Raw genomic sequence first — 232878 nt, 5'->3', positions numbered from 1 at the left:
TTACTGGGATCCTCTTACTAGAGGGCTTGATTATGTGCTGCCAAGTCATTAGCATCCACATTGTGATGGGACCTAGAGTGGAGTAGCGGGGAAAGTAAAGAGGGGGGCTAGTTTAAAGTTGTTGTGTGAGAGGAAGCAACAGAGGCCAGCTAGACTACTGAAGCCTTTATCTGTCTGTATCCAAGAGAAGGCAGTTAACAGAATAACAGACTTGGAAGGGACCTTGGAAGTCTTCTAGTCCAACCCCCCCTGATCAAAAAGGAGACCTATACCATTTCAGACAAGTGGATGTCCAGTCTCTTCTTAAAAGCCTCCAGTGATGGAGCACCCATAACTCCTGAAGATGAGCTGTTCCACTAGTTAATTATTCTCACTGTTAGAAAATTTTTCTTTAATTCCAGGTTGCTTCTCTCCTTGATTAATTTCCATCCATTGTTTCTTGTCTTGCTTTCTGGTGCTTTGGAAAATAGGTTGACCCTCCCCACTTTGTGGAAGCCCCTCAAATATTGGAACACTGCTATTGTGTCACCCCTAGTTAGTTTGATGAGATTCTTATAAGTAGGAGAACAAAATAAAGCAGCTACTTTGACTTGGTCATGGAGTCCATCTGATTCCCTGCACCTGACACACATAGAGAGATTTTCTCTCCAACCTAATATTTCAGGTCTTCCAACAGTGCATCTTTCACCATTGCAACATGGTCCATCCATCTGGTTATTGATTGTCCTCTTCTCTGTTCTTCCACTTTTCCCAATGTTAGAACCGCTGTAGAGAGCAAGGTTTTCATATAATGTGTCCAAAGTAGGGTGAACCTGATCCTTTGTGTTTGGAATGAGAACACTGAGTTGATTGGTTCAATGATCCATTCATTTGTTTGCTTTCTATTCTCAGGAGTCATCTCCAACAAAGTTAAAAAGAATCAGCGCTCTTTCTAATCCTGTTTCTTCAAAGCTCAGTTTTCACTTGCATACCCTGACTAGTAGTATAAGGTCCCATAATATTTCATTTCATGGCAAACTTGACATCATAACTCTAATCAATTGATCTTGCTCTTCATTGGCTCATCTCATACTAACCTCAAATCAAAATATTACTATCTCTGAAGACATTCCAGTTAACTGGTTGGGTTGGTGCTCTTCAAATAAATTACCATTATCTGCATTTAGGGTGGAGATTGTTTCTCATTGCTGAATCCTTAGATCTTTTTTTTGATTGTCTTCACTTTGAGCAAAAGATTGACACTCAATTCATTGAAGGCCCATGTACTTTCAAGACATGGAAGTTGTTCAATGAAATGAAACATGATGCTTATTTGATTTAGACTTGGAGGCTGCCCAGGCAAGGAATGGATTGAAGGATGCAATAGTCTTTGACCCTTATGATTACATCACAGTATCTTTCATCTTTTGGTGGAAGACACAGGAATATGAAGTCGAGCAGGCTCCAGAACACCTCAGTTTCCAAAGACTTGTAGGAGTGGGAGGAAGAATTAGTTACCTTTACTCCTCCGCATATCCCAACTGGGTTTTTAAAGACACCTCAACCCAGCTTCACAATGCAGATATCAACAACTGCAGGAGAAATAAAAAAGTAAGAGAAGAGTCCTGATGGTATTTCCTTTCTCAGGTAAGTCTCTGAAAAATGTTCAGTTAGTTTGTGAATGTGTTTGTCTCATGGAAGCTAGGGTGGAGAGAAATTTATTTTATTGATTAAATTTGTACGCCACCCATCTCACTGTTGCAACCAGGCTAGGAGGTTTACAGAATAATAAAAGGTAAAAAAAAAATGTAATGCAAAACACTTAAAATTAGGAAGATTAAATTTGCATCTCTCCCTCCCCGTTTACCGTGTTTTAATCCTCCCTATTACCAGGGGTCTCCAGCCTTGGCAATTTTAAGATTTTGAGAGTTGGAGTCCACAAGTCTTAAAGTTGCCAAGGTTGGAGACCCCTGCTATTACAAATGGTACAACGAAAATGTTAGAAACTACTTTATGGGCTACTTTCTCTCTAACTGATGGGTTAAGGTGGATCTTGGAAATATTTGGATCCAAAACTTTCCTCTTCCAACTCTTACAAGTAAACCCAAGAGAAGGAAGCATGGTGTTGATGTTTCCACCAACATAAGGCACAGAGAACTACAGGTAGTCTTCAACTTATAACCACAATTGAGCCCAACATTTCTGTTGCTAAGCAAGACAGTTGTTAAGTGAGTTTTGCCCATTTTACGACCTTTCTTTCCACAGTTGTTAAGTGAATCGCCACAGTTAAGTTAGTAACACGGTTGTGAAGTGAATCTGGCTTCCCCATTGACTTTGCTTGTCAGATGATCACAAAAGGTGATCACATGACCCTGAGACACGGCAGCCTTTACAAAATACATATCAGTTGCTAAATGTCTGGATTTTGATCATGTGACCATGGGGATGCTGCAACGGTCGTAAGTGTGAAAAACGGTCAGACGCAGGGGTGAAATACTCCCGGTTCAGACCGGATCACCTGATCCGGTAACGATGGCGGTGGGTAGTTCAGAGAACTGGTAGCAAAAATCCCTGCCCCCATCCCACCCCAGCTGAGCTGCGTGATCATCAGAGGGTTTTTTTTTTTACTTTTAAAAGCATTTTTTCTTTGGTCGAAGAGGTTGAAGATCATCACAGGCTTTTAAAAGCATTTTTTACAACCTCTTCAGCCGAAGAGGTTGTAGAAAAAATGCTTTTAAAAGTAAAAAAAAAAAAGTTGGCTACACCCACCCAGTCACATTACCCCCCTAAGCCACGGCCATAGAACCGGTAGTAACAAATTTTACATTTCACCCTGGTCAGACGTCACTTTTTTCAGTACCATTGTAACTTCAAATGGTCACTAAATAAATGGTTATAAGTCAAGGACAACCTGTACTGAATTTCCACCTCCAATTTTAGAGGACTTGTACATTTGGAAGACAGTGTCTAATTCAGTTTTTGATATCTGGATCCTGTCCCAAGGACCAAAGGACTGCAGCTTAAATACTGTTTGTTCTTTTTTTAGTGGATGTAAAGGATTCAATAATGACTGATACAATTTAAAGAATACAACCACTTCAAAAATAAAACTTATATCGTTGAAAAGAGAAAGGTCGTGGATCTGTATAGCACAGTCTTGTAAATTCTCCTGATAAGCAAGTCCTATGGTGTTCAATAAGACTTATTCCCAGGGAAGTAATTACAGGATCATAACCTTGTTATATCATAGGCAATTATGAAATAGAGTTTCCAAAAAACTTTTTTCAAGCAGGTTGGGTTACAACATCGGCACAAAGTGATGCAATGAAGTTACTTTACATTTTATTGGGAGTTGTCCAGAACTGTGTGACTGAATATTATTGCCTGTCTCCACTTAAGTCTCCACTTAAGATCTGGTAACACCTTCCAAAAGTTTAGAGTTATAATTTTCAACACCATGTTAATAATAATTTCTTTAATTTGTCAACACATCCAAGAGCAGTAATCTCAATTGAAGAAGTTGCATTTCAGAAGATCAGGGGGGAAATGAATGCCAAGAATATAGCGTTGAGGATCTCTAAGGAGATCCTTTTACTAAGTGTGATATACTCCAGATAGCCACTTTAAAGCGCCATGCTTGGAATTTCAGCTGTGAATGATTCTATCTGCGAGCTGTATCCAGCTTAACAGTTACTTTGTTCCTGTACTATGATTCTGAAGCTCAGTTCCTGGAATAGCTCTAGTCGTTGTCAGAGACAGAGTCATTGGCCCTGAAATATATTCATAAACTCTCACTAGAGGAGAAAATAGAGCAGTGATGGCTAATCTTTTCTGGACCGAGTGCCCAAAGCTCAAGTGTGTGCCCTCAACCCTCAAAATACAATGTCTGTGTGGCAAAGGTGGGTTTCAGCAGGTTCTGACCAGTTCTGGAGAACCAGTAGCAGAAATTTTGAGTAGTTCAGAGAATCAGTAGTAAAAATTCTGACTGGCTCCGCCCCCATCTATTCTCGGCCTCCCAAGTCCCAGCTGATCGAGAGGAAATGGGGATTTTGCAGTATCCTTCCCCTGGATTGGGAAGGGAATGGAGATTTTAGAGTGTCCTTCTCATGCCATGACCACCAAGCCATGTCCATCAAGCCACACCCACAGAACTGGTAATAAAAAATTTTAAAACCCAACACTGGTGAATGGCCCCCCCGCATATGACCCCCCCCACATGTGTGGCAGCGACCCGATGACCAGCTGGCTGGCGGGAGGCACGCGTGCACACACGGCAGTGTTGAACTGGGGCCACGGCTCGCATGCCCATAGAGAGGGTGCTGTGTACCACCTGTGGCACACCTGCCATAGGTTCGCCACCACGGAAATATGGGCTGTCTTTTGACCGTGATGAAAGTTCGTAGTATGCTCAGCTGGCCACCAGTTTGTTTTGGGAAGGGTTCCATTTTATCCTGTTAAAGTCCTGCATATTTGAAGAAACATCCCTTGGTGGGGTCCTTGGTGCTGCCTGAGCTTGTTTGTTTTGTTGCAGTCATTTCATTACCCAACAAGGTAACATCATCAGTGCTAACATCGTCCTGGCACTGATGATGTTGCCTAGCTGGGTAATGAAACAGTTGCAAGAAAACAACAAAGCTCAGACAGCACCAGGGACCTCACAGTTCCACCCCGGAGCTACAAATATTTTCTTATATTAGAACATCCCTGTGAAAATGAGGGCACCTTCAAAGGGATTGCTCCAGAAAAAGACATGCCTTGTAGAGAAAAAAATCATCTGTGTGTTTGTATGTGTGATTGCACTATTGTGGTCTTCTTCTGTTACAGAGCTCTGCTACCAATCACAGGTTTGGAGAGATATAAAATTATTAAAAATAGTTATCCCCCCCCAATCCACAAAGGTTGTAGTTTAATTGAACGTTAGTGAGTTCTCTCTTTTAGAATTTGATTGTATCTGTTGTGACCCAGGCCCTAGCAGGTAGTAGGAAACTCAGTCATGTAAAACAAACTTTATTAGAACAGCTGAGAATTACTTCATTCTCAGCATAGTCCAACTAAATTAAAGCAAATTCCTCCCAACACAAATTCCTCAGTCCTATTACAAACCTTGGTCCAATTAGGCAAACTGCCAAAGGCCTTTCTTGGCAAAAGTTCAGAAAACACCGATACAAAATAAATGCAAGAAGACGAAGCTACCAACATTGTTCTCCGGCAAAGCCCAAATGCAGTTGCTGGTCTTTTAAGCCTTATGGGAGGGGCCAATCTTCTCTTGGCCCTACTCCCGAGTCATCCTCTTTGCTTGAGCTGCTCTTGCCTTCTGGCAGCTCTTCTCATGCGTGCATTAGGAACAGGCTCCTCCTGTTCCTCTGCGTCACTGCTGTCAGTCTCTGGAGGCTCTGGAGTCTGCACCTTACTCCCCAATGGCCCTGACCCTACCTCCGCTTCCAATGCAAAGCCTTCATCCGGGCCTTCCCCAGCCTCCAGGACTGGCCCCTGCTCTTCCTCAGCCTCATCGCTCTCCAACTCCGTTGCCAGCTCCACAGGCTGCTGGTGGACCACAACAATATCTTAGATTTTTCTTTCTGTAAATATTTGCTTTGTATCAGATTGAAGGGAAAAGCTGGGAGGGTTAAACAATTTGCTTTCTTCCTGCAAGAGTATGTGTATAAAGTGGCAGAGTGTAAACAACATTACAATGGCTCAAGAAGGTGGGTTCTTTTTGACTCCATCTGCTCATCCAACTAGAGTTGCGATGGTGCAGTGGTTAGAATGCAGTACTGCAGGCTACTTCTGCTGACTGCCAGTTGCAAGCAATTTGGCAGATCGAATCTCACCAGGCTCAAGGTTGACTCAGCCTTCGATCCTTCTGAGGCTGATGTGGTTCCCATCTTCAAAAAAGGGGGAAAAAACAGGCCCAGGAAACTACAGACCAATCAGCCTAACATTAATACCCGGGAAGATACTGGAAAAGATAATAAAAAAACAGATCTGCCAACACCTAGAAATGAGTAAAATAATAACTAGCAGCACGGGTTTGTTAAAAACAGATCATGCCAAACCAATCTTATTTCATTCTTCAACATAGTGGCTAAATTAGTAGATCAGCGAAATACTGTGGACATAATATAGACTTCAGCAAGGCATTCGACAAAGTAGACCACAATCTACTTCTTCATAAGCTAGAAAAATGTGGGCTAAATAGCTTCACCACCAGATGGATTCACAACTGGCTGACAAACTGTAGTCAACAAATAGTCCCTAATGGGTCTAAGTCTACATGGAGAGAAGTAAGCAGTGGGGTGCCACAAGGTTCTGTCTTAGGCCCAGTACTCTTCAATATCTTCATAAACAATTTAGATGAGGGAATAGAAGGGGAACTTGTTGTGTTCTGCGCGCTGCCCTGACAGAACTCACCAAATTTGCAGATGATGCTAAGCTGGCAGGAATAGCTAACACCCCAGAAGATAGGCTCAAGATCCAGATGGATCTTGACAGACTTGAACACTGGGCCCTATCTAACAAAATGGAATTCAATGTAGAGAAAAGTAAAGTCTTACACTTAGGTAAGAAAAAGAATCAAAAACAATCAGCTAAATATGAGCCAGCAGTTTGCAGCAGAAGCTAAAAAAGCCAATGCAATCCTAAATTGCATTAACAGAGGGATACAATCAAGATCAAGTGAGATACTAATACCACTCTATAAAGCCCTAGTAAGACCACACCTAGAGTACTGCGTCCAGTTTTGGTCACCGCACTATAAAAAAGATCTTGAGACTCTAGAAAAAGTGCAGAGGAGAGCAACCAGGATTATTAGGGGACTGGAGACTAAAACATATGAAGAACGGTTACATGAACTGGGCATAGCTAGTCTAGTAAAGAGAAGGACCAGAGGAGACATGATAGCCGTCTTCCAATATTTGAGGGGCTGCCACAGAGGGGAGGGTGTCAAGCTGTTTTCCAAAGCACCTGAAGGCCAGACAAGGAATAATGGATGGAAAATGACCAAGGAGAGATTCAATCTAGAAATGAGGAGGAACTTTCTGACAGTGAGAACAATCAACCAATGGAACAGCTTGCCTGTGGAAGTTGTGGGAGCTTCATCACTTGAGACTTTCAAGAAAAGATTGGACTGCCATCTGTCAGAAATGGCGTAGGGTCTCTTGCTTGATCTTGGACTAGATGATCTATAAGGTCCCTTCCAACTCTGTTAATCTATTATCTGTGTAAACTGAGGACCCAGATTGCTGGGGGCAATAGGCTGACTCTGTAAACCACTTAGAGAGGGCTGTAAAATCACTGTGAAATGGTGTATAAGTCTAAGTGCTATTGCTAGATGATGGTCTGAGTTATAAAGGAGCCACATTAGAGTGTGGTGCGTGAATCCTTTGACTCATATATGTCAGCTTCCTCCATTGACCAGCAAATTCATAGCTGCCACAGATTTAGATACATTTGATGTTCATTTTTTTTCTCTCTTGTTCACGGTTCCAACCTATGTAGAGTGCCTAATTTCCCTCTCTTCTTAAAAAATGAGATAGTGCTCAAAGAAAAATGCCTTTTCTGGATAAACTTCTGTAAGACTTTGGGTGCTCGTGCAATCTACGCCAGCTGAAATTCCTTCTTTAATAGCAATTATTAACATATAATGTTAACCTTTTAAAATCCTGGGTGGTATTGAAACAGAAGTAAGGGGTCCTTGATGTTCTCTGAACTTGCTTGTTTTCTTGCAGACGTTTTATTACCCAAACTAGTAACATCATCAGTGCTAGTCCTCGCTAGCACTGATGATGTTAGCTAGTTTGGGTGATAAAATGTCTGCAAGAAAACAGCCAAGCTCAGAGAGCATCAAGGACTGCTCATGTCAACCTGAAATACAAATATTCTCCTTTATAGAAGTAGCTTAGATTCCATCATTTAAAAGTTGCTCCAAATCCTGTCTTGCACACAATTTCCTGTTGTGAGTACTGAGCAACACCTCCCCGCCAGACGTGCCTAGCTATAGTCATATCAGGTCATCTAGTTTTGCACGCACACAAAGATGCTCGTTCCACCTGTGTAATACAATCCATATTTATTCAGAAGGAATTCCCATTATGTAGAACAGGTCTTATTTCCATATAAACATCTGGATGATTGCTATCTAGTCAGCTTTTATTACAGCAATTACGTAATTTAAAATTGCTTAAAACGTTTAAGTAAATGTTTACTATCATTATATTAAATTCTACATGTGTGGGGCAACAGAGTTAAAAAAATGTAATTTTATTACTAAAGTTAAGAAAACAGAATCTATCATTCTCCAACTATATAGAAGACACACATGCTATGACTGTTAGGATTATTATGCTTAATATTATTATTATATTATTATTAGAAGATATGTTAAGAGGGAAAAATGAATAGGTTTACTATGTTCAATACTACAGTTGTAAGATCAGAGAATTAATATCAATGTAATGAATGCTGTTGTAAATCTTAATGGTTATTGCAGAGATATTTGTACCCAGACGAAACACTATTCAAGGAAAGATGGAATGTTTATATGATTTTTTTTATAAACAACAACACCACACACATGCTCACATATGCATGGAGAGAGGGGGGGGACTTAAAGAAGATACCACAGTAGCCATAGGGCATCACTTGAGAATATTGCTTTCCTCCTTTTGATATTCTCAAAATTAACATTATATATAATTAATTTCTGTTCAGGTAACTTGAAGATGATGTACCTTCTGGTCATAAGAGCATAAGAAGAACTGTATGGAATCTGTCCGAAGGCCTATCTAACTCCACATTCTGTTTCAAACTTAACCAGATATCCAGCTTGTTTCCAGAAGTCTTTGTTAGAAGGTATAGTGTGCCTAGGATTTTAAATAATTCTTAAGTTCTGTTGCCAGAGAAGTCTTAACAGTCCTATTTCCCATAACTATATTTGATTTTTTTCCCTAAAGCTACCCAAGTTGTATGTTTTGTGGTTGCAAATTCCACAGGCTACTTGTCTCTTTGCAAAGAAGCCATTCCTGTTTCTCAACAGGGCTTTAGTAGTTCAAACCCAAATCTATGTATCCAGTCTAGCATTATGTCCACAGTAACTAAGTAAGCAAGAGTTTATAATCAGGACTTTTTCTCTTAAATCATAATAATCACTGTTTCTTCTCTCAACCCATAATAGAGTGGAGTGGAGTGGAGTGGAGTGGAGTGGAGTGGAGTAGAGTAGAGTAGAGTAGAGTAGAGTAGAGTAGGGTAGGGTAGGGTAGGGTAGGGTAGGGTAGGGTAGGGTAGGGTAGAGTAGAATTCTTTATTGGCCAAGTGTGATTGGACACACAAGGAATTTGTCTTGGTGCATATGCTCTCAGTGTACATAAAAGAAAAGATACGTTCATCAAGAATCATAAGGTACAACACTTAATGATAGTCATAGAGTACAAATAAGCAATCAGGAAACAACATTAATATAAATCGTAAGGATACAAGCAACAAAGTTACAGTCATATAATCATGAGTGGAAGGAGATGGGTGATGGGAATGATGAGAAGATTAATAGTAGTACAGATTTAATAAATAGTTTGACAGTGTTGAGGGAATCAATTGAATCCTTCTACTCCTGTTCTTCTGCAATCAGCATCAAGAGACATATTGCTTCTGACTTGAAGATAACATATTACCATCATGATTACCTGCTAACCTTTCATGGGTTGCCATAATTAACCGTGAAGCAATCCAAATTATGGCCATCACGCCATCATTAAGCAGAATAATGAGGAGACCGTTAATGAGTCATTAACTAACCAGTTCTATTAAAATTATGAGGCCACACATAATTTAACGGTATTGTTTATTAAGATTATCTCACCCTTTGATTTTATGCAGCAGGAAAGGTTCCTTAATTTGGCAAGCATGGATCACCATATGATCAGGACAATTATGCACATGGCTATGGCTCTCTTATCTTTCTTCATCTCAAAGTTCAGCGTGTTACCTTCACTATTATTCAGGATCATGATCTGGTAAGTCTATTTCTTGTAAAATATATGAGAAAGAGAAAATACATATTCAGATACCAGAAGAAAGGTGTTTTTTTTAAAAAATAAATAAATCAGGGGTGCTTAGTTAAATGCTAATAAAATCTAGTTTTTGGCCCCATCATTTAAGTCAACATTTGAGGAGAGATAAAACTAAGACAAGTAGTTGCATCTTGTCCTGAAACTCCTTGAACATCTGGAGAAAAGAAGCAATACTTCAAAAGTTTCAGAAAATTTTCGTCATGTAGGGTGACAGGTTGCAGGTTCCTTCCCTTTAGCCAGGCTTCCCCATTTGCTTATTGACTTAAACAACTATATAACATCTGCATGAAGCTTCTTAATCTGGAGGCTGATCGTGGCATAAGATCAGAATATGACTAAATGGTAGAATTTCTCTCATTTTCTTACATCGGGGTGGTCAAACTCGATTTCATTGAGGGTCGCATCAGGGTTGTGTTTGACCTTGGAGGGCCAGGGGATGGGCGTGGCCGGGTGTGCGTGACCATGGTGGGTGTGACACGGGACTTGTGTCAGGGGCACCTGTGGTGGCCAAGTGCTAAGGCAGGACTTCCCTGAGACCCTCCCTCTCTCATTATAATCCCTTTCCTTCCTTTTCTTCTTTTTTCTTCCCTCTTCATTCTCCTCTTCCTTCCCCTCCTTCCTTATTTTTCCTTCCTTGCTTTCTTCCCATCTTTCCTTCTTTTTCTTTGTCTTTCTTCTTTCCCTTTCTCCTTTCCTGACCCTTCTTGCATGCTCAAATGCAAAAGGGGAAACATTTCTCCTTTTGTTTTGTTTTTAGTTTGTTTTGATAGGCCTCTGCTAGTGAAAATGGAGCTCGGGGGGCCCCATGCAGCACCCCCAAGTTTCATTTTCGCTGGAAAACACCCCATGGGCCAGTCCTTTGCTTTTACCATGTAGGCCCCGCAGGCCACATCTAAGACCCCACAGGCCAGATTCTGCCCACAGGCTTTGAGTTTGACATCCCTTTTTTACACTAATAGCTTCCTCACTGGCCGCTCCTCTTATGTTGGACTGCCTTGTTGGTCTTGTCATTGCAACCGCCACACAGTTCTCATCCACAATGTTACACAATTCTAGAAGCCTACAGCACCTTTCACAGGTTCTTTCATCTATTGTGAACTAAGCTTGGAATGGAAGTCATTCCACAATATGGCTCCCTCACAAAATCCCCATCAGTCTCCCATTCTGTTCTCTCTATTTTCAGGACTAAGCGTCTGAAAATGGGTGTGAAAGTGAAATACCTCAATAATGAGGGATACCAATTCAGCTATTTCACCCGAGGGGAACCCGGATCCCGACCAACTGTGCTGATGCTTCATGGATTCTCACTCAACAAAGACATGTGGTTAAATACCATCGAAGTAGGTCTCCCTTTTACTCTAGCTTGGGTGATGCTGGTCTGATCTTGGCTTCTAGAAGTCAGAGAGGAAACTTCTCTGGAGTTCCTGGCTAGTATGGCCTTTACTAATATCCATGTACATCTAAGGTTCTGTCCAATTTTTCTGGCTTTTAATTTTCTTGGAGGTAGATGAGAACCACCTATCTGCCACTATGGATAAAGCAGAATAGGAAATTTAACCCAGTCCTTAGACTACAAGTGATTTTGACCCTCCTGATATTAGGGATCACTTATGCCTAGCCAAACTGCTGCGAAGAGGAATTGGCTGATGTCACAACTGGATATAGCAATTTTATGAAATATTTGGGCACCATTGTGCATTTTTTCCTAATAAAGTAATACTGAAAAGACAGTTGTGGAAATTTCATGTAGTGGCCTGCATTTTCTCCTGAAATTTTATGAAATTACCCTTTTGTGAAATTTGCTGGTCTTTGGGCTATTAATTAATGCCTTTTAAAAAAATCACTAGGCACTGCCATGTATCCTAACATGTCCTGGTGGAACAGCTGGCAAGGGAGTAAATGCCAAAATACAAATGCTGAGGTAGATGGGCAGTTAAGAAGTAAAAAATATATAAATAGATGATAGAGATAGATAGATAGATAGATAGATAGATAGATAGATAGATAGATAGATAGATAGATAGATAGATAGATGAGAGAGAGATGAGAGAGAGGAGAGATAGCTAGATGATAGCTACAGTAGCTAGCTAGCAAGATAAATAGATTATAGAGATAGATGGATAGATAGATGAGAGAGAGAGAGAGTCAGACAGACAAACAGATGGATGGATGGATGGATGGATAAATAGAGATGAGAGAGAGAGAGAGAGAGAGTCAGTCAGTCAGACAGATAAATGGATGGATGGATGGATAAATAGATAGAGATGAGAAAGAGAGAGAGAGAGAGAGAGATAACCATCTTCTGGAATAAATTAGTGAGGTGTGAACATTCTCAGTTTTCCAAAACACATCATTTGGTGATATCATTGGAAGAAGAGGAAAATATCGTGTGGGATGGATGGGGAAGGGAGGGCAAAAGAGAACTGGATCTGATTAAGGACCAAAACAGCATTTCTTCTTTAGTCTTGGCAGTGAACAGAGCCAGCTATTTTTATTTTTATTCCTTTGGATTCACATGCAGAACCATTTCCCCAATAGGTCTTTCCTAAGGACCTCCACTTGGTCTGCCTTGATCTGCCAGGTCACGGGGGAACCACTCGCTTGCTCGGAGAAAGTTATACAGCAGTTGCTCAAGCTAAAAGGATACACCAGGTAGGGCTTTTCTTGAGCAGTGATGTGATCATTGTTTTTTGAAGGCTGGTGAGTGAAAGCAAATGGGGAAAGTGAGGAGGGATGAGACGTTAGATATAAACCAAGAAGAGATTTTACTGTGCAATGGAAAATATATAAAGCCATCTATTCTTTGCATTAAAAATGTAGAATCTCCTTTCAGTCAAGCATGACTTCTGGTGACTTCATGGACATGTCTATTTGATTTCTTGGAGATAAAAGAAAATATTTTACCACTGCCTCCTTTTATAAGTTTTTGTTTTAATGTTTTTGCTCCTACTTCAGTTTCAGTCATATATTTCTAGTATCAAACCCTGCTTAGCTTTTCAAAATGGAGCACTATTGGTTAGACGTTGCCACCTGGCACATTGTGGAAAGCTCAAAAAATGGAATTACTGTAGTTTCTGAAAGAATGGGTAAGCATCGGTAAACACCTCATGAAAACACGGCCACAATCTCTTTGTTCCCAATGTTGGTTTCAGTTTGTCCAGTGTGCTGGCCTGAACCACAAGCCTTTCCACCTGATTGGCATGTCCATGGGAGGCATGGTTGCTGGGGTTTATGCCGCTCTCTATCCAGCCCACGTCTCCTCTTTAGCGCTCCTCTGCCCAGCTGGTAAGTATCTATATCAAGTAAGTAAAATGTGAAGGAAAAGGCAGAATGCTTGGCCCAACCTCTATCTCATGCTGGCTGGGGAATTCTGGGGATTTATTTTTTTTTACATTTATATCCCGCCCTTCTCCGAAGACTCAGGGTGGCTAACATTGTGTCAAGCTCAAACTTAATCCCTCCAAGACGGAGTGGCTGTGGATGCCGGCACCTCGGTACAGTCAGCTGCAGATGCGGCTGTCTATCGGGGGGCGAGTTGTTGGCCCCGATGGAGAAGGTACGCAACTTGGGCGTGCTCCTGGATGGTCGGTTGTCCTTTGAAGATCATTTGGCGACCGTCTCCAGGAGAGCTTTTTATCAGGTTCGCCTGATCCGCCAGTTGCGTCCCTTCCTGAACCGGGATGTCCTATGCACGGTCACTCATGCTCTCGTTACTTCTCGTCTCGACTACTGCAATGCTCTCTACATGGGGCTCCCCTTGAAGAGCACCCGGAGACTTCAGCTAGTCCAGAATGCGGCTGCGTGGGTTATTGAGGGAGCGGTTCGGAGCTCCCACGTAACACCTATCCTGCACAGACTGCACTGGCTACCTGTCGTTTTCCGGGTGCGCTTCAAGGTATTGGTTACCACCTTTAAAGCGTTCCATGGCTTAGGACCGGGCTACTTACAGGACCACCTACTGCCGGCCTCTATCTCCCAGCGTCCGGTGCGTTCCCACAGAGAGGGACTCCTCAGGGTGCCGTCAGCCAAACAATGTCGACTGGCGGCCCCCAGGGGGAGGGCCTTCTCTGTGGGGACTCCTACCCTGTGGAACGAGCTTCCCCCCGGGCTTCGACAACTACCTGACCTTAGGACCTTTCGCCGCGAACTTAAAACCTATTTATTCCATATGGCTGGACTGGCCTGATTTTAAATTTTAAATTTTAATTGTGGGTTTTAAATTGTTGTAATTTGTATGGGGTGCAATGTTATTTTAAATTTCTGGCATACTTGAATCAGTTTTTTAAGGGTTATTTTAATTATGGTGTATGTTTCTGTTTGTATTTTATTTGCCTGTTCACCGCCCTGAGTCCTTCGGGAGAAGGGCGGTATACAAATTAAAACATCATCATCATCATCATCATCATCATCATCATCATCATCATCATCATTATTATTATTATTATTATTGTTATTATTATTATTGTTATTATTATTATTATTATTATTATAGTTTCATCCTATTTGTATATTTATATACAAAGTCAACTTATTGCCCCCCCAACAATCTGGGTCCTCATTTTACCTACCTTATAAAGGATGGAAGGCTGAGTCAACCTTGGGCCTGGTGGGACTCGAGCCTGCAGTAATTGCAGGCAGCTGTGCTTAATAACAGGTTATCTTACAGCCTGAGCCACACCGCGGCCCCACCGCGGATTGAAGTACACAAGTCTTAAAGTTGCCTAGTTTGGAGACCCTTGAGTTAGATTATAATATAAGAGCTTGATGGATTGTTTGGAGATGGGTTCTCTCATCAGATGCAATACTTCCTCATGCATTTCAGGGGGGTAAGTAGAGGTAAGTTAGTAAGACCACACTTGGAATACTGCATCCAATTTTGGTCACTGCAATATAAAGATATTGAGACGCTAGAAAAAGTGCACAGAATAGCAACAAAGATGACTGGAGGGCTGGCTGTTAAAACATACAATGAATGGTTGCAGGAACTTGGCATGTCTAGTTTAGCAAAGAGAAGGACCAGAATGACATGATAACAGTCTTCTAATATTACAAGGGTTGTCACAGAGAAAAGGGGGACAACCTATTTCTCCAAAGCAAAGAGGACAAGAGAAAAAGTAATGGATGGAAAGAGAGATCCCACCTAAAACTAAGAAGAAATTTCCTGACAGTGAGAACAAATGAATCAGTGGAATGGCTTGCCTTCAGAAACTGTGGGTGCATCATCACTGGAGATTTTTAGGAAGGGATTGGATAGCTATTTGTCCAGAATGCAGGGGTGAAATGCAGGGGAGAAAGCCCACTGCAACTACATAGCAAAAAAGGCTCTAAGAGTTGTAAACCTAATTTTACGCAGCTTCTTTTCCAAAAACTCTACACTACCAACCAGAGCATACAAAACATTTGCTAGACCTATTCTTGTATACAGCTCACCTGTCTGGAACCCATACCACATCTCTGACATTAATACAATTGAATGTGTCCAGAAATATTTTACAAGAAGAGTCCTCCGCTCCTCTGAATACAACAAAATACCTTATACCTCCAGACTTGAAATCCTGGGATTAGAAAACTTAGAACTCCGCCGACTCCAACATGACCTGTGTTTAACACACAGAATCATCTATTGCAATGTCCTTCCTGTTAAAGACCACTTCAGCTTCAATCGCAATAATACAAGAGCAAACAATAGATTCAAACTTAATGTTAACCGCTTCAATCTTGATTGCAGAAAATATGACTTTTGTAACAGAGTTGTTAACCCTTGGAACACATTACCTGACTCTGTGGTCTCTTCTCAAAATCACAAAAACTTCAACCAAAAACTTTCTACTATTGACCTCACCCCATTCCTAAGAGGACTATAAGGGGCGTGCATAAGAGCACAAAAGTGCCTACCGTTCCTGTCCTATTGTTCCCTTTCATTATATCAAATTAATATAGTTGTTGCATACTTTGCTTATATATATGTTTATATGATGTGTTGTTGTTTTATGTTGATGTTTGTGTATACTGTTGTGACAAAATAAAAAAAAATGCTGATCCGGTAGCGATGGCAGTGGGTGGTTTGGAGAACTGGTAGCAAAAATCCCTGCCACACCCCTCCCGCCCATGCCCACCTAATCTGCCAGTCGTCCGCTTGTCCGCTTGGTGCTTCTTTTAAAAAATACTTTTAAAAACTTAAAAAAAGGCTCTGACAATCACAGCGATCATCAGCTGCGCCATCGTCAGAGCCTTTTTTTTTTTACTTTTAAAAGCATTTTTTACAACCTATTGGGCTGAATAGGTTGTAAAAGAAATGTTTTTAAAAGTAAAAAAAAAGATCACGCACCACAGCTGATCATCCCCCCAGCATGTTGTTCTGCTTACCCCATGCCTCCTTTTGGTGCGCATGCACAAGTCAGCAAACCAATAGCAAACCAGTCCAGATTTCAACATTGCCAGAATAATGTAGGATCTCTCCTGCTTGAGCAGGGGTGAAGATCTCCCAAGGTCCCGGCCAACTATTATTCTGTTATTCTGTTAAGTGATGAGCAACTGGTGGTAGTAGTACTCTTCATATAAGGTCTGCCTGCCATGATTGTTAAGCTTTATGCTTGGGTTACCACCATTTTTCCTATCCAATCTTTTACCCACCAGTTATTACACTTGTACCAGCTGTGAATATAATAATTGAAATCTAATTATGAGGAAAAAATGATATATGCTTTCTTTAAATAAATCTATGACTGCAATTCCTGTTGAAATGCAGTAACAATGTTACGTTTGTCTTATATTATCTTTTAAAATTTTGCACTTTCCCTTACTTACAGGTGTGAGGTATTTAACTGACAGTGAATTTTTTGCCCGATTACGAGAGCTGATTTTCTCTAAGGGCTCTGTGGAGAATGCTATTATCCCAGTTACAGAAGAGCAGATGGAAAACTTCATAAAGCTCTGCTTATACCATCCCATTTTTTTAAAGATTCAGGTGAAGATCTGACCTTTCATGGATGTTGTTACCCAGTCTCTTCTGATAACATCTTTCTTCTTCCCTCTCATATTTTAATGGGGTAGCCAGAGACAGCACACAAACCAGAAGGTAAAAGAATATGAACATTTCAAAAATACAGAAACTGAAAAAGAGAGGTGTGGATAGGTTCATTCGTTCATCTACCTGCCCGTCCTTACATTCATTCAAACATTTTTTTTAAAAAAAGAAAGGTATCCTGGAACTGCTCACTGTGAAATAAATAATCAAGACATTAGTGTCTTCAGATTTATAGTATAGAGACCCAGAAGAAAGAAAGAAATAGGTTGTCCCAGTGCTATAAAATGTTCCCCACAATGCTTGGTTTTAGATCTTCCTTTACCAAAAGAGTGTTGTCACTTGTCAATGTGGGGTATTATCAGCTAAAGGCTAATAATTGATTTTCAACAATATCCACAAAAGAAATCATATTATGACAAGTGACATGACATATTATGGAGATTCTCAACCACCCAGGTTATGGTTGTGCCAAAGATGCTTTTTCAAAGGCAACTGGATTTTGTTTTTATAATTTAGAATAACAGAGTAGGAAGGGACCTTGGAAGTCTTCTAGTCCAACCCCCTGCTTAGGCAGGAAACCCCATACACTTTCAGACAAATAGTTATCAACATCTTCTTAAAAACTTCCAGTGTTGGAGATTCACAACTTTTGCAGGCAAGTTGTTCCACTGATTAATTGTTCTGTCAGGAAATTTCTCCTTAGTTCTAAGTTGCTTCTCTCCATGATTAGTTTCCACCCATTGCTTCTTGTTCTACCCTCAGGTGCTTTGGAGAATAGCTTGATTCCCTCTTCTTTGTGGCAGCCCCTGAGATATTGGAACACTGCTATCATGTCTCCCCTAGTTCTTCTTTTCATTAAACTAGACATATCCAGTTCCTGCAACTGTTCTTCATATATTTCAGCCTCCAGTCCTCTAATTATTTTTGTTGCTCTTCTCTGCACTCTTTCTAGAGTCTCCACATCTTTTTTACATCGTGGCGACCAAAACTGAATGCAGTATTCCAAGGGTGGCCTTACCAAGGCATTATAAAGTGGCACTAACACTTCACGTGATCTTGATTCTATCCCTCTGTTTATGCAGCCTAAAACTGTGTTGGCTTTTTTAACAGCTGCTGCACACTGCTGGCTCATATTTAAATGGTTGTCCACTAGGACTCCAAGATCCCTCTCACAGTTACTACTATTGAGCAAAGTACCACATATACTGTACCTGTGCATTTTGTTTTTCTTGCCTAAATGTAGAACCTTACTTTTTTCACCATTGAATTCCATTTTTTGAAGATGTTTCGGTTCTCATCCAAGAAGCTTCTTCTTCAGAAGCATCTTGGATGAAAAATGAAATGTTTTCAAGGAAAAACCAAATCCAGTTGCCTTTGAAAAAGCACCTTTGGGATTCTATGACAAGGCTAGAAATTAAACAGGCAACCTGAGGATTACAGATTTAATTTTTTCCCAGCTGTGCTTGACTGAAACTGCCCATAGATACTTTTTAAAAATTAACCATTTTTTGCAAAGACTTCTCTTCTCTTCTCTTCTCTTCTCTTCTCTTCTCTTCTCTTCTCTTCTCTTCTCTTCTCTTCTCTTCTCTTCTCTTCTCTTCTCTTCTCCTCTCCTCTCCTCGCCATCTTTTTTACCTACAGGTTCAATCCTGCTTTACTCATTGTTGACTAAGTTCTCACAAATGGGCTTGAACCAGTCACTGTAAATTATCTTAATCAAAATATCCAGCCTAATACGGAGTGTCTCCCTGCAAGAGGTTTTCAAAATGAAAAGAACTATACTCATCAGTGCAATCAACTGCTAATCAGGGATGTGGCTGTGCATATCCAGCTTTGCTGGACATTGCTCTGGTGTAGAGCAAATGACAAAATGTACAACAAAGTGACTCAAGGACCACTCTTTAGGTACTTGCATATGATGTCATGATTCAAATATGAAAGGGCAAACTTGCCTTAGAAAAATGTGATACTTATTTCATTATGTTGGTGTCCCTAGAGTTGGGAATTAGCATATTTATGCTTGGCTGCTTACACTTTTCAAAAACTTTTAAGAAATCGCAAACTCCATTCATACATAATTCAATACAATCTAACTTATTCTATAAGCCTCCCAGATTTGCCCTATGTGGGATGCGGGCAGCATACAACTTTAATAAATAAAATAAATTAAAATTAATAACTTCTGACTTTCACTTTGATTTCTCCGCTTTTAGCTTCTAAAGGGATATCTTGAAGATCGAACATCACACAAGTCAGTTTTTGTAAAATGTAAGTACAAGACACAGTATGGATCAGACATTTCAGAAAGACAAGCCTACATTTAGCACCGATATAATCAATCCAGCATCAACTCCCCACTCAGCACATGTTGATTGCATTTGCATGTTATATTTGACAGAACGGAATAGCAGAGTTAGAAGGGACCTTTGAGGTCATCTGGTCCAACCCCCTGCTCAAGCAGGAGATCCTATACCATATCAGACAAATGGCTGCCCAAAGTCTTTCTGTAAACCTCCAGTGATGGAGCATCCACAACTTCTGAAGGCAAACCATTCCGTGGGTTAATTGTTCCCAATGTTAGGAAAATTCTTTTTTTTATATATAGGTTAGATTTGAGACTTGATTCCTGATTTTTAAAATGTTAAATAGTCTTGGGGAAATCAATTGTCTTTTCATACGGTATACTATAGCTGTACCACTCTGCACACTGAGGTGGCACAGTTCAGATGTCCTTTGTATTCATCATAAATTAGCCTTTCCCAATTTATAAGCCTTCCAACGGTGTTAGGAATATAACCACGGGTGGGCTGCTGGGGGTTTGCAGGGTTTCAGCTAAGATACTGTGCAGTTCAGAGAGCCCCCAAATCCCACTCCTGGCTGGCCCCGCCCACCCCTCCCTTCCCAGCAGTCCCTACGCAGCCCGTTTTAGATGCAGGTAAGTGCAGGGCGCACACAGAGGCTCGGGACAGCGAAAAATGAGCCTACTGGAAGTTTGGGAAGACCAGAAATGGGCCCGTTCCCAACCTCCAAAGGACTTCCGGAGACTGGGGAGGCCGTTTTTGCCCTCCAGGAGGCTCAAGAAAAACCTCCGGAGCCCGGGGAGGGCAAAAACGCTATGGTGCAGGAGGCCAACTAGGCAATGCCCACTATGGCCACACCCACCCAGCAACTGGGCATAGAACCCCTTACTAAAATTTTTGAAGCCCACCCCCAAATATAACTCTCATAATTCCCAGTCAATTCAATCTCCATTGGGTGTGGAGTCCAGAGGTTATTGTCTAGCTATACTAGAGAGGTGCAAGTTGGAAAAGCTGCTGGACTGGCATTTAATCAGCCAAATGGGAAAACAAAGGGTTCAAGTTACTGTTCCAGCCAAGGGTTCCTTAATCAAATTTACTCATCCCCTTATTTATAAGAAAACTGAAGAACAGAAACAGGCAAAGCCCATGACAGGTTTCACTGTTCATTAAAAATGGGGGATGGGGGGAGAAAACCCAAACCAATTCTGCTTCCTTTTATTGAGAAAGGTTTTCTGGACCTCACCAGCGGTGAATCGAGGTATAGCCTCCATGAGAACATGAGGAAAATCAGAGCTCCCACCCAGATCATTTGGGGAAAGGACGACAAGGTAAGAGATGCATATTTGTCTGGGGTTTTGTGCACACTGTGTGCTACATTGAGGCAAGGAAGCCCTAACAACAACGGAAATTACTGTATGACCGGAGAATTTTACATGGCCTGAATTCAAGACTCAGTGCCTGCCTTTCTTTATATTGGAAAGCGATGCCCACCAATAAAGGAAGGGATGGAAGCACACACCTTCCTAGGTAGCAGAAATGAACCATTTTCATTAGTGTGAGAGCTTTGCATGGCTTGTCGAGGGTCACACTCCAGAAGAGGGCAGGATGAGGATTTATTTGGGAGACTTCAGGGCTTTTAAGTATCAAAGAAGGCTTAAAGTCAGGGGTGGGCTTCAAAATTTTTAGCAAGGGATTCTCTGCCCTGTTGCTGGGTGGGTGTGGCCATGGTGGGTGTGGCCTAGTTGGCCTCCTGCACCAGATTGGGGGGGGGTGTTTTTGCCCTCCCCAGGCTCTGGAGGCCCTCTGGAGGCCCGTTTCATGCCTTCCTGAACTTTCAGTAGGCCCATTTTTTGCCCTCCCCGAGCCTCCGCACACGCCCTGCATTTACCTGCATCCAAAACAGGCTGCTTGGGGACTCCCGGGAGGGGAAGGGGTGGGAGGGGCCAGCCAGGAGTGGGATTTGGGGGTTCTCCGAACTGCACAGAATCTTAGCTAGAGGTTCTCCTGAACCCCCGGAAGCCCTACCCCTGCTTAAAGAACTTATTTTGTCCCTTTATACCCTTCCCAAAATTCAGACACAAAGAGGCTTTGTTTGTTTACCCATCGCAAATATACAGTGATTGAAAACAAAGAAATAATGATCTGTTATTACAGATCAAGTCCAACAAGAAGATGGTATTTGAAACCAATGCACTAGAAAGAACAATATCCAGAATCAGAAATAATAGAACAGAGGCTACATTGATTTATAATACAAAATAAAGTATTCACAGAAGCAGATTTGGAAGAACTGGAAAGGTCTACCAGGGCAAAAAAAATCAAAGTTTTCCCAGAAGTAACTCAGACTATAAAGGCAAGCCACAGGGCAGTAGAGGAATCCAGCAGAGATATAGAATTATTTTTATTTAGAAACCAGGCACCCTCTCCTCTGCCTCAGGAAGAACAAAGCCCTCTAACTTAAAGAAGTAGAAAAATTGAAACAAAGAATAAGCATCTAGAACAGCACAAAATCGTCAGAATAAGGCTGCCTGCATTGAAGCATGGTCCAAAGAAACAGCTAGCACAAGAATCAAAAGTTTTTTTTTCCCCAGAAGAAAGAAAAAAAAGAAACAAATCAAATAATGTTCAGCACAGCTGCAGTTATAACTCAGTGGTGGGCTGCTGCCGGTTCAAACCGGTTCAGGCGAACCGGTTCGGGCACAATTCTGTCCTAAATCACCGTGTTGTTTGACGCCGGATGCGTGTGTGGATGGCACGCACATGCGAATTCCCGTGTTTTGTGACTTTGAATGCATGTGCGGATGGTGCACGTGAGCAAATTCCTGTATTTTGTGATGCTGCACACATGCGCGGACAGTGCACAAGTGAGTGAAGAGAGAGTGCGCATGTGCTCAATTTCCACTGCTGGGCGAAGTTGTTGTTGTTACGGTATGTGATGCCCACCTCGGTTATAACTGAATCCTTGGGATGCAAAATCCACAAAGAAGACATCACAAATAATAAACATAATTGACATAAAACAAAAAGCCAAACAGCGAGCCACCAAAATGGATGATCAAACTGGAAAATAAGATCAGTAAGTTGAGATCAGATGCAAGCAAACTGGAACAGATGAAAGAAAAGAAGCTGAAGAACAAGGAAATCAAGAAATACCTCTCAGAAAGAAGGAAAATCAAGGAAGCACTGGAAACACCAATGCACCAAACAACAGCTATAGCCAAAAAGATCGGCACATATGAAGCTCTAATTGCAAATTATAGGCAGACCCTCCAATTTCAATGCAATCAGAAGCATTTCTACCAATCCAACAATGGGGAAATTGCAGGGAATCAGCCAGTACCTGATAAGGAAGTGGTGGAATTCAAATAATTTAACAACCGGTTCTCCCAGGGTCAGGTTGGCTGTTGTGAGAGGCGTGGACCATCCCCATCCTCCAGCTCTGCCGCACATGCAAGACGAGCCTCCCACAATGGCCAACCTGACCCTGGGTGAACCGGTTGTTAAATTCCACCCCACCTCCCACCAGCTGAGTGATGCGCTTTGCTGCAATTGAGAAATGGGCAATGGAGTGGCCTGCATGAGGGAAGGAAGAGGAGCAGGGAGAAGAAAAAGGGAAAGCGGCCTTCTCCTTCCCTTGTGCCGGCCGCTCTGTTGCCCATTTCTCCATTGCAGCGCAGTGCAGCAACCAGGATCCACTTTGATAGCGGCGGGTGCAGGGCTGAAATCCAGCAGCTTCTGACAGATTCTGGAGAACCTCTAGTGGAAATGTTGAGTACTTTGGAGAACCGGCAAATACCATCTCTGGTTGGTCCCAGAGTGAGATGGGAATGGGGATTTTGCAGGATCCTTCCCTGCCACGCCCACCAAGCCACGCCTACAGAATCGGTAGTAAAAAAATTTGGATTTCACCAATGGGCGGATGGGTAATTTAACAACCGTTTCGCTCGAACTGGTGTAACCCGACTGAATCCCACCACTGTCTACACCAGTGATGGCTAACCTTTTTGTTGTCGTGTGCCAAAAGCACATGCATGTGCACAACAGCATGTGTGCGTGCTGGCACCCATAATACAATGTGCCCCCCCTGCACATGTGCACATGACTCTCTGTGCTCCCCCCCCCACATGCACGTGCAAACCCTCCGCCCTGTTTTGGGCCTAGTAGGCCTCCCTGCTGTTACAGGTGTTATGTCTGCCTTCCATGCAGCTTTGTTCCTCTTTAGCATTCATCTCCATTGTTTTGTGATGCATTTCCTGCCTCTCTAGGATTTACCTCTATTTGCTCTTGTGAGGCACTTCCTGTTCCTGTTGTATCTATATATTTATATTCTCGATGGCTTGTATAGCGTTTTAACTGCATTTTGATTAAAACTACTTGAAACACCTGCAGCCTCCTGGGACCAAAAACGGGCCGCGGGGGGAGGAGCAGCATATGCATGTGCCCCCCTTGGCATATGTGTGCGGCCCCTGTGCATTTGCATGCATCTCCCGCATGTGCCCTGCCTTCCATCCCGAAAATCAGCTGGCCGGTGGGAGGCACACATGCGCTGTGGAGCTGAGCTGGGCGATGGCTGGCGTGCCCTCAGAGAGGGCTCTGCATGCCAGCAATGACACGTGTGCCATAGGTTCACCATCACGGGCCTACACCACTAATTGCCAAGCAGTTTAACATATTGCAAAGACATGAAATTGAAGAGTGGCTAAAATCTGACAAAACCTACCTCATAATGAAAGATTCAACAAAAGGGGCAGCACCTACAAGCCAATACCAACAACTTTTATTTAAATGGGAAGATTCAAAGCAATATAATTGTTATTTGGATCTTGCTGTTGGCTGCGCCTGCAGCTTTATAAGTATTAACAAATGAGTGAAAACACTGAGTTCACTGTAATACTTGGAGCAGCTCACATAAGTTGCTTAAAATTAGATTTAGATTTAGATTTATTAGATTTTTTATACCGCCCTTCTCCCGAAGGACTCAGGGCGGTTTACAGCCAGAATAAAACAATAATTATGTACACAATAAAACAATAATTAAAAAACATTGAATATCAGGCCGAAATTAAAACCATTTAAAACCATAAAAACCCCATAAAATTTACATCAAAATATTAAAAGCTACTAAAAATTTCTATGCCAGTCTTGCGCGAATAAATAGGTAAGTCTTCAACTCGTGGCGGAAGGTCCGAAGGTCAGGCAGTTGACGGAGTCCTGGGGGAAGTTCATTCCAGAGGGTGGGAGCCCCCACAGAGAAGGCCCTTCCCCTGGGGGCTGCCAGCCGACATTGCTTGGCGGACGGCACCCTGAGGAGTCCCTCTTTGTGAGAGCGCACGAGTCAGTGGGAGGCAATCGGTAGTAACCAACACCTTGGAGTGCACCCGAAAGACCACAGGTAGCCAGTGCAGTCTGCGCAGGAGTGATATTACATGGCACCCACGAAAGGCTCCCTCTATCACCCGCGCAGCTGCATTCTGAATCAACTGGAGCCTCCGGGTGCTCTTCAAGGGGAGCCCCATGTAGAGAGCATTGCAGTAATCCAAGCAAGAGGTAACAAGAGCATGAGTGACCGTGCATAGGGCATCCCAGTCAAGGAAGGGGCGCAACTGGCGAATCAGGCGGACCTGATAAAAAGCTCTCCTGGAGACGGACGTCAAGTGATCTTCAAAAGACAACCGCCCATCCAGGAGAACGCCCAAGTTGCGCACCCTCTCCATTGGGGCCAATGACTCGCCCCCAACAGTCAGCCGCGGCTGCAGCTGACTGTACCGGGGTGCCGGCATCCACAGCCACTCCGTCTTGGAGGGATTGAGCTTGAGCCTGTTTCTTCCCAGCCAGACCCGTATGGCTTCCAGACATCGGGACAGTACTTCGACAGCTTCGTTGGGGTGGCCTGGGGTGGAAAAGTACAGCTGAGTATCATCAGCGTACAGTTGGTACCTCACCCCAAAAACCATTGATGATCTCACCCAGCGGCTTCATATAGATGTTGAACAGGAGAGGCGAGAGAATCGACCCCTGCGGCACCCCACACGTGAGGTGCCTCGCGGTCGATCTCTGCCCTCCTGCCAACACCGTCTGTGACTGGTCAGAGAGCTAGGAGGAGAACCACCGATAAACGGTGCCTCCCACTCCCAAACTCCCCAGCCGGTGCAGCAGGATACCATGGTCGATGGTATTGAAAGCCGCTGAGAGATCTAATAGGACCAGGGCAGAGGAATAACCCCTGTCCCTGGCCCTCCAGAGATCATCAACCAATGCGACCAAAGCCATCTCCGTATTGTATCCGGGCCGAAAGCCGGACTGGAACGGGTTTTCCATGGCAGGCTTAACAAAATCCAGGAGCCAATGGTCTCCTAACAAACCCTACTGTTGTGGAGTAGGGGACAGGCATTTTGCAATAATGTCTACGACATGGGGCTCAGGTGGCTAGTCATCTCCTCCTGTAAAATCTGCATAGAATACAGGTAGTCCTCGACTTACAACAGTTCATTTAGTGACCATTCAAAGTTACATCACTGAAAAAAGTGAGTCATGACCGTTTTTCACTCTTACAACCATTGTAGTGTCCCTATGGTCACAGGCTTTACATTCAGATGTTTGACAACTGACTCACATTTATGACAGTTGCAGTGGTCCGGAAATCACATGATCCCCTGTTGTGACCTTCTGACAAGCAAAGTCAATGGGGAAACCAGATTCACTTAACAACAGTGTTACTAACTTAACACCTGCAGTGATTCACTTAACATATGTGGGAAGAAAAGTTGTAAAATGGTGCTAAAACTCAAAAAAAATTTCAGTTAACAATATAAATTTTGGGCTCCATTGCAGCTGTAAATTGAGGACTACCCAGGGGTAAAATCCAGCAGGTTCTGGAGAAGCGGTAGTGGAAATTTTGAGTGGTTTGGAGAACTGGCAAATAACACCTCTGGCTGGCTCCAGAGTGGGGTGGGAATGGAGATTTTGCAGTATCCTTCCCCTGCCATGCCCACCAAGCCACACCACGCCCAGCAAGCATGCCCACAGAACCGGTAGTAAAAAAATTGGAATTCTGCCACTGGGACTACCTGTAACCAACTGTAGAGAGTAAGAAGGATGACCTTGTTAGAAGTATGTAGAAGCTGCCTAGACAAAAGAAACAGAAACTTTTTTAAAAAAAAAATCCACTCTCACTTACATTGACAGAGCAAGCCAAGAGTATGTAAAATGAGAGTAAGCCAGGGGTGAAATGCTCCCGGGTCGGACTGGATTGCGTGATCCAGTAGCGATCATGGCTGGTGGTTCGGCAATCCGGTAGCGATGGTGGAGCAAAGCTCCACCCACCCGCCCGGATGTCATTACTTCATGGTTTTAACTAGGAAGTAATGTTTTTTTTTAAAGGATACGGTGGCTCAGGGGCTAGGACATTGAGCTTGCAGATCGAAAGGTCGGCAGCTCAGCGGTTCGAATCCCTAGTGCTGCTTTGTAACGGGGTGAGCTCCTGTTACTTGTCCCAGCTTCTGCCAACCTAGCAGTTTCGAAAGCACGTAAAAATGCAAGTAGAAAAAATAGGGGCCATCTTTGGTGGGAAGGTAACAGCATTCCGTGCGCCTTTGGTGTTGAGTCATGCCGGCCACATGACCACAGAGACGTTTTCAGACAGCGCTGGCTCTTCGGCTTTGAAACGGAGATGAGCACCGCCCCCTAGAGTCGGCAACGACTAGCATGTATGTGCGAGGGGAACCTTTACCTTAATGTTTTTTTAATCTTCTGTGCATGCCTGCACTTCCGAACCGGTAAGGAAGGTAAGTAGATTTCCCCCCTGCAGTAAACCTCACTCCCTGCTATTGAACCTCCTTCACTGATTATATTACCTAGTTTGGTAATGAAATGTCTGCAAGTAAACAAGTTCAGAGGACACCAAGGACCCCACAAATAAAGTTCAGATACAAGGAGTGGGGGGAGGAGGGGGGAAGGAGGAGGAATGGTATTTTTCACCAAAAAAGGAGCATCAGCTGTTTCTTTCACTTTGGTTAAACATAAATGATTGATAACTTGATCAGTATGATCATCTTCTTAATTTTTCTAGTTTTCTAGATAACTCTTGCTGTAAGAAAAGATGAGAAATAAGATTTTACACAGAAAGAGGTCACATAAGCCAAGAGAATCCAGATATCTTGACACCTACCTAAAAGGTTTAATAAAGGGAAGGTCAAGTTTAATGATTCTGTTCTTGAAGAAACAATAATATGCAGAATACAGTCCAACGGCTTCATTCGTTAATAGCCTTTCAAATCAGGAGATCCTTTCTATGCCCTTTAAAAAGACTTTCAAGCATAGGGGAAAATTCAATGTTTCTTTGTTGTGCAGGTCTTTGATTCTTCAGGTGCAGCAGTTCTGGAGGCTGCCATTCCTAATTCCCAAGTGCACTGGCTGGAAAAATGTGGACACTTCATAACCCTCGAGAGGCCCAGGACATCTGCAAGGCTCCTCTTGGAATTCTACAAATCGGTCTGTGACTCAGCCGGGCAGAAGAAGGTGGCCTGAGGCTCAGGAAGTGGAGCTCCACCTCCAGACCCATATTGACTTCTCTGGCTGGTACAATGGGAGCTACAACTCAACATATTTAATAGGCAACAAAAGAGGTGGGGACCTAGAGAGAACAAAGCTTTGCATCACCATTCCAGAAAGACTAATTGAGAATCGATCCATCTTTTCTAACAAAGCTTACAGTACAACAGTCTGTTTATAGTGATTAGATAGAGTGGAATGTCACTCTATGGAAACACTACAATATGCTCCAGAGTGGCAATATCACAAGGTAGCGAATTGTCCTTGTGTCCTGCTTTTGAATTTGAGAGATACACCGAGCATCACAATGTTTGGTAGAATTATATCCCACCTTTCCTTGAAGAACACAAGCCTGCATTACTGCCTTGACATCAGAGGTCTCCAACCTTGACAACTTTAAGACTTGTGGACTTCAACTGCACAGCAAAGCTGGCTGAGGAACTCTGGGAGTTGAAGTCCACCAGTCTTAAAGTTGCCAAGGTTGGAGACCCCTGCTTCACATTTTGACTGGCCCAAGATCATCATCCCATGACCTTTTATGGTTGAGGGAAGATTGGAATCTGGATGTCTTCAATTCTAGGCCAACACTATGCCATGTAGGTCCTGTTCACCTTACAACCACAACTGGGACCAGAATTTCCATTGCCGAGCAAGGCAGTTATGAGTTGTGCCCAATTTTACAACCTTTCTTGGCCATGCTGGTTGAGTGCAGTTTTTATCTGAATCATGTGCTCATTAAGTGAATCCAGCTTCCCCCATTGACTTTGCTTATTGGAAACTGGCTGGGAAGGTCACTAATTACTTGACCCCGGCATGCTGCAAAGTCGTAAATACAGGTTGGTTGCCAAAACACCTGAATTTTTTTGATTGTATGGCCGTGAGGATGCTGTGACAGTCACAAGCCATTTTCTTTAAGTGTTGTAACTTCCAACGGTCACTAAATGAATGGTTGTAAGTCGAGGACTACCTGTTCTGGCTCAGTGCAAGCAAGCAATTCTTGAGCTTTAAATAGGCTTGAATACTGAGCACCATTTCGTATGAATGCTGCAACATCACGGGGAAAGAATACACCCTCTGAATCATGCTTTTCCTTTACAAAGAACTCAGTTCCTAGCAAAGGAGGTTTTGCAATGTAGTAGGAAAAATGGCATTGCTGAAGGCAAGTAAATTACTCTCTCTCTCCCTCCAAATCTCCTTTGCCATAGACTTGACAAACAGTAAACCTGTCAGCTCAACTATAAAACATTAAGAATGCCAAGGAATGTTGATAAAGGTGCAAAAAATTACAAGGAGTTAATAGAACCCCACAACTGACCAGACTATACCAGACTTGGACGAGGGAATAAATGGGGAACTCATCAAATTTTCAGATGACACCAAGCTGGCAGGAGTAGCCAACACTCCAGAAGATAGGCTCAAGTTACAGAAAGATCTTGACAGACTTGAACATTGGGCACTATTTAACAAAATGAAATTCAACAGTGAAAAAAGTAAAGTTCTACATTTAGGCCAAAAAACCCGAAATGCACAGGTACCGTATATGTGGCACCTTGCTCAATAGTAGTAACTGTGAGAGGGATCTTGGAGTCCTAGTGGACAATCACTTAAATATGAGCCAGCAGTGTGCAGCAGCTGCCAAAAAAGCCAACACAGTTCTGGGCTGCATAAACAGAGGGATAGAATCAAGATCACGTGAAGTGTTAATACCACTTTATAATGCCTTGGTAAGGCCACACTTGGAATATTGCATTCAGTTTTGGTCGCCATGATGTAAAAAAGATGTTGAGACTCTAGAAAGAGTGCAGAGAAGAGCAACAAAGATGATTAAGGCCTGGAGGTTAAAACATATGAAGAACGGTTGCAAGAACTGGGTATGTCTAGTTTAATGAAAAGAAGGACTAGGGGAGACATGATAGCAGTGTTCCAATATCTCAGGGGTTGCCACAAAGAAGAGGGAATCAAACTATTCTCCAAAGCACCTGAGGGTAGAACAAGAAGCAATGGGTGGAAATTAATCAAGGAGAGATGCAACTTAGAACTAAGGAGAAATTTCCTGACAGTTAGAACAATTAATCAGTGGAACAACTTGCCTGCAGAAGTTGTAAATGCTCCAACACTGGAAATTTTTAAGAAAATGTTGGATAACCATTTGTCTGAAATGGTGTAGGGTTTCCTGCCTGGGCAGGGCATCGGACTAGAAGACCTCCAAGGTCCCTTCCAACTTTGTTGTTGTTGTTGTTGTTGTCATTATTATTGTTGTTGTTATTGTTATTATTATATTCTGCTATATTCAAATTCTTGGTTGATATATCCAATGACATGGTCATTCTAATTCAGGGGTGTCAAACTTAAGGCCCAGGGGCCGGATACGGCTCGCGGGGTGCTTAGATGTGGTCTGTGAGGCTGCCCTGGAAACAGTGAAGGACTGGCCCGGAGTGCCTCTGCCAGTGAAAATGGAGCTTGAGAGGGCTGTGTGTGGCCCTCCCAAGCTCAGTTTCTCCTGGGAGAGGGTTGTAGCCGAAATGGAGCTTGGGAGCCTGTTTTTGCTGGCAGAGCACTCGGGCCACTACAGACGGTCCCGACACGAGTGATGTCAAGCTGGCCACGCCCACCCTGGCCATGCTCACCCAGCCCCCCAAGATCAAACCCAACCCTGATGCGGCCCTCAATGAAATCGAGTTTGACACCCCTGTTCTAATTTGCATAATTCTCTATTATGAGATTGCAAGCCCACCCTTTTAATTCACTACCGTAATAATAAATTATGTTTCAATGAATTTTCATCCAATCTCCGAACTGTGTATTGTTTTGGTAACAATTCCATCTTCTTTCTGGCCCTTTTTGTTTATGACCTTGCTGAGAAAATGAGGACTCAAGGCCACTCTGAATAGAAACCTAACTTTTTGAGGATTGCAAGTTTCACGTTTCCTTGCAGAAATCTTTTGGACTGCCTTGATGCCCAGGACTGGTAGATGGATCTATTGGTCTTTCACGTCAAAGACTAGATAAATGAATAGATAAAATAGACAGACAGATACACACAGCTAAAACTACAAAAACATGTGCCATTTTTTAAATATATATAAATAACTGTCTTCTCACTTGAGGCACAAATAACCACAGACTATTTTTTGGGTGAGATAGAACAATGTGGGATAGATAGTACCATCCTCAGATGGACTCGCAGTTGGCTGACCAACTGCGCTCAGCATGTGGCCCTCAACTGAAGTACTTTTACAGGGAGGGTGTTGTGTCTCGTCCGCTTTCACCGCAGCCGGGGACTTCTTATCTGCTTCCGAACGTTGAGGAATGTCCTAGTATGCCTCCCGGCCCCAGCCCTGGCTCCATGCCCAGACAGGCTGAGGAGGAAGAAGTACCTCCAGCCCCCAGCTCTGGCTCCATGCCCAGACAGGCTGAGGAGGAAGAAGTACCTCCAGCCCCCAGCTCTGGCTCCATGCCCAGGCAAACGGAGCAACTAGACCTCCCTCCCCACAGCATGTGAGCCTGAGGAAGGTCAATTACCAACAGCTGCAGACTGGAGTGACCCTCGCTTCAGAAGAATTGATAGGCGGCGGCGACAGAAGGAAGGGAGGGGCAGGCCTGGATAAGTGCTGAGTCATGGAGCCACACCCCATGGCCTATATAAAGGATCTGCTTTCTGGCATTCTCTGAGTCAGGCAAAGTCTAACATATCTTGCTGAAGTCACTTTCTGGTCTCCTGCCTGCCTTGAGAACTTTGCTAGGACTTTGGCAGAGCTGCAGAGGCATGTCTGATTCGGATTTCCCTGACCCGGTCGTCAGCGGAGGAGTGGGACACGACAGAGGGAAGCATGCAGCGGGGTACCTCAAGGTTCTGTCTTGGGCCCAGTGTTCTTCAACATCTTCATAAATTATCAAGATGAGGGGATAGAAGGAGAACACATCAAATGTGTAGGTGACGCCACGCTGGGGGGGGATTGGCAACACTTTGGAAGATAGACTCAAAATTCAGAAACATCTTGACAGACTTGGACGTTGGGCCACAAGATCCAAAAAGATGCAGTTCTGTGGTGAGGAAAGTAAGGTCCTGCACTTAGGTAAAAAAAAAACTCAATTAGAAAGGTGTAGAACAGGCAGCATCTGGCTCAACAGTAATAACTGTGAGAATGATCTAGATGTCCACGTGGACCACCACTTAAACATGAGCTATCAGAGTGCTGCAATTGCAAAACAAGCAAATACTGCCTTAGGCTGCCTTAGGCTGCCTCAACAGAAGGATAGCACCTAGATTTGAGGACCTGTATAGTGCACGAATCAAGAAGAGGGCCATGAAAATATTTACAGACCCCTCGCATCCTGGACATAAACTGTTTCAACTCCTACCCTCAAAACGACGCTATAGAGCACTGCACACCAGAACAACTAGACACAAGAACAGTTTTTTCCCGAAGGCCATCACTCTGCTAAACAAATAATTCCATCAACACTGTCAGACTATTTATTGAATCTGCACTACTATTAATCTTCTCATAGTTCCCATCACCAATCTCTTTCCACTTATGACTGTATGACTATAACTTGTTGCTGGCAATTCTTATGATTTATATTGATATATTGACCATCATTTGTGTTGTAAATGTTGTACCTTGATGAAGGTATCTTTTCTTTTATGTACACTGAGAGCATATGCACCAAGACAAATTCCTTGTGTGTCCAATCACACTTGGCCAATAAAAAATTCTATTCTATTCTATTCTATTTTAGATCATGAGAAATGATAGTATGCAGCACTAGTGAGGCCACATCTGGAATGCTGTGTCCAGTTCTGGTCACCACAATACAAAAAAATTGCTGACAACCAGGGGTGGGTTGCTCCCGGTTCTGTCCGGTTCTTTAGAACCAGTAGTAAAATCGGTGGGAGGCTCCGCCCACCCACCCAGACGTCATAAATGATTATCTGCAGAAGTGCGCGTGCGGGAGAGCAAAGCAAGCAGTCCCATTGCGAACCGGTAGTAAAGGTAAGTAGAACCCACCCCTGCTGACAACCTAGAAAGAGTGCAGAGAAGAACAACAAAGATGTTGATTGATCTAAAGACTAAATCATACAATGAATGGTAAAGGGCCTCTGGTGGCTCAGCAGACTAAGTCTGTCTGTTATTAACACAGCTGCTTGCAATTACTGCAAGTTCGAGTCCCACCAGGCCCAAGGTTGACTCAGCCTTCCATCCTTTATAAGGTAGGTAAAATGAGGACCCAGATTGTTGGGAGCAATAAAAGTTGACTTTGTATATAATATACAAATGGATGAAGACTATTGCTTGACATAGTGTAGCCGCCCTGAGTCTTCGGAGAAGGGCGGGATATAAATCCAAAAAAAAAAAAAAGGGAACTAGGTATGCCTAACCCAGTGGTGGAATTCAAATTTTTTACTACCAGTTCTATCGGCATGGCTTGGCGGGCATGGCTTGGTGGGCGTGGCAGGGGAAGGATACTGCAAAATCTCCATTCCCACCCCACTCCAGGGGAAGGATATTGCAAAATCTCCATTCCCACCCCACTCCAGGGGAAGGATATTGCAAAAATCTCCATTCCAACCCCACTCCAGGGGAAGGATATTGCAAAATCTCCATTCCAACCCCACTCTGGGGCCAACTAGAGGTGGTATTTGCCGATTCTCTGAACTACTCAAAATTTCCACTACTGGTTCTCTAGAACCTGTCAGAACCTGCTGAATTTCACCCCTGGTCTAATCTAACAAAGAGAAGGAGTAGGGGTGACATGATAGCTGTTTTCCAGTACTTGAGGGGCTGTCACAGAGAAGAGAAAGTTGCAAATCACTTGAGGACAGGACAAGAAGCAATGGGTGAAACTCTTTTTTTTTTTTTTATTCAAAAAGTTTTACAAAAAAATTTTCCCCCCTTTCCCCCCAACCCCTTTCCCTTCACAAACCCCCTCCCCCTCCCCCCCTGGCTTCCCGGAACAAACACAAGGTATAGTTAAAAATAAAACAAACATATGCTAAAAATTTTTTCCCAAAACTATTATACCAATTCTCCCTCTCTAGCTCTGACTTCCTCCTTACATAACCAAATCCTTCAAAAAATTAACAATAAACAATAATAAAATATATAAATCAGTAGAACAAATTAATCCTAAAATATTTAAAACCAGCTAAAACGTAAAAATCCAATCCAATTCAGAGAATATCTCCCTTATAGCTTCTATAACCATATAACCATATAATTCTTTCGGGGACACAAATATTTTTGTCTATTAATATTTTAAAAAAACCTTGTTTCAAAAATAATACTATTGTCTCTTGCCATTTTTTTTGGTGCATTAATCTCTGTCTTTCCTTCATTGCTCCTTTTAAAAAGTCAATCACAATATTTCCTAGTAATTCCTTATGTCCAGAAATCCAAAAATTACTGCCGTATGTTCCATCAGTCCAAAAAGAGAACTCTTGGGAAACATTAAGCTTGTGAGTCTTTTCCATTTGAGGGACAATCTCCTGTAGCACAAATTCAGGCAGCTCATCCAAACTATTTAAAGAAAACTTCTTTAGATCACCTTGTTTCTTCACGATCAAATCTTCATATTTATCCACTTTTATTTGTATATCCTCCATTCCATTTTCCGAATAATTGCACTGGTTAATTTGCTCCAAACTCTCATCCAAAACGTCCCCATTTTTTATCAATTTGTATTGTTGAATAATTAAATACATTCTTTCTGTGTAGTCCTGTATAACGTCCGAACCCATTCTTCTGAAAGAACCTCCATAACAAAATTCCTGCTGAGAATCCCCTTGTAACGTACTTAAACAGCGTAATATAATCCAACAGTCCACAGTCAAACACAATAAGATAAAATCTCCATTCAGTTTCGATTCAACAGCAAAGCTCCCTTTGATGTATCGCTCTGCTTTCAGTTTCTCTAAAACGAAACTGAAGGGGGGGAGGAAGTCAGAAAATCAAAAATACTTGCAAACCAATAATTGCTCCTCACATTCGTTCCGCCTGCTTTTCGTATCCACAAAAAAAATCAATTGCTAGCAGAAGTGGACATCTTCCTCTTTTCCTGCTTTTTCAGGAGCGCAGAGAATACTGGAGGTGGGGGAGGGGTAAATAAGGGGATTCACCGTTCAGGACTTTGTATTACAAAAACAAAGCCCCTAGGGGAATCTACCCAATTCCTCCCCCTTGCTCTGTCTCTCTCTTTCAACCAGAGAGAGAAATGAAGCCGGGATCAGTTGTTAAATCCGGCTTTTACGGTATTCAATGCGGAGTGCCATAAATTGGCACCCAGCGAGAAAGATGGCGCCACCCAGAAGCCAAGGGAAAATTTTTATCAATGGGTGAAACTCTTTAAAGAGAGATTCAACCTGGAACTAAGGAGAAATTTCCTGACAGCGATAACAATTAATTAATGGAACAACTTGCCTCCTGGATTTGAAGGTGCTCCATCACTGAAGGTTTTGAAGAAAATATTGTACATCCATTTGTCCAGAATGAGATACGTTCTCCTATCTTTATTATTATTATTATTATTATTATTATTATTATTATTATTATTATTATTATTATTATTATTATTATTATTATTATTATTATTATTTATTAGATTTTTATACCGCCCTTCTCACGAAGGACTCAGGGTGGTTTACAACCAAAAATAAGAACACAAGCAATATACAATTAAAACAGAATTAAAAAACTTATTATATAATTGGCCGAAAATTGAAAAACATTTAAAATCTAAAAACCCTTAAAATTCATCCAGAAATTTAAAATTTAAAAATTTAAAATTTGAAATTTAAGCCAGCCCCGCGCGAGTAAATAAATACGTTTTCAACTCGCGGCGAAAGGTCCGAAGATCAGGCACTTGGCACAAGCCAGGGGGAAGTTCGTTCCAGAGGGTAGGAGCCCCCACAGAGAAGGATCTTCCCCTGGGGGCTGCCAGCCGGCATTGCTTGGCGGACGGCACCCTGAGAAGTCCCTCTCTGTGTGAGCGTACAGATCGGTGGGAGGCATAATGTAACAGAAGGCGGTCCCGTAAGTACCCAGGCCCCAAGCCATGGAGCGCTTTAAAGGTAGTGACCAAAACCTTAAAGTGCACCCGAAAGACCACAGGCAGCCAGTGCAATCTGCGCAGGAGTGGTGTTACATGGGAGCCGCGTGCGGCTCCCTCTATCACCTGCGCAGCTGCATTCTGGACTAACTGAAGCCTCCAAGTGCACTTCAAGGGGAACCCCATGTAGAGAGCATTGCAATAATCCAAGCGAGAGGTAACAAGAGCATGAGTGACTGTGCATAAGGCATTCCGATCAAGGAAGGGGCGCAACTGGCGAACCAGGCGAACCTGGTGGAAAGCTCTCCTGGAGACGGCCGTCAAATGATCTTCAAACAACAGCCATGCATCCAGGAGAACACCCAAGTTGCGTACCCTTTCCATTGGGGCCAATGACTCGCCCCCAACAGTCAGCCGCGGCTGCAGCTGACTGTATCGGGGTGCCGGCATCCACAGCCACTCCGTCTTGGAGGGATTGAGCTTGAGCCTGTTTCTCCCCATCCAGACCCGTACGGCTTCCAAGCACTGGGACAGCACTTCAACAGCTTCGTTGGGGTGGCCCGAGGTAGAGAAGTACAGCTGTGTGTCATCAGCGTACAGTTGGTATCTCATTCCAAAGCCACTGATGATCTCACCCAGTGGCTTCATATAGATGTTGAACAGGAGAGGTGAGAGAATCGACCCCTGCGGCACCCCACAAGTAAGGCGCCTCGCGGTCGACCTCTGCCCCCCTGTCAACACCGTCTGCGACCGGTCAGAGAGATAGGAGGAGAACCACCGGTAAACGGTGCCTCCCACTCCCAAACCCTCCAACCGGTGCAGCAAGATACCATGGTCGATGGTATCAAAAGCCGCTGAGAGTTCTAATAGGACCAGGGCAGAGGAACAACCCCTGTCTCTGGCCCTCCAGAGATCATCCACCAACGTGACCAAAGCTGTCTCCGTACTATATCCGGGTCGGAAGCCGGACTGGAACGGGTCTAGATAGACAGCTTCATTCACGCCACCACACTCTCTACAACCTTCGCAACAAAGCGAAGGTTGGAGACCGGACGATAATTACCCAAAATAGCTGAGTCCAGGGAAGGCTTCTTGAGGAGGGGTCTCACTACCGCCTCTTTCAAGGCGGTAGGGAAAACCCCTTCCAACAAGGAAGCATTAATAATCCCCTGGAGCCAGCCTCGTGTCACCTCCTGTGTGGCCAGCACCAACCAGGAAGGGTCCAGTAAACATGTGGTGGTGTGAAGCCTCCCCAACAACCTGTCCACGTCCTCGAGTGCCACAGGGTCAAACTCATCCCAAACAATCTCGACAAGACGCGACTCCGCCCTCTCACTTGGATCATCCCAATTTCGGTCCAAACCATCCCGGAGCTGAACGATTTTATCATATAGATAACCACTAAACTCCTCGGCACGTCCCTGCAAAGGGTCATCCCACGCCTCCTGGTGAAGGAGAGAGCGGATCACCCGAAACAGGGCGGCCGGGCGGTTATCTGCCGACGCAATGAGGGTGGAAACGTAAGAACGCTTCGCCTCCCTCAATGCCACTAGGTATGCCTTAGAATAAGACCTAGCTAGTGTCCGGTCAGCTTTGGAACGACTGGACCTCCAGGTACTCCCTAGGCGTCTTCTCCGGCGTTTCATCTCCCTCAGCCCCTCGGAGAACCAAGGGGCCGGCTGAGATCTGCGCTGGGTCAGAGGCCGCAAAGGCGCGACACGGTCCAAAGCCCCAGCCGCGGCCTGTTCCCAGGCCACAACTAGTTCTTCAGCCGTGCCGTAGGCCAGATCCTCAGGGAACAGCCCAAGCTCCGTCAGGAACCTCTCAGGGTCCATCAGGCGCCTGGGACGGAACCAACGCATTGGTTCCGTCTCCCTGCGGTGGTGGGTGGCGGTCCGAAAGTCCAGGCGAAGGAGGAAATGATCTGACCATGACACAGATTCTGTTACTAAATCACCTAATTCCAGATCATTTAACCACTGTCCAGAGATATAAATCAGATCCAGTGTGCCTCCCCCAGTGTGCGTGGGGCCATCAATTAGTTGAATCAGGTCCAAAGCCGTCATGGAGGCCTGGAACTCCCGGGCCACCGTCGATGACAAGCCGGTCGATGGCAAGTTGAAATCCCCCATGACTATAAGTCTGGGGGTCTCAACCGCCACCCTGGCAAGCACCTCCAACAACTCGGGTAGGGCTGTAGTCATGCAGCAAGGAGCCAAGTACATGATCAACAAGCCCAACTGATTCCTATGACCCCACCTCACAAAAAGGGATTCACAACCGGCTATCTGAGGAACAGTGGCCTCCCTCGGCTCTAGGCCTTCCCTAATAACAACCGCCACCCCACCACCCCTACCTTGGGCTCTCGGTTGATGGAATGCTCGGAAACCTGGAGGGCACAACTCGACAAGGGGAAAAACCCCTTCCGAGTCCAACCAGGTCTCCGTAATGCCCATGAGGTCCGCGGACTCCCCCTGAATAAGGTCGCAAATCAGGGGGGCTTTATTAACCACGGACCGAGCATTGCATAACATCAACCGAAGACCCAAGCTCTGAGAATCATGGCCGTCCGGGGAACGGGTAAAGTCTAAGGGGCCGGAGCACGTGATCGCTTTTAACAGCGAGCACGTGCTCCCAAAAGTCGATACGGCCCTTTGCTTCCGCCATATCTGCCTCTCCCACGTACCGTACAGATGGAACGACCCTCTAAACAAACCCCTCCCCCTCTGCCTTCGGACCAGGTGACATAATGCCGCGAGCAAGCGCAGGGACTGGACCCCTCCCCAACGGGTTTCTCCCCCCACCTGTCTTATCCCTCCCCCCCTTAAAAAACCCTTCTTTAAAAACCTATTTAAAAACCCCCAAAGATTCTTCTTGGCCGCATGCCACCTCTCTGGGTCCCAAGACCCTTCATTAAGGTAGGCCCTCGATAACACGGAGGGCCATTCCTGCGAGGCGGGGGAACCTCGCAGTCGTAATAGCTCAATAGGCGAATATCTCATGGAAAGAATAAAAATAAAACGGCAGAAAAGGGTCCGTCCCTAATCGGTGTGGATGTTACACTTGTTCTGATAGTCCATCAAGATAGTCCATCAAGACCCGACATAAGATGGTAAAAGATTTGGGCAAATTCTTGGGCAAAGGGTTGGAGCAGAAGACCTCCAAGGTCTCTTCCAGCCTTTTTTGTTGTTGTTAGTTGCGAAGTCGTGTCTGACCCATCGTGACCCTATGGACAACATTCCTCCAGGCCTTCCTGTCCTCTACCATCCTCTGGAGTCCATTTAAACTCATGCCTACTGCTTCAGTGACTCCATCAAGCCACCTCGTTCTCTGTCGTCCTCTTCTTCTTTTGCCCTCAATCTTTCCCAGATTAGGCTCTTCTCCAGTGAGTTCTTCTTTCTCATTAGGTGGCCAAAGTATTTCAGTTTCATCTTCCAGCCTTATCATCCTCTTTTAACAACCCCATAATCCCTTGCAGGGTGGAATCCATCCAACTGAATGGAGCTGAGTGTTTACTGGCTGGATGCCCTTCCTGTCACCAATGCAGAGGATATATTCTCAGTGTGCCCAGAGACAGAAATATCTACCTCTACCTAGGATTGAACTCACAGCCTCCTGATTGTGAGGTGAGAGCTCCACCTCTAGGCCACTCATCTCTTGCAGCCCTATGATTCTATCTAATTGTTATACAGTCACATTGTGTGAAAACTTAGCTCTTTGAAGAAATCCACAATGCTGGAAAGAATGCAAGGAAAGAAAGGAAAAAAAGAGGACAGCAAGAAGAGAGATGAATGAACTCAGTTGCAATGGTGATCGGTTCACCTTTAGAAACTCTGAAGGACCAGGATGGAGACTGAATGTCTTGGTGGGGTGGGACAATCTCAATACCAACTTGGTGGCACATAATCAATGACTTACGGGACATTCATTGTATACCATATAAATATTTACCAGTCTTATTACAAGATGTCAACAGGCAGAAAGTTTAAGATGCCAATTCTTGCTGCATTTTTACCTGGCTGATGGAATTGGACTGCTTCTGTTGCTTCGGTTCTGCAGCCTTTTTTATCTGCTACCTTTTCTGGTTTAAGGTAATTCCCATTTTAGGCAAATCTCCTCCCTGTTGCCAAACTCAGAGGATAGATGTCTGGCTTGACCAAAGAAGAAAGTAGCATAATATAAGAAATTAGAAAAATATTCATGGTGGCATGGTAGAGAAAAGATAGTGATCATTTATATGTTTGCTTAAATAATTTATATAGCCACTTGTCTCAAAGCATTCGGATTAAAACAACTTTAAAAGATTAAAAATCACCATTACAAATAATAATTACAGACAAATTGTGTTACATTATTTCCCCCTTATTGTTGAATTATTGTAACCTAATAATGAGTACAATCATCAAAGATGATTAGGGCATTAGAGGCTGAAACATATGAAAAACAGTTGCAATTGGGTATATCCAGTTTAATGAAAAGAAGGACTAGGGATAATATGATAGCAGTGTTCCAATATCTAAGCGGTTGCCGCAAAGATGAGGTGGGTCAATGTATTCTTCAAAGCATCTGAAGGCAGGGCAAGAAGCAATGGATGGAAATTAATGAATTAATAAATTAATGAAAGAGAAAACCAACCTAGAATGATGGTAGCAAGGTATGCAGCAGGGCAAGGAGGGAGGTCAGGCTGCTAGATAACCCCATCCCTTTTCTGCACGTGTTATGACATCACACACAAGATCAAAGGACAATGTTGCAATGTTCTTTCATCGTTCTGACAAGAATGATGACTTCCTATGGATTTGATGCCTCCAGGCAATTGAAAGCTCTGATTTAATGCCAGTAGCTTTCTGTCAACTGAAGGAAGGACCTTAAAGCGTACAGTGGCAAAATTAATGACAGTTGTTTTAAAAAATTAAGTTAATATATGCAGCATTTTAATCTTCCTTCCTCCCTCCCTCCCTCCCTCTTCCTTCCTTCCTTCCTTCCTTCCTTCCTTTCTTTCTTTCTCTGACCAATCCCATTCCCAAATGAGAGAAAATAGAAGATTTGAAACATCCTGCTCTCAGAATATCAGGACAAAAAGAAATATCCCCCTTTGGCTTGCAGGGAAGTTGGGAAAGGTTAAAGTCAGAAACTGGACTGCAGGATGAAAGAACAGGCTCTTCTAGCATACATAGATAGGGGTGAATCCTAGGAATAGGAAGATAGAAAGCTCAGAAACCCATAAAACACCCCACTTGGGTGTGACAGAAGAAAAAAGAAAGGAGCAATGAAGGAAGACTTTGAGTTGACATTGTAGTGCTATCGGATGTGAAGAGTGGGGCTCACAAACTAGTGCCAAATCCCTTTGTTGGAGGGCCCCATAAGGAGCTAAAGTCACCAGTAGGAGTGATGAAGAGTGGAGGGGAGCCCTGCAGGTCATAGCGGCTCTCCTGCTTGACCCAGGGCTAATTCCCTCTTATCCGACATCAAAGAGGAGAGGCAGCCAAAGAAACAAAGAATGTGCTGGAACAACGTGGATGAACAGTGACTGGAACTGGATGAGGTTTTTCTTTTTTTCTTTTTACCTAAAACCTATCCTAAAGAAAATAGATTCTGGAAAAGAGACTCTTTGAAAAGTTTGTTTAAGTGGCGAACAATTACAGGTGTAATTTCCAAGTGCAGCGCAAGGAGGTGGCAGGCAAGGGAGCGCCAAGATGAAGGGCTACCCACACTGGCCTGCTTGGGTAAGCACTGTCACCCAGGCCAAAGGGAAAGCGCCGCGGGCTCTGCAGTGGCATGGCCGGGCGTGGCCCTCTCCTTGGATGGGGAGCTTCCGGCCAGCCGGCTGCCGGCAGCTTCCGCGCCTCTTGCTCCACTTCTTCACTGGCTGGAAGCGGCACCACGGCCGAGCCTCCTTCCCCCGAAATGCCGGATTCCGTGGGCTGAGTTCTCAGAGTGGTGCCAGCGGTTGGGCAGGGCAATCTGCAAAGAGAGCAGCAGGTGGCAGGTGGGAAGCCAGTGGGCTGCTTTGAAGCCCCAAGCCCTGCAGAGCTGGCACGGGAAACACACAGGCCCAGGTGGAAGGCAGCCTTTTCTGCAGCATCCCCCTCCCCTCTTTAGATCGCCCTGCAGGGATGGGCTCTGCCTTTCCAGAAATAGGGTGGGCAGTTATTATGGAGGATTGGCAGTGGGAGGGAGTGCATGGCCCTCCGGAATGTTTTTGTATGTTGTTTCTTAATAATATAACTAAAAGGATTCTCTTTTTGGATAGCACAAGAGGGAGGAAGTCCCTGAGAACTAACCCTGATAGTTGAAAGGGTGCAGCCTTGATGGGAATAAACTCAAGGGAAATGGAAATGATTCTGTTTGGAAAATCTTTGGGGGTTTAACCCTTGAACCCAGAATCAGTTATATGAACATGTGAAAAATGTTGCAAAACCAATTCTACAGCTATAGAGGATACTCCCACTTTTAAGAGTAGCAAATACTGTACCACTACATAAAAACATAAATCAGTGACGCACAGAAATAGCAATCCGTCAAAAATAGCCAGATATATAGGTAGTCCTCCACTTACAACACTTCATTTAGTGACTGTTCAAAGTTACAATGGCACTGAAAAAAGTGACTTATGACTATTTTTCACACATAAAACCATTGCAGCATCCCGATGGTCATGTGATTTGCAACCAGATGCTTGACAACTGACTCACATTTATGACAGTTGAGTGTCCCAGGGTCATATGATCCCCTTTTCCGACCATCTGACAAGCAAAGACAATGGGGGAAGCCAGATTTCACTTAACAACCGTGTTACTAATTTAAAACTGCATTGATTCACTTAACAAATGTGGAAAGAATAGTCCTAAAATGGGGCAAAACTCACTTAACAAATTTCTCACTTAACATAAATTTTGGGCTCAATTGTGGTTGTAAGTTGAGGACTACCTGTATTGTTTTCCCCTTTGTTTATCTAATTTATATCGCCACCCATCTCACACGTAAGTGTTCTGTCTCCCTCAACCACAACCAAAAAGACACGTGAGCTCACTATATTTGCCAGCAATTTATTCCTACTACAGATATCAGTTCTGGCAACGAACCTGTGATTGCCTGCCAAGTCCTCCTATCTCTTCAGTGCAACTGCGGTCTGTTGCTGGAGCAACCCGAGTTCAGAAATAAACAGAAATCCAGAAGCCAATTCCTTAGTCTCGCAATAAAGCAGCCAATGTTTCCAAAAGTCAGTTTTTGTCCGTCACGAAGCCCAATGGCAGCTCCACCCACTTTTATACCCTGTGGGGTGTGGCTCCGTGACTCAGCACTCCCTTGGTCGGCCCCTCCCTTTCCTTTGCTGTGCACGTTTCCCTCGGCGTCGCTGCCTTGCATCTAGCCAAGATTGATCCTCCTCAGCTGGCTCTTGGGGTGTTGCCAGGGAGAAGGAGGGGTCAGGGGAAAGAGGCTGTGTCAGCTCCTCCTCCACCACCTGGCCTGCCTCTGGAACCTGGAGCGGAGCCAGAGAGGAAGGTCCTGCAGAGGGAAGCCCTGTTGGCTCTTCCCCCTCACTCTCTGAGTCACTCTCTGCCAGGAGGCCAGGTTCGGGGCCCACAGACACAACAATAAGTGACTCTGGGTGAAATAAAACAAACAAAACAAAACAAAAACAATAAATATCTAAAATCATTACCAATAACATAGATTAAAAAGTTAACAAACTATAAAAATAAACTCAACAGGCAAAGGGACGTGAATAGTACTGGAGCCACTTCACCAGTTCACCCATCCCCTGGTGTCCCAAGGTCTGCTGGCATAACAAGGTCTTAAGGGACCTTCAGAAGCCTAGAAGCAATCAGGTCATCTTCACATGGAGGGGAGAACATTCCATAGTGCAGGGGCCACAACAGAAAAGGCCCACCACTAGGTTTCATCAAATGTAGCTCCCTAGATGATGGGACCTGTAACATGGCCATTCTGTTTGAGCTAGAGCGGGGATGTCAAACTCAAGGCCCAGGGGCTGGATTTAGCCCATGAGGTGATTAGATCTGGCCTGTTTCATTGAGAGCCGCATCAGGGTTGTGTTTGACCTCGGGGGGGTGGGGGGCTGGCCAGGGTGGGTGTGGCCAGCCAGACAACACTCATGTCAGGCGTGCCTGTGGTGGCCTGAGTGTTCTGCCAGCAAAACTGGGCTCCCAAGCGCTGTTTTCGGCTGGGATGCCTTCCTGCAACTCTCTGCCAGAGAAAATGGAGATGGCAAGGGCTGCCTGCGGCTCTCCCAAGCTCTGTTTTCGCTGGCAGAGGCACTGTGGTCCAGTCCTTTGCTGTTTTCAGGGTGCCGTGCAGGCCAGACCTAAGCACCCCAGGGGCCAAATCTGGCTCCTGGGCCTTGAGTTTGACACGCCTGGACTAGAAGAACTCCAAGATCCCTTCCAACTCTGTTGTTCTGTAATTCTGAATAGAAACAGTAAGTTTTGATAATTGGGTGATCCAGTGCAGGGCTATCAAACTCTCGGCCCACAGGCCAGATGCGTCACGTGTTGACCACACCCATGCCCAGTTTAGTGAAGGGGGGGAAAGCCCCAATATGTCACATGATGACGCGAATCACCCCTAGTCCAGTGGGTTAATGTCATCTCTCTAACCTCATTCTGGTTTTCTGCAAATGTTTTTTTCAGATGGGTTGAAAGACAGCCTGGCTAGCAGCTGATATCTAAGGCAGCTTGAGGAACAGCTAATAAGTATGGGGAAGGTTACACTTTAAAACATACACACCCTTCTCCTGTTTTAAAGTATAGCTGCCCACTATTGCCAATGGGCAGCTCCTGTTCAGGCTCATTCAGGTCTCCACAGAAGGGAATATCTGTACATCTGGATTGAATTGATCGCTGCCCTGATGACGTTACCTAGTTAATGAAACACCTGCAAGCAAACAACCCAGAGCATCAAGGTTTCTAGGCCACAGAAGGACCTAGTTTGCAAACAATCGGATTCTGCAACTGCCTAAAACAAAATGGCCTTAGAAAACAAAGATTAAGAATCATTCCTCAATGGCTGAGATGTGAACCCACTCCCCAGAGATTATTTGACTGTCCCACCTAGTGGCAGATTAAGGCTCACTGTTGCCCTAAGCATTGACAAATCTTGGTGCCCCCCTCCTTTGTACATACTGTACAAACTTCATTGGGGTTTTTTCTTTCTCAACTTTGTGGTGCCCCCTTTGGGCCTCGTGCCCTAAGCACGTGCTTAGTCTGCTTAATGGTTAATACACCACTGGTCCCACCAATAGAATGATCAGTGAAGCATCATTTATTGACTGGCTGATTGATTGATTGAATGAATGAGTGAGTGAGTGAGTGAATGAATCTATTCTCACGATTTTGAACAGATGCACTTTTGTACATTAATGGCACATATGACTCAGAGGAAATTGGAAAGTTAATGAAACTTTGAGAAACATGTAATTCATGTAGGTGCTAATTAAGGATAAAATAGCAATCAGTGCCACAATTTCGGTTGGTAAATTAAAAATTATAAGGTTGACTAAAATTGCTATACAGTAATTGAAAAAAAAAAGATAAATGGGTTGAAAAACAGGTTTTACAGGCATAAATAATGTTAAATAACTGGATTTTTTAAATACTCCAAATTATCTAGCTCTCAGTGTGTCTAATCTTGGATTCCTATGCTATAGGAGCTTTTTATCAGGTACGCCTGATACGCCAGTTGCGCCCCTTCCTAGACCGGGATTCCCTATGCACAGTCACTCATGCCCTCGTCACTTCCTGCCTGGACTACTGCAATGCTCTCTACATGGGGCTCCCCTTGAAGAGCACCCGGAGGCTCCAGTTGGTCCAGAATGCAGCTGCACGGATAAAGAGGGAGCAACTCGAGGCTCCCATATAACACCTATCCTGCGCAAGCTGTACTGGCTTCCTGTGGTCTTCCAGGTGCAATTCAAGGTGTTGGTTACCACCTTTAAAGCGCTCCATGGCATAGGACCGGGTTATTTACGGGACCGCCTTCTGCCACCAATAGCCTCCCATCGACCTGTGTGCTCTCATAGGGAGGGCCTCCTCAGGGTGCCGTCAGTCAAACAATATCGACTGGTGACCCCCAGTGGGAGGGCCTTCTCTGTGGGAGCACCTGCCCTCTGGAACGAGCTGCCTCCAGGGATACGACAACTCCCTGACCTCCAGACCTTTTGCCGCAAGTTGAAGATGTTTTTGTTTTACCGCGCAGGGCTGGCTTAACGTAATAGTAATTTTAATAGGGGTTTTATAGTTCTATTATGGTTTTTAAGTATTATTGTTTTTAGTTTTATTTTGGCCTATTGAATTAGATTTTTAACAGGTTTTTTAATTCTGTGCTATGCGTATAACTGTGTTTTTATCTGGCTGTGAACCGCCTGAGTCCTTCGGGAGAAGGGCGGTATAGAAATTAAATTAAACTAAAACTAAACTATATTTTGAGTTATACTTGACTAATTATTTTCTACAGTTTTGTAAACAGCCTATACATATGATTGTATATTATTATTATTTTCTAATTAATTAATTAATTAATAGTTAATTAAGTAGATCTATATCTATTTGAAAGGAGCCAGTTTGTTGTAGTGATGAAGGCATCAGGCTAGAAACTGGAACACTGAGTTCTAGTCCCACCTTAAGCATAAAGACAGCTTGTTGCCCTTGGGCCAGTCATTTTCTCTGAGCCCTAAGGAGGAAGTAATAATAAATAATAATAATAATATTGGAGTTGGAAGGGACCTTCTTCTAGTCTGGTCTTCTAGTCCAACCCCCTGCCCAGGCAGGAAACCTTACACCATTTCAGACAAATGGCTATCCAACATTTTCTTAAAAATTTCCAGTGTTGGAGCATTTACAACTTCTGCAGGCAAGTTGTTCCACTGATTAATTGTTCTAACTGTCAGGAAATTTCTCCTTAGTTCTAGGTTGCTTCTTTCCTTGATTAGTTTCCACCCATTACTTCTTGTTCTACCCTCAGGTGCTTTGGAGAACAAGAGATTGCCTCTTCTCTGTGGCAATCCCTGAGATACTGGAACACTGCTATCATGTCTCCCCTAGTCCTTCTTTTCATTAAACTAGACATACCCAGTTCCTGCAACCGTTCTTCATATGTTTTAGCCTCCAGTCCCCTAATCATCTTTGTTGCTCTTCTCTGCACTCTTTCTAGAGTCTCAACATCTTTTTTACATCGTGGCGACCAAAACTGAATGCAATATTCCAAGTGTGGCCTTACCAAGGCATTATAAAGTGGTATTAACACTTCACGTGATCTTGATTCTATCCCTCTGTTTATGCAGCCCAGAATTGTGTTGGTTTTTTTGGCAGCTGCTGCACACTGCTGGCTCATATCTAAATGGTTGTCCACTAGGACTTCAAGATCCCTCTCACAGTTACTATTACTGAGCAAGGTACCACATATCCGGTACCTGTGCACTTTGTTTTTTTGGCCTAAATGTAGAACCTTACTTTTTTCACTGTTGAATTTCATTTTGTTAGATAGTGCCCAATGTTCAAGTCTGTCTTGAACAACAATGTTCAAGTAATAGCAAACTCCTTCTGAAAAGCCTTGTCCAAAAAAACTGCAAGGACTTATCTAAGTAGTCTTTGAGAATTGGACATGACTGAAGAGTACAAACATACACACACCTCTTATACTATAAAATCAAGCTAGAAAGGCAGCATTTGAAAAGTCTCCCAATAGTTTTTAAAAAAGATGAAGACTTGCAGAATCTGTAGTCTTCTAGATCTCCAACCTTGGCAACTTTAAGACTTGTGGACTTCAACTCCCAGAGTTCCTTAGCAAAGCTGGCTGAGTTGAAATCCACAAGTCTTAAAGTTGCCAAGGTTGGAGACCCCTGTTCTTGATGGTTAATCCATACACCTCTAAATTCAGCCAGCATAGCCAAGATATCCCATCTTTTTTTATTTAAATAGAAACACAACAATACAGTCCACAGATGCCAAAAACAAACATATGAGTGGGAGTGTATAAGATCTTTTATGTAAGCCATTTTTATTCTTTCCAAACAAATATTGGAAATAAATTAGGTAAAGTGGCACAAACAGGTAAGTTGCGCCCTGAGAAATGCATGAAGTTGTTGGTAGATAAAATAAAAGATGTTTGTTCCTCTTCATTCTTTGGATAGGAATGATCCAAGAACAGACCCAGAGACACAAAGAATTCCGATTTCACTTCTAATTTGGTCTTTGTTTGCAATCTTTTGATTCAGAATGGACAGAGAAAGGAAAACAAGACAAGTAAGGGCATTCTATTACTAGTCCCCAAACAAAATTAGCTGCAATTGGAAAACAGTGCCTGGTTTTATTCATTGAAACATTGCCAAGGAAAATAAAATTAAATTTCAAGAGAAAACTGGCAGCTACTGATTCCTTTGCACTAAAGATTGGTCTCCTCCAGATCCCAAAGGTGTTTTTTTTTTAAAAACAAAAAACTACAGGAACCATTTGCACTTCAGTTTGAGATGCAGGCAACACAGACTCATCCCCAACAGCCTGTGCCTCTGTTCAGTTGTGAAGGCAGAAAACATCCTGCAGAAAGCACAGCTCCACAACGCAGTCCTTTCAGCAGTTCCAAGAAGGCTCCACACCCATTTGCACTACTCAGGTGACCCTGACCCGATGGCACAGATAAACCTCCAGGTGGCCTCAAGGACTCTCTAAAAGGATGCAAATGACCAGCTGTCTGCAAGGAATATAAATCCTTCCATTCCCCACCATCCAGTCAGAGCTGAAGAAGTTTCTTGAATGGGAAGTGAAATGTCTTCAAGGAAAAAACAAGAAAGTCGAGTTGCCCTCCTGAAAACAGCGTCTTTGGGACAACCATGATCTGGATGACTGAGAATCTCCACAGACATTATCTTCCAGAACTTTTCTTTTTATTTGTTGAAAATAGAAATGTAAAGCTTCCTATGGCAGGTTTAGCAGGGCAAGAGAATGAGAGCAAATTCATGCACGCCTGTGACTGGCTCAGAGCACACATTAAATGCATGCAGATATAAACTTTGGTCTCATCTACTACTTATCCCAATGCCCTATACTCCATTGGTTGAATGATGCTCTGGAAATACCCATAGTCCCTCCCCACTAATCTACTTAACAGAACATGGTAAAAAAATAATTATTCACTAGTTTGGAAAAACAAAGTGGCAGCTACTTTAAGAAGGAAAACATTAAACATGCTGGTTAGGAAGAATATGAGCAGTATAAATCAAAAATTTAACACACACACACACACACAAATTATATTTCAAATGTTTCCAACAAGAATTGGAGTAAATGCATTAGAGTGACAGCGACAAAGAATCAATTGCATTGGTCAAAAGTCCAAGGATTAAATTTAGAATTTTGCAAGACATGAAAGAACAAGGCGGACAGGCAATACCAAATTTCAAATGATGTTATCAAACCTGTTATTTTATAGGGATTATGGACTGAGTTGTAATACCAAATAGCTGGTTTCTTCAGATGAAGGGACCGGATACCCAGAAGGTTTTTATATAATAAAAGTAATAGAAGTGTACAGTGTGTAAGAGAATACTTCATTATAAATTACATATTAAAAGTAAACACAGAAGAAGAATAAATCTGAATATAAAGCTACTTGCCTCAACATTAACATTTTATCTTGAAGAGGAGTGTACAAAAAATAATAATCAGGAGAAGATAATTCATACAGGCTGTAAATTTTAATCTTTAACAAAATAAAGATAAGCTCTTCTCATAACTTCATCCTTGCAGTATCAGAACCATCTCACTGGTTTCAATAAGTAGCATATTCCACCAAGATTTATGAAACCAAAGTGGAATATTCAAATTTCGAAAGCTTACAGCACAGAATTCAGAATACTTATTATCTACATATTGTTATTAAAATAACATACTGAGATTGAGCAAAACAGAGACTAAATGGATGCAGAATGTACACAGGAAACTTGATATGATCAACAGGAATGCCAATTACAGATGAATATTAAAGCTACAAAATATATTGAAAAAAATGATATAAAATACTTTATTGGTGATATATTTTACCCAATGTTGTTAGATAATTCATTCTCCCAAATTGCTGAAAGTACAATAATCAGATTATATACCATTTTTTTCATACTTTTGGCTAGGTGGCTCAGTGGCTAAGACACTGAGCTTGTCGATCAGAAAGGTCGGCTGTTCGAATCCCTAGTATAGGTCTCCTGCATGAGCAGGGGGTTGGACTAGATGACCTCCAAGGTCCCTTCCAATTCTATTACTGTTACAATGTTATAATGGTCAACAATTCTGGAACATGATTTAGTACCAGATTAAACAAAACTTACATTTTCTTCTTGTCAGCTCTAGAGTTTGTTTGTTTGTTTGCTTTTTTTAAATTTTCATTATTAAATGAAATATCCAACAAAGTATATAGAATTGGGTTTTTTATATGGTAACAGTTACCAGGAAAGTTTACATGGGTACTGGAAATCACACGTAATTCCATTTTTTTTAGATGAACAGCAGAATAAATTGTAAGACATTTTCTAGAATATGGGGCATTTTTGCTGAAAACCAAAAGTAAAGTCTGTTTTTCTGCAAAAACATTGTAAATTACAATCATATCATTGCAGGATGCTACAAACAGTTGTATACACAGGCTGGGTAGCAGGGATTGGAATTTAAGTGCTTTTGCTATAGTGCTATTGCTATAAATACATACCAGTTGCCAAAAGTCCAACGTTTAATCACGTGGCCCTGGCGATGCGGTGATGGTTGTAAGTATGAAAAGTGACATTGAATGGTCACTTACCATAGAATAGAATTTTATTGGCCAAGTGTGATTGGACACACAAGGAATTTGTCTTGGTGCATATGCTCTCAGTGTACATAAAAGAAAAGATACATTCATCAAGGTACAACATTTACAACACAATTGATGGTCAGTATATCAATATAAATCATAAGGATTGCCAGCAACCAAGTTACAGTCAAACAGTCATAAGTGGAAAGAGATTGGTGATGGGAACTATGAGAAGATTAATAGTAGTGCAGATTTAGTAAATAGTTTGACAGTGTTGAGGGAATTATTTGTTTAGCAGAGTGATGGCCTTCGGGGAAAAACTGTTCTTGTGTCTAGTTGTTCTGTTGTGCAGTGCTCTATAGGTTGTAAGTCGAGGGCTACTTGTATATATCGTTTTGCTTTCTTGTATTAGTTCTCTTTTTTCACTTGTACTATCTTTTATTTTATTTTTATTTATTTATTTTTATTTTTTATTTGAATTTATATCCCGCCCTTCTCCAAAGACTCAGGGCGGCTTACATTGTGTAAGGCAATAGTCTCATCCTATTATTGTTCTATTCAAAACTTTTAATAAAATTATATTTAAAAAAATCCTTCTGATTCTTTTTGTCAAGGTGCCAGAGCGATGAAAAGGAGAGCTAATCAAGCTCCAAAAGGCAGTTTCCAAAGATTCCAGATGTGGGAGGAAGAATTGGTTTGTCCTAACACCTCCACATGAGTAAGGCAGCTTTTAAAGCCTCTTCCATCCCGCTTCAAAATGCAGATCAGCCAACAATTGCACAGAAGCACAAGGAGTGGATGGACACTCATCACACTTACTCATCTCAGGTAAGACTCTAGGGAAAAAACAGGGACTTTTCCAATTAGTTTCCAATTGTCTGTTTCTGTCTATTGTTTACAATCCTATACAAATATTGCTGGAAGGAAGTACCATGAAAGCTGAACAGGGTTTCCATATGTTGCCATAACTCAGATTTGTGAATTCAAAAAGGGAAAGGCTGAATAACCTGTTAAGACAAAGTAAATGTTATTTACCTACAGTGTATGAATAACATGAACCAACCCAATGGACATCTCTTCCTCACAGGTTTACTTTATCTGCAAGTTTTTGATTTATTTATTTTTTTGGTATCTTTTTTAAGGAAAAAGAAAGAATTTGAAATGTATTTAAATATTAGTTCAAAAAAGAAAGAATTTTTATAAGAAAAATTGCAAAAGCTAATTGAGTTGGAACCGGTATGTTAAACAGATATTTGTGTGTGTGTGTGTGTGTGTGTGTGTGTGTGTGTGTGTGTGTGTGTGTGTGTGTATGTAGGTCTTTGGTTGTTCGGGTTTTCTCCCGTGTAAAATTGAAAGTGTCTTGGCGACGTTTCGACGAAGTCTCATTCGTCATCTTCAGGCTTCAGCTTCGTGCTTCTGCTTCGCCAAGACACTTATATATAATATATATATAATACCTAACCCTAACCCTTAAAATTGCTAGAAAGTAAAATGTGCACCTGGATTGGTGATAAAACAGACACAAACCAAACTATACTACTATGCACAGAGAACTAGTGTAGTTTTCCCTTAACTTCCATAGACTTGACCCTGGAGAGAAAACACTTTGTTAGTGTTTTGTTAGAAAATGTTAGTGAGCAAATAGATGTTGTCTTTGGAGCAGTAGTGAAATGTAAAATTTGTTACTACTGGTTCTGTGGGCCTGGCTTGGTGGTGGGAGTAATGTGATTGGGTGGGCGTGGCCAACTTTTTTTTTTTTTACTTTTAAGAGCATTTTTTCTACAACCTCTTCGGCCAAAGTGGTTGTAGAAAAAATGCTTTTAAAAGGTTCTGACGATTCCAGCTGAGTTGCCTGATCGTCAGAACCTTTTAAAAGTATTTTTCTACAACTTCTTCGGCCAAAGTGGTTGTAAAAAATGCTTTTAAAAGGTTGTGATGATCAGCTAATTCAGCTGGGATTGTCAGAACCTTTTAAAAGCATTTTTTCTACAACCTCTTCAGCTGAAATGGTTGTAGAAAAAATGCTTTTAAAAAGTTCTGATGATCCCAGCTTAGCTGCACAATCATCAGAGCCTTTTTTTTTACTTTTAAAAGCATTTTTTCAGCCAAATTCTTTTAAAAGTAAAAAAAACCCCTCTGATGATCGCGCAGCTCAGCTGGGCATAGGTGGGGAAGGGGGCAGGGATTTTTGCTACCTGTTCACCGAACCACCTGCTGCATTGCTACCGGATCTGGAAATCCGGTCCGAACCAGGAGCATTTCACCCCTGCTTTGGGGTCATCTGATTTTCAGAGGTTGCAAGAAATCCAGGGCAGGATGGAAGTAAGGGAGAAAAAGGCTTGCTTCTATACCTCACCTTTAAATGCTATTTTTTTAAAAAGTCCTCCCAGTTACAAATGGTAGAGTGGAATATTGGAGGCCAGTACATAGAGTCATCTGCCAACTTCCCCAGACTCAGAGATGTAGGTGGAGGTGAGGGATAGAACTGAAGATCGGAGAAAGTCTTGATTGCAAAGCTTCTCCTGATCAATTCCACAGTTGAAAAACTCCTTCTCCTTAGCACAGGGGTGTCAAACTCGATTTCATCGAGGGCCACATCAGGGTTGTGTTTGACCTTGAGGGCCAGGGTGGGCATGGCCAACTCAATGTCACTCATGTTGGGGGCACCTGTGGTGGCCAAATACTAAGTCAGGACTTCCCTCAGACCCTCTCTCACCCTCATTATAATCCCCTTCCTTCCTTCCTTCCTTCCTTCCTTCCTTCCTTCCTTCCTTCCTTCCTTCCTTCCTTCCTTCTTTTTTCTTCTTTTTCCTTCCCTCTTCATTCTCCTTTCTTCTTCCTTCCCCTCTTTCCTTATTTTTCCTTCCTTGCTCTCTTCCCATCTTTTCTTCTTTTTCTTTGTCTCTCCTCTTTCCCTTTCTCTTTTCCTGTCCCTTCTTGCGTGCTCAAATGCAAAAGGGGAAACATTGCTCCTTTTGTTTTGTTTTTAGTTTGCTTTGCTATCCCTCTGCCAGAGAAAACAGAGCTCGGGGAGGCGTGTGCGGCCCTCCCGAGCTCCATTTTCTCTGGCAGAGGCACCACGGGCCAGTACTTTGCTGTTTCCAGGGCAGCCCCTAAGCACCGGGCCTTGAGTTTGACACCCCTACCTTAGCACCTAGCAATAGCAATAGCACTTAGATTGATATATTGCTTCATAGTGCTTTACAACCCTCTCTAAGCGGTTTACAGAGTCAGCATATTGCCCCCAACAATCTGGGTCCTCATTTTACCCACCTTGGAAGGATGGAAGGCTGAGTCAACCTTGAGCTGATAAGGATTGAACCCCTGGAGGTCAGCAGAATTAGCCTGCAATACTGCATTCTAACTACTGTGCCACCACCGATCCTCCTCCTCTTCCTCCTCCATTAGAAGTACCCCACCCTGGAAGAGAGAATCTTATTTCTTATCCCTAGGACAATTCAATTGCAGCCTGTAATCTTTACTTCATAGAGAATTTCTGTTTGGAATAGGTTTTTCCAGAATTTCAGTCTTTTGTATCTGATCACTTCCATGGGCATTTGTTCAGAATCACCAATATAAACAAAGTGGTAAATAGTCATCGGGGATAAATTCCCTCATCCTGACTCATCCTGTTCATCCGGAGGATGAGCTAGATTGCTAAGGAACTCATAGGTGTGGTGTGTAGCTCCTCTGAGTCATGAATGCAATTTTATGTTTTGAAAGCTGTTTCAGGATTATAGACTGTGGCTGATATTTATATTTCCCCCACACTGAATAAATTAATCCATCATTTTTACATCTTCATATGTGTTCGTGTATGTTTGTGTGTTTTTTCCAATTTAAAAAAGCTTGAAGAAGATCACACAGTGATTGTAGACCTTACTTCAAAATATTGTCACCTGCCTCCTTTTCATATTCTGAAAAGAACATAATTCATTTCTGTCCATGTAGGGGATGATATACTTTTTTTAAAAATATTTTTTATTTACATTTATACCCCGCCCTTCTCCGAAGACTCAGGGCGGCTTACACTATGTTAAGCAATAGTCTTCATCCTATTTGTATATTATATACAAAGTCAACTTATTGCCCCCAACAATCTGGGTCCTCATTTTACCTACCTTATAAAGGATGGAAGGCTGAGTCAACCTTGGGCCTGGTGGGACTTGAACCTGCAGTAATTGCAGGCAGCTGTTGTTAATAACAGACTGTTTAGCAGTCTGCGCCACTCAAGGACCCTTTTTTGGTTGTAAGAGCATAAGAAGAACCTTGTGGGATCTATCTAAAGCAGGGGTGTCAAACTTAAGGCCCGGGATACGACCCACAGGGTGCTTAGATCTGGCCCGTGGGGCCACCCTGGAAACAGTGAAGGACTGGCCCAAGGTGCCTCTGCCAGTGAAAACGGAGCTCGGGATGGCCTCCATTTTCTTTGGCAGAGGGTTGCAGGAGGCCATCGCAGGTGAAAATGGAGCTCAGGAGCCTGTTTTAGCTGGAAGACCGCTTGGGTCACTACAGGTGGCCCCGACACAAATGACATGGAGCTGGCCATGCTCACCCTGGCCACGTCCACCCTGGCCCCCTGAGGTCAAATACAACCCTGATGTGGCCCTCAGTGAAATTGAATTTGACACCCCCGATCTAAAGACTTATCTAGTTCATCATTCTGTTTTGGAGGTGACCAGACATTGGTCTTGTTTCCAGAAAGGCTTATCAAGAGCTATACTGCCCTAGGATTTTAGGTAATCCGTAGCTTCTAGAGCCAGAAAACTTTTAAAAGTCTTATCCCCCATAAGTATAACTGATTTCTTTTGAAAACTATCCAAACTGTTTATTTTGTGGATGCAAATTTCACAGGTTATTTGTTCACTCTATAGGGAAGTCATTCCTGTTATTTAAAGGGGCCCTAGTACTTCAAATCCATAAAATTCCTTCTAATATGAATGATCATGTATACATTACTAATAATAAATAGCTTAATCCTTCATGAATGCGCAAACCTTATAATGAGGTTGTCCATGTTATTGGCCATCCCCCAAACTATGGTATAATTAACTAGACAGTATAATTAAATCCTTGCTTTTATCATCTGAGTCACTGGTTAACAGGATCTAAAATCTTGAAGCCATGTATATTTATGTCTCGTTTTTTTAGGCAACAAGAGCAATAAAGAAGCACTTTAGCTTACAGCATGGATTGCAACATGGTCAAAATGATCACACATGGTGCTTTAGACATCTTAATTAACTTCTTTATCTCAAAATACAATCAGCTACCTTCACTGATATTCAGGTTCATGATCTGGTAAGTCTATTTCTTATAAAATACATGACATACTTGGTCAGTTAGATCATAGTTCACGTATTGTGTACAGATATACAGTACCCATTTTCTGAAGTCTTCTCCAAAAATAGCTCAGATGACATGCCGGTGATATAAATGACAAGGTGGGATGAAGTGGTACGGAACTGTTTTAAAATGACAGCCCCTCCTTCACCTGTCAACTGGGCTATATTTTGGACATGGGTCTACCAGTCTTCCAGAAGCAGACTCTGCCTATTTCCCAGAAATAGTCTGGTCTAAAGCATCTCTACACCTGCCATCTGTCATATGATGAAAGAAGGCTAGGTCTCCATCCCAACTACCCATTCACACTCACCCTAGCCTACCTGCTTCTAAGATTTATTTATTTATTTATTTATTTATTTATTCGTATTTATATACCGCCCTATCTCCCTAAGGACTCAGGGCGGTGTACAGCCATATAAAAACACACAAATGTACAGAATAAAAACATTCAACTAAAAAACTTATTATAAAGGCCAAATATTTAAAATAAGATATAAATAGTAAAACCCAATTTAAAACCCAAGCTAAAATTTAGTCATTTAAAAATTTAAAACCCTAGTCCAGTCCTGCGCAAATGAAAAGATGTGTCTTAAGAAAAGCAACTGGGGATGGTTTTTCCCACCAGTTGCAAATACTGGCTGGAAGGGGAAGCAATGCCAGGAAATTTCCCAATTGGGAGGGAGGGAGGGAGGGAGGAAGGAAGGAAAAAACCAGGGGTGAAATCCTACCGGTTCGGACCGGTTCGGGTGAACCACTAGGGATTATGGGCATCAGTTCACCAAACCAGTAGTAATTACCCTTTCTTGGCGCCACCCACACCTGGCCAGTCACCTCTTCCAGATATTCTACAGAATTCAGTGTTAAATGCAGCAGAGAGGATGCTAACTTTTCTCCCTCCATTCAGAAGGGAGCTGCTACAGCCTGTCCCTTTAAGGTAGTCCCCAGGAGGGAGGGGGCCAGGAGGGAACCATAAAGAGAGCAGCAGCTCTGTTGTGAATAGAGGGAGAAAAGTTAGCATTCTCTCTGCCACAGAGTTCAATGCTAAATGTAGCAGAATGGAACTGCTGCAGCCTGTCCCTTTTAAGGTAGTCCCCAGGAGGGAGGGGGATGGGGGGGAGCAGCTGGAATGGAGCCGTTTTTTGCGAAAGGCAGGAAAATGGGGAAGGGGATTTTCCTGCCTGTCATCCATTCCTCAATCTCAGCACAGACTGAGGGAAGGATGGTAGGCAGGAATATTCCCCTTCTTCATTTTCCTGCCATTTGCGACAAGGAGTGGCTGGGAGGGGAGGGGGCAGTGAAGAGCGCCTCGATGTGAGTGATGTCGAGTTGGCCACACCCACCCGGTCACATGACCTCACCCCATCAAGCCACGCCCACAGAACCGGTAGAGGGATTTTTTTAATTTCACCCCTGAAAAAAACCCCTATGGACTGAAGACAACATCAAGTCAATATCATGATGAAATGTTGGGAGTTCCAGGGTACATTTATGCTGTTATTGGACTCATGAGAAGAAAGGTCCTTTGAACTATCAGCAGCCAAATATTTTTTGAAGGAAGTGTGAGAATTAGGAAGTCTGATCTTGAATAGCCACCGCTCCCAACACTGCCAGGCACAAAGAATGTGTCAGCCCCGTTAGGTAGTCAGGATCAAGACATCAACTGCTCTGGAAGTCTATAACTCCTTTTATTGAGAATGCTTATAATAATAGAATCATTTAAGCCTGATTGTACTGTGCCTCCCTAAGAATCAAGGAACTATTTCTGAATGTTATCTTGTTTCTCAGGCCTTAAGAAATGTTTTGCCTAGCCCTAGGTAATGGTCTTGTATCTTTCTATCAAGATCAGCTTCCTTATTCTTTATTCTTTATTCTTTCCTTACTCTTTCTTCCTTTAACCCGGGACTATGAAGCTTTTAGTAAATAATCTTAGAATTTTGCCAATTAGGAATGGTATCTACTTTCAGAGTCTTCTCCTCACTTGCACAAACATCACTTTCTCTCTCTCTCTCTCTTTTTTTACTATGTTCCTCTAATGCAATGACGGTGAATCTTTTTGGCACAGAGTGCCCAAACTGGAATCCACATGCCTGTACACACGTACACATGCCAGAGAGCCAGAAACCCGAAGACCAGCTGGCCAACATATGCATGCCTGTTTTTTGGCCTGCTTTGGCCATTTTTCAGGCAGTTTTCAGGCTGTTTTTGGCACTCTAGCATCCGTGAAAATCAGCTGGCCGCTCCAGAACCTGTGAAGAACAATGGCCCAAAAACAGCTGAAAAATGGCCCAGAAAATGGCCTGAAAATGGCCCGGGAAACAGCCCAAAAATGGCCCCACAACCGGCCTGTTTTTTGGCCTTTTTTGGGGGGGGGGCTGTTTTCATGCTGTTTTCCGGCGCTTTGGCACCCACGAAGACCAGCTGGCCAGTGCCCATGCGCTGGAAACCAGAAGAGTAGCTGTGATGGCACACCTGCCCACAGAGAGGGCTCTGCGTACCACCTCTGGCACGCATGCAATAGGTTCGCCATCAGGGCTCTAATGTCTTCATTTCAACCCCAACTCATGGATGAGATGGTCTTTGGTCATTGTTAGCTGTAAGGGAGTATTCTCCATATTTGAAAACTGTCCAAAGGCAGCTTCAGGATGTGTAAAATGTGTGAGGCTACATCAACCCATTACCTTGAAGGAAAGTGAGGGAACTGGCTGTGCCTTGGAGCAAAGGCAACAGAGACACAATAATGGTTGGCAACAGAAATCGCCAATATTCGTGCTAGTATTGCTTTTAGCTGATTGAGCAGTGCGGTGGCCTAGAGGTAAAGGTGCTCTCCTCACACTCAGGAGGTTGAGACTTCAATCCTAAGCAGTGACAGATGTTTCTCTAACAGGGCTCAAAGAGAAAATATCTGCTGCGAACTCCACATACAGTAGGTGTCAGGAAGAGCACCCAGTCAGTAAACTCTCAGTTCCATTCAATTACCTTGACTCCACCCCAATAAAAGAGATTACAGGATCATAAAAAAATATTTTAGCAGATTCAAGGATGGGTGGAGAACACTTCATCTCAGCAGGAGGGAAAGACACAAAGGTTCAATTCTCTCCTATAATCATTCCCTGATCTATCAGGCTTAGGCAGGTAACACATTGCATTGACGTTTAGGGTTACCTTGTGTGTCTTGTCACCTCCCCCTCTCCATATTCCCTTTCCATAACCTCACACCATTCTAGAAGCAACTAGACTACAGCAGCTACAACAGCTTCCATAGCCTCTTCCACAAAATCCCCATCAGCCTCCTATACTGTTCTCCATTGTTTCAGGACTAAACGTCTGAGTATGGGCGTGAAGGTGAAGTATCTCGACAGTGATGGCTACCGGTTCAGATACTTGACGCGAGGGAAGCCTGGATCCCGACCATCTGTGCTGATGCTTCATGGATTCTCACTCAACAAAGACATGTGGTTAAATACCATTGGAGTAGGTCTTCCTTTTATTCTAGCTTGGATGGTGCTAGTCTGGCCTTGGGTGCTAGAAGTCATAGACGAAACGTCCTGTGTGCCTTGCTGAAGCTTTCTTTCTTTTAAAGGAAATGTGCCCATACCATTCCCTGTGTCCCATCTGCCTGCAGCCGCCAAGCCTCCTTGCCATTGGGCAGAGCGGGATGGGTGGAAGACCAAAGATAAAGCAATGGGTGTCTCTAAAGTACAGCCTGCCCTACTTCCTTCCAGTAGGAGAACCATCTCCAGAGTCCCTGGCTAGAATGGCTGATGTCCATATCTAAAGCTCTTCCCAATTCTTCTGCTTCTGTATCTTCTTGGGTGTAGCTGAGAACCAGCCATCTGCCACTAATGATAAAGCAGGCTGGGAAACTCAGATCCTGTGCAAATTGTTGCTCTTATGAGCTTCGGGCTATCAATAGCATGTCACTGGTGGAGCAGCTAGCAAGGGAGTGAAACCTAAAGGAGGATAAGCGTCTTCCCAAATATATCAGTGAAGTCTGAGCATGCTCACTGCTTTCAGTTGATGAGAGGAGTGGAAGAAAAGGAAAAGATGGGGTAGGGTGGGTATTGGGTGTTGGGGAAGAGAACTGGATCTGGTCTGGGACCAAGAATAGCATTTATTCTCTAGTCCTGCTTTTGGCAATGAGGAGAACCAGCTATTCTTGCTTTGATTCCTTTGGATTCACATGCAGAACTATTTCCCCAATAGGTCTTTCCTAAGGACCTCCACTTGATCTGCCTTGATCTGCCAGGTCACGGGGGAACCACTCGCTTGCTCGCAGAAAGTCACACAGCAGTTGCTCAAGCTAAAAGGATACACCAGGTAGGGTATCTCTTGAATGTGATGTGATACATTGTTCTTTGAATTGGTGAGTGGCAGCAAAGGGGGAAAGTGAGGAGGGATGAGACATTGGATATAAACCAAGGTGAGACTTACTGTGTAAAATATAAAAAGTGTCTATTCTTTGTATTGAAAATGTAGAATCTCCTTTGAGTCAAGCATGACTTCATGGGTTTGTCCATTTAATTTATTGGAGACAATAGAATTTTGCCCCTGACTCCATCTTTTGGTTTTTACTTTTTCACTCTGGATTGGGCATTCCTAATGTTAGTCAGGTTGAACCCTGCTTAGTTTCCCAAGATGAACCAAGGTTGGTTAGATGTTGCCATCTAGCAAGAATATTTTTGTTGAAAGTGCACATGAAGGAAACCAGAGGTGAAATCCAGCAGGTTCTGACAGGTTCTGGAGAACTGTTAGCAGAAATTTTGAGCAGTTCGGAGAACCAGTAGCAGAAATTTTGAGTAGTTTGGCGAACTGGCAAATACCACGCTGGCCCCAGAATAGGGTGGGAATGGAGATTTTGCAATATCCTTCCCCTGGAGTGGGGTGGGAATAGAGATTTTGCAGTATACTTCCCGACCATGCCCATCAAGCCATGCCCACCAAGCCAGCCTCAGAATTGGTAGTAAAAAAATTTGGATTTCACCATTGAAGGAAACCCAATGCTTCATAATCAATCCCTTCCAAAGTCCCACAGATGTGTGAAGTAGCTGTGCATTGTATGATATTTAAACTGTATTATTTCCATTCCACTTCAATAATTCCTTCTTGGATATAAATTTAACCTCAAAACAGTTCAAGGAAAAATAGGCTGTAGCTATGATTTGCCCATGGGTACTTAATGAACTTGAGAGAGTTAAAGAAGTGAACCCAAATCTCCACAGCTAAGTCCAACATGGAAGACATTATCCCCTTACCGGGGTGAAATGTTCCTGGTTCGGACCGGATCATCCAATCCGGTAGTGATGGTGGCAGGTGGTTCGGAGAACCAGTAGCAAAAATCCATGCCCCCACCCACCCATGCCCAGCTGAGCCACGCAATCATCAGGATTTTTTTTTTTACTTTTAAAAGCCTTTTTTCTTTGGCCAAAAAAATGCTTTTAAAATTTTTTTTAAAAAGCCTCTGATGATCACACAGCTCAGTTGGGGTCATCAGAGCCTTTGAAAAGCATTTTTTCTACAACCTCTTCCCAGCTGAGTTGCCTGATCGCCAGAGCCTTTTAAAAGTTAAAAGAAAAAAGAAAAAAGGCCAACCCAGTAACATTACCCGCCCCCACCAAGCCATGCCCACAGAACCGGTAGTAACAAATTTTACATTTCACCACTGCCCCTTATTAATCCCCTTACTAATCTCAATGAATTCTAATTACTTGGGGTTTATTTAGGATGACTTCAGTCTGAGGTTTTGTGATTATTATGACAATCCTAGAAAATTATGCCCAGGCCCATTGTGATTAAAAGTTCCCCAACACTTGTTGCTTTGTGTAATATTATCATGTTTGAACACTGTGAAGTGGTATATAAGTCTAAGTGCTATTGCTATTGGTATGTTTTGGACTGGGATTGCAAATGGGACATCAGTTGTCATGTCCAAGAATCGGTCAGACTTGTGCACTCTCCTGTAGAGGGAAGGCTTTCAGGTACTTAGTATTCATCTTATCTGATGAGCACCTTAATAAAGAGCTGTAGAAGATGTTCTCAACTTTGCCATTATTTCATTTGTTTCATCATTATCCCTGTTGAGATACATTTTCCATATTTTGGAAACATCAACATTGTTCTATAGGCTTATACCGTTTAACCAAATGTATTTGCAAAATGCATTTTATTACCACAATTCCTTCTCTAATCAATCTTGTTCTTATTGCTTGATGATGTTCTTACTTGACATGTTAGATGCTGCTCTATCAGCCGAATACCTGACCTTCGGACCTTCCGCCGCGAACTGAAAACACATCTATTTATTCGCGCGGGGCTGGCTTAAATTTTATTGGTTTTAAATTTCTATTATTAATTTTAAGGGGTTTTTTAGTTTTATATATTTTAAAGTTTTTAGGCCAACTATATAATAAGTTTTTTAATCTGTATTTTAATTGTATATTGTACCGCTTGTTTTACCTTGGCTGTACACCGCCCTGAGTCCTTCGGGAGAAGGGCGGTATAAAAATCGAATAAATAATAATAATAATAATAATAATAATAAAAAACAGTGATCTGCATGAATCACTGAATCCCGAGCAATGTTTCAGCCAACTGGCAGTATGAACTCAGCCCGTGTAAACTAATTTAGTGTTCTTTATATTGTGCAATTAGTTCCAGAAAGAAGGGATTAGAGTGGGTGAGTGAAAGAACAACCACAATCTCTTTGTTCCCAATGTTGGTTTCAGTTTGTCCAGTGTGCTGGCCTGAACCACAAGCCTTTCCACCTGATTGGCATGTCCATGGGGGGCATGGTTGCTGGGGTTTATGCCGCTCTCTATCCAGCCCACGTCTCCTCTTTAGCGCTCCTCTGCCCAGCTGGTAAGTATTTACATCAAGTAAGTGAAGTGTGAATGCTTGGACCAAACTCTAAATCACACAAAGAGCCATTTGGACACTCAAAGAGCCATTTGGACCCATTTCCCACAGAAAAGAAAACACCAGGAGCCACAAAACCCTTCCCGTGCCTGACTGTTTCTTGAGTGGCACAAAACTAGCATATATAGTTGAATTAAACATTCTGTTTTCTTCTGAAACTTTTCTTTTCTTGGATTTATCCATGGTTGGCCTACCAGGGGTTGGAAAGTTCAATAAATCGTGTGCCAGCCGGTGTTGCACATTGGCAGTTGTGACACATATTTTGAGTGACAGGGGGCCTCAGCAGAGGGATGAAAGAGCCACATGTGGCTCCAGAGCCGCAGGTTGCTGACCCCTGCTCTGAATTATAAAACGAGAAGTGAATGGGCTGTTTGGAGATCCCTTCTCTGATCAGAAACTTCTTCAGGCATTTCTGCATAGCTACTTCTAAAGTTCACCTCCACATCCAACAAAACCCATTAAAAATAACTGACCTTGCAGCGTATCTATTTATACCAGAACTTGAACCTAATAATGCATAATAACTACTGAACTCAGTAGTGATATTGTCTTAAAGAGGCAATACACCTTAATCATATCAACATACACAACACAATCACACTTTTCATGTGGATCCTCAGCTAAGTTGCCTTGCGAGACGTATCACTTTTGATTCCATGACTTGTTGGCTCTTCTGCATCCAGCCAACCATTACACGGTAGAGTGTTCTTGCTCTTGTGGCCTCAGTCCTTTCTCCAATTGACCCATTAGATGAGGTCTTCTCTACCATGGCAATGAGATGTGTGGACTTCAACTCCCAGAATTCCTCCATCAGCAGGTTGGCTGAGGAATTCAGGGAGTTTTAAGTTCCCTCATCTTCAAGTTACTATGGTTGAGGAACGTTGCATTAGATTGTTCCCTTACAGCTAGAGCTTGCTAGCTGACCCACCTGCCTCAAACCTAAGCTTCAGGAAAGCATGGTATCAGGGCCAGGAGGAAAACCTTCTTCATTCTCCCTGTGCCTTTTATTCAAGGTAGAATATCTGCCACTTACTTGCCAACTGAAATATTTTGTCTCTTCCTTTCTTTTTATCTTCTTATGCTGCCTGACTCTTCAGTAATCTTTCTGTCTCAGTTTAAAAAGGTAAAGGTAAAGATTCCCCTCTAGTCGTGCTAGTCGTTCCTGACTCTAGGGGGCAGTGCTCATCTCCGTTTCAAAGCTGAAGAGCCAGCGCTGTCCGAAGACGCCTCCTTGGTCATGTGGCCGGCATGACTAAAAGCCAAAGGCGCATGGAACGCTGCTACCTTCCCGCCAAAGGTGGTCCCTATTTTTCTACTTACCTTTTTTACGTGCTTTCGAACTGCTAGGCTGGCAGAAGCTGGGATACTTGTCTTTAATTCTCCTCTTGCCATAAGTCTGTATGTTTTTTGGAGCCACAATTCCATGTGCTTTACATCTTTTTCAATCTCTTAAATTTTGTTTCTTCTTATCTCCTCTTCAAGGTTTCCTCCTTTGGAAAGTCCCCAATTCCAATATTCTCACAGGCTCCTCTTTGTCTACTAAGGAGTCCTTTATTCCAGGGGTTTCCAACCTTGGCAACTTTAAGACTTGTGGACTTCAACTCCCAGAATTCTGGAGAAGTCTTAATTTGTCTTCAAACTCTTCAGAAGTCTTAATTTGTCAAGTTTGAAGACCCCTGCTTTATTCCATTCATTGATCCAGTTACCTTATCCTCCTATTCACCTTCATAGCCACCTCCTCCTTCCTATGTCTATTCACTACAAACCCTAATTCCTAGCACCCAATTTTTTCCCTTTACATCATATGAAAATTCCTACTAATTTATACCAGCTTTGCTCGTTTTCCAATTTTACTGCAATCCTCTGAGTTACATTAAGACGGTACAAAGTATAGTCTCTACCTTGATGGTAATAATAATAATAATAATTCAGACTATCACATTTGAGGGCATTAGTTTGCCAGGAAACATCAAACCCAGACCAGATTACTGCAAAATTTTGACTGCCTCCTTGAAAAATACTCACAAAATCAGCTGTTTAAACCAGGGGTCTCCAACCTTGGCAACTTTAAGCCTGGAGGACTTCAAACCGCCCTGAGTCCTTCGGGAGATAGGGCGGTATATAAATACGATCAAATAAATAAATAAATAAATAATAATTCCCCGAATTCGCCAGCCAGCTTTGCTTTGCTGGCTGGGGGATTCTGGGAGTTAAAGTCCTCCAGGCTTAAAATTGCCAAGGTTGGAGACCCCTGATTTAAAACATGGTGGTTAATTTCTATCTAATGTAGCATTTCAACCTGGCTTAAAATAGCTTTCTTGTTTCCCTGATTTTCGGGGAACTTTCAAAGATTTTAAACAAATGTTTCTGTCTGCCTATTAGGATGTACAGCTGTTTCCATACCTTTGTTTTTTAAAAAGGGTCTAACTGTGGACTCGGCTGCCATCTTTTTTCCTCACCAAGTTTTTCTTTTACTTTTGTGCCTTCAAGTCAGTCTTGGCCCCTAGCCACAGCCAGTTCTTGCAGTTTTCTTGGTGAGATTTCAAAAGTGATTGCTCTTGTGTTCTTCTTGGGGCTGGGAGAGAGGGACTGGCTCAAGCTACCCAGTTGGCTTTGCACCTACTGTAAGTGGGGAGTAGAACTCACATTCTCCTGGTTTCTAGCCTGGGACCTTCAGCCACTACATTCCAGCTGGTTCTCCTCTAATCTTTTAATCATTCATTTTTTAGTCATTCCTCTTTCACCAGAGCCATGGTGGTTAGAATGCAGCACTAGAGCCGTGGTGGCACAGTGGTTAGAATGCAATACTGCAAACTATTTCTGCTGACTGCCAGCTGCTTGCAATTTGCCAGTTCTAATTTCAGCAACCTCAAGGTTGACTCAGCCTTCCATCCTTCTGAGGTTGGTAAAATGAGGACCCAGATTATTGGGGGGGTGATATGCTCTGACTCTGTAAACTGCTTAGAAAGAGCTGGAAAGCACTGTGAAGTGGTATATACCTCCTATTGCTATTGCTCATTCTGCTGACTGCCAGGAGTTCAATCCAGACTGGCTCAAGGTTGACTCAGTCTTCCATCCTTCTGAGGTCGGTAAAATGAGATTGATGAGGGCAATGTGCTGACTCTGCAAACTGCTTAGAGAGTGCTGTAAACCAGAGTTCCCCAATCTTTCTGGATTGTGGACTGGTGCAGGACGTGGGAGAGGGGATTGTTTCATGCGAGTAGTCGGCAAAGGCATGTGTACACACAGCTCCATTTGCGCAAGCGGCGGGCATACACACCCACAGCTCACATAAGGGGGATATGCATGCATGCTTGTGCTCACCCGCTTTGGGCGGCTCGGTTTTGAACAGTTCATGGCCCAGTACTAGGCCATGGCTCAGAGATTGGCTGTATTCATTGAATTGGCTGATTCATGGCTGTAAAGTGGTATATAAGTCTAAGTGCTATGGCTATTTACCAGCTGAGGATATTGATACATGAAATTATTTCACTTTAGCACATTTTAGTATCATTTCTATATTTTAAAGATTCTAGCTAGTTTGGTTCTAGAGTGGTAATAATTTTTAAAAATATATTCCATATTCTCACCCTGTTTTTAGGTCTGAAGATTCCAAAACAAACGGAACTCTTTCTGTGGTTAAAAAAGCTAGTTTTATCAAAGGACCCTGCCGAGACTGCTCTTGTTTCAGTTACTAAGGAGCGACTAGAAAACTTCATGAAAATTTGCCTATACCAACCGAGCTTTTTTAAGATGCAGGTGAAGATCTAAATTTTTCCTAGATTGCTGCTCTCTGTGTCCCTTGTAACACCATCTCCTATTTCTCCTCAAGTTCTTTTACAAGATGGTCAGGAAGTGCACAAGATTGAAATTTAAAATGGGAGACCAGCATCATAAATATTTCCCAAATACTAGAATAGCAAAAGAGATGCATTTTTCCTTTCCTTTCCCTATTCTTTCTTTTCCTTCTTCCCTTCCCTTCCCTTCCCTTCTGTTTCCTTCCCTTCTCTTCCCTTTCCCTTTTCTTTCCTTCCATTCCCTTTCCTTTCTCTTCCTTTCCCTTCCTTTCCCTTCCCTTCCCTGTCCTTTCCCTTTCCTCCCTTTCTCATTTACTATGCTTTTTTTCAAGAAAGGTATCCTGGGGTTATGTGATCCCCTTTTGCGACCTTCTGATAAGCCAAGTCAATGGGGAATCCAGATTCACTTAACAAATTGCAGTGATTCACTTAACAAATTGCAGTGATTCACTTAACAACTGTGGCAAGAAAGCTTCTAAAATGGGGCAAAACTCACTTAACAAATACCTTGTTAGCCACAGAAATTTTGAGCTCAATTGCTGTCATAAGTCGAGGATTACCACTAGTATCCTCCTGCAGCTATGTACCTTATCGAAGAATAAAATAGAGAAAATGTTGAAAACAATGGCACCGTAAATTTTAACACTGCCTTACTGCTGTTTTATACTTTTCTCCTTTCACCTTTAGCTCCTAAAGGGATACCTTGAGAATCGGAAACCAAGTAAGATGTTTTTTACATTGTGTAGGTACAAGACACAGCATGGACCAGGCTTGGCTACTTATCCATATTTTAGAACAGAGTACCCCAACCTTTCCGGCTTTGTAGACCAGTGGGGGGAAGGGAGAGGGGATGAGTGGACGGCAAGTACATGCAGCTTTAGTTGTGCGGATGCTGGGAACGTCCACCCGCCGCTTGCGCAAATGGAGTATGCATACATATACTTGCCCACTGCTCATGCAAGTGGGGGATGTGTGCGCATGCAGTATGCTTTCCTGCCACTTCTGCGGCCCGGTTTGAAACGGCTTATAGCCCAGTAGTGGCCCACGGCCCGGGGATTGGAGACCCATTTTAGAGGGGACAACATACATTTAATATCAAGAGAATCCATCCAGGGAGCTGCAGTCAAAACCAGCCCTTCATTCAAGACATTTTCACCGGGTTTGTTTCAGATATGAACATATCTGTTTTCTACAATGAGAAAATAATCCTGAAAAGGACTGATATATTAGCAAAATGTGGGTCTGTTTTACTATACATTTCTTTAACGAGGTAGGAAAAACAGGTTAATTAAGGCTTCTGAAATTCTTTCCACTGTTTAACATTAGCTCTATTCTGGATCATATCACAGGAAATAAGACATCTTACAATGGAAAAGGCACTAACATTCTGAGCCAACGAATGCCCTTGGCTACACATTTCAGGATCACCATCATAATGGGGCAACTTCACAAGCCCTCCAAGGATGTTAGGAATACGGTGTTTCCCCCAAAATAAGACCCTGTTCTATATTTTTTGAACCCCGAAATAAGGGCTTAGCCTTGTTATCGGGAGGGTCTTATTTTGGGGATGTAGGAGGCAGCGAGCATGGCCACCTCATGGCTGCTGTTGTGTTGCGCTGCTCTGGCAGCACAACACAGCCGCTCGTCAGCTGTTCATTGGGGCAACCAAAGGTGGGAATTTCCCTGGTGTTCTTGGCACTCGCCTGCCTCCCATCCATCCATCCATCCATCCATTCCCTTCACCTGCAAACTCCTGCCCCACTCCCCTCTCCGTTGGGTGACCCAGACAGCCCAAAGCCTGTGCCCACCTGGCTCCCTTTTCCACAGCACCCGGCTTTTTATCGAGGGGGGTGGCATGTGGGTCGGGGGAGAAGCAGGACTTGTGGAGCGAGATGGGGCTGGCTCCTTTTGCTGTCTCTTCCCCCCCCCCTTTGGCTGCAAAAGCGGTTGCTGGAGATGGCAGCCTGAGCGGCACCCATGAATCAACTGTGAATGGCGGCTCGTGGCTCAGCTGATCCGATTAAGGGGTTGAGAAGCCCTGAGGTGACCGGGGAAGGAAAGGGCTACCTTCTGTGCTGGCCATTCCCACCCTATCACTAGGGCTTATTTTCAGGGGAGGGCATTTATTTATGCCCACCCCAAAAATCAGGCTTGAACTTATTTTCGGGACATGACCTATTTTCAGGGAAACCGGTATAACCCCCATAATTCCCAGTCAACTCGCTCAACTCCTATTGGGTGAAGAGTCCAGAGGTTGTTGCCCAGCTACATTTAGAGAGATGCCAATTGGAGAAGCTGCAGGACTAGCATCAGGCAAATGAGAGCGCAGAGAGTTAAATTTACTCCTGGAGCTGAATGACCGTTCCTTATCAGATTTCCTCATCCCATCATTATGAAGTACGGTGGCTCAGTGACACTGGTCTTTCCTCCAGCAGTTTGAGTTCTAGCATTGCATGGTGGGGTGAGCTCCTGTCATTCACCTCAGCTTCTACCCACTTAAAAGTTCAAAAGCATGTTATATGCGAGTAGTTAAATAGGTACCATTTTGGTGGGGGAGACAAAGATGGATTGTGCGGATGGTTAGAATCCTGCCAGCACTGAACCCATCCCAGTTGCGATGCCCGTTTGAGGGCCTCAGATGCTGCTGCAGGAGAAACCACTTGGTCTTTCTTTCTGGTAGTTAGCTCACCCTCCTGTGGCCCACCTTGAGAAGTGCATGAGGGTGTACCGAACAGAGCTAGTAAACAAGACAGCCAAACTACTACTCCGCATAGCATTGTAGTCTTCTGGCTAATGTAACATCACCATACGCTAAATAAATAAATTTCCCATTATTCATAAGAATAAAAACACTGAAGATCAGACCCTCAGGGAAAATGCAGGACGAGTGTCCTTGCTTATTAACAACGGAAAGAAACAACTCCAATTTTGCTTCCTTTTATTGAGAAAGGTTTTCTGGACCTCACCAGCACTGAATCGAGGTATAGCCTCCATGACAACATGAGGAAAATCAGAGCTCCCACCCAGATCATTTGGGGAAAAGAGGACAAGGTAAGGGATTTATGTGTATCTGGAGTTCTGTGCACACTTATGTAATTTCCAATCCTACAATGGAAATTCTACTGCTATGGTTGTTTGTTTGCTGATGGTTTCGTTGTTCCTTGTGGAAATGCTTGACTTGAAAATAAATCTCAGTTGTTATTCTGAAGGTGACATCCTGCAGTTCAGTCAACAGCTTGAAAGTTTTGCCTACATTTCAAGAGGACGGTTGAAGACTTTGTTCAGAGGGTTGAGGAAGGCCCTTTGAAAGGGGGCACGGCAAAGGCTTATTCTGGGGTGTTAAGCAGCATCTACAGATAGGATGAAAGGCAACACTACTGTATTTTAAATCTAGAACTGGAAGAAATGTAACACAGACTTTTTTTCCATCCACTATGCTATACCCTCAACTCTTATACTTTTTAATAAAAGTTTTCATACATTTCTTAGAAGCCACCTAAAGCGACTTGGTTGAGTTGAGCAGCAATAGAAATTGAATGGATGAATAATGAATCTCATTTATCCTAAAATCAATAAGGCAAATCCAAACAAATGAAATAACAGTAGAGAGAATATCCCAATGAAGCTTAGTGGTCAAAAGGTTGAACTCTTAACAGTAAATAAAAGCAATGGTAGCGCTAGCACTGATGATCTTTGGGTAATGATCTTTGGGTCTGCAAGAAAATGAACAAGCTCAGAAAGCACCAAGAAACCTCCTTTATATCTTAATAGAACTCACATCTACTCTGGCTATACAATTCAAGCCATTAAAACCTGAATATCAGTGAATAGCGGAGATGCAATGTAAAACATCAGTTACTATTAAACGCTTGTGTACTGAACGTTGCTCCAAGAGCCTATGTAAGGTGGCATATTTTAGTTGTGATGGGAAGACATTCCTTGTTTCTTTTTGTGTAGGTTTTTGATTCTTCGGGTGCAGAAATTCTGGCAGCTGCCATTCCTAATTCCCAAGTGCATTGGCTGGAAAAATGTGGACACTTCATAACCCTCGAGAGGCCCAGGACATCTGCAAGGCTCCTCTTGGAATTCTACAAATCGGTCTGTGACTCAGCCAAGCAGAAGAAGGTGACCTGAGGCTCAGGAAGTGCCAGATGGCTGGAGACAGGCAAGGTCTGCTCCACCTCCAGACCCATATTAACTTATCTGGCTGATACAATGGGAGCTACAACTAGATACTGTGTGTGTATCATTGTTGGGTTACTCCATGTAGCTATGTTTACCTCTTCTTCACTCCAATTGCATTTCCTCTGTTGTTGAAATTGAGGCCTGAGCAAATAATATTTCTAAATATGGTCAGAACGGCTTTTCAGATTTCTGCATTGTAAAGTTGTATGGTTCCTGGTACAGTGGCTCAGAACCACAAATTCCTCAATTTTCTCCAATATTGGAGAAAGAGCTCCAAATAGGAAGATAAATCAGATGTTAGACACTCCAACTATTGCCTCTGTAATCTATTTATTTTAGGAACCCTGATACCAAAAAGATTCCAATGACGACAAGAGATAGCAAGGCTGCCTGGCAGACTTTGTGCAACCATCAAAGCCCTTAGCCCGCTCTGAAAAAAAGGAAATTTTAGATTAGCTGGGAGCAAAGGGCTTCATCTCTACCTTGTCAATCTATCCCAGCAGGGCACTGGATTTTTTCAATTGTATCTTTCTACTTTTTATAGGATTAATAATAGTTTTAAAAATTCCTCCCTTGGGGGCATGCAGAGCATGCAATATAGCCAAGGACTTTGTGGCAACATTTTGTACAAATATATGAGTTAAAGACTCACTTCTCTAATATAGCAAGAAAGAATATCAGATTAAGATTTGAAAATCAGTGATCCTCAGTGCTGTGTCCACTGTTAATTGCATCTACTTTACTTCTCTTGTAAGTGGTGAGTTGTTGTTTGGTACATTCAAGTCAGTCTTTACTCTTGTTGACTGCCTGGATTAGTCCCTAAAGTTTTCTTCACAAAATTTTCAGTAGTTTGCCATTCATTGCCTTCTTCCTAGGGCTGAAAATGACTCAATTCCCAAAGGTCACCCAGCTGGCTCCATTCCTAAAGTGAGACTACGGTAGAACATACAGTCTCCCAGTTTCTAACCTTGTGTCTTAACTACCACACCAAACTGACTCTTTTGGATTAAGTTAGATGGACAACATTCTCATTTTTATCTTTTTCTCCCAGTTCACTGAAATTTTATTTCCTGTTTCCTGTGATATCATGGCAATGCAAAAGTGAAGAGCCCAAGCTGAGCAGGTATTGGCAGAACCACTGTTGCTTGACTTGGTCCTGCTTATTATTTCACTTTACATGTCACTTGGGTGACATGGAATAATATAACAAGAAGGTGGTACTGATGCAGGCAGCAAGATCTTCAACCACTTCCTAATGTCTCCTTGAAGAATCTTGCTTGCTTGTGTGTGCGCGTGTTTTTGAAACTACAGTATTTGGGGATAGATTGTTCCAGGGAAGGAGGCTCTCTCTAGGAAGGTTCAAGAACAGAGTTCCTATAGAAGACAAGCTTCTTAGTTGATAAAAATGTCTACGAGGAAAGCACTTAAATGAGCATTGTTTTCCATCTCAGAATAAAACTGTTCTTGAGAAAGAGGTAGGGTTGGAATTATTCCTACTTCTTGCATTACACATTTTCATTTGAGTGTTTGCTGCTTGTAACTGATTAGCAAAGTTTGATTTTAACTCCTCTTCTGAAAAAACATGGCAAAGGACTGCATTTGCTGGACTAAAGAAAGCACACTCACATATGTAAAACTGTAGTCAGAAAGGATGGACATGGCATGTCAGCTTTTATTAGTTGAAAGTAAAATCAAACTTCAGATCAGAATGAGACCAGTGTCTTATGTGGAAGATACTCTCTTCCCATCTTGGGCAACACTACAGTGCAAGAACAGAGCTCTCTGCAAAACTGCTCACACTTTGAAAACAATCATGTGGCAGATGTAAAAGTGATTTAAAATATCCCCACCCCCAAAAAAGACAGAAAATATCCCTCCTACTCAACGCAACAGGACAGCTTATCAGAATCAATGTGTGTCCTTCTCACAGGCAAGACACATTTAAAGCTCTTCAGAGCCTTGAGGTAGCATCTTTATGCAAAATTAAAATCACCTTTTGGACCAGGCTGGAAAGCATCCACAGCAATCCACATGGTTTTAAGCTTTAGCTAGGCTCAGTAAAGATGTGTCATGCTTCTGCCAGTTTAGGGACTATGTTTTCTTTTTCCTGGAAGATCAAGGTCCAGCATAGCCCTACAGCCTGCTCAAGGAGAACCCACAGAAAAGGCCTCTTCAAAGGAAACATGTGCTTAGAACAAACAGAAAACATTCGCCTTACACACACAGTATTCACAACAAAAAAATAACTGGAGTGGAAAAGACCAGAAAACTTGTATTTTTGTCCAACTAGTTTTACAAAGACATTTCAAGAAAAAAAGATGACAAAATGGATGTCAGGTTTTTTTCCCCCCTCAAAGCTGCACTTTCTTGTCGATTTGTTTTAGATTTTTTTTTTCATTTTAATACATTGTGAAAATTTGTGCTGTGACATCAATAGACATATCTTAAGAATAGGACACTATAAACTCTTCCCAGAAACCTCAAAAAAGATCTGTAAGTTAAAAAAGAGTCTCAGAAGACACCACTCTGGTTAGCCACTTTGCTGCTGAGTTCTCTTATTAAAAGCTAGACATCACTAATTACCCTACGAGAATGAACACTTGATTTGCCCTTAGGAACGAATATTACACAACATTTTGAAATGATGTGCAACATGAGAAGTTAATGAAGCCAAGATAAAGGAGGGATACAAGGATGGAAATGAATTATTCATAGCTAATCTTACTGAAATCCAGCTGGATTTGCAAAATGAAAGGGAAATCCACAAAGGAAGGAACAGATGTTTACATGATTGCTCTAGCTTTCATTCCAAATACTGCACAACAAATCGTTTTAAGTTATACATTATAAATAATTTCTACTCTGACAGATCCCAATGGCTCTTTTAAAAAATAATTTCTTTAATGCAATGATCAACCATTAATTGAACTTGTATTAAAGTCAGCTGATAATAAAAGTATCTATTCCAACTAGGCCTAAGGATGGAAATCTCAAATAATACGCACAGTAATGTCAGTGACCTACTATCATAATGAAGTGATTCGTATGACCACAAACACACATAGATAAAAAGATTTTGCACCAATTGAAAGGATAAACCCAGTTTAGGATTGTGCAAATCAGCCCTTCAATTTGTCTGCTTTCAAAATAATACAGGGTTTTCATTTAAAGCAGAACATGTATAAATTAGTACTAATTTGTCCTATTCACTTTGATTTGAAAATGGCTTTGAATATATCCTCAGTTCACTTTTCCTGGATCCTTTCCTACCAATGTAGAATCCTCTTCAAAATATCCCAACCCCAGCAAGTGCTGCTGAAGATTAACTAGGTGGGAGAGATAACCCAATTGTATAACCTGTTAAATTACATCACAAAAGACACCAAAGAACTCAGGACAAGAAATGGAAAGGAATGCCTTTGTGGCCAAAATGGTGGTTCTAGAACACAGTTGTTGAGTTCAGCTGTAACTTGGCCAAGCCTTAAGAGAATTTTTTTTAAAAAATGACTTGCTACTTATACAAGAATAAAGGCTGTACCACTTACCTTTTCTCACCAATCCCTTTTATGAGATAAGTAATAGTTTGCCCAAATTGAGAAACATACATTTAAAATCTTTGGTGTAAAATCTTTACATAAATAAAGCATTTTTTCTCAGATGTTCGAATTGTAGCCAAGTTTGAATTTATATATTGGGGGGAAAAAACAAAATACGATGGCCAGTAACTTTTTCAATGGCAATGATTATAAAAAGAAAAAAATATTTTCAAGTGCTATCTCCTGATTCAACAACATATAAAAAACTTAAATCTTAAATTAATAACACAAAATAGAAATTGTAAAAAGGGGATAACAAGCTCCAGGCTAAAAGGCAACCTATGAATGCGATTTGTAGCATTGCCAATGGGAATTCAGAATGGCTGAATTATGCATCAAATTTTGATGGCACAATGACTAAATTTTGACTTGTTCTATAAACTGAAAATCCACAATGAATGAAAATTTATTCCTAAAACACATATAAGATGAGAAACACTGATAATGGAATTGGCAACTGATGCAATTTCATACAGGATCAATAGTTTCTTCCCTAATAATTTCAGAGGCTACATTTAGATTATTTTTATGGTAATTTCTTACATTATGGTTAATACTTGGGTAAAATTTAAGAGTTACTTCTTTTCAGTAATTATATATAAACTGACAGCTATATGCCGATTCAAGCAAGATCTTAGAGAAATGCAGCTAAATGAATCTGCATTTAAAAAAGTGCCTCCACAATGTTAATTGTCCAGAGATGAGGTTATTTTCTATTATAAGCTTTTTAAAAAATCATTTTTGAAGTAAAATGCTGTTAATTTTCAAAAAGGACTTAGCAAATAGGTATTGTAGTTGGAAAGTGTATACCCAATAGTTATATAATATTGTAAAATATTACAGTATAATGGACCCCATTAGTACATAAATATTTCTTAAGTTACAAAAAAAAACCCGACCCTTTTTTCTTTTTTTTAAAAAAAAGCATTAAAACAGATTTTGCCAATGGCAATGCCACGCAAAATCTAGAAGTACCAAGAATCTCCATAAGCAGAAATTTAAAAGAAATTCCTGCTGTTTCCCAGCAGACCAAAAATCAGTCCAATTTAGAAAACAGCAGCAAATCTGCTAGACAATCTTTGCGGCCCCTGAACCTCACGACCTACGATTCAAATTCACTGGAGCCTTGAAACTCTGCTTAAGACATCTCACAATTCAGCATTTTACTTCACCGTCCATTATTTATCAACCAGGTTCCTTTGGAACCCTTCAGCTTTAAGCAACCACACTCCCATTCCCAGAAAAAAACAAGAAAGACTCAGAACCGGTTAACCTGCTGTTCCTACAAATGTCCCATCCTTTTTGACATTCAAATCCAAATGTATCATTATTAAAATCTGATTTTGATCGTGTGAGGAAAAAAAAAGCTGTCAACAAGAAGGTAACGTTAAGAAAGGGGCTGTTTCCAAGTGTAGGAACAGCCACCAACCATCCAGATCTCTGATTTCAAAGTTTGTTCTTCCTTTCTTTCTTTTTTAAAACAAGAACAACAAATAGGCTGCTCCATTTCTTTAGTATCAGGCACTTGAATTGTTGGGAGAAACATGCCATTCTGAACCAAGCAATGTGAAAAGAGGATTAAGAGACTCAGCAGTAGGCTAGGTCTAATAACAAAATTTCAGCAGCAAAGCGGAGGCCTGGAGTGAGCCCTGAACCCTCCAGCTATGCTGAGACCTGCGTAGGTTTCTAAAAAAAATGCCCAAGAAGACACCAACAGCCACTGTCCCGTAGTGTCCTTTTTTTCATTTGTGTGGTGCTGCGCTGTTACTAATAGGAGACTTTTCTACGTCTTGAACTGAGAAGGCATTGAGGCAATTCTGCACCTAATTGCCTGGATTGACCAGGTCCATGCTTGAACCAAACAAAGCCACCAGCTGCTCTTCATAATGTGTTATATTCCTCTTCATAATGTCCATGCAGGGCCCAAGTAAGCGCTCAAATGCTTGCACATCCATAACTGCACAGAAATACAGAGAAATGTGAACAGAAATGTTTACATTAGTTCCAAGGAAGCTGCCAATCCAAGCTCTTTTTTAAAAAAGCAATGAAATTAATTACCCAGAAAAGCAGGGGAAAAAAATCCTTGGGAGAATGAATAAATTATTTTATTTAAAGATCCCCAACTCCAATTGACTCTGAGCAACTGACAATTGAAAAGCAAGAAAAATAAAAACTTGAGAAACCTATTGTAGATATTTACTTCCTAGCTGCTCAGGAAGTGACACGAGGCTGGCTCCAGGGGATTATAAATGCTTCTTTGGTGGAAGGGGTTTTCCCCGCCGCCTTGAAAGAGGCGGTGGTGAGACCTCTCCTCAAGAAGCCTTCCCTGGACCCAGCTATTTTGGGAAATTATCGTCCAGTCTCCAACCTTCGCTTTGTGGCGAAGGTTGTAGAGAGTGTGGTTGCATGGCAGCTCCCCCGGCACCTGGAGGAAGCTGTCTATCTAGACCTGTTCCAGTCCGGCTTCCGACCCGGTTATAGCACGGAGACGGCTTTGGTCGCGTTGGTGGATGACCTCTGGAGGGCCAGGGACAGGGGTTGCTCCTCTGCCTTGATCCTATTAGATCTCTCAGCGGCTTTTGATACCATCGACCATGGTATCCTGCTGCGCCGGTTGGAGGGATTGGGAGTGGCGGGCACCGTTTATCGGTGGTTCTCCTCCTATCTCTCTGATCGGTCGCAGACGGTGTTGACAGGGGGGCAGAGGTTGTCCTCGAGGCGCCTCACTTGTGGGGTGCCTCAGGGGTCGATTCTCTCACCTACCCTGTTCAACATCTATATGAAGCCGCTGGGTGAGGTCATCAGTGGTTTCGAGGTGAGTTATCATCTGTACGCTGATGATACTCAGCTATACTTTTCCACCCCGGACCACCCCAACGAAGCGGTCGAAGTGCTGTCCCGGTGCCTGGAAGCTGTACGGGTCTGGATGGGGAGAAACAGACTCAAGCTCAATCCCTCCAAGACGGAGTGGCTGTGGATGCCGGCATCCGGTACAGTCAGCTGCATCCGCAGCTGACTGTTGGGGGCGAGTTACTGGCCCCAAAGGAGGTGATTCGCAACTTGGGCGTCCTCCTGGATGGACGGCTGTCCTTTGATGAACATCTGACGACCGTCTCCAGGAGGGCTTTTTACCAAGTTCGCTTGGTCTGCCAGTTGCGTCCCTTCCTTGACCGGGATGCCTTATGCACGGTCACTCACGCTCTGGTTACGTCTAGGTTGGATTATTGTAATGCTCTCTACATGGGGCTGCCCTTGAGGTGCACCCGGAGGCTACAGTTAGTCCAGAATGCGGCTGCGCGAGTAGTAATGGGAGCTGCTCGTAGCTCCCACGTGACACCACTGCTCCGTAGTCTGCACTGGCTTCCTGTGGTTTTTCGGGTGCGCTTCAAGATTTTGGTTACCATCTTTAAAGCGCTCCATGGCTTAGGACCCGGGTACTTACGAGACCGCCTGCTGTTACCCTTTGCCTCCCACCGACCAGACGCTCACAGAGAGGGTCTCCTCAGGGTGCTGTCCGCCAAACAGTGTCGGCTGGCGGCCCCCAGGAGTAGGGCCTTCTCTGTGGGGGCAGTGACACTCTGGAACGAACTTCCCCCTGGCCTGCGTCAAGTGCCTGATCTTCGGACCTTCATCGTGAGCTTAAAACATATTTATTCATTCAAGCGGGACTGGCATAATAGCATTGAATTTTAATTGGGTTTCTTAACATTTCTTAAAATTTTAAAATTTAAAATTTAAATTTTTAATTATCAGCCTTTATAATTTGCTTTGTTTTAAATGTTGTTTTAATTGTATATATTCTGTTTTATTTTGGCTGTACACCGCCCTGAGTCCTTCGGGAGAAGGGCGGTATAAAAATTTAATAAAATAAAATAAAAATAAATAAATTAAAACAGAGCAAGAAACAGAGCAAAATTGAAGAAAACAACCTATGGGGGCTCAGCACCCCAAGGCCAAGGACAGTGATGGCAAACCTTTTCAGCACTGAGTGCCCAAACTGGAATGTGCGTGCACGTGTGTGTGCCGGATTGCCAGAAATCAGAAGACCAGCTGGTGTGTGCATGCCTGTTTTTTGGGCATTTTTCGTGTCATTTTCTGGGTATTTTCTGGCACTCCAGCAACCACAAAGACCAGCTGGTTGGCATGCATGTGCGTGCTGGAAACCAGCAGAGCAGCTGGCGATGGTGCACGTGCCCACAGAGAGGGCTCTGCGTGCCATCTCTGGTACGCATGCCATAGGTTTACCATCACAAGCCTAGGACAACAGCCAGAAGCTTCTGCGCATGCGCATACTCCTGTTGTGAAATAAGGTGAGTAGAACCCACCCCTGTACCATATACGGTATATATTCAAGGGATTCCTGGAACCATGACCGATTTGTATCACAAGTGAAGAAGCCATTTGAAACATGGATGGATCCAAACAGAACAGTATGGAAGGCAGAACCAACTGAATCCAACTCTAATAGTAATTATCACAAGAAAAACAGAGTTCTTACCTAAACATTTGACTACCCCAACAGCATAGGCAGAGGCTGCTCTTGGTTTGTTAGTAACAAGTGCAAGCTCTCCAAAATACTGTCCTTTTTGACATCGAGCAATCTCTACCTCTTGGTTTGCATCTTTTACCGTGACAGTCTACAACAGAAATTCAAGACATAGAATTGATTATTTGCTAACAAACAGTTCTGCATAATCCTGAGATTAGCTGAGATTCTCCTGCCCTCAGTTTCATATCTGTCAGATGTTACATTAAAGCTTGTATCAATTAAATTCTTTGGAGTTATGATCCCTTTATTGTGAGACACTCTCCGCAAATAAAGCTATCCAAATAAAGCTAGATCATATTAATTTATGATCTAGTCCTGAGTTCTTGACAGGTAACCTGTTTATAGGGTATTTCTTTTGCTAAACCAAGAAATGAGTCCTAATAGTGCACACACATCTTAAGTACTTCTTAAGCCAAACATTTACCAGTAAAAAATCATTTGCAAAGGCAATTTCATTAATGAAAAATGTAATTGACCTTTCTAACTTAGTGTCCATTAGGTATATTAGGAACGCTATTCAAAAATTCACAATAAATGTAGTCGCTCACTATAACTAGCTAGGAAAGACTAGGAATTATAGTACCAAAATAGCTCACGGAAACCAGATTATATAAAGTATAAATGGATTTACAATAACTTAAAGAACAACATATGCAGGATGAAGCTCATTACTAAATTAAAACACACTCTTTTCAGGCTGTTAAGAGCGCATTTAAAACATCACAAAGGGGCTTTACAGAATAAGCTTGATTTTCCCACTTAACAGGATTAACTTCCCATCTCATTGCAACTCTGTTTCCAAATCCTATTTTAAGCTTCCATAATTGGTGACTGATCTATGATTTCTTCATTGGGCATCTGCCATCTTTCTTCCAAGATAATTGGAATGTGACAAAGGACTATTTTCAGGAAAGAAAATCCTTAACTTTGTCAATTCAATGAGACAGATTTAAAAATATTAAATGATTCTAAATTTTAACCATCATATCAGAAATAACTGAACTCACCTTGCTTTTAATCATGATCTTTACTTCACCAGATTCTACAATGAAAAAACTCTCCGCCTTATCACCCTGTGACAACAAGATTACAGATGTCTTTGGATTTTCTGAAGTGTTGATCAAAATCAGTTTCAAACAAAGTAATGTAATTTCTGAGATTGAGCTAGGAAAAGCACACAGCAGCACAGAGAAAAGAATCTATGCCACCTAATCTAAGATTGGAAATATAAATGAAAATAGGGACAATACTGAAATATTTCAATGGAGAAAGGAGATTCTAATATAAAGGTCACTGCTGCTTTAGAAAATTATGGCATACTTTCCAAATATTGTTTGAGCAATCCTTTTGATTCTGAAAAATGTATTCTAGAATCCAAATAATAATACAGAAAGTAAGTTAGTAATTCTGTACAAAAGTACAAATTATAAAATAATTAAGACAATATTTTTTACATTTTACAAAACATTCTTTGCAATCCATTTTTAAGAATTCTGTTCTAATTCTGTATATCACTGAATTCTTAACTATCTCCCAAATCCAATATATTTACCAAAGTGGGAGAATTGCACTTATATACCTGAGCAATGATGCGTTCTCCATCTTGATATGTCTTTTCTCCTATTACATCAACAATCTTCATTCGCTCAGATGGCTGCAACAAAAAAAAAATGAATTTAATATGTCCTGTCCCTTTCTTTGGCATAATCTATTTCCACAATGCAATGGAGGTTACATGTTTCATACTAACTTTTATAATCATGCATAATTTTACCCTGAACTTCGACATTCTGTGGATGTCATATACCTGCTTTTTTCCTTCCATATCTATCCCCATGTCCCCCTCACTTTTTGCATACATCTCAACCCAAGAAAATGGACACATCATCACTCTGGTCCTTTTCAGAGGTAGGTGTGTGTGTATGTGTGTGTGTGTGTGTATCTACTGAAGAGGAGCAGCAGAGGGCGGTTCCATCACCATTAGTTCTAGAAGCTAATGAATTTCTTTGCTTTCATTACTAAATTAATTAGCAGAAGGATGATTACAGCCTAGCTTGTAGTCTATTATAACTTTCCTGACTATCTGACAACTAACTTGGTATTGCTACTATATGTTCCATATAAGCCACCACAAAGTTCCCAATGTAAAGAAACCAGTTTAGATTATAGAAGCCAACTGCCACATAGCAAGACTTAGTCATATATTTCTTGGCAGACTCAGAGAAAAATATACATAGAGAACCAGCCAAATCTGTCTGAAGAGCTTACTGAAAAACCTATCAAGATTATAAAGTACCATAATTGCTGTCATAGATGCTTTCCTTAACCCCAACCTCCTCTTAAACATTTACAATGCTGAGGAAAATCTAATTAGACATGCTTTCCAGTTCATTTTCACAAAATACTTTACCTCCAGTGATTTAAGAAGAGGCACGGATTCAATAAATAATTCATACGTTTTCCTTTTCTTTGCATTATTTTTCAATATAATTCTTCTGAATGTTACACGATCCTTCAAGAAACAGAATGAAAAAAATATTTTCTTTGGTTATTTTTGAGCTAATCAAGTTAGAACATCAACACAAACAGAAAACACACCTATATGAACAGTAACAATGGCCTTTTTTGTATGAATAAGTAGTATATTATCCACTGGTATTAATACTACTAATTTTTTTAAAAATGTCTACATTAATACACCCTGATCTAATTCTATATTTCAATGAATCTCCAAGTGAACAATAGCTTAGATAACCTCTACATGGAACAAAGTTAAAAATAATATCTTTCTGTAAATTTAAATGCATGCTTACTATTTACATGAAGTTGAAAGATTTAAAATTAGAAAAAGGTGCAGAAGCTTCAATACCTTTTGGTCAACATCTTCTAATATTTCCTTTGGCAAAAATAACAAGTTCAAAATATAGAATCTAAGAATCCTTTTCTTCTTGCCTTCTCTTTGAGATATGTATATGTAGAGCGGAAGAGTATTACATATACTCCTTAGTCTGTGGCTCAATAGACTAATGCAGTCTGTTATTAACAGCAGCTGCTTGCAATTACTGCAGGTTCAAGTCCCACCAGGCCCAAGGTTGACTCAGCCTTCCATCCTTTATAAGGTAGGTAAAATGAGGACCCAGATTGTTGGGGGCAATAAGTTGACTTTGTATATAATATACAAATGGATGAAGACTATTGCTTGACATAGTGTAAGCCGCCCTGAGTCTTCGGAGAAGGGTGGGATATAAATGCTAAAAAAAAACAAACCCACATATGTTTGCCACCTTGACATTTATAAGAAATAATAAAGGTGGAATAAAAAACATTTTTAAACAGCACTAACTCATCAGGAAAATAATATGATTTAATGATCTGTCTATGTTTCAGTACAGGCTGTTTCTCAGGACACTTATTTTTTAATTGGTTTTTCTCCCTAAGACTGAGGAATAGAATTTGATCTTTTAACTAAAAAAATAAACCAAAGTACCTCACAGAATAAAGTAAAGGATGACAAGCATGCAATGATGTAATTATGCAAATGCCACGATTATGTATTTGCACTAGGATATTTGATGGAAATAACTTAAGTCAAGGCATTTGCATAATCACATCAACGTGTGTCATTTGCCTCGCTTGACCTCTTGGAAACCCCAATGACCATTTGCCCTAAACTATCAAGGAAATCTTGCTCATTTAAGTGCACATAATTAAACTTGACAATAACTACTACAGTCAGTATTGATTAACCTGGAGAAGGGGAGCTTGTAGCCCACCAGAGACTGCTGTATTTCAAACCAGCAAATCCAGGTGATGAATCTAGCCATTTCTGGGGATTATGCATTCCCCATTCTGCAATTACTTCAGGACACTTCAGGAAATCAGTTCTAAAAAATGCAGAGCCAAATAATTTAATGCTGTTTACATCAAAATCTTCTGACAACTTGAGGAGGAGGAATAATCTGAACTGACACAGTGCTGATTCTGCATGGTAACTCCAATGTTATTATTATTATTTTTTTTGCAAGAATGTTTCCATTAGATGGCAGCAAACGATCGAGTTGATTTGAGATTCTTCAGATCCTTCACAAGCATCAAGATCAGTTTTATATGCGTACAACTGACAGTGTAACTTGTAACAACATTTCAAATGTCATGGCAATATTATTTTTGTTCTAAAGTACATATCATGTGTGCATTGCAATCAGAAAACTGGTATAATCATTTTCCTATGGCACCAAAATAAGATTCCATTTATACAAGCTTATACCTATGTAAGAAAACCTGCCCATAATGTGCTTCAGACTTGAATAAAGTCCTCACTACTCTGGAATATTTTTATTTTATTGACTGCTTATCTTTAAATAAAATATCCTCTGAGAAGTGATTCTCCACTGAAATGGTAACGATTTCAAACATAATTCTGAAAACCTTCCTCTCACTTTCAACATTCCCTTTCCATGCTTGTCATTTTGATCAAGGAAAAATACCTATATTTCCTTGTTTGACCAAAACTGTAAATAAGAAACCCTTTGCAATGTTTCTAAGAAGCTATACTTCACATGCAGTTAGAAGTACTTATCAAATAGGGAGCCACAGATAAATTCCTACTTTGTGTGGATACAAAAAGCCTTTTAAAAAATCACACTTTAGAATTTGGAACCAAGATTAGAAAGATCCAACTTTCTGTAGAAAATCTCAGTCAAACACTAACTCTTCCTACAACATAAATTATAGGGCTGTTGTTATAAGGATGAAATTGGAGGAGGGAAGTGTTTATCAGCACTGTGCATGCTTCAAAATGATTTGGAAAAAGCATTTGGGCACCATGTGAGCAGAGCACAGCACCTTTCTCTCAATCATTAAAGTTGCCATATTTTTTTTCCTGATTTCTGCACAAAGTAGAAGATACTGTTTTAATGAGCAGCATCAACTTTTTAGAATTTAGATGCTATCCTTGCAAGAGGCCTGAAGCACATCTTTCTAATCATTTCCAAAGCTTTTAGAGCCATACTCTTGGCAACAGCTTTAAACTCCTGAGAACAAGGAAATAGTCTGCAGTAACTTTGCTGGGATTAGAGAAAATTGAGTTTCTCGCTTTGCCAATTTAGGCTCACTTCAGTGTGTATAGTGTAATGAAATGTATAATGATCTCTCTATATGACAGAGGTGGTAGAAAATGCTTGACATTTAAATGGCAAGCCTTTTCCACTACCTCTGTCATATAGAGAGGTCATTACACATTTCATTACACTATACACACTGAAGTGGTTATGGGCCTAAATTGGCAAAGTTTCAAAAAAACAGTTAAGACAAAGTAAGTAAACTAAGGTAATTGTGAAGCAAACAAAACATTGATAAAAGAATCTCTGGAATGTTGAAAATGAAATTGATAATTACATGGAAATGGAAGCATAGTTACAGAAAAAGATTAAACTCATGAACTATCAGATGATTTCTCTACTGCATTTGGCCACTAGTTCAACATGGAACAAACTAAAAGTGCTTCATGTATTTTTAATGTTATTTTGTTACATTTATATTCTGTCTTTTCAACAGGAATGTATATGTTAATTTCTACTCTCACTCATTCTCACAACCAACCCTGATCTATGTAGGTTACCCTGAAAGACAAGTGATTGGCCAAAGATAATCTACCGTGATAAGCACCGTAACTAGTAATGGTCTGACCCTATTCCAAAATTCTGATCATTACCTTTCGCTAGTATCTTCCATTTACAATACAAAATAAAAAAAAAAAATATTTTATTCTACTCCAACCAGTTAAGAGAGATTATTACCATTCCCATGATGTAATGATTCAGATGGTTAGCAAAATGTAGGTGGACTCAGGTTCTACTTTCTCAGAACTAATTTTACATGTGGCTTAGTAGAATTTGGCCACATTCAGAGAAACAACTTCATACCGATCTGATAATAATAGTTGCATGTAAAAAAGATCAGTGTTTCCCAGTTATTTTATTAGATTAGTTTTTATGAATTGATTCTGTGAGTCCTCATAGAAAATGCAATATAGCAGGATGTGAGCTATAGCTTTAATGGCCCCTTATCCAACATCTCAGCTCATACATTGTTGTTTTTGCATTGGCCCTCCAAAACTGCTGAGGGAAGTGCTTGCTAGATGAGCCATGCAAATTGCATTGTCTTTTGTGTGCTTGTAACATCCATACATATCCATTCCCTTCTGAGGTGAGCAATGTTATGCAAATTGCAGAAATAGAGTAAGAAACACTGAACTAAAAAGTTAAAAGTGTGAGTTAAGAAAAGTAAAACTAAATACAACTAAACCCATTTACCATTCCCTACATCTCTCCATCCTTGCTATTTTTGCAAACTATCCTTGCTTGCAATCATTCCTCCTTTCCTCTTTATATTTCTCACATTTTACTTTTGGAGGGTTTCTTCAGCTTCATCCAATCGACTTGGTTGACTTCTCCCTCTTGATCTATTGGCTCTTCTCATATATTTATTTTTCAATTTAATACTAATTCATTCTCTCCATATAACCAAAATGCCTCAAGGTGACTCTTCCATACTGGTCACTCACTTTTGAATTCAATACATATTAATTCATTCTTGATCTGATCATTTTTCTTTTGACAACATACACTTAAGTATCTCAATTCTACTGGATTCTATCTTAGCTCTCACTTTCATATAACAAAGCAGCGTAGGCTTAAATATCACCATTTTTGTGGAAATCAGGGTTTATCTGCATGTCTGCAACTTTTTTTCCCTATTTTACTATCTATGTCTCATCTTTCTTCCTTCTGCTTTTACAAGAGAAATCCACATGCTTCAATATACTGACATAAATGATAATAGAAATTGTGTTTGTGTAATTCAAGATATATTGGAAGATTTCCCACAAATAACACTTACCAGTCCCCAAAGGGCCCCTTCTGTGGTGGCAACAATAGTTGCAGCTCTAGGAGTGTTATACATCAAGGCGAGTTCCCCAAAACTGCCATGATTATCGTAGCGACCAACACAGCGAGTTTGGTTTTCTCGTGCTACAAAAATATCATATGATCCCCTAGAAAGATGGGAAAATAAAAACCCTGGGTATTAGTTCAAATGCAAAGCACTGCTAATAAAAGCTCTGTTAAATAAAACATTTCCATCTGGTTGAAACAGAATATGCCCTTTCAGAATGTATCCCTATTTGCTACCAAACACTGCCATCTTTTCACTGTATTGATCACTATCGGCAAGCATAGCTGAGAAAAAGAAGAGTTCTTGGCTTGCAGAAATGACCACCAAGTAAGCTTCTAATCTATATAACTAAGCTGGGGTTAATTCCCTTCCACTGTTTGCAATAAGGGCGGATGCATCGAACTGCTGGGGGAAAAATCTGAGAACAGTGAAATAATATTTTTCACTTCTTTCTCTTCCTGTTGCTCTAAATGCCTCACAGGCTACAATCTCAGAATCCTTTGTAAAAGCCAATGGACCTGTCCTGCCCATATTTTAATTATTTTAACTTAAGCATTATGTTTTTACAGAAAGATCTGCAGAAAGATATTTTACTATATAAGTAATTCTGCCAAACTTAATTTTTTCCTCAAATGATTAAACTGTCCAATTACCTATCTTCATTCAGAAACTTACCACTGATTATCTGGAGAGAAAAGGGGGACCAGTCTACAGCATTATTCTGGTTTTCTCAAGACAGAGGTACTATTCAAGAAACACTTCTTAGGAATTATTTTTCCTCTGTTTTCATAAGATTCCTTGGCTTGTACATCTTTAGAAATATATCAGATCACATTTTCTAATCTGACAGCTTTATATGTGTTATATTTTCCAAGGTAGCATGAAGACAATAGTATTCTAAAATGTACTTCCTAGAAAGAATTAATACCGATCACAAGTATTTTCCTTGTGCTTTAAAAAGTGGAATGAGGAAACAATTTTTGGAGGCTTTTAAGAAATAACTTTTGTTTATATATAGCATCTTTGTAAGATGCCTAGATTATTTCCAGAGCTGGTCTAGCATAAACAAATAGCTTCTGGATAACCCTGCCTAGTAACAGTTTTTCATACAAATTTTATTTGTACTTTATTATGACCAAAATAAGATTTGGGACTAAAGAAATGAATACATTTTAATGCTTATGCTGGCGGAAAATCACACAGCTAAATAAAACAGTACATATTATATCAGACTTATTAGCAAACTAACTTCCATATGTAAATATGGATCTGATAATTCAGTTTTCTTTCATAACGAAGTTCTATGGGTAAATCATATACACAATCTCAACAATATCAGAAATGAAAAACTACTGAATGAACCTACGACTAGGAAAAAACCTGATTCTTGTTGAATATACCTTAAATGTATGCTTAAACAGCAAGAAGTAAATTCCTATGGAATAACTGTTGTAAACAGGCATACCAGACTTGGTGAAAGAATAAGTTCCCAATGGTTCAGAATAACATAAACAGGATTCTTTTAAATTCAGCCCAGATCCTAAAATTTGTTCTTTTTTATCTGTGTAAGATCATCAAAGGTGCTTTTAGATTTTGAATCTTCCACTTTATTTATTTTTTTATTTTTGAACCATATCACATATTTCAAAGAAGGGATATAAAGTATTGTAGCAATAAATAGAAGGAGCCATGGATCCTAATAACCTGTCCAAACTGAGACAACTCAGTTAAACTGAATTCTTCAGAATTTCACTGAATATACAATAGAGTAGTCATTTCTACCATAGTTCTCAGATTCACATTGATGACTATTTCAGTTTCACAGAAAACTTCAAACACATATATTTTACCATATACTTCAAAAACTTAAGATGGCTTTCATTATGAAAAGCAATCAGCATAGTAATATTTGGGAATGAACTAGCAGAGTTATCTTTAACCCTTAAAACCAGTAAGCAAAAACAAAAACCTTTCTACTTGAAATATTACTTTATAGAGATGAAACAGCTATCTCTCAAATGGACTAAAGGTTTTTTTTAATCATTAACATCTATAAATAACTTCTATATATCTATATGGGTTTTTCATATATAATTTTCAGTTGATTTCTGCAATATAAGATTATAGTTAAAATTGTGTTCCTTTAATTAACCTTCTTACAATCATAGCATGCTCTCCAAAGTCTGTCCTTTTTATCTGAAACTTAAAAAGTTCAGCTTCCTCATTTCTAGTTAATACAATTTAATTTAACATTTATGTCAGAAACATTTGACTCCTTACTCTTCAATGACATAAAAGTTGTCTCCATCATCTCCTTGGTCAATTACATGTTCCTGAGGTCGCACTTTTCTTTCAAACATGGCATCCAAAACTTGTGACAATTGTTCCTGAAAGAATAAAAGCATTTCAATTAACATTTCTTATGAGGACTAAGTCGTTCATTTATAATGCCCCAAATACTCTTGTCTATGCCATGAGCTTTTTTAACTACACAGGAGAAGAGTATTTTTAAATGGGGTGCGGTCTCACCTGTTCATAAATGCAAAAAACATACAAATCAAACTAAAAATAGATTTTACTTTCCTATGTTAGAGAAAACCCCCTTCTACTTCTAGGGTCTTCTAATTCCAAAGAACAAATAGAAGTCTGCCATATTAAAAAAGAAAAAAAAAAGCCGGGGAATCTCAAAGCTGACCATGAGAACAGTGGCTACAATGCTATCTCTGCAGCCACTGTTCTCATGGTCAACTTTGAGATTCTTTGCTTTGCTGTTTTGAAATATTTTGAAAATGTTTCAGGATAAAGTGCTAGGCAACTGATAAGCAGAAGTATAATCTCCAAAATATCAGTAAGTTTTGACTATATCACATTTAGTTATCTATCTAATGGTTTTGACAATTCATAGGGGACATACCTATGAAGCTGATTTCTAGTTGATCAAAATGAGTAGGAAGCACCATTCTATACACCAAAGAAAAGTGCCAGCCTGAGAAAGTGCAGTTACACCATGAAAAGGCAGGAAGCATCATCTCTTGAAGGAGGGAAAGGGAAAAGTTCACACCAAATTATTCAAATTCCACAAGAGAAAAGATGGGGATTCTTTTCCTCAAATCTTCCCCAAATCTATTTTAACAGTCCAGAGAGATTGAGACATTACAAGATAATCTCTGCATAGAAACATAGAAAACTGACAGCAGTAAAAGATCTAGTGGTCCATTGATTCTGCCTTTTGAGGACAAAACTTCCTAATCTTCCACAAAACTTCCTAATCAGTTCAAATATCACAACAGTAAAACTTAAGAAGAGCTGAAGAAGCTCACTGCATGCTTCTTGGATGCTTCAAAGAAAAATCAGAAAGTTGTTGCCTCTTGGAAAAACACCTTTGGGACAGTTATATCTCCAACCACCAGTTATATCTCCAGCTTCCCCGCTGCCACTTTCTCATGTGTGGGAAAGTGGGAAAGGGGGGGGGGGTTTCCGGCCTAGTATGGCTTCCAAAGCTGACATTATATCTTGGTGCATCAAAGTCTGCATCAAAGCCAAACTTGCTGCTTCTCAGAAATGCATGTGGCAGCAAGCTTGGAAGAAACCAACAGGATGTATGATTGTTTTTACTTTTACCAGAATTTCAAGAACTCGGTCTACAAAAATCTTTAAATTTGCACATCAGCAGCATTAAGTTCTCTGAAAATAAATTTTATTACAGTTAGCAACCAATGCAAAGAAAAAAAGACATAATTACAACAAAATATCCATGTACATGAGAAACAGGTTTAAGATAGCAAAAAAATGCAGACATACCATCCATAAACCTGAGGAGCTAATCTAGTTAAGGCACCCTGTAAAATCTGATCTATAAAATCTACTTTATTTGCTACTTTACAATCCTTGGTTAGTACATACAAAAATCAGTTAAAAGAAAATTGGAGGCAGGAAATAACTTTATGGCATACATTACAGAAATGGGATGAAACATAAAATTTTGCCTGTTGATATGTTTTATCTGTAAGACACTTATACTTTTCTATGGCTTCAAAGTAAAATCTCACACTTGTGCCAAAACATTAGGGGCTATGTCCTTTAGCCTTAGAGGAAGGTAACATTCTGTGGATCTCCTTTGTAACCTTTTAATAAGTGGAGTTATCCTTCAGTGAGTGGCTTGCTTATATGACAGGCAGCTTAGAAGAATATGAATGCATTTAATTTTCCGTAAGGTTTAATTTTAAGTCAAATAAGAAAAGAATGATAATAGTCTAAAGGGTAGCAAATTAATATTTTATGGCAGCTGATATTATCAATCTAAATGTAGACTTTAAAATAGGCTGATTCGTATTTTTTTAAAAACTACTTTCTTTGGCAGATACTCCCTTTGAAGATTTTGAAAATACTTTAATAGAATCAAAGGCCAAGAGAAAGCTTCTTATCCTATTCCTTAAAATAAGAGAAAATTTTCAACCCCTATATTAAGGATTATAGGAATGTCAATGTCCTACTCTTATCTTGCAACAAAATGTTTCCCTTAGTAAGAGGGAAGGGTTGTTTTTCAATTAACTGAAGCTGTTGGGTGATTTTTTAAAAAAAACACCAAAATAAATTACTGTTTAAATCTCTGAGGTTTGGGGTGTTTAAATCTCCACTGAATATATTTAAGGTAAAACACTTCTTCAAGAAAGCCAATTTTCACCTAAAAATTACTGCTTGAATTACTGAAAAGGTTATTGCTTAGATACATCCATAAGATAAATGAACAGATATTTATTCTACCTGTGTTAAAATAAAAAATATACCCATATAACTTCCTTAGAGAACACCTGAAGGAGTCATCACATTGTAAGCTCAAAATTCAGAAGGAAAATATCTCAATGGTAGTAAGCACTGAATATTTGTCAACAAAAAGCAGATATTATTTTATTTTATTTTTTAAATGTTATTCCAAAAAGGTATTATGCATCATTTGCATATTAAATGTAATACCTATCACTGTTTACAAGCTAAATTTTGTAGTTAATTATTTTATCCACTGATTGTTGCTGCCCAGAGTTGTTGAATACGAGATAATTATTTATCTAATACATTATTTCTTCCTACAAGTGGTATTTAAATAAATGTTTACATGTTAAATTGGTTCCATTTTTATTTATGATCTACCCAAGATTACGTTTTTCATTCATACTGATCTTTACAAACATTGTCCTGAATGTTACCAGATTTTAGCATTATTACCTTTTGAATTATTAAAACCTAAAATGCTGAAGAACATGTTAAAAACAGAAGGGATTAAGTGAGAGCTGTCTAAGAACTTGAAAGCATCTTCTAAGAGAAACAGCTGACAAATTTGGCAAGCTGACATTCAGAGGGAAAACAGCTCTCACTTATTCAAATCCTATCAATGGAGTTTTATCATAGTAAGTTTAGCAGTGTTCATGCAGTCTTTCTGAATCTTTACTAAAAGGATCAAATTGTAACTAGGCAACCTGTAGCAAAGTCATTGTTAAGAAACCTCAAGACCTAAGGGGGTAATAGTTTTAGACAATTTGTATTCATGTTTGCTAATTACTGTCAAGTAAAAGAACATGGCAACAGAAGAGAATAAAAATGTTCAGATCATTTTTTAGGAAAGCCAAATACATAATCTTCATTAGCAATATCCCCGGTAGATACCACTTCAGTTTTTTTAGAAAAGAACATTTTTGGTAAAATGATGGGTAATATTTTCATGACTGGATGCTCATTTAAATATTTCTGAATTTCTATTCTATTTATTTTCCTTATATTAACCATGCCTTTAAAAGTGATTGGATTGAAGGGAAGTTAGTATAAGGTAATAAAGTATTTATTCTAAAGCCCATTAATTATTTAATTTGTGAAAGGAAAAGATGGCAACAGCTGCAAGCAATGCTCAATATTACAATATGGCTATGCAGCTAAAAATGTCCTACTCTCTATGATACTGAAAGTCTTAAATCAAGATATACAGAGTAGATACAGTGTAGGGTCAGACTCAACAGTAATTGCTAAGCCCATGAAATAGCTGCATGTCCTGGATTTAGAATCACCCTAGGTAGCGAGATAATAATAATAAATGCCCTGCATCACGATTCTTAAAATGAAATCATCTGAGCATCCTAATTATATAATTATAGTCACTAAGAATAAACTAATTAATAATTCTGGCTTGCTGAAGAGGAACAAGCCAGATTCCTGGATCTAGGCAACTATGAACAAGAAAGATTAGTCAAATCAGTAACCCGTTTCTAAATAAGGTAAAATTCTTTACAAATCTGGTATTTAATATACATCTTAACTGATATATTAAATATTAAATCCTCTTCCTTTTTTGAACTGATTGTTACAAATTAAATATTCTAAAATAGTAATATTTTGAAATAATGAAGTAACTCAATTTCATCCACATATTGCTATAGCCACACATGTAATAAATCAAGATGCTCCTGAACTTATATATTTTAGGGTTTTAATCTTCAAGTTGAAAGGTCAAATTAAATAGTAAATATAGGTCAAGCTAATTACCTGATCTAGGTTTTTGAAGATGAGAATATCTTTACAGGCTTCCTGCAGTCTGCATCTCTGCTCATCTGTTTTTGGATGAACTACCTAAAAAAAGAAAACCACAAAGGGCTTTAAACAACTAGACATCAACACATTTTAGGCTAAACATATTTGGGGTTATAATTCTGAAGATATTTATGGAGAACATTTTGAAAATGTTTTAACTGTAGCAGGGAACAGTTTTCACATTCCTTCAGTAAAAAAGGCCTGAGAAGTAAGAAAGGAGAGATCTGGCTCCAAATATTTTACTAATTAATAATACCTAGGAGGAGAGTCTACAGGAACAGTTTTGAGAATCCTTTTGTATTCATTCAAAAGTCATAATAAAGAACAAGGGCTGCCACTTCATTCATCACTTTAGTTTGTAACTTCATGCAAGGAACAGGATAAAATAAATTGCTCTTTGCATCAGCAAACAATATAGTGTGTTCAATCTTGCTTACCCTTGGCTCTGTATCTTCATCCTCTTCATCTGGGTTGAAGGCTTCCGCACAGACTTGAAAAAGAAATATTTGTTATTCTTTTAGAGGGCTGTCATGCATAGAGAGGCAAGAATTCTGTATGGATATATTAATCAGTGTCATCTTTAAGTTCTCAAATAACATAAAATATAGTGAAAAAGATTTAGTACTTTAATGGTTCAGACACTTGGTTAACTATTACTCAGGATTTATTCCAAGGTAATCAAAATAAAGGCAATACAGTGGTTCTCTGGGTTGCACCATTCTATATCAAGATACAACAAAAAAGGCATAGGGAACAGGATTACTTGTGAGATTTATATTGCCTATTTGTGTGAAAAGGAAAAATAGCAAAAACCAATCTCACGTATAAAAGTCAGGCACTAAGAAAATAATTTTCTTTTTTAACAAATAGGGATGTCAATATTTGTACCAAGCAGATAAGCATCACATCAACAATTTTTTCTGTGCATTTTTTGGTCACGATTTGGGAAGAAAAATAGTTCAGTATACAGTAATACTCAACTTACAACCACAACTGAGCCCAAAATTTCTGTTGCTAAGTGAGACATTTGTTATATAAGTTTTGCTCCAGTTTACAGCCTTCTTGCCATAGTTGTTAAGTGAATCATTGCAATTGTTAAGTTAGTAAAATGGTTGTTAAGCGAATCTGGTTTTCCCAATAACTTTGTCCGAAAGCTGCAAAAGGTTGTGCTACTGCAACCATCATAAATATGAAGCAGTTGTCAAACATTCAAATTTTGATCATGTGACCATAGGGATGCTGCAGTAGTCATACTTAGCTCTATGCCAAGATTATGCTGAAAGATTATCTGAACAAAATACAAGTTAATAATTATTTGCTTCAATGTGATCTGCTCTTGAAACTTTCCCAAGAAAAGCAGAGAAATATTTTACATACATCAATAAATAACATCTTGGACTTTGGACAAGAGTATAAAATTTACATTTACTGTACAGTTTACAATAATAAAGTGCAAAAAAAGGGGAAATACGTGGATCAGAAAATGTTAAACCATTCAATTTGCTTCCTCAATAGGAGCCTGAAAAGTTGATTAGCAAGCTCATCTGGAATTTTGAAAGCATATCATGAACAGCTTCATAAAATGTTTGCTTTGGTGAGTGTCATCAATCACTGTTGGTGTTAAAGAGGTTTTCCTAGCCCTTAATAATGGTATGTATGACATTGACTTGACTCAACTCCTGATGAATTCATGGATACAAGCTATATAGCTTTCTTGATGATAATTCAGAAAGGTTTGCTAATGTATGCTTTCCAGGATGTATTTTTGTCAGGTTCCCAGTTTTATCTCTTAACCTAGGATCTCCTATTCAAGTCTCCTGACTAGCTTTTTCAAGATCAGTTAAGAAAGTTATTAAGATCAGCAGAATACAGTTTTAATTGTATTATTATTCTAGAAAAGATACAAAACCTAGAGCATGAAAATACTTTTTTCTTTTCTATCGGGATCAAAACTGGGTTTGAGTTTGAATTTTCAGGAAAAAAGTAGAACTCTCCAGTTGCTAGTGGTTTGCCCCAGTTCGAGCGAACCATTAGCAGCAGTGGCAGGAGGCTCCGCCCACCCACTGGGACATCATTAATTATGCTCTGCACATACAATAACTTGCTGAAGCTGACCAGGCTGTTTGCTGTTTGCTGCAAGGACACTAGACAGATGAATACCGGATGGATGTTGGGAGGCAGAGGCATTTTTTTTTCTTGTTTTCCTCCTCTAAAGCTAATGTGCGTCTTATAGTCCGGAGCATCTTATAGTGTGAAAAATACAGCAATTATCAGTTCAGCGATTAATGCAGATCAATGTGAACTATTGTTCTAAATTTAAACTACAAACAACAGAAACATAATGAAATGGATTTTCTTCCTGTTCATTTTTACCATTTCATTATGCAACAACAGTTAGAAAAAAAAGAGACATTTACAGTAATTTGAAGAGATTCTAAAATAAAATACAGTAAAGGCATCCATAAAATTTTTCCATGTATAAATAAATTTACACATGTTGCTTTGAGTAAGCCTAGAAAAATAATTAGAAATGACATGCCTTCACTAAAAAGTGGCACTAGGATTTAGATTTTTTCCTAACAATTGCAGCATACTAAATCAAATCAAAGTGCACACAGGTGTGAATTTTCTTACATCTTTATTCTTATAACATGATGTACAATGACCAAAACTGAGCTAGTGGGCAGGTATTGTTGAAATAATCACAAGACAATCTGATACTAGCTGAAACTGAAGCTTTCCAGGTTTTTGATATTTTATTAATGAAAGAGCATTGCTCAAGTAATTTTCCTGTGTAAAACACCACATATTAAGCCATGTTTATGAGCTGCTCCCTATATTCCAGATTTAGCCTAGGCAAACATAATCTCCTTCCAAAATATCTGAGCTGGCATGACGTGGGGAGTTACTGTTATAAAAAGATTGTATTTTTTTTCTTTTATGAAAACTAGAATTCTCAACACATCAATTAAAGCACAGTAGGCACTTTTTAGGCTGTTCCCTCTAATCCCTCTCAGTATGACTTTTCCATTCCAACTTAACTTCATGTTTTCTCTGAGTAGGAGACCATACTTTTAAACACTGTAGCGGTAACAGAATATTTTTATTTTTAAAAATGCCAATGAGGTCTAAGTACACCCAAACATATTCTTGAAAAACTTATGATGCGAAAAGCTAGCAACTTCTCAGTAAAAATAATAATAAAATGAGGTGGGGAACTATGGCAGGTATGTTTTAACAGCAGACTTTAACATGATTTTAGGAATCATGTTAATAACATAACAGAATGGATCATAAAACATTTTCAGAAGATTGAGAACAACATTCACAGCAATAATCAAAAGATTATATATTAATAACAGACTGGAGGAATAAGAACATTAAAATAGTTGCCAACATTTTTGAAATAAAACTTTTAAAAATAGTTTTTAAATTTTAATAGGAGATATCTATGTATCTATCTTCTAAATAAATGCCTAATTAAAGTTGATGGGACTTACTCCATAATAAAAATATATATCCTGTTTAAACTTTAGCACTTTATTACTTTTGTTCTATTATTACAGAATTTGAATTATCATTTTTTTCAATTCAAATTTTCAAGAGTTAAAAAATAATTATGAAAAAGTAAACAAAGTTCTTGAACACATCAAGACTAATAAACTTAAAAGAATATTCAGCAAAGTAATTCCTAGACTGGGGAAATAAATTTAAAATGTATTGTTATTCTGATATCCACTTGTTTCCACTTGATATCCATTTGATGTCCACAAATTTAGAGAAAAAATAGTGAATATTCTCTATCGTGACTTTATAATTAACTTGCTATCATTTTATAATTTCATTTTACTGGGTTAGTTGTCCAATAAATTTAAATAAAATGAATAATATGCATTCCTAAAGCTGATCAACATTGGCAAAAAGAAAAGAAGAACCGGGAAAGAAAACAGTAGATAAAACAGATGGCAAAACTGCAGCAGGAATTATACGGGAATTTAACTGCTGAGGATCTCCATGCATCATCACCTCTTTTTCTTCTTTTTACCCTCAGAGGAATACTTTTAAGAATTATTCCATAATTCAATTTCATCTTCATACTTATTTTAAAATTCTATTGATCAGCAAAACAGTGTGGAAGCTTGTTAAATTACAGCTAGCTTTGTTCTTGTTTCTTTATTATTTACACAACACTCAAAACTGATTTATGAAGTACATGAAATATAACAAAAGTGTGCTAGTTCAATGCAATTGTTGACATATCATCATAATGTTATGTCATGGCTTTATTGTCTTTCATGTGTTTATTACATTATTACAGCTGCATAATGTACACTATGAAGTTTTTCACATATAATGCTGACTCAGCATTTTAATATATAATCCGCCTTAGAACTGAAAATGAAGATACTGAAGTGGTAGTGTTTGCCTTTTAGGATTGGTGCCTTCCTGTTCATAAAGGAGCAAACACCCAAGAAATATACCATAAACTAGCACTTAATAAGATAGCAGTGAAGGCTTTGAAAAGGATATTCACATGCCAGGATGTCTATATGTACAAAATAATTGTGCAGATAGTTTCCCTGTATGAAAAAAGAAACAGGATAGAATGAATATTGATGTTTTTGAGGCTGGAGAAGGCTCTTGAGAGAGCATGAAGAGCCAAGAAAACAAACAAATGGAAAATCATAGGGGGAAAAATTGATCTAGAGTTTATATTTAAGGCACAAATGGCCAGATTCAAATTATCTTATTTTGAATACATTATGTGAACATCCAATTCCTTTGACAAGTCTATAATGCTGGGAAAGGAAAAAGGGAAGAGGATGGCCAGCAGTAAACTCAATTACAATGTCAAAGGGCATACTATCAGAAAACCTGGATGGCCAGGTGGGGACAGGTCCTGAAGATCTACCCATATATCACTAAGAGCCAAGACCAATTTGAGGGCATATAATATTTTTTTAATCCCACAAGATCTTTAATACTTTAATGAAATCAAGCTTTCATATAGTTTTATTACAAATACTTCCAAGGTCTATGAACATTTTATTTCAATGAATTCTGTAGAGTATCATTAAATTCAAGCCAGAACTAATTAACTGTTAATAGTGTTTTACTTTTAACTTCTCTGTTATATTTTTTAGGTTTTCCTATGCAGTTTTTGAAATGTTTTCCTGGCTGTATAATTATTATTTTCCAAACACAATCAGAAAGAAATATATAAGGAACAAAAATATACTGTGAATGTATTAAATTAAGACTTTAAATCATTTGGATTAGTAACCTAAGTCAGACTCCTAATGAAACAAATACATTTCAGCCTTTTCAGCTAGTTTTTCCTTCAATATCTTTATTTATTTATTTATTTATTTTTGTCACAACATTATATAAAAAGGATTATATAGTATATGAACATATGTATGAGTAAATATTAGGAGGTATAAGCATCAATATATATATATATAGGAAGAAGAAAAGAAAAACAATAGGACAGGAACGGTAGGCACGTTTGTGCTCTTATGCACGCCCCTTATGGTCCTCTTAGGAATGGGGTGAGGTCAATAGTAGAAAGTTTTTGGTTAAAGCTTTTAGGATTATGGGAAGAGACCACAGAGTCAGGTAAAGTATTCCAAGCACTGATGATTCTGTTACAGAAGTCATATTTTCTGCAATCTAGATTCTATCCTCCTAGAGAATACTAAATCTGAGAAGCAAAACCAGTGAGGCAAGACTTACTGCTAATAATCGGGAGGAAAAACCCTGAATATTCATGCAGATTGTTAAATTACCGGATTCATCAATATGTTTCTAGCAACATATTCTAAAATGTTTAAATATGTCATGTAAAAAGCCTAAAAAAGGATGCAGTTAGAGAAGTTACAGAAATACTATTTACCTGACTGTAGAAATAAAGGGAATAATGTCTCTCCGTATTGCCTTACACTTTACACATTTTGGAGCAGAAAACTGTGTAAAGTGTATCAAATTTGGAACACTTTAAATTTGCAACAGTCCGTTTTGAGTTTGAAACAGATGTCTGGGATGCAAGAAGCTGTCCTGCATGTGAAATAGGATGTTTTCATAATTTTGAAAGTATTTTGAATACAACCCATATTTTTTAAGTTGGAAAGGCTGCCTAAAAGCATAGAGTGAATGTTTGTTAACTGTTGCTTCCATCTATTACGCCCATTTCTGTTTCAAGCACTACATGGAATATGGCTAGAGAAAGTAGGGTTTTTTTGTCAGTCTACCAAAGCATAATTTACTTAGCAATTTTTAAAAGACAGAAAAAAAAAGACCACCACTCATAGCATAAATGTATTATGTATTCAGAGTTTTGAAAACTCCATTAATATTTGCATCTCTACACTTAAAGACTTGTAAAGTGAATGCTCTACTATTGAAATGCATTTTACACATTACTTTTTTAAACAATAAACAAGTATCAACATCATTTAGTTAAAAAAGCAAAAAGAAAAAACATGTAAAGTCAAGGATTTTCACTACTGGAAATAGATTAAGCGCGCAAATAAACCTAGTATTATGCTTTTTGCCATCTAGAAAAACACTTAGTATGGTATTTAAATAAACAGATCCACTAGTGTTTAAAGTGCCTGGATTAGAAAGTGGAAGCACATGATCGATCTTTCTTTAAGCATGAAAACAAGCTGATGGCTTTGAGACAATCATTTTCTTTCTGCCTAACCCACCAAAGTTATTGTGAAGAAAATAAGAGGCAGGAGCATTATGTACCTGTATGTCAACTATACAAAATAAAGACAGGATATACCGATAAATCCACACTCACTTTAAAGAAGATGACTAAGAGCTGTAGCAAGCAGAAGAGTGATAAAATGTCATTGACCTGGAAAAGATTGGAATTTTTAGTCCTTTCTTCCTTGAGGTGACATGTTTTTTTTCTTTTAAGGTTTCTGTGTTTATTCAAGAGATAACATATTAAGTTTCTTTAGTTTCTCAGTGAAAAATCATTAACGATTGTCACCAAGTTTCAGAAATACAATTTTGAAAAGAGTCTGCAGCCCACTACATAGAGCTGGAATTGTCCATCCTTGCTTAAAGATTAAGTGCAGTTTGCAGCTACTTTTGAAATAAATTGAAAATACGTTAATAATAATAATAATAATAATAATAATAATAATAATAATAATAATAATAATAATAATAATAATAATATCAGAGTTGGAAGGGACCTTGGAGGTCTTCTAGTCCAACCCCCTGCCCAGGCAGGAAACCCTACACCATTTCAGACAAATGGTTATCCAACATTTTCTTAAAAATTTCCAGTGTTGGAGCATTCACAACTTCTGCAGGCAAGTTGTTCCACTGATTAATTGTTCTAACTGTCAGGAAATTTCTCCTTAGTTCTAGGTTGCTTCTCTCCTTGATTAGTTTCCACCCATTGCTTCTTGTTCTACCCTCAGGTGCTTTGGAGAACAGCCCGACTCCCTCTTCTTTGTGGCAACCCCTGAGATATTGGAACACTGCTATCATGTCTCCCCTAGTCCTTTTCATTAAACTAGGCATACCGAGTTCCTGCAACCGTTCTTCATATGTTTTAGCCTCCAGTCCCCTAATCATCTTTGTTGCTCTTCTCTGCACTCTTTCTAGAGTCTCAACATCCTTTTTACATCGTGACGACCAAAATTGAATGTGATCTGGATTCTATCCCTCTGTTTATACACAAAAGAACTGTGTTGGCTTTTTTGGCAGCTGCTGCACACTGCTGGCTCATATCTAAATGGTTGTCCACTAGGACTCCAAGAACCCTCTCACAGTTATTACTATTGAGCAAGGTACCACATATCCGGTACCTGTGCATTTTGTTTTTTTGGCCTAAATATAGAACCTTACTTTTTTCACTGTTGAATTTCATTTTGTTAGATAGTGCCCAATGTTCAAGTCTGTCAAGATCTTTCTGTATCTTGAGCCTATCTTCTGGAGTGTTGGCTATTCCTGCCAGCTTGGTGTCATCTGCAAATTTGATGAGTTCCCCATCTATCCCCTCGTCCAAGTCATTGATGAAGATATTGAAGAGTACTGGGCCTAAAACAGAGCCTTGGGGTACTCCACTGCATACTTCTCTCCATGTGGATGTAGTTCCATTGAGGACTACACATTGAGTGCAGTTGGTCAGCCAGTTACGAATCCATCTGGTGGTGGTACTGTCTAACCCACATTTTTCTACTTTATCTAGTAGTAGGTTATGGTCTGCTTTACTGAAGTCCAAGTAAATTATATCGACAGCATTCCTCTGGTCCACTAATTTTGTCACTTTGTCAAAGAATGCAATAAGATTAGTCTGGCATGATCTGTTTTTGACAAACCCATGTTGGCTTTTGGTTATTATTTTGTTTGCTTCTAGGTGTTCGGTGATTCGTTGCTTGATTATCTTTTCCAGAATCTTCCCTGGTATTGAGGTTAGGCTGATAGGTCTGTAGTTTTCTGGATCTGTTTTTTTTTTCCTTTTTTGAAGATGGGAACTACATCAGCTCTTTTCCAGTCCTCTGGCAGCTCCCCTGTGCTCCAGGATCTTTGAAAGATATAGTTCAGTGGTTCTGAGATCACGTCTGCCAGTTCCTTCAGAACCCTGGGGTGTAATCCATCCGGTCCTGGTGATTTGAACTCATCTAGGGTAGACAGATGTTGACTTACCATTTTTTCCCCTATTTTAACTTGTGTTCCTAATCTGTTTGCTTAGTAAGTTCTTATAGAGAACGTTGAACTTATCTGAATGTTCCTTCTATGTGCGCTGCGTGAGAGTCCAAGCAATGGGTGTTAACTTCATCTGATTGACCAGAGACTGAGTTGAAATTTGTTTAATCACACCTCCTCTTCCTGTAAGGCTCCAGTTTGTTAACGAGGGTCAGGATCTGGAGAAGACGAAATCTGGAAGGAAACATAGTTAGCTAGGATCCTGGACCCCCTAAATTAGGGAAGGGTTGGACTCTCATGCAGCGCACATAGAAGGAACGTTCAGGTAAGTTCAACATTCTTTCTCCTGTGCGCTGCTTAGAGTCCAAGCAATGGGATATACCCAAGCTAAATATCCCTAGGTGGGAAATAGAAAAGTCCAGTGTCCCCTCAACAGGAAGAACCTGCTGGAGTTCTGAGGCCAAAGGCTGCCTCGGCTGAGGCAAACTTGTCCAATTTATAGTTCTGGATGAAAGGTGAAGGAGAGGCCCAGGTGGCTGTTCTGCAGATTTCTAGAATAGAGGCCTGGGTGGCCCAGGCCGCTTTAGTGGCCACAGTTTGCGTAGAATGGGCTGTAATTCAGCCAGGCTGCTGTCGGTTCTGATGATCGTAGGCCATGGAAATACAGGCCTTGAGCCATCGGCCAATGGTGGATGGAGTCACCTTTGCGCCAGGGATCTGGGCTGAAAAGAAATGAATAACAATTCTGTCTTCCTGATCAGTGTCTTTCTGTCGATATATTTACGCAGAGCCCTGCGAACAAAAAACAGGTAAGATAACTTCCTTGGCTCTATAGAACCAGGTGTTGATTTTTGGGAAAAACATTGGATCTAGATGAAGAATGACTTGATTGGGATGAAAGATGCATAAATCCTTCTGCACTGAAAGGGCCGCTAGCTCAGAAATTCTGTGAGTGGATGTTATCGCTACTAGAAAGGCGACTTTGAAGGTCAGGAGCTTGAGACTGGCGGATCCCAAAGACTCAAACAGCAAAGAGGTGAGTACTTGGAGAACCAGGCTCAGATCCCAAGATGTAGGTACTATATTTTTCTTGGAACACCAGCAGCAAAAAGAAGTCCACGTGGCATCATATATGTGGGTTGTTGACTGTCTTCGTGAAGCCAAGATGGTAGAAATCACTTTTCTAGAGAATTGGTCCTTCCTCAGGATCTCCCTTTCAAGTGCCAGATGGCCAATTGGAACCACTGGGGTTCTGGATGAAAGATGGACCCCTGGCGAAGGGAGATCCGGTCTGGAGAAATCCTCCAGGGATGAGTGATTGATAGGCTCATGTGGTACACAAATCAGGTTCGTCTGGGCCAATAAGGAGCTATGAGAAAAACCTCCGCTCTCTCCTCCAGGATCTTCCGGATGACCCTCGGTACCAAGGGAGTTGGAGGAAATGCATACAGAAGTCCCTAGGGCCACTGACAGAGTAGGGCATTGGTTCCTTCGGCTCCTGGTGTCTGGAATCTGGTGTAAAACTGTGGAAGCTGCACATTTGTTGGACTGGCAAACAGGTCGATCTGAGGCTGATGGAATCTGGATGTTATTTGCAGAAACAGGTCAGGATGCAGCTGCCATTCTGATTGATTGATGGTTGTCCTGCTCAGCCAGTCTGCTTGTGTGTTGGAAACTCCGGAAATGTGTTCCACCTGTAGGGAGAGTAAATATTTCTCTGCCCACAGACCAATCTCTGCTGCTTTGTGCATCAGAATCCTGGAGCGAGTGCCCCCTTGTCGGTCCATGTGTGCCTTTGTTGTGACATTGTCCATCAGCAGTAACATGTGGTGACCTGATAATTGAGCCTGGAAGTATCAGAGTGCCAGATGAGTGGCCCTCAGTTCCAGCCAATTGACGTTGTTTAGTAGGTCCTTTGGTGACCATCGACCCTGAGTCACTTGGGCTTGAAGATGGGTGCCCCAGCCGAAGAGACTGGCATCTGTGATGAGGACTAGTTGATGGGGTTCCCTGAAGGAGCAGCCTTTTTCCAGGGTTGCTGATGTCCACCACTGTAGACATCGGAGTACCCTTGCGGGAACTTTGATCCAAGTGTTGTTGCTGGTGCCCACTCTTTGGCTTGGCAAGAGAAGCAATTGGAGCGGCCGTGAGTGTAATCTCGCCAAAGGTACAATTGCAAGGCAGGATATCATCTTGCCTAATAATTGGGAAAGCAAAGCCAGGGGAACCCTTCTGAGGGATTTCACCTGTTTCACCGTGGCCCAAATGCTGGAAAGCCATTTCTGGGAAAGGAAGACCTGACAGGTCAGAGTGTTGATCCTTGCGCCCAGATGAACCAGGCTGGTGGATGGTGTAATGTGACTCTTCTCCACATTCACGGCAAATCTGGGAGATCTCGCCTCGCCTGTTGCAGGAAGGATGACTGAATTAATATATCATCCAGGTAACATTGGATTCTGATGGGTGTCACCCGTAAATGAGCTGCCACCATATCTAGAAGTTTGGTGAATGTGGGGGCAGCAGAGGAAAGTCCGAAGGCAAGGCTCTGTGTTGGAAGTGGTTCCCCGTGTAGCATAATCTGAGGAACCTCCTGTGAGAAGGCCTGATAGGAACATGGAGATATGCTTCCGGAAGATCTACCAATGTTAAGAAATCTCCTTGTCTGATTCAGCCTAGGATGATATTCAGGGATTGCATCTTGAAGCGCCTATACTTTATGTGCCCATTCAGTCGCTTTAGATCTAGTATGGCTCTGCTGCCCCCCTGATTTTTTCTGTACCAAGAAGAGAATCGAATAGAAGCCGGAACCTTGATGTGGGAGTGGAACAGGTTCTATGGCCTGGATGGCCAACAGAGGCCGAATTTCGGCTTCCATCAGAGCTCTCTTGCAGAAATCTTGGGATACTGAACATACTATGAAGCTCGTTGGGGGTTCGGAGCTGAATTCTAGGGTGAGTTTGAAGTTAGTGTTTGAAGGGCCCAGGCGTCAGTGGTTGTGCACTGCCACCTGCTGGCAAACTTGGCGAGACGACCTCTGATGGGACCCTGAGTGGAACAGTCACTTGTTTCGGCGATAGGGTCGGAAACCAGATTCCCGAAATGGTGGTCTAGCTTGAGGTTGTCTGGTGCAATCCCAAAATGGCTGTCTGTCCTGTGCCCTGTCTGTAGACTCCGGGAAGGGTCTCTGATAGACCGGGGATTGGAACCCAGCTTCCTGAGACTGAAAGGGCTGCCTGAGGTAAGGAAAGGCAGGTCTTCTATCTAACTTTCTAGAGATGTAGGGGAGAACCTTCCTCTTGTCTCTGCCCTCTACTAAAATTGGATCTTACACCTCCCCAAAAAGAGAGTCACCCTTGAAGGGGGCCTCAGCCAACCGCCATTTAGTTTTCATGTCCGCTTGCCAATGTCGCAGCCATAAAAGGCACATGGAAGTGATATTGGAAGCCAAGGCCCGAGAAGCAAACTTTGCCAAATTAAGGGTTGCAAAACTTGTCTGCAACAATTAATTTATTTATGTCCTGATGTAATCAGATATCATCCGGGGATGCCCGCGCCTGCATTTGTCTAAGTCAGATTAAAGACATCCTGGAGAAGAAGGATGCTGCCGTGGCGGATCTAATGGCCCAAGCGACTATGTGGTGAGTCTAATGGGCAGACAGCTCTGCCCTTCTGTCCTCGGTCTGGAGGCCTTCAGCCACATCGGAGGGAAGAATGTTAGAAGAGGCCAGGTTTGCCATTGGGACATCAATGGATGGAAGCTTGAGGAGTTCTTCAAGCTCCTGTTCCACCGTATACATTTTTCTGTCCAGGCCGCTAGGATTAGAAATGGACCCGGGCTGGGAGCACTGTCTCTGAATGATGTCTACAAAGAGCTTGGGTAATGGAATGGCCTCCTGCTCTGTGACCGCTTCAGTAAACAAGAATTTTGTGGGATCATGAGGGTCCAAGGATCCCTCTGAGTGCCCCATAACAGCCCCCATGTTAGCCGTAGTGTCAGGCCTGGAAACCATACTAGGCCTTAGGGTTCCAGACGCTGCCACATTTTTCCCCTGAGGGGAAGAAGGGGGGTTGAGGGGTATGGTAACATTCTTCAAGCGGTCAAGGTCGGATGGTGTTCACATCTGCAGGAGGAGTGGCGGGAAGATATTCGAATGAACTGGGAGAACGTGGGACCATGTGACCAGCAAAGGGGTTAGGGGGATGGGACTCTTGGGGTTTGTATAACTGGGGAAAGAATCCGGAAGTTCAGTTTTGGAATTTCACTCATCGTGTGCCAGTTTCCTTATGCTAGGAAAGAACTCTGAAAGACAATGGCTTCTGAGTTTTTTTTATACAGAAGAGGTTTTTCTGGAACCGTGACACGTAGTTTTTGCCATGTGTAATAAGGTCTTAAATAAGTTGTTGCGGAATAGCCTTGAGGTAGCAGGTTTGTCCATGGTGACACCTTCATCCCCGGAGAGGTTACATTCTGCAATATCTTCTTCGTCCATAAATGACAAGTCGCTGTGATGCAAAGGGGAGGGAGAATGAGTTTTCTGTAAACAATCGCTCTCCAAATGGCTCAGAGGTTGTTCTGGCTCTGTTGATGGTAATGGAGCCAGAATGCCTCTTTGTATGAAAGCTGAATCAATGCCCTTTGAAACAGTTTGTATAATTATGTCACATAATTCCTGAGAAAAGCCATAGTGAAGGTGGAAGATGTGAGAGTGGACCAGGAATGGTGGGAGGGCCTCGAATCCTGAGTGGATACCTGGAGAGGCACATGTCTGATCATCGCCTGACTTTCCTGCCTTTCAATAGAAATATTGGGGGACCAGCCAAACTGATCCTGTAAGTTGGACTGGGTCAAATCCTCTGACTGCATGACTGTACTGGACCCTCTGTCACCCTCTGGTATAGCAGGTTCCTTGCAGGCCTCTGCTCTTTTCTTGGCTTTATCAAATTGTTTGTCTAAGGCTCGATGACTTCTCCTGGCATCCTTTTCTGCTGCAGAGGAAGAGGATGCCAAGGCAGATGATTTGGACCTGGTGGAAGGGCCTTCAGTACTTGATCTGCCTCTCTTGGAGCCTGGGGCCTCTGATGAGGAGGCGCAGGAAGGAGACGGGCTATGATCCGCCATTTTGAAAATGAGACCTGGTCCTTTTAAAATTGAATAGGCTCTGCCAAAGGCCTCCTAGTGCTCCTCAGATGCCAAGAAAAGACACAATCACCCAGTAATTGATGGCTCAGTATAAGACCAACGCCAAGCCGATGGCACGGCTTGTTAGTGTGAAAAGATTGCGGGGGGGGGGGGGTCAAAATGCAGTGAAGCTGACAACACAGCTTCTAGCATCAGAACACCACTGTTAAGTCAGGGGAGAATTCGCATCTGGCACCACGGATCGTACTTTCAATCCCCGATAGCGGGAAGCTGACACCACGGCTCCTACTGCGCACTGCTGGCTGCAACTCACAGTTCGTTGTTTTCTCCTAGCGTGGCGAGTCTGCAGCTCCACGTGGCACATAGGCCAGCTGAAGTGTAAATTCAATGCCGCTGCACTAGCGGCTCAGCTGAGCAGCGCTAGGCTGTGCTCGGAGCTACAAGCCTCTGCTGCCGCAACAAGAGCCTCTCTCTATAATTGGCTTTTGAATGTAAACTATTCTCCTGAATTGCAATGATTAGATAGTTCAAGCAAGGAAGCAAGGAAGTATAAGTCTCTCTAGGCTGACTGAGTTAACAAACTGGAGCCTTACAGGAAGAAGAGGTGTGATTAAACAAATTTCAACTCAGTTCTGGCCAATCAGATGAAGTTAACACCCATTGCTTGGACTCTCTAAGCAGCACACAGGAGAATATGAGAGATTAAGCTATTAATTTTTTTAAATTTAGTCTTCTCCTGAGTTTTAGATCACTTGGCAGCCTTGACTTCAAATTTGGCTTGCCTGATTTTTAAAGCTCCGATATCTATGACCAGATGCCCGGCTTTTGCGTTTCAGGCTAGGACTAAAGCAGGTGAGCTTGCTCACATACAATTGATCATCTTGTTTTAGCAACTAAGCTCCAGAAGGCATAATGGGAAAAGGTATGCTTCGAGCACAAGCCAGAGTGAAATGGGACAACTCACCACAGCCATCTCACTGAGGCCAAAATGCTGCAGCCAACTTGCCGCAGGACAATTCCATGCGGTGTTATGTAAATTACCAACAAGAAAACTGGTCAGATTTGTTACCATTTGCAGAGGTCACATATAATAATGCTGTACACAGCAGCATGGGGTTAACCCCTTTTCAAATAACCACCAGCATGGACTTCGTTCCAATGCCTGAACTCCCCGTGCAACCCCCCACTTCCATTTCCCTAACGGACTGGATGAATTCGTTGAAAAAAGGTTGGGAAAATACAAAAACAGCCTTAGCTGTGACAGCTCGGAATTATAAAGCCCAAGCTGACAAACACCGTTCCCTTCAACCCCCTTTTCGCATTGGAGATAAAGTCTTTTTATCTACTAAGTATCTGAGGTTGAGAATACCCAGCAGAAAATTCGGTCCAAAATTTTTGGGTCCTTTCCCCATTGTAAAAATTATTAATCCCGTTACCGTCCAACTCAAGCTCCCTCGAATGTTGGGGAAAATACACCCGGTATTCCATACCAGCTTATTAAAACCTGCTAGACAGTCTGGTCTGAGACCTCAACCTGCCGCTCCCCCACCACCCTTGATAATCCAAGGTGAAACCCACTATGAAATCAAGAAAATCCTTGACTCTAGACTATACAGAGGTCAATTACAATATTTAGTCCACTGGAAGGGATGTCTATTATCTGAATCTACTTGGGTCAAAAGTTGGAAAGTAAATGCGGACAATTTGATTAAACAATTTCACGACACTTTCTCTGACAAACCTAAAAAACTTCTTGGAGGGGGGAGGGGGGTAGAAGGGAAGTGTGGACCACTGACACTCTTCTTTATTAATTCTTTGTTTTCTTTCCTAGGATATAGCTTCTTTTCCAAGGGGGGATGCCTGTCAGGCCTGGAAACCATACTAGACTTTAGGGTTCCAGACGCTGCCACATTTTTCCCCTGAGGGAAAGAAGGGGGGTTGAGGGGTATGGTAACATTCTTCAAGCGGTCAAGGTCGGATGGTGTTCACATCTGCAGCAGGAGTGGCGGGAAGATATTCAAATGAACTGGGAGAACGTGGGACCATGTGACCAGCAAAGGGGTTAGGGGGATGGGACTCTTGGGGTTTGTATAACTGGGAAAAGAATCCGGAAGTTCAGTTTTGGAATTTCACTCATCGTGTGCCAGTTTCCTTATGCTAGGAAAGAACTCTGAAAGACAATGGCTTCTGAGTTTTTTTTATGCAGAAGAGGTTTTTCTGGAACCGTGACACGTAGTTTTTGCCATGTGTAATAAGGTCTTAAATAAGTTGTTGCGGAATAGCCTTGAGGTAGCAGGTTTGTCCATGGTGACACCTTCATCCCTGGAGAGGTTACATTCTGCAATATCTTCTTCGTCCATAAATGACAAGTCGCTGTGATGCAAAGGGCAGGGAGAATGAGTTTTCTGTAAACAATCGCTCTCCAAATGGCTCAGAGGTTGTTCTGGCTCTGTTGATGGTAATGGAGCCAGAATGCCTCTTTGTATGAAAGCTGAATCAATGCCCTTTGAAACAGTTTGTATAATTATGTCACATAATTCCTGAGAAAAGCCATAGTGAAGGTGGAAGATGTGAGAGTGGACCAGGAATGGTGGGAGGGCCTCGAATCCTGAGTGGATACCTGGAGAGGCACATGTCTGATCATCGCCTGACTTTCCTGCCTTTCAATAGAAATATTGGGGGACCAGCCAAACTGATCCTGTAAGTTGGACTGGGTCAAATCCTCTGACTGCATGACTGTACTGGACCCTCTGTCACCCTCTGGTATAGCAGGTTCCTTGCAGGCCTCTGCTCTTTTCTTGGCTTTATCAAATTGTTTGTCTAAGGCTCGATGACTTCTCCTGGCATCCTTTTCTGCTGCAGAGGAAGAGGATGCCAAGGCAGATGATTTGGACCTGGTGGAAGGGCCTTCAGTACTTGATCTGCCTCTCTTGGAGCCTGGGGCCTCTGATGAGGAGGCGCAGGAAGGAGACGGGCTATGATCCGCCATTTTGAAAATGAGACCTGGTCCTTTTAAAATTGAATAGGCTCTGCCAAAGGCCTCCTAGTGCTCCTCAGATGCCAAGAAAAGACACAATCACCCAGTAATTGATGGCTCAGTATAAGACCAACGCCAAGCCGATGGCACGGCTTGTTAGCGTGAAAAGATTGCGGGGGGGGGGGGATCAAAATGCAGTGAAGCTGACAACACAGCTTCTAGCATCAGAACACCACTGTTAAGTCAGGGGAGAATTCGCATCTGGCACCACGGATCGTACTTTCAATCCCCGATAGCGGGAAGCTGACACCACGGCTCCTACTGCGCACTGCTGGCTGCAACTCACAGTTCGTTGTTTTCTCCTAGCGTGGCGAGTCTGCAGCTCCACGTGGCACATAGGCCAGCTGAAGTGTAAATTCAATGCCGCTGCACTAGCGGCTCAGCTGAACAGCGCTAGGCTGTGCTCGGAGCTACAAGCCTCTGCTGCCGCAACAAGAGCCTCTCTCTATAATTGGCTTTTGAATGTAAACTATTCTCCTGAATTGCAATGATTAGATAGTTCAAGCAAGGAAGCAAGGAAGTATAAGTCTCTCTAGGCTGACTGAGTTAACAAACTGGAGCCTTACAGGAAGAAGAGGTGTGATTAAACAAATTTCAACTCAGTTCTGGCCAATCAGATGAAGTTAACACCCATTGCTTGGACTCTCTAAGCAGCACACAGGAGAATATGAGAGATTAAGCTATTAATTTTTTTAAATTTAGTCTTCTCCTGAGTTTTAGATCACTTGGCAGCCTTGACTTCAAATTTGGCTTGCCTGATTTTTAAAGCTCCGATATCTATGACCAGATGCCCGGCTTTTGAGTTTCAGGCTAGGACTAAAGCAGGTGAGCTTGCTCACATACAATTGATCATCTTGTTTTAGCAACTAAGCTCCAGAAGGCATAATGGGAAAAGGTATGCTTCGAGCACAAGCCAGAGTGAAATGGGACAACTCACCACAGCCCTCTCACTGAGGCCAAAATGCTGCAGCCAACTTGCCGCAGGACAATTCCATGCAGGATTAATCAACGTGATATAGATGCTCTTCATGTTTGTGTATTGAGAAAAATAACTTTAAAAAACATGTTTTTTTATCAAGTAACATGCTGTCTTCTTCCCTTGTTCCTTTAAAATATTTTTATACCAAATCCCCAAACTGCTTACTGTATTTTTCGGAGTATAAAATGCACCTTTTTCCCCCAAAAAAGAGGGTGAAAATCTGGGTGCATCTTATATTCCGAATGTAGCCCCACCCAGCTTCTCAAACTGAGGTTTCAGAGACTGAAAAAAAGCATCAGAAATGATGCTTCAGAAAAGAAGCCCCCAAACAGAGCTTCAGTGGCCTTTTTTTCTGAAGCTGTTTCAGAGGCTTTCAGAGGCATAAAAAAAGGAACCTGTTGCTAAAATTCACCTCTGGAACAGCTGATTGAGGATATTCCGGGAGGCCGATCCACCTGCCAATCACCTTTTTTCTTATTTTCCTCCCCAAAAACTAAGGTGTGTCTTGTCTTATACCCAGGTGCGTCTTATACTCCAAAAATACAGTATTTATTTATTCCTTATATAGTTGAGCTGCTTACATTTAACATATTCTGTAGTTTAAAATGTTAAAACATAGCTGAAAGCAAGAACTAGTCTTTTGAACATCCCTGTTTCCAGTACAATTAAAGAAAGTGCAGCAGAAAGTAACCATGTTTTTTTATATTATTCCAAATCTTTCTACAGAAGGATTGTTTCCCAAACATTTTACATATATTTGTCTCTTCCATGAGAAAATATGATATACAATTCTGCTTTATTTATTTAAAGAATGGTTAAAAATATCAGATCCATGTAACTAAAGCAAATTTAGTATAGCACTGTGTGCCAAATGTCATCATGTCTCAAAAATAATCAGAATTATGTTTGTGTCATCACTTTAACAAGAGTGAAGAAAAAAAATGTGTTAATGTTAAAAGAGCTTTATGACACAACACATTAATATTCTAATTTTATCAGCCACTGCACTGGATTCAATAGACAAATATATACCGTAGCTTTACAAAGATTTTTGATAATCTGAGAAACAGAATCAGATATTGTTGTATAAACAGAAAGGCGTTATCAGCCTAAACTGATCTGGCCAGCACGCAAACTGAATTAAGTCTATTTAGAAAAACCTGATGAATTATTCAGAAATGATTGATTAAAGAGCAACTGCCAAAGAGGTTTCTGTCAGACGACTGACTCGAAAACTGGGACCTGAGGGAGAGACATGGAGGTGTGACCACAAAATTATGACTCAGTTTCCAGGCAGATTGCACTATATCAACCCATTCCTGAACCATTCCGCAGCCTACTAGGAGAAAACTAGTATTTTAGTTTAAGATTACGTAAGGTGCAGAAAGAAGATAGGCAGCACAGAAATTTATATTCAACCAACCAACCATCTTGTTCCACTGACTGTTCTACACATTCACACAGGAAATTCCTTTGAATGTGTCCTCCAAACCTCTTTTTCCAGTGGGACTGCATCATGGCCTGGAACTGGCTGACCATCTCAACCCACTGAACCTCCAGGTGCCAGTACCTGGCCTTGCACTCCAACAGGTCTTCCCTCTGCTTGGAAAGCCTATGTTCCTAGTCCTCCCTGAAGTGCTTCTGCTGAGCCTCCTTCTTGGTCAGATCCAATCTGAACTTAGCTGTTTTGCCAATTCTTTCTCGTGGTGGCTGCTTAGCTTCAACAACTGCTTCCTGTTGGGGCCCTAAGGAGACAGGGCAGGAAAGCGAGGAATGGCTGGGAGGGGAGGGGCGAGTAGAGGCTGGCAAGGCACCCTTGACTTGAGTGACATAGATTTGGCCACCCCCAACCAGTCACATGACTACCTAGCCACACCTACCCACCTGGTCATTAGGCAGATCATATTAGTGTCCACGGGATTTAAAATTATGAATTTAGTGGTCCCTGGGGTCCAAACGGTTGGTGACCCCTGTTCTAGATGACAATTCTTCAGATTTTTGAAGACTGCTATTATATTGTCTCTCAGTCATCTCTTTTGGGTACAACATTCATACATCTTTTAAGTGATCTTTATAGATCTGGTTTTCAGACTCTTCATCATTTTGGTAGCCTTTTTTTGAATGTCAATACTCTTGATGAACACTAGTACCTAAATATTCCAAATACAGTCTGACCAGAGTAACCTAGCTCCATTACTTCCTATGGTTCAAGCTCTATGTACTTACTTATTAATATATTCAAAGATTACACCTGCCTTTTTAATAGCTGCATCATACTGATGGCTAATGTTCAACTAATGCTTGCAAGGATATTCAGTTCTTTCTGCATTTACCACTACCAGGCTATGTTTCATTCTATAACTGTGCCTTATATTTTTTCATACCAAGATGCAAAACTTTTGCTAGGTTCAGACACTTTAAATCCACAGCATTGTCTTGAGCTACTAAGGTTATAATGCTATTAAGGAAAGTTAATCGGGCACAAATTGTTTACAACAAATCTATGCTGACCTCTGCTAATTATAGCATGCAGATCAGGGCACTCAAAAGATGCCAATAAGCTACTCAAGGCAATCAGCCTGAGAGAAGAAGTAACCACAAAAGGGAAGTATTGCTGGAGCATAGAAAAGGAGAAGTACCAAAGGGGACAGAGTGGAAAAACAACCAGTGGTGTTGTATGGGCATATCTGAAAGGAAGTGAGGCTAAAAAGGGAAGGGCCTTTAAAACCCAGCCTGTGGGGGTAGAGTAATGCATATAAAAGGGAGCCTTTGCACAACTTCCTTTAAAGCCCCACATGGCATGAGTCCAGGTTACCTCAGGGCCAATGGGGACTGGCCCACCCCATTTATGCTCAAAGAAGGAGCATGCTGTGGACTCCCTTGATCAAGAAATTCCAGCTGGTAGGATCCAGGCTTGGCTTACCCCACAAAAGCAAGAAGACATCTTATTTTCTCCATAAGACAGAGCATACATAGCCTTCTTATGATTCACAATTTTCATTGTTCTGTGCGTGTCCATGAAAGAGCCATGAGTTGGGGGTTACAAATAACTTTTAAGCAAACAGGTAAATTCACAAATATAGAATCTATGAATAGCAGCACCTTTTCTGGGTATGCTATATACTAGGGCTCAAAATACTTGTCTGCATCTTTAGTAAAATATTAGGAATGTGAAAAACATAACACCAAGATATGGTTTGGTGGTATACTTTATCTTGGATGTAACCCAAACATTTTAATAATTGCCAAGGACACTTAAGAAAGATATAATCCATGTAGATACTAAACAAGGAAGCATGTGTGTTAAGTTAAATATTAGCTTTACTGATATGAAGTTGTCAGGCTTCTGAAAAATTATATTACAATCACTCATCCTTTTAATTACATATATTTGTTGTTCATACTTTTTGCTTAGTTAATAAAGGTTTATATAAAATAATACCAATTAAATCATCCTAAGTATCAGGTCGTGGCAAAGGACTTCTAGAGAAAGAGATACACATGAGCTAAATTGCTTGAGAAAATGTCCAATTAAGAGATGTTACAGATGATTGTGTACTTTTGGAAAGCTAAATTCTAACTAGTCATACTATGTCCCAAAGGTGCTTTTTTTTCCCCAAAAGGCAACTCGGCTTTCTTCAGAACTGGACAGTTCTCAATGAAGAAGCTTCTTGGATCAGATACGAAATGTTTTCAAGGAAAAAAAAAAACCAAGAAAATCCAATTGCCTTTTGGAAAAACACATTTGGGATAACCATGACCTGGATGATTGAGAATCTCCATAGACATTCAGTCATACTATGCACAGACACAATGTTGGGGGCAATAAGTTGACTTTGTATATAATATACAAATGGATGAAGACTATTACTTGACATAGTAATATAAATTATTATAAAGGATATAAATGCAAATAATAATAATAATAATAATAATAATAATAATAATAATAATAATAATAATAATAATAATAATAATAATAATAAATAGTGTAAGCCGCTCTGAGTCTTCGGAGAAGGGCGGGATATAAATGCAAATAATAATAAAAAAAAGATAGGGCATCAAAACATGAGGAAAAATGAAGCATGTACCTTAAAATCTCCATTGTAGGCTCCTTGGTTCTCTCTGAGTTTCATTATTTTCTTGCAATGTTTCATTACCAAACTAAGTAGGTATTGAAATGTCTTCAAGAAAACTGCAAGCCCAGAGGGCACCAAGGGCCTCACTGTGACCTCATCTCAAGTTATTGTGTTCTCTTTGCTGACAATGTCAAACTATTTAATACCACTAACAATACTTCTACCCTTCAAGACGACCTCGACTTAGTTTCCGATTGGTCTAAAACTTGGCAACTCCAAATCTCTACCAGCAAATGCTCAGTCTTACATATTGGAAAAAAGAATCCTATCAACAAGTACAAACTCGATGGTCATTACCTTACTGACGACCCCCACCCTGTCAAAGATCTTGGAGTTCTAATATCAAATGACCTTAATGCCAAAGCCCACTGCAACTACATAGCAAAAAAGACTCTAAAAGTTGTAAACCTAATTTTACGCAGCTTCTTTTCCAAAAACTCTACACTACTAACTAGAGCATACAAAACATTTGCCAGACCTATTCTTGAATACAGCTCATCCGTCTGGAACCCATACCACATCTCTGACATAAATACAATAGAACGTGTCCAGAAATATTTTACTAGAAGAGTTCTTCACTCCTCCGAAAACAACAAAATACCTTATACCACCAGGCTTGAAATCCTGGGATTAGAAAACTTACAACTCCGTCGACTTCGACATGACCTGTGTTTAACACACAAAATCATCTATTGAAATATCCTTCCTGTAAAAGACTACTTCAGTTTCAATCGCAATATTACAGGAGCAAAAAATAGATTCAAGCTTAATGTCAACCGCTTCAAACTTGATTGCAGAAAATATGACTTCTGTAACAGAGTTGTTAATGCTTGGAACTCATTACCTGACTCCATAGTCTCTACTCAAAATCCCAAAATCTTTAACCAAAAACTGTCTACTATTGACCTCACCCCATTCCTAAGAGGACTATAAGGGGCATGCATAAGAGCACAAAAGTGCCTACCGTTCCTGTCCTATTGTTCCCTTCATTATATCAAATTAATATAGCTGATGCATATTCTTTACTTATACATATATATATTTTCTTCATGATATGTTTTTTTTACTTATGACAATGTTTGTGTATACTGTTGTGACAAAATGAAATAAAAAAAAAACAGTTCAACCCTGATCTACAAATGCTCTCTTCTACTGATTGTCTCTGAAATAATTGTCTTCTGCAATAGCTCTACACTTGTATTATACAATTTCATGGTTTGCAAGACTATATATTTCATTCTACTGGCATGAAAAATACAGCATTAGAACACACAAAATAATCTGTTATCTATTATTAGAATCCGAAAATCTGTTACTGACATCACTATTTGCAAATGTGTAACAGTTTAAGTATTGCACATTTCTAAAATCTTAAATATAGCCCTTTACCACAAATGAGTGAATGCCTTGGTACTGATCAATTTAAGATGTTAGTACTCTTGTTTAATTCCACTTTCAAAACACAGGATTTTGCTTGTTTTTGCAAGGGCTGAACATTTTTAGCTACACTAAAAATACTATAAATTTAGTGTTTAAAAATACTATACGTTATGCCTTTGTTAACAGGATGCAGCTGGCTTGTCTAAAACTTAGCCGGTTTTTCAAGAGCAGTTTGAATGAATCAAGCTGCATGATAATTTATCAATGTATACAATAGAAAGTGTTCCACATGAAAGATTTTTGTATTACGGTAGTAACTTTAACAGCAATTATTCTACAGACATATGAAAACATACTTCATGGAAATGTTTGATTTTTTCAACGTATTTTTACACAGATATTTGATCCATGTCAATAATATTAATAAAGTGAATATAACATGCACCATTTTGTAACCCACTTTGTAATTTAAAATTACTTTGATTTGCTTTTTGTTGCTGAAGTATATAAATCAAAAGACCACTCTGAGGCCTAGGACTGAGAAGGGGACTTTAAAAGATCACCAAACAAATGGACATCAATCATTCCACTTGTTCCAAATATCATTTACAAAGGGAGATGATTTCAAACAACTGTCAACCTGCCCAGGCCAGGCCATCCCAGCAAACTCAGCCGGAAAGCAAAATGCAAGATGCTGAAAAAAGTCTCTAACAGCCCCAGAATGTCACCACATAGCCTTATATTATCTCCACCTTTAAAGGTTGACAATAAAGTTTAGGACAGAAATTTCTTTCAATTTCCTTCCTCAAGATAGGGCATTGCATGCCAAAACAACCAGACACAAAGACAGTTTTTTCCCCCATGCCACCACTCTGCTAAACAATTAATTCCTATAACACTGTCTTATGCCCTAGGATGTCAAACCACGTAATAGGGCTGTATGATATTACTATTATTTTTTTCATCTTTCCTGTTATCTATTCCTTTAGCATCTTATGACTATTACTTTTTATCTTATGATATATGTTGATTGCTTATTTTGTATCCTATGATTATCACTGAATGTTGTATCTTATGATCTATAATTACTGTATTTTATTATAGCAATAGCACTTAGACTTGTATACCGTTTCACAGTGCTTTCCAGCCCTCTTTAAGTGGTTTTACAGAGTCAGCATATTGCCCCCAACAATCTGGGTCCTCATTTTACCCACCTCGGAAGGATGGAAGGCTGAGTCAACCTTGACCATTATCATGGTCTACTGACAATATTGAAAACATTTTGTGAAAATATTAAATTTAATATCAAATTTTCCTGTTCTCATATATTAATAGCCAAATTCCCCATTTTTAATTCAATCTTTTAGGAAATATCAATTCCAGAGTTTATCCATGTGCAACTTGGTGATGGCCATTATAATTATAATAGGATAGTAATTCCTTATGTATAAATTGTTTTCTTCAGATGACTATCCCTCAGGAGCATGCATATGTAATAAAAATATTTTAAGCATTTATCCTAAAATTAGTATGTTAAATGACTTCATAAGGACTATGTGAATGCTAGAAGCTGCAATTACCCCTGGAGGGACAAAAACACTCCCCTTACACTCTCCTATTGTAATGGCAATGATGAGGCACCAACTACAAAGTGTCATAGATTAGCGGATGAGCATACAAAGTTCCATCTGCAAAAGCAACAGGTGTGTAAAACCATTCCTTCCACCCCACTGCCAGTCTAGGGAGCCGGAAAGGTTGGGGGCTGCTGTCCTAGGTTCAAAAACAGCTTTGGTAACACTAGCGGATGACCATTCTTGGGATCTAGATTGGGGGGAGGGTGTTAATGCAAAAATCAAAACACTCTGAGATGCTTACAGTGGAGCTCTTATGAAGCCTTGTATGTTTCCACACACGCAGGGTCTGGGTTTTTTTCGGATCAACCAAGTGTTAATACACTGGTTATGACAGGAATTGACCAAGTGGCTTATTGCTCAACCCTGACATTATAAGCTGAGAGAAAGCAAGCGACTGGCCCAAAGTTATCCAGTGGCTTTTATGCTTAAAGTGAGATTAGGTTGTCAATCTCTTGGTTTCTAGCCTGGTGGTGTCTTAACAAGGTGGATAAAAATCAATGATTTTTTTTAAAAAAAGTTTTTTTAATTTAAATCGGATTTTGTTATTTTTATTGAATTTATTTTAATGAAATGCTTTTGGAGTAAAAATCTATCTAAAGATAGTTTTCTATTTAAGATACATTAATAATTTAGATTATTCAGTAAGAAACAGCTTAGTTATGTAGCATAAGGCTGTATATTCTGCAATATTAGGACTGTTGATGACTCAACAATGGGTCAGAGGAGGAGCTGCTGCGGGACAAAGATATTTGCTCTTTAAAAATTATGATTTAAATCAAGTTGATTTAAATCAAGCCTTTTTACTAACTGATTTAAATCATGATTTAAATCACCCTGTATCTTAACCACAAAACCAAACTGGCTTTTACTATACAGCTAATCCCTGGCTCATTTAAAAGAAATCTGGAGATAACAATGTTGGATAAATCTTTTCCACCTGGATTTTGCAGTTCTATCAAGTATTCAAAATGAAATGTAGATATATGCCATGTCTGAGTTTCTAAAGTTTCCTTAACAGACTCAATTGTGAATTTTATGAAACATTCAGCAAGTTCTTGACCTACGACCATAATGAAGCCTGTCCATTATGGTCACAAATGGTGATGGCTATTAAACAATATGGCCTCACATAACAACCCCAACCCACTGCTCTCCCTAATAGTTATTAAATGAATGTGCAGGTCATTAAGCAGAGCATAGGGTGCCATGGGTGTGGGGAAGTTTCTGGGAGGGCTAGTGCAGGCCCGGCCCTCTTGCCCCAGGCCTCCCAAGGGTTCTCCTACCTGCTGAGAAGCCCTGCTCCATTTTCTGCTCCTGGGGATCCTCACAGCCCTTGGGCCTGCTTTCCTACCCAGACCAGGTCCCCGCAGACCCCTCCCCCACATCGTCCCACCACAGGTAATTTCGAATGGCCGCTAAGTGACCAGTCATTAAGCGAGTACTACCTGTACAACCCAAAACTGAAAATCTGAACATCATAGAGTTCATTTAAGCAGCATATTTGAACAGGTCTTGAGGGAGGAGCCCTATATATACCACTTTGAGCTCCTGAAAAAAAGGCAGGATATAAAACTCAAAGAATAAAAATAAATAATCCATGGAGCTAATTCTGTGAAGTACATAAAATAACATTAACGGCTTTTTGTTTCTCCACAACAAGAAGTCTTTCCTTAGGTTACCATGACATTTAGAACCTGGCAAGCTAATATAATAATAGTTATTGCTAGTCAAAATATAAACTCAGTTCAGTCCTATATATTTGAAAGCCAACTGACTCATCACATACCTTTCTGAAATGGAAGGTCATCTTATCATTGCTACAGAACTGGATACAATGTGTAAATATATTCACAGGCATAACCTTGGCCTTCATAATGAAAAATGATTTTGATTATAGCACTACTGTACAAAATGGAAGTTATTCTGATTTAAAACAAACTCTTTGATTCTTTAAAAAAAAACTATTCTTATGTATTCAGTTTTGGACATATAACCAAGAGTGCAAAGGTAAGGTCTATTGCTTTAAAACAGCAGTTGTCACAATATGGGATGGAAAATTTAATGAGTCTAGCTTCAAAGCACTACCTCTGAAACAGAACCTGTGGTGTATCTTTGTAACAACTGACAGACTCCATTAATAAGATCTTAAGAAGCCACTTGCAGGGTGATGATTGTTAAGGGACTGTTTAAACCTTAATTTCTTTTATGAAATTAATGGAGGATACCACCCAGAATTGAAACAAGATCCCAAAAGAAAAAGAGTCTTAACTAGTGCATAAAATGGTAATCAAATAAAGACAGTAATGTAGAGTCAGGTTCTTAGCATAGTGATACTGTTATTGCAATACTGCTGTTCCATATCTCGATTTTTAACAGATTAATAGAGTTTTAAGTGAGTCTGTCACCGTTTAATAACGAATTCCAGCATGAAAAATGGAGAAAATAACTCTGTTCACATTTCCCATGTTGTCTAAACTTCAATGAAGCCATATCATTCATGCTCCTTTTTGTAAATTCAATCTTTCCTCATAAAATGATTTCCCCATTCATCTGATTTATTCTTTTCAGGATTTTTAAAGCATTATTTTCAGTGAAAGAAGCCCCCAAAATAAACAGTAATTCATAATGTTAATTGCACCAGATTTGAATGAATCCATGTTGAATTGAATAAAACACAAAGATTACTTTTCTATGCTCTAGTTACCTTTTCCATTTTCTGTCAGAAACTGTTTTTTATTAATTCACTATTCAAAACTAGTTTCTCTCACCTCCAAGAAGTTAAAACATGTACTGCCACAATTAAATCTATTTTCAGATGCATGCTGCCTGAAGAATACTCTGTTCCCCTTGACTATTTTTAAACCCGAATATATGAATTACTGAAATAAGTCATTCTAGACAGAAAATGGGGGCAGATAGGAATAAATGAGGAGATAAAATGTGGTCAGTCCCTAAAGTGAACAAAATAAGTTAAAACTAATTGAGATATTAAACATTCATGATAAAAAAAAACCTTATTTTAAGTTCCATTCTTTATCTGAAATGCTAACTATGAACAGAAAGTATTGTATCAATAACAAGTATATCCTTAGGAATACTGTCCATATTCCCTTTTCAATACTGTGATTAGTATAATACTGAGGTTGACAATACCTGTGAATGTTGCTGTATCTATATTATTCCTTTAGTGGACCTTCAAGAAACTCAGTTTACAGCTTACAAAGCATCAAAGGTGTTTTTTGTTTTTGTTTTTTGAATTTATATCCCGCCCTTCTCCGAAGACTCAGGGCGGCTTATACTGTGTTAAGCAATAGTCTTCATCCATTTGTATATTATATACAAAGTCAACTTTATTGCCCCCAACAATCTGGGTCCTCATTTTACCTACCTTATAAAGGATGGAAGGCTTTTTTTTTTTTTTTGCATTTATATCCCGCCCTTCTCCGAAGACTCAGGGCGGCTTACACTATGTCAAGCAATAGTCTTCATCCATTTGTATACTATATACAAAGTCAACTTATTGCCCCCCAACAATCTGGGTCCTCATTTTACCTACCTTATAAAGGATGGAAGGCTGAGTTGACCTTGGGCCTGGTGGGACTCGAACTTGCAGTAATTGCAAGCAGCTGTGTTAATAACAGACAGACTTAGTCTGCTGAGCCACCAGAGGCCCTTGTGTTCATATATCATTTTAAATTTTACTAGTAATTACATTCCTGCAGCAATCTCTAGTAAGGAGAGGAGCTGATTGATCTCACAAACTGCTAAGACAGAAAAGTAAACTTCACCTGGAAAGTGATAGAAGTAAAACTGCAGTGGGAGATGAAGGGGCAAGGACACAGCAAAGAGACAACTGAGTGGAGGAGAAACAAGCAGTAAAGATGGAGGATACAGTAGCACAGCTTTTAGCAAGAATAAAAAAGTTAAACTTTTGATAAAAGGTAAATGCAAGCTTATGATTCTCACAACCCCCACCAGCAAAAGTGTTTGAAATCATTGTAGTTACAATTAGAAGAGACTTTGGGGTTGAGAAAAAGCTGCATACACAGAAGGTGTCTCAACTGGTTTAAATAATTTGACAAGTATTCTAGGGACTTCACCATCCATGCCAAGATCTCTTTGTATATAGTAATTTGAATTCATTATGACCATAGCAACCATGTTGTACATGGCATTTTAGCCCTTCACGTTCGTGGAACGTGTTGGGTCTGTTCTTTCCCACTGGACAACGGGCATTACCTGGGGCTTTGGAGTTATTTGGACTCGACATATGACAGGGCTGCTGAACTATTACATGAACTCCAAACAAAGCTGTTGTGCTCAAAATGATTTTCCAAAAGACCTTACCAACTGTGATATAGCCATCAGTGCTGGTGTTGTGTTGTTTCTTCCTCTCTCAAGGTTGCATTTTTATCTGCTTGCAAGATGCGAATAGGCAGCCAGAAGCTTCCTAATTACCTAGAATATTTGCAAGCAAACACATTTGCTTCTAATGAAAGACTGGGCAAGAAAAAAAAGTCTTTTTACTTTCTCCTGGTTTGTTGGAGATCCTACCCATGTATTAAGCAGAGTGACTAATAACATCAAAGAAAAGAAAGAAGACAACAGAGAGCTAAAGAGGATTACCTGAGAAGGAGTGATTTGTGAGTGTGGCTTGGCTAGTAAAGGAAGTGAATGGCACTGAGGGAAAGAACATTAGGAAGACAGCCTGAGAGCTACAATGGAGCTGAGAAGCAAGATTTGGGTGCTGTTTTGCTAAAGAAGCTAGGAGGAAGTTAGGGAACTGATAATTTTTTCCCTATTCTCCATTATCTTTACTTATGACAGCAGGAAAGAGAAATTAAACCCAAACTGTTTTCAGAGCTGCTTGCTGTACCTGTTATTAATCTGAACTTATTTTAGTCTCAATTTTTCACTGTGCTCCTTGACTTCTAGTACTGGAGTTTATTACACAAGAGCTTGCAAACCCTTTGCAATGTTTGGCTATCAGAGTAGTGTCGTCAGCATAGTGCGGATTATTGCTTCTTCCTCAAATTTTAAAGCTATGGTCATCTTTTTCCAAAAGCCAGTTTCCCTTAATGTATAAAATATATATAACTAGGCTGTCTCACTTCTTGGCCAAACTTAAGCCAATCTGTTTTGTCATGTTCTGACCATACTGTGATTTTCTGACCTGTATGTAAGTTTTCACATGAGGACAAGGGTATGTTCTGGGAATCCCATTTTTAAGCATATTCTACAGCTGTGGTGACTGACACAATCAAAGGTCTTTCTATCATTAATGAAGCACATACTGGCTTCTTTTTGGCATCCATTGGTTTCCTCAATTATCCCGTGTGCATCAACAATAACATTTCCTGTTCTGTGGCCTTATCTAAAGTTCTGGCATCACTTTTTCCATGCAGGGCTCTAATCATGTTGGATCATTCTAGGCTTTATTTTCCTAATGTGTGAATTTAAGATATTATAAGATCCTTTGCACGCTCTTGTTAAGTTTCCTATATCTGGTACTATTATATAGAATGACCTTTTCTAATCTGTTGCCAACTATGGATTTACTAGCATAGCTTGGTTAGAACCTTTAATGATTCTTCTTCTGTGCTTACCATATTTCTGTGGGTATTCCCTCTATTTCTGTACTTTTCCAACTTCCCTGAGTGCTGATCTAACGTCATCTTCTAATACTACAGGTCCTTGAAAGTAGGAAGTATCTTCTAAATATCTTGGCTGTTGACAACTCTATTGTATTCATTGGCATCCTTCAGCAGATGGCTCAAAGTTGAAGTCATCTTCCTAGTTCAGAGATCTTTTAGAAGACCTTCCTTATTTTTCTACATCTGTTTTCATCTTCAATGACTTTACAGATGTTATTATAATACTGCCTCTTGTCTCTTTTAACAACTCTCTGAAATTCTTCATTTAACTCCCTCCTGAGGTTTTTAAAATCTTTCTTGGGTTTGATTTCTCTCCTTGACAATTTCCATTGTTTTTTGTTCTGACATCCATATTGTATTCGTCTATTTTTTTCATCTTCAGCAGACTCTTCAAATTCATCCTTAAATTGTTATTTAAGTTTATTCTACAGTTTATCTGATTCTCTTATCAATGAGGTCCAGGACATCATTCAAAGTGATTCCCAATGTTTTTCTTGAAAATGGAGAGAATATGCTCAAAAACATATTGTGAATAGTGATTAGCTTTTTTTAAAAATTACCTTGGAACTTCCATGTGAACAGTTCATCTGTTTCACAGGATGCACCTGACTATGTGTTTGAATGTTGTAGTTAAGGTCCCCCAATTCTTTTAGAAATAATGTAGTCAGTTTTATTTCTCTGTACTCTATCTAGTAATGTCCAGGTATACCACTGTTCTGATTGTTTGAATACAGTGTTTGCAATGAAGGAATTGTTTGATTGGCAGAAATCAACAGGTTGGTCTCCTGCTTCATTTCGGTTTCTGAAGTAATATAACGCAACTACATTTTCCTCAATATTTCCAATTTGAACATTCCAGTCTCTAATCAGAAGCAACATGTTTTGCTTCATGTTCTGTCAATTACAAATTGAACTTGATCATAAAACTCATCAATCTCTTCTGTATCAAGTGACTGAAGCGGAAACTTGGATGACTGCCATATTAAAATGTTATCTACAAGGTCTAACTGGTAGTATTTGGCAATTGATTGCATTGTAGCCAAACACTGTTCTTGCTATACCCTTCCTAAAAGCAATCTTATTCTTTCTTTTTCATGTCCTGAGTTCAAATATTTGCTTAAGTTCTTCACTACAAGTCAATGACCCAGACTAAATAAAACTTACTACATAATATCTACAATGTAGATGTTAAAATAGAACAAACACAATAAAATAAAGTAAGATATACATAAGAAAAATAAATATACAATCATACTTGCACTATTTTGGTATCAGCAATATACGAGTTTTACAGGCAGCAAAAACAAACTTTCAAACTGCAAGTTACCTTTGGTCCTTATCTGCTAGTAAAAACTCATCATAAAATTTGTCTGTCTCTCCCAAAAATGGGAGTTAGGAGCTCTTTGGATATGTTGCAATGGAAATTGCTATATAACATCTGTTTGTGTTCTTTTTCCAATCACAGTATTTGTACTGAGTAGCAAATAGTGTGATCTACCAACTAAAAGTATTCAAATCCAGTCTATCTCAAGTCGCTTATGCCAAAGATGTCAATGTATAGTCATTTCAATTCATCTTTCATTGGGCTGACCTTTTCCTGTGTTCACACTTCTTATGTTCATTGTTCCTACTATAAATTTTGTCTCTGTAACTTTGGATTTTCTTTTCCTGAATAGCAACATCGGCAATTAGGTATTTTGAAGGCTTTAATCTAGCCATAATCATCAATACCATTAGATCTCTAAAACAATCCTCACTTTTTCCTTAGTAGCATGTTGATAAACTTATCATTTGGCACCATGTTATTAATTTATTTAAAGTTTTCTATCAATGTGGGGTTTGCTTGAAAATACAGGAGTGGCTTTTCAGGGTGTTTTCCCACACAGTATGAATTGATATCCTAAAATGATTGTCTATAGCATCTTCCTATATTGCTGTTTCCCAATATAGGTGCATGTTTATCTGGGCAGCTAGGATGACCTTCAGGCCTTCAGTAACCCTGCTGGGAATATACTCTTGGCATACAGTATACTCCTAGTGTTCTGCACTCATCCCTCCCATTAATATTCCATCCCACCCCAGTGTATGGAGTATATTTCGTTATAAAATTTCTTTGTAAAAATAAGTCTTTTAAAATAAAGCAAGATTAAAACATTATTCTTTTTTGTATTTATCCCAAACATCTATTACATTACTTTGTGAGACATAATCTCTTATAAATTGCTTGTTTGTAATGAGCTCAAAGGCCAGGTTATTAAAAAGTATATATAATCCATTCTGCAATACATTTTTGAATCTTGTAAAATCTTGAATTTAATCCTTGATCTTTTATTGAACCATACGTAGTTCATTACTTGTTTAAGCTTTGAGTTGCTCATTTAACTCCTGGAAGTTTATTTTCTTGAAACAGTTTCATGGTCAAACAGAGACAAGGAGTAAACTTTGTTCTGTGCCTTTCAGTATAGTACATTGTTGTGATACAAAATCATTTACTATTATAGCAATAGCATTTAGACTTATATACTGCTTCACAATGCTTCACAGCCCCTCTCTAAATGGTTTATCATGGTTTCTTGCTTATGAATATTCTGTATTCATATGAAAAAAATTAAAAGCCACAGTTCATCTTTTAGTTGCAATAATAAGCATAAAAAATCATGCTAAATTGTAAAAAAATAGAATCTCCACCAAAAAAGATCGTGGCCATTTAACCTCTAAAATATAGCTAATGTTCATGTATCTTTTCAGAACAAATTCAGCCTCAACAGGGTGTAATATTTCAGTTTAAAAAATTGTTTCTTTTCTTCTGAGTACTGCCAGTACATTTTGCATTTAGTAAAGAAATAGGTCTCTATGGCTTTGGGCAAATCTTTTCCTTCTTTATAGACAAGAATAAAGGCTTCTTTCTATGATGAAGAAAGTTTTTCATGTTCCTAATTCTTATTCATTACATGAATTAAAGATTTAACCAGAATGTCTTATAAAGTGAATATTTTTGCTTTTGCATCAATTTTTGACCATTTTTGTCAAACGGAGCAGGAGGTTAGATTAGAAGACCCTTCCAACTCTGTTATTCTGTTAATTTCAAACTGGCAAGGATTTTCCGCAGTGTTTGCCATTGGCTACTTCCTAGGTCTGAAACAGAATTTTTATATTGGCTGTTTTATTTACTATTATGCACACAGCCAGAGTTGGTTTAGCTGAGATGGGCGGTTATATAAATTTAATAAATATATTAATTACTTCACAATTAAAAAATGATATCCTGGAAAATTACATGTCATGACATGAAATGTCAACTTCTGTGACATTTGTAAATGCCTTACTTATTCATTTATATTTTTCTTTCTTATTGTTCCATTTCTTTGCTTATTTATATTTCCTTTAAAAATGACTAATGAACATATTTTTAATGGAGCATTCTACCAGAAAAAGAGAGCCTTGATAGAAGGAGAAAGTTTCTTAACGCAGGTTTGAACCTGGCTATTCAGCAATTATCTGACTACTTTTCCCACTCATTCTTTGAAAACAAAGATTTACCCAAGCTAACAAAGTTTTCTTAAGTAAATAACATCTGAAGCTGTTTTCAAGAAAATGTCATTTTGCAGTTGTTCTCTATTTCTTTTTTAATAGGCATTTCCTGTGTTATATAAGTCCTGATTTACATAAGACTGATTTTAAAGGCAGGTTGCTAAAATATAGTTATTAACTTAGTGCACTTGAGTGTATACACTCCTCCCCAATATCCCCACACACAAAAAGGTTCCTATAAAAACATTAGGATTAAATGGTAACTTGTTTATATAAATTACATATACCTGAGATAACAAAGGCAACAAATGTATTTGAAATAAATAGATGAGGTAGAAATATTTTCTTAAAAACAAAGCAATGCTACAATCAGGAAAAATACTTTAGCTGCTTTGTATTATGACTTTTTAAATCATCACTGAAAAATACATTCACATTTTAAAAAGCTCAAATGAAAAAAACATCTTTTTAATCTGAATTTCTTTAGGAAATAATCATAAAAACTAAAATCTATCAACTATGAGGCAAACAATATTCAAATTATTGAAAATCATTTTCTTGATAGCTGAAGTTTTGTTACATAGCAAGAAGAAAGTAGAGAGACAGAGAACACATTCTTGAAAGTTTCAAAGTATAGCAGAAAGAAGAAGAAATAATACCGCATTGTTCTTACTGCCATGACACTAGCCTTATCCTAAAAAAAATATCTGACGGTGTTATGAACAAGATATGTAAAGTTTGTTTGTCAAACATATCAAGTTACAAACTCACACTGGTGCAAAATTCATTATAAAGCAAAAACAATTCTTTTGATGATCACATATAAAAACAGTAATAAATCTGTCTTCTCTGCACAACAAATCATCCACCGGCAAGCATTTTAAAGGATGAAAGACTGCCTGAAGCATGAAAGGCTTGTGATGATCCTGATCTATTTGATGAAGCTGCTATTTTTTTCAAGTATCCAAACCCTATTTGGAAATCCTTGCAAAAGACATAACTAGTCACATGTATGTGTGCATATATACTCCAAGAACAGGGCTGTGTACACATGCTTAATGCTTTATATCTAGAAAGTCAATTTCTCCTCTTGCAGAAAGCCAGCTGAGCTTTCCTCAATTTAAATGCTAATTAGGTTTGCTTTACCCACACAGCAGAGTTAAGTTGCACAAAATAATCATCTTGCAATTGGGGAATGACCCTATTAAATGCAACCATATATAAAGTACAATCGCTGTTTCTGTTTTTTAAACAGTATATTAGACAAATACATTTCTAGCTTACCCATATTACATAGGGTACTATCTTTACACGGATATATTTTGAATATGCAAATATTAAAAACTTATCTTTCCTTACCTGCCATGAAAGACATTTAACCTGCCTCCGCAGAACTCTACTACCCTTGCTACAATATAAGACAATGCTTTCCAGTGTTACCAAGACAGAAATAGAATTAATTAAACTCTGGTGAACAATTTAATTTCTACTCATACAGCATTAAACTGTCCCAAAGATATGAAGTTTTTCTATTACAGGATAAAAGAGAGGATGCATTTCAAGTACTGTATTTAGTTTAAATCACATGCTACAGAATTTTATCCGTAGCCTGGAACATATTGTTCCAAGTGCTTGTATGTTTCTCAGTTGGCTTATTTGTTTTTGTCATTTCTCCAAACCATACTTTGAGAAAGCATCAGCCAACAAAACAGTGAGCACACACATTCAATCCCTGCTGCTACTGACTAGGAGTTAAAGAATGAGGAAGTATGTGGGTGACAGAATCTGTTCACATTCGGAGATTAAGCATCATATTGGACTGCTGCTTTGTGGCAGCTGGAGATCATAAATTGAGACACTGGAGCTCCAAGAGAGAGATTCATTCATGAAAAAGCTTCCTGCTCTCTCATTCTTTTCCCCACAAACAGTAATCCTATTTACTTTTAACTTGTCACATTAACAATCTAGAGACAGTAGTTCATGCAGTGAAATGTGATGATGTCACCCTGGGGAATTAATCTCATTTATTTAAGTTGACTTTGTAAATATACAATTAGAATGAGACTATTGCCTTATACACTGTAAGCCGCCCTGAGTCTTCAGAGAAGGGCGGGATATAAATGTAAATAAAAAAAAAATTATGCTTCTTCATTCATCAACATATATCTGTAGCACACATTTTTAAAGAAGAGACCTAAAAAATAAACACAAGAAAAGTAACTCATTACATGTACAACACATTACTGATGGGGGTGCTATTCTGTTTAGCCTTGAGGTTGCCAGGTGCAACAATGTGTGTTAATAGACTATTTCTATTCTCATATTTCTGAACTTTTGCAGATGCATTACCAAATGCAAAAAGTGTATACTCTGCACAAACATTAGAAAGCCTAAAAATAATTGTCAGAAAAATATTCTTTTGTTCTTAATTATGACCTGTGTTGAAATGAATCTTCACTTTCTTGCACTTTCTTCAATAAGTTCAGTTCAGTTCAGAACTGTGAAAAACATGCTGCTTCTTTTCTAATTTGCTAAGCAATTCTTTGAAACATACTTTTAAAAATGTAAAAGCAATTTCCTTAACCAATTTTCTGTAGGTTAATTACGGTAGTAAATAGCAGCAGAGACTGTGAAACAGGGCAATCTAGCACTTTAGGAGTGTATTCCTCATTCTCTGTGAATGGATTAAAATAAGGTGATGATTTGCATGCACAAAACAGAATCAGCGTGGACTTGCCTAAGCAAAGTGGAGCCCAGAATGCAATTTAGCAGAGATCCAGATCTTCAGGACTTTGTCAAAACCTGCTCTTCTTCTAAACAGGTTTTGCTTGGATAGCTGGCTTGTCCAGACAGAGTAGAAGGAGAAGGGTAACTGGACTTTTATCCTAGGCCCGTGAGGGCGAACCTATGGCATGCAGAGCACTCTCTGTGAACATGTGCACCGTCACCAGCTACTCTTCTGGTTTCTGGTGCACATGCTGGTCTTTGCGCATGGCGAAAACTCGAAGACCAGCTGGCTGGTGTGCATGCGCACACTGGAAACTGAAGAGCAGCTGGCCGTCACGCACATGGCCACCAGCCAGCTGCTCTTCTAGTTTCCGGCGCTTCGGCATTACCGTTTAGGCACTCGATGCCAAAAAGGTTAACCATCACTGTCCTAGGCTGTAAATAATACAGAAGTGAGGACCAGAATGCTGCCAACTACACCCTCACTTTGAAGCTCCCAAATCAATAATTAAGAAAATCAATAATTAAGAAAAGTATACCAGGTTCAAAATCTCCACCACCGGCCAACCTTGCCTTGAGTCTACCTAAAAAGAACTACTTGAGCTTAGCCTCTCTTTCTTGCCCCTCCAGTGGAGATAGATCATGTTAGGGGTGATGGATTAGGCCATGCTCTTCACATAGCACCACAGAAAGCACCCAGCTCTTGCATACTTGGAGCTCCTCCAATTATGTTATTTTGCATTACCCGTTAAATGCCCACAGTCAGCTTCTGATAGAGAATTCAAATATTAATTCATAATAACCCAGAACTTACCACAAACTCAAGGCTTTCTGCATAGCAAATAGGCATAAAAGTTAACTTTCACAGAAGTGTCCAGAAAGACAAATATCATGTTCAAGAAGCTCCAAGAAAAAGTCTTTCCAGTCTAAAGTTCCAGATAACTTAATAACTGTATACAGGCAGGCCTCAGCTTACAACAGTTCATTTAGTGACAATTCAAAGTTACAATGGCACTGAAAAAAGTGACTTATGACAATTTTTCAGACTTACGGCCGCTGCAGCATCTCTATGATCATGTGATTTACATTCGGATGCTTGACAACTGGTTCATATTTTTGACGGTTGCAGTATCTCAAGGTCATATGATCTCCTTTTGTGGCCTTTTCAAAGTCAATGGGAAAGCCAGATTCACTTAACAAAGATGTTATTAATTTAACAACTGCAGTGATTCACTTAACAAATACTCCAAGACAAGTCATAAAATGGGACAAAACCCACTTAACAAATTTTTCACTTAGCAACATAAATTTTGGGCTCAATTGTGGTCGTAAGTCAAGGCTACCTGCATAGACAGAGTCACAGACAGGAAAAGAGTCAATAGCACAAGTCACCTCTTTTATATAATTGGCTGAATCCTGCTTCTTCCTGTAGATGACTTGACTTCTTTTGCTCATCTTAACTTGCAACATATTGCTGTGCTTGGGACTTGCCTAGCTCAGGCTCCTCAGGTACATTCCCTTTAGCAATTTCTGTCATCTATTCTTTCTTTGTCCAAGCCCACTGCTAATCCTGATTTGCTTTCACTCCCTCCCACACCGTAGTTATTACTTATAGTTTATGTGCCTCTGGCTAATGGATCCATTCTAGCAACATCTGGAATTCTACTAAAGCTACCCTTTCAATAATTACATGCTAGCCCAACAAGCTAAACCAGTGCCATATAGTCCAGGACTACTTTTATTGTAACTGCTATAGTAAAGGTATCTTATAAATATGAATGGGCTTCCCCCTCCCTCATTACTTCTTGTGAACTGAGGGGGGGGAAGACTTGTCTGCCACAGACTCAAATGTTTGTCTGACCACTGCCTTGTGGTGGCTCTTCCTTATAAAAGCAATTTATTGCCTTTCAAAGCAATTCCCTATTCCCTCTATTCCATGCCTTCTCCTTCAGTTTCAGTACACTTGGGTACTTAACTAAGATAATTTTAAGGGCCCCAGTTATAGTGATGCACATTAAATGTCACTTTCAGGTAGGTTTTTAAAAAAATAAATATCCTTTTCTTCAAAATATTGCTTTCCTAGGGATTAGAATACAAGGAAATCACAATGCAGAATGACCAGATTTGAGAAATTTGCATTATTTAAAGTCTGATAAAAAGTAATAATTTCATAATATTAATTTCAATAGGTAATATTGAATAAAGTCATAAATAGACTTGGATCCAAGTCATAGGGCTAAAGACTAGACTGGAATGTAAAAAAAAAAAAATAACCCATTCCAGAAGAAGGCAACGGTAAATTACTTCCATACTGTTTACAGATTCATGCAATCACCAGGCATCAAATTCAATTCAAAGGAGAGTTTAACATATTTCAAGTTTATTTTTATTTAAAATTTAGTGACTAAAATTCAGTATATAAATAGTTAAAGCATGAACAATAGATTGCTTTAATTCTGTCATATTAAGTCCATATTAAAACTGGACTATAATTTCAATATAAATTTATATTGTAAAGTAACAATTTAGGGTTATTTCAATTAGTTCTTAATGAAACAACGTACTAAGAAGATATAAAATTTAATGGGATGATTCAATAGATTCACTTATACAAAGCTTTGAATAAAAACTTTGCATAATATTACTAGAGTTTCAGAAAGGTACAAGCTTATGAATTGCAAATATTTTTCAGTTCAAACATTCATATGTTTTGTGAAGTTTATTGTATTACTACAAATCTATAATACTGTTCAATATAACAGTATTATGATTTTATTGCTGTGGTGTTTGTAGTTCTCTGATGTAATTTAGTCCTACATTGTTCTGAGGAATATAAGATAATCATTGTTTTAATTGGAGCAGTATATAACCCTTGGTAAATACATTAGAAATAAATAAAATCAGAAATTTGGAACAAAATAAGGCAGTCTGTCATGCTTACTTTAAAATATTCTATCCTCTCACGTTTGTTCAAGGAAAGGACTGAATATTTTAATCAATGTTATGACTTTTTCACTTTTTATCCCATAATCTTAATTTTACCTTTATATTAGTAAAAGCAAACAGCATCCATATTAAAACAATCTAGGGCTGCAATTTTTCTTTTTCTTTTTTTCTTCTAATTTTCCTGAAGTCAATACTTGGGTTTTTTCAACATTTCCAGCTATACAAAGTGAATTTTTTTGCAAATCCTTTCTTTACTATTTGGCAACACTGGAAAAATAAACACACACTAAGGTAATCACTGAAAAAACTGTTTAAATTATATGATAAAAGAATACTGACCTGATACTCTTCTGTTAAACTTGTTAATAACAGGAGCTACAACAGAAACAAAAAAGTTTGGTAAGTTAGGAAATAACTGGTTGATAAAATTATTAAAGAGGATCATAATTATCTAACAACAGATTTATCAACTTGTTATCCTATAATAGGTTGGCTTTTTTATTATTATTGATTTTAATTAAACTTCCAAAACTTTATTTTAACTGCATATTTAACGTTAAGATTTTCCTGAATTTAACTTGAAGCCCTGACAAAAAGATATCTCTAAGAACTTTAAGCTTAAAACAAATTCTGTGCTGCTGGAAAAGAATAGAATAGAAAACTGCCTTTATAAACTGGGCACAGAAGAAAGGCTTTCCTTCTTATAACAGTTTTTTTTTCTTCAATTCTCTCATAAACACAGAGGTGAAATATAACATGTATTATATGTACTCCATGAACAAGTATGAAATTACTGGTTGACTAAATTGCTGCTTAAATGTCAGGTTGGCCGATATATCTAAAATACAATAAAATGCAAAGCTCAGTAATTTGTTAGACGAAGGTCTTTCTTTGTAGGTAAAAACTGCCCAAAGCAATTTGCTGTGCTTTTACAGTATTTCATAGGATTTAATTTTCATGAAACAGATGCTCAGACTTAACTATTAAAAGTTAAAACACAGTAAAAAGTTAAGTATAAGTAGTCCTCAACTTATAAATGGTTGCTTAGATTATCTATCTGTGGGGTACTTGTGACGCAGATTCGAACTTCTGACAGTTCTCCCCGCCCACCCTGCAGTTATGCCAAAAACTGTCCTTTACTTCTTTAGTAATCTTTATTTTCAGTAAAACTGCAATAGTGAACAACTGGTTTGCTCAACAATTCCAATAATTTGCTTAATGACTGATGCAAATAGTTACAACCGTGATGAGCAGACTCCATTACAGGTGTAACTTGAGGACTACCTGTAGTTCTAGATTAAACTTCTTACTGGAAGAATCTTTTCACTTTTATGCTATCTGCCATAATCAATCTTGCTGCAAAATTGCTTTCCAGGAATCACCCTTTGAGTGTAGTCATTTCTCTTTTGAAAATATTTGCCAGGATCTAATTCCGGTCAAGGTATAGCAATCAGACAGGGAGTACATTTAGCTAACTATAAGTAACTGGGGCATGAAGTTGAATGTTCAACTTTATATGCAGATTAATCTATTTCATCATTGGTATTTTATATTACCAATAAAATGAGGAATTAAATTAGCTTCATTTAAGTGAGAATGCAGGGCGAGAGAGATTTTTTAAAGGTCTGCAATGACTTACTAATTTGTTTTTGAGTTGCCCATGCTATCCGATACTAGCTACTATCAAATATTCTGACATGAATTTTAAAGCTGTACAAGATCATCAATCAGTATGAAACAATTTCTATTCATTTAAAGCCTAATATGTTATGCATATTCATGTAATATCAAACCTAATCATTTTCCTTTGTCTCAGGTAAAAAGAAATCAGGGGTGTGCAACCCTGGCAACTTTAACATTGCTAGCTGGGGAATTCTGGAAGTTGAAGTCCCCAAGTCTTAAAGTTACCCAGTTTGGAGACCTTGATCTAAACAGACAAATGACTGCCTTGTATAAGCAGCTATATGTTAACAAAATAATAATAAATGATCCAAAGCTGGTATCACAACAGCAACCAGGCTAACAAATAGCAACTATATGTCAACAGAAATAGCACCTACTGTGTGTCAACAGAAAATTCATTCAGCTAAAAATGAAATTAAGAGGAATAAAACACAAGCAACAAAAACAGATCCTGTGAATCAGGGGGGGAAATGGGTCATGAAAGCAATGTTATTCCTTCAACTGCATCTTTTTGCTTAACAGAATCTCCATGTAAGGTGGCTTCCTTCAAAGAAACACATGGGCAATTTCCACCCATAACCTGCCACTAACAAGCAAAATTTCATTCATAGGGAAACATGAAAATCTAGGGGGGAATGCACAGTTCCTCATTATAATCCCTTCTCCTGGCATCCTTTATTTTATTTTTCTCTGAAGAACTGGAACAAATTAAAAAATCAGCTAGATAACAGTCTCTTTCAAAATAACTTGAGGCAAAACATTCATGTAGTGAAATCTTTCACTCCCCCCAAATTAACTCTAGCAGATAATTTTTTTTCTGCCTAGAATCATTACATTTCCAGTGCTGAAGACAAACAGTAATAGCAAGAGGAAAATACTTCCCCGCTTTCACCTCCTTTGTCATTTTTTATATAAGAGAGGAAAGGTTTTAGATCCTTGTGGGCTTTATTGCTCACTTTGATAGAGGTGGGCAAATCTGTTCTTGTCATTACGGTATGGTCTTGAAGACCCACAAGTGCAGTGACATGGTCAGCTATGTATTCTTATCCTGCAGATTAGGAATAAGAAACTGGTTCTTCTGCATGCTCAGACAAAACAACCCTAAAGATTTCCATTCCTCTACCCAACTGTTGCAGTCTGCCTTTGAGATCTACAAAAGAATATGCAACTTAAGGAACTAAAAGGAACAACTTAGCCCAGGATATTGTTTCTCATACTGTAATAGTGCCTCTGCTGTGCTTCGAAACAGAAGAGCAAGACATACCCTTTCCTGCCATTATTCCATGGTTAACTCTAGTATTTTAAAAACCTTTAGTTTTTATCACCCACAAATTTGGCTATCCCATTACCTAACCATAGTACTCAAGCAGTTTATGGTCAAGTTTACAAAAAACCGAAACAGCACAAATACTTATGAAATTCTTTACAAACTTCCCTCCACAAAGAAAAAAAAATCTCTTTTATTTCCCACTTTTTTGCTTTTTCTTTTTAATCAAAACTTAAAAGGACAGAGGACTTCTGATAATAAGGTTTATTCAAGAGTATTTAATGAGGACATTTGTGTAAATTCAAACATGCAACACTGACAGGGTCACCTTCATTCAAGTGCTAACTGACTTTTTAAAAAAACTCCAGAAGCTTAGTGAGGCAGGACTTAACTTTGTGGAATCCATGCTGATTTTCTTTCAGCATGATTGAATATGAATGATGATTTTGCTGTAACAGATAACAGCCAAGCTATAATTTCTCAAATCCTCCTTAGGTTCCTTTTTTTAAAAAAATGGTATTACATTGTTTCCCTGACAGGTTTCTGGCATTTCAAGAGATTCAAGTGTCATGCCTATCACTAGTCCATTTTTTAGAATTTTCTAACCCTTTCGTATTCAAATGTGACTATATTTTAGTCTGTTCTCAATTTCCACTTGCATATATAACAAAGAGCATTTGTGATTGCTGTTCCCTATCAGTAACACAACAACAACTTGCATTGGATCGTGAACCTCACTTAATCCTAACTTTGGAGTTGTTTCCTGTCTAATTGGTTCCAATGCCATCTCTTCTATGGCTACAGTATTTAGAAATGGTTTTTGTCATCACATGAGCATGAATACTCAGTATACGTAAGAATATCTGAAATCCCTTTTCCAACTTCTCCATATACTTTCCTTATTTCTTTCACCTATCAACATTATTGTTGGTTCTTGGATCAGTTGAACAAAAGCATATCTTGGCAGATAATTTGTATGTGTAATGACCCTGGATGACTCAACAAAAATCAAAGAAATCTGTAGTCAGATATTGCTGGTATTAGATAGATATTAAGCTTTATTTATTAGCCAGATATTACAGGTAGTCCTTGACTTACAACTATTTGTTCAGTGGCCATGCAAAGTTACAATGGCCCTGAATGGCATTTATGACTGGTCCTCAGAGTTCCAACTGCCCTAGCACCCTCATGATTGCATGTCTATGAGCTGGGCAGTTTGCAATCAATTCATACTTACAACCAGTTGCAGCACTCCATAATCAGATGATCGCCATTTGCAATCTTTTCTGCCAGCTTCCCCAGAGACTCGGAATCTGAATTTTGATCACATGACCGTAAGAATGCTGCAACGGTCATATGAAAAACAGTCACAAGTCACTTTTTTTCAGTGCAGTTGTAACTTGAACTGGTCGTTAAATGATTGATTATAAGTGGAGGACTAGTATTGCAATTTGCTCTTAGGGGGCTGCCTTCAAAGATGATTTGGAAGTTTCTGCTGGTCCAGAATGCAATGGCCTGAGAAATAATGGGTATAACTTGTGTGTATAAGCTGCACACACATTTTATACATTTGCAGAATGCATAAAATCCATAATGTATAATGCATGTTCAAATGGATTTTATCTACTGAATCTGCTAAACCAAAGTCTACTAATCTAAGGGTTAAGTTAGTTGTCTTTTGACAGGAAAAATGGAAAGCAAGTACATGAATTTAAATACCTGATAGAATGTTTATCAAAGATGGAAAAGGAGATGTGTCAGCACTGGAAGCCATACTAGGCCGAAGGCTTCCGTGCTGCCACTTTCTCCTTATCTCCTATTGGGAAAGGTGGTTGGAGAAGAATGAAGAAATTTTAAGATGTGCAAAAGTTGACAGAAATATGATGAAGAGTATGAGATCTGTTTTGAGGAGTAAACATTTGTTGAAAGAAAATTCAGCCTATTTTATGAGGCCTCTATAACAGTGGTTCTCAACCTTTATAGTGCTGCGACCCCTTTAATACAATTCCCCACGATGTGGTGACCCCAACCGCAGAAGGGGGAAAAAAGCGGCAAACTGTTTTTTTTAATTTATCGCGCCTGAAGCCGTATTGGCTAGCGATCTGAACTGCTTGCGATTGCCTTGAGGACGGAGGCATTAAAGCGGAGACTCCTCCCCTATTAAGTTTATCGCGCCTGAAGCCAGATTAGGCTAGCGATTGGGAGTGATTGCAGCTGGCTTGAGAGGGAGACATCAGAGCAAAGATTTCTCTCTTTTTTAATTCATCGCGCCTGAAGCCGAATTCGGCTAGTGATTTGAAGAGCCTGCAGCTGGCTTGTGGAGTCAACCATTGGAGCGCGATTCTTCGACTCGCAAGTATACTTCTCATATTTCCGATGGTCTTAGGTGAACCCTGGTAAATCGTCATTCGACCCCCAACGGGGTCGCAACCCACAGGTTGAGAACCGCTGCTCTATAAAGTATAGTCAAAAATCTTTGATGCATGAAGAAAACACATTTTCACTAGAAAGTTGGGAACAACCTTAGACAATAAATCATTATGTGACCCTGAAACTGTCAAACTTGCCTGAAAATAAAAATTTCCTGGTTTAAAGAAGCAAAAACAGCTGTATAGAAAAGCAGACTTCTATCCACTTTATTAAGTTGGATTTGTCAATTAAATCAGATATGTCAGGAGAAACACAAAACTGTTGAATGTAAAAGTGTGAAGTACTTAAGTGTGCATTTTGTAGTAAAACAGAGTGGGATAAGAATGAATAATTAATGAATGTGGAATATCATGAAGGACTACACTGAAGCAATTGATCATTTCCAGGATATGAACATGAATTAGAAGCAAACGATAAAACCAATATATGAAAAATGAATGTTTCTAGACTAGGTCTAAGACATTACTGCCACAAGTAAAGTCTAGTTAAGAAAACATGTTAGCAAATGAAACTTTAATAGAATGGAGGAAAACAAAGACAACACAAAGACATGGGGAGGAATATTACCATAATTCTACTTAGTCTGGAAAAAGCCAAAACTTGTGGAAGCTAAATCAATGGCAAAGAAAAAAAACAGAGACTTTGTTGGAGTAATCTCACCAGTGTTCCTGAATTTTATCACCAAATATTAACTGCTGCAAACCCTCTATTGCCAGATATTTATAGTTTAGTTTAGTTTAGTTTAGTTTACTTTATTTTATTTTAGTTTAGTTTATTAAATTTCTATACCGCCCTTCTCCCGAAGAACTCAGGGCGGTTTACAGCCAACATAAAACAATATACATAAATAGATTAAAAACACTATAAAAGTCTAATTCAAATTTACAAAATGGATTATAGAAAAAGTATATCTATATTTATTCAAGGTAAATATAGATGGGCTTTTTCCACATCCCATTTTAGTGCTCTTCCTTCTGAAGTATCAGCGGTCAGATTTCATGAGACTTCTTATCCTTAGAAACTTTGCCCTTAACTAATTGTTTAGTTAAGTGCAGTCCAATCATGACCTCTTGGATTTCCAAAACCTCCTCATGCAAAAAAAAGTTAAGTTCTTAAAACAGCTTCCACATGTAATTCAAATAGAAGCCACAAGTCCAGGAGAACCCCATCATCCCAAGGTGTAAGCCAGTTCTGTTGAAAGGGGTGTGACCCTGCCCAGAAACAAATACTGTACTTCTCTTGAGTGTGTTTATAGTCACAGCCACTCAATCCTGCTAAGATTGATTTTCTGTAAGATTGTCTCTCCTCTCCAGACCATAACAACCTCCAGGCACAATGGTCATGACTACATCCAGCAATTGTACATAGACAGGAAAAAGTAGGGATGCATTTCTATTACTACGTCCCTCTATCTGCTTTCTTCAGTATTGTATTCAATGTTTCCATTAGAAGAGGAAAACAAATCCTATTTCATCGTGAGTATAAACTTCACTGCATTCTAGAATTTTAATGTTTCTTTGAATTTCTTAATTTATCAAAAAGCAAGGAAACAATTACAGTACTCTGGAACTTAATTGGAAATATTTTAAACTCAATAAGAGGATACTCTGGATATCCTTGTAATTTAGCACATTATCTAAGGAACTAGATAATGATATATGATAAACTAGAGACACCAAATTTGACAACATTAACTGAAATCTTTGGTTTATGTGACTGGCAACCCACTATCATTGTAAACAAAACTTTTTTTTAAGTAGGGGAAGATTGGTTGCCTGCCTGCCACTTTATTATGCACACAACACTTGCAACCTTTACTATACGGCCACACGTACTGCTACATTTCAGTACTGCAGTGTATAACTTCACTTGAATTTTAGACAAAGAATGAGCAATGATGATTTTCTACTTCCTTGGGAAATCTTGGAAGTTTGCAGGTATTAAATATATCTAGATGTAGCATAATTTTACCCAAATGTCAATTGGTTATCTTATCTAATATATTTTAAGAAGCAGATATCAAATATATTACAGTACAGTACAGTCAGCTAATTCCATCACTGACCATTGGGGGCGAACTATTGGCCCCCACGGAAAGGGCTCGTAATCTGGGCGTCCTCCTGGATGCACGGCTGTCTTTAGAAGATCATATGATAGCCGTCACCAGGGGAGCCTTTCATCAGGTTCGCCTGATACGCCAGTTACGCCCCTTTCTGGATCGGGCTTCCTTATGCACGGTCGCTCATGCCCTTGTTACATCCCGCCTGGACTACTGTAATGCTCTCTACATGGGGCTCCCCTTGAAGTGTGCCCGGAGACTCCAACTGGTCCAGAATGCGGCTGCTGGTGATAGAGGGAGCACCTTTAGCTCCCATGTAACACCCTCCTGCGTAATCTGCACTGGCTCCCAGTGGTCTTCGGGTTCACTTTAAGGTACTTGTCATCACCTTTAAACGCTCCATGGCCTAGGGCCGGGATATTTCTGGGACCGCCTACTGCCACCATTAGCCTCTCACCGACCAGTGCGCTCTCACAGAGAGGGCCTCCTCCGGATACCGTCAGCTAAACAATGTCGGCTGGCGACCTCTAGGGGGAGGGCCTTCTCTGTGGGGGCCCCTACCCTCTGGAACGAGCTCCCTCTGGGGCTTCGTCAACTCCCCGATCTCAAGTCCTTCCGCCGCGAGCTGAAGACGCTGCTGTTTCGAAGAGCAGGACTTGCCTGAATGTAGTTTTAAATTGGGATTTTTAAAAAAGGGGTTTAAATGAGGTTTTAAATTTGTATTTAAAAGTTAGAGCATCAATTGTATTTAACTATCTATTCTTTAGCTGTTTTTTATCTATTATATGTTTTCTGTTGTTTTTTGTCTGTGAACCGCCCTGAGTCCTTCGGGAGATGGGCGGTATACAAATATAATAAATAATAATAATAATAATATTGTTGTTGTTGGTTGCAAAGTCATGTCTGACCCATTGCGACCCCATGGACAACATTCCTCCAGGCCTTCCTATCTTCTACCATCCTCTGGAGTTCATTTAAGCTCACGCCGACTGCTTTAGTGACTCCATCCAGCCACCTCGTTCTCTGTCGTCCCATTCTTCTTTTCCCCTCTATCTTTCCCAGCGTTAGGCTCTTCTCCAGTGAGTCTTTCCTTCTCATTAGGTGGCCAAAGTATTTCTGTTTCATCTTCAAGATCTGGCCTTCTAAAGAGCAGTCAGGGTTGATTTCTTCTAGGACTGACTTGTTTGTTCGCCTTGAAGTCCAAGGGACTCGCAGGAGTCTTCTCCAGCACCAGAGTTCAAAGGCCTCAATTCTTTGGCGCTCAGCCTTTCTTATGGTCCAACTTTCACAGACATACATTGCAACTGGGAAAACCACAGCCTTGACTATACACACTTTTGTTGGCAGGGTGATGTCTCTGCTTTTTAGTATGCTGTCTAGATTTTCCATAGCTTTCCTCCCCAGGAGCGTCTTTTAATTTCTTGGCTGTAGTCCCCATCTGCGGTGATCTTGGAGCCCAGGAAAATAAAATCTGTCACTACCTCCATTTCTTCCCCATTTTTCTGCCAGGAATTGAGAGGGCCGGATGCCATGTTCTCAGTTTTCTTAATGTTAAGTTTCAAGCCAACTTTTGCACTCTCCTCCTTCACCCGATCAAGAGGCTTTTTAAATCCTCTTCACTTTCTGCCATTAGAGTGATATCATCTGCATATCTGAGGTTGTTGATATTTCTCCCGGCAGTCTTAATTCCAACTTTTGATTCATCCAGCCCCGCCTTTCTCATGATGTGCTCTGCATATAAGTTAAATAGGCAGGGCGATAGTATACAGCCTTGCCGGACTCCTTTCCCAATTTTGTACCAATCAGTGGTTCCGTGTCCAGTTCTCATTGCTGCTTCTTGACCCGCATACAGGTTTCTCAAGAGGCAAACGAGCTGGTCTGGTACGCCCATCTCTTTAAGAACTTGCCACAATTTGTTGTGATCCACACAATCAAAGGCTTTAGTATAGTCAATGAAGCAGAAGTAGATGTTTTTCTGGAACTCCCTAGTTTTCTCCATGATCCAGCGTATGTTGGCAATTTGGTCTCTAGTTCCTCTGCCTCTTCGAAATCCTGCCTGTACTTCTGGTAGTTCTCAATCCACATACTGCTGGAGCCTAGCTTGTAAGATTTTAAGCATAAGCTTACTAGCATGTGAAATGAGTGCAATGGTGCGATAGTTTGAACATTCTTTGCCATTGCCTTTCTTTGGAATTGGAATGTAAACTGACCTCTTCCAATCCTGTAGCCGCTGCTGAGTTTTCCAAATTTGCTGACAAATTGAGTGTAGCACTTTTACTGCATCGTCTTTTAAGATTTTGAATAGTTCAGCTGGAATACTGTCTCCTAGCTTTGTTGTTGCTCAGATTCCCTAAGGCCCTAGACTTCATATTCTAGGATATCTGGCTCAAGGTCAGTGACCACCCCATCATGATTATCAGGGATGTTAAGCATGTTCTTGTATAGTTCTTCTGTGTAATTTTGCCACCTCTTCTGCCTCTGTTAGATCCCTGCCACTTCGGTCCTTTATCATGCCCATCTTTATATGCCCATCAAATATATTACCTTACTATTAATATAAGAATTTATCCATCATCCAAATTTCCAAAAGCAGTTTAAAATTTTGACACATTTAGCATAGGAATAAATGGATAAACTAGGGAACAAAAAATACTCAAAGCATCAACTTTGTAATAAAATGAGTACCCAAACAAACATTTACTATGTCAAAATAAACTAATCAGCTATAAAATATAGAGCTGAGAGTTCAATTACAATATTCAATAGTTACAAACTACATGACATGAACATTTACTTTTAACACACAATAACAAGGATATAATCATAACATAATTATGGTAGAGAGCTCCAGCAAAGTCAATAGTGTTTCATCCTACTTCTGGGATTTGGGGAGAAGAAATATAATTGCCATTTTAGAAATGATTTATGACTACAATGAAAAAAATTAAAATGCATCTGCTTAGAATGCTATCTCTTGAAGGATAAAGATGGGCATATATTGTAACTAAAGGAACACAGGTGAAAACGAAAAGCGCAGAGAATACCACCATATCTATATTATTGCTTTTGATTAAAATATATTTTTAAAAACTAGGTTTATTGCTGTTATACCATAGACCCATAGAGTGACAATGTTGTATTTCATAATTCAATTATACATACTCTACACCCCTCAAAACAGTAGAACGTGGCAAACATATTTTTTTCAACTATGAAATCTCATGGAGGCAAACCTGTTTTGTCCTCAGTATAATAGTTGCTTTAAAAACTCTGAAGGAGAGCATCTGCCAAGAGATTTCAGAAAGATTTCCAAGAACCCTTTAAAAAAAGCAGTGCTCCCTGGCTTTTGGATTATCTCCTATCATGCTTGACAAAATATATCAAATTCCAAAGAAAATAAAAGCAGACTAAACACTGCTCAGAATTTATCTTCTGCCAAAGATAACCGAGATTATATTATTTTGTCAGGAATAGGACTATTTTATCCTTTAAACACAAGGACTAGTACTACCAAAATAAATTATGCTTTCCAATTAATTCTCCTTTGAAATTACATCTTTTTCCCTAATGCACATTTGTACCCCTCTAAATGTTGCTTATCTTCAATTTCCAGCATAAAAATGGTTAAAGATTACTGTACTTCATCAATATCTGCATCCCACTTGACTCAGCTTCTTATCATAAAAGAGTTATAATCCAGTCTGGCCAGTTACCACTCTTTTCCCATATTTTAATCCTTTTTTCAATAATCGGTGTAATCACTAAGACTTATGCTCAATTCAATAGATAACTTACCTTTATAACAATATAGCAAAAATAGTAAGGTATATTTTATTGAATAACATGGGTTTTCTGGCTATTTTAATGAGTTTTTACAAAAAGCTATGTCAAGTTAAAACAGAACACTGAATTATGTTAAAATGCCTTAAAACTAAAGGAAATTCTGCATAATCACCATTAAGTGTTTCCGCAGCTTATTCCAACAATTTTTTGTCAAAATTGTTCTATTTCAATGAATCTTCCTTCCCAAGTATGTTCTGAATCACTGCCTTAACATGGTTAACAGACAGAATTTTTTAATTACCGTACACCAACTGCTGCTGTTTACACTATCCGATTTACCATTTTACTCCAACCACTCTATGTTGTTATTTTAATAGTTACTAGGAAACTCTGTATTTTTGCTTTCTTTTCCAAATTGGTCTTTCCTTAGCAAATTAAAACTTGAGGCATGCTCTATAAATGCATGTGCTTTTCTAATAATGTTTAATTTAATGGATATAACTCTTTAAAGGCTCACAGGAAAGTTTTATTTTTATTTATTTTATTTAAATAAATATTTATTTTTACAAAGTATCTAGGAAAACATTCTGATTTATATCTTCCATCTTCTCAATGGCATTTCAAGTACTTAACTAAGAACCTTGTTCTTGTAAAAGTTATGATTGTTAATAACTGATCTAACTTTTTTTGTACATCTTAATTATTTCAGTTAATCACTCTCATTCATAGTGATAAAGGTAACTATTTCTGAATTCAGAATATTAATTCATTAATTATAAGTCTGGTTTGGAGGTAAAAGCACAATCCAGACCCATTAAATAGATCTACATTTGAAAAAGAATATCATGGTTTTTCCAAATTTAACAGCAAGGTTTAATATTCATTTTGTTTAATATTTGCCATGCCTAGTAAGACTTGACACTATTTAATCTGCATTTTTAAAATTTTGTGTAAATCATGGTATATATTACATGTTGCATTAATTTCAGGTCTTCAGAAATGAAATTTGTCTACAAAAAAGCCCTACCAATATTTTACCACTTAGAATGTGAAGAATTTCCCCATAATGCACAGCATTCCATTTCTGTTCACTTCTGCTCTCCCTGGCAACAGCCTCATACACACTGTACAAAAACAGATTTTTAACTGGGTCTTTCCTGCTTCCATCTGAGGAAAAGTATCTCATTAGCATCATTAGTTACAAAGATACACTTCAGAATACCCATTTCTTTGAAAACTTCCTTTTCCCTGATTGTTATCATATGTTAAACTTAGAAACATGTTAACTCATTTATATACAGTACACAGCACACAACTTACCAACCAGAAAAAAGAGATCAGAAAGCTGTAAGCATCAACGGAACTAACCTCTCAATTAACAGTTAAAAGTTAGACACTGTTCTATCTAAGGTTTTCAAACAGCACCTTCACTTTTGACACTTACAAAAATAGAATGTTGTGTCTGACAACATTGATATCACTTAATTCTAAGATTCCCTAAATGTTCCCCAATGGGTGGTGAACTAAATAATGGAATCCTGATATATTATAGTATATTCTCCTCAAATTTCTGGTTCCTGTGCTCAGAATATTTTTAACCGCTTGCTTTTTTTTTTTTTACATTTATACCCCGCCCTTCTCCGAAGACTCAGGGCGGCTTACAATGTATAAGGCAATAGTCTCATTCTATTTGTATATTTTTTACAAAGTCAACTTATTGCCCCCCCAACAATCTGGGTCCTCATTTTACCTACCTTATAAAGGGTGGAAGGCTGAGTCAACCTTGGGCCGGGCTCGAACCTGCAGTAATTGCAGGCTTTGTGTTCTAATAACAGGCTTCTCTATTGCCTGAGCTATCCCGGCCCCTTTGTGCATTAGCTACTTATACCATGTTCCAATTATGAGATAATTAATCCACACTTTGGTAAGCTCCTCTGGACAATTTTGAACATGAACTAATCCAATTTTGAACCAAGAATATGCAAATAGCTATTTAGAAATGAGTTTTAAAAATATTTTTCATTGCTTATCATTAACGTAAAATATGTTGTAAATAAAATAATGAGACAATACAGGAAACATTCTCTAAATATTCTTTTAAATGGAGGACTGAAAAAAATGGATAAGATGTAAAAAGCTGCTGTGTTCAAGAAAAAACATGGCAGAATATGGACAGATTCTTGAAGACTCTTAAAGAAATTCCTTTACTAAGAAGGGAGGGGGGACATCATTCAAGATAAGAGCTTTTCCAATATTTCCCTCCCTTCCTCCTAGTATATACTATTTTAAAACAAACTACTATCATAAATTGTTGTGTTCCAACCTTACAGGCTCTCTCTATTCTCTTCTCAATGCGGCTGATCACACACATCCCTAGCCCCCCAAAAAACTTGGGACACTGAAAAGGCTGCCCCTATTCTTAAAATCACAAGGAATAGTATATTTAATCCCCGTTTAGGCCTCTCCTCCCTTTCTTTGTAATCAAGAAACAAGGAATACCTTAGAAGCTGGGGGATTTTTTCCCCCAGCTTTTTAAAAAATAATGGAGAAGGAAAGACTTTCATTCAGACATATTGAAGCGAGAGACCGGAGTGTAAGTAAAATTTGAAACGATCCAGCTATCGTTTTCTTTTTCCCTTCCACATCAAAACGAACGAGGGGAGGCAAAGAAGCAAAAAACAGACTAAAAAGGGATCTCTTTTATTTTCCTACACAAGGTCACACCTACTTTTCCGCATTCAAAGGACAACCTTCCCGCCCCCCAATACCCGCAAACAATGTCCTGGGCATTGCTATATTAACCTGGTAAATTTATACACTCCCCCCACCCGTTGCTTTGAGGGAGGCAAGGCAGGATTTCGCACAGCGGAGAGGTCTCTCTTTTCTCTCTTTCTCTGCTCCGCTCTCCACCGTTCGCACGACATGTTGGAAGTAGCCGCCCGGGGGCTCCCCCATCTCACACCTAGAGCCCCCGGAGCTGGTGGAGGGCGAGAGAAACCCGAGAGGAGGAGGAAAAAAAAGTCCTCCGCACGTGAGGACCTTCGGGTTCCCCCCCCACCAAACCAGGAAAAAGGGGAGAAAAGGTTGCGCAGCGCGTGGCGAGAGAGACTCTCCACCCACCCACCCAGCGGGGCCCCCTCCCGGCTGCAACTCACGCTCGAAGTCGGAGTCGGAGTCCTCCTCGGCCGCCGCTTCCCTCCTCGACTCTTCGCCGTTTGACTCGGTCTGCATAGGCTCCCCGTCGAAGATTACTCCTTTGCCCCTGGCGGCCGCCTCCTCGCGCAGCTGCTGGTCGCGGGAATCCCTCAGGCGGCCGAAGTATTCGGCGGCGAAGTCGAGGAGATCCGGCGGCCGACGCCGCAACACCTCCACGGTGTAGCCCTGCAGCAGCTCCGACAGACCGTGCGGGATCTCGATACTCATTTTGGCGCCGCGGGGCGAGCCCGACGAATTCCAGTCAGGGACTGAACAGCGAAGTCGCCCAAACTGCCAACCGTCGTCGTCGTCGCCGCCGCCGCCCCCCCACCTGAGCTTCCGAAATGGGGCCAGGCGCCGGGGCCTCCCACCGCGGCTCACTCCCCTTCTCGAGCCCTCTCCCCTCAGCGCCGAGGGAGCCGCGCTCGCGCCGCCGCCTGACACGCGAGAAAGAAAGGGACTGAGGGTGGGGGCAGGGGGGCGGGGCGGGAGGGAGGGAGGGAGGGACTGGGACGGAAGCTCACAACGCTCTACGCGCTCCAAGCAGGAAACGGCCAACAGCGCGAGCGAAAGCGGGAGGAGGGGGAGGGAGAAAAAAGGGGGCGGGGGCAGCGCCCGAGGAGGCGTGAATTAGAAAGGGGGGGAAAAAAATGGGTGGAATCATTTGCGTCACAATACCGAAGAAGGGGCGCGCGAATGGAACGGGTTTAAAGGAGTAACTGTAATATGGAAAGGGTGGGCGGTGTCGATGTCGCGCGTGCGCAGAGGAAGGCCGGGTTTCAGGTGGGCGACCCGCGTTTGGTACTGTAATTCGTTCGCGGGTTCTTGGACGGCTGTGGGAAGGGAAGGGTTGGTTGCGCTGCGGTGATAAAAAAACAAAAGGGGGGTGGGGTTTGATGTTGTGCTTCGGGTTGACATCGATTCGTTGTCTTCCCGATGATCGTGGGAAAATACGCGACGACGCTTCTTTAGTAACTTTCTCCAAATCCGTAAATTACACACACCTTCAAAAGAATTGTTCAGAAATTGCCACTCGGCTCCACAGTGAACCACCAACTATCCAGCTGCTTTTACCTAACTAAAGGCAGCCGTTTGAAAAATGTGAATTAAGCTTGTCGATGTGCAAATGTAAACATTTTTCCAAAGCGGATCTTTTTTTTTTTTTAGTTTTCCTGATTTTAAAAACTGGAGGATAAACTTCTGGATATTTTTTTTTTAAATCATGTTTTGGTTGTGGCGGCATTACATTATTAACCATTTTTTGATGTATGGGAGAGAGAAGCATTATATTTAGTAAAAGAAGGAAAGATTTTATCTTGCTATTTCATCTGTGTTAGCTCAGGTAGTGGAATAATTGGCAAGTATTATGTCAGCTCTTCCTTATCACTTCTGTAAACAAAAGTTATTGTCCCCAAATAGCCCTCCTATTTTACTAATCCAAGAGGTTCCTAAAATGTGCTTCCTGGTGGACAAAAAAATTTAAACTAAATCCCTACCACCCTGCTTCTTACAAAAGGTAGAGATGCTGCTCTGAATATGGACTAGATGCCTTCAGCTTTTTTCTTAAATGGAAGGAAAGCAAGCACCAAATTGTGGAAGTGGCACCAAATATCCAGAGAAGTGGGAGACCAATTGAGTGTCGACAAGTCGAGGCTTCACAACTACCGTATGTGGCAGGATGCTTTAATCTAGATTCTTGTACTGAGTATGGAATTGGCCTCAATGACTTAAATGCTGTAGCCACTAGGATTTGGATTGTAGGGTCATGAGTCTTATGGGCCAACAAGCATTTATATTTAATCACTTGCATACCTCATTCCTTTGTGATATATTAAACAATGAGCTGTTCATAACCTTAGATTTAGCAAGAGCCTAAAACCTCAATTTCAAGATGTTTGCCTTGGTGATGTAACAATATTGGGTTGAGTGATATCACAAAAACCCTCATGAGATCACATGCTTCCCAAGTGATAGTTTTTCTTCCTGTAACAGGAAATTTTAATCGTTCTATTAAACCACTAACTTTTTCATCCATCTTTCCTTCTGCTACACTTTTGCATATTTTATCTAAAACTGTGTCTTCAATCTCAATATTATACCTGAATATTACTTATGCAACATTATCTTATATATTTGCACTATTGCATAGCAATGTTAAAGTGCTCAAAAAACTATCCTATCAGTCCTTAACTGCTTCTGATTTGCATATATGTTACATATAAAATATTTAATTTTATCAGTATTGAGATTTTATTCCTTTTGTTTCATGTCTTTCAGATTGACAGTTTCCATGCAAAAATATATTTTCTTGAATTATCAGATTAAGAAATCTTGCTGGCCTAAAACACTTCCTACTGTTCCTATAAAACAGTAAATATATTTCTCTGGTATGCTGTTCAGCAAGCCAGCTCAGCCTCACATGCTGCATTAGAGAAAGACTCCAAGTCATAGATGGAGCACTAAAGCAAAATATGTCCATCAATCTGTATATCCATTTGGCTGTCAGGACATTCAATTTACACTTAGTTTGTCAAATGTTTGCTGAAACAAAGGCATATTGTGTCCCCAGCATTCCTAATATGTGCGATCTGACCAAAAAATAAGTTTGGTCTAGCAGGATTTGTACAGGGCTGGATAATTATAGCATTTGTTTCATGTTGTTTATAGACTGATCTATGATGTGCTCTGGAATCTTCTCAGGATCAGTGTTAGGCTTTCTGGTTCCCTAGATTTTTCCTTTTTGGAAAGTCAGAAGTAACATTTGTTGGTCATTTGGCACTTCACTGGAGGATTTCTGAAGGATAATATATAAGTGCTTTGCCAGAAACTGTCCTTCAGCTGGTTTCTAAGTATACAATTTATCAGATCCGGGAAATTTAAACACAAAGCAAGGAGTTTATTAACTGACCAGAAGTTTATTAACTTCAAGCTTAAATTCTATCCCTTCATCCTGCTTTTCTAGTGAAAGGGTTTGGATTTTTTTTAGACTGAATAAGAGTTGAATAGCTGTGGCTTTGCTTTATTACCTATCAGCATTTAACCTTCTCTACTGAGCAGTTGGTATGCTCGTTCTTTATGTTTTGAACATAACTAAAAAAATATATGTTGTTTTTTGTATCTCTTACTACTTTCAGCTCATTCTAAGCTTTCATTTTCCTAACACCAGCTCTATAGTTCTAGGTTATCCATAAATTACTCCTTTGAAATAGTCCAGGCAGGAAATACAAACCATGGGTATCAACCCTATCTTTATTGTCAGATTTAAGTGATAAAATATGCAAGTCTGAAAGCACTTTTACTTTCCAGAAAATTAGGAAGCGTCCCTTCTGAGATACTTCCCACACTCCTTTTGCTTCTGTGGGCTGAGATGCCTTTGTGAAGTCCTTGGTGCTACCTGAGCTTGGTGGTTTTCTTGCAAACATTGTATTACTCAACTAGATAGTATCATTGCTAGAAGGCACCTTTTGCATGATGGTTGCCTAGTTTGCAGCTCTTCCTTCTGACTTTCAAGTCATTCCCACATATAATACTCTTCCATTTGTGTCCTGTCCCTAATGGATGAAATTTCTAAAAAATACAGTTAAAGTGAGAGATTTAAATTATGAAACAGAGATGCAGCATGTACAGGAACAAAAGAAAAAAGAAATGAAAGTTACATTTGTTGAAGATTATTATAAGAAATGCTCACTATATTTTCCTCATGCACAAAAAGTATATCAGTTGTTTACTCAAGCAGTCAATGTCTTTGAAAATGAACTTTGCAAGTATGTTATGAATGCAGTGCATTTTCCCTACAAGTGAACCTTGTTCACTGATTAGAGAAACAGCTATATGTCTGCAAAATCTATGCTTTGACTTTGGGTCCCTTTTAAAGTACAAGATACAGCTGGCTACACACACGCACAAAATAAAGTTTAGTACTTTTAAATAAGAACACAGAACTTGGCAGACAAAAGCACTTGACACTTGTCTGTTCTTAAAACCCAGAAGCATCAGTAACATGCAGGCTTTTGATTTGATTGACGCCATTGTATGTTGTCAGTATAAATACGTCTGTGTTGCTCTTGGTATGACAAGAGGAAGAAGAAAGCAATGGTTATTTGAATTGTCAAGTTCTACTCAAAACTATGACCTTGGCTGAGCTTGTCAGTTACAGCATATTTATTATTCCCTTATCAAGAGGTCCCATCAATATTCTCAAATCCTTCTCATTTTCTGGAAACAAATATTTCTTAACTGTTTAACACAGAGCGTTAACTGAACATCAGATCATGCCCCCAGCACATAAATCTGGTTAAGTCTGAACTGAATTTACTTCAAAGGGAGAAAACCCTGTAGATCTTCCTCAAAAAAGAAAGATCAGATGGGGGATAATCACATTGTGTAACATGTTTTAAGCAAAATGAAGATGACTCTTCCATTTTAAATTATTTGAGGAAAAATTGACAATAATGTTTAGGCAAATACTTTGCCTCAAAAGTGGTGTCACTGCCTCTGTCATTATGTTCTCTTGCACTAGGACATTAGTAGCTCTGTAATGTGCACTTTCTAATATTTTTTTAAAAAATGGCTTTGCTTTTATGATCTCATGGAACATTTATAAATATGGGGGGGATGGGGTCAGAGGTGCAGGGGTCAATGTAATATTCAAAGGGAGTACATTTCCTTTCTGAGGGAAAGTAAACCCTCAGGTTATTAGTTAGTCCACAGTTGTTGTCAAAGAGAGCAAACCTAAAGACAACCTCGCTCTCAGAGAAAGTAAGCAGGATCTGAGAATTTTTAATTCAGAATAAAACATCCTAAGAGTTTAGGTTACAGGTGTCAAACTTGCCGCGTCACATTGCCATCACATGACGTATCATGATGTCTTTTCCTTCCATGGAGCTGAGGTGGGCTTGGCCTGTGCGTGATGCACAGCCTGCAGGCCGCCAGTTTGACACTCCAGGTTTAAGGTAAACATTTTTTTGTCAATTACATCAGAGTAACACAAAATTTTGTTCATTGGGTGGAATTTCATGACTTAACTAGAATCTACTGTTTAGAAACCAACATTTTTTGCAACTTACAGCTTTTCACTATTTGCATCTACCCATGTTTCCCCGAAAATAAGACCTTGTCTTATTTTCTTCTGGACCTCAGAGTAAGCATTAGGGCTTATTTTTGGTGGGGTCTTATTTTTTTCCATGTACAGGAATCCCACTTCTGCTTGTGGTGGTGGGGCAAGATGCCACGCGGATCACCAGTGCCGCCACTGCAAGGCAGGGGGAATGGAACTGCTCCACGCACCCCTCACCGGCTTACCTCAAGGCCCCTGCAACCAGGCCACCCATACCCTGACCACTGCCTTGCCTCGTGGTGATAGCTCCACTAGCTCCATCCAGCAGGACCCAGTATGACTGTCAGCCACTTCTGCTTCCCCACAGCCACAATGGAGCAGGAGGCCAAGTGATGTGCCAGTGCTGGGGCCATGATGCAAGGTGGAGCTGCCCCACGTGCCCGCACCGACTTACTTCAGGGCCCCCGCAGCCAGGCCATCCATACCCTGTCACCTGTCTTGCCACGGCACCAGCATACCGCTTGGCGTCTTGCTCCGTTGTGGCTACAAGCAAGCGGAAGAAGTGGGCCAGTGGCCACATGGGCTCCTGCTGCATATGGATGCCGGTGCTGTCACCACAAGGCGGGTCTTGGGGTATGGATGGCCTGGCTTCAGGGGCCCTTAGGTAAGCTGGTGGTGGGTGCATGAGGCAGCTCCACCACCCTGCCTTGCCTCATGGCCATAGCACCATGAGCAACCAGGTGGAATGGGTGGGTGGCCAGCTATGCAAGATCTTAAGTAGGGATTATTTTGGGGGTGGGGCTTATATTAGGCAGACGTTTAAAAAAAAACCATGCTGAGCTTATTTCTGGGATAGGTCTTATTTTCAGAGAAACGGGTAATAGGTTGTTTTTTTTTGCCATTTCCCATGATTTAATTTTCACCTTCTCCCTAGATCATGACTGAGCCAGCCTTAAATAATCCTCAGCTGTATCACTGTTAAAATAGTGTTTTTCCCCTTCATCTGACAAGATCCAGTTGCAAAGTATACAAAACCTTTCATTCTGGCATCCATATTGGAGGGCAAAGCTGCATGTTGAGTACCTGTTTCCCCGAAAATAAGACCTTCCCAGATAATAAGCCCAATTGGGCTTTTGACCACATGAGCTAAAATAAGCCCTCCCTGAAAATATTTAAGCGCAATGCGCAGCTGGTCCCCACAATTTCCTCGGGTTAAGGAGACAGAGGTGGAAATCAGGTAAGATGACAAGAGGAGCCCTGTCTTGCTCCACACACCCCAAAATAATAAGACCTCCCCCCAAAATAAGGCCAAGTGCTTATTTCGGGGTTCAAAAAAATATAAGACAGGGTCTTGTTTTTGGGAAAACACGGTAGTGGGTGGATTTTATTCAAGATTTCAGATTGATATGAGCACACCCTTTTCTTCAGTTTGATCTACTGTCAATTGCTGTGCTCTGTCTAAATAATGCAGCACTGTGATAATTTATGAGAACAGTGCAATAGTGCTAAACCTATCAGCCAACTGTCCTATATATGTATAGTATCGCCTTTATTGTCATTGTACATCATATATACAACAAAATTGGTTACAATATTTTAAAACTGTGATCCTTATTAGTTCTGCACAAGGCTGAAATAGAAACAGGAACAATAAGACTGACCTCCACCCCGTTGCCACCAGAACTGAGCACAGAAGAATCTGGAGGCTGGCAGTTATATATGTCTACCAAACAAAGAAAGGGAACAAATTCCTAAATGAATGTGCTGCTTGCAACTCAGCTCACTGTGATTCCAACTTGCTGTTTGTTTGTTTTTAACTTTATTCAGTTCAAGCTATGGATAGCTTCGGGAGTCCTTCGGGAGAAGGGCGGTATAAAAATCAAATTAAATAAATAAATAAATAAATAAAATAAATAGGAGAGGCATAGCAGAAAGTTTAGATATGATTTATTAATTTATTGAGCACATTTATATGGCTACCCATTTATCTAGTGAAAGTCTGGGAAGTGAACAAAATAAAAAGAACAGAATGGAAAAGTCCTAAAGCTCCAGATCTTGACTTTTAACACATGGCCAGCAAAATTTAGAAATGTGGCATACAAATAAATAAATACCTTTCTCTTTATGATTGTTTGTTATTCCCCATCTGTCATATCAATCAAGAAGCAGTAAGAATGCTTTTTCATGGGGATCCTTAGACATTTTCTTATAAATGCTGTTCTCACTGCTGCAATACACCCCAATTCATTTTAATCGGGGGGATAATTTTTCTTCCCGAGCACAGCTAGGGCAAAAAGAAGTGTGCTGGGAAATGCAGATGAATAATAGTTTTAACAAGCCCGTTTTCACCATGGGACTTCCTACAGCTCTCAAAATGGCAATTTTATACTGTGAGACAAAAGGTGCCACCTCTAATGTTCTCACAGTAGTAGTTTAATATCGGGCAAAGAAGTTGATTACTGAGAGATTCAGAACAGCTATATTCCATTATTGTGAAAAGTACTAAAACCATATAAGCAGCAGCAGAGTAAACAATGTTACCTTTGGCACTTCCTCATAAGTCAGGCATGTGACATCAGCTAAATGGCACACATCTATGCATCCAGACAGTGCAAATGTCTGGCACGCAGAAACCCTTGTAGGGCCAGTGATAGGTGTCCTAGCTTCCACCTGATTCCAAACCTTCCAATGTACTTACCTCTGTACAGACGTAGTCTTCTACCTAGATTGCTGCTCTGTGTAGGTAAATACCCTTTTCTTTGATGTCACCAGCTATTTGCTGCATTTTAATCCAATGTACATAATACCTGAATATTGCTCCAGCAATATGAAGTAAATCCAGCAAGCTTACTTTGTAAACCGTGTTCATTTAAAGCTAACTCAGATTTGTGGAAACCTTAGAACCCTCTGAGCTTGGTTATTTGCTTGCAGATATTTCATTTCCCAACTAGATTTCATATTTCATATAGTTATTACATACTTATGATTATATATATGTTTATATATCGTATAGTTATTTCACACTTATGCTTATATATAACGTTGTGACAAATAAATAAATATAAATAAATAAATAGATAACGTCAGTGCTCATGAGTGTGGGGTTTGCTCCCTTTTTATATACCGTAGCTTGCCTTGCCAGTATTTGGGAGGGGTTGTTTTTCTCCTTAGTAGTTCTTTGATTCAGGTGGTGTTTTCTGCTTATTTGCTTGGTGTTAATTCCTGCTTAACTTGTTTGGGCTGCTGGAGAGGATGTGTCTTTTTGTTTTCTTCTTAGCTTTTTTATTGTCTCTTTTGAACACTGTGTAAATGCGATTTAACTCTGTGTGTCTGTTGATGCCTGATTGGTCTGAATGCCAATTGTGCCAACTATCTGAATGCTAATAGTGATTTATTCTATAAAACATGGCTGTACAGAAGTAATCATAATAATTTGTCAACTACAGGCTTTAATCAAAGGCAGTGACATTTGATTATGTTTTGCTTTTTAAAGGAAAGTGCATAGTTTGGGGCAATTGTTTTGTAAGTACAGCTGCTTATGTTCAAGACCTGTGTGCCATCACCCTATTCAACGCAATGATAAAACATGAACCAGATAGCTATGTCTGTTTAGCCTGATAAATGCACAAAGCAAAACATCAAGGCAAAAATAATTAGTGAAAGGGTATTTTATTGACATATTGTTCATATTTATAGGTTTCTCACTGATTTCAGGTTAGCATTTGCCAAACCTGCCCAAAATATTAATTCTGCTTGCTTGGAAGTTTTCTGGAAATTGATTTTTAAACTGAACGTACTATTTAGAGCCAGGGAGACTTTAATCTTAAGGGAGGGTGCAGAGGGTAGAAAAGAGAAAAAGCTAATTTGTCTTTCCAAGGCTGTTAGTGAGCAGCCTGCCAAGGGGCCATCCTCTGCTTTGGCACTAATCCATTCTGCCTCCAGCTGGGCATATCAGTGATGGTTTCAGTTTATTTGTATTTTGTATGCAGTTCCAGTTATTCACATGGGGGAAAGATGGGTTGTTAATGCAGTTTGACAAAGTTGCAAAGAATTTCAACGGGTTCAGTTTTAATGTTGGTATGCCCATATATAGGGAACTATGATAAGCAGTAAAACGGCAAAGTGTAGCAAGAAAGATTCCGTTAATATCTCTGAAGGTTACTTAAGCACAAAGCAAAACCCACATATTCCAAAATGTTTCTTTTATCTGCCTTTTTACAGAGAACTCAAAGCAGCTTAATGGTCAGTTCCCAGGCAACATATGGGCAGACTGGCTCCAAGAATTTTATTGCCAAGGCCGAAGGAACAGAACCTGCCTTCAGCTGACTCTTACTTCAGGCTGCTGATAGAACAATGTTTTTCACTGACCTTAAATGGCAGTTTTCTATAAGATGGGGTGGGCCACATGGTATGCAGCAGAGGTGGGTTTCAGCAGGTTCTGACCAGCTCTGAAGAACTGGTAGCGGAAATTTTGATTAGTTTGGAGAACTAGTAAATACCACCTCTGAGTGGCCCCACCCATATCTATTCTCTGCCTTCGGAGTCCCAGCTGATCGGGAGGAAATGGGGCTTTTGCAGTAACTTTCCCCTAGACTGGGGAGGGGATGGAGATTCTACAGTATCCTTCCCCTGCCATGCCCACCAAGCCACGCCCACAGAACCGGTAGTAAAAAAAATTGAAATCCATCACTGGTACGCAGTATAGCACCTCTCCTTCCCCCCCCCCACTGTTTTGCCCCTCTCCCACCCTGGAAATCCATAGCTTAAATATAATATACTGAATAAACCCCAATTAACTGGATTTCCAAAGAGATCGTGCTCTGAATATTTTTAGTGGTTGGTTTATTTGCTTTCTATACTTATCAACCATTCCCAGAGGCTCTAGATTGGTAACAACAACAACCTCTCCCACAAAGTCTGTGCACATGCAAAAACAAAATATATATTTATTTATAAATCTATATAAATAATCTATGCATACCATAGGTCCCATTTACATATCATAAAACATGTTCTCCTATGTCAGAAGAGTTTTTTTTTACAAATTTCCTGATATACAGGAGCCAGGCTGGAAAGTGAATGGTAAACCTGCTGTAGTCTTATAGAAAGACTGCCAAAGACATTAATTTGTCTTTGTCTTTTTACATGCTTGCTAGAAAAACTTTCTGAGCTGGAGCTGACACCTGATAGTGGACATATTGTTAGAATATTAAACTGGGCATACTATTAAAATATTATCCATGCTGCTTCCCAATATCTTCCCTATCTGAGGTAGTATTAGCAATAGCACCCTACTTTACAGCCCTCTCTTAAGCGGTTTACAGAGTCAGCCTATTGCCCAACAACCTGGGTCCTCATTTTACCCACCTCGGAAGGATGGAAGGCTGAGTCAACTTTGAGCCTGATGAGATTTGTACTGCCAAATTGCAGGCAACCGGCAGTCAGCAGAAGTAGCCTGCAGTACTGCATTCTTCAGGGAGTTGTTGAGAAAGCAAGAGTGTGGAACATCAACATTCCTGCTGAGGCCTAATTTCATGGCTTTTATTGACAGGGAACCTGTCTATAAAACCAGAAGACCTGATCTCAGATTCTCATCATACCAATGTGTACAATTGGGCACATTCTCAGTTTACCTTTTACCTCAGATCAAGAAGGCATCACTTGATTGTTGGGGAAATTATAATTATTCCACAAAATTCAGTTCCTGCCCTTTGGAGAGAGGGACCCATCAAAATATCTATATCTATTGCTGTCTGTGGGCAATCTGATACATTATTCAATGTTTTGGAGAATTTTCCAAACAATATATTAGGGGATCCAACAATCCCCCAATATATGGACACCTTCAGAAAGGCAATTGAGACCTAGCTTTTCCCCCAAGCATTTGGGTCAAAATGAGTAGAGTTCTCTGTTAGTGAGGTATATTGTAATCCTTGTTGTTATTTCTTTTCCTTTGCTTTAGTGGCATTTGGTATTGTTCTTTTATACATTTAGTGAACTGAATGGCAACAAGAGCCATATTGTTTGAGTTGGACAGCCATATAAATGTTGTAAATTAATTAAGGAAGTGGAGTCAGGAGGCAGCAGGTTTTTACCTTGTTCATATGAAGTATAAAACCATGAATTAAATCATATTTTATCTTAACATATTATACAATTACAGATCCTATTGCTATTGGTCTCTTCTCAAAATCCCCAAAGCTTTAACCAAAAACTGTCTACTATTGACCTCACCCCATTCCTAAGAGGTCCGTAAGGGGCGTGCATAAGAGCACAAACGTGCCTACCGTTCCTGTCCTATTGTTTTATTTCATTATATCCAATTAATATAGTTATTGCATTCTTATGCTTATATATATATATATATATGCTTATATATTCTATAGTTACTTTCATGCTTATACTTATATATACTGTTGTGACAAAATAAATAAATAAATAAATAAATAAATAAATAAATAAATAAATAAATAAATAAATAAATAAATAATCTATGGGTCTGTTAGTCCTGGAACGCATACACACTGGTTTGTCCTCAATTATGGCAATGATTTCAATTGTTACATATTAATCATGTCAACGCAGCCACTGGGTACTGAAACCATTGACAATCACCCTAATCCAGAAAGAGAATTTTACTTCCTCAAAACCACAGGGCTGTTGCAGACATGTAGCAACTGTTTTGTTAGTATTTCATTTGGATGTGTCCGTGTGAAAAATAGAAACTCAGCTAGACACCAATAAAAAGAGTGAGATACAACTTTCCAGAAACACAGTTTTGTAGAAGAACCAACTTCTTCACATTGGTTCTAGATCCTTCGTTTCTTTTCTAATCTTATAAACATTTCGTTTCTGGTATAATTATGAAGTTTAATTTGGATAAGGATGTCTTTCACAGAGTTGTTGGGAATTGGGCAGCCTATAAATTTAATAAATAAATCATTATTACAACTGAATGTAACAGAGATTAATAGCAGTATAGAAAATGTTACAATCCATAAATGATAAGTCTCTTCCTCCCTCCCTCCCTCCCTCCCTCCTTCTCTCTCTCTCTCTCTCTCTCTCTCTCTCTCTCACACACACACACACACACACACACACACACACGTAAATTTCTGAGGCTCTTTAAAGGAAACTGGTCTGGGTCAGCTGGTTCTCAACTCTTAAAAAGGCAGTGATCTGATTAAAAACAAGCATTGGCTCCAGTGGCATGTGTAGCATTGGGAATGTCTAAGGAACTCGTCACACCAGCATCTTCTGCTTGGAAAATCCAATAATAGGGATGGACCAGCTTTCCATTCCCTACCTGCAATTGCAATTATGCTATAAACTAAGCCATGGTTTGCTTAACCACTCTTCACTAAATAAACTATAGCTAACTCAATTTATGCTGTGCTTAGAGCAGTGTTTGAATGTAGTCTGTTTCTTCATAATACTTTAACTTGGGAAATGCAAAAAACGGGGAGTGAGAAGAAAAGAAGACAAAACCAACTTTCCATTACACTATGGTTGACTATACTATTAGACCCAATATAACCTTCTAGCTTCCATTTTACTGAAGAGAGTTTTCTTGTGTAAGTTAAAGTTATTTTGTGGCAAGCCCCTGAAAGTGCCTTTTAATGTGTTCATTTACTTCAAGCTGTTTAGCATTATTTAGCTTAAAGATTAATTTCTGTAAAATTAATGTATGTTTGTTTTAAACAGCTTTTATAAACTGAAATTCATGCACCAAATGCCCTCAATTTTTGCAATGCACTTTTAAAAATCCTCACAAGATTTCCATTACATTTGTTAGTACTTTTTAAATTAAGCTTGTAGCACAGCATGGCGCTCAATTTATAAATAATTTAAGAAGCAAATTGGGTATCATTATAAACATTTTTCTCAGAATATTAGCAAGTGTGCCCCTGGGGCTGTGTTCTCGATAGCCATCACCTGCTGTGGTTTGAGAATAATCAGGAATTAAGAGCATTAATAGGTAAATAAATAGCTGTACAGAATTGAAATGGGATGTGGGGCTTCTGGTTTCCTGAATCAAACTCAAGTCCCTAAAACTAATTGTTCAATTACATGAGCTTAAAATCTAATTAGAATGTGTAATAGAGGAAGTAGAATATCAGTAAGTACAGCCAGTTGAGCATGATAGCCTGGAAAATTGATTAATTTATTTATATCTCTGGCTCCACAAAAAGGTTTACCATGATCACCTTATCTTTTAAATATTTAAATATCATGTAATCCCCTCAAACATGGACAAAATCATAAAACAAAGAGGGGAAAAAACCCATCTCCACAATTCAACAAATTCAACGCAATTCAATAATGCAAACTCAAATTGACTTTTTTAAAAACTCCCCCTCCCCCAAACACTCATCTGCTTCAGTGTGAGCAGTTTAAAATAAAGGTGATCAATCAAGTTTTGAAACCTTTAAAAAATAATTTTATTTGTCTCCTGTGTTTTATGTTTTTATTTACAATCATTTTATAATTGTGAAAAGCAGACAGGACGTTATTAAAACATCCCAGAGCAATGAGCCTACTGCAGAAAAAGTTCTTGCAGTCACCAACTTGATAGGCTTTAGAAATGAATTTATGAATGGAATTTGAAGGCAGATCTTCATGAACAGCAGGTCCTCCTTATTAGGACTATGCAAAGAAATGATTCAGAAGGGATGCTTTGGATTTGGTCAAGCACATTATCTCTCTGCTCTTTATCAAAACAACCTTTTTTTTCCTTCGGGCTTTTGCAATTCCTTAAAGAAGCCACTGTATTTTTCAGACTCGTGCAGAAGTATTTCTTCCCAATTATTTTCAAAGTGTACACAGTCATATTACACCTATAAATAGTAATTCAAAGCTTTAAAGCAGAGGTCTTCAAACTTGGCAGTTTTAAGACTTGTGGACTTCAACTCCCAGAATTCTCCAACCAGTTATGCTGGCTGGAGAATTCTGGGAGTTAAAGTTCACAAGTCTTAAAGAGACCTCTGCTTTAAAGCAAGAGTAACTTGATGGAAGATATTGAAATAACTGGAACTTTTAGAATTGCTTTTAGGTTGTCTTAAGTGTTTTCCTTTTTGAAAGCATTAGCCAAGCAAAATCTGTGATTCAGCATGTTGTGCCAACACAGTCATTGTCTCCATCAGATTGATCTGTCTGTGTTGGTGGATTGATCATTTGGTTATTTTAATGTTGGTTGAAAAAAACCATTTCTAACTACAGAATGTTGTTTCAATCAGAATTTTGAAACCTTTCATGGCCAAACTATTTCTGAAATATAGCTAGTATCTCCCCTCTAGAAAAGGGGTCTCCAACCGTGGCAACTTTAAGACTTGTGGACTTCAATTCTGGGAGTTGACGTCCACAAGTCTTAAAGTTGCCAAGGTTGGAGACCCCTGCTCTAGACAGCCATAGGTTCTCTATTTTTAAAGACTGATACGAAGTAGGCATAAACTTTACTGCATAGCTATGAGCCAGTCCAAAGGTCTTAGGCAGGCCACCACAGATGGTCCTCGACTTATGACCACAATTGAGCCCAAAATGTCTATTGCTAAGTGAAACATTTGTTTAGTGAGTTTTGCCCCATTTTACAACCTTTCTTGCCACATTTGTTAAGTGAATCGTTGCAGTTGTTAAGTTAGTAAAATGGTTGTTTAGTGAATCTGGCTTCTCCATTGACTTTGCTTGTCAGAAGGTCACAAAAGGTGATCGCAGGATTCCAGGACACTGCAACCATCATAAATACAAGTCCCTTGCCAAACTTCCATATTTTGATCATGGGACCACGGGGATGCTGCAACAGTCATAAGTGTGAAAAATGGTCCTAAGTCACTTTTTCAGTATCATTGTAACTTTGAATGGTCACTAAATGAACTATTGTAAGTTGAGGACTACCTGTACAAGGCAATAAGAGAGCAAGCAAAAAGTTCAGTAACCAATCATCTGTGACTTACCTTCCATAGCTTATACTTCATTATCTATATATCCATATTTTCCATATCTAATGCTTCATTGACTGTATTCTCAAACTTCTACCAATCTCCAGTTGATTTCTGTCCTGCCAGGTTGAAAGCTGACTCATTCAGGTGCCTTACGCAATCAAGCCATGAACTTGTATCCCTTCATGGTTATTTTTTTTTTTTAATTTGCATTTATATCCCGCCCTTCTCCGAAGACTCAGGGCGGCTTACACTATGTCAGGCAATAGTCTTCATCCATTTGTATACTATATACAAAGTCAACTTATTGCCCCCCAACAATCTGGGTCCTCATTTTACCTACCTTATAAAGGATGGAAGGCTGAGTCAACCTTGGGCCTGGTGGGACTTGAACCTGCAATATTGCAGGCAGTTGCTGTTAATAACAGGCTGCATTAGCCTGTTGAGCCACCAGAGGCCCAGCAGCTACAAATCATGGGTAATAATAATATTTCTTTCCATGAGCAGACAAAGTAAATGTTCCTTCTCAAGATCACCATAAACTGAATGCAGTGAAGAACACAACAGTGCCAATGTTTCCCCACAACTTCATCAGCTGTCAAACCTCCTACTCAGACCTCTAAAATGGAAATCTTCTTGCCTCTTTAGGAACCAATCTTCCCAACAAGGAAAATGAGTGTGAAACATTGATGTTTACAGTTGCAACCTTTACTTAGGAGGAACAATGGTGGGTGACTGTAATATCCTTATTTACATCCCCAAATTTAAAACAAAAACAACAGAACCAAACCACAAACATGAAAAGCTCATACACAAATACTGCAATCCCTTTAGCCACCTTAATTTATAGGAAGAATGTTGGTTGGATTTATATTTCACCTGGCCTCTATAGATCCAGGTTAACATAAGTGGCACTCCCTCTCCCATTTGTCCCCAAAGTAATAAACCTTGCATGCAGGTTTAGAATTAGACTGGAAGAGATTGAGGAGGGGGCTTGGATCCTCTCTGGCCTGGGTTTCTCTGCTCCTAATACAGCCCCTTAAGTGCTGCATTACATGAGCTCTCTGCAATACTTCCTTGTTTACAACATTTGTGCAAAAGAATCCAATATTTTCCGTATTCATTAAGATGCTGGACACTTTAATTGCTTTTCTGCCCACAGTTCTAGTTTCAGACAAGAAGACAACAGCTATGGCCTACTTAGGGATTACCAGGAGGTGACGGATGAAACTGTGCAGTAGCATTGCAAGTGTAATAAATATTGGAAACACAAAAAAAACACCTAACTTCCAACCATCTTACTATTATTATTATTATTATTATTATTATTATTATTATTATTATTATTATTATTATTATTATTATTATTATTATTTAGATTTCTAGACCGCCCTTCTCCCGAAGGACTCAGGGCGGTGTACAGCCAAGATAAAACATAAACCATGTACAATTAAAAATGAATTAAGAAACTTATTATACAGTTGGCTGAAAAATTAAAATATTTAAAAATCTAAAAACCCCAATTTAAAACATAAATAGAATTTAAAATTTAAAAATCTAGACAATTTAAAAGAAAAGCCTTAAGCCAGCCCCGCGCAAATGAACAGATGTGTTTTCAATTCGCGGCGAAAGGTCCGAAGGTCAGGTATTTGGCGTAAACCAGGGGGAAGCTCGTTCCAGAGAGTAGGAGCCCCCACAGAGAAGGATCTTCCCCTGGGGGCCGCCAGCCGACATTGTTTGGCGGACAATGAGAAGTCCCTCTCTGTGTGAGCGTACGGGTCGGTGGGAGGCATGGGGTAACAGTAGGCGGTCCCGTAAGTACAATGCATGTATTATATGTATCTCTGAGTGATATAGCAACAATTTTTATTACAGTAGTTACTGTTTTTGTTCCAATCCTCCCTCTCCTGATGGAAATATGCACAAAATACATATAGATACACATGCATGTATCACATGCACCTATATTGGGAAGTCTTAAGGGTGGTTTCACCTGGAATTGGCAAGCGTTAGTCAACAAGATAGGAAGCTAAGCACTACACAGATTATTGTTTGTCTTTTCCTATTTTGTGGTTGGGAAAATCGTCCTAAATTGAAGGTCATCTTTTTCCGTTAATATAACAGTAAGATAATTTTAATGATACTTCTATAATATCAGGTCTTTGATAGCTCAAGAGGAAAAACCACAATCATTCAGATCAAGGGGCCTCTCCAGATAGCTAGGTCAGAATATTCTAAACATGAAGGGAGCTATTTGAATGTCTAGTGGAATGCTGTTCCCCAGGAAGATGATAGCAATAGAGAAGACCTAGTTCTGCAGCCCTTGCAAATGGCATTCCTTGAGCCAGGAGATGGGAAGACAGATTACAGTAACTCTCCGTGATGGAATTAGATGGGCAGATGTGATTGGGAGAAGGCAGTCCTGTAAATATCTGTAACCATAAAGGGTTTAAGTTTCATAACCGATGCCTTGAATTCAGTGCACCCTGAAGTCAACAGCTTATCAGTAAAGCTCTAACAATAGCTGTGTTATACGAGGGGGGCAAGAAACGTATCCATAACTAATCAGGCAGCTGCACTCTGGATCAGCTGCGGCTTCCAAATGCTCTTCAAGGGCAACTGATGTACAGCACATTGCAATAGTCCAATTGAGAGGTATGAATGACTGACTGTAAACAAAGCCTTCCCTTCTAGAAAGAGTTGCAACTGGCACACCAGTTATGACCTTTGGATGTTTCTTTAGAATAGGAAGCTTTTGTTCTCTTAATGATGCCTAGTTAGGGGTCACTACTTTGATTTAATAAGGGACTTTGATCTCCAGATTTGTCAAGCAACTACATTGTGTACCACAGTGACATGTACAAATAAATCCATGCATTTTCCTCTTCCTTGTGCTTTTAATGGTATAGTCACTACTCTCTTGGCACCCATAAACTGTTTCAACTCTTACCCTCAAAACGACGCTATGGAGCATTGCACACCAGAACAACTAGACACAAGAACAGTTTCTTCCCGAACGCCATCACTCTGCTAAACAAATAATTCCCTCAACACTGTCAAACTATTTACTAAGTCTGCACTACTATTAATCTTCTCATTGTTCCCATCACCCATCTCCTTCCACTTATGACTGTAAATGGCCTGTTGTAAGTGGAGGACTGCCTGTCCAGCTCCTGCCTATTTAGCAGTTTGAAAGCATGCAAATGCAAGTAGATCAATAGGTACCACTTCAGTGGGAAGGTAACAGTGTTCTGTGTGCCTTTGGCATAGAGCCATGCTGGCCACATGACAACTGAAATTGTCTTCGGACAACCCTGTCTCTCTTGAGCAAGAAACTGAGATGAGCACCGTGCCCTAGAGTCAGATATGATTGACAGGGAAACCTTTACCTTTTAGTTAAATCTAGTTTTCTTGTCTTAATAAGTTATTATTATTATTATTTTTATTATTTATTAGATTTTTATACCGCCCTTCTCCCGAAGGACTCAGGGCGGTTTACAGCCAATATAAAAACAATAACAATGTACAACTAAAACACAAATTTAAAAACTTATTATATAATTGGCAGAGATTTAAAACATTTAAACCTAAAAACCCTTAAAATTCATATTAAATATAAAATTAATTCAACCCCAATTAAAATTGAAATTTAAAATTTAGAATTTAAAATTTAAGCCAGTCCCGCATGAATAAATAAATACGTCTTCAGCTCGCAGCGAAAGGTCTGAAGGTCAGGCAATTGGCGCAAGCTAGGGGGAAGTTCGTTCCAGAGGGTAGGAGCCCCCACAGAGAAGGACCTTCCCCTGGGGGCCACCAGCTGACATTGCTTGGCGGACGGCACCCTGAGAAGTCCCTCTCTGTGTGAGCGTACGGGTCGGTGGGAGGCGTGAGGTAACAGTAGGCGGTCCCATAAGTACCCGGGCCCTAAGCCATGGAGCGCTTTAAAGGTAGTAACCAAAACCTTAAAGTGCACCCGAAAGACCACAGGCAGCCAGTGCAGCCTGCGCAGGAGTGGTGTTACATGGGAGCCGCGTGCGACTCCCTCTATCATCCGCGCAGCTGCATTCTGAACTAACTGAAGCCTCCGAGTGCACTTCAAGGGGAGCCCCATGTAGAGAGCATTGCAATAATCCAAGCGAGAGGTAACAAGAGCATGAGTGACCGTGCATAAGGCATCCCGGTCAAGGAAGGGGCGCAACTGGCGAACCAGGCGGACCTGGTAAAAAGCTCTCCTGGAGACGGCCGTCAAATGATCTTCAAACGATAGCCGTCCATCCAGGAGAACACCCAAGTTGCGCACCCTTTCCATTGGGGCCAGTGACTCGCCCCCAACAGTCAGCTGTGGCTGCAGCTGACTGTACCGGGGTGCCGGCATCCACAGCCACTCCGTCTTGGAGGGATTGAGCTTGAGCCTCTTTCACCCCATCCAGACCCATACAGCTTCCAGGCACCGGGACAGCACTTCGACAGCTTCGTTGGGGTGGCCCGGGGTGGAGAAGTACAGCTGCGTGTCTTCAGCGTACAGTTGGTATCTCACCCCAAAACCACTGATGATCTCGCCCAGCGGCTTCATATAGATGTTGAACAGGAGAGGCGAGAGAATCGACCCCTGTGGCACCCCACAAATAAGGCGCCTCGTGGTCGATCTCTGCCCCCCTATCAACACCATCTGCGACCGGTCAGAGAGATAGGAGGAGAACCACCGGTAAACGGTGCCTCCCACTCCCAAACTCTCCAACCGGTGCAGCAAGATACCATGGTCGATGGTATCAAAAGCCGCTGAGAGATCTAATAGGACCAGGGCAGAGGAACAACCCCGTCTCTGGCCCTCCAGAGATCATCCACCAACGCGACCAAAGCTGTCTCCATACTATATCCGGGCCAGAAGCCGGACTGGAACGGGTCTAGATAGACAGCTTCATCCAGGTATTGGGGTAGCTGCCATGCCAGCACACTCTCTACAACCTTCACGACAAAGTGAAGGTTGGAGACCGGACGATAATTTCCCAAAATAGCTGGGTCCAGGGAAGGCTTCTTGAGGAGGGGTCTCACCACTGCCTCTTTCAAGGTGGCAGGGAAAACCCCTTCCAACAAGGAAGCATTAATGATCCCCTGGAGCCAGCCTCGTGTCACCTCCTGTGTGGCCAGCATCAACCAGGAGGGGCACGGGTCCAGTAAACATGTGGTGGCGTGCAACCTCCCCAACAACCTGTCCACGTCCTCGAGAGCCACAGGGTCAAACAAAGTTGGGACAACTCTGCTCCATCTCCTACACAACAGCCCTTCCAACTTCTGAAGAAAGCAATCATGGCTCCCTGCAATCTAAGTCTACCCATGGTCTTTAATTGTTCTTTTTAAGTTTTTCTTTCTCAGCCTCTTATTATCTTGGTATATCTCTTCTGCAAATGCTTCAAGTTTGTCAGTGCCCTTAAAGTAAACTGCTATAGACTGCAATAAAATATTCTAGGTATAGACTGGCCGAGATAGTGATAGGGTCGATTTTCTCTTGACATAATTTTTCTGTTATGGCAGTTAAGGTTTTGGGGAGTGGTTGCATTATAGGTAGTCTTCAACTTACAAACACAATTGGGACCAGAATTTCTGTTGCTAAGCAAGGTGGTTTCTAACAGAGTCATGCCTGATTTTATGATCTTTCGCCAGGCTTGTTAAGCAAATCATTGCAGGCAGTGGGGGAGACTCTTTTCCCTTTGACTTTGCTTGTCAGAAGCCAGATGGGAAGGTTGCAAATAGTGATTACGTGGGCCCAGGACACTACAGCCATTGTAAATACGTGCCCATTGCCAAGTGATCAGCCGAGCATGCAGATGCTGTAATGGTTGTTAAGTGTAAGGACTGATCATAAGTCATGTTTTTCAATGCCATTATAAGTTTCAATGGTGAATAGAATAGAATAGAATAGAATAGAATAGAATAGAATAGAATAGAATAGAATAGAATAGAATAGAATAACTATTGTCACTTTCAATGTAGACTAATTGGCATACATTAAATGATATTTCGTTGCATACAGCTCTCAAAGTGTCTCCACCTCCAATATACACTACCTAAGCATGACTAAATGCATATATACATACATACATACAAAACTATGCATATACCCACATATATTATATAACCCAGAGAAACAACACAGTCTAGTTTGGATGGCATAGGGAACAAAGCTGTTACAGAATCTAGAAATACTTCGAAACCTCCTCCCAGAGGGGATCAACAGACCGTGAAGTGGGTGTGTGCGATCTCTAACAACGCTTTGAGCACTAAGCACATAGCGCTTATAAGCAGCATCCTGAGTAACAGGAAGCGAGCTTCCTGTAATCTTTTCAAACAAATGGTTGTAAGTTGAGGACTATCTGTATACAGTTGGCTCATTCCAACTTGTGATCCACCAAAACCCGCAGGCCTCCTCAGCCGAGACTCATGTCTTTTTCTCATTAAAGGTAGAACCTTGTCTCCTTCACAGGAGGTTTTGAAGAAGAGATTTGACAGCCATTTGTCTGAAACGGTACAGGGTCCCCTGCTTGAGCAGAAGATTGGTCTAGAAGACCTCCAAGGTCCCTTCCAACTCTGTTATTCTGTTATCTCTGTTGAGCCTCATTTGCTGGGGTTTGCCCGAAGTTTCAGTTTGGCAATCTCCTCCTGAATTTGATCTTGACCTCTGAAGTGCTTGTTATCCTCTGCAGGATACCTCTGTGTTCCTCACAAATTTGATAATCATATGTTAAGCCCAAATCTTGGAAAGGAGCCCAGGAAGACACCACTTATTGCTTCTTTCATCAGGTACTTAGTATGATTGTTCAACAATGTCAGTTTAACCTTACCTACTGGTTGTGATTTTTCTTCTGGATCTTGAGAATTACGAGAGTTAAACAAGCCTTCTGAATTGAGTCTGGAAACAAATCAACAAGTAAACCTCAAACTTGTCTGGTTTTTTTTTTTTTTGCCAAGTAATGTATGTTTTAAATCCACAGCATCTTTAATACAGGTAGTCCTCGACTTATGACCAGAATTGAACCCCAAGTTTCTGTTGTTAAGTGAGACCTTTGTTAAATGAGGTTTTGGCCCATTTTACCTTTCCTGCCACAGTTGTTAAGTGAAACTGGTTTTCCCATTGACTTCGCTTGTCAGAAGGTCGCAAAAGGGGATCACATGACCCCTCAGACACTGCAACCGTCATACATATGAGTCGCATGCCAAGCCCCTGAATTTGGATCACATGACCGTGGGGATGCTGCAATGGTCGTAAGTGCGAAAAATAGTCATGTCACTTTTTTCAGTGCTGTCAATGTCAAACCGTCACTAGAGGAACTGTTGGAAGTCGACATAACTATCTGTGTTATGTCTGTTGCCCTGTCCTCTAATGCTCCGATGTCAAAAATAATATATTTCTGATGAAACTTTCTCATTTTCAGAACTTCAGAGTTTATTTAATGAAAAATAAATCCTGTGCCAATACTTCAATAGTCAACTAATCCTGAAAGTGATCAGGGAGGTTAGAGGCAGTTTTGAGTCTGAAACAGCCATCAAGGCATTTCAGGAAAAATGTCTACCTGCTCTGCTTGATTGGGGTGTCATCCAAACAGGGGTAAAAGGGTTTCTGGAGTTTAACTACCTCTTTCATCTCCTGAAATAGAGGTGACATCATGAGTGGCTTCCTAAAGGAGCTGGCCTGTCTAGACACTTCCTCACCCTGACAGGTTACCTCACCCAGCAGCTTCATGTGTATGTTAAATAGGAGCAGGGGGAGTGCCAAACTCTGGGGCCTTGGGGTTAGATCGCTCATCTCCATCAACACTAGCTGGCACCAGAAAAAGTAGAACCGTTATTCCTCCTCTCTTCCTAACCCGCTAAGCCACGGGTGTCAAACTCGCAGCGTCACGTTACCATCACGTGACGTATCGCAATGTTTTTTTCCCTTCGCAGAGCTGGGATGGGCGTGGCCTGCGCATGATGCATCCCGGCCCGCAGGCTGCCAGTTTGACACCTCTGCCAAGCTATTCCAGAAGGGAACCATAATGAATGGTATGGAGACCCAGAAGGGCACAAAGAGGTGCCCACCCTCATCCAAAGCCCTTCAGAGATTATGGTCCTCAAGCATAATCAATACTGTAACCCAACCTGAAATCAGACTGGAAAAAAATGGCCCAAATAATCTTTCAGGGAAGCAAACCACCCTCTCAATAAACGTCCCACCAAAAGGAAGCTTGAATTGGATTTTTCTCTTTGTCTTCCTTCAGAAGCACTTTAGGCATCAGTTGCACAGTTTCATTTCGCAGTTCTTCTAAAAACAAGGGGAGGTTCCAGGATCCAGAGACACAGACAGTCTGCATAGCCCTGATCTGATTCAAGATTATTGCCAAATCAGTTAGTCCTTCTAGCTCAGGGGTGTCAAACTCTAGGCCCGCGGTTCGGATCCAGCCCACGGGGTGCTTAGATCTGGCCCACAGGGAAACAGCAAAGGACCAACCCGGGTGCCTCTGCCAGTGAAAACAGAGCTGGGAAGGGACAGGAAAGGAGAAAGGGAAAGAGGAATGACAAAGAAAAAGAAGGAAAGTTGGGAAGAGAGCAAGGAAGGAAAAATTAAAAAAGAGTTGAAGGAAGAAGAAAGGAGAATGAAGAGGGAAGAAAAAAAGTAGGTAGGTAGGTAGGTAGGTAGGAAGGAAGGAAGGAAGATAGATTATAATGAGAGTTAGGGAGAGTCTCAGGGAAGTCCTGCCTTAGCACTTGGCCACTACACCCTCGATATGAGTGACGTCGAGCTGGCCATGCCCACCCATCTCCATCCCCAAGGTTAAACACAACCCTGATGTGGCCCTCAATGAAATCGAGTTTGACACCCCTGTTCTAGCTCAATTAACAGAATTTAGACAAGATTTTTAATTCTCTAAGGATCTTGAACACCCTTGCTTCAGGAGTAACCCTTTCTCCCACCAAATTAAGTCAGATGAAGTTGACTTAAAGTCACACTGTTATCTATCTACATTTCATTTTCTGCTTAGCAGAATTTTCTTGATCTTTCTGACAGCATAGGCAAGGAACTGAACTCAGCAAAAAGAGTGCCGAGTTCACTTAACACTATGCCCTGTCATTCTACAGAAGGTCTCTTGATGCAGTACACAAGATTTCTTCTTAAAAACCTCTAGTGATGGAGCACCCAAAAATTTCTGAAGGCAAGCCATTCCACTGGCTAATTGTTCTCAACGAAGAAATTTCTCCTTAGTTCTAAGATGCTTCTCTCCTTGATTAGTTTCCATCCACTGTTTCTTGTCGTACCTTCTGATGCTTTGGAAAATAGTTGACTTTCTTTTCTAAAAAAAACCATTGCAGCTGATATAAAATGCCCATTCAACATTGATTAAAACAACAATATCAGCAACGGATGGGACCGTTTTTAGTTGTGTATTTTTCAATCATGACATACCTACAGTGCAAACTTCTCCACCATATGTAGTCTTCTTAGACTTCACTGTTTTATATCCTACATTCCAGTCTGGAGTCCAAAGATCCCAGCAGATTCTTATTCAATAACTGAAGTAGCAGATAAGAGTCAACAGCCTCATGTTGCTAAGCAATGACTCTCAGCTTCTTTGTGGATTTTTTTGGTTACTATGGAGACAACAGGGTGAGCATGCACATCATACCAAATTTTGTCTGTCTTGCTTAAACAGTATGGACAGATTTGGTCCTTCCATCGAGGAGTGCTCCAGGGATGAGAAGACAGGGCTGGATCCCGCTCACAACAGATACTGATCCCCATCAGGACTGAGTAGCATTTGATGGACAGCAACTTTTTGAAACTGGATCCTTTGAAAGGTTCGGACCTATCATCTTTAACTAGAACTTCTTTTGCCCAGACTTTTCTCAACCATTTCATATTTTATTGACCTAGTTGCATTCACAGTGTTGATACCACTCTTAGTGTCCCGGGATGAAATACGCTGAATGTTACACACACACAAGAACATACCTGGTGGAAACTGGAGGGTGTAGATAACTTTCTAATTAACTGCATTAATGGCTAGAGGGCCCATGTTAAGTTACCTTTCAAGTCTTTCCTCCACATTCAAACAACTGTTTTTCTTTTCAGCAACTGTGCCCCAAATCAATTTGCTCATCAAGACTCCGACCCTGTGGAACGAACTTCCCCTCGGACTTCGACAATTACCTGACCTTAGGACCTTTCGCCGCGAACTTAAAACTTATTTATTTCATATGGCTGGACTAGCCTGATTTTTATTTTTATTGGATGGGTTTTTAAAATTGTGTTATTTTACAGGGGAGTATGTTTTTTAACATTTTGGGCATTTAAATTAGTTTTTTAAGGGTTGTTTTAAATTATTGTGTGTATTTATATTTTATCTGCCTGTTCACCGCCCTGAGTTCTTCGGGAGAAGGGCGGTATACAAATTAAATTATTATTATTATTATTATTATTCAGCCATTAAGGCATGATTTTATGACAGTCCTGCTTAAGGCTATTTTACTGGTTTTCCTAGCTCAGTCTTACAATTAAGAGCTTATAAATGACAGCTGGAATGGAACAGCAACATTCCAGCACCTTGTGAAATGCTGTTCTTCAATCTCTATCAGTCCATCTCATTAATTTAGTGTGGCTCTAGACAGGGCATTGGATGTGAAAATAGAAGCGTGCAAAGGTACAAATGTGGCGCTCATTTGCAGCTTCTTAAAGCAGCCACTCCTTTTCCTACATCACATAGCTGTTGTTTAATTCCAGAAAAAGGAATGAACTGTTGACTGCGGCTACCACTACATTTACATATCCCCATGCCGGCCAAAGCACCCATAATCCTAACAGACAGCACTATAATTCAGTTCATCAAACTAGATATATAAGTCTGCTGTTTTATAAGGAAACATGAATGTATATCATTCACCACAGCAGAGTTCAGTATCTTTTGACAACTGCAGGATAGGCAGAAATTAGGCAGATGCAGGTTTACTTCATTTTTTCCCCCTAGAAAACAATTAGATTTCCCAGGATTAAGATTAAAAAGCAGCCTGAATGTTACCTGAATCTTATTCCGTATCTTACAAGATGAAAATTGTTTTCACTGTCGAAAGTTTTTAATTTAGGAAAACTATAACTGCAATTAAACATCAACTAGGATGATAGAATTTTTCCAAATTTCTTTTGCATAATATTGTTCAACGGCACAGAGCTGTACGTGAAAGGATTTGTTTTAATAAAACTAAGAGGGAAAAAAAGGATAAATCAAGAAATTGTAACTTGTTTTATGTTTGACAAGACCATCTGATTCTTTTTGCTTAGCAATGTACCACTGTATGTTTATATAGAGTAAATATTAAAGATTGTTCTAATGTGCATATATATATAAAACTTTCATAACGATTGCAACCTAACTGTATGAAAGTATAACCATTTTTATACTTAACATAACAACAGAGTTGGAAGGAACCTTGGAGGCCTTCTAGTCCAACCCCCTGCCCAGGCAGGAAACCCTACATCATCTCAGTCAGATGGTTATCCAACATTTTCTTAAAAATTTCCAGTGTTGGAGCATTCACAACTTCTGCAGGCAAGTCGTTCTACTTATTAATTGTTCTAACTGTCAGGAAATTTCTCCTTAGTTCTAAGTTGCTTCTTTCTTTGATGAGTTTCCACCCATTGCTTCTTGTTCTACCCTCAGGTGCTTTGGAGAACAGCCCGACTCCCTCTTCTTTGTGGCAACCCCTGAGATATTGGAACACAGCTATCATGTCTCCCCTAGTCCTTCTTTTTATTAAACTAGACATACCCAGTTCCTGCAACCGTTCTTCATGTTTTAGCCTCCAGTCCCTAATCATCTTTGTTGCTCTTCTCTGCACTCTTTCTAGAGTCTCAACATCTTTTTTACATCGTGGCAACCAAAACTGGATGCAATATTCCAAGTGTGGCCTTACCAAGGCATTATAAAGTGGTACTAACACTTCACGTGATCTTGATTCTATCCCTCTGTTTATGCAGCCCAGAACTGTGTTGGCTTTTTTCGCAGCTGCTGCACACTGCTGGCTCATATCTAAATGTTTATCCACTAGGACTCCAAGATCCCTCTCACAGTTACTACTATTGAGCAAGGTACCACATATACGGTACCGGTGCATTTTGTTTTTTTGGCCAAAATGTAGAACCTTACTTTTTTCACTGTTGAATTTCATTTTGTTAGATAGCGCCCAATGTTCTAGTCTGTCAAGACCTTTCTGTAACTTGAGCCTATCTTCTGGAGTGTTGGCTATTCCTGCCAGCTTGGTGTCATCTGCAAATTTGATGAGTTCCCCATCTATCCCCTCGTCCAAGTCATTGATGAAGATGTTGAAGAGTACTGGGCCTAAAACAGAGCCTTGGGGTACTCCACTACATACTTCTCTCCATGTGGATGTAGTTCCGTTGAGGACTACAAGTGAGTGCGGTTGGTCAGCCAGTTACGAATCCATCTGGTGGTGGTGCTGTCTAACCCACATTTTTCTACTTTATCTAGTAGTAGGTTATGGTCTACTTTATCAAATGCTTTACTGAAGTCCAAGTAAATTATATCGACAGCATTCCTCTGGTCTACCAATTTTGTCATTTTGTCAAAGAATGCGATAAGATTAGTCTGGCATGATCTGTTTTTGACAAACCCATGTTGGCTTTTGGTTATTACTTTGTTTGCTTCTAGGTGTTCGGTGATTCGTTGCTTGATTATCTTTTCCAGAATCTTCCCCGGTATTGAGGTCAGGCTGATAGGTCTGTAGTTTCCTGGATCTGTTTTTTTTCCTTTGTTGTCTTCCCTTTGTTGTCTTCCCTTCCACCAGGCTTCCATAGTTACACTAGAGCAGTGATGGCAAACCTTTTTGACACCAAGTGCCCAAAGCAGAATGCACACACGTGTATGTGCGCACACAGGTGCAGGAGTGCTAGAAACAGGAAGACCACCTGGTCTTCTGGTGCCTTTGAAGACCAGCTGGCCGGCACACATGCACGCCGGAAACCCGAAGACCACGTGGTCTTCCTGTTTCCAGCTCATCTTCGGGTTTCTGGTGCTCTAGCATGCGCGAAGATCAGCTGGCTGGCGCACATGTGCTTGGCGGAAACCAAAAGAGCAGCTGGTGTTGGCACGCATGCCCACAGAGGGCTCTGTGTGCCACCTCTGGCATGCGTGCCATAGGTTTGCCATCACGGCACTAGAGCATGTAAATTAAATGGATTAATATAGGATTTGTCAACTGATTTATATGAGAGTTATGGCTGTGCTCTAAACTGAGTGAAGAATAGAATTGCAGATTAGTTCAGTTGCGCCAAGATTAATTGATCTGTGCTGAATCCAAACCTTGCTAAGCTACAAAGAGACAGATAATTTATTTGCTTTGAAGCTCCTGTTGGATTAAATGACTGAGTCCACACAGCATTCTCAGCTTTATTTAACCATAATTATTGAACAAACCACAAGGGTTAGAGTTAACACAATATGTTAGTCTAATACCAAATACATCCCACAAATGGCTTTGTGCAATATGTGCTTTATGGCAGGGGTCTCCAACCTTGGCAACTTTAAGACTTGTGGACTTCAACTCCCAGAATTCCTCAGCCAGCAAAGCAAAGCTGGCTGAGGAATTCTGGGAATTGAAGTCCACAAGTCTTAAAGTTGCCAAAGTTGAAGACCCCTGCTTTATGGCTTTATGTCAAAGGCATGGCAGCCAATGTAAAAGGCAGCTTGGTTCAGCTGCATAGAATATGGACTTTGAACACTGCTATCATTCAAGAAACTCTTCCAATGGACACACACACACATACACATGGCAATATTTTGTTCAGGGTCAATAAATCCATATCAAACTAATGAAATCCTGTATCACCAAGATTTCTAACTAAAATAAGACACTCAAGATATATTCTAAGACTTGAGCTGGATTTCAGCCTACCCCCAGGAAGTTCCCATTTGCTTTCTTAAAGTGGGAGGGAATGAATTACTCATCTTTCTGGATGATCTAAACATTGAATGATGCAATATACTGCAGAGAGAGGCAATTCAGCACACTTCATCTTACATAATTCAGACAATGACTAACTGCCGTCTTCTTAGGCTGACTATTGGGCATCATGAGTTAACTTATTCATTTTTTAAAAGAACCGTCCCACCCATTGAAAAAGTATAGACAGAAATGGCATTTTAAAGCCAGCTATTGGTATTTCATAAATTCAGAAGAGCAGACTTCATTCTGCTAATTTGACACGGTAGATGGCGTGTTTTTGAGAAAACCGATTTCAGATTATCTTGAGTACGAAAAAACAAGAAGTTAACAGCAATGCTGGTCAATTAATAAGTGGCTGTAGATGAAAGATAATCCAAACTATATCAACACAGCCATTCTATCTCAGGCAAAACAAATGCATCTCTCAGTCAACAATAAATAAAGAGATGACTATCCTCTTCCTGTATTTTCAAGAGAATCAAGAACAGATCCTTTGAAAAAGCACCTCTGGGACAATTTATATAGGCCCATTCATAAACCTTGCACCCTTCCTTTCAAAATGCTCCTTGCAGAAAGAATCGGAACTCCAGACTTTTCTCTCATAAAGTGCATTAGTTGACACAAAATTTACCATCATAAATGACCTGATCCTGATCCATCGGAGTTCATGTTCCATTATCTTGACATCAAATAATCCTTGTTTCCTTCTTTCTGTCTGAAAGAAGGGCTACAAAAAATGGGATTTGGACTGAGGACAGGCGATTTCTCCCGTCACTAAATTATCCCATTATAATATATAATATAATATAACAACAGAGTTGGAAGGGACCTTGGAGGCCTTCTAGTCCAACCCCCTGCCCAGGCAGGAAACTCTACACCATCTCAGTCAGATGGTTATCCAACATTTTCTTAAAAATTTCCAGTGTTGGAGCATTCACAATATCATAATGTATGGCAGAACCACCAAACCAAACTTCACTGAATGTAGAACCAAACTTCATTGCATTCAACAACACACTCTTGTTATTTGGAATCTGATTGTCCTTACATAGCAAAAACAATTGCATATTACAATAAAGCTCAAAAAGATATCTTTTTGGAAAACTGAGGTAATTTCCCAAATGTCAATTTTAGATGGAAATGCATTGAATATCCTCCTAAAATGAATAAAAGAATGAATTTTTTTTATGAACACTCCACTCTGCAACTTTTTGTTGCTGCACTCACGCATACAATTTAACAGACATCTCAGCCCCTTCCCATCGGCAAAGGCTCTTTTCTTCAAGCTGCCCGAATGCTATGAAAAAGAGGCATGTTTCCAGTACTGATATAGCTATTTCAAGATGCAAAACAAAGAAGAAAACCAATATACAACTTTTATTGAATCCTAAGCATGTTCCAGTGAAACATTTTGTAAACACTGTTGGAACATGGGACGTACTTAAAAACCCATATGTAAGACAGGATCACATTAAAACAGAATGGCATTGTAGTTAGTTATCCTATGGCAGGCTCCTCCAACTTTAGAAGCTTGCTGGGATAGAACACAAATTGCTTTGGAACCATTGCAGTACATTCCTAGGTATAGGAATACCAAAATACATAATCTGGCATGCTATGTACAAGAAGATTGTCCACCTCTTGTAAAGCTGCCTCCCAAGATATCATTAGTTATCCAGAAAGGGCAAAGATAAATTTAGAGAAAGGCCTTTTTAGACTGACAGTCAAAGTGACTGGGATTTAAACCCCCCACCCCACCCCCCCCGTTTCTGCTGTTCACTTACTTGAGGTTTTTCATCATACACAAACACATAGCAGGTCTTCACTAATTTAATACTTATTTATATTTGGTGACTTTAAGGCTGTTTCATTTTTGCATTATTCTCCTAGCTGGCTTTCTTTTTATATTAATTACATCAAAGAAGCAGTTGTATGCCATGGATTTTGGGTCAGAGACCAGAAGGCAGTAAAATGAGGCTCATACGGTCAATACATACTACAACTGTGTTGTATAAGAAAGGACTACTAGGGCATGAATAAGGCATGCACAGAAATAGAAAACTGTTCAGATGTTCCCATTCAGTCCACAGGAACTAACAAAAAACCATGGCAAACAGCACCAAATACCTGTAAGTACAATCACATGTTTTTATATCAGTGCTATCTATTCCTTAAATTCCATCCTGAGAATTAAGCGCATTATGGCCAAGTCCAAACATCCCATTGCTTCTTGGAATGTCCTCGGTACCATAGCCAGCAATGCATTTTTAAAAAATTAATATAAAATTGGAAATTAAAATCATTTTCCTTTGCTCACCACAGGAAAATGAGGGATGTGGGGAGGGGAAATTAAACATCAATACCTGTTAATAGCAGCAAGGTCTTCTATCAACAGCATAACCACTTTGGAATTGAGAAGGCAAGGGTGTGATTATGAAGTCCTCTTGAATTTCGCCACAGGAGGAGATTTGGCTCAAGATTCCAAATGGCAAAAGGGCACCACCCAGAAAGCGTAAGGCAAAAAGATTAATAGAAAACAAGTCATTTTATAGCTTATTTCATAATTCTGATTTTTCTCCTCCAATGCAGTTCTTTTCCTTGCCCTTGGGTTCCTTTAGGAACGTACTTGTCGGTCATCAAAAACCTGGTGCGATCCAGTGAAGAAATTTCATGGCAACTTCAAAGCCGAGGAAGCATGCCTGAAAAAAATATACATATAAGTATATGCATAAATTCACATTGTTCACATTTTTAGCAGAATATTTTATATATGGAGCCCAACATTTCTGTTGTGAAGTGAGAGATTTGTTAAGTGAATTTTGCCCCATTGGTTATTAAGTGAATCACTGCAGTTGATAAATTAGTAACCAGGTTGTTATCTGAATCTGGCTTCCTCACAGACTTTGCTTGTCAGAAGGACGTAAAAGGGGATCTCAATGACCCTGGGACCCAGCAACGGTCATAAATATGAACCAGTTACCAAGCATCTGAATTTCATCTGAATAAATGAAGTTGAGGACTACCTGTATTGCTATACAATAGCGACAGTTGCTTGGATGATTGAAATGGCTTCTAAATTCAACTAATAGAACTGAATAAACCTATAAATCAATACAGAAGTCTAACTAAAGATATTATACTTTTGGTGTAAAATTGGCCAGATGTATAAAAAATAAAGTGCTTTTCAATGGCTCTGTCGGGAGGCTTCGCTCCTTACATTTCTGTCTTAATTCTTAAGAGGAGAAGAGCCATCTCTGCCATTGCTCCTGCCCCTGGTACAGATTATTTCTGGAGTTGTATACACTTAATGGTAATCCTTAATCTGGGTGGTATATACTTCTTAATTGACACACTAATAATAATAACAGAGTTGGAAGGGACCTTGGATGCCTTCTAGTCCAACCTCCTGCCCAGGCAGGAGACCCTACACCACTTCAGACAAATGGTTATCCAATATTTTCTTTAAAATTTCCAGTGTTGGAGCATTCACAACTTCTGCAGGCAAGTCTTATTAATTGTTCTAACTGTCAGGAAATTTCTGCCTTTCTAGGCGGCCATTGCTCTTCGATTACTGATACGTTGCTCCAAGTGACCGCTTAGAATCTGATTTGATTATCCTGTGCAGATTACAAAAGTATGATCGAAATAATAGTAGGGAAAGGGAAAATCAAAGCCTACATTTGAAATGCTTCCTTAAAAGTGAATAAACTGATGTGACCTCTCCAACTCTAAAAGCAATTCTATATTGCTGATGGAAAAATCTGCTGAACTGCTTACTGCCCCAAGGGAGATTACCTCTGGAGTGAGGTCACCGGCAACCTTCCTGGCTTTCCGCAAGAGTTTAAAGACCTGGTTCTGTCAGCTGGCTTGGGGCTCCAATGCGAGGCCTGCACATCGGGCCTGGTTGACAGACTAATAACGGATCCCTCCTCCCCCACCCCCCGCTCATCCTACTCCTCCTCTTCTGATCTTTTAGTTAGGATAGTGTATTTTTTATTATTATTATTTAGTTCCTACTGTGTATAGGTTTTGTAAAATTTTATCTTTTTAATACAGGTAATCCTCAGCTTACAACTACAATTGAGCCCAAATTTCTGTCGCTAAGTGAGATGATGATGATGATGATGATGATGATGATTATTATTATTATTATTTATTCGATTTTTATACCGCCCTTCTCCCGAAGGACTCAGGGCGGTGTACAGCCAAGATAAAACGAACGGTACAATATACAATTAAAATACAGATTAAAAAACTTATTATATAGTTGGCCTAAAAACTTTAAAATATATAAAACTAAAAAACCCCTTAAAATTAATAATAGAAAATTTAAAACCAATAAAATTTAAGCCAGCCCTGCGCAAATAAATAGATGTGTTTTCAATTCGCGGCGGAAGGTCCGAAGGTCAGGTATTTGGCGTAAACCCGGGGGAAGTTCGTTCCAGAGGGTGGGAGCCCCCACAGAGAAGGATCTTCCCCTGGGGGCCGCCAGCCGACATTGCTTGGCGGACGGCACCCTGAGAAGTCCCTCTCTGTGAGAGCGTACAGGTCAGTGGGAGGCATGAGGTAACAGCAGGCGGTCCCGTAAGTACCCAGGCCCTAAGCCATGGGATATTTCACCTAAGATATTTGTGAAGTGAATTTTGTCCCATTTTATGATCTTTCTTGCCACAATTGTTAAGCGAATCACAGCACTGGTTAAGGCTGTAAAGCGAATCTGGCTTCCCCACTGACTTTGTCTGTCAGAAAGTCGCAAAAGGGGATCACGTGATCCCAGGACAGTGCAACTGTCATAAAAAGGGGTCGGTTGCCAAGCGTCCGAATTTTGATCGCGTGGATGCTGTCACGGTCATAAGTGTGGAAAAACGGTCATAAGTCACTATTTTTCAGTGCCATTACCACGGTGAATGGTAACTAAATGAACTGTTGTACGTCGAGGATTTACCTGTATTGTAAACCCCCCAGAGTTACCTTGGAGAAGATGGACGGTCAACAAATTTAATAAATAAATATATGAACCGGAAGTCAAAGGTAGCATTCACTTACTGCATTGGCAGGAAAGGCTCTGATCATCACAGCGTTGAATCCCTTGTACAGAGAAAACACTCCCTCCTCTCGAACAAGCTCCCGCAGGACGTCTCTGAAGCCATTGGGATACTTCCCTGGAGGAGCTGTAGAAAAACGCAAAACGCATTTCGTGAACCTCATCCCCCTAGAGCCGTGATGGCGAATTTATGGCACGCGTGCCACAGGTGGCACGCAGAGCCATATTGGTGGGCATGCGAGCTTAGCTCCAGCACGCATTGGCCAGCTGATTTTCAGGCCTTCTGGGCCCACCAAAAGTAGGGAGACAGGCTGTTGTTGTGTCTCGCCCGCTTTCACCGCAGCCGGGGCCTTCTTATCTGCTTCCGAACGCTGAGGAATGTCCTAGTATGCCTCCCGGCCCCAGCCCTGGCTCCATGCCCAGACAGGCTGAGGAGGAAGAAGTACCTCCAGCCCCCAGCTCTGGCTCCATGCCCAGGCAAACGGAGCAACTAGACCCCTCCCCCACAGCATGTGAGCCTGAGGAAGGTCAATTGCCAACAGCTGCAGACTGGAGTGACCCTCGCTTCAGAAGAATTGATAGGCGGCGGCGACAGAAGGAGGGGAGGGGCAGGCCTGGATAAGTGCTGAGTCATGGAGCCACACCCCATGGCCTATATAAAGGATCTGCTTTCTGGCATTCTCTGAGTCAGGCAAAGTCTAACATATCTTGCTGAAGTCACTTTCTGGTCTCCTGCCTGCCTTGAGAACTTTGCTAGGACTTTGGCAGAGCTGCAGAGGCACGCCTGATTCGGATTTCCCTGACCCGGTCGTCAGTGGAGGAGTGGGACACGACAGCTGTTTCCAGCCTCCAGAAGGCCTTGGGGAGGTGGGGAAGGCCCATTTTTCACTCCCAAGGCTCCAGAGCCTTTTGAGGAGCCTGGGGAGGGTAAAAACAACCTTCCCTATCCCCCCGGAGGCCTTCCTAGAAAGCCTCTGGAGCCTGGGGAGGGCAAAAAATGGGTCTACCGGGCCCACTGGGCCATCATGTGCCAAAAGCAGGAGAGGGGAGTGTGGGGGAGGGTCATGTGCGCATGCGTGGGGGGCACAGAATTATGGGTGTGGGTACGCATGCGCAGCCCCCCCACACTCCCCCCACTTTTGGCACATGATGGCAAAAAGGTTAGCCATCACTGCCCTAGAGGCTTTCATCAAACTTCCTCTTTCTTTCTTTCCCAATCCTCTTTATTGCTATCTCTTGCCATAATGCTCCTCAGTTAACAACAGTTAACTGATTCCCTGGGCTCAATGGTTCAGTCCCTAATCATCTCGCAGTTGGACTATTGTAACGCGCTCGACGTGGGGTCACCCTTGGAGAGCATTCGGAAGCTAAAACTGGTGCAGAATGCAGCAGTGCGGACAATTTGAGGGGGGGATCAAAAATGGCTCCTCTAACACCACTGCTCCACAAGCTGCACTGGTTGCCAGTCTGCTTCCGGGTGCAATTCAAAGTGTTGGTGATCAGCTTTAGACGTATAAACACATTTTTATGACTGTAAGCTGCCCAGAGTTACTGTTTGGTAAGTTGAGTGGCCAACAAATTTTATAAGTAATTATAAATAAAATAAACTATTACTATGAGGGAAGATTTTTCACATTTCTGCACTACCAAAGCAAGACAATAGTCCCTGCCCCTACTGCTTACAGAAGTCTTAGATTTATCAACCTGCCTGAATTTCTAGGAAGCAAGTGAGAGGGTTAACTGAGAACGTTTGAAAATGCTTTCCTTTTTTCAGTAATTGCTGATGGAAAAAAAAAAAGAAATAAAACTCCTTCCTGTGCAAAACTGTGGGAGCCAAGAGACTGGCAGAATGACAAGTTGCCTCATCTCTCTTCTCCAATCGATTTGGTAGAAATTTATTTTTTTTGTTAATGCACAAGGGATAAGAAACTTGTGTTCCGGGCAGGCTGTGAAGCATGGAACTTCCCCTCCACATCAGTTAGGAAAAAAAAAAGTAAGACACACTCTTTGTAGTAAACATTTTAATAGGCTGCACACAGCCTATTTTGCAAATGTAAAAGAGGGAGAGAATAAAAACTGGCAAAAGAATATAAATGTAAAAAGGAAAGAAAGAAGAAAAGGAAAAAAAGTTTTCACTAATGTCCATCCTATGAAGCATTATTTCTCGCATGAACAACTTTGGACACAACTGCAGGTAGTCCTTGACTTATGACCATAATGGAGCCTGCCAAATACAGTGGTAAGTCATGATGGGTTATGAAATGAACAACCTGATTTTATGACCTTTTTGGCAGCAGTTGTTAAGTGAATCCATAGTTCACCATCGGGAGTTTTTGCTAAAAACTAGAAGAAAAGGAAATTTTTTGGCAATAATATTGTAAAATTGTGGCCACATGACTGTGGGATGCTGCAAACAGCTATAAATGCAGGCCTGTTGCCGAGCATCCAAAATAGGGTCATGTGACCAAGAGAGGCAGGGCCGACCATCGGAACTATGAAATTGGGCCATAAGTACCATTTGAAGGGTCCACGGGTAACTTCATAGAGTCACTAAGCAACCAGTAGTAAGTTGAGGCGTATCTGTAATTATCTTGTAATTAGTCATTTGCCTGTTCAGTCAAGGCAAATGCCTTAACACTGTAACAGCGAACGGGTGCTAACGAAGACTATCCCTAACAAGGATTGTACTCTACTCTCCTTCTACTCCAATTTCTATGGTGACCAGAATTATACACATTAAAGATAGCAATTAGAAGAGAGGCGGGAATGGAGCAGAACAATGAGAATGTGTTCTGCACCATTAGCCTTAGCCAACCCACCTAAGAAAATGCAAATACCACATCTAGCACCAGATTAAACCAGAGACTGTCATGGACTGTTGCCCAGGAATGGTTTTCAGAAGAGTTCCAGGAAATATTATAAGCAAATGTGTGCTTAAAGATCTAATCTTCAACTGTGCATTCTCATGGGAATACAATTGGATGACAACGCAGTTCAGAGAATAGAGAGGGAAGAAGGAGAGTTGTTGATATTAACCCTCCATGTTCCTCTAAATATAAAGAAGAATATTCGTAACTCAAGGTTGAAATAAGGTTTTTGGTGCTTGTTTTCTTGCAAACATTTACAAGAAGACAAACAAGCTCAGAGGGCACCAAGGACACCTCCATACAGTAGAACCTCTGGTCACGACTGTAATTCATTCCATAACTTTGGTTGCAACCCAATTTGGTCGTGACCCAAACCTAATTTTGGAAATTTGGCGCTTACAAAAAAAATGGCGCAGAAGAGGAAATCAGCCGCAAAAAAAAAAAAAAAGTGAATTTTTTCAATTATTGTTTTGCCTGATTTAATAGGAAAGAATTAAGTATTTGGAGTCAGATCTGCTCTCAACGCCTTTGACAACCAGTCCTCATTTAATGACCACAGCTGGGGCTGGCAATTTGGTCATTAAGCAGAGCTGTTGCTAAGTGAAACCACCACTGTATTTGCCCTCTTACTTCAGCTTCCCTTTGCATTACAGATGTGCAAAGATCATAAATGCAAGGATTCATCATCACTGTGGTAGCAATAGCTTTTAGGCTTATATACGGCTTCATGGCGCTTTACACCCTCTCCAAGCGGTTTACACAGTCAGCATATTGCCCCCAACAATCTGGGTCCTCATTTTACCCACCTCGAAAGAATGGAAGGCTGAGTCAACCATGAGCCGGTGAGATTCGAACTGCCAAATTTCAGGCAGCCAGCAGTCAGCAGAAGTAACCTGCAGTACTGCACTCTAACCACTGCGCCACCACGGCTCTTATGCTGGTAACTGAGAATGGTTGCTAAACAAGGTGATTTGTTAAATGAGGACTACTTGTATAAAAACTATTGAAAACTTTTCTCCACAAATCCTATGATACTTTTAAATCTTCCTTCTATCATCTTTAGGAGAGCCTCAGTGAACTTACCTGTCTGGAATCGTGACTTCAGCACATCAGGCGGGATTCCCACAGCCCAGTTGAAGATCCCTGCCATGCCTCCAGCAAAGAGGATTCTGGGTACACTGAGGTCACTGACACTGCGGAAAGCAGGAGATGGGCAGAAAAAGGGCAAGCATGAATTCATCTAAATGGCTACTAAAAAGAAATAGAAGAAAAGAAAGATTGGGAACATCTCATTCAGACTCACAAGGGGGGCGGTGGCAAAGGTAAGCAATTTCTTCAGGTGAAATCAGCAGTTTTACTTCAAAATGGGCTGGACAGGTAGTCCTCGAATTACAACAGTTTGTTTGTTGACTACTGTACTGAAAAAAGTGACTTACGACCATTTTTTCACACTTACGATTGTTACAGTATCCCCATGGTCACATGATCAAAATTCAGATGCTAGTCAACTGGGATGTATTTATGACGGTTGCAATGTCCCGGGGTGATATGATCACCTTTTGAGACCTTCTGACAAGCAAAGTCAATGGGGAAGCCTTAACAACCGTGTTGCTAATGTAACAACTGCAGTGATTCACTTAACAGTCGTAAAGTGGGGCAAAACTCACTTAACAGCTGTCTTGCTTAGCAAGAGAAATTTTGTCGTAAGTAGAGGAATACCTGTATTTGCCCAGCAGAAGGCTACTTCTTTGCCAGGATCTCTGTAGAAAAAGTTACTGCTACAACCACTGGCACATCAAGGTTAAGTTACAATACAATTGACTTATATTGTCAGAACTAGCCAATCTAAGTCAAATTGCTACAGATTCAGCAAGAAGCCAGGCTGATACTCTTCAAACTGTACTGTGCTGAAAGAAGAAAATGTCCTTTTCCGATTTGTTGTTAGAATAAAAGCTTCTAACTGTATGTAGATTCATATAATCCCTGAGTTAAAGCCTAATGTTTGACATGAAGGTATTGAAATTATAGCTAACAGTGGCTTATTCAACAAATTACCGTATTTTTCGGACTATAAGATGCTCCGGACTATAAGACACACATTAGCTTTAGAGGAGGAAAGCAAGAAAAAAAAATCTGCCTCTGCCTCTGCGACCCGTTCACCACCGCCACGGCCCATTCACTGTGGCCCATTTGCCACGGCCCATCACTGCCCTATTTGCCACAGCCCATTTGCTGCCGATCGCTGTGAACAGGCAGCAGTGATAGGCGGCAAACCTCACTGCCTAGAACAGCTAAGCGCCGCCCCACCAACCACCCCTCCCCCCCGCCACAATATTTGCTCTAGAAGACACACAGACATCTCCACCCAATTTTGGGGGGGGGGGGAAGAGTGTGTCTTATAGTCCAAAAAATACGGTATATTTAATCAAACCATGGCTTTTCACAATATAGAAATCCAGTAATTCTGTCTTCGTGCCATATATGCTACATTATGACTCATGGTAGATTATGCTGATGAATCCATTAGCCTTCCTTATCAGATGCACTGGCTTGATCCCTAAAAACATTTTTTATCAATGCCAAATTATATTATTCACTATTTATGTCTTAAATTTATATGCCACCCATCTCGGTGTCAAGCGACTCAAAGCAATAATCCTTTGCCCATCTCATTGAACTATTATTATGAAGCTCTTACTTCAGAATAAAAATATTTTTCTTAGCTGTTCTTGTGAGAAACCCAGCATTCTCCTTACCTCTGCCCCTGAGGTGTCAAAATACTTTTCAGCCATTCATAGGTCATGAAGTACATCCCACTGGCTGGAACATCTGGTCCAATAAACAGAGCCAACTTAGAAAAATGAGAGACACAACCGCCCACATTGGCAAGGCCAAAAAGGATAAAACCTGCCAGCTTTCTGTAAGCAGAATTATAATAATGGCATTGCTGGCTGAGGAACTCTGGGAGTTGAAGTCCACAAGCCTTAAAAGAGCCAAGTTTGCAGACCCCTGCCTAGTGGTTATTTTGGAGTCCCACCCAAAAATATAAGACCGGGTCTTATTTTCAGGAAACATGGGTACTTTTCCAGAAGGCCCTGAAGACTTGGTTCTGTCAGCAGGCCTGGGAACCTCAAATTGATATAGATCTGACCATGTGGCTGGTTTGTGTTGTGTCTGCGCCCCCCAAGCCTGGCCTCCTGCCAGAAAGTGACTTGGAAAGTGAGGGGGAAGGGCCGTCAGGACTTACCTCCAGAGCACCGGCTTCCCTGGCTCAGTTCCAGAAGCCAGTGGCAGGCCAGGTGGAAGAGATCACAAGGCCTCCGTCCCCTGACTTTTCCCCCCCCAGGCCACGCCTCCAGACCCAGCTGATGGCAATCAGACCTGGCTGGACCCTAGGTTTTGTAGGCAGGAGAGGCGGGAACAACAGAAGCAGGTGTGGGGCAGGCCTAGGAAGTGCTGAGTCATGGAGCCACAGCCCACAGAATATAAAGGCAGCAAGAACTGCTGTGCCTCTTCATAGCAGGCAAATTAACTGCTTAACTAAGAACTGAAGTTTGTTCCTGGGTGACTCATCGGCGTTGGGGGAGAAAACAGAGACACTTGGCAGACACTTGCTATTTTGCTGCCAGAGCTGATGGTTCCAACTAAGTAAGCTATCGCTCGGACGGAGGCGAAGGGGGACAGAACAGTTTATGTTTGTTGTCACTATAGCAGGGAAAGGGCTAGGAATTTTATACTACGGATTTTTAATGTTGTAAGCCATCCAGAGTCATTGTGTGTGAGCTGAACAATAATTTTTTAAATACTGTAAATAAACATTACGTTAAGATAAAAACGCACTGTTCACACAACAGAAATGTTTCTGTCATTCCCTCTCTTATGGCTGGACATAAGATTAAATCACATTGGGCTCTTTAATGTATAAACTATCATCTTCGTCCTTGTAGCTAGTGAAAAGGAGGCCTCAGTTTCTTTTGTGGGGGGGAGTAAGCAATTTTCTAATAAAAGAAAATACAGGTAGTCCTTAATTATGATCACAACCAAGGCCAAAATTTCTGTTGCTAAGCAAGGCAGTTGTTAAATGAGCTTTGCCCCATTTCCCAACCTTTTTTTTGCCACAGTTGTTAAAGCAAGTGACTGCAGTTGGTAAGTGAATCATGCAGTCATTAAGCGAATCTGGCTTCCTACATTGATTTTGCTTGTCAGAAGCCGGCTGGGAAGGTTACAAATTGTGATGACATGACCCCGGGGACAGTGCAACTGTCATAAATACATGCCAGTTGCCAAACACCCAAATTTTGATCATGCGACCATGGTTGTAAGTATGAAAACTGATCATGTGTTTTCAGCCCTGCTGTAACTTCAGTCACTAAATGAATGGTTGCCAATCGAGGACTATCTGTACAACTGTGGTGGCATGGTCACAAGCAACCTCCCATGGACAACAGGTCTGAAGGACCCTACCTGCCTACCTCCCATTTTTGTTCATTTTTTTATCCTTCTCCCCGTGTGTCTACAATTTGTCAGAATGGCAGTAGAAAAGGACCTTAGAAACATGGGATTGGGTCAGTGGTGGGATTCAATTTTTTTTTATTACCGGTTCTCTGGGCATGGCTTGGTGGGCATGGCAGGGGAAGGATACTGTAAAATCTCCATTCCCACTGCACTCCAGGGGAAGGATACTGCAAAATCCCCATTTCCTCCTGATCAGCTGGGACTCGGGTGGCAGAGAATAGATGGGAGCGGGGCCAGTCAGAGGTGGTATTTACCGGTTCTCCAAACTACTCAAAATTTCCGATACCGGTTCTCCAGAACTGGTCAAGACCTGCTGAATATTACCTCTGAATTAGGTGTATTTGGGACTAAATCAAATTCCTGCGGAGTTCATTGGATTTATGAATTCAGATCTTGAATTCAAAATCTGATTTAATTCAGCCAGCTAACTCTGCAGGGATTAGACTTGCATGATACACTAATCGCCGCTCTATAATTATCTAGTCAAGTGTGCTACGTAAACAGGGTTTTAAAAAAGACATTGGGAGAGGGTGCTTTTATAGTTCAATTATTTTAAGAACAATTCTCCACAAACTACCTCTCATGAGTGTGAGCACTGTTCCTTTGTACACGCCTCGAATGCCAGCTTCACGATACAGTTGTTTGGCACAGTCCAAGGGGCCAGCATATTTTTTTTCACCAGAGGCTGCTTGGATCTAAATGGTTAAAAAAAAATAATGGCCTCATCAATTATAACCTACTATTCCTTAAATAATTCAGTCTTCCTAAATCTAAGGTACTGTTGAAAGGAGTCTGTGCATCTAAACTTTTCCTAAGAAATTCCCATGAGATGAGATTCAATCAGGAGTTTGTTGATTATGCACCAAAATGGTTAAAAAAAAATGAAAACAAACAAACAAACAAACAAACCCATAGCTGCCATTTCCCCCAGAAAGTTTTTCTAGCTGTTTAAGGCACCCACAGCAGGCTTCTAATAGCTCTACCCGTTCAAGAAGCCCCAGTAGACACTTTTGTGAAGAACGTTATCCATAATTGTAACTGGGACTTTGTCTTAGAAAACTTTCAAAATATATCTGAAAATAAAGAGATACGACAGCGATGGCTAACCTTTTCTGGACTGAATGCCCAAAGTGCGCATGTGTGCGCCCAAACCCTCCAAATGCAATGCTTGCGCAGCCCCCGTGCATGCGCCCCACCCCCTGCGAGGGCACATCTGCGAGGGCACATGTGCCACCGCACATGCCCTGCCCCCAAGCATGCACTCATGGCCCTCTGCATGTGCCCTGGCCGCCACACACGCATGGCAGAGACCCAATGGCCAGCTGACTGGCAGGAGGTGCGCACATAAGCGTAGCGGAGCTGAACTGGGGCGACGGCTCACATGCACACAGAGAGGGCATTGTGTGCCACCTGTGGCCCATCATGGCGATAGGATGTTAAAAGGACAAGGAGCAGAGTAACAAGGAGTTGTGACAGACAAAACTTTTAAGATAACAGAAGGTTGGGCTATTTTAGAGAAGAACTTTTAAATGGAATAGAACAACCGTAGTCCGAGCTACTTATTTTTCTTCACAATGGACAAGTTTCTTTTTTTTTTAATTCCCACAGAAAAGGTTTTGAAGGAAGGGAACAAGAGACTCTTCTGGTCCATTGACTTGACCCTGCCTTGACTGTAAGGAACAGACCAGTTTTAAAAACACAAAGACAACATAACAGCTACATATAAAATTGGCCATGTTTCACTGATACTTTAACAGGGTTCATACATCTTGCTAAGCCATGGTTTGCTTAACTTTAAATTGCTGAATAAAGTGCAGTTAGCTGGATTCCCACAACACATTAAATGAATACTTTTAAAAAATTACCGGTAGACCTCGACTTATGACCAGTTATTTGGTGACTGCTCAAAGTTACAACAGCTACCCCCCACACAAGCTACTTATGACCCAGCTGCAATGTCCAGGCTGTTCAGTGGTCACGTGAACACATTTTGGGCACTCAGCAACTAGTTTGCACTTATGGCTGTTTGCCATGCCCTGCCGTCATGTGATCGTGATTTATGACTTTTTCCCAGAAAGTGTCATTTGCTTCTGGTTTCTGGGAAAAAAAACACTTCATAGCGAACAATGGGTTCGCTTAGCAACTGCTGCAAACTGAGAGCCAGGTTGTTCTAGTGCGGGTGTCAGCCACATGTGGCTCTTTGGGCCCTCTGCTGTGACTCCCTGTCGGGTGATCCCACCACTGGCTGGCCTCGCCCTCTCCTCCCAGTCACTCCTCGCCTGACCTGAGAAGGTAAGAGTGACAGTGGGGGATGGAGAAGCGGCCATGGACAGAGAGAGGGGGAGGGAGGGAGGGGGAAGAGAGCGATGTCAAAAAAGCTTTGTGGTTCCCAGTGTTTTTTAACAACCGGTTCTCTGCCCTAATGACCGGCTGGGTAGGCGTGGCTGGGGGTGTGTGTCATGTGACTGGTGGAAATGAGTGACATTGAGTTGGCCATGCCCACCCAGGTTTTGTGGCTCCCAGTGTTTTCTTTTCAATGGAAAATGGGTCCAAATGGCTCTTTTGAGTGTTAAGGTTGCAGACCCTTGGTCTAGTGGTTAAGGCACCAGACTAGAAAGCAAGAGACTGTGAGTTCAGGTCCCGCTTTAGCCATGAAAGCTAGGTGGGTGACTTTGGGCCAGTTGCTCTTTTTCAGCCAAACTCATTTCCTAGGGTGGTTGTTGTGGGGAAAACAGGAGGAGGAAAATGTGTTGGATATGTTCACTACCTTGAGTTATTTGTGAAAATAAAGGCGGGATATAAATAAATAAATGAAATGAATGAATTTGCTTTGCAACTGTCCTTTTTTTTTGTTTTTTTTGTTTACATTTATACCCCGCCCTTCTCCGAAGACTCAGGGCGGCTTACAGTGTATAAGGCAATAGTCTCATTCTATTTGTATATTTTTACAAAGTCAACTTATTGCCCCCCCAACAATCTGGGTCCTCATTTTACCTACCTTATAAAGGATGGAAGGCTGAGTCAACCTTGGGCCGGGCTCGAACCTGCAGTAATTGCAGGCTACTGTGTTCTTAATAAGCCTTAATAACAGGCTTTTACCAGCGTGAGCTAAACCGGCCTGCTCACTTTACAACTAAGATGTTTGCTTAATGACAGTTACAAAAAATTGGGGCTGGTCATCTGGTGATGAGCCGCCTTATGCCCATCATGGAGGTAATTGTGAGGCTCAGTGACAGTCATAACATGAGGACTACCTATTTTTTGACGTAGTATGAACTCAGCCACAATATTAATCCAACTATTATGTATAAGCCCCAGCAAGCAGCATGCTTGGATGTAGTTGTCTAAACTGAAAAGCTATGGTCAGGGCTGGTTTGTACTTGCATGGGACACTTCCCAGGAATATCAGGATTTAAGTTAGATTAGACCCTTGAAAGACCTACCAGAAGAAGGGAGTGATCAATCACGGTTAGATTATTGCCAGAAAAACTGCGTTGGCTTGTCCATGAAGTCACCAGAATTGAGTGTGTTTCAAAGGAGATCCCATCTACTGATATAATGTGCATAGATATGCCAGGATTTTCAATCTTAATGGGAGAATGTTGCTCAGGACAGAATTAATTAAATCTCTAACCAGACAAGAAGATTTCCAACTTTGCCTATCTTGCTTCTCTAATTACTTCTGGGCCCCAGTTTTAGCCATCAGAGGAATCTAATATCACAATGAAACAATGCTAAGGAAATTGGAATACAGATAGTTACAGGAGACAAGACGTGTTCTGAAATTTGAACATTTTTATCTCCCATACACATAATATTTTTATCTAAATGTTTGCATATATTCTCTCTCTCCCTCTCCTCTCTCTCTCTCTTTTTACATACATACATACATACATACATACATACATACATACATACATAACTGTCAGTTTTGGAAGGCAATTTTCTATTTGCTTCTTAACTGCAACAGATTTTAGCTGGGGAAGTTGGGAGGAGATTGTTGTTGGAGCGGTAGAAAGTTAGTCATAACAACATTCTGTATTCAAGGACTTCTGCTTGCGTCTGATGTAGACTGCCTGAAGAGTGTATCCAATCGAGTGTGAAGAGTTGATTGGACAATGTGATGAACTTGTGGGTGTGGGGCAGGGCTGTGAACTGTCAACTGGGTGTGGAAAACCTGGAAGCTTTCAGTTTCGGATTTTCCCAGCTGTGCCAACATGACATCTCTAATAAATTGGAACTTTGAGGAACCTCAAGCCTCAGAGCTTTATTTCGTTGGGGGTGTTCCTTGGAACCCTGACACATACATATCTACACTGACATGGGCATATCAAAAATTTAGAAAATCATGTTGTGAACAAGATTATGATTATGAATATGCTCGCTTATCCTAAAGAAAGATAAATAATGTGGAAAGCAAGATATTGTTCAGTTGTGGGATGCAGCATGGAAAACTTCATCTCTTACCTGTAGTAGGCACTTGATCCTTTCTCCTGGTGCCATAATTGCAGTGGTAAACACCCCTGATAACATTCCTGCTGCAAACAGCTGAGGATATCTGTATAGTGGACAATACAATGTGGGATAAAGATTAAACATAAGAAATGCATTAGGCTATATTAGATACAGTTTAAGAATAATTTGACCTTCCAATGAGTTCCTTTCATAGAAATAAAAAACCCAACCAACAATTACATAACAAATGAATATAAAGATAGTCCAATCTTAGAGCTGAAAGTTCCAATTAAGTGCCATGAAAACCAATGTTCTCAACGTTTGATTATGCCATTATTTTTTTTCCATATATAACCCAACAGATGGCTTAGAGAGCCAAGGAGAGGTATTCAGAGCTCTAATTTCCTCCAGCTGGTCAAATTCAGCCAAAACAGACATGGGTCAAGTAAATATTATGGCTCAAGATTTTTGCCTCAAGTATCAATATGACATATCCAGGCAAATGCTGCCAACAAGGCACAATCATTTGCAAAATAAATCCAATGTTTGATATAAAAACAATGTTTTTTTAAAAAAACCTATGTTTTCTAAATAAAAGTAAAGACTGGAAAGGTTCATCCATTAGTGATGGATCTTTAATGAAAGAGAATGATGTTATTGTTTATACATTGCGCTATAGTTTATAAAACTGAGGAAAGAAAGAAGAAAATAGAATGGTTCATGTACCACGTTAATTCATACTGCTGAATATATATGCATTCATATGTTGCGTGACTCAAGCCACAATGATTTACAAACTATCGTTTATGTAATCTATGAACTATCAAGTGTTGTTTATTTTAGAAAGAGTGGCTTGGCATTATGATTCAATCCAGCATCAAACCCTAACACTGCCTGCCTATCTAGAAGCCAGTGATTAGAATGCAGTATTGCAGGCTGACTCTGCAACAGTTCAATTCTGACCAGCTCAAGATTGACTCAGCTTTCCATCCCTCTTAAGTCGGTAAAATGAGGACTCAGATTGTTTGGGGAATATGCTGACTCTGTAAACCACTTAGAAAGGGCTGTAAAAGCACTATGAAGCAGTATATAATCTAAGTGTTGCTATTGCTAACCCATCCCATCTATCTATCTATCTATCTATCTAATCTAATCTAATCTAATCTAATCTAATCTAATCTAATCTAATCTAATCTATCTATTTTACTGCTAGTAGACTAGAGGGGGAGAAAGATATAGATATATCAAGAAAGAAGCAAATGAGATATTTGAGGACTAAAAATAGTCCTCAAATTACAACCATGAACCCATCAGAGTCATAACTTCTGACAATCATAAATTGAGCCATCCATGTGACCGACCCGATTTCATTGCCTTTTTTGTGGCAGCCATTATGTCAATGCTGCTGTCATTAAGCCAACCAATGATTTGGTATGAGTCAGGTACTGCTGAAAACTAGAAGTAAAGGCTTGATTTCAGCAAAACCATTGTAAAATGCAGTCATGTGGCCGCAGGATGCTGCAAACAGCCATAAATGTGGGCCAGTTGCCAAGCGCCAAAAGTACAACCACATCACTGTAATGAGGGGGCATCAGAACGTTGAATCTGAGTTATAAGTGCCCCCCTCAGGGCGGTCTGTTGTAACTTCAAGCAGTTGCTAAGCAACTGGCCCTAAATTAAGGAGCTACCTGAATATGAACTATAATACATTGACGATTGAATAGGAGAACTGTCTATCTTAAGCATGGCAACGCAAGGCCCTTACCCCAGTTTATATTCTAGAATGATGTAAGCAGTGGAGGGATTTGAAGAGTGAAGGCGTGAAAATCTTATCTGACAGATACCTAGGATTAAGAATGTATTTACTGCCAGAGTGGGTAACTACCGACTGACTATAGATACCCTGTAGAGTCAAACGATGCTATTTATAAAATTATTTAAAGCTACTTAATAAAAGTCACTTTGCTTTTTTTCTTTAAATCTTAACCAAATCACTGTGCTTTCCTTTGAGTTTCCCTCACAGAACAGGATTCAGTAGCAAGACAGATAGAACCTATAGAGATCTCCAACAAGATTCAGTTTATTTTTAAACAACAGAAATACAGTCACAATCAGGACTTATGTCAAATACAAATGAAAAAAAAACCCTTAGTATTGCAAATCCTAATCTGTGAGATTTAGGCAGTGAACCTGGCTAAACACATGTAACGCGGTATCTTAAAGCTTCGAAGTAATAATCTTGTAATCTCAAGGTTTTACCTGCTTCTTGAATATGCTGATGAATACATGAGTATGAAAACTGAAACACCATATGCTGCATACTGCAAATATTGTCCCAGAAACGAATACGAATATGAATGTGCTTTATTTTCTAAAGCCTCTGTAGGCAATCTACTTCCAGATCTCCTCGGGAATTTGCAGATAACATGGGGAGTGCATACAAATGTCTACCCTGAAGTGTCTGGTAAATTATCAAGAAATATGTGGTATTGTGTTGATTGAAGGATGAGTTAGCCCTCCAGACTGCTGCCTATGGTCCCTATAGCAATTTTACAGTATTGAAAGATATTGCTGCAAATAATTAAGATGGTAGAAGTTGATGCTTTGCAGTAAGTCAAAGCATCCCAATATTATAGGGAAAAATTAAGTGAGGGTAGTGAAACCTGGTAGTCAGCAAGGGAAGTATCTGGGAACACCGATGTCTATGGACAACATCTTGCTACTCCTGAACTAGAGTTCTTAAATCTACATAGGAGAAAAAGACAAACAAAATTCTTTTATCTCTTTGTTTTTATAAACTTTTATAAGTTTCCTTAATCAAACTTCAGCTACATAAAAATGCCATCTCACAGAGAACAGCGTGGCTTCTACAACCATATTCATTCAGAATTAAGTCCAACTCATTTTAGGGCTCAGATTGTTGGGGGCCATATGCTGATTCTGTAAACGGCTTAGAGAGGGCTGTAAAGCACTATTAAGCGGTATATAAGTCTCACAAGCTTCCTAACAAACAGGAAGCAGCAGGTGAAGCTAAGCAAGATCACATCAAATACCTGTACAATTAGCACAGGGGCCCCCCAAGGCTGTGTGCTCTCCCCACTTCTCTTCTCTCTGTATACCAATGACTGCATCTCCAATGATCCATTTGTTAAGCTACTGAAGTTCGCAGATGACACAACAGTGATTGGTCTCATTCGAGACAATGACGAATCCGCATATAGACGAGAGGTCGAACGACTAGCCTTGTGGTGCAACCAAAACAATCTGGAACTGAACACACTCAAAACCGTAGAAATGGTGGTAGATTTTAGGAAAAACCCTTCCATACTTCCACCTCTCACAATACTTGACAACACAGTATCAACAGTAGAAACCTTCAAATTTCTGGGTTCTATCATATCGCAAGATCTCAAATGGACAGCTAACATCAATAACATCATTAAAAAAGGACAACAAAGAATGTTCTTTCTGCGCCAACTCAGTAAGCTCAAACTGCCCAAGGAGCTGCTGATCCAATTCTACAGAGGAATTATTGAGTCTGTCATTTGCACCTCTATAACTGTCTGGTTCGGTTCTGCAACCCAACAAGAAAAACACAGACTTCAGAGGATAATTAGAACTGCAGAAAAAATAATTGCTACCAACTTGCCTTCCATTGAGGACCTGTATACTGCACGAATCAAGAAGAGAGCTGTGAAAATATTTGCAGATCCCTCGCATCCTGGACATAAACTGTTTCAACTCCTACCCTCAAAACGACGCTATAGAGCACTGCATACCAGAACAACTAGACACAAGAACAGTTTTTTCCCGAAGGCCATCACTCTGCTAAACAAATAATTCCCTCAACACTGTCAGACTATTTACTGAATCTGCACTACTATTAATCGTTTCATAGTTCCCATCACCAATCTCTTTCCACTTATGACTGTATGACTATAACTTGTTGCTGGCAATCCTTATGATTTATATTGATATATTGATCATCAATTGTGTTGTAAATGTTGTACCTTGATGAACGTATCTTTTCTTTTATGTACACTGAGAGCATATGCACCAAGACAAATTCCTTGTGTGTCCAATCACACTTGGCCAATAAAATTCTATTCTATTCTATTCTATTCTAAAGGCTATTGCTTTTAATCATCTAAAAACTACAGCCAAGTGACCAGGACTCTACATGTTTGTGCAGAAGTACCTCTTTTAAATCTTCATATTCAAGTAAGTATGCAAGGAAGTGTAAGACAGAGCAGAATAGATTTTTGTAAAATCTGGTAATTCCTTATGACCTGGATATTGTTAAGAGAGAACTGAAAATGTGCTGAGCAGATGGCTAATGTAGTGAGAATGAGTGATGTACATCACAAAAATGGGCTTTGCAGAATAGTTATCATGGCATATAGATGAGATTTATATATAGGTGGTCCTCACTTAACAAACATTCCTTCAGCAATGGCCCAAACCGGCGATGGTGCTGAATGGGATCTAGCACAACTTGCTATGGCTACCTCATCACGGCCAACTCTCCGCAGTCAACTGGCCGTGGGACAATTCAATGCTGCATTAATTGTTTCATTCAATTACTTTTCTTATTAGTGACCACATTTTCATCAAAATTATTGTTAACTCTTGTATGTTTGGATTGACTTTATCTTATTATTATTGGCCACGGTTCAACTGAAATTAATTTAACTTTTGTATTTGTTGAATTGTCCTGCGGCAAGTTATCCTGCAGCAAGTTATCCCACAGCGAGTTGGCCAGGGCAAGTTGGCCCATTCTGTGCTAAATGAATGATGTAATACATTACGATGGTCACAACATTCCCCACAGTCATGTGATTATCACCATTTGCAACATTCTTTGTGCTACCTACAAGCAAATTGAATGAAGTAACTGGCAGAAGGAATAAATGCAACCACATGATAGCCTTACTTAATGATCCACCCTGATTTGCTTAATGACAGCAACAGAAAGTGCCAGAATTTCCATTGCTAATCAGCATGGTTATGTGACGTCGCATTTATGACCATGTTGCTTAGCGACAGAAATTCCGACTCCAATTGCCATTGTTACATGAAGTCTACCCGTATTCTGAATCACAATTAAGAGAAAGTGTTACAAGCCTTTTAGGATGTCACACACCATACTGAAGTAAAAACCTCCTAAACAGACATCTGTTTTGCCTGGGAAGAGAACAACACAAAAACAACCCACATAATGTCTGTTTATAGCTAGTGTAATCAGTCCCACGTTTTTAGGAACTTTAAAATTTGCCAGATTTAATTTTTTGTAATTAAAAAAAACCACCTCTATTTATAACCAAGCAAAATAAAATTTCATTTTGGCTGCAATGACGGAATGCGTAATTTTTTAAAAATAAGAACAGATTGGAAAACCTCAAGGCAGCATCCCTGAAATAGTCTGAACAATTTCATTACTCACGTCAAGATGTCATCTGGGGTCTTCTGTTGCAGCTTTTTGCCCAAGCCAAATCCAAAGAAGCACACAGCAAACATGGGAGTTACTCCAACAATGGGGGCTGCCATCCCCTTATACAAGCCACGGACGCCCTGCAAGAAATAGGGCGGTGGATTATTTATTTATTAAATATAGATGGTGGCTCATCTCAGGCACAAACAATAAAACAGAATTACTCTATGAATCATTAATACTATAAGTAGCAGCCAAGCAACCAACCTACACAACATCAAGGATTACTTGGAAGTTTCTGCCCAGTTCCAAGGGATCTCAATTCTTCAATCACATAGATATCTTTTTCCCAGATCCCATTTACAGAGGAGGCTGTCTTGGGTGATCCAGTTCAGCTAAGGTAACATGTGGGTTTGCCTCGAAAGGCATTCAGAAACTGCAGCTGGTATGAAATGCAGCAGCAGCAGCCTCCACTGGCATTACATGCCATAAACGTATTACTCCTATGCAGAACCTGCCTTAGTTGCCAAAATGGACGCAGTTTAAAGTTCTGCTTTTAACTTACAAAACTTTATATAGCTTGATGCCAGGTATCTGCAAGACTGCTGTCTTCAACCCAAACCCACCCATCTGATACAAACAACTTTTAAAGCCTTTCATGGCTTGGGACCAGGTTATCTGAGGACCATCTCTTGCCAGTCACATCTACCTGAACCACTAAAGCAGGGAGGCAAGGAATGTTGCGGGTCTCGTCCCCTAAGGAGATATTATTTGGCAGGGCCCAGAAGAAGGGCCTTCTCGGTGGTGGCTCCCTCCCTCTGGAATATTATCCCTCCAGAAATTAGATTGGGCCCCACTCTAACACTCTTTCAGGAGGACACGTGATTCTCCAGGGGTCCTGGGGAATCCAGAGCGGGATGGAGCCCATTAAATGACTGGTACGGATGTGTGTTGTCGTTGGGGTGAGGAGGTGGGGGGTTATTATTTTATTATTTTTATTTCTTTGATACTGTGATTTTATGTCCTGTAGGTCTCTTTGAGTCGTCATGTGCGAGTAGGAGGCAATATACATTTTCTAAACAAAATAAAAATAAATAAAAATTGTTACTCTTCTCCCGTAATTAGAAGGACCAAGGTGAGAAGGAGACGCTTCTCTATCGCAGCCCACCAGACTCTGTAATTGCTGACTAGTGCAGCTCAGTCCAGTCCTTTCAGGATCTGGAGAAACAGAACTCTTCGGGAAGATTGTTTCAGCTAGTGAAGATTACAGGTTAGGAACGTTCCAATTGAAATACAGGTAGTCCTCGATTTACAACAGTTCATTTAGTGAGCATTCAAAGTTATAATGGCACTGAAAAAAGTGACTTATGTTTTTCACACTTACGATCATTGTAGCATTTCCATAGACATGTGATCTAAATTCAGATGCTTGACAACTGAGCCATATTTATGACTGTTACTGTGTCCTAAGGTCATCTGATCAAATTTTGTAACCTTCTGACAGGCAAGGTCAATGGGGAAACCAGGTTCACTTAACAACCGTGTTACTAACTTAACAACTGCAGCGATCCACTTATCAACGGTCGCAAGAAAAGTCATAAAATGGGGCAAAACTCACTTAAATGTTTCACTTAGCAACAGAAATTTTGGGGTCCATTAAGGTCGTAAGTCAAGGACTACCTGCCTTTAAAGTTTTACTACCATTTTTATTATTACTGTTTTATTATATGACAGATGTTTTTGTAAACCATTGACAGTCATGATTGTGGTGGTTTCAAAGATCAAGATGCATGAATCCAAGGCAAACTCTGGGCACCTCTTGGGCACCTACAGTGGTGAAATCCAATTTTTTTTACTACCAGTTCTGTGGGTGTGGCTTGGTGGGCGTGGCAGGAGAAGGATACTGCAAAATCTCCATTTCCACCCCACTCCAGGGGAAAGATACTGCAAAATCCCCATTCCTTCCCCACTCCTGGGGGAAGCATATTGCAAAAACTCCATTCCCACTCCACTCTGGGATCAGCCAGAGGTGATATTTGGCAGTTCTCCAAACTACTCAAAATTTCCACTACCAGTTCTTGGAACTGCCCAAAATTTCCACTACCGGTTCTCCAGAACCTGTCAGAACCTGCTGGATTTTACCCCTGGACACGTAAGAATAAATCATGATTGATTAATAACAAAGGGCCTCTGGTGGCTCAACAGACTAATGCAGTCTGTTATTAACAGCAGCTGCTTGCAATTACTGCAGGTTCAAGTCCCACCAGGCCCCAGGTTGACTCAGCCTTCCATCCTTTATAAGGTAGGTAAAATGAGGACCCAGATTGTTGGGGGCAATAAGTTGACTTTGCATATAATATACAAATGGATGAAGACTATTGCTTGACATAGTGTAAGCCGCCCTGAGTCTTCAGAGAAGGGCGGGATATAAATGCAAATTTAAAAAAAAAGAACTCTTACCTTTTCAAAACTGATGCCTAAAAACTGGACAGCTACCTTCCATCTCACCATTAGTTTTTCTCATTGAAAAAGAATCAAGCTCCTACTCCAAGAATCTACTAGTCTCAAGTATCATTCCCACACAAATTAATTTCAATAATATACATAAGAATATGACATCTTTGGCAGGCACTGCAAGTGAGCTGGCAAAATACCTCTTTCACAAGTGTCTTTCTGAAACAGTCGAAGGTCCCAGCATAAAGAAGAGCCTGTCCCGGCAAAGGCTTCGGCTGAGTTTGTAGTCTGACCTACAAAATATAAGGAACACGGAAGAAATACAAAAGATGTGCTTGCGTTACTTAGAATAGAATAGAATAGAATAGAATTTTTATTGGCCAAGTGTGATTGGACACACAAGGAATTTGTCTTGGTGCATATGCTCTCAGTGTACATAAAAGAAAAAATACGTTCATCAAGGTACAACATTTACAACACAATTGATGGTCAATATATCAATATAAATCATAAGGATTGCCAGCAACAAGTTATAGTCATACAGTCATAAATAGAAAGAGATTGGTGATGGGAACTATGAGAAGATTAATAGTAGTGCAGATTCAGTAAATAGTTTGACAGTGTTGATGGAATTATTTGTTTAGCAGAGTGATGGCCTTCGGGAAAAAACTGTTCTTGTGTCTAGTTGTTCTGGTGTGCAGTGCTCTATTGCGTCGTTTTGAGGGTAGGAGTTGAAACAGTTTATGTCCAGGATGCGAGGGGTCTGTAAATATTTTATTAAGTGAAAATATCTGATTTAGTCACCCATTCCCCTTCTTTTCCAAAGAACTCAGAAAACAATCTTATAATAAGACAAACCATTGGTCTGTCCATCTCAGCATATCCAACAATGATCAGCAGCAGCTTCAAAAAGTTTGGGTAAGTATGCTATGTGTTTTTTCCCATCCTGGCTGGAGATAGAGAGTTGAAACCAAGACCTTTGAAATATGCTCTACCATTGAAAGATTTCACCTTCCCAATTCCACTAGTTACTTTTTAATGAAAGGGGGATGAGAAGAGGAAGGAAGGAAGGCACAGTTGTTATCAGTAAGCATTCAGGGCAATCAGAAGATCTCCCGATCTAAGAAGTAAATAGCAATTTTTTTCTACTAGGATTAGTACAAAGTACAAGGCCTAAATACAGATAATCCTCAATTTACAACCATTCATTTAGTGACCATTCAAAATTACAACAGCTTTGAAAAAAAGTGACTTATAATGGTTTCTCACACTTATGGCCTTCGCAACATCCCCATGTTCACATGATCAAATTTCAGATGCTTGCCAACTGACTCATATTTATGACGGTTGCAATATCCCGGGTCATGTGATTACCTTTTGCGACCTTCCAACAAGCAAAGTCAATGGGGTAGCCAGATTCACTTAACAACCATATTAGTAATTTAACAACTGTGGCAAGAAAAGTCTAAAAATCGGGCAAAGCTCACTTAACAACAGAGATTTTGCTTATTTGTGGTTGTAAATCGAGGACTACCTGTATGGTATCTCCTGAATCTCAGAAGAAATAGAAAATATAGAATGCTAGTAGCTTTGCTTTTAGAGTCTAGACGAGGGGTGTCAAACTCAAGGCTCAGGGGCCAGATCTGGCCCGCGAGGGTGCCCTGGAAATAGCGAAGGACTGGCCTGCAGTGCCTCTGCCAGCAAAAATGGAGTTTGGAAGGGCCACAGGTGGCCCTCTTGAGCTCCGTTTTTGCTGGCAGAGGGTTGCGAGGCCATTGCAGCCGAAAACAGAGCTCGGGAACCCGTTTTCGCTGGCAGGGGGCTCGGGCCACCACTGGCACCCCCAACATGTGTGATGTTGAGCTCACCCTGGCCACATTCACCCCCCCACCCCAAAGATCAAACACAACCATGATGCAGCCCTCAATGAAATCAAGTTTGACACTCCTGGTCTAGACAAAGAGGCATGAACAATTATGAGCTTGGCATTCCAGCCTTGGGCTTGAGCACTTGGGGGCCCTGTTCGATTTTTTGGGAGGGGCTACATGTGTTCTTATCTGGACACACTGTAAGTTCTTGTTTTCTTTTATAATTTAATTATATTTTCTTTTTGGTTTGGTTTTATACACTCCACCTAGAGTCAGATTAGAGTTGAGCAGTGCCTAGGTTGAATAAATTGAATTAAATGAACAAAACTCCCACCCTTACCATAACAACTTCCCGACCTCCGAACCTTCCGCCGTGAGCTTAAGACACATCTATTTATTTGCGCAGGGCGAGCCTAGGGTCTTTAGTTTTAAATTTAGTTTTAATGGGGTTTTATACTATTTTAGTGATATTTTAATTTTCGGCCTAATTAATAAGTTTTTTAATTGTTGTTTTTACTTGTGTTATTCTTATGTTTTTATTTGGCTGTACACCGCCCTGAGTCCTTCGGGAGATAGGGCGGTATAAAAATTTGAATAAATAAATAAATAAATAAATAACATTATCTAAATTCTCACCTCCATCAACCCTAGTTTTTGTTGTTGTTGCTGTTGTTTTGGTGCGTTCAAGTCAGTCTTGATTTCTGATCAATAAATCAACAAGTACCTGAATTTTTCTTAGCAACATATTCAGAAGTGCTGCTTGATACCAAAGGTATCCACAAGCTCATACCTATCCCCCAGCAAAATTGCAATTTCCAGCTATAAATCTTTGCCTTGGTATTTACAGATTATATTGTCAAGTATCCTTTATCACCCATTTTAAGTATATCTTGAAGATTCCTGGAGACTGACAAATAAATCTTTGCAAAGATGCATGTGAAAACTTCAGTTGTCAGAGTATGCTTATCTCCTGACTTTTATTGTTTTAAATTTGACACACAAATGAAACTGTTTATTGTATAGTTATATCATTTTAGAATCCTATCTTTTCATATCTTTATTAAAGAGGCTTTGAATGATAAATAGATTTGTTAGTTAGTAGTTCCTAACAGGCAACGGTCCAGTACAGGGTTTGGGACTGTGACTTACATATGGAAAAGAATCAGTTGATCTGTGTTAATTTGGAATAGCAGAGCATTTAAGATTTCTCTTTTATTTCTGCTTTTTTAAAAAACAAAGTCACTGTTCACCTTTTTATTTAGTTTATGCCTCACTTTTCTATCCTGGCAAACACTCAAGGATTACTTTTCCCCCTTGTGTTTAATCCTGTCTGATTCTCAGAGCCTGCCTCGACATGCCTCTGCAGTTTTCTTGGCAAGGTTTTAAGAAGTTGTTTGCCACTGCCTGCTTCCTAGGGCTGAGAGAAAGTGAGTGGCCCAAGGCTCACAACTCACAAGTCTCCTGGTTTCTAGTTGATGCTTTAAACCAGTACACCAAACTGGCTCTCTCAAGGAGAATTACAACATAAAAAAATTAATAATCAACAGAAGACAATCTCTTACATGCCAGAAGGCAAAAAGGCGTCTCCTGGAGATCTTATCAGCTAAGCAAGCCTCTAAGGACAAAGGTGGTCCCTTAGATAGCAGGACCCACAGCTGTCTGAGACTTTAAAAGTCAACTGCAACATCTCCAATTATGCCCTATAAACCATTATACCCAGCAATTGTTTCTGACCTAGAACAGGGGTGTCAAACTCGTGGCGTCACATTGTCATCACGTGACGTATCACAACTTTTCCCCCCTTTGCTAAACGGGGGGGAGGGGGGGCTGACGCAGCCAGCCTGTGAGTTTGATACCCCTAACCTAGAGACTCTGTTGTGTGCATTATGCCAGCAAATGAATGGGCATACCCATCATGAGCCTAAAATAGCTACTCTGTAGCTCAATGTGTTTGTGATCACAGCCAGAGTCATTTGGCTCTGATTCATCGTATTGGTCCAATCCAACCAATCATGTTCGTTCAACAAAATATAGTTCACTGTACCATGAGTTAATTTGTTGCATGTAGAATAGAATAGAATAGAATAGAATAGAATAGAATAGAATAGAATAGAATAGAATAGAATAGAATAGAATAGAATAGAATTTTTTATTGGCCAAGTGTGATTGGACAAACAAAGAATTTGTCTTGGTCATAGGTTCTCAGTGTATATAAAAGAAAAGTTCATCAAGAATTCTAAGGTACAGACTATACACAAGAAAAATATATTTTAGAATGGAAAATGTGGATTGATTATATTCAAAATAAGTATCAGATAAAAAAATATCGAATAGCATATGAGTAAATTTAGGAAATATTTTGTATTAGATATATTTCTGAAGGAGAGGGGAATTGAGAGTGTGATTAAGTGTGGAGAGACTAGAGATTATAATTTAGGAATTATTTTAGATTATGATTGTTAGTTTTGATACCCTGCATTTTGTTCTGGGAAGTCGGGGGTAAGGGGAGGGAATTGGGGGTTGAGGCTAGAGATGGAGTGATGGTTAATGTACAGGGATTATTGAAGATGTATAAATATAATTAATGTAGGGTCGGGTCTGCCCAGTTACCATTTTAGAACGGTGGGGAGGGAGAAAAGAGAGAGTAGGAGGTAGGAAAGAGGAGAAGAGGAAGGAAGAGGGGTAGAAGAGGGAGAAGGAAGGTGTAGGGTGGAGGGAGGAGAGGATGTAGATAAGAGAAGGAGAGGAAGGTCTGGAAAGTAAAAGAAGGTAGAAGAGGGAAGAGTGTTAAAAAGGGGGGTGGTGACTGGGCAGGCCCGACTAAATGTATATAACTGTATATTGAATGAGTTGTTTGACATGATTGTAAAAATAAAACTTTTTTACTAAAAAAAAAAAGAATTCTAAGGTACAACTCTTAATGATAGTCATAGGGTACAAATAAGCAATCAGGAAATGATCAAGATCAATATACACAGGATTACAAAGAAGAGTAATGATCCAAGAGTCCAAAGCCAGTGTGCTAAATAAAGTTGAAACTTAGATTGGATAAAATATTCTCCAACCACACAAGTTGTTGCTTTAGGAAAAAAAATTGGAGAACGAAATACCACTGTATACATATATCTTGAAATCTTGTAAGAAAGATGGATTATAAATTTGACATGTAAATAAACACTTTTTGAAAAACAAAAGCACCCTGCTCTTTCACACGTTTAAAGCGGTGTCAAATCTCTCCCTGCACAGGAAGCGAGTGCGAATTCTTTTTTTCCATGAGAAAAATAATTCTGAGGCTCCTTCGGCAAAGTGCATCCTGGGAATGGTAGTTCGTTGACCCTAGTTTTAAAGCTGGGGTCTCCAACCTTGGTCCCTTTAAGACTTGTGGACTTCAACTCCCAGAGTCCCTCAGCCTGCAAAGCTGGCTGAGGAACTCTGGGAGTTGAAGTCCACGAGTCTTAAAGGGACCAAGGTTGGAGACCCCTGTTTCAAAGTATTGCCCTCCCTACTCGTGCAGTGTCTCTCGGGGGTTGTAGTCCTTCCTCCCCCTCCCCTCACCTTGATAGTATCCAGCGGGTGTCCCACGAAGACCAAGCAGACGCCTCCGAAGCCACCCGCGAAGAAGTTTTTTACGGGGCTGATAGGTGCCTGAGGGGATTTAGGTTGTTCCGCCATGGCTGCTTCGGAAGCGAGATCGCTCAATGCAAACTCTCTCAGCTTTTGGCTTCGCCGCCTGTCGAAGCAACCTTTACCCTGCTTTTCCTTCCCCAACCAGGAGGGGAAAAAAGGAGGACCTCCGAGATGCCTAGAGAGGCTGCTATTGTTCCTGCTTCCGCCACCCGCGATCTAGAGAGAGTTATTGTGTTAGGAAGTTACTCCATAGGAAGCTGCTGGTGCTTTTGCAGTTTCTATTCTTCCCTGTTAAATATATATGTATCTTTTTCAGAAGTTAGTGCCAAATCTTTGCCTCAGCCTTACTCCCTTTGCATACAAAAATCACACAATGGGATAGGGGCTTGTAAACAGCTGATAAGCGGCTTATTGGTTTCATTCAAAATACGGTTTAAAGTTGAAATAAAACATTCAGTAAGTATATTCATGCACCCCTTCGGGTTTAAGCCATTAGTGTGCCAATTAAACATGGTGTTTTATCCTTGCCATTATTGATCCTTAGAAACCATTGCAGATAAATATGTGGATCTGTGCCCTGCCCACCACCATATTGTGGCCACTTTGGCCGGAATGTTAGAGGAGTTATCTCCTCCTCTGCATGAAGGTTTTCTCTAAATGTTGTTTTTGTTTTCTTCATTAAAATTTGTTGGTGCTGTCAATAAATAATGGGAGAAAGAACAGAATAACTGAGTTGGAAGGGACCTTGGAGGTCTTCAAGTCCAACCCCCTGTTTAGGCAGGAAACTCTATACCATTTCAGACAAATGGTTGTCCACTCTCTTCTTAAAAACTTCCCGTGTTAGAGCATTCAGCTCTGCATATGTGATTTTTTTAATGAAAAACAAATAGCTTTAGCTCATGGATGCCTGTCTTCACATATGTATCTGAATTCTTAATAACACTAAACTTTTAAATAATTACCAGAATATTTAATAATTACCTATTTATTTCATATGGCTGGACTGGCCTGATTCTTAAATTTTTAAATTTTAATTGTGGGTTTTAAATTGTAATTTGTATGGGGTGTAATGTTATTTTAAATTTCTGGCATATTTGAATCAGTTTTTTAAGGGTTGTTTTAATTATGATGTATATTTCTGTTTTGTATTTTACTTGCCTGTTCACCGCCCTGAGTCCTTCGGGAGAAGGGCGGTATACAAATTAAAACATCATTATTATTATTATTATTATTATTATTATTATTATTATTATTATTATTATTATTATTATTATTATTATTATTATTATTATATATGTTTCCACATTACATAGTTACCCTTTTTTGTACCAACAGAACAGTCTTTGGAAAGCTACACATTTGATTCATACTTTTAATGCAAAATGTCCAATTTTTAATCCCGAATAGTTTTCTCTAGACTTGGGAAGGTTCTCCATTAGAAAGGCTGGAGGGACACTGCCATTCAGTTTAAGACAACTGCAGCGCCCATGAGAAGATTCAAAGACAAGATATTGGCTGCAACTACATAAGTGAAGCTCTGCCTCTTTTTGATCTGTACCATTCATGCAACACATTCAAAGAAAGCCCAGACTTTTGATCTTTGATCACCCAGTTACAGTTACCATCTTGATTTTTTGGAATTTCCCTGCCCCCTTGCAGAGCTTTGCCAATTCTGGATCAGTTGGTTTATACTTTCCAGAATCCTGAAGCAGGATTTTTTTCCTGGAGGTTGACACTAACTGCCCCAATCAGCAAAAGAAGAGCAAATAATTCTGAACTAAATAACTGAATTATTGTAGGTTAACATCCTTAAATTGGTCAGCTCCTTAATTCTATTAGCAATTTGAAAGTAAACCAGTCTTCTGCTCCTTTAACAGTTTCCTTACTTAGAAGGAACAAAAAATGGGTAGTAAGAACAACAACAATAAATGTTGTTGACAAGAGGCAAGAGAAGTAGAGTATTCTTCCTCAGGGGCTCAAATGCCTCATTTAGCACATTGTAAACATGGGAAAGTATGCTTTTTTTCCTTCTTCCAAGATTCTCTAGTTTCTTCCCCACCATAGCTGGCTGCATAAATTCTCTTCTCCAGGGAGGTTTTTGCTTTCTCATTTCTGTGACAGGGAAGCCAGCTGTGCTTGTATTGCAGAATATTACAATTACAATTTATTTATTAAACAGATTTATATGATTACCCAACTCACACATATGGTGGCTCAGCTAGCTTACAAAATTAAACATTCACATTACAATAACCCATGTACTCCACCTCCTGTGGGAACAACAAACACAATCACACAAATCACTTCATCATTATGATGAAGTTATTATTTTTATAATAATAACTATAGATACGATGGCATATACAAACAGCACTCATTCCTCCTATTTTCCTCACAACAACCACCCTGTGATGTGAATTTAACTGAGAGAGAGTTAGTGGCCCAAGAGCACCCAGCCAACTTTCATGCCTAAAATGGGACTAGAACGCACAATCTCCTGGTTTCTAGCCTGGTGCCTTAACTACAGATAGTCCTTGAGTTACAGCAGCTTATTTAATGACCATTCAAGTTACAATGGTACTGAAAAAATGTGATTTATCATTTATGACCATTTTTCCCACTTACAACCGTTGTAGCATCCCCGAGGTCATATGATCAAAATTTGTCTGCTTGGCAACTGGTTCATGTTTATGACGGTTGCTGGGTCCAGGGGTCATATGCTCACCTTTAGCAACCTTCTGACAAGCAAAGTCAATGGGGAAGCCATATTCACTTAACTATCATGCTACTAACTTAACAACTGCAATGATTCACTTAACAACGGTGACCAGAAAGGTTGTAAAATGGGGCAAAATTCACTTAACAAATGTCTCACTCAGCAACAGCAATTTAGGGCTCAATTGTGGTCGTAACTCAAGGAGTACCTCTACTACCTCAAACTGGCTCTCCTTGTCTTCTCCTATACCTTGTCTTCTTGCTCTGTTGGACTGGGTAGATATAACAGGATAGTTAGTCCTTCAAATAACCGTAATCCCACACACACAAACTTAGACCTCTGCAAAACTATGCAGGCTCCTACATTTTGAATCAACTGAAGATTCTGGAAATACTTCAAGAGCAATCCCTTGCAACTGCAATATAACTGTACAAACAGGAAGCAACATTGTCACTCCATGCATTGCAGGAATGTCGGAAAAGCTCGGGAGGATCTTCAGCCAACAAAACATACATGCACATTTCAAACCCAAGAATACAATAAGGCAGAAGCTTGTCCACCGCTAGATAAAACACCCAGACATAAACTGAGCAACATGCTATATGCAGGACAATGCAGTGAGCCGTGTGCAGATCTGTATATTGGGGAAACAAAACAACAACTTCATAAACACATGGCGCAACATAGGAGAACAAACACATCGGGACCAGATTCAGCAGTCCATCTGCATTTAAAAGACAAAGGCCACTCTTTTGAAGATAGCAACGTTCACATTTTGGACAGAGAGGACCGCTGAGGAGGGATACAACACCATTTATTTCCAGTCTACAACACAGTTCTTTCAACAGCTCCAAGAAGGCTCCATACCCCTTTGCACTACTCAAGTGACCCTGACAACACAGATTAACCTCCAGGTGGCCTGAAGGACTCTCTAAAAGAATGCAAATGACCAGCTGTCTGCAAGGAGTATAAATCCTTCCATTCTCCACCATCCAGCCAGAGCTGAAGAAGCTTCTTGGCTGAGAAGTGAAACGTCTTCAAAGAAAAAACCAGAAAGTCCAGTTGCCTCTTTGAAAAGCACCTTTGGGATTGCCAGGATTTAGTTTCAGTCTGTTGCTCCCTATCCAGACTTTAACAGCCTCCAGGCATCAAGAGAGGCTGGTTGCAGCACCACTTAACTTCCCACAGGCAGAAATGTGCCACTGAATATCATCCGCATACTAATGATAACACATCTCATGATGCTGGATGAGATCATCCATCAATTTTATGTGGATGTTAAATAGGAGTGGAGAAAGCACCAGCCCCTGTAGACAGCACAAAGCATGGGCTACAGATCAGATCTCTTATTCTTGATCAACACCGACTGGAAACAGCTTCAAAGGAAGTAAACCAGGAGAGCACAGTGCCCCCCCCCCGGCAACCCCAGAGCCATTCTGGAACAGGGGTCAGCAACTTTAGACACTCAAAGAGCCACAAAGGTCCTAACCGGAAGCCCCCCATTCAATTCTGGAGCCAACCAGAAGTCCAGTTCCCCCACCATAGAGTCTCCTCCTAGTGTGGCATCCTTTCTGTTAAGTTTGGGTATTGACGAGGCAGGAGACCAGGTTAGTGACAACAGCTCTTTAATATAGTGTGACCCAGCAAAACTCTGGAGAAAAACCTCTCCTTATATACACTTCAGCCAGAGGCTGCATCCAATCAGAAGCGAGATACTTCCCGCCTAAAACTCCCGCCAAAACTTACAGTAATACATTACACTCCTTCCCTCCCAGAAGGCACTTTGCCAATATTTGCATATTACTTCTCGTAGTCCTGCAGGTCGTGGGCGTCTCCTGACTCTCCCGGACCTGCGCAGTTCACTTTCTGGAGTTGAGTCGAGCTTGCCGGAGGGGCTTTTCGTTCCTCTGAGCTCCTCCTCCCGGCCATCCGGCCCTGGATTATTCGCCGGCTCGGACCTGCTGTCCTCTAGAGGGACCTGAGGGTGTCGCTGGACCTCGCCTGACTCAGATAAGTCTCTGTTTGGTTCTACGCTTTCTGTTTGTTCTCGGCTCCAGTCAGCTGTGGGGTTAATTAAATCATAGTCAGGGCTGGTCTCGCCTAATTCTGCCTTATCGCTCAATCTGTTTCTTAATTGATCTATGTGGCGCCCAAACTGTGCCATCGTCTATTTCCACTAGATAAGATTTGGGGCCCGTTTTGTCTATGACTATCCCCCTCTTCCAGCTTGGGCCGTCGCTGTAATTATGTGCCCACACTGAGTCTCCTATGTTTAATTCCCGGATTCTATCTGGTTTTGTTTTGAACCCGTCCTGCACGTAGTTGGTGTAGCCGGTCTAGCGGGCACCGTAGCTTCCGCCCATTAATAGCTCGGCTGGGCTGCGGCGGTGGCCACACAGGGGTCCTGTGTTGGACGGTTAGGAATCGTCGATTTGTGCCTGCCAATCGCCGGGGCCGCCGTGATAGCGCTTCTTTCGCACTCGAACAAAGCGTTCAGCAAGGCCGTTCGACGCAGGGTGGAACGGCGCTGAGAGGGCATGTCGGATGCCCTCTTCAGCCAGGTACCCTTCAAATAATGCTGCGGTGAACTGTGGGCGTTATCGGACACGAGGGTGTCCGGTAGCCCGTGCGTGGCGAAAAGGTGTTTTAGTGCTGCAATGACAGCTCCAGCGGTTGTGGATTTCATTAAGATGATCTCCAGCCATTTGGAGAATGCATCCACCACAATTAGAAATGTTTGGCCGTGGAAGGGCCGGCAAAATCAATGTGTATGCGGGACCAAGGGCCTTGGGGTTTCTCCCACTCCAACACTGGGGCCGTGGTGGTAGTGGTCTGGATTCCTGACATACCTGGCATCGGCCAACCCTGTCACCGATTTCCCTGTCCATTAGGGGCCACCAGACATAGCTCCTGGCTAGCCCTTCATCCTTACAATTCCTGGGTGACCCTCATGCAGTAGTTCCAGGACTTTTTCTCAGCTTCTCTGGAACTACCACCCTATCCCCCAGAGCAGGCACCCCTTGCACAGACAATTCCCTCTTTTCTTTACAAACTTCTAAAACGCGCCCGGCAGCGGCCATCCCTTTGAACCCAACCGATTACAGTTCTTAAAACAATGTCCCGGTAGGAGGCCCGAGCCACTTCCTGCGATGTGACTGGGCCAGAGTCCCAAGAGTCAATTAGTAGAACGGGGGTGCCCGGAGTAGGGTCCTCGATTTCCCGGCAATGGGCATCTGCTCAATGCGTCCGCATGCCCCAGCTCTTTCCAGGTCGATGCTGCAGTTTGTAAGAGTAGGCGGCCAGAAAAATAGTCCATCTGGTCAGTCTAGGTGATAGTGCCACTGGCGTTGGGCGGTCGCCAGCCAGTAATCCCAATAGCGGTCTGTGGTCAGTGATAATTTCAAAGTCTCTCCCAAAACGTATTCGTGAAATTTTTCACCCCTGACACTATTGCGAGCCTCCCTATCTAGCTGGCTGTAATTCCTCTCAGCCGGGACATCGCTCGTGAATAGAACGCTATAGGGGCTTCAGTGCCGTTTGGGAGTCTGTGGCTAAGTACAGCTCCTACTCCATAGGGGACGATCACAAACCAATACTAACGGCAGTCTGTTGTTGTATTGTATTAACAGGCTATCGCTTGATAGCAAACTTTTACTGCCTCAAATGCCCTATTCTCTGACTTCCCACGACCAAACAGTGTTTTCCAAGCAATTTATGCAGCGGTTCAGCAACGGTTGCCTTGTCTTTTAAAAACAGCGTAAAGTTTACCAGACCCAGGAAAGCCTGGAGTTCTGTCTTGTTTTTGGGTGCTGGGGCTCTCTTTATCGCCTTGACTTTGCTCTCAGTGGGGTGAATCCCTTTTTTGTCTATTCTATAGCCCAAAATTCAACAGATTCGACCCCTATCTGACACTTGCTTGCTTTGACTTTTAATCCTGCCGCCCTAAAAATTGCCAAAACTTTCCTTAACCGCTTCCCAGTTCTCTTAAATCTTCCCTGATACCAACACATCATCGAAATAGGGTACGACTCCGGTAACCCTTGTAGGAGCCGCTCCATCAAATTTTGGAATAGCCCAGGGCCACACTCACCCGAACTGTAACCGGGTGCACTTAAAGGCACCCGGTGCGTTACAATGGTCTGGGCTTCAGCTGTGCTAGCATCTACGGGTAGCTGTTGGTACGCTTGTGCCAAGTCTAATTTGGCGAAAACTTGTCCGTGCCTAGTGAGTGCAATAAGTGTTGCACTACTGGAACTGGGTAGGCGCTCTTTTGCAATGCTTTGTTCAAGGTAGCCTTGTAATCAGCGCAAATTCTTATGGACCCGTCTGGTTTTATAGGGGTGACGATTGGCGTCTCCCATTTGGCATGGTCAACTGGCACTAGTATCCCTGGCTGACTAATTTATCTAACTCTTTGTCGATTTTAGGTTTGAGTGCAAAGGAACCCTCCTTGCCTTTAACCTAATGGGAGCTATTTGGGGTCTAAATTGAAGGAGATAGGGGTCCCTTGTACTTGCCTAAACGGTCCTCGAATCGTCTGAATTCCTCCATTAGGCGTTTTGCAGGTTGCATCCGCCCGTGGACGCCAGTCACCCCATTCCCAACGCCGGAACCAGTCTAGCCCCAGCAAGCTTGGCAAGGTTCCCTCGACTAACGTGATGGGCAGGGTCTTTTCGTATGTCCCGTACTTGACCTCGACGGTCGTTGTCCTCGAACAGGGATGCGGTTGCCCTGGTAATCCTGCACCCGGAGCCGTTGTTTCTGTAGCTTGCGCTTTGCGATGTCGGCAAGGCTTTCACAAAAGTGTCCCAGGACATGATTGTGATAGCTGATCCTGTGTCTACTTCCAGTCGGCACGGTACGCCTTCAATTGTCGGGTTTGTGAAGATCTTTTCTTGATGCGGGTAGCTGCGTGGTCTATGGTAACAGTCATTCGGTTTGACTTCGCTCTTTCTTTCCTGGCCAATCGCGGTCGCCTCGCCGATCTCGCGCTCTGATTGGCTGGTTTGAAATTTCGGCGGAATGTGGGGTTTGCATCTCTGACTCAGAGCCGCTCTGATTGGCCGATTTGAATTTTCGGCGGAAGGTTGGGGTGCTCGCAGACTTGAGCCAGGTGCCCTTCCTTTCACACCGCCGCAAATGGCGCCCTGAACTTACATCTTTGGCGCTGATGTCGCCCGCAACTTCCGCATTCCTCCGGGTCTTCCTTGTCGATTTTCCGGTGTAGTGGACTTCTTCCTCCTCTTCGCTGGTTGACTCACGATAGGTTTCTTCGTGGTGGACTGTGCTCGGCTTTGCGCCCGCCATCGGCGTGAGTCGCTTTGTAAGGTGTCTGCTGCATGGTTGGACATCTCATGGGCTCTGGCTTCGTCCAGGCGTTTGCCAATGTCAGGTTGCTCTTGGCTAGCAACCGTCTCCTCAAACGGATGTCTCTGACCCCCGTATAAGTTGTTCCAGCAGCTCTTCGTCCAGATCGCGGTACTCGCAATGCTTGGAGGCTTGTCTCAGGGCTGCCATGTAGTCGCTGATAGACTCGCTTGTTGCCTGCGCCCCAAACTCGTGCCGAACGATTTGGACGGGGCTGGTGCGTAGTGATTCTTCAGGAGGGTCTGAAGGGTCTGCCACGATACGGAGTGTAGCGGTGTTGGCTCCGCTAGGCTTCTGCGACGGCGATGACTGCGGACCCACAGTGGCTTATGAAGTAAGCCCGTTTGCGGTTGTCGGAGACTCCTGTAGCTCGCTTGCCTCCAGGAAACTTTCAAACGGGTCATATATTCCCCATGTCTCCTGGGCAGGGTCAAACGGAGTGGGTGGCGTGTAGCCGGTCATCGCTGCATTCGCTATCACCTTGCTGGGTTTGATTCTCGTAGTGAGTTCAGCTCTGTTCTGGTGCTCTGCCTCAAGATCCCATCCTCGTCGCCAATGTTAAGTTTGGGTATTGACGAGGCAGGAGACCAGGTTAGTGACAACAGCTCTTTAATATAGTGTGACCCAGCAAAACTCTGGAGAAAAACCTCTCCTTATATACACTTCAGCCAGAGGCTGTATCCAATCAGAAGCGAGATACTTCCCGCCTAAAACTCCCGCCAAAACTTACAGTAATACATTACACTTTCTCCTCTGCCAACCGGAAGTTTGGTTCCCCCACCATAAAGTCTCCTCCTAGCACGGCGTCCTTTTTCCTCTACCTGTCCTAACCCAAAGCCCTATCAATTGTGGAGCCGACCGGTGACAGGGAGCTGCAGCAGGGGGATGAAAGAGCCACATGCAGCTCCAGAACCGCAGGTTGCTGACCCCTGTTCTAGAAGGCTACCATGGTTGGTGGTATCAAAAGCCATAGTGAGGTCAGCAGAGCAAGGATGGCTGCACTAACTCCATCCCATTCCACCAGACAATATCTAAAAGTCCTGCCTTAGCCATAAAAGGCAACTGGGTGACTTTGAGCCAATCCTTTTTTCTCAGCCCAGCCCACTTCACAGTACTGTTTTTGTGGGGAAAATAGAAGGAGGAAGATGTGTGGGATAAGTTCGCCCTCTTGAGTTATTTGTAAAAACAATAAAGGTGGGGTATAAATAAACTACACACTATAGTTTTCAAGTTGCAGTCCTGTACACCTATTTGAACATAGTTTGGTTGTCATTTTGGGAGGGGGAATATACATTTTATTGAACATTTTAAGAAAATGTATAAACAGAAATGGAAAAAAATAAAAATGGAATAAAAAGTAGAACATAGATCATGGTATCCTGCTGCGCCGGTTGGGGGGATTGGGAGTGGGAGGCACCGTATATCGGTGGTTCTCCTCCTATCTCTCCGACCGATGCATGACATTGATGACAGGGGGCAGAGGTGGGCCGCGAGGGGCCTCACTTGTGGGGTCCCACAGGGTCGATTCTCTCGCCCTGCTGTTCAACATCTACATGAAGCCGTTGGGTGAGATCATCAGTGGTTTGGGGTGAGATACCAGCAGTATGCTGACGACACCCAGCTGTACTTTTCCACCCGGACCACCCCAATGAAGTTGTTGAAGTGCTGTCCCGGTGTTTGGAAGCTGTACGGGTCTGGATGGGGAGAAACAGGCTCAAGCTTAATCCTCCAAGGCGGAGTGGCTGTGGATGCCGGCACCCGATTCAGTCAGCTGCAGCCGCGGCTGGCTGTTGGAGGCGAGTTACTGGCCCCAAAGGATAGGGTGCGCAACTTGGGTGTCCTCCTGGATGATCGGCTGTCGTTTGAAGACCATTTTGTGGCCGTCTCCAGGAGGCCTTCCACCAGGTTCGGCAGTTGCGCCTTCCTTGATCGGGATGCCTTATGCACAGTCACTCATGCTCGTTACCTCTCGCTTGGATTACTGTAATGCTCTCTACATGGGGCTCCCTTGAAGTGCGCTCGGAGGCTTCAGTTAGTCAGAATGCAGCTGCCTTGGTTATAGAGGAGCTACGCGTAGCTCCCATGTAACACCGCTCCTCGCAGACTGCACTGGCTGCCTGTGGCCTTCGGGTGCACTTTAAGGTGTTGGTTATGACCTTTAAATCGCTCCATGGCTTGGGACCTGGGTACTTACAGGACCGCCTGCTGTTACCACCGCCTCCCACCGACCCGCACGCTCCCATAGAGGGACTTCTCAGGGTGCCGTCCGCCAAACAATGTCGGCTGGCGGCCCCAGGAAGGGCCTTCTCTGTGGGGCTCCCACTCTGGAACGAGCTTCCCCCGGGTTTACGCCAAATACCTGACCTTCGGACATTTCGTCGCGAACTCAAGACTCATCTTTTTATCCGCGCGGGGCTGGCTTAAATTGGGATTTTAATGTTAAATTTATTAATTTTAAACGGGGTTTTTTAGTATGGTAAATTTTAATCACTGGGCTAATTTAAATAAGTTTTTTAAATCGTATTTTAAACTTGTATATTGCATTGTTGGTTTTATTATGCCTGTACACCGCCCTGAGTCCTTCGGGAGAAGGGCGGTATAAAAATCAAATCAAATAAATAATAAATAAATAGATAAAAAGTAAAAGATTTAAACATATTTAAAGATTATTTAAATAATCTATTAAGTTCAAGTTTTTTCTGTATTTCATTAATTCTTTATAAGCCCCTGAGTTATCTTATTTTTTAAAAAATTACAACTTGCTGCTGTAGTAAACTCTAAACATCAGGCGTCAGTAAAGTACTGTATATAAACTGTAAAATGAAATTGTAAGCCACCATAAATTCTAATCATGATACTAGAAGTCTATATTAATTTAGTAGTATGGACAGTTACCATTTTGTGACATTTTAGTGAAGGTCAAATATGGCATTTTTCAAAATGATTACCATTGTTTCGCAAGCAATAATAACAAAAACCCAGGAAGTACTAGATGGCTGGGATTCATAACATTGACCGGATATGAGGATAAAGCCAAGGCTAAGAAGTTTCTTGATTACCTCTGGCATGATGAGCAGACTAGTCCCTTCCCCCGTGATTAATGTTTAGGATACTGCTATATTTGCACACAAGCACTACGTTCAGTTTATCTGATACTCCATTTTTTCCCTCCTTGATTGAAGTTCTGATTGCCCTTTTTTTCCCCCCTAAAGGCAAGTACTGGGAATCTGCAGAGATTGAAAGGGCAAAATATATAATCTACTGGTTCTCTTTGCATAGTACAAATGACAGAGCCCTCTTTGGTCGATTCAGCTTTTTTACATAACACGTAAGAATTGGATTTTATGAATTGGCCATTTTTACATTCCTCCTAGTCAGAACAGAGAGAGAGGGGCTCCCACATTTTTCTCACTCCCCCGTATATTGATTTAATCAGAGACCAAATTAAAAAAGAGCAAATATAATGATGGGATCAGGGTCGGGGCAACTGAGTCCAGCACCACTATGGGTATGCCTAGCAGAAAGATGTTCCCCATTTTTCATAGCTTCGCTTTGTATAGTCTGATTTCTTGGGCTGCAAAGGTGACGGAGGACAGATATACTTTCAGACTTGTAAGATTCTGTTGATGGAACCTACAAAAGTGGAGCTAATTCTGCTGGGCATGCTTCCTCTCTTGTCTTGACTGTTTTCCAGTGAGACCTTCTATCAGGACAACCTGGTCTGCCCAATATTCAGCAAGTTCTGACCAGTTCTGGAGAACCGGGACCGGAAATTTTGAGTAGTTCGGAGAACCGGTAAATACCACCTCTGAGTGGTTCCGCCCCCATCTATTCTCTGCCTCCTAAATTGCAGCTGATTGGGAGGAAATGGGGATTTTGCAGTAACCTTCCCCTGCCACGCCCACCAAGCCACAGCCACAGAACCGGTAGTAAAAAAATTTGAATCCCATCAGTGGACGGAGCACACTGCTTCTCTTATCTTGACTTACAAGGCTGACATAAACCACAAGAAGGAGAATTTGGAATCGCATAGGAAAAGATTAATAAAAGACCACTTTTGCAGTGCCTTTATAGCATTTCCTTTTAGTAGTCTCAGTAGAAATAAATATTGATTAATCCTCAGAACAGCAGTTTGCATGATACAACCATTATGGCAGGAGGAAATCCTACCGGTTCGGGCCCAGTAGGAATGATAGGAACTAGTAGTAGACGATTGGCATCGGTTCGCCAAACTAGTAGCAATCATCCCTGTTGGCCCTGCCATGCCTGCCTGCTTGCTGCTCACCTGCCCCTTCCGGCTTGCTCAGTGCTTCTGGCCGCTTGGAGCTTCCAGCTGCTCGGCCTACCCACCCACCCCCATCCTATATTACATGCTTATACTCATATATACACTTATATGTTGTATAGAAGGGGGCTGTGAAAATATTTACAGACCCCTCGCATCCTGGACATAAACTGTTTCAACTCCTACCCTCAAAACGACGCTATAGAGCACTGCACACTAGAAGAACTAGACACAAGACACAGTTTTTTCCCGAAGGCCATCACTCTGCTAAACAAATAATTCCATCAACACTGTCAGACTATTTACTGAATCTGCACTACTATTAATCTTCTCATAGTTCCCATCACCAATCTCTTTCCACTTATGACTGTATGACTGTAACTTGTTGCTGGCAATCCTTATGATTTATATTGATATATTGATCATCAATTGTGTTGTAAATGTTGTACCTTGATGAACGTATCTTTTCTTTTATGTACACTGAGAGCATATGCACCAAGACAAATTCCTTGTGTGTCCAATCACACTTGGCCAATAAAATTCTATTCTATTCTATTCTAAATATGTGGATCTGTGCCCTGCCCACCACCATATTGTGGCCACTTTGGCCGGAATGTTAGAGGAGTTATCTCCTCTGCATGAAGGTTTTCTCTAAATGTTGTTTTTGTTTTCTTCATTAAAATTTGTTGGTGCTGTCAATAAATAATGGGAGAAAGAACAGAATAACTGAGTTGGAAGGGACCTTGGAGGTCTTCAAGTCCAACCCCCTGTTTAGGCAGGAAACTCTATACCATTTCAGACAAATGGTTGTCCACTCTCTTCTTAAAAACTTCCCGTGTTAGAGCATTCAGCTCTGCATATGTGATTTTTTTAATGAAAAACAAATAGCTTTAGCTCATGGATGCCTGTCTTCACATATGTATCTGAATTCTTAATAACACTAAACTTTTAAATAATTACCAGAATATTTAATAATTACCTATTTATTTCATATGGCTGGACTGCTGATTCTTAAATTTTAAATTTTAATTGTGGGTTTTAAATTGTTGTAATTTGTATGGTGTGTAATGTTATTTTAAATTTCTGGCATATTTGAATCAGTTTTAAGGGTTGTTTTAATTATGATGTATATTTCTGTATTTTACTTGCCTGTTCACGCCCTGAGTCCTTGGAGAAAATTTGTGTATATTATTATTATTATTATTATTATTATTATTATTATTATTATTATTATTATTATTATTATTGTAATATATGTTCCACATTACATAGTTACCCTTTTTGTACCAACAGAACAGTCTTTGGAAGCTACACATTTGATTCATACTTTTAATGCAAAATGTCAATTTTAATCCCAATAGTTTTCTCTAGACTTGGGAAGGTTCTCCATTAGAAGGCTGGAGGACACTGCCATTCAGTTTAAGACAACTGCAGCCCAGAAGATTCAAAGACAAGATATTGGCTGCAACTACATAAGTGAGCTCTGCCTCTTTTGATCTGTACCATTCATGCAACACATTCAAAGAAAGCCAGACTTTTGATCTTTGATCACCCAGTTATTACCATCTTGATTTTTGGAATTTCCTGCCTTGCAGAGCTTTGCCAATTCTGGATCAGTTGGTTTCTTTCCAATCCTGAAGCAGGATTTTTCCTGGAGGTTACTGCCCCAATCAGCAAAAGAAGAGCAAATAATTCTGAACTAAATAACTGAATTGTTGGTTAACATCCTTAAATTGGTCAGCTCCTTAATTCTATTAGCAATTTGAAAGTAAACCAGTCTTCTGCTCCTTTAACAGTTTCCTTACTTAGAAGGAACAAAAAATGGGTAGTAAGAACAACAACAATAAATGTTGTTGACAAGAGGCAGAGAAGTAAGTATTCTTCCTCCTCAAATGCCTCATTGCTTGTAAACATGGGAAAGTATGCTTTTCCTTCTTCAAGATTCTCTAGTTTCTTCCCACCATAGCTGGCTGCATAAATTCTCTTCTCCAGGAGGTTTTGCTTTCTCATTTCTGTGACAGGAAATATGTGCTTGTATTACAGAATATTACAATTACAATTTATTTATTAAACAGATTTATATGATTGCAACTCACACATATGGTGGCTCAATAGCTTACAAAATTAAACATTCATTATGTAACCCATGTACTCCACCTCCTGTGGGAACAACAAACACAATCACACAAATCACTTCATCATTATGATGAAGTTATTATTTTATAATAATAACTATAGATACGATGGCATATACAAACAGCACTCATTCCTCTATTTTCCTCCCAACAACCACCCTGTGATGTGAATTTAACTGAGAGAGTTGGTGGCCCAAGAGCACCAGCCAGCTTTCATGCCTAAAATGGGACTAGAGCACAATCTCCTGGTTTCTAGCCTGGTGCCTTAACTACAGATAGTCCTTGAGTTACAGCAGCTTATTTAATGACCATTCAAGTTACAATGGTACTGAAAAATGTGATTTATCATTTGACCATTTTCCCACTTACAACCGTTAGCATCCCGAGTCATATGATCAAAATTTGTCTGCTTGGCAACTGGTTCATGTTTATGATGGTTGCTGGGTCCAGGGTCATATGCTCACCTTTAGCAACCTTCTGACAAGCAAAGTCAATGGGAAGCCATATTCTTAACTATCATGCTACTAACTTAACAACTGCAATGATTCATAACGGTGACCAGAAAGGTTGTAAAATGGGGCAAAATTCACAACAAATGTCTCACCAGCAACAGCAATTTAGGCTCAATTGTGGTGCAACTCAAAGTACCTCTACTACCTCACAGCTCTCCTTGTCTTCTCTATACCTTGTCTTCTTGCTCTGTTGGACTGGGTAGATATAACAGGATAGTTAGTCCTTCAAATAACGTAATCCACACACACAAACTTAGACCTCTGCAAAACTATGCAGGCTCCTACATTTGAATCAACTGAAGATTCTGGAAATACTTCAAGAACAATCCTTGCAACTGCAATATAACTGTACAAACAGAGCAACATTGTCCTCCATGCATTGCAGGAATGTCCGGAAAAGCTCGGAGGATCTTCAGCCAACAAAATATACATTTCAAACCCAAGAATACAATAAGGCAGAACTTGTCACGCTAGATAACACCCAGACATAAACTGAGCAACATACTATATGCAGGACAATGCAGTGAGCCGTGTGCAGATCTGTATATTGAAACAAAACAACAACTTCATAAACACATGGCGCAACATGGGAGAACAAACACATGGACCAGATTCAGCAGTCCATCTGCATTTAAAAGACAAAGGCCACTCTTTTGAAGATAACGTTCACATTTTGGACAGAGAGGACACTGAGGAGGGATACAACACCATTTATTTCAGTCTACAACACAGTTCTTTCAACAGCTCCAAGGCTCCATACCTTTGCACTACTCAAGTGACCTGACAACACAGATTAACCTCAGGTGGCCTGAAGGACTCTCTAAAAGAATGCAAATGACCAGCTGTCTGCAAGAGTATAAATCCTTCCATTCTCCACCATCCAGCCAGAGCTGAAGAAGCTTCTTGGCTGAGAGTGGCGTCTTCAAAGAAAAACCAGAAAGTCAGTTGCCTCTTTGAAAAGCACCTTTGGGATTGCCAGGATTTAGTTTCAGTCTGTTGCTCCCTATCCAGACTTTAACAGCCTCAGGCATCAAGAGGCTGGTTGCAGCACTTAACTTCCACAGGCAGAAATGTGCCACTGAATATCATCCGCATACTAATGATAACACATCTCATGATGCTGGATGAGATCATCCATCAATTTTATGTGGATGTTAAATAGGAGTGAGAAAGCACCAGCCCCTGTAGACAGCACAAAGCATGGGCTACAGATCAGATCTTATTCTTGATCAACACCGACTAGAAACAGCTTCAAAGTAAACCAGGAGCACAGTGCCCCGGCAACCCCAGAGCCATTCTGGAACAGGGGTCAGCAACTTTGACACTCAAAAACCACAAAGGTCCTAGGAAGCCCCCATTCAATTCTAGCCAACCAGAAGTCCAGTTCATGAGTCTCCTCCTAGTATGGCATCCTTTCTCCTCTGAAGTCTGGTTCCCCACCATAAAGTCTCCTCCTAACAGCTCCTTTTCCTCTACCTGTCTAACCCAAAGCCCTATCAATTGTAGAAACCGGTGACAGGAGCTGCAGGATGAAAGAGCCACATGCAGCTCAGAGCCCATGGGTTGCTGACCCCTGTTCTAGAGGCTACCATGGTTGGTGGTATCAAAAGCCATAGTGAGGTCAGCAGAGCAGGATGGCTGCACTAACTCCATCCCATTCCAGACAATATCTAAAGTCCTGCCTTAGCCATAAAGGCAACTGGTGACTTTGAGCCAATCCTTTTTCTCAGCCCACTTCACAGTACTGTTTTGTGGGGAAAATAGAAGGAGGAAGATGTGGGATAAGTTCGCCTCTTGAGTTATTTGTAAAAACAATAAATTGGGGTAAATAAACTACACTATAGTTTTCAAGTTGCAGTCCTGTACACCTATTTGAACATAGTTTGGTTGTCATTTTGGGAGGAATATACATTTTATTTGTTTTAAATGTATAAACAGAAATGGAAAAAAAATAAAATGGAATAAAAAGTAGAACATAGATCATGGTATCCTGCTGCGCGGTTGGGGGATTGGGAGTGGGAGGCACCGTATATCGGTGGTTCTCCTCCTATCTCTCTGACGATGCAGGCGACAGGGGGCAGAGGTGGGCCGCGAGGGGCCTCACTTGTGGGGTCCCACAGGGTCGATTCTCTCGCCTGCTGTTCAACATCTACATGAAGCCGTTGGGTGAGATCATCAGTGGTTTGGGGTGAGATACCAGCAGTCGTGACACCCAGCTGTACTTTTCACCCCGGACCACCCCAATGAAGTTGTTGAAGTGCTGTCGGTGTTTGGAAGCTGTCACGGGTCTGGATGGGGAGAAACAGGCTCAAGCTTAATCCTCCAAGGCAGTGGCTGTGGATGCGGCACCCGATTCAGTCAGCTGCAGCAGCGGCTGGCTGTTGAAGCAGTTACTGGCCCCAAAGGATAGGGTGCGCAACTTGGGTGTCCTCCTGGATGATCGGCTGTCGTTTGAAGACCATTTGGCCGTCTCCGAGGGCCTTCCTGGTTCGCCTGGTTGACAGTTCGCCCCTTCCTTGATCGGGATGCCTTATGCACAGTCACTCATGCTCGTTACCTCTCGCTTGGATTACTGTAATGCTCTCTACATGGGCTCCCTTGAAGTGCGCTCGGAGGCTTCAGTTAGTCAGAATGCAGCTGCGCGGGTTATAGAGCTACGTAGCTCCCATGTACGCTCCTGCGCTGCACTGGCTGCCTGTGGCCTTCGGGTGCACTTTAAGGTGTTAGTTATGACCTTTAAATCGCTCCATGGCTTGGGACCTGGGTACTTACGGGACCGCCTGCTGTTACCACGCCTCCCACCGACCCGTCGCTCCCCAGAGGGACTTCTCAGGGTGCCGTCCGCCAAACAATGTCGGCTGGCGGCCCCAGGAAGGCCTTCTCTGTGGGGGCTCCCACACTCTGGAACGAGCTTCCCCCGGGTTTACGCCAAATACCTGACCTTCGGACATTTCGTCGCGAACTCAAGACTCATCTTTTTATCCGCGCGGGGCTGGCTTAAATTGGGATTTTAATGTTAAACTTATTAATTTTAAACGGGTTTTTTTTTAGTATGGTAAATTTTAATCACTGGGCTAATTTAAATAAGTTTTTTAAATCGTATTTTAAACTTGTATATTGCATTGTTGGTTTTATTATGCCTGTACACCGCCCTGAGTCCTTCGGGAGAAGGGCGGTATAAAAATCAAATCAAATAAATAATAAATAAATAGATAAAAAGTAAAAGATTTAAACATATTTAAAGATTATTTAAATAATCTATTAAGTTCAAGTTTTTTCTGTATTTCATTAATTCTTTATAAGCCCCTGAGTTATCTTATTTTTTAAAAAATTACAACTTGCTGCTGTAGTAAACTCTAAACATCAGGCGTCAGTAAAGTACTGTATAAACTGTAAAATGAAATTGTAAGCCACCATAAATTCTAATCATGATACTAGAAGTCTATATTAATTTAGTAGTATGGACAGTTACCATTTTGTGACATTTTAGTGAAGGTCAAATATGGCATTTTTCAAAATGATTACCATTGTTTCGCAAGCAATAATAACAAAAACCCAGGAAGTACTAGATGGCTGGGATTCATAACATTGACCGGATATGAGGATAAAGCCAAGGCTAAGAAGTTTCTTGATTATCTCTGGCATGATGAGCAGACTAGTCCCTTCCCCCGTGATTAATGTTTAGGATACTGCTATATTTGCACACAAGCACTACGTTCAGTTTATCTGATACTCCATTTTTTCCCTCCTTGATTGAAGTTCTGATTGCCCTTTTTTTCCCCCCTAAAGGCAAGTACTGGGAATCTGCAGAGATTGAAAGGGCAAAATATATAATCTACTGGTTCTCTTTGCATAGTACAAATGACAGAGCCCTCTTTGGTCGATTCAGCTTTTTTACATAACACGTAAGAATTGGATTTTATGAATTGGCCATTTTTACATTCCTCCTAGTCAGAACAGAGAGAGAGGGGCTCCCACATTTTTCTCACTCCCCCGTATATTGATTTAATCAGAGACCAAATTAAAAAAGAGCAAATATAATGATGGGATCAGGGTCGGGGCAACTGAGTCCAGCACCACTATGGGTATGCCTAGCAGAAAGATGTTCCCCATTTTTCATAGCTTCGCTTTGTATAGTCTGATTTCTTGGGCTGCAAAGGTGACGGAGGACAGATATACTTTCAGACTTGTAAGATTCTGTTGATGGAACCCTACAAAAAAGTGGAGCTAATTCTGCTGGGCATGCTTCCTCTCTTGTCTTGACTGTTTTTCCAGTGAGACCCTTCTATCAGGACAACCTGGTCTGCCCAATATTCAGCAAGTTCTGACCAGTTCTGGAGAACCGGGACCGGAAATTTTGAGTAGTTCGGAGAACCGGTAAATACCACCTCTGAGTGGTTCCGCCCCCATCTATTCTCTGCCTCCTAAATTGCAGCTGATTGGGAGGAAATGGGGATTTTGCAGTAACCTTCCCCTGCCACGCCCACCAAGCCACAGCCACAGAACCGGTAGTAAAAAAATTTGAATCCCATCAGTGGACGGAGCACACTGCTTCTCTTGTCTTGACTTACAAGGCTGACATAAACCACAAAGAAGGAGAATTTGGAATCGCAGCAGGGAAAAGATTAATAAAAAGACCACTTTTTGCAGTGCCTTTATAGCATTTCCTTTTAGTAGTCTCAGTAGAAATAAATATTGATTAATCCTCAGAACAGCAGTTTGCATGATACAACCATTATGGCAGGAGTGAAATCCTACCGGTTCGGGCCCAGTAGGAATGATAGGAACTAGTAGGGACGATTGGCATCGGTTCGCCAAACTAGTAGCAATCATCCCTGTTGGCCCTGCCCATGCCTGCCTGCTTGCTGCTCACCTGCCCCTTCCGGCTTGCTCAGTGCTTCTGGCCGCTTGGAGCTTCCAGCTGCTCGGCCTACCCACCCACCCCCATCCTATATTACATGCTTATACTCATATATACACTTATATGTTGTATAGAAGAGGGCTGTGAAAATATTTACAGACCCCTCGCATCCTGGACATAAACTGTTTCAACTCCTACCCTCAAAACGACGCTATAGAGCACTGCACACTAGAAGAACTAGACACAAGAACAGTTTTTTCCCGAAGGCCATCACTCTGCTAAACAAATAATTCCATCAACACTGTCAGACTATTTACTGAATCTGCACTACTATTAATCTTCTCATAGTTCCCATCACCAATCTCTTTCCACTTATGACTGTATGACTGTAACTTGTTGCTGGCAATCCTTATGATTTATATTGATATACTGACCATCAATTGTGTTGTAAATGTTGTACCTTGATGAACGTATCTTTTCTTTATGTACACTGAGAGCATATGCACCAAGACAAATTCCTTGTGTGTCCAATCACACTTGGCCAATAAAATTCTATTCTATTCTATTCTATTCTATTCTATTCTATTCTATTCTATTCTATAGATATTTCATGCTTATGCTTATGTATGCTGTTATGACAAATTAATTAATTAATTAATTAATTAATTAAATAAATAAAAAATAAATAAAAAGTTCCCTTCGCCATGCGGCCCAGCTACTCGCCTCACCAGTCGCCTCGCCTGCTCAGCTCACCAAAGGTAAGCAATGCATGCCACCCACTCGCCCTTCTCCTTGGGTTGTAGCCTGGGGCCCAGGGACGTGCGATTCCCTGAGGCCCTGGAGCCACCGCCCACTTCGACCGAGTCAGGGAATGCAGCATCCCCCAGCTCCGGCCTTGCCTGGAGCCACCGCACGCTCGCTGCCTGCCTCAACCAGGTCGGGGAATGGACCGGCCTTGCCCCGGAGCCGCTGCCCACTGTCCACCTGCTCTCCCTTTGCCACACAATGTATCCTTACCTTCCTCCTGTGGCGGGCTGCCAGGGAAGGCAAGCCAGGGCTGAGCTTTCGCCGCTGGGCTCCCCACCAGCCCGCATCTTATTTATTCATTCATCGTTCATCAATGGTGTGCACACAGAACAGGGCGGCGATAGCAGCGGCATGTTTAAGAAGGGGAGTGGCTCTGGTAACTTTCGCTACAAGAAGCCTAAAGCCGCTGCATCTTTTGGCACAAGAAGTGCCTCCAGGTGCACTGAAAGAAAAAGGCTGCGGCTGCAGGCATCTCATGACGGGAAAATAGGCAGAAATTTTCCTACCGGGTTCTGTGGCCGTGGCTTAGTAGTGGTGGGTCATGTGATTGAGTGGGCGTGGCTGTGAGTGACATCGAGTTGGCCATGGCCACTCAGTCACAGGACACCCCCCCCCAAACCAAGCCATGCTCACAGAACCGGTAGGGGGAAAATTTTAATTTCACCACTGCATTATGGGGATTATGTTAACCTCCAAAACTGGGGTTAAATCTAACCTTTATGGTAGGGGTGTCCAAACTTGGTCCCTTTAAGACTTGTGGACTTCAACTCCCAGAGTCCCTCAGCCAGCAAAGCTGGCTGAGGAACTCTGGGAGTTGAAGTCCACAAGTCTTAAAGGGACCAAGTTTGGACACCCCTGCTTTATGGGATCAATAGGCTGGATGCCAGCTTGCATCCCATATATTACGCAAGGATGTTATGCAAACAAGGCCACTGGTAGCAAGGACATTATGCAAACAAGGCCACTGTAAAGCCAAGCTAGGGAATTACTATTGGAGCAAATTGCTGTGAGCTGGGGATTCTAGGTGGAAGGCCAGATTGGGAGATCCGGAAAACAGCTTCTATGATGTTGCAAAGAAAACTGCACAGATGTGTCGCCAGCAGCCAAGTTCTATTTGAGGGCTTGTTCACTTAAAACACATGCTAACATTAGATCTCTTTGGTCTCTTTACTGCTAACTAGTGGGCATCCTGAATATGGTAACTCTATACCCGTGATGGTGAACTTATGGCACGTGTGGCAGAAGTCGCACACAGAGCCATCTCTCCAGGCGCGGAAGCCGTCGCCTGTTGTTCTTCCAGGTTCCAGCATGCCGGCCAGCTGGTCTTCATGTGCCTGAGAGCACTGGAAACCGGAAGAGCAGCCGCCCGGTACGCGTGCGAGCACTGGGAAGACAATCTTCTGGTTTCTGGCATGCCCATGCGCACTGGCCACCTAGTCTTTACATGCACGTATGCGCCACAAACCGAAAGACCAGGTGGCTGGTGCGCATGCACGCGCCAGAAGCCAAAAGATTATCTTCCTGGTGCACGATGCGCTCCAGGCGACTGCTCTTCCGGTTTCCAGTATGTGCACGCGCGCACTCCCATTTTGTAACTCTGTGCCAAAAAGGTTCGCCAACACTGCTCTGTACAATACACAAATTAGAGCTGGAATATCAGCACTGTACTCCAATGATAGAAACCTGCAGTGGCTAGTAGCAAAGGAAAATTGGTTTGTGTAGGCTCATAGTTTTTCTGTTCTACCCTTCCTTGTTGAGAAATTCCAGAAGATTAAAGACACTTCCATCCTTGCTTCCCAAGCCAAATCTATCCTAGAAGTGTTAATCATATACCGTTTTTTTATATATCTCTTTTGCAATGATGCCTGTCACAAAGAAATTTGAGCGTGGGCAAGACCCATCTGCTTCCTCTACTTTGGGTAGATTCCAGCAACTGTTGCTCCAAGCGGCAGATATTGTTTCATTACACAATCTGGAGGGGTGCCCCTTCAGACAGACAATGGTTTCCTTCCAAGCACTGAATTGAGATGCTTACAACTGATGATTCATTTTGTAAATTGTGTGGGACTTCCTTTGTCTAAATAGAGGGGGCTTAGTCATAGTGAGAACAAATGAGGATCAAATCACAAAATAAAATATGTAAAGAGTGAGCGGACCAAGAGGGCAAACCGAAAAGAGGTGCGAAGTTTGAAGAACCACAGGCAATGTATGAAGTGGCGTATGGATGAGGCAAATATAATTTGGAAGGCTAAAAAAATGTAGGGATGCATAATGAATGGTATTGACATAAACTAGCTTTAGTAAGATGCCCATGCCTGCAATTTGCTTGGCTTGCTACAGTATTTTTTTTCTCCACCCTACAATATATTACTTACCATAAAAATGAATAAGCTGTTGGCTAGTTATGCATGCAAGCGTATCGGTGAAAAACTTCCCTTGAAATTTCTGGCTTTTCGATTTCAGTTATTAGTTATCCCTCTAATAAATGCATGCAGATTTTCCTTGTCACAAGGAAAAAAGGAGGAGAAAAAACCTCAGGGGAACAAGGAAACATATACATATAATTCATATATTGCTCAATTTCATAACATGTATTTCAAGCTAAATGTACACCTAGAATCAGGGATCCTTGGTGTTCTCTGAGCTTGGTTGTTTTCTTGCAGATGTTTCATTACTCTGTAGGAATTTAGCACCCACCCCCCTCCTAGAAGAATGAAATATTCTAGGAAATATTTTAAAAAGCAGAATATTATACCTTCCTGGATGAGAAATGGAGAAACATATTTTAAAGACAAAGGAGCTCCCTGCAACTTCCTGACTCCCCCCCCCACCTTTGTCAATGGGCCATTAAAAGCCTCAGCTAAGCTCACTCATTCTCCCCACCTTTGTCAATGGGCAATTAAGGCTTCAACCAAGCTCACTCAATCCCCCCATGATTTGCAACACAATACAACTGAAACTCACCACATGGCAAGGCTCAAGCAAGCTTGAGAGACAGCCAGCAAGGCTAGCTAAGACCCCCACCCCCTGGGAGTCTGACAACCAATCAGGATACTCTTCCTGTGCCCCAGAAAGGTCAAAGCTCAGAAAAATCATAAAACCAGGGAGCACACAGGATCTCAGGCCCTTTTCTGTTCAGGAACTCAAGCCATGTGATCCTGACCACCATTAAACCATCTTTCCAAGCAGCCTCCATGTTTCCAGTGTCTTTGTCCCCACTTGGAACTGAACCCAGATGGATATTTCTTCCAACAATTGGCACCCCAGATGGGACTCCAAGCTAACCTAACCAATGGACCTGGCCCAGGTAAGCCTCCCTTGCTAGCAGCAGACCCATTGAGTCTGTGGGTAAGTTTTCCTGGACCTTGGCCATTTGGAACTAGGTTTTAAAGGGGTTTTGAGTGTTGAGCTCAAAGACTGCTTGGAAAGAAGGTGAGTACCTCTAAATTTTAATTTTAAGCATGGAAAAGCATGGGAAATATGTGTATGCCTGCATGTGTGTGAATGAGAGAGCCCTTCTCCCAATCATAGCTGGATCTTGCTTTCTCTGTGCATTTCCTAACCGCAGAAAGACCAAAAGTCTGGAGAGCATGGGGGTTTTGCCAGAGCACAGGACCTTCTGTTAGGGAAGGAAGAAGTGTGTGTGGGGGATTCCACCCAAGGAAACAGTCTGATTCCACCTCTTTGAGCAACCTCTAGCCGCACCTCTGCCTACTGCTAGCTCCACCGAGCCATGACCGGTAGGATAGAGAAAGCAAGGGGGGGAAGCCAAATGTGGAACTTTGTGTTTTCGAGGAACGGAAGCTGAGCAAAAGGAAAAGAAGTGTGAAGGGGGAAAAAAGAAATATATAGGAACTATCGGTGTATCTAAAAAGGAAAGCAAAGCCTAAAGTGGAGCATGTGGAGTGAGAGGAGGTGCTCGTACCTGCTGTAGGGGCAGCAAGGTCCTCCGGGATCACTATTTTTTTTATTGGTGATCTTCAAATAAGAGTTCCCTTAAGGAAGGGGCCCATACTTGACAGAAGGGAGTCAAAGTCCTTCCCAGAACCTTTTTTCCGAAACTGCGGGAGTGCCCGGCTATGACAAAGTGAGCCTCACATTCCGAGGATCATGGGAAGCGTAGCTCGAGGGTGAGGGAAATCCCCTGAGAGACATGCTTGGGGCCTGGGACGCCAGGCAGGTGCCAGTGTTGACTGGCATGGGAGAAAAGAAATTGAAGAAATTGTGTAAAAATGGGCTTTGCTAAGAGATAACACCAGGAAGACAAATTTGGCTAAATAAAGGTACTTAAAAGAAAAGGAAATATATAAATAGGAATGTTTGGGTTTTGTTTTGTTTGTTTGTTTGTCTCTTTCTCTGTCTTCTATGGAACCACGTGGTCTGTCTGTTAAGATTTGTGCCTTCCTAATTTAACTGAGATTTATGGGAATGATCAGTGTGTGTAAATCTCAGAGTTTTGTTTTCCTCTCTGTCCTCCTTGTTTTTATGTGTGTATGTCTGTCTTTGTGGGCCCTTGAGGTAATTGTAACTGTAAAATGTATCTGATCTCTAGAGACAAGAATTTTAAATTGTTAGGAAAAAGAAAACAAAAGGTTGAAACAATGAAAATGGGAAGAGAGAGAGAAAAAAAGGAAAGAGCCTTTTTCCTGTCTTTGTCCGGCCAACAAAACAGTAAAGAGGACTTTTTATCCTATTTCTGTTTTTTTTTCTCCTCCTCTCTATCTTAAAGTAACAACTCAAGTTTATAAGGAAACATTTTAAGTTCACTTACAAGATAAGTTTATGAGGAAACGTTTTAAGTTCACTTACAAGAGAAAAAAAAAATTCAGTCTTGCATTTACTGTGTATTTAAATGATTTTACCTGTTCATCCTCTTCCTGAAGTATGTGAAGTTTTTTCTTTCTCATCAGTTGTGTCTCCATTTTGTTGAAACTGCATTATCTTTTAGTAACTGCAATATTGATGTGTTGTTTCTTTTCAAACTCTGCCTTCAAGATATCTACACCCCCCCCTTTAATCCTGTTACAATGCCTTTCCTGAGAAGATTACCCACAAAAGTGGGGAGGAGATTCTGTGCTAATGTCTTTCAGCCCTGAAAAGATGACTCTGCAACTGTGGAAGCAGAGCACATGGTTCCAGATGCTGCCCCCAGAGGAGACCTTCCATTTGTTGGAGTCAGGAATTGAGTTTGAATCCAGCCCCCACTGAAAGTCATCACAGCAACCAGATTGGAGCAGACCTTTCCAAACCTGACTGACCAACAAGCATGTCACCCAAAAGATATGAAAGAAAGGACCCTGAGATGTATAAGTAAAGACTAAAAGACTCTTTTCAATTCCCAGAAGACAACTGGAAAGACTATGGGGAAGGGTGGAAATTCATTGTAAGGTTTTCTGTCTTGTCTCATTTACATTGTAATCAGTCTAAAGTACTCATGTAAGGATTGTATTTGAGTGGCTACCACAGCAAGTTCTGAACACGTTAGATTTTGTCTGGTGGAGGGAAATATGTCCAAAATGTTTGTATTGCCTGTATTGTAAAAGTAGCTGCATACACAGGCACACACAGAGAGACACACCATTCAGAATTAGTCTATTCCTTCACTTACCTCCACACAAGACTTTTAGGTTGATTTTGCTCTGTGGCACTAAAAGCCCAAGGAGTCAGATCTCCTGCTAATTCCATGGGGAGGCATTCCCTCAGGCAATTCCTCTCTTGAAGAGATAGCAGAAAAGTGATATCCAAAACCCAAGCCCTGACTATGACTCACAAATGATGCTGCCCAGTTGCCCAGTAAAGCAAGATATGTTGCACTGGTGGTCTCATGAGTAGAAGTCCCAGGGCTCATTGTGTAATTTAAAAAAAAAAAAGAAAGGAAAAAGCCTGGATTGCACACCGATTAATCTCAATTTGGACTGAAAAAAATCTTGGATAGACTAAAGTAAGAGCTAGGGCAGGTTCAGTAACCAACCCTTGGAAATGGGCAGCCTGTAATTTAAAGGAAAACCATGGCTGTGAAA

General features: G+C 40.9%; 4 protein-coding genes across 6 annotated transcripts; 2 read left to right on the top strand and 2 right to left on the bottom strand.

The window, feature by feature from the left end:
* The first annotated feature begins 1242 nt into the window (after positions 1–1242).
* On the top strand, positions 1243–30703 carry LOC131191553 (monoacylglycerol lipase ABHD6-like). 2 transcript variants are annotated; one of them, XM_058169809.1, is made up of 10 exons: positions 1243–1626; positions 8689–8829; positions 9853–9986; positions 11227–11383; positions 12582–12695; positions 13196–13328; positions 16853–17010; positions 19284–19338; positions 20598–20698; positions 27720–30703. In XM_058169809.1, exons 3-10 carry the CDS (start codon positions 9877–9879, stop codon positions 27894–27896), a joined length of 1005 nt encoding a protein of 334 aa, XP_058025792.1. In that variant the 5' UTR covers positions 1243–1626; positions 8689–8829; positions 9853–9876; the 3' UTR covers positions 27897–30703. The 2 variants fall into 2 exon arrangements, with proteins under 2 accessions (XP_058025792.1, XP_058025791.1); XM_058169808.1 differs by having other exon boundaries at positions 9850–9986.
* A 2119-nt stretch (positions 30704–32822) lies between these two features.
* Positions 32823–71791, top strand: LOC131191552 (monoacylglycerol lipase ABHD6-like). Its single transcript, XM_058169807.1, has 10 exons — positions 32823–32917; positions 51377–51590; positions 55914–56063; positions 59423–59579; positions 60312–60425; positions 62831–62963; positions 66622–66779; positions 67505–67538; positions 69768–69868; positions 70775–71791. The coding sequence occupies exons 3-10, from the start codon at positions 55951–55953 to the stop codon at positions 70949–70951; spliced, it is 987 nt and encodes a 328-aa protein (XP_058025790.1). The 5' UTR covers positions 32823–32917; positions 51377–51590; positions 55914–55950; the 3' UTR covers positions 70952–71791.
* On the bottom strand, positions 69882–147405 carry PRKAR2A (protein kinase cAMP-dependent type II regulatory subunit alpha). Of its 2 annotated transcripts, none has more exons than XM_058169803.1 (11): positions 146895–147405; positions 132857–132892; positions 93115–93167; positions 92633–92716; positions 88382–88488; positions 86048–86201; positions 81558–81659; positions 80727–80801; positions 80155–80220; positions 79097–79235; positions 69882–70167 (listed from the first exon to the last, which is right to left on the bottom strand). In XM_058169803.1, exons 1-11 carry the CDS (start codon positions 147160–147162, stop codon positions 70157–70159), a joined length of 1095 nt encoding a protein of 364 aa, XP_058025786.1. In that variant the 5' UTR covers positions 147163–147405; the 3' UTR covers positions 69882–70156. The 2 variants fall into 2 exon arrangements, with proteins under 2 accessions (XP_058025786.1, XP_058025785.1); XM_058169802.1 differs by lacking the exon at positions 69882–70167 and adding an exon at positions 72652–76555.
* A 29871-nt stretch (positions 147406–177276) lies between these two features.
* Positions 177277–206330, bottom strand: SLC25A20 (solute carrier family 25 member 20). Its single transcript, XM_058169810.1, has 9 exons — positions 206104–206330; positions 200881–200973; positions 198239–198366; positions 192808–192898; positions 188918–189035; positions 186582–186654; positions 184909–185018; positions 180961–181085; positions 177277–178613 (listed from the first exon to the last, which is right to left on the bottom strand). Exons 1-9 carry the CDS (start codon positions 206218–206220, stop codon positions 178551–178553), a joined length of 918 nt encoding a protein of 305 aa, XP_058025793.1. The 5' UTR covers positions 206221–206330; the 3' UTR covers positions 177277–178550.
* Positions 206331–232878: the final 26548 nt, after the last annotated feature.

Source organism: Ahaetulla prasina, chromosome 2 (genome assembly GCF_028640845.1).
Source record: "Ahaetulla prasina isolate Xishuangbanna chromosome 2, ASM2864084v1, whole genome shotgun sequence".
NCBI lineage: Eukaryota > Metazoa > Chordata > Lepidosauria > Squamata > Colubridae > Ahaetulla > Ahaetulla prasina.
This window is presented reverse-complemented; position numbering and strand designations above follow the sequence as displayed.

Coding starts and splice junctions, on each gene's coding strand:
- LOC131191553 (XM_058169809.1), top strand. CDS start 9,877: ATGGATCACCATATGATCAGGACAATTATGCACATGGCTATGGCTCTC. Junction 13,329..16,852: donor AGCGCTCCTCTGCCCAGCTG/GTAAGTATCTAT, acceptor CCTTACTTACAG/GTGTGAGGTATTTAACTGAC. Junction 17,011..19,283: donor CCATTTTTTTAAAGATTCAG/GTGAAGATCTGA, acceptor CTCCGCTTTTAG/CTTCTAAAGGGATATCTTGA.
- LOC131191552 (XM_058169807.1), top strand. CDS start 55,951: ATGGATTGCAACATGGTCAAAATGATCACACATGGTGCTTTAGACATC. Junction 66,780..67,504: donor CGAGCTTTTTTAAGATGCAG/GTGAAGATCTAA, acceptor TTTCACCTTTAG/CTCCTAAAGGGATACCTTGA. Junction 69,869..70,774: donor TTTGGGGAAAAGAGGACAAG/GTAAGGGATTTA, acceptor CTTTTTGTGTAG/GTTTTTGATTCTTCGGGTGC.
- PRKAR2A (XM_058169802.1), bottom strand. CDS start 147,162: ATGAGTATCGAGATCCCGCACGGTCTGTCGGAGCTGCTGCAGGGCTAC. Junction 88,489..92,632: donor TCTTCAAAAACCTAGATCAG/GTAATTAGCTTG, acceptor TTATTCTTTCAG/GAACAATTGTCACAAGTTTT. Junction 81,660..86,047: donor AAGGGGCCCTTTGGGGACTG/GTAAGTGTTATT, acceptor TGTTTCTTGAAG/GATCGTGTAACATTCAGAAG.
- SLC25A20 (XM_058169810.1), bottom strand. CDS start 206,220: ATGGCGGAACAACCTAAATCCCCTCAGGCACCTATCAGCCCCGTAAAA. Junction 200,974..206,103: donor ACCCGCTGGATACTATCAAG/GTGAGGGGAGGG, acceptor TATATTTTGTAG/GTCAGACTACAAACTCAGCC. Junction 198,367..200,880: donor GAAAGACACTTGTGAAAGAG/GTATTTTGCCAG, acceptor TATTTCTTGCAG/GGCGTCCGTGGCTTGTATAA.